Source organism: Vanellus vanellus, assembly GCF_965231255.1.
Source record: "Vanellus vanellus genome assembly, chromosome: 13".
Lineage (NCBI taxonomy): Eukaryota > Metazoa > Chordata > Aves > Charadriiformes > Charadriidae > Vanellus > Vanellus vanellus.
This window is the reverse complement of record NC_138918.1, coordinates 11,280,617-11,535,679: the sequence shown is the minus strand read 5'-3', so window position 1 is coordinate 11,535,679 and position 255,063 is coordinate 11,280,617. Positions and strand designations below refer to the sequence as shown.

General features: G+C 44.2%; 8 protein-coding genes across 11 annotated transcripts; 4 read left to right on the top strand and 4 right to left on the bottom strand.

The window, feature by feature from the left end:
* Positions 1-11,984: 11,984 nt before the first annotated feature.
* Positions 11,985-57,921, top strand: CYFIP2 (cytoplasmic FMR1 interacting protein 2; the record flags this gene model as incomplete). 4 transcript variants are annotated; one of them, XM_082489854.1, is made up of 30 exons in its annotated part: positions 11,985-12,101; positions 14,169-14,258; positions 14,339-14,416; positions 17,593-17,694; positions 18,693-18,874; positions 19,175-19,271; positions 19,979-20,107; positions 21,502-21,606; positions 24,555-24,646; positions 27,442-27,559; positions 28,440-28,559; positions 29,168-29,293; positions 30,821-30,987; positions 31,276-31,423; positions 31,751-31,904; positions 32,463-32,619; positions 33,359-33,455; positions 34,021-34,097; positions 34,835-34,943; positions 35,293-35,412; positions 36,075-36,274; positions 36,787-36,874; positions 45,614-45,757; positions 47,310-47,400; positions 48,119-48,249; positions 51,414-51,486; positions 52,001-52,095; positions 56,082-56,320; positions 56,838-56,985; positions 57,550-57,921. In XM_082489854.1, the coding sequence occupies 30 exons, from the start codon at positions 11,985-11,987 to the stop codon at positions 57,715-57,717; spliced, it is 3,762 nt and encodes a 1,253-aa protein (XP_082345980.1). In that variant the 3' UTR covers positions 57,718-57,921. The 4 variants fall into 4 exon arrangements, with proteins under 4 accessions (XP_082345980.1, XP_082345982.1, XP_082345981.1 ...); XM_082489856.1 differs by lacking the exon at positions 14,169-14,258; XM_082489855.1 differs by lacking the exon at positions 14,339-14,416.
* FNDC9 (fibronectin type III domain containing 9) lies at positions 37,686-38,348 on the bottom strand (the record flags this gene model as incomplete). Its single annotated transcript, XM_082490099.1, has 1 exon — positions 37,686-38,348. One exon carries the CDS (start codon positions 38,346-38,348, stop codon positions 37,686-37,688), a length of 663 nt encoding a protein of 220 aa, XP_082346225.1.
* A 9,366-nt stretch (positions 57,922-67,287) lies between the features above and the next one.
* On the top strand, positions 67,288-75,194 carry NIPAL4 (NIPA like domain containing 4; the record flags this gene model as incomplete). The annotated part of the gene is made up of 6 exons (XM_082489717.1): positions 67,288-67,324; positions 69,061-69,309; positions 72,033-72,089; positions 73,139-73,229; positions 74,331-74,491; positions 74,590-75,194. The coding sequence occupies 6 exons, from the start codon at positions 67,288-67,290 to the stop codon at positions 75,192-75,194; spliced, it is 1,200 nt and encodes a 399-aa protein (XP_082345843.1).
* Positions 75,195-79,524: 4,330 nt separating this feature from the next.
* ADAM19 (ADAM metallopeptidase domain 19) lies at positions 79,525-112,273 on the bottom strand (the record flags this gene model as incomplete). The annotated part of the gene is made up of 23 exons (XM_082490145.1): positions 79,525-79,683; positions 80,344-80,490; positions 83,258-83,473; positions 84,027-84,093; positions 84,322-84,457; positions 84,560-84,668; positions 85,777-85,857; positions 86,438-86,642; positions 87,157-87,265; positions 87,547-87,742; positions 88,984-89,073; positions 89,914-90,091; positions 91,698-91,837; positions 92,085-92,169; positions 93,317-93,483; positions 94,213-94,284; positions 95,695-95,760; positions 96,227-96,419; positions 98,071-98,147; positions 99,179-99,257; positions 109,115-109,185; positions 111,913-112,001; positions 112,216-112,273. 23 exons carry the CDS (start codon positions 112,271-112,273, stop codon positions 79,609-79,611), a joined length of 2,706 nt encoding a protein of 901 aa, XP_082346271.1. The 3' UTR covers positions 79,525-79,608.
* A 7,108-nt stretch (positions 112,274-119,381) lies between these two features.
* On the bottom strand, positions 119,382-127,031 carry SOX30 (SRY-box transcription factor 30; the record flags this gene model as incomplete). Its single annotated transcript, XM_082490214.1, has 5 exons — positions 119,382-119,754; positions 121,709-122,195; positions 124,164-124,343; positions 124,807-125,046; positions 126,329-127,031. The coding sequence occupies 5 exons, from the start codon at positions 127,029-127,031 to the stop codon at positions 119,382-119,384; spliced, it is 1,983 nt and encodes a 660-aa protein (XP_082346340.1).
* Positions 127,032-127,305: 274 nt separating this feature from the next.
* Positions 127,306-132,851, top strand: THG1L (tRNA-histidine guanylyltransferase 1 like; the record flags this gene model as incomplete). The annotated part of the gene is made up of 6 exons (XM_082490037.1): positions 127,306-127,487; positions 128,427-128,603; positions 129,076-129,245; positions 129,975-130,063; positions 130,686-130,793; positions 132,091-132,851. 6 exons carry the CDS (start codon positions 127,306-127,308, stop codon positions 132,250-132,252), a joined length of 888 nt encoding a protein of 295 aa, XP_082346163.1. The 3' UTR covers positions 132,253-132,851.
* A 2,357-nt stretch (positions 132,852-135,208) lies between these two features.
* LSM11 (LSM11, U7 small nuclear RNA associated) lies at positions 135,209-142,363 on the top strand (the record flags this gene model as incomplete). The annotated part of the gene is made up of 4 exons (XM_082489832.1): positions 135,209-135,641; positions 139,562-139,701; positions 140,472-140,555; positions 141,959-142,363. The coding sequence occupies 4 exons, from the start codon at positions 135,209-135,211 to the stop codon at positions 142,361-142,363; spliced, it is 1,062 nt and encodes a 353-aa protein (XP_082345958.1).
* A 22,640-nt stretch (positions 142,364-165,003) lies between these two features.
* Positions 165,004-218,044, bottom strand: CLINT1 (clathrin interactor 1). The gene is made up of 12 exons (XM_082489928.1): positions 217,911-218,044; positions 190,362-190,466; positions 189,609-189,705; positions 187,996-188,104; positions 186,938-187,102; positions 182,813-182,987; positions 177,544-177,787; positions 176,932-177,013; positions 172,493-172,570; positions 168,203-168,498; positions 167,263-167,467; positions 165,004-166,767 (listed from the first exon to the last, which is right to left on the bottom strand). The coding sequence occupies exons 1-12, from the start codon at positions 217,949-217,951 to the stop codon at positions 166,406-166,408; spliced, it is 1,959 nt and encodes a 652-aa protein (XP_082346054.1). The 5' UTR covers positions 217,952-218,044; the 3' UTR covers positions 165,004-166,405.
* Between the last annotated feature and the right edge of the window lie 37,019 nt (positions 218,045-255,063).

Sequence of the window (255,063 nt, the reverse complement as noted above, 5' to 3'; positions counted from 1 at the left end):
CTGAACAGGAATAAGCCTGGGACATGAGGGAACAGGCTGGATTTAGTGACTGCATTTCTGATGGTCATATTTCAAGGTGGTTTTGTTCTCCTTTTGCATGATTTTCTTGGAAACTGTGTCGTACCAAGAACAGGATTCTGGTACCTGGTAAGCTGATGAGATCTCTGAATGTGCGTGTGAATTTGTAAGGAAGGAACAGAAAAAGCAACGTGTTGAAGAGTCTTGAAATTCTCTCAAATTGTGTTGTATAGCGAGTGGGAAAACAGGACTCTGATGCAAATGGAGACATTCTTGGAGGGGGGGGAGTCAAAGCTGAAAGTTTGTATTAGTTTTTTCTTCAGTCCTTCTATATCAGAAGATAAATATATGATCTCCATCCAATTTCTTCGAAATGAGTAGGGAGGACTGAGCAGTGCTGTGTCTCTCCAGTGCAGGACAAGACAGGATCCCAGCACCTGGTTATCTGTGAAAGGCACAGAAACCTCCTCCTGAACCCCCGTGTTTGGAAGGAAGGAGCTGGAGGGCTCAGAAGAGCAGCCATGAGGAGAAAACATGCAGAGCATGCACTCAATGCACCAGGGGTAATGAGAAGAGTTTCCTCCTACTTCAAAGAGTAACTGAATCATCACAAGTAAAGACTTCTCCATCTCTTCTGTGAACAAACTGATGAATCCTCTAGGGACTGGTGAAAGAAAAAGTCCTATGTGAAAGGACTGCCTGGGTACTTACTCCACAAGAAGTTCCACAGTATGTGGTGACAGCAGAAGAAGGTACAAACAATATCCATCTCCTGGTACTTCAGTGAAAATCTACTTTTTAACCTCAAGACAGAGACACTGTTTTGTCATGACTGACCTCAGAACCAAAAGTGTGGGTGTTACTGTCCTGTGGAATTTGTAAATAAGAACAGGAATTTCTGCTTAGCGTTAACAATAACTAGAGAAGTCAAGAGGACTCACAGATGATATGTGCGTATATGCAGTACTTTTTGATGCTTCTCTGTTTGAGCAGGCGAGAACATGGGTAAGCCTTATGTGACAGCAGTTTACAAAAACTGTGAGATGCAAACTCCCAGCAGCAGTCTCTCCCATCGTTACAGAAGTCAGGTTCAAATACGTTTGCCAACAAAAATGGAACAAGGAAATAATGTAATCCCATGATCTCACATATCCTGTGTCAAACTATTTCTTCATAGAAGGAGGCTTAATTTTTGGTATTTTTCAGACCCATGGTTCGAGGGTAGCTTTTAGGAGCCAGAATATCTTTTCAGGTATATGGATACAGGCAAAGCATTAGTTCCTGCCTTATACATCTTCCCACTCTGCTTTGATTCTGCATTATTTTCTTGGGTTTACTCCTACAAATATCATGCAGAACGACTCTCACGGCTAGGGATAACCATAACATTCAGACTGGAGGTTTTCAATCCTAAATGCAGGATCAGAGTGCTACCTTCAAACCAGGATAGCTGCTAAAAATCTCTTTGTAGTCTGAACCAATATGTGGAATATGAGCATCTATAAAAAGATTTCTAATTTTTGCCGACAGTGAATTTGAGCTAAGTTTCTCTTTGTCCCTCTCACCCTTTAGTCTGAGTTATCCTGTTATCACATTCTGGTGATGCTAAATTGGGCATTTACCCAATGAAGTTTTCAGTAGCCCTAACCATGTTAAACTACTACACATCTACAGCTAAATTTGAGGACCGCTGGCCATAGCCCTGTTTTCTTCCCCTCTCAACTGCATTTAGACAATCTGTAAAACCACAGGATACTCTGAAACAATTCTTCCCTGAGGACGGACACCCCCGTGGCAGGGGTATCTGCAGGCTCACAGAGTTAAGCTTCTGGCTTGCTGCCCCCTCCATCCTGGGAGGAGCCAGGGGTCTTGAGGAGCTTGAGGAGGTTGCTATTAAGTAGCAGCAATATTGCTCTGCTAGGTAATGTTTCTGAGATTATATTTATATTTGGGTAAGTGTAGTATTTATTAGCTAGTGTTACACAAAATAATATTGTGATGGTTTATGTTCTGTTTTCTTTTGCAGTATTCCTATGTACACGATATGTATTTTTACAAACAATAAAATTGCTGAGTCCCAGCTGTGGCTTTCACTATATCTTAGCAAAAATGCAAACCCCATCCTCATGCTCTTATAATCATACACTTTGCTCTTCCTCCAAATCCTCCCCACCAAGAAGCAAACAGGCTGTTTCTGGCTTTCCGAAATATCTCTGCTCCCTAGAACTATGGTTATGTTCTGGGGTTAGATTATGTGCTGGGTTTATTGGGGGTAGGAAGTATTCAGAATCTCTGCAAATCGGGTAATTTACTATATAGACACATAGATTGTTAAGTCTAAACATCCATTGTGGTGGCTTTAAATTCTCCGAAACTTCCTAAAATGGGGGTAGTGATATTTGAGTGCTCCCAAAGGCTGTTTGCCTCTGATTATTTACAGGGGACTTCACAAATCTCAAAAGAGCAATGCCGTACTGTGCTATCTCATGACATTAATACACTGTAACAGAGTCTTCTCCCACCAGAGCAGTTTCCATGGCAAGTTTAGTCCTGTGCCCTTCATGTGGCTTTACTAGATATGCTCCCCGCAAAGCAGAGGTGGGAACATCAGCTGTCCCCTGCCACAAAGTGAATAAGCCTTCTCTCAAGACTCCTTCCCTGTCTCTTCGGAAAGTATTTGCAATGTGCTGAACGTTTAAACCATTCCTCCTTTGCCACTTTGACCCTCTTTGCTTGGCTTTTCTGCAGAAAGGTGGGAGGTTGCGCTTGTCCCTACTTTTTCCCGCTGGTTCTCAGAGGCAGAGGGTGCATGGCTCTGCCTACGCCCAGAGCACTGTCCCAGCATGTCCCCGACCTGCTGCCGCGCTGGCCGAGCGCTGGCCCAGCCAGGCTGGTCTCCCAGCTAGGGAAGGCAGCCAAGCAGTAACCTCATTGAGAAAGAGCAGCTGACACTTCTCAGCGGAGACCAGGGGCTGGAGTGCAGCAACGTTAGCCATGAAAAGCTCTTTCCTGGGCATGTGTTGGCCACCCTGGGGAAGTGGGGGTTGTGGGCACTTGTTCCAGTGGATAATTACCTTAAAATCAGGCCTGAAAAAAAATCTAGAATTTCCAGAAACATTTTTTAATGACCGTGTTTCTATGTGATGTTTGGCTTTCTCCCCTCTGAACGCCGTGCTCGCCAGCGCAGCAGGATTCAGGTGGATGGCTCTGCTAAACCTCACTTGGCAGCCACTTCAAATTTGTGTGTATTCTTCTGTTCAGCTCACCCCACCATCCTGTTATCTCTCCCCTCCACACACAACCAGCTGATGCACACACTGCTGTGCCTGTAGCTCTATGGGGCCAGCCCCTGGCTGCCATTGTCCCCAGCCTGCAGAGAGATCTGCGAGACAAACGCAGAGAAGCTCATTCTATTATTCTACAACCTAAGACAACACAGAGCAGAAAATTAAAATAATATCCCGACATTCATGGAATTCCCATCACCCTGAGCATGGCTGATCACGTGAGCAGATTAAACTGTGCAAAAAAAAAAAAAAAGTCCACAGCAGTTTTTACTGCCACAGTTTTCCTGAACTGACCTTGTTTCACCCAAAGCCTCAGAGCAATATTAGCCGTTAAATCTTTTGGCTCTGCAGTAACAATGCTCACTTACTGACTTTTTCTGACAAGTAATAAATAGGAAAAAGAGGACTGACGGCTACAAAATGTTTTGGTTAAAGGTGAGAGAGAAGAAATGCTACGCAGGGGAAGGAGAAGAGACTGCTCCCACAGATACTATCGATAGATTTTTTTCAGGTGCGGTCCTGTTTATTAAAACGAAGATAGTTTCTAAGACTGTCTTGCTGCTTTTGTAGCTTACAAACCATGGCATCCATTCAACCTGTAGTAGCAGCGCAACAGTGTAAAACTAGTGTCCAAGCTTCCCTGCGGACCCAGTGTGTACCCCTGGGGAGCAAGCTCAGCCCCACACCAGCACGGACAACAGAGCAGCAGTCTCTAAGGAATCAGGAGTGGTCGCTCTAACCCCAGAAGGGCCAGATGGCAGTGCATTTTTAGCATAGGCTGATGCACAGGAAAGGGACACTGCCAGGCCCACCGAGGAAATATATGTAGACCTATAGCTAGGCTTTCAACAGTCCTTGGGTATCCACCACCGTTTTTCAAAGAGCAAACAGACAGACGCATCAGGAGGTGAGGGCCGCAGAAGAACGGATGAAGGCCCTGTACAGGGTTTGTATCACCTCACCATGAGGCAATATTCCTCTGAAAGCTGTAAGAAGTCCAGTTTGGATTTCACAGTAGATCTGAAGAGCTGTATTGGAGCTTTAAAAAGAAGCATGAGCAGAAGGACTGGAAACTGGTCCCTGAAGAAATGCCAGGCGCCAAAAGGAAGATCTTTTGGATACAGTGCTGACTCAGAAGAGGCTTGGAGCTCTGAGCAAAGGCATCGCCTTCTGGTTTACACGCTCAGTTATCCAGGGCTTCATGTGTATTCTATAAATAGGACTTTTGCTAAAATGGTAGGTAAAACCTAAGGACGGTACAGGTCCTCTGCGGGGAAGAGAGGCTGAAAACCTGAGACCCGGCAGGGAGATGGGGAATCCCAGCCGGGTCCTGCCTTCTCAGGGGACCCAAACACGTTCACCCAGCATCAGGCCCCCGGGGGTCCCCGGTCCTGTCCCCTCCGTGCACCGGGAGGGGGGCTGGTGGCCTTCCACCCCCCCCACCCCCCCTTCCCCGCCGCGGGACGGGGCGGGATGCGGGATGCAGCCCCCGGCCCCGCCGCGCATCCCCCGCTCTGCCCTGGGGGGAGGAGCCGCCCGTACGGCTCCAGCCCCTTTCCCGCGGCGGGGGCCGGGGCTCCCCCCGCCGCCGCCGCTGCCGCCGTGCGGAGGGGCCGGCGGAGAGCCGCGGAAGTGCACTTGCTGCAGCCATTTCCTGCTGCCTTTGTGCGGGCGGCGCGGAGCATCCCGCGGCGCGGCGCGGAGCGGAGCATCGCACCCCACCGAGGACCAGGTGAGCGGGGCGGGGGCGGCTGCGCGGCTTCACCCCCTCCCTCGTCCCCTTCCCCCCGGGCTGCGCGGAGCTGCGCCCGCCGCCGACACCGGTGCCCCCCCCCCGCCCCCCCATCCCCATCTACCCCCGCTCCGCCGCCCCCGCTGAGCCCGCCCGGGGCGGGGGATGGGGGAGACGGGGATGGGGGACGGGGGGCAGCGGCGGGGCAGGTGCCGCCGCCGCGGGGCGGAGGGCGGGCGGGAGGCCCGGCTGGGCCGGGATGTGCGGGGATGTATCCCACAATGCTTCGAGCTACCTGCGGCATTCCGCCGCCCCGGGGCGGAGGGGGGGGGGGGCGAAGGATTAGCGCAAATCCCCCTTTTCCATCCCTCGCCGTCGCATCCCGGCTCCGCGCCCGCAGGACCGGGAGGGGGGGCGGGGGGAGAAGGGGTCGATCCCCGGGCCCGGCGGGCGCTGCAGGCCCCACCGCGGGCAGCGGCGCGGAGTCGAGCCGGGGTCGCGGCGATGCTGGGCGCAGGGATGGAGGGGGCGGAGGGGGATGGAGGAGCGCTGAGCCGCGCCGGGGCATGAAGGTGGTCCCGGCCACCCCCTGCCGGGGGGGGATCCCGACCAGCGCCCGGATCAGCCGGTGGCGTGAAAATACGGTGTCGCCGGGGGAGGAAGGGGAAGGAGGAAGCGGCGGGGTCGGAGCCGGGGTTGGGAGCGATGGCGCCCGTAAGGTTCGTGCTTCGGTGTCGGGAAAAACCTTTCCCTTCCCGGAGCGCCGGGTTCCCCCGGGGCGTGAGGCCGTTCGGGAGCGAGGTGCGCCCCGAGTCGCCTCTCTTTGTGTTGAACTTCCCACCCGAAGACAGGCTGGAACGGCGTGGGGTCAACCGCATCCCACCTGGGTTAGGGAGGGATGGGTTCTGCAGGGGATTTCTGTAGGTTGGAAAGGCCGGGAAGGAATGAGGAGGAAAAAAAGAAAAGGGGTACGTACTAAAAAAAAAAACAAACAAACCCTCCCTGCCTGCCTGCCTAGGGTTGTTTTGGAGAAGGGGGAAGGGTGACGGTTGTGTGTGCCGTCGGAGGACGCAGCCAGCAGCAGAGCTTGTGCCCTTCGCCATCTGCCGCTTTCCACGGGGGGGTCCTGACGGGGGGGGGGGGGGGGGGGCGGGATTGGCTCACAAAGATCTCGTAGAATTAAGCCGAGTCGCTAAAGCCTCTGCACCCCTTCTGCCCCGCACGGATACCGAAAGAAAAAGCATCCTCATCTTTTGCATGATGACAGTCTGAGGTTAGTCACTGAGGTGGGTGACTGGCCCGGTATTTGGTGTCTGTCACAGCTGCATAATTGGAGGGTAATTCCCTGCAAAGGATAATTCTTTTCTCCTTTTGTCTGTACAGTTAGTTGTTATTAATAAAGACTGAGGAATATGGAAAAAAACTTCCATTTTCTGACCAGGGTCTCTTGAGCAAGGCAGACTATCGATTTCATTATAATACTTTTATTAGCACACGGTTATCATCTTTGCACAAAAACCAGGAAGATCCATTCTGGAAGATCAATAATCGGCCGACTACTGATAATACTGTCCTGTATGGTTTAATTTCACAAGAAGCACTCTAACTGTTAGCAATAGGGTTGCTTGAAAACTTGGTCTAAATTCCTCAACTATATTGGAAACACAGCTTCCTATACCTGCCTCCTTCTTTGAGCCTCTTTGGCATCAGAAAAAAAAATGATGAAGTTACTCTAAAAGAAATAAATTCCAAAATAATTGTGTTGCTGAGACAAAGGCAGTGTAAATGTCTGGAGTGTCAGCCCTAATGGCACAGCAGAAAATGTAGAATGGAGATATAGAAAACCAGCTTCAGGATCTGTACAGTTTGGCTTCCTTTTTTAATAGGAAGGGTAATTTCGTGGTTATTAACATCCATCTCCGTGTAGGGCAGGAGCTCAGCTCTGCCAGTCTCACTCATCCTGGCTGTGTTTATTTGCTCCTGCAAAGAACCTCCTGACTGTGGTGCTGGTTGCAATTACACAAGTGATTCTTACAGCATACGAGAAGGGGTTGATGACACGCATGCTAAAACACAGGAGACTTTAATCCCATGCATTTTAGGCAAGGGTCAAACTAAGCTTTTGCACCCTGAAGTTACTCTTCTTGACTAAAAATACATTGACGGCCAGAAGCATTTATTGTCCTCTTGCTGTGAGGCAGTGGGTACCAGAAATGCTTTGCGTTTATGTACCTGAGACGACAGTCTGTTGGGGTACTTGTTGGGCCAGGATGGTTCCTGACCACAGGTTAGATGCTGTTTTGGAGGAAAAGGGAAAAGCATTATCACAGGGGCAAAATAAGTGACTTTCCCAGGTTATCCAGGGACTGGGCATCAGAGCTGGAGGAGAATCCCAGATCCTCAGGAGGTGATCAGAAGAAGTTTGTCCTCCTTCTCCACATTGCCATTCCCGCAGCAAAAGTTCATTCTTGCTGCTTGTCTCACCCCATGCTTGCAGGGCTTAGACCCTGTCTTACTGCCAATCTGGGCAATCCCCATATTTTTGCCTCCTTTTCTGCTCTTGGTAGCTACTGCAGCTCCAGCATGAATGTCTGCTGTAGGAGCAGGTGAGCTGAAAAACCGAAACAGCCCGTGCCACTTCCCCAGAGCTCTCAGCTGTGCAGCTTCGAAGGCGAGTGCACATGCATGCAACGTATTCATTATGGCCCCGCTTTTAAAAGTCTTCCTTTGTTCCCCCAAGCTGCTCTAACAATAAAGATGTCTTTGTTCCTTTTGCTGCGAAGGGGATGATATTGCACCAATACTTCTGGGCAAGCATTGCCGTGGGGAAGGTAGGACCTCAACCTGGGTTGAGACATCTGGGATGTCCATCCTTGCTCCTTCTCAAAGCCTTCCTCCGCGGTCTGTTAAGTCTGTCCCTCCAGATGCTGCCACAACAGAGTCACCGTGTCAGGAACTCTAAATATCTGCTTCGGGGTGGTGGGGCTGTGACCTGTGCGTGGACCCCACGTGGCCGGCTCCCTGGCGTGACAAGAAGCCCCAGTGCCTCAGTGTGCTTGTTTGGCTTTGGGAGGTGTAAGAGATGGCCAGAGGGGTTGTGATTGAGATGTGGGATGGGAAGAGGAAGTTTCTGCAGCAGATGGGCAGAAAGTGTGGGCAGCACTGCACTCATTAGCACCAGCGCTCGTTAGCAGAAGAGGTAATCAGCCCAGTGGCTGCATCCCTCTCAGGGGTTTCAGTGGGGTGGGGTTGGCTCCTGCCAGGCTCAGGTTCAGTTTTGCCAAAACATGTAGGACCGGAGGGACTTTGGCATCTCTGAGCAGCAGTGGGATATGGAGAAGACAGTCGTTTTGCGAGACGGCTCCCAGCAGCCTGCGTGGCTGCGTTTGAGTCCCGGCAGGCAGGGTATATGTCCTGTGTGCGATGGAGATCCTTGACCCGCTGTCCACGTGTTACGGCAGCAAAAAAAAAAAAACATTCCTGGGCAGGCTGCTGCGCTGCTCCTGGGGCGGTGCGGCCAACGGCCCCACGGCCACGTCGGCAAACCACCGACATGGGCTGACTCTCCTCTCCACAGCACAGCTGCCCCTGCCCTGTGGCCCACGTGGTGGATGATGGTTAAGGCTTAATGAGGACTTTTTGATGACTGTCCCCAAGGATCCCCGTCTTCCCTGGGCTGGAGCCGCTTGGTGGCTTCCATGTTACCTGATGGCTGCTTGCCTCATTGCTGGACCGAGGGGATGAAGCTGGGTTTGCCAGGGCAGCCCCAGCACGTTTGTGTTAGAAACCTTTTTCGCAGGAAGGTGAAGGAGGGCAGCGTGGGTCTGTGGCAGTGGGACTTCCCCTTTCGGCTCTCCCGGGCAGCCCCTGTGGTGGGGAGACACCATACAATGCCCCATGGGCTGGACCAAGCAATCGCAGATGCCTTCAGAGCCTTCCCCAGCCTTCATACCAGTGCACAGCCCCTCTAACTGCTAGATGCTTACAACTGGCAGTGGACCCCAACCAAGAGCAGGGCCCTCGCCAGCCCTACAGCCACCCCAAGGAGCAGGCAAGGGGCCACAGCGCATGCAGACGTGGCATCGCTCAAGGCTGCTCCTCTGTGGATGATCAGGGGTGATGATCCAGGTCTGCCGGCACTGGACCAGTAGCCCCTCCGTCACACGCTCCAGCTGTGAGGTTGCTGTCTGTTGCAGTGCACTACAGGTATGAGACCTGGGGAAAGTCCTGGCAGACCACGCTTTTCCCTAGAGCCTCTGTTGGTTTTGCTCTTGGGCTTTAGAAAGCGTAGAATGGAAATTGGGAATCCCCGTAAAAGACTCATCTGTCAAACCCCCCAAGTCTGTGTCATTTTTCCATCCGCATCCAGATTCTTGCACTCTGCTCAGCCGCGGCACGGCACGGGGTGGGCTGACGGCGATTGCACTGCTCACTCGCTATGGCTTGGCGCTTCCTTTTCTGTTCACGTATTCCTGCACGCTGCCTCTCTTCCTCTGTTTGAGTGCAAGAGCTTTAGGGCAGGGACTGGCTTAGTCTCGCAGGTTTGCGCGCTGCCCGGCGCAGCAGGACCCTGATGCCGTATTTGGGACTGTGTCTCCTGGTGTGGCCCAGACAGCAGCAATAATTTTGTCCCTTGAGTTGCTGAGTGCTTCGCGTGTCACAGGGTTATTGGGGAAGCGCCTTTGATTACAGCAAACTGCCAACACCGTGTGCAAATGGCCTTAGAATTGGACTTACAGAAAAATGAGAAATGAGCCCCAATAGAAAGCCACAGCCCTCAAAGCTATAAAATGGAAGGGTTTTGTCTTCCCAAGCCTTAAATATATAATGAAGTATGTGTGAGTACCAGGGATGTTGTCCTAGGAACCCAGGGGAGAGTCTCAAGACACTGGAGGATGGTGGGGGAGAGCGGTGGGTGGCCGCAGAGGTCCGCAGGGCCGGGCCAGTTGAGGGTGCTGGCAGGCAGGGAGGAAGCTGCTTCTGCCTGCGGCGTGCCGGGGCGTAAGGTCTGGTTTTGACAGTTGCTACAATTTGTAACAGGAAACCATTTTAGCAAAGAAGGGTGAAGACGGAAACAGAAATTTGAGGGTGTAGGGAAAGGGCTGCTTGAGATTTTTTTTTCTCCAGGCACTTATTTCATGGTGCTTCTGCTGCAGGTATAACCAAGCCTGTTTCTCAGGTGCCTGGTACCTTGGGGAGGCAGTTGGGGAGGTGGAATGGGTTTTACCAGACTCATACATGTTCTTGCAGCCCATGCGTGCACGCAGCTACGATGACAAGAGGCACAGCAGCAGACTCGTCCCTCTCGTCACCCGACATGAAGCCGCCCCAATTCTGCACACAGTGTGCATCCCCCTTGGCCGTGGTCTTTGCCGGGTGCATGTGTGTCTGTCTATGGACATCCCGAAGCCATTGTCCTCCATGCTCCCAGTGCTGGAAGTGAAAAGCAAACTTATATTCTTGGAAACAGTGACTCAATTATGGAAAAAAAAAAAAAAGTACCTAAAGGATTCGTAGGAGAAAATTGGATGAAGATGAGCGCCTGTGGAGCTGCCATTGTGACCAAAGGAACCGGTGCGATTGTACGCAAGGAGGGAGCATATGTTGCCGTTGTATCTGGCGCTTGTGCAGACATGGCTGCAGCCCTGTGTCCTGCTACGGTGTCCGCACTTCAGCAAAAAAGTTGCGAAATTGGCTCAAGCTTAGAGAAAAGCCAAAGAGATGATTAAAGGACTGAGAGGTGTGCTCTGTCACAAGGCAGGCAAAGAGCTCAGCCCGCTTGCCTGAGCCAAAGAGAAGGTTGCAGCGTGTTTTACTGAAACCTGTGAGCGTCTCGACGGGAACTTTGATAATAAAGAGCTCTACTCTCTTGCAGATTAGAGCGACAAAACTGGATGGCTCACATTTGAAACTAGACAGGCTCTGAGTGGGGAAAAAAGCACGGGGGGGGTGTGATTTGCTAATTGAATGACATGTCGATATTTAAAGCGAGTTCTCTGCAAATGTTTAAATGCAGCGGGGTGTTTTTCTAGGAGACACAAGCTCTAGGTCAGCCACAGCTATTGCACACGGATTAGGTATTAACGAGGGAAGCCCTGTGGCTGTGATTATCCGAGCGCTCAGCCCGGCTGACAACAGCCGTCCCTCCGTGCCTGCGCTCCTACAGCAAAGGTGAATGGCAAAGGAGATAAGGGACATTGAGGTTTGTCCGGGGGTTCCCGTTAGGGTAAGTGCCAGTGAGCTTTCAGAAACGTTTCCCTTTGCTTTTTATTTGGCGTGCGGCTGGCGCTGTTGGCAGCTCCACGGCAGGCCGGGACTGGGCAGGGGACACCGCCGGTGTGGTAAAAACAGGGAAAATGTTTTTTTTTTAATGGCAACTTTTTTTTTTTTTTTGCTGCTTGCAGTGCCACAGCCTTCCTGCACAGCACTCGCTCCTCTCCGGTTCACCTTTGAGAATGCAGTTTGTTGTTTACCGTTTCCAGCACCGTTCACGTGTGTGAGACGGAGAGCGTGTGAGTGTCAGCACCGGTCATACTTTTCTAATGCTGTTTCAGGAGATACTTTTGATAGCGCCGCTTTGCATTTCGGAGCACACGCTTTCACTTGGGGCTGCTGAAGCTGCGCTGCACTGCCCGGCTGTGCTCTGTCTTAAGCAGTTTTGCATAGAGTTAAGCAGTTAAGGGCATGGGTGGGTAGTTGTGTTCCTCTTGTTCTGCATTCCTGCTCTGCTGCTGAATCACAGAAGGAGAGATGACTTAGAGATGTAGGTTAACTATGCAAGAAAAGGGAAACGAGATAAACCGGGATCATGTCTCCTGCAGTGCCAGCCGGTCGTGGTTCCAGTTTGTCCTTTGGTGCTTTCCCACTCGGTCCTCTGGCTGCTGTCTGTCCGCCTATCACCCTCTCTTTTCCTTTGGATTTAGCGCAGAAACTGAACATCCAGAACCATGACCACTCACGTCACGCTAGAGGATGCGTTGTCCAACGTGGACTTGCTGGAGGAGCTGCCTCTGCCAGACCAGCAGCCATGCATCGAACCACCTCCGTCCTCCATCATGTACCAGGTACCTCCCACTGCTGGAGGCGGTGGGGCCGGGAGGGATGCTCCGGTGGCTCGTGCAGGGCACAGGGGCACGTGGTGCTGTGAGAACGAGCTGAAAACATCCTGGGTTCCCCGTGTGTAAGGAAACGTTCGGAACAGATCTAGCCATAAATCTGTTCCCAAAGGCTTTAAAAGCAAAGTGCTAGAGATTGGTGAAAGGGATCTTTAAGGCTGAGGAAGACATAGGGAAGTTAGAAAACGAGGGCTAGAGTGCACGAACCGGTGAGAAGCAGGAGATAAGACTTGGGATAACAGCAGAAAGTTCTCGGCGATGTTTTATTATGCACACATTTCCGCGCTTCCTTTTTATGGTAGCGCACGCGTCTTAAGTAGGTCAAAATCAGAAGTTGTGCCTGACTTTGGCGGCCTGTGCCGCTAGCACAGCTGGCGCTGCCGGGCTGGGGAGCCCACGGCACGCACGGGAGGGCAGTGGCTACCGGTGCTTCTCTGCCTCCAACAACCGCAGCTTGAGCTGCAGCTGCGCTGACCACGCACAGCTTGGCGCCAGCCCAGGGCAAGGCTCAGCCTCCTGCTTTTGGGATCCGCACCGGGGATGCCTCGGCTGCTTGGCCACCACCCCACACCCTGCCCTATAGCGCACACCCAGGGTTAAATATAGCACGGGGTTACTTTCTCCATCCTGCCACTCCTGAATTCATGACTTACCCATGGCAGTGTATAAATACACCCGGGCAGTGATTGCCGTGCCACGTACGCAGGGGTCTGGAATTACAGTATCTCTTTCGGCAGGTCAGACTGCGGGCTCGTTCCGTGGCGTTAGTATCTCTATGGGTTATCAGACCCAAAGGCAGTTCTGGGCTGCTCAAATTTCAGCTCTCCCTGGAAAATCTTGATATCATTTTTCGCTTATCTCTTTAAATCATTTTTACTCTTTGCTGGCTTGTGTCCTGTGCGGGGCCCGGGGTCCAGCCTCATGGCACAGCCTCCTTCCAGGGCCACCGGTGTGTGCACACAGCTGGGCCTAAAAACCTCCTCTAAACTGGACCTAGAGACCTTGGCCAAGCCTGTTTCCTCATCATACTTGGTTTGTATGTAGCCCTCTCCCCTGATAGCCAGAAATGCATACGCAGCCTCAGCTTTCATTGTCACATTAGTCACATGCAGTGTCCTGGAGGCACTGAGAAGAGTAGCCCTGTGGCCACGGGTCTGTGCTCCCGGCTTCCCTCCTCAGGAAATCGGTTATCGAGGTGAACGTGGTTGCTGCAATGCTAATGTCATCGCAAGGAGCCGCTCTGGCCGCCTGGGACTTCTGTATGCTCTGTCCTCCCGCAGATACCATGAGCCAGCCTTGGCGGAGGAAATCGCCCGCGCGCAGAGCGTGTGAAGGGGCACTCGGCACAGAGAGGCTGAGGAGCCGCGTTTTCATCCCCTGCACTGCTCTGCACTTTCTTGTTCCCCTGTCCCAACCCAAAGCAGCAGCTCTACTTCCAAAACAACCGGTCGTCCCAAACAAGAGCACCACTAGCGCTGATAATAGGGTCTGGCTGAGTGCTGACTTTCATATTTATGTTTTCCAGACATTTCGTTCCCTGCCCTTTCTGTGTGTTTATTCTTTGCAATTCCTGCTGACAGGATGTGGTCTTCCCCTAGCAGCCAGGGCACAAATAGAAATTAATGAGGCTGCATCTGTCTTTGAGTTAGCAAGCTAAAATCCTGAGAATAATTGCTGTAGGTTTTCTCGCTGGTGCGGCTGTAATTCCCTGTAACTGATCCCCACCTGGTCTGGCTTGATTTTACAAGGGTTCATCAGTCTCAATTGCCATATTTTCCCATCTATAATCTGCAGGATTTCCTCTAATAAACACGTGTGAGTCAGAAGTGTCTCAGGCTGCGTATATGAATCTACTTCAGACCTAGAGGTGCAGCACCTCAAATCGTTCATAAGCTGCTCCCATGCCCCAGGAGCCCTACTGATTCTGCCTTTTGCCAACACATCCTCTGCTGGACTGCATCAGGTGAGCAAACAACTAGCTGCATTTCAATCCCCATCTCTCTCTTTCACCCACAGGCTAATTTTGACACAAACTTTGAAGACAGAAATGCCTTTGTGACCGGCATCGCCCGGTACATCGAGCAGGCGACGGTGCACTCCAGCATGGTGAGTCCCCCGTGCGCTGCCCCAGCGACGCTGAGCCTTCGGTGCGTGCCCTGCCCCAGCAACACCTCTCTGTCTTTCAGAACGAAATGCTGGAAGAAGGCCACGAGTACGCGGTGATGCTTTACACGTGGAGGAGCTGCTCACGAGCCATCCCCCAGGTACTCCAACCCTTCCCAGGCAGGGATGCTCCCAAAGCACCCGGCTGGTTTTGTCTTCAGCAAGGGTTAGTTTGGAATGCAGACAAGAGGAACCGAAAAGCAGGGAAGACTGAAGCGGATAGAAAGGTTGAAAAGAGAGACCACTGACTCTTCAAATTGTCCCCTCCCCACCAAAGTCTCAACCACTGATCTCAGCAGCTGGTAGCCATTTCAGAAGCAGATCTATACTGCTACCCTAGCAAAGGGCATCTGCTCTACACTCTCATATATCTATATGTATATACAAGAGCTCATAGCAACACCCCTCAACTCACTCACACTCACCACAACCCAACCACCTTATATACATTTCCTGGTTTCACGAGCCCCTCCCCTGCTCTCCGAAGCAGTTGCACCTGAAGTTATTTCATCCCCACAGGACCAGCTCATTTGTCCTACAGCTGCTAGCGGGGCTCAGCTCAGCACAGCTCTGGTCCAGCAAGGTACTTGGGATAGTGCGGTGTTTTGTCACGTGGGTCTTTACCAGTTCTCTGTCTGGAGAATGGATAGCCTTTGCTTTAATTAAAGCACTGTGGTTATTTCCTTCCTGGTGCACCGCTTGAATATTCTTTTCTCTCTTGTTGTGGGGAGGTGGAGTTTGCTTCAGGCAAAGGCAGTTAGTTTTTGGAAGGTGAGAGTAAAATCATCAGATTTGGTTTACATCACACTTCCCTGATACAATTGTATGGCATTGTACCATTACATGGCATCAGGAGCTTCAGCTTCAGTTAAAAAATGTGCCAGTGCTGAGTGAGACTCTTGCGTTGTGTGAAGAGGAGAGCCCGGGCAGCCTGGGATGAAAACAGGGGGTCCTGTGAGATGTGGCAGACTCAGGCTCTCCCTGACTTGCACAGAGCACATTAGGCAGCTGGGGCAGGTTTGAGCATCCCAAACTGCTGCCCAGACTCTGGGGTGCTCTCTCTGCTCCCACAGGAGCCCCAGCGCTGTAGGTGTTGTATGAGGATGCATGAAGGAGCACTTCAATATGCCAGAAACATTTCCCCAAATGCCCTTTTTTGCTGCTGATATACCTGGAGGTCCTGATCTACACCCACATTTAGTCATTCTCCTCCTCTACTGTTAGTTCTGCTTCAGCTGTTTTCCAGTCTTCTCTCTAACCTGAATTTCGGTGGCTTCATCCTGCAAACACCTACAGACATGAGTAAGGTTGCCCACGTGGCCCACTGATCGTGATTTAGACTCCAGCTCAGAGTTTGTCTTCCGCAGTCTGAACATGTGCTGGATCACTGCAAAAACGCTGACTGACAATGCGTTGGGGCGAGTGCGGTGCACTTCCATTAACCCTACGGATAAAAGGGTTTGCAGCGCTTCCGTGGAGCCAGGAAAAAATATTTCCACATGGCTGACAATGCCCGTGTTTGTAATTCCCCGGGAAAGGTCAAACCTCAGTTCCCCTCGGGTTATACCCTGCTGATGGTCTCATGAGACCCAGCCACGGCAAGATTTCTGCTGCTGATTGGATATTTGCTTATCTCCCATTTATATTTGATGCTGTGCTGCTATTGCCTCTCCTGGCTACGCTAACAGAAGGCAGGCTGTGGCTGAGCTGGTGGCAAGACAGTGCTACAGATCATCCGGTTTGGTGTTTTGGTTGTCCTCCCATCCTGGTCACCCCCTTAACATTTGTGCCTCTTGTGGGGTCCCTGCTCTCTGCCCCGTCCTCCCCCCGGGGGCTGCAGGCAGTGCCGCATGTGACACAGGGACCACACAGCACCACAGCAGAGGGTTCATTTACAGATACACCAGATTTGATCTTGCGATGACCCCTGCGCTTTGCCGTGGGGCACATGGCTATGGCTGGGAGGGTCCTGTTCTCAGCCCCCCCGTCACATACTCATCCCTGTGCTACCTCAGGGACAGCGGTTTTACAGGTGAAGAACAGAGCCTACACCTCAATGTGCACCACTCCTTCCCACTGTGAGCGGCATCCTCGTGGCCCTCAATACTGAAGGCTCCGGGGAGATCTTATTATGGCCTTCCAGTACCTAAAGGGGGCCTACAGGAGAGCTGGAGGACTTATGACTCGGGCATGTAGCGATAGGATGAGGGGGAATGGCTTTAAACTGGAAGAGGGCAGGTTCAGATTGAACATTAGGAAGAAGTTTTTCACTCTGAGGGTGGTGAGGCACTGGCACAGGGTGCCCAGAGAGGTTGTTGAGGCCCCATCCCTGGAGGTGTTCAAGGCCAGGCTGGACGTGGCCTTGGGCAACCTGGTCTAGTGGGAGGTGTCCCTGCCTATGGCAGGGGGGTTGGAACTCGATGATCTTCAAGGTCCTTTCCAACCTAAACCATTCTATGGTCTATGAATACTGCGTGACTGCAGTATGAAACACCAGGGCAGGGACATTAGAGTCCCAACTACAGAGAGGGCAAAGCTACTTTTCCATCTTCCCACATATAAAGCCGGCTGATTTGTCCCTTCGTGCCCTGTGGATCAGCTGCTGGGCTACTAAATTTGCACCGGAGCTGTCAGCCCCATCACAGCCTTGTGTCAGCAACAACTTGAAACAAAACCAGAGGGCAGCAGTTGGGGTTTTCCCTAAAATGTTGGTAATGACTCCAAGTAACTGTTGGGAAATGAGATGGATGACAACTGAATAAGTCCTTCAGTTTAGCTTCCTAGGATTCCAGTGAAGGTGACTCACTTCATTGTTGCTAGCCACATACAAGCCCAGTGATTTTTAACGGGTCTGCAACAGAACCAAAATTGTCCCAGTGAGGCTATAGCACAGCCATAGCCCGGTGTCTTATGCGGCCATGGGACGTTGCAACACAAGGTCTCAGACAGCTTTATAATACAACATTCCCACATTGTGTGGCAAGTCCAGGCTCCATATTGCATGTGTTCTACCCCAGTCAAATGCATTAGAAGACTTCTATTTCTCAGAGGCAGGATTGTGCCTGTTTATAATGCATGGAAAGAATTTCACATCTGAGAAGTAGCCCCTTCTGCTGTCACCTGTTGCCTTGAAAGCAAACTCCCTCTTGGATCCCTCCATTGTCCTCAAATGGGGACAGGATTCACTGTGAATCACGCAGAAGACGGTTGCTGCTGCATTCCACAGCAGTGTTAGAAACTCTGATGCTGACAAGGATGATTTGTCTTTGTGACACAGGTGAAATGTAACGAACAGCCGAACCGCGTGGAGATTTATGAGAAAACAGTGGAAGTTCTGGAGCCAGAAGTCACCAAGCTTATGAAGTTCATGTATTTTCAGGTAAGTGGTCAAGAAAGGAGGCAAAAATAATTTATGACTTTAGTTTTAGCTTATCCTACGCAGGGCTGTGCTGTCCTTGCCCGCCGGGCCAACCCAGAGAACCCCCGAGCCACCTTGTAGGTCTCTTCCTTGCAGCCACCAGCAGAGACCTGAGACCTGTCCAAAGCAAAATCTGTGCCACGTGTCCCTTGTTCAGCCCCAAAATCTTGTACGCAGGTTGGGAATGAGCACACCTCAGCCCTTGAAGTTCACGGAGGACCAGAGCTCCCAGGGTTGCCATAGGATCCTGTTTTTCTGAGATGCTGCCTGGTGGATGTGAAGAGCTGTTTCTCCAGCAGCACCAGCACAGCTCGCTCCTCTGCTCCTCCCTCTGAAGCAAAGCCAGGAGGAGCTGAGGGCTGGTGGGGCAGCTGGTGCCCAGGGCTGGATGCGGCCATGGAGCTGGGCACCCTCCTGCTGTGCCAGCGGGAACAGGGAGGTGCTCACAGCGCTGGGGGGACAGCTGCCAAAGAGCACCAAGGATTAAATTTAGCAGTTGCTATACTTGAGGCACTTCACAAAATAACACGCTTAGATCCCAACGGGGCAATGACCACAGAGCTGCTGTGGGCTCCAGGGACCTCTCCCCATCACCCACTGCATTTATAACTGGCTGCAGCTGGGTTTCACTGGTGGATTTAGGTTTTATGCCACATCAGGTCCTTATGCCCCACCTAAAAACCCAAAGCCTGATTTTACAGAACACGCCACACTGTGCAGGCACAGAGGGTTCAAGCCCCCTCCTCCCCTGCAGCACTGAGGATATGTCACTGCAGTGGTTTGTAACACTGCTTCGTTTCATGGCGACGGTGGAGAGGGGCCCTGGGGCCTCCATCCCCAGCAGAAAAATGCTTTTGTTAAAGGAAGGAGGCGGTGGGTGGGCAGAGGAGTGTCCCGGCGGTGGTGTGGTGACTACACATGAGCTGCTGCTGGGCTGACCCTGTCCCGCTGCCTTCCAGCGCAAGGCTATCGAGCGGTTCTGCAGCGAGGTGAAGCGCCTGTGCCACGCTGAGCGGAGGAAGGACTTTGTCTCTGAGGCCTATCTCCTCACGCTGGGCAAGTTCATTAACATGTTTGCCGTCCTGGATGAGCTGAAGAACATGAAGTGCAGTGTCAAAAATGACCACTCCGCCTACAAAAGGTGAGAAGCAGCGGGAACTTGGTCTGCAAGGGAGCTCCTGGTCTGCCCAGCAGTGAGGTCGGGTGGACATCAGGAGGCTGGGGCCTGGGGTTTTGTGCCGTTGTAGGCTATCTTTATGAGTTTAGGCAAATCTCTGAACCCCACTGCGTTTCGGTTCCCTCTTGGTAAAACAACGAGAGAGCAGAGTTGTACTGAAGGGGGGCCCTGAGGCTGCTGCACTGCGGCTGCGGGTGAAACAGGGTGGTGAGACTCTCACGTTGGATGAGTGATCCTTGGTGATGTTGGATTTCTCCTTTCCAGAGCTGCCCAGTTTCTGCGGAAGATGGCAGACCCCCAGTCCATCCAGGAGTCCCAGAACCTCTCCATGTTCCTGGCGAACCACAACCGCATCACACAGGCAGGTCCCTTTCCTCCGAACCAGTTAACCTTTCTGTGGGTAGAGAGGCAATGGTCTCACCAGGGCTGAGAGTGCTTCAGACTGGACTGTGGCAATAGCTGCCTTATTTGTGGGATCATTGCCAGTGACTCTGATGATTTTTGGGTCAAGCTGTATAATTCTAGCAATATTTCCTTCTCATGGGTCGCCCTGGGTGGCTTTGAAGGTGTCTTTATGTCAAGACAAGGATGACGGTCTAAAAGACACAAGAAGAGCTCTTGGGAGGGTTTTCTGCCAGAAACTCTTCCCCTGTTTTCCCCAGTAAGTCCATCCAGTCCATCTCTGCGACTGTGTGGGGACGGCATATCAGACCCAGGGCCCTCCACGCTCCACAGGCTCAATAAGCTTCAGCTAATTAAGTAAAACGTTCCACAGAGACAGGAGAGAGTCAGAAAGTCTGCTTCTGAGGCATCTTTCCTTACATCTCACCATCTGACATTTGGCTGTTGCGATGAGTCTGAAGGGGAGAGCTTTCCTGCAGAAGGAAGGTTGTTCCTTACTGGTGGTACAATAAGGTCAATGTGCTGTCTGTGACTTAAGGAAAGCACACAGAGGAGGTTTGAAGAAACCTCTTATCATTCTACTCCTACTCCTTCAAATATTTTTCTCCTCTGGTTACTGCTATTCCTCTGTCCACGTGGATAATTTGGCCCATGTTGATGTTTCAGTGTCTGCACCAACAACTAGAGGTTATCCCTGGCTACGAAGAATTGCTGGCTGATATTGTCAACATCTGTGTGGATTACTATGAAAACAAGATGTATCTCACTCCCAGTGAGAAACACATGCTCCTAAAGGTGAGAGTCGGCCATGCTGATGGGGCTGTGTGCTTGCGTAGTTTCACCTTTTTTTTCAGTAAAATGAAATTCCCTTCTGGGACAATGTTTCGCTTAATTTTCTTTTTTTTTTTTTTTTCTCCTTTGGGTTTACGTGTACCCCTTCTCTGCAGGGCCAGGCACCTCTGGCCGGAGGTTGCTATGAGATGGGAAGGCTCTCCATGTGCACCAGCACTGCTGCCTTCCTCCTTTCCTGTTCCCCTTCTGATCTCTTTTACTTTGTGTCTTCTGCTGTGATACCTCAATCCTCCCATTTTCTCCTCTTTCACCTCTTCTTTGTAGTTGAACAGAGTGGATGTGGCCGTGGGTCAGAGATGTCCCATCCCAGTGCTCTGAAGTGTTCTCTCTGTTGGGCAGTGCCATGAGCTGCCTCTGTTCTCGCTGTAATTTGGACCTCCTCCCATCATTTCTCTGCTGTCCTGTCTGGCCTTTTCCCATATTCCCATATAAAAATCTTTCTTCTGCTCTTCCTTTCCTCTGCACTTCCCCATCTCCATCTGTATCTCTTCCCCCAATCCTTCCCAAGGTTGCCAGCAGCTCTGCCTGCCTGGGACTGAGCACGTGCGTGGTGCTGGTCTCCAGCTGGTGGATGAGAGCACTGGTGGGTGCCCTGAGCTCTCCAGAGCTGGAAAGGGTTTTTCTGTTGTGCATGGGTGTGCGGGATCATGGACTTCACCTGAGTAACTGTGTAGAATATGCCAAAATCACCACCAACTTTGCAACCCTAAATTTTCTGCTTGATGCCCATTCCCAGCAATAATTCCCTGCAGAAGGCAGATCCTCCTACATTTGGTTTCCTGACTCTAAAGAGCCCTCAAGTTGAACATGCCAAAGTATCTGCTTGTTTTGTATATTTGTCCTTACTGTAAGTCAGTTATTACAGTGATTGCAGTCACTATTACCATAAGAACTTCATTACCGCGGTATGAGTCAACTAAGGTTCTTTGAAAGATAGTGTGGGTAGTTTGAATATCTGTAATGATTTGCACTGAATTAAAGGGAAAAAAATCAATCCAGGAGAATATTTTAAATGTTTTCAATTCTTCTCCGGGAGTAAATGTTCGCCTTTGGGTGGAGAAGACTTTTGGGTTGTTGTTATGTGGGGGAGAGGAGGAACAAATTACCAGAGTGAGTGTCATGTGTTTTTGCACAGAAAACAGGAGCGATCCATCACGTGTCCTCTGTCTACCTTGTACATCTTTACGTCTTGCAGATGTGTGTGCATTTGATACAGTCTCATGAGTGTCAGGTGGTACAGGAGCCTGAAATGATCTTTCCTTGCACTAAGTGATGGAGAACTGTCTTTGACTTGTGCTGCTGACTTCCCGCTAATGAAACCTTTCCCTCTTCTCCAGGTGATGGGGTTTGGCCTGTATCTCATGGATGGGAATGTCAGCAACATTTACAAGTTGGACGCCAAGAAGAGAATCAACCTTAGCAAAATAGACAAATTCTTCAAGGTCAGTGACCGGACTGGGTGAGCCTGGGGTTTATTGCAGACCAATGAATTACCGCCCTGTACCACTGCACGTGCTGCCAGAAAAAAAAACAAAACAAAACCCAAAAAACAAACCGCAGGAATCATTTACAGGTCCAAAAAACCCAAAAAGTGGAGACATTATCTAGGCTGAAGGATGAGGAGTGGGATCGCTGTGAACGCGCATGGGCACAGAGCTGCAGCCCGGGTGAGACGAGCGATGCCGGCCCTCGGTGCCAGCGAGGCTGCGGATGTGTGCGTGGTGCCCGGGGCTGGCTCTGCTCCCGTGCTCCCGGCTGCCACCACGGCTCTGCCGGCTTCCTGCCAAGGAGCAAAGGATGGGGACGGTGCGTGAGATATCTGTTTTGCGGACGAGGGAGCGGTGTGCCAGACTGACATCGCGTCTATCTCTTTGCACGTTTTGAGGCAGGTTCGCAGTCTCCTGAGGAGCACCGCGATTTCAGGCCACCGGCAAACCTGGCTGCTTTGCTGAGGTCTGTGTGGGTGGTGGTTGCACTCCCCTTTCCCTCGGCGAGGTGCTGAGCTGAGGGCCAGGGGACCCAGCTGGCCAGCCGACATGTGAGCTGGCAGTCTTATTTCGTGTATAAACTGTGCTCCCTGTAGGACAGAAAAAGCTTCTTGAGGAGCTTGTGTCAGCTGGGGCTTGGAGATGCTCCGCAAGTTCCTCAAAGGGCTCACCCGATGGTTTGATGAACCATTTGTGTCTTATCTGAGATCCAGGTTTTGGGAAAAGACCCATGAGAACTGGATGCTCCCAGTGACAGAGTGGGAAGCAGCCGTGCAGCCTCCCTCTGCCTGTGCACGAGGGCTGGTCCGCAGCTGGAGGCCAGGCGGCATAGCCTCAGGGCCCCTCAGCACAAGAAAGGTTTGGGATGACCCTGTTGCTTCCCCCAAAAATCTGGGGGGTGTGAGGCACCGGCCAGCAGTGGTACATGGAGAGGGGGGCTGAGACCCCGCACAGCAGCGCCTGCGGCAGTGCAGGGGGAATGGCACCTCCTTGCCACTGCTTCTGCACACAGGCTGGGTCTGGGAGGCATCTCGGGTTTGGGGCAGGTCAGCTCTAGGAGGGAAGGTGGGATCTGGCAAGGGACAAATAAGAATAACGCTATAGCAGGAGGATAGCAGAGTAACTTCCCAGATGGAGTAATTAGTTTCCTTTTAGACCTACTGAGCTTGTGCAGTCCTTCCAGGGTCCTTTCGCCTCCACTGTATTAACCTTTCTCCAGAGATGGAAAGATTAATTTTTGTTACACGCATTTGCTCCACATGAGGGAAAATGAGAAGATGATGATTTTGGGGGGCCACGGAGCACTTCTTCCCCATCACTCTTTCAGCAGAGCGGATTCTCCCTGCTGCTTTCCCCAGAGAGCTCCTGAAAGAAGAGGTCGGTTGTGGTGACAGGGAGAGTCCTCCCTGCTTATTGCCCCGACTCACAGTTTATAGGTGATGCGCTGGGTCTGCGCAAGGGGAGGGAACGGGCTAGCCCAGCTAGCTGGTTTCACAAAGGGTTGGTGTACCAGCTGCTGCATCTCACCCTGGGCGAGCGGGGACCTATTTACCCCAATTTGCATCATCTCCTGGAGACAGCTTTGAGAGCAGGGCTGAAATGCCGCATAGGAGACTACGGACAGACACCATAACCTTACGGACAGGGCGATAATGAAGTGGTTGAATACCCTCCAGTCACTGGGGAGACTGCTGAGGACTGCAGCACTGCAAATGTGTGTTATCGTGCCATCCCTCGGAGTCTTTCGAGTTTTCCCTCGTTCAGCTTTGCTAATTCAACTGAATCGCGGTTTCAATCAAGCCCTCGGTGTAATGTGTAGAGTTTGGTCATCTTGGTGCATTCAAACAGATTTGCTGTTCGTTGCAAAGTGCTGTGGGCCATCAGAGAACCAGGTAAAATATCTTCTATTGCATGGAATAACTTTCTCCTTTCCAGCTTTTTTTCCATTTGCACTTTTCCAACATCTGCTATGGTCTCACCTAATCAGTTAAGTACCACTCCAGACTATCAGATCTCGATAAGAAAAGGCCAACTACTCCTCTTGCTATATCTGCTTATTGCCTTCTGATTAAATTTCTAGTGGATTGACCAGAAATTTGAGTAGTGAAAATGAACTACCCCTTCATTTAGACCTTTTATGAAAGTGCCACTGGGAATCCCTGATGACAGCACTACACATCCTCCGCGCAAGTCCGCCTGAGAAGAAAAACATGTGATAATAGGACAGGGAATTTGTCACCGTCTTCCCTGAATTTTGGGGCAAGGATTTTGTAGCTGGGTGAAGTTGAAGCTTTATATTATTGAAGAAACGTCGGTAGTTCTTGGTTGAATTTTCTTTGCAGCTGAAAGCTTAGTGAAACAGGGACCTGTCTGAGCTTGAGGTAGTAGTGCAGTCTGAGTCCCTGGGGAAAGATGCCACATCCCTGGGAGCCCAGGCGGCAAAGCAGCCTACAGCTCCCCTCCGAAGGGAGCCGCAGCAGCTTGCTGCCAAAATACCAACACAATGGCTTTTCGTCCCTCTGTTCTCTTGGAAGATTCTGGTGGGAGGCAATGAGCCCTGCTCAGGAATACGCTTCTCTCTTTTTGTTGTGAACAGAGCCTTTCCTCTGGCTGGTTACAGCACTGAACCGTTCTGGCAATATCAGCGAGTCCGGGGCCCAGAGCACTCGCAGGGGGTGATTTTCCTCACACACACAAAAAAAAAAAAAAAGCCTTGTGATGGTTTTCGGTCGCATCCTAGGTGTGAAGTGACCCCGGGTCCAGGTTTGCACCTTGCTTTAAACAGTCTGACACTCTCCATGGCTTCAGAGACGCAGGATGCCGTTGCGTAGTCCCTCGTGTTGCGCTGGGGCCACGGGCTCGCTCTCCGCCGTGTTTCAACCATCTTTTGTTTTCTTTTCCAGCAGCTGCAGGTGGTTCCTTTATTCGGCGATATGCAGATAGAACTGGCCAGATACATTAAGACCAGTGCTCACTATGAGGAGAACAAATCCAAGTGAGTGCCTGCCATAATGTCTCTTGGCTTCTGTGTGTGTCCCGAAAGCCGTGGGAGCCACAACTCTCCGGCGTGCGTGAGGTCTGTGCACGGGTACCCGTGTGTGTCCCTGTGAGGTGTGAGTCCCGGCGTGCCAGCCCTGTGTGCACGTGTGTACCTCCCCGTCCCTGCATGGGAACACGTCCTGAGTGCGTGCGTGCGTGCGCAGCCAGCTCGGAACCTCCGCGTAACCGTACCCCCCGCGCGCAGGCAGGGCAGCGGGCATGCCTGTCCCTGCGCGCCCGCCGGCGGCGAGGGCTGGGGGGATGCTCGGCCCCCCGGGCAGGAGGAGGGAAGAGGCGGCTGGTGCCTGGGTCGGGGCAGGCGCTGAGTGCTTGCGAGGTGTGCGCGCCCGGAGGTGTGTGAGTGCGAGCAGCCTGTTCCTGCTCTGGAGAGATTTTAATCCACATTTTTCATCTCGGGGACAAAATCCTCCAGAGCGCGAACGCAGCAGCGGACCTCTTTGCAGTAGCCAGGGCGTCTCCTCTAGCTCAGGCGGGTTTGGTGAAGGAGGGCAGGGGGAACGAGGGGTGAACTGGGGGCTCAGAGGCACTGGAAACAAATGGGTATTGTGGGAGAAGGGCAGAAATGGAGCCTTTACAGCAGTGCTCAGGAGTGGAAAGCACTGCTTCCCAGCCTGGGTTCGCGGGCAGTTCGCCGCTGCCGTCAGATGAATCTGCAGGCGTTGCTTCAGATCACAGCAGGCGCGTGCGAGGCCCCACTTGTCTCGGTAGCTTTGCATCGCGCTCAGTTATTGCTAGAAGAATGGGTGTTAGGTTTGGATACCCTCGGAACGGCGTTTGCAACCCCACGTAAGCAGAGCCCATCTGAGCTGTGTGCAGCTGTAATCGCTGTGGCGGCTCCGGCTTTCGCCAGCGAGCGGCTGTTCACTCGTGGGGACCGTATCCCATGGAAGTCTGATTTCTCCGGCGTCTGCGAGTAACAGCCTAGCTCGGCTGTCCCTTCAGCAGGACAGGAACTAACCTGCAGTCTCATCTCTCCGCTTCCGTTTGCTTGTCCCCTTCCACCCCAGAGGGTCCGGCTTTTCTGCCTGCCACGTGGTTCACCCGGGAACGGCCCTCCCAAAGGCTGGTTGAAAAGTGCCGATTAATTGCTCGCGAGAAATTGGAAAAAGCAACGTGGCAAAATGTCCCGAGCAAAAGGTTTTCCATTCAAATTGAAAAAAAAAAAAAAAATTCTACAAAATGTAAATTTAAAAAATATTTTCAAAAACTCAATTCAAACTTTAAACGTTATCCCAAATCATTCAGAAAGCACATTTCAACGAAACGTGTGTCAGCTGCATTCATTTTCCCTTCTCAAAACCAAGGTAGCTCGTGGGCTGTTTCCCTGTGCACAATTTTAATGTCTGTCTTGAAATCTGTCTCGCAGGTCTGTGTGCTGTACCTTACTAACCAATGTTTCTTCCTCACTCACTTGCTTTCCCGGCAAATTGCATGGGACTCCCAACACTAACTCTGCCAAGGTGGTTCGATATAATCCCCGTTTCTTACTAATATTGTTTTTGTCACTTTCTTTTCCCTCCCTGTCTCCATGAAAGTGGAATTAATTGGTGTTTTTCCTGCATGGCGCTTTGTTTCTGCCCTGTGGACTGGGTTGTGTGTGGCAGGGAGGGCTGGTGCAGCCCTGGCCGTTCCTGCTAACCTGCCGATTGTCCGGTGGGGAGCACAGGACATTGGAACGGGTAAGAGTCGAGCGATGGGACTGTGGGAGGATGGACTTCACAAGGGATGATGTGGCCCAGCACTTTCAGGACCTTCTTCCACCACAACAATTGGCAACAAGTGCCTCGCAGTTAACTGTAGGAATATGTCTTCATGTCAATGTCCGTATCAGAGGCAGGTTTCTCACCTTCCTTTTGTACGGCCAGTCTAGATTGGAGAAGATGACTATCTATCTTAAGATGGACAGTTATTTAAGGGGGGAAAAAAAGCAAATTCTGAACTTTTATCCTGTGATGAAAGAGTAAGACATGAGAGTCCTGATGACAGACATTTGCTTGCACAAAGCATTTTGATGGAGCCATTCTGGTTCTACGTCTGTGGCTAATACAAAATGGGGAAAAAGGAAATATGACTTTATGTGACTGTGCCTTTGGAAAGGGAGCGCTGCCTTCTTTTAGGGCCCCATTATGCTGTTACATGGTACATGTGGCTCAATGCAAATGAAAATCTAGTTCGTTCAATCATGTTCTGCCCATCATTTATACTCAGGGTTGTTCATTGAGATGTGAGCCAGAACCAAACACAGAATCGGAGGGATATTTCCTTGCTGGCCCCTTGTAGGATCTTTCCTTGCAGGAGAAGGCAGCATGACCCAGCCCTTTCAGACCCGGAAGAACGACCTCTAAGGGGATGATTATCCTTAGGTTTAGCAGAAAGGATGCAAATGATGCTGGGGCTCTGCAGTTCATCCTTGCCTCAAAGCTTGTCCAACAGTGGCCTGGGAAATGCCTATGGGGTAGGTGAGCCCAACATGGAGAGCAGCCTTCAGGGTGGACGGAGCAGAGATGTTCAGGCTGAAAGGTGAGGCAAGCAACCCCATCATGTTGTGTGAGACCACCTCTGGAAGACCTCACACAGCCAGGGGACATGAGAGAGAAGACATGGTCTGACATTTGCCTTGAAGGTGGCATGTCTTGAGCATGTTGAAGTGAAGAGAGCAGTTGAACGCAAGGCTTTGTCCCTGGGGGTGTCTGAGTGTCCTGTCCTTGAAACCCTTGCTTTTTTGCCCAGGTGGACATGCACGCAGAGCAGCATAAGTCCCCAGTATAACATCTGTGAGCAGATGGTCCAGATCCGAGACGACCACATCCGCTTCATCTCAGAGCTCGCTCGCTACAGCAACAGTGAGGTAAGCTTAGCGGGTAGTCACCATAATCAGGCTCGTTAGACAGACAAGGCTGGGAGAGGACAATTGTGGCAGGAGTATGGTCTGACAAGGACATACAGGGAGGAGGGAAGGAGGACACAAGTGGAACAAACCACTTCTCGATCCAGCAACAAAAAAGGAAGTCATGAGAGGACCCTGCAGGTGCAAAATCACGCGCACTGGAGGATCTACTGCAAAAGCTGCTCTCTTTGGCCACAGCTCCATTGAAATAGGAAGCAGAGAATTTTTTGCACCTAAATGTCTGTTATCAGCCGGGTGGCAGAACACCCATGACTTGTAAATGGGTCTTTTCTATTACATAGAGCTATTGGTCAGGGCTTCGAGGAAAATTCATGAGAGCATCTCTGTTCTTTTCGTTACTGAATGTTGGAGCCCTCTCTGAAGCAATTGTGACCGTCTTTTGCAAATGTCTGATCCTCATTCATCACTGTTAGTTAATGAACTGTTAGCATTCTCAGCCTTTTTCTTTTTTGGCATTTGTAAGTGCTTATTTAAACTTTAAATCAGTAAAGGACTCTCAAGGATTTCGGTAGTACTAGACCATCACAAAGGAATGGGAAAGTGGAATGAAAACAGTCAGTTATTTGCTCTGAGGTGACAGGTCAGACTCATTTTTTTGTAGGAGACAAATTGACTGCCTGGGTAAAAAGATCCTGGCCAAGTTACACTGCTGTTCCTGAGGGACTGTATATGCACTGCGCAATTTTAGCTTGATCATAAGGTCACGGGGAATTCATTTCAGCTGGGATTTGAGAGAGAGATCTGTGGCTGCTGTTTGGCTCAGCGAAGCCTCTGCAGCAAGTTGCTGAGCTTAGCCCTGACGTGATGTGATATTCTCCAGGTGGTCACTGGCTCGGGACTGGACAGCCAGAAATCAGATGAAGAGTACAGGGAGCTCTTTGATCTCGCTTTACGGGGACTGCAGCTGCTGTCCAAGTGGAGCGCCCACGTCATGGAAGTGGTGAGTGTGTAATGTCCTCCTCTTCCCAGGTGAGCGTGAACGTTTTAATGCGGCATGTAACAAAGACTGCGGAAAGTTGAGCTTCCTTTCATGCCACCTAGCTTTAAGCCATTAACAAACACTGTAAGATCAGGCAGCTAATGATCTGAACACCCTCTGTACCAAATGGAGAAAGAGAGAGCTTGGTCATCCTGGACCTGAACTACCCTTTGCAGGTGCTGGAGTGTCCCCAGCCATGTTAGAGGGGGACTGGGGGACTGTTCTCCTAACCTGAACACCTTGGTTAAGTACTGAAAGCTGTTTGGGATGAGTCTGAGTCTTGAGCAACTAAAACTGTAATTCAAATGATGAAAATATCATTCACATCTCAACACCAGCCCGTGGATGTCAAAAGCCCGATATGACTGGCAACCTCCCAAATAAACAAAAACAATATTCAGTACAGTGATAATAAAGTCAGGAAGAAGCACAAATTCTGCTCCCAAAGGAATGTCAAACAACTGTAGTAATGTCTAGGGAGTGTTTTCCTGGCATAGGACCATCTTCAGCCTTTCCAGACTGGCTTCTTACTCATTGCAATGTTGACAGTGTCCCTTTCCGTCCTGCAGTACTCTTGGAAGCTGGTTCATCCCACAGATAAGTTCTGTAACAAGGATTGCCCGGGAACAGCAGAAGAGTATGAGAGAGCCACCCGGTATAACTACACCAGTGAAGAGAAGTTTGCCTTTGTGGAGGTGGGTGCCAACTGCACAAGAGTAAGAACCAGCCAGGGCTGGTTTCCTGTCCATGTTCCTCAGGCCAGCAGAAGAGGAGGGAAGGGCATCTCACCATCCTCAGCTGGTTCATCATCCCTGTTGCCCATGCTAAGGGATTAAGGGTTCCCACATCCCTATGGCCTTTAATTTGCCCACAACTAAGGGGCAAATTAAGTTCTTAGGATCTCCTACTGGGATAGAAACACTGCACCAGTGCATGATGAGAGCAATGCTCCTCTCTCTTCCTGATCCTGCTCTTCTTATGCTGTGTTTGTGTGCTGGAGAAAGACAAAGGTGAATCCCTATGTTTTCTTAGTATTGCTGTATTAAGCCTCTCCTGACCTGAAAAGGGGGTTTGGGGCTCCTGAAAAAAAAAAAAAAAAGTAAAAGGGTGCAGGCTTGCAGAGCAGCAGCATCTGGACTAAGATCAGGAGCTACGTTCAGGCGCTGTGCAAACACAAGAGATCCTCAGCCAGTCCCCAGGACCCATCGACTCTTGGTCCAGCTGTCTGTGGACAGTGGGAATGGAATCACAGAATTATAGAATGGTTTAGGTTGGAAAGGACTTCGAGTTCCAACCCCCCTGCCATAGATAGGGACACCTCTCACTAGACCAGGTTGCCCAAGGCCAGATCCAGCCTGGCCTTGAACACCTCCAGGGATGGGGCCTCAACAACCTCTCTCGGCAACCTGTGCCAGTGCCTCACCACCCTCAAAATGAAAAACTTCTTCCTAATGTTCAATCTGAACCTGCCCTCTTCCAGTTTAAAGCCATTCCCCCTCATCCTATCGCTACATGCCCGAGTAAAACGTCCTTCCCCAGCTCTCCTGTAGGCCCCCTTTAGGTACTGGAAGGCCGCAATAAGATCTCCCCAGAGCCTTCTCTTCTCCAGGCTGAACAGCCCCAACTCTTTCAGCCTCTCCTCATAGGAGCGGTGCTCCAGCCCTCGGATCATCCTCGTGGCTCTCCTCTGGACACGTTCCAGCAGGTCCATGTCCTTGTTAGGTTGGGGACTCCAGAGCTGGATGCAGTACTCCAAGCCTGGCTGTGGGAGGCCCTCACACCTTCATCTGTCCTTACACAGTCCAAGGTTGTTTGAATATTGCCTTAATTTTTGTGACTCACTCCCTCCTGGGAATTGTCCCTGTACTCTTGTCCAAGGAAGACTGTACTCTGGTGCAGATGCAGGTCTGTGCAAGCCACGCAGCTGCACCCATGTGTGGGCCACGTGCAGTTTCCCAGGATTGTGTGTTATTAAAGATATCAAGAGATCGGGAGTGGAAACAGAGCCTGCCAAGGGACAGGGGCCATTTGCAAGAAGCTGGTGGTGTAAATGCTCTCCACAGCTTGTTGTGATCTGTAAAGCAGCTAACATCAAAAAAAATTAGCCACCAAGTTACTGGAGTAGAATTAATTTAGTTCCAAATTCTCTTAATGTTGGATTTATGGACCTCTTCATACAATGGAAAAATAGCAAATACATCTGGTTTTAATTTTTTCTTCAGGTAATTGCCATGATCAAAGGTCTGCAAGTGCTGATGGGCCGGATGGAGAGTGTCTTTAACCAAGCCATCCGCAACACTATCTATGCAGCTCTGCAGGACTTTGCCCAGGTGACTCTGCGAGAGCCGCTCAGGCAGGCGGTCAGGAAGAAGAAGAATGTTCTGATCAGGTCAGTCTGTCCTTCTTGAATTTAATGCAAAGCCCACGTATTTATTTGTGTAACACATTTGTAGTATGTAAGCATGTGGCCCCACATATACCTCAGGGTATACAACCAGCCGACACACCTTGGCCACCAGCTCTTTCCAAGGTAACTTTTGGGCATGACTCCCCCAGTAACGAGAGCATATGTCCCCACCTCAGATACTTTTCCTCCCATACGTGCACAGCAGTGAATATTTTCATCTTGAAGTAGAATCAAGCTTAAGCGCTGCTTTTCCTCTCCCACCTGCTCCAGTGTCCTTCAGGCAATTCGGAAGACGATCTGTGACTGGGAGGGAGGTCGAGAGCCTCCAAATGATCCTTGCCTGAGAGGTGAGAAGGATCCCAAAGGTGGATTTGATATTAAAGTCCCACGACGAGCAGTAGGACCATCAAGTACACAGGTATGTAAATCTCCATCTCCTGTGTAGGGAATTAGTGGCCTAACAGCCCTGTAGGACTCTCTCGTCCAGTGGATAAGTAGCTGTTTCCATGGTCTCCCACAAAGCCTTCACCATGCTCTTGTGTATTAAAAACTGCTTTGGTGCCTAGTTCCCAAAGTCCCCTTTTTTAGGGATGTAATTATTTCTAGCTTGGAATGATGGTGGCTTATGGAAGCAGAGAGTAGTAGCCACCTGGGAGAAGTGTTATTTTTTGTTGCAGAACTCCATGGCTGTATGTGGTGGTGTCTCACTGGAGGGTGGTAACCGCGTGTTAACTTTCTTCCAAAGCTTTACATGGTGCGGACGATGCTGGAGTCCCTCATAGCAGACAAGAGTGGCTCAAAGAAGACTCTGAGGAGCAGCTTGGATGGGCCGATAGTCTTGGCCATTGAGGAGTTCCACAAGCAGTCCTTCTTCTTCACCCACCTTCTCAACATCAGTGGTGAGGTTATGGCAGGGGGAGGCTTGAATCCAACTCTTGCATGTTCAGATAGGCAAAGGTAGATCATCTTTGCTCCTCATTGACCGATGCATAAGATTTTCCTTGGTTATTTTTTTCCCCAAATGTTCTACTTCTGGCTGGCACAGGTGTCTTTTGGGGTAGTAATCATTATGTGGACAGGAATGAGTCAGCAATAGCAAATAGCTACAAGTGGTAGTTTAGTTTCTAGGGCTGGAGTTTTCTTTCCATCCCAGACAAACTTCTGAGCCATTGGGCACAGAAGAAATCTTCTGGAATAACTCTGAGTCATTGAAATGTTCTCCCTGGAGCTCTAGATCAAAAGGAACAGTCATTTATTTCTTCTTCCACTATGAAGTGCTCAGACAGCATGGACATGGTCTGGGTTTAAAAACAGAGACATCCCAGAAAAATGTTCCATACCCAAAACCAGTCCAATATGAGGCTGCAGCAGTTGCCTCTTGTGCACTTCCCTCGCAGCTGTCCCCGGGGGGGTAACATGGGTGCCCTCCCGCTGGGGGGATCTCCTCTGCATTTCAGAAGCGCTGCAGCAGTGCTGCGACCTGTCCCAGCTCTGGTTTCGGGAGTTCTTCCTGGAGCTGACCATGGGCCGCCGCATCCAGTTCCCCATCGAAATGTCCATGCCCTGGATCCTCACGGACCATATTCTGGAAACCAAAGAACCCTCTATGATGGAGTAAGAGCTGATGGGCTGTGTTGGGACTGTGCATGCGCTGGGGCTTGGGGTTTTGTTTTGGAGAAGGGTAGGCTGGTGATGAACAGTCTGTTTGACGTGGGAGGGAAAATAGATGTTTCTTGACTTGCTGTCACGTGGACGTGTGCTGTATGAATACCTTGTTAGCAGATGCACATGGGCGGCTTCCTGGCACTGGCACTTACTTATGCATCATAAACCAGCAGTTGGCAACTGCTCTATCCGGCTGTGGGCACAACTTGGTGGTACCATCATCTGCATGCAGCAGCCAGACAGCATGTGCAACCAAAGGGATGTGGGCCCTGGCTAAGGCACCTAAACACTTTTTTTTTATATATATACATGATAAACGATGAGAGGATTTGCTATTATGCAAGTGTAATTATGTTCATAATATCTTCCTCATCAGGAGAACTTTATTTTCCATTTTACGGCCATTGTGAGAGCACTCTGTGGAATGAGTGCAGGATGAAAGCTTTTTTAAGGGCAGAGAAGGAGCAAGGGTTGATTGAACAAGTCACAGTTAGCTCAAATCCAGATCTGTTCTAGCTGCTTCCAGCAGGACACAAGGAGCGAGAGAGGGGCTGAAGGGAGTGGAAGTGATAGGAGTGGAGTCAGAGAAAAGTAATTTTTGTACCAAGCCGGGTACGTGCACTGGCTGCCCTTTATGCTGATATGCTCCAAAGTTAATTTAAGACATGATCCATCTTCTTGCCCTCAGGTATGTACTGTACCCCTTGGATCTCTATAATGACAGCGCGTACTATGCTTTGACCAAGTTCAAAAAGCAGTTCCTGTACGATGAAATTGAAGCTGAAGTAAGTTCTCTTCATCTTTATTGTATGGAAAGAGCTCACTGGGGTCACATTGCCCTGTTTGACAGCCCCACCCAGCAGTTCAGCGAATTCATTATAGGCATCTCCTGAAAAAAATACCCCATCAGACCCAAGAAGTTTTCAAAAGATCAGAATTTCCAGAGATCCTACAGACTCTGCCGATTAAGGGCTTCAGCTTAGCTGTACCCATGGGGAACCGTGGAAGCCAAAGGCTGTCAAACACTGGGGGCATGGAAGAGTCTGTCTGATGGGTAGAGGGTTATGAGACATCAGAGGAAAATGAGAAACTCGAGATCCCTAAGAGAGAAGGATGACTGAGGATGGGGGACCAGGACCTCTAAGAACACGCAGAAACTATAAGAGAGAAATGTAACTGCAATTTTCTGCTTACCTTTAGCATGAGAGAACTGCAGTGTGGTTTTTAGTGTGACATACATGTATGTATTAAATTAGAGCTCTGTGTTAAATTGTATTGATCTTGCATGCGTGGGAAGGAGCTGCTCTGTGCTGGGTACACCCTCACAAACTCTTGTTTTTTCTCCCCCAGGTGAATTTGTGCTTTGATCAATTTGTGTACAAGCTGGCAGATCAGATCTTTGCCTATTATAAAGCAATGGCTGGCAGGTAGGAGAACCTGAACCTGACTGCTGCTGCTGACTGATGATATTGCTGTTAACCAAAAGGTTCCCCTCAGGCAGTAGCTGCTGCAAGTAGACATAACAAAATAGATCACCCCTGTCCCACAGAGCTGGCTGTCCAAGTCAGACCAGTGTAGATGGGGCAAATTAATTAATGGTGGCAAGGAGAAATGGTTAAAAGTGAAAAATTATAATTGGCATCCTAAGTAGCTGTCTGAGTACAATTTGTGAGAGCAGCAGAGAAGCAAACCGAGCCTATTGAAGACATTGCTTGACTTCTGTTTGTGTACCAGGCAGGTGAGTGGAAGCCTCCCATCTCTTAAGAAACAGGAATATGTACTTGTCCTCACCCTAGTAAAGCAGCAGGACTTGTAAAAGCCAGAAGGGTTCTCGGTATCTTAGGTCACACGTCAGACCAGCTGACTGTAGGACTTCCGCAGAGTCGCTTGCTCCCTTGTAGGGAGATAGGCCCTTTGTGACATTTCCTTCGTAGCGATTTAAAGAACATGGATGAACTCCAGTGAGAGTCCTCCTCTCATGTCCCAAAAGGTGAACCAAGTCTTTGGTGCAAGGAGTTTTGTCTCTAGATCACATTTGGCCTTAAAGAAGGAGAGCAATCACCCATCACCAACCTAATGTTCCCACAGCAGATCTTCAAGGAGGGATCACACCAGTACCTGTCACTAGTGATAGCTTTCAGCACAATCTTTTATCTTTTTTTAGTGTTTTATTGGACAAACGTTTCCGGGCTGAATGTAAGAATTACGGGGTGATTATTCCATACCCACCATCCAACCGCTACGAAACACTGCTCAAGCAGAGGCATGTCCAGGTACAGTGCAAGCGGTAGACTCCAGTACTCATAGCTCTTGGTCTATTACCCTTTTGTTAGTGGGTGGCAACCTGGTACTGGGCTCAATTGAGATCAGTGCTGGAATAAGAAGGGTGGAACCTGTTTCTGACACACCGCGCTCATGCATGGGATCCAAGGGGAGAATGAGTTATGCGCCATATTTCCCTCCTTCCCTCTTAAATGATGGTAAACCCAACTGAGGCCTTTACATCACCGCTTTCACATTTAAGAGGATTGGGCTGTTTGGTTTTAATTTGTGTCTGTTAAAAAAAAAATAAAGTACCTTTTCCCCATCTGTATATAATGTGCAAATCTCTTCTTTTCCCAGTTGCTGGGTAGATCAATTGACCTGAACAGGCTCATTACCCAGCGTATCTCAGCAGCGATGTACAAGTCATTGGACCAGGCCATTAGCCGCTTTGAGAGTGAAGACCTGACATCTATAGTGGTAAGAACTGTTACTGACCAAGAGTATGAATAGAGAGAATAATACGCTCCTGTCAACTGTCTTCTGCTTCAAGTCCCACCTACAGTAGGTTTCAGACAGCTGTGTATCCTCCTTTATGCTGCTGAGTCTCTACTATTTGTATTTATGCAGCTTTAATTGCTTTATTATTATTGGACCATTAAGTATCTTCATAAATCATAAGGTGACAGTCAGCAGTTATATTTTGCAGAGCTCATATAAGAGAGTCCTGTAACGTGGGAGAAGGAAATCCCCCTTTTGGATGAAGGTGGCTGAGACATCATTTGTGTGTGCACAGAATTTGCTGCCTTTGACACGTTACAGGAGCATCAAGGTCAAATAGTGTAAAATTACCAGTTTCCACCTTTGGAGGATTCTGATGTGAAAGCCACCCAGCACTCAGTGGAGAACAAATTAATTTTGTTTCCTGTGGGTTTAGGAGATACTGGACCAGGACCCCTTGAGTAGAAGTGCAATTGGCCTCTGCCATTGAGTTAAATTGGTGTCTTTATTGTTTGCTACATCCTCACCTGGAAGGTTCTGTGTGGATGTGGATATAAAATCATTCCCCTGGCAATTAGATCAGCTCTTTCTCTTGTCATCTTGGTAATATGTTGCATTTGCTGCTGCTTTATGTGCTGCAGGAGCTGGAGTGGCTCTTGGAAATAAATCGCCTGACTCACAGGCTGCTGTGCAAGCACATGACTTTGGACAGCTTTGACGCCATGTTCCGGGAGGCCAACCACAACGTCTCCGCACCCTATGGGCGCATCACCCTCCACGTCTTCTGGGAGCTCAACTTTGACTTTCTACCCAACTACTGCTACAATGGGTCCACCAACAGGTGAGGAGGAAAAGCAAAGCAGGGGGCATCTGGAGACCCTCCTTTCCTTTCCAAAATGTCAAACCTGCCACATAAAATTCACGCGCATTGTGGTGCAGTTTTCATTCCCTGTGGGATGCAACAGTTACCGTTCAAGTGAAGTTAAAGCCCACCAGCTCCCTTGAAAATGTTAGTAACAAATTCAGGCAACAAAGTCGGACAGGGATTGCAAGCAACTGAGCTACTTTGGTTTAGAAGGTTGGTTTACGGAGCAGCAGAGCTGTGGTAGCTGCTCACGTACGGGTTTCTTGCCTGTCCCAAATGAGAAGAAACCTCACCTTTGGTAGGTTAAACTGACGTTTTACACCACCAATAGATTGGGACAGGAGTTTGTGTTCCAGTTCATGTAGCTCAAGTGATGAACTGCTAATTAGTCTGCAGCTGCAGTTCATCCCAGACTGGGCCATATCTGCACTCAGCACAATTAATGGGGCTCTCACCACTTTCCTCCCCGTCTCCTGCGCCCACCACAGGTTTGTGAGGACAGCGATCCCGTTCACACAGGAACCCCAGCGGGACAAGCCAGCCAACGTTCAGCCGTATTACCTCTACGGATCCAAGGTCAGTAAATGAGTCACAACAGCCAGACGGGGTGGATGTTGGAAGTATTTATTTAGGAAGAAAGAAAGAAATGCAAGAACTAGTTCATTAACAGAGTGGCGGGTGCAAATGTGTAGGGTCACGTTGCCGTGTGAAACCAAAAAGCCATGCAAGAAGCAGATTCAGTGTGCTTTTGCTATTGCTTTCCCACATTCTTTTCCATAACATGCCTACGTTAGGGATGCGGACACTGCTCTGTGCACTGTTGGCACTGAGACCAAGTCACATCCATCCAAATGCCCAGAGAGGAGAGCGAGTTGGAGCTCCTCCCCGAGGAAGGTACCACTTCAGGAATCCCATTTGTCGTTCAAAATGGGAATTACTAAAACACTTGTGTGTGCAAATATAGACTAATTAACACTGCCAAAAATCTCTTTTGTCAGGCTGCGCTGACTGTTTATGCAGGCATTATGAGGGCTCGTGGTGTGATGCTCAAGTGTGAAAGTGCTTGAGTGGAGTTTATTTCTTGCCCGCGTTGATTGATGACTCTGAAGGCAACCTACAGCACTGATGCAGATTAGCTAATGACACTACAGTCAGCCGAGCCTGGCTGTTCCCAGAGAGCTGACTTGGTTTCTTTTTAAAAAAAAACAGCAAATGAGAATATTTTTGTCACTCAACAAAAATCTTTCTCCCTGCGACCAATGTCCCCACCTCCTGTTCTACCCTGGGACAAACAGCCCCCGTGGACACACAGACAGTCCTGTTGGCAAGAGCTGGGAAAGAGCAGCACAAACCAAACCTCTAAGCAGGGTCTCCCTTTATTTTGCTCTCACTGAAGGCCGTGCTGCGGCAGGATGGCCCTTTTATCGTCGTTGGTTTTATAGGAAAAAAAGCAGTGGGGAGAGCTATACGGACTCTCCCGGATGAAACTGGAGCTCCTCATTAGCACAGTGGTCATGGGGACTTCCAGAAGCTCCTCTCTCAGTCCGTCATTCAGCGGCCCCTCCGGTGAGCTGCTCTCTTCTCCCACTTCTTCGGGGCTGGCAGCGGGATGCTTCAGCCTCGCAGCCCGGTGGCACCGTGCAGACCAGAACTGCAGGCAGCCGTACGCCAGGAGAGCAATGAAGCAGAGGAGCAGCAGGCTGCTCACCATCCACATGGAGGTGGTAGGTTCGTGCTTAGAGCCGCCGAAAACCAGGGGGGTTTTGTCCTGAGTGTGGAAGGTGGTGCAGTGGTTGCTGGAGGGGTAAGAGTTCTTGCAGGTGATGCAGAGGACGTAGATGGTGGATGGCGTGAGTCGGTGGAGGACAAGGGAGCTGAGGGGGTGAGGAACTCGCTCCTCGCGGTGGAAGTTTTGGCGTAAATAGCCTGCGAAGACGCTGTTCCAGTTGGGGCGGTACATGACATGGTAGTAGTTCTCTGGACAGGGGTTGTTCATGGCCCAGGAGACGGTGGCACTGGTGTAAGTGATGTTGTGCACTTCGATGTTCATTGTGCCCCTGAAACCAGATGCAGGGAGAGGCTGAGTTTCCCGATTAGTGTACAGGCTCAAAGGCCACAGACACCATGAAGTCTTTCCACCAGCTTTACTGGCCCTTAGACTGGAGCCAGGACTACACCTGGCTAGCTTAGATTAGATGCTAGGTCTTAGATGGCTAAAATTACAAAAGAGGAATCCTGTTGGTGCTCAGGCTACTGTATCACCCTGCTTCATAACCAAAAAAAAACCAACTGGGACATAGGGCATAATTTATGCTGTAGTTTGATTTTTAAAAAATCTCTTCTTTCTGACTAGTTTTCTACATAGGAAGGTTTTTTAGCATTTTTGTTTCCCACGGAATAGAAAAGATACTGCAAGCGTGATTAATGTAAACTGATCATTAAACTAACTCCAGCTCGCTTTGTGAAGCTGCCAATAGATATTTTGATTTTACACCTGAATGCCATTTGAAAAGCTGCATAACAATTAATTCACTGGTTTAAGTTGTTGCTGCATTTTTCTGTACCTTACTTGTTGCTTAATAGAGTACAAACTCTTTCTGTTCTTGCAACATCTCACACTTTAACAGCAGGATCTTAAAAGTGAAATCTGAAGGTTGATGAAATATAAAATCAATGCTTTTAGGGAAATACAAATATATGAATAATAAGTACAAAACTTTCCCCCGGATAAAAGACACTGATCACTAACAACTTACTGGTCAGCAACAGCCACAAATCACGTCAGTACATCACTCCTTTAGATCCCCAAAGGGCTCTGTGAGCTTCATCGCAGGGTTATCTCTCCCAACCGGCCAAGTGCTCAGAGCAGAAGCTGCATGCAATAGAACTGTTTTTTTTTTCCTTCTTCCTCTCTCTTTTAATACAACTAACTTTCCTTGAATTCGTTCAAGAATCAGCTCATCTTGATGACTGCCTTAACCATTCTCACATGAAGAGCAGACCAGCACACCCGCGCCCATCGCTGAGCCCTCCCAGAGCCACGGGCAGCCCCTTACCTCCCCGGGCAGATCCCTGGTGACCGTCGGTGCTGGTCGGTGCGTGGCCACGGGTGGGCAGCGCCTTCCCCTCTTCCCACCGCTCACCTCCCTCCTGCCTCTGCTAAATCCCTTCCCCGCGTGCTGCCTCGTATTATACCCGTCTGGGGCTCCGTCATCTCTCACCATAGCAACCAATAAGAAAGGATGGGCAGGCATCTTTGAGTGATTTGGGAATGTTATCCCTAAAAGCTTTTGCCTCCGAGGTTGAAAAAACAAGCCAGGTAGTTTTGTTTGCTGGGTTGGCTGGGGTTTTCTTTTTTTTCCCTGTCCACAGTCCCCCAGCAAGACCATCACTGCCCCCCAGCAGGGTCTGGGCTTAGAGGCACGTTGCACACGGTGTGAAATCCGGGATCCTGACCTGCGGTACCCATCGGTAGTTTAACACTCAGGGGCTTTGTCTTTAATTCCATGATTTCTTGCACATTTAAACTACTGATTTAAGCCAAAGCCAGTGAGCAGTAGATTTTCATCCCTGATGCTGCAGCAATGTCCATTAGCTTTTTAATTTTTTTACTAAGGTGTGTGGTAGACGTAGGAACTGGGTTCTCAAAGACCTTGACCTCCTGCTGAACTCCCGTGGGATTAAGACAGACTCTTCTTTGAATGTCCCTGCCTTATAGACAACTCGGGGATGTCCCCTGTCAGTCCGGTGAGAGGGCAGGAGGGAGAGGCCAAGCCAGCGCCAGCAGTGTCCAGGGGAGCAGCCGAGTCTGTGGCCAGGAGGGGACAGAAGTGGCACTGGAGACAGATGTGGCACTGGGCCTGGTAAGGAGAGGTTCTCAACAAGTGACTCGCTGCCTGAAGCCAAAATATATTTGAGAGAGGAACTTTCCTAGAAGAAATGTTAATGCTAGGTCTGGAGTTACTCATTCCGTGTTGTTGCTGGAAAGGTGCTTCCAACACTTCGAAGATCTAAATATCAACAGCGATGAGGTGATGCAAATTGCATCAGGAGAGGCTATTACAAGCCTGGGGAGTATGCGTGACCCTTGCTTTTGATTTACGTTTTGCAATTCTGGATGTTTGGAGTTTGTCTTCCAAGATCTGTATTCCCTTCTGTGTCTGTGAGTGAGCTGTGGTTGCCAACGAGCTGAAACCTGGGAGCAGAGATGAAAATAATTATGGGCAGGGATGGAAACGAAAGTGCTCCCAGGTGGCTTTTTGCTGTTTATATGGCTCAGTCCTGCTTACAAGAGCAGGGGGATAGAGAGCTCTTAGCTGGTCCCATGCTGTGAGTAAAGTGCACCCTTGCCTGCAGGGAGAGAGCTGAGCATCCAAATCCGTGCTTCGGGAAGGTGGGTTACACAAGGCGATAATGTTTTCATGAGAGAACTGCTTTCTCATGGCGTTTGGGTTGTTGAGTTTATCAGTGTTCACAGTTGCTTTGAAATTAAATTTCAGTTGTTCACAAATAAGATGTGTTAGCAGGGAGGGAGGAAACCGAGGGAAACAGGACTAGCTGGATTAGGCCAGCAAAGGGTCCTGCTGACCTTTCTCCATGCAGCGATCGATCCCGCTAGCTCAAAGGGAACCGCAGCAAAGCTTCTGGTGGTGTTGGTATTACCTGCTCCCAAAATCAAGCTTGGACCAGTTTACACTGGTGGTGAGCTTGAAATTCTCCTCTCCCAGGATGAGAAGGTGCTAAAACCATGCCAGTGCCAGGACTGCTCCAGCACTGGGGTTCCCCATATCTGCAGGTGGACGCGGCTCCGGCCCTGCCTGGGACCTCTTACTCCTCACTGGAGGATGCAAACCGTGGCCGTGCTCCGGTAATCATCAGAAACTGAGCCATTTTTTGCAATTCGGCCACTTATAAAACACAGCAGGTTGCCAAGTCTCCGACAAAGAAGCTGCAAAATTACCAGCAGCCCACTACCTTACTGCTCGTTAGCCACTCTCAGCTCTGTAAATGCTTTAGATTGGGCTTCGTTTATGTATTTTCATGAGTGCTTCTGTTTTTCTTGGCACTGCCGAACCCAGGGTCACGCCAGACTCGCTTGAAATCCCTCTTTCCCTCCCCCGGTTGGATTTGCCCCCACTATTTTTTAACGAGCGTGCAGGCAGATGTAACCTGAAGGACAGCGTGTGCTGCCGGCGCTTGTAAAAATAGGACGGCGTGTGAATGGGATGGAGCTGCTCTATTTTCTGCCGCCGTGCCTGCAGCAACAGCGCAAAGCCGTTGAGGAGCTGCGGTTGCTGCAGGAGGTGTTGGCAGCGGGCGCTGCCGGTCCCCTCCGGCCCCCGGTGTGGGCTGCGCTCCCTGGGCTGCCGCGGCCATCGCCTCCTTGGAAATAACAGCAGTGCATACGGTCCCTGAAAACCAGTAGTCGCTATAGCGAGGCATTATGCTGAGACACGGAATATATACTGACACAGCCTCTGTACATAGAATATACAGTCTCCATACAGTATATAAGCATCCCTGCTGCAGTGTACGCGTCCTGTCCACCCCAGGCAGGGAATACGGGGGTTTTGTATGAAAGTCTTAGCACATGGCCGATACAGCTGAATATGGTAAAAGCTTTCTAGGGAGAGTGAAGGTTGCTGTGGCAGGGGAAGGAACCAGGCCATGTTCAGGCTGTTTCACTTAAAGACCTTCCTCTGACAATTCTGGTCAGAACTGGTTTTCACTTTCTTAGACACCATCTCAGCTGTCACACTGAAGTTAGGTTGGCTAAGAGCCTGGGCTAGTCTTGGGCTGTGTGCAAGTCTTTTTTTGTCTCTAAATATATTCCTCTTTCGTTAGCTTTTAATTTTTCCAAGGGGGTTCTGGCACAGGCAGCATTATGTCTATTATCTCTCTCTCTGATCTGTTTTATCAGATAAAACACTCTCTGCTTTCCCTCAGGTGAGCTCAGACAGGTCTGGGTGATGGCCAACAACAAGCTCAAAGACATGGAAATGATAAATGGGTTTTGTTTTGCTTCATTTGCTGCTGAATCTGTTACGGAGCATCTTTAATAACCTCATGAGCTCCCAAAGCTCACACGTACGGATGGCTGTCCCCAAAGACCTGGGCGCAGGGTGGGACACCCGGGCTCTGCGGAACAGCGGGAACTCTGCCCCGCGCTGCAAACCCCATCCTGCCTGCACTCCCAGCGTCCCAGCCCCCAAACCTGCCTGTTTGGCCCCAAACCAAAGGTGGGGCGAACCACTGCAGTGTCTTCAGCAGCCGCTGCTCCTGAGAACAGCAAAACCTCTCGAGAGGTGGTGAGATCGGGGGCTTTGCTCCTGCTCTCCGAGGGGGTGGGAGCAGCCACCCAGCACGGGGGAGCAAGCTGTGCCACGCAGCCAGCTTGTACCTTCAGCTGTTTTGTCTTAAAATATCCGCTGGTGTCATTTTTTACATCCTACAGTCTTTACCCCAAGCTGTGTATCTCACCCTTAAATGGAGTTATATTTTTAATTGCTGGCAGAGTATTATTATTAGACGCAAGCCTGCTGCTAACGCGCTGTGTGGCTCTGCGGAGAGCTTGATGAACCTACCTCATCTTGCAGACAGGCGGGAATGAATCATCCCGCTCGTCTGCAGCCAGTGCACATCCTAAAATGTGTCTTCTCCCACTCAGGCTGATTGCCGGGACCCCCACTTGAGGGAAAAGCCGGCTTGAAAGCTGCTCTCCAGCCCCATTATCCCGCTGAGAGGCGAGGGAGCGCTGCGAGGTGGGCGGCAGCACCAGCCTCTCGCTGCCCATACAGCGAAATGTCAGCCCCGTTATGGGGAAACAGCCGACCTGCTGCTCCACGACTGGGTACTGATGGTGGCCCATCTCAGGGGACCATGGCACGTGCGCAGACTGAGGACCTGGCTCCTAGCTGTGTGAGCGGCAACGGGGCTTCCACAAATGGGTGTGGATTCACGGCTCCCACTGAGATGGGGATATTTAGTTCCCCCCGTAGTCTGGATGAGACCCCGGGCTGCTAACCGTGAGGAAACACCAGGGTGAAGGAGGTTATCTTGGGGTGCGAGGAGGCATCGCGGGGCCGCCCAGCTCACCCCTGCAGCACGGCGCTTTCTGGAGGTGGCGGGGCTGGACCGCTGCATTGCAAAAACCACGGCACCAGACCGCGGTGGGAGCGTGGCTGGGCTGGGGCCTGGCCCTGCCTTCCCGCTGGGACGATCCTGTCGGCCCTTTGGCAAACGTTACAGCTGGGCATCGCCTGGTGTTTAAACAAACCCACTTTAGAAAACAAACTATTGCTGTTTTTCACATGTTTCAGCGTGCGTATCTACTGGCTATGGATCATCCTCCACCTGATGGATTTTTAAAGATTTGGTTATCTAAGGATGGAGATACAAACCTAAGCAGGACGCTCAAAAGCAGTTCTCTTAACAGGAGCTGGCATCCATGGAGCTTCGAAAGTAGGCTTCTATGCCTACGTAATTTTTAAACTCTGGCCCGTACTTATTCAGGGCCCTTTTGTTTAGTTTCGAGGGGAGAGAAAGTTGAGGCATGTTGTGAATGACTGCCCTGCAGAGCCTCCGAGGTGGCCTGTCTGTACATAGTAGTCTTAAAGAGGTTTTTTTCACCTATCAGGACCAGGAGGTGAAATTGTATTTCACCGAAAGTCGGGGACTTTCTAGCTGTGTCTTCTTTCTGCTAGCTCGTTCAAAGATCACCTATGAATTATAGTAGGCAATAAGCTGCTGGACCAGAACAGCGGGGATATTACAAAATGAGGGACAATTAACTAATTGATTAAAGCGACTGACAAGTCTATGAAAGCGTGATCAGTACATCAGTGACATTCTGTACCTGAGAGCAAAGGAAAATACTTTTCCGCTTCTTAGCAAATGACTTCACTTTGTAACTCACAGTAACTCAAATGGAGTGTTAAAGTAAATCTCGAGGAAGTCAGTCAGAATTGGAGGACAACTGAAGCTGTCTGCTGGCTGTGTTGCCGTTGCTGGGAGCAGCAGCATTGGAGAATGGACAACATTTTGTCCCATTCTGCTGCTTCAGCACTTTCTCCCTTTCACCCTAAGCTCTTCAGTGCCTTGGTCCCCCCGCTCCCTCGGCCCCGTTACCGGCAGGGATGGGAATCGCTGTAGAGTGGGGTCTGTGATTTCTGCGGGGACGCAAGCTCCCTGCTCCCGGGGATGCGGTGTGCCTCCCGCACGCGGCGTTCGCACAAGAAGGGAAGTCAGCCTTGCACGGTGCCTCGGGGATACTGTTTAATTTGTTTTCTTGTCCTCATTTAAGAAAGATCTTTTAGTAAGCATGAGCCAGGGGGTTCATCCGTGTTTTGCTGGAAGGGGCATTACATGCCAGAATCTTTTCAAGAACGGGCTTTTTTTGCTGTTTACTGAGGATGCAGTTGTTATAGATGTCGTGAGGAGAGACTGCAGCCCTCCTCTGCTGGGCTGGGTCATGATGCCAACGTTTCTATTGCAGAGCCCGAGCCGAGCATGCGGTGCCTCAGCTAAATCTGATTTTCAGTATTTTTCTTGTAGATTACACAAGTGAATTAATTCCCCCTACTTCTGTTTCCCTCCCGCCAAATGGATCCTCTAAATGTTCCAATGCAAAAACATTGTAGCTGATTTCCAAGGTTACACTGATAGAGTACATTCCTGGAAATTACCCTCTGTTTTCTGCTGCTAAAAATTTATTGGGGGCCGGAGCCACAGGTACTATTCTCCCTAGACCAGCGGTTTTCACAGTCCCATGGAGATGTCTGTGAAGTACAGAGGCTGATGTAGAGCTTTGCAGGATGCAAAAAAGACGTGTATATTCCAACTGCCCTTAGGCTCAGATGCTGCCGTTCCTACTTTTCTTGATAAGCCTCATTTAAAGCAAGCGCCCATAGAAAAAAAATCTGCCCGGTTACCAAAATATAAATCTTTTTGGTTTAGTAGAGGAGAATTTGGGTTTGAAGAGGTGAAGGGCTAGCGAACTGAAATCCTTGATCTGGAATGTATGGGAGAGTAAATTACCTTGGAAATAGAAGTGGCGTTGCTACATAGCAGGATAATAAACCTTGTGATGTGACAGTGTGTTGAGATTAGAATATGTCTTGAGTACATAGGAAGAAAAGCAATCTCCTCTTTGCCACAAGAAGTAGAAGAAATGGGAATTGTCGTGGGTATCATTATTTCTCCTTCTCTATCTTAAAAATTATTTGAAGTGATGGAACGTAATACTGTGATAACAGAATTACTTACAGGTCTGGTAAATGCTCCTGTCATTGTGTCATTGTGCTTCTGATTTCTCAGCCTCTCAACATTGCCTACAGTCACATCTATAGCTCCTACCGCAATTTTGTGGGGCCACCTCATTTCAAGACGATCTGCAGGCTCCTTGGCTATCAAGGGATCGCAGTGGTCATGGAAGAGCTGTTGAAGATCGTCAAGAGCCTGGTAATTCTGAGCCTAACCCTGGCAAGGGAGAAACCTTGAGAGGCACAGGTTGAACAGTCAGCCTGGGTTTGGGTTCATGGTGTTCACATCTGGGTACCTTCATGTCCCTCGATCCACACTGAAACACTTGTATTAACGGTGTGATTTTCACTGTGGCTGAGGAATCCCACTGATTCCCGTGGGATGGTGGAGCGCTTCCACCATCTCGAAGTGTTAACTGTGATCACCCACCCACATCTGGAGGCGGTGGAGTTGACACACTGCTTGCTGAAAGCCATAGGGAAGCAATCGGGTGGGACATGGCACTCATGGTCCCTCAGCACTGCCTGTGCTGCAGTAGGGGAGACCTTCAGGACGTGTGCTCGTGCTCAGCAATAGCACAAGAGCACTCTGTCTCACCACCTTTTGATACCCCTGGAGAGCTGCAGGAAAGTAGAGAGCAGGCAGCAAAACTGATGAAACCAACTTCTTAAGTCTTTGTAAGAAAATGCCTGCTATGGGTGAGTCTGTGTTCAAGCCATGCTGTCCATTTCCATCAGGTGTTCTGAAGCCAGGCTGCTAATTGCCCTATCTGCTTTCTAGTTCTGTCGTCTTTTTCAGAAGAGAAGTGTGACGTCTGCATGGAAATGATCCCGTGTGCTCCCTAAGGGCACTAACAATACAGAGCATTAAGAAGGAGGGAGAGAGTGTGCAAAAATGTATAATTTTTCAGGTCATGCTTTTCTACCAAAAAAGAGACGATTTTCATTCGTTATAAAAATTTAAATTCTGTTTTGACTGCAGTGACGTCGTTTTGAACTTGTCTAACAAAGCAATGTAAAACGGAAAATCTCAGGCGCATATCCAGTTTCCCTACTGTAAAGCACCATAGTTACTGAAGATGTAATTTGTGTCACTCACTTGAGAATGCTGTAGCTGGTGCGCAAGATTGGACAGCATTCAGCACAAAGACAGAGATTTTACATTTGGCTAAACAGTGTTTAGTGCATAATCCCACATAATGTAACTACAGGATGCAGGTGTATGACTCCAAATGACAGCAAGCGCTTTTAACTAAGAAATACACTTTTCTCTTGTCCATTTTGGTTCAAAACATCACATCTGCAGAAACTTGTTCTACATGCATGTAAATTCTTTTTTAAACTCTGAGTATCTAATGATCATTCCTCAGGTGGAAGGAGCATTTCCTGCGCTAGGGAATAACTCCTTTAGCAGCTCCAGTGAAATGCTTTTTGGGTTAGGAGCACAAATCTAAGACTGACCCTTGTTTGGATTTCAGCTGCAAACAAAACAAATGTAGTAAGCTGTACTTTGAAGTTGAAAATCCATGCAGCTGTGATTTTTTATTCGGGAGGAAGCTGTAAAAGCACCCTAACTCATTGCACTTGAATTTTATATCTGGGTGACATCCAAATTAAGCAAGTTCTTTTTGGCCACCAGCTGAAGTCTCATCCTGTGCTGTCAGATGTGGACCCATCCATAACCAGCCTCTTTCAAAACCAACACCAGGAGAAGCCATCGTTCCAGCTTAACCTCCCTTTGTCTCCAACAGTTACAAGGCACCATCCTGCAGTATGTGAAGACTCTGATTGAAGTAATGCCCAAGATATGCCGCTTGCCAAGACATGAATATGGCTCTCCAGGTGGGTGCCGTAGACGGATGCATAATGGTTTGAGGAAGGGCTCGCCCACATGCTGGTACAGCATCTACTCAGGCACACGCTAGTAATTAAACAAGGTTTGGCACCTAACATGCCGGTGCAACACACAGCAAGGCTCTCTGAGACATGCTTTCAGCTGCTTCGCTATTGACACTGGAAAGTACAGGATTCTTTTCCAGGAAATCTCCTGTCAGAATTTTCCCTTTGCACACACAGATTGATTGATTAAGGGAATGTCTTCTGGTAGCTTATGTTTTGTTTCCAGGATTTTGTAAGCTTTTGTTATTGACACTGACATTTTGTTATTGACACTGACATTTTTAAAAAGCTCTACTTAGTTGATGCAAGGACTTTTTTGCAGCATGACTGCAGTCTGCCATTGAGCTGGATGGGAAAACTCTGGCCAGTATACGTGAGCCAGCAACAAGACATCCATTACAGTCTTGAATCTCTTTTTTTCCCTCCGATTAGGAAATCCAAGGTCTTCTATTAATTACTCCCTATTTCCCAAGGGTCGCTGAAAGCGGCATAAGACACTGCGTGCTAGTTCTCCCCAGTGCCAGTCTCCGTCTGTCCATTGAGCGGTTACAGCTTGCAATTTGTGATTAAGGAAATATCAGGCACTGATTGTCTTTTTATCCAAGTTATCGGAGGGCGATTCTGCTCTTGCTTCTCTGACTGTCCTTCCTTGTCTTTTAAGGAATCCTGGAGTTTTTCCACCATCAGCTGAAGGACATCATTGAGTACGCAGAGCTGAAGACCGACGTGTTTCAGAGCCTCAGAGAAGTGGGCAATGCCATTCTCTTCTGCCTCCTTATCGAGCAGGCTTTGGTAAGGCAAAAAACCCCCCGCACCAACAGATCGTACTTGAAATTGCCAGCTCAAGAGTATAAGTGGAAGTGGGTTCTCCAGCAGAAGAGTTTGGGAAATGTTACTTTCCAGCTGCTCGTGTGCTCAGGGTGTCTCTGGGGCTATTATTGGGGTCTGTGGGCATGTCCATGGGGATGGTGTGCCCTGGTGCTTGGTCACTGGCATCTGGGTTTGCTGAAGGAGAATCTGAATACTGGAAGATGTAGATTTAATTCTTGCACCCAAAGCTACCCCGTGTTCATACTTCTCAGAAATAAATCCAACTGGAGCTTATTTCTAGATTGTAAGCTCTTTGGGGCAGGGATCAATACTTTTTTTAATATGCATATTTGTACAGTGGGAAGTAGATTTGAGCCCTCTGCTCTTTTGGGGTGCCAGTGCAATTAAAAAAAAAAAAAAACAAAAACCTGATTCATCTTAATGGTGATAAGGACAAAGCAATCCAACAGGAAGGAAATCTCAGAAGAGCTGATGATATATTTCCTATGACATATCTTCACTGAAAACTTAGCTGGAGTGACGACTTGGTATTGCCGCCTGCACAAGTGTGTTGTACGTGCCCAAGTCTCTCAGCCTCTCAGCTCACGTGATGCCCTTTCCGGTATGGGGCAAAGGCTATGTCTGAATGCCACACATCTTCTTAGCCTCTAGTTTTTCCCACAAAAAATTTACTTCATAATGAATTTATCTCTCAGTTTGGCCTAAAGCCAACTGAAGAGTGTTCAACAACACAATTTCACATTAAAAATGCATATTTCATGTCATAATGGTTTTTGGCAGGGTTGTTTCAGTTTTTCCAGAAATATTTCAGAAAGACTTCCCTAACATACGATGGGATTTCCAAGCAAAGCCAGAAGGTTTTGTTTAGAGCAAAACCAAAAGAAAGTTCAAAGATTCCAAGTTTTATCCAACCATAGAGCACAGGGAAAACTGAAAATCTCTGCATGTCCCCAAAATGGGTATTTCTGCCTTTGCCTTTGCATTTTAACCCGAGATACAGAGACTTTTACTTCCTGATATGATGTATCAAACACATTCAATGAGCAGTAGTTGCATAAGATTAAGAAAACTAGAGAGATGCATATCACCTAGCAGCTTGGCTTCATTTTATAGAATGACCAGAGTTGCCAGCTATATCCTGGCACTTTCTGTTCCTTTAGTGGCTTCATCACTGCTTTCTGCTGTTCTCAGTGTTGGATTTTATGCTGGATGTACTGCATTTGCCTTTTGTGTTCCTTCTTTAAATGGACACTTAAGGGACACGTGGTGGTTTCTTTTAGAAATCCTTAATTTCAATGCAAAAATATTCCTCCAGTCCCAGGAGCTGTACATCAGCAGTATACTGGCATTTTAGAATAGCAGAAAATAAAGGAAAGAAGATGGTGAGAATTTGGGGATCCCTTTAGGAAGGCTGCCCATCAAAGCCTACATCTGCCCACTCTCCGTGCCAGCCAAAGTCTCTCCCTCTATGATCCCCCATTTTTACACACAGAAATAGGTTCAGAATATAAAGCCATTATGCACGCAGCAGGCACTGGTTCTCGCTCACTGGAAGATGTCAGATGCGTAGAACCATCACGTAACAAGATTTTTCCCTCTAATGGAGCTATTATGCAGCAGGAGCAATTGCTTTTATGGTACAGTTATCTTCGTAGCTGTCAGAATGATCTAAGGCTGGTGGTATTTGCTGGCAGACTGCTCTAGTGAAGATGCAGAGTTTGCTCCATTCTACCCCCTTTTTATTGTTTAAATTTGAGGAATGAGGGGTTGCTTGGCGCTAAATTTCTACACAGAATTCTTACTCACAGGTAATGGGCCTCGGGGAGGAGATCTATTAATAACGTGACCAATTTGGGGACAGATATCAGGTGAATGCAGGCTGCAAATGGTGAAAAGACTCTCTTTATCAGAGGGAAACAGCAGTGAAAGAACATTCATCTGGGAACGAATAGTGTTTTGCAAAAAGAAAAAAAGAACCAAGGTGATAGGCACACACCGGTAGCGTCAGCATCTCTCTACCCGTGGAGGGACCCCAGGCTGTTCCTGTCCCTCCAGCACTGTGTCACAAACTGCACTCCCACAAACTCGCTCTCATCCCAGCATCCATGTGCCAGTACAGCCTCCTGCAGCTTCACGCTCCGCTCTCCTCTCCCTCTTGGCTGGAAGGTGGGGTAACCACCCGGGCATCCCAAACAGACCCAGTCCAGTCATTCCATCCGGCCCACAAATATCTTTCGCTGCGCTGTCATGACCTGCTTTCGAGTGTGTCTAAATCTCTCCAGTAAGCTCAGAACTGAAAGCATGTCCTAGAGCTAGACTTTTGTAGGAGCAAACTAATGCCTTGTTGTGACGCAACGCCTCTGTGTTAAACAGCTTTGGTTTCCTTGCTGCTGTTTCCCATTGCAGACTCGTATACAATGTATTGTCAGCCATCGCTCCTCAGTCTCCACCTGCCTATTTCTAGGTTTCTCCTCCTTGTGCATCTGTGTTCGGGATTATTTTTTCTCAAGTGCATCGGCATGCATTCTCTCAGGTGGCATCTCATGATGTTATTCCTCTCTGGACTTCTGTATTATTCTCCCCGGTGCCTCCACCACTGGGATTCTGGCCTGATAGCACTGGCTGAGAACACTATATGAACAACCAAATCATTTCAGATCCACATACTATGTACCTATTTGCAATAGAGCCACGCATCAGTATGTTTTACATGTACACATCCTAAACCAACTAAGCCAAAGGGTAATTTCCACCTGGGCACTCTCTGTAAAAATAAACAGCAGGAAGTCATCGGGGGAGGATGGAACTGAAACCTCCATGTTCTTTACCCTCTGTTAGTTGTAGTGTTAGTAAGTGGGCCGGAAAATAAATATAAAGCTGTGGCCTTGTACAGGCAGGACGTAACTTACTGAAGTTAAGGAAACTTCCTGGCTTACGTTGAGAGGTACTTCTTCCACTTTTAGTTCATTTAGGTTCAAACTGCTGAAGTTACTACTGAGCTGGGTTGGATTGGAACAGATGCCGTAGACATGAATTGTTGTAGCGTTGCCCAGGTCCCTGAGCCATACACTCAACCCCTGTAGGTATTTTTTAACTTACTTTATCTTTCTTTCTTCCTGCCTCAGTCCCAGGAAGAAGTTTGTGATTTGCTGCATGCTGCTCCCTTCCAAAATATTTTGCCCAGGGTCTACATCAAAGGTAAGAAGCTGAGAGGGAAGCAGTGGACAGACTCAGAGGTCTCTGCCCAGAAGCTGTTTCTCTCTCATTTCTGCTGAGGATTAGTTCTGGCCCTGCTTCCCCCTTGAAATACATAAGCGGATACAGCCAAAAGTCAGGTGGAAACAAAATGCCAAGGGTGCATTTTCCGTAGCCGAGTTACAGACTGAAACCTTAGTCAGTTTGGGGGTTCCCTTAAGGTTTTAAAGCCGTTTTGCAGCCTCTTTGGAGAATGACAGCATGAAATGTCCATCTCAACAGGAGTGATCAGTAACAGGAACATGCTTTTGGACACGTGTGATTAAGCTGCTGCTGAGACTGCAATCGCACATCCCTCCCTTCTCTGCATCACTGGTTCCCTCATTTGCTGTCGGTTTGGCTCACTGATCCAAAGTCTCGTTGGATGGTTGCTGGGGGGCAGCTCTGAGCAAACTCGGCGGAAATTGCGGGTCTCCACTTCCTCCTCTCATTTCACTGTTTGCTGCTCGCTTGACAGAAGGAGAACGCTTGGAGGTGCGCATGAAGCGTCTCGAAGCCAAGTATGCCCCACTTCACCTGGTTCCCTTAATAGAGAGGCTGGGCACTCCGCAGGTAAGGATTTCATTGAAAGGGATGGCTGTTGAAAATTCATAGCAGTCCCCGGACGGCCTGTGTGGCCTTGGGAGAGTGATCCTATTTTTATTTTTTTTATATATATAATTTTTTTTTTTTTTCAAAACATCAATCGGACAAGAAAAGCAGAATCCTTGCCCTAGCAGATGCTTTGAAGGGAAATTTGTGAGCGGGTCCAGAGAGATGGTGTGTTGCTGCCTCCGGTCTGGAGAGCTGCCGAGGAGCTGTAAAGCAAGCGTGCTAGAAGCCAGCTCTGAATAAGAACAACTCTGAAAAACTCTGTCTTCTCCATTTTAAAGAGATGGAGAATCGCTGGGGTGGTTCAAGGGAAGCTTTGCAGGGCTGTCCCCCAATTGCCATCACTTTGGGGGATCCCATTTCAGGGCTGCAGTGTGGTATATTTTTAAGTACATCCCTGTCAAGGAATACATCTGAGAATGGTTCCCCTCCTAGCACATGCTTAGAGCTTCAGCACATGCTTAAAATTACAGCTCCATTTAAGTGTCTTCTTGAGGTGGGTCTCAGCTTGGGAAAGATCTCTTGTGCAGAAATTGAGTACTGTTAAAAATATCTCTGTAGACTGATGAATGCAATGGGCAAAATTCGAGCTCCGTTGATGCCAATAGCCAAACTTCCACTGCCTGCTTAGTGGGGTCGATGGGATAAAAATCATTCAAATTATTAATGAATCGACACCTTTTTTCTATAATTACCACCAAGGGAATGGAATGAACACTCAGTTGTATGAGGTGACAGATCTGTGGCAGGCAGAAAGTTGTTAATTTTTTTTCTTGTTTTTCTGATGGATCAAGGACATTTTGAACTTTGCTTCATTGGAAACCATATGAAACAAAAAAATTTGGCCATATAACTGAGGGCTTTGTCTTACTTCATAGACACTTCTCTCACTTCCCATCGGCTTCCTTTTAAAGGAGACACTCGAGAAAAAGAATTCACCTCTGTGTTTTTGTGTCTTTGTGTTGGTCTTTCTATCTCTCCTTCTTTCCATGCAAAATCATCATTGAAATCTGCTATTAGAGTCCACTCGTTGCTTACCCCGCCATAGTTATGATGATGATGAAAACAAAAGGTATTTCATGTCCTGCTAAGAAATATTTTTTCTGTAAACTGTTCCCATATTCATCACACAGGTACAGTTGAGTACCAGATCTTTTTTGAGCTCAGATGAACACAAGAGTCACTTTCTATAAGTGCCTCCATAGCTTCTAAGCTTGCTCCTTATGCAGTTTTGGACATGCATTTTGGAAATGCAGTTTTGGACACAGGCCATACGGGATTTTTTCCTGCAGAACTCAAAAGTGCCTTTTAGGAATTGCCCAGAATCTGAGCAGAAGTTGCCTGCTAGATGCCTCTCCCAAAAGGGCATCCTGTGCATTTCATATAATTACATGCTGTGAAGGGGCTGAGCCAGAGGCTGCTGTAGTTAGTGGGGATCTGTCGGTCTTTGCGGGCTTTGGGTACCGTTCTTGCAAGCTTGCCAGGTAACAAGCTGTAAAAGAGGTATGGCACAACTGGATTTGTGCAGTGGCAGGAAAACAGTCGGTGATTGTTGTAAATAATTGTTTTGCATTGGGAATCCAGAAGCAGCTGTTTGATAGGTGATTCATAAAGAACCAGAGGGGGTCAAGGTGGTTCATTAAAGGAATCCTCTCCCTTTTAATGCTGATCATCGGGGTATTTAGTAAGGGATTTTCAAAAGTGCTTGGTTAGCCTAATTTTTTCATTAGAAATAATGGGAGCCTTTCATTTTGAAGACAGAAGGAATAGTAGAGCCAGCACAGTGGCATCCTTTGACAATTTATCTAGAGAGCATCCCTTCCCCTCCTGATCTGAGAGACCAGTGGGACCCCAGACCGTGAGGCAGATCTGGCCGCAAGACTACCAGCTCTCCAGCTGCCTTCGCCGTGTTAAATATCTACCCAACAGTAATAGTCTTGTATCAGAAACTGGTCTTAGGGTGATGAATTTTTAGAACCAAATTCTGTCCGTGAATGCGTGTAACTGAGTCACACTACATCCTTTGAAAGCCAGGTACATCCCTTTCTAGATTAAGATTTCTTCAGAAACAGTATACTAAGATCATTGGACTAGTTTGTTCTCCAAAGTACCTGTTCTATCACCGTATCGTAGCAAACAGTAATGCTAACACCTATTTTATATGTGAAATAGCTTTACTTCTTCTCTGTCCCCATTTTGCCATCATAGACCAGTGTGTGCAGATACCAATCTGTACCCATAAGAGTTTGGAGCAGGGGAGGAGAGTAAGCGAACAGTCTTCAGCTATAAAAACAAGCTGGATAAAAGAAATCTCTACTTGCTAAGCAAACATAGGCAAGTGCATGCCAGGAAACTGGTGATAGCATTCCTGTGTTTAACAAATCTAGGGATCCCGGACCCAATCTGGCCTCTGTGCAGCGATACAGCCTTCCCTTGATATTTGCTATTAGTTGAACATTAATTGATCCGAGGTTCCCAGAACGTCCTTGAAATCGTGGCACAAGCAGGAATGGTAACGCTTCTGATTTCAGTAGCCACCAGACTAAACATGCTTTAGGTTCCTGCCAGCATAAACTAATAGTCAGGAAAGGGGATGTGCAGGCACATTCGTGTGCTTTTAGAGTGGAATAAAGATCACCCAAGTAAACCGAGCATAATTCATGTTCTTAACGTCCGGCCAGGACACGTGCCTGCCTGTTGTACCAGATGCTCCGAGCCCCCACTGTGATTCTGGTCGGGATGACGTTTTTATAGGCATTACAGGGACAGCTGGAAATGGAGCAAATGCTTAAAAACTACTTAAAGCTCCAGGAAGTCCCCTGGGATAGGCAGGCGGTCAGTGAATGTCTCGCTTGCTCTGCATGCCTCTGCCAGAGTGGTGAGAGGGGTAAAAGGCTCTGCCTGCGGGGCCGGGGCAGCCGCTCGCCTGCCGGGGTGAGCACAGCAGAGCCGGAGCCTCCCCCAGCCACGGGCACGACTCTGGCAGCACTCCGCTCCCACTTCCCCTGTTAGTTTTGGCAACGCTGCAAAGAGAAGTCAGTAATGCCGCTGGAAATGGCAAGAAATGGGGCAGAGAAGAGGCTATCAGGGCAGCGAGCAAACTCCACGCTTGCACCCCATCCCACTCAGCGGGGTCAGTGCTCCCGTGCCAGGGGGAGGCCCTGCTTGCTTATTTAAAATCCCTTTTTTTTTTTCTTTTGTGGGGGAGCAATGGGGCTGAAATGAAATCGATGCCCTTTGAATTTTCCTCTAGTGTAAAAGCCAAATTAACTCCATCCAATGGAGCCATTCCAGATTTGTGCACGTAATTCTGAGTGGGGATGTCACAGAAATTCTCCATGCATGTAAAGCTTCCACATCTGGAAAAAAAATATTATTTGAATTTCTTATAAACCACAGGTTTTCCAGTGTTAAGGTTCCGGTGGCTTCTCATCTTCCTCAGAACTTTTTGACCCTAACTACAAAAGAAACCAAGAAAGCTATAGGCTACCTACATTTTAAAGAGAGGATGGCAATGTCCTGGGAAGCACAGTGTCCCTGTTCTCTCCTGTTTTATTTTCATAATCTGCAGAAATCATGAAATTAAACCAGGCAACACTGCGTAGCGCTAACAGAACAGCACAGCGTGATAGCAAAATTAAGGATCAGTATTTCTGATCAGAGCTTTGCCTTCAACTTTTGTTTTCTGACGTACGTAGTTATTTCAAAAGGCACTTAGGTTGGTGAAATATAATTAAGCACAATATTAAACTCTTCTTCCGTTTGAGGGATGAGTATTCTCTGGTGGGCAGTGCCATGGGAGCAGCCATCAGAGGTAAGGTTGGACCTTGCATGGGATCTGTGTTAATGTGGAAAGAGCCGGGGAGACCGGGAAGCATTAAGTCCAGTGAGAGGGTCCGTCCGTATTACGTTGTCACTTCTGTTTCTTTGGTTGTCCTCCTCCTCAGCAAATAGCCATCGCCCGGGAGGGTGACTTGCTGACCAAGGAGCGGTTGTGCTGCGGGCTGTCCATGTTCGAGGTGATCCTGACGCGAATTAGGAGCTACCTGCAGGACCCGATCTGGCGTGGGCCACCCCCGACGAACGGGGTCATGCACGTGGACGAGTGCGTGGAGTTTCACCGGCTCTGGAGTGCCATGCAGTTTGTGTACTGCATCCCTGTGGGCACCAACGAGTTCACTGCAGAGTGAGTGTCCGTTGGCCGGTTCTGCCGTTAGCGCTACTTGTGAGCTAGCGGGGCCAGCAAGCCCCTGAGATGCCCTCAGCTGCAGCGATAGCCTCAGCCAGTGTAGAGGTAAAAGGGGAACGTGGGTCCTTGATGAAAGGACTTTGTGGACACGGACATAAAGAGATGCCTAGAGAGCTTTCTATCTGAACAGCTGGGGAAAACAGCAATGTAAATGGGCATGCCGAAGGTGACACGCAGAAGGAGATGGGTAGATGGGCTAACAACCCAAGTTAGAGGCCAGGTCCTCATCCATTGTACCCTGTGATTCACCCTGCGCAGCCTGGCCCTGGTGTAATTCTGCATATCTCCTTCTGAGTTCTTTCTCTCTAGGTGTATACCCACTTCCCAGGAGTAGGACTGAATCTGATTTCTCTAGGAATTCACCAAGGAAAGTTCCTGGTGCCATGGTAGGACTTCTCTTACCTAGCTCAATCCTGTCATCTCTCCCCATCCCATCACCCTGTCCTCCTTCCAGGCAGTGCTTTGGAGATGGTCTAAACTGGGCAGGTTGCTCTATCATTGTTCTCCTTGGACAGCAACGGCGCTTTGACCTCTTTGACTTCTGCTACCACCTGCTGAAGGTGCAGAGGCAGGACGGGAAGGATGAAATCATAAAAAATGTGGTAAGTAGAAGGGTGAGGTCCCAAAGGACCTGAGCCAGCACACTTCTCTCTCTATTTTCTGTCTTGCTTTGTCCAAACTCATAAATTCCAACCATGCCCGGTATTAACCTTATTCAAACTGGACACACTCGCTGTGAGATTTCCATCTGCAGTCTCAGCGGAGAGGCTAAGGTTTTAATTGGCTTGACAGTCAAATCCTTTTTCTCCCAAAGCTTTTGCCTTCTTCCTGGGGTTGGGAAGCTGGAGCACAGAAGCTGGTATTTCCAGCAACCATCCTGTGATCTCAGTGGCTTTATCAATAAGCAGCTGGAAGCCTAGACTTTAGATGGGTTAACTTAGGACCACTCACTGACCTTGTTAATGCTCTGCCTCAAGTCATCAAACCCTATAATGAAGTGAGTCACCGGTCCCTGGGAGGTGCTAAGTGGAACTGTAACACATGTTAAAGCTGCTTTGCTTTAGCAAAGGTTTCTCGGCAGCAGGGCAGATGTACTGGTACTTTCTAGCAGGTCAGATGACATAAGACTCTTCATCTGCTGTTTTTCTCCTTCACCATCGCTCCAGCCCTTGAAGAAGATGGCCGACAGGATCAGGAAGTATCAGATCCTGAACAATGAGATATTTGCCATCCTGAACAAGTACATGAAGTCGGTGGAAACAGACAGTTCCACGGTGGAGCACGTGCGCTGCTTCCAGCCTCCAATCCACCAGTCGCTGGCCACCACCTGCTAGTGTGGACGCTGACCCCGCACGGGTTGGGAAGGGAGAAGGGACGGAACCCAGAAGAGCTGGGAGGGTTAAACTTGACGGCATGAGACCTGACAACAAAGACTGTGTATGCCTACTACACACGAGGACGCATCTTCCCATCCGGCCCTGTTTGAGTGCATGTTCTTCTGTACCATCCCTGTGATCGGTTTTACTTGTAGCTTTCAGACTTGGGGGAGGGTGGGGGCGGGCGGGCAAAATGTGCTTTTCTTCCATGAAGTGGTCCGTTTTTTCCCTGTGATTCATCCAGTCCAACACATCGCTCTGAAGCCATACCGCAGCCCCAAATGTGGGGGACCTGCCGGAAGAGCTCCCTGCTTTCGCAGCGCTGGGAGCCTGCTCCCACCACAGAAGCAATGGAGTCAATTGATCCCCCCCGTGACATGTGCCACCAGATATGGAGCAGGAAGGTCTGAAGACAAGCCCCTCATTCACTGTTTGGGGGAAGAAGGGATGAAGGGATATCACCTGTGGCAGCACCCTGAGGATCAAGCGATGGGCGCAAAGGAGCTATGGTGGGCTGGTCTTGGATGGCCACATGCCCCAGGCTGGGGCTAGCTTCGTGCTCTCTGCCAAGTCGTTGGCTTTTCTAGCATCTTCTACAGGGAGCTTTGGCACAAGGATTTTGGAATAGCAATGATGTAGTTGCCAAATAACTCCTCGGCACTTCAGAGCTGGGGAAAGAGAAAATGGCCTGGCTTTTTCCCTGCTATGGGACACCTGCTTATTTTAATGCAAAGGGTTCTCCCCCGAAGACACATCTTCCACGGACTAAACAAGATTTCTTATGGACTATGGAAAAGGCTGCATTCATGTGAATGTGCTCTTGAACATATTAATTTGGGTGGAATTAATCACTGGTCCTGACAGGAGACAGGTGTAGTTACCTTGACCATACGTGATCTTTGATCTCCAGCTAAGGATGAGAGCTGGGATGTGTAATTTGTGTCTGTTCTGGGATGCTATTTTCCCTTGTTTTAGACAAATTCCTAGTGGCACAGCGACCAAATATCTTTCTTCAGAAAATGGTGACTATCAGCAGAGCCTAGGAAACTTCCCATCACTCAGAAATGATGTGATTGTTTAGAAAAGGTGAAATACAGGATAAGCATTAAAAAAAAAATAAATAAACCAGAATTTTCCAGGCTTAAAAGCATTCAGAGGGAACACTGGAGTTTCCCACTCAGCTAATCTAAGATTCCTGGATATCAAGAACAAATTCAGTAGGAACTTCAAGGAGAATTTTGTAACTCATGGTCTTCCCTGCTTCCCCTCAGTAGTGTCATTGAAGTGATACAGAAACTTGTGCTCAAAGTTAAAGGACATCAAACCACGCGATCCAAGAGAAAATGATGCCAGCCTCACCGCTGGCAACGTTTTAATTTCTCAGCTTTAGCCAGGTCACAGCAGAGAATTGCTGTTACAGTATACAGATGTGATAATACATATTTCTTTCAAGCATTTCATCATGCCTTGTAAACTGCATGCTATTACAGATGTTAAGAAGGCAGAGCCTGGGCATTTATTCTCACAGAGGGAACATATAATTAATTAGTAGAAATGTCCCAGCTGGAGTATTTTGTCTGAGGAAACAACAGCCAGCACACTACTATTAGCAAGAGGAGATCTTGCTGGGTGGGATGAATTTGTTCTTCCAGACGCTCACCACCCACTCCCTCGATAATCAACAAATACCCCACACGTCAAAAGTGCTGGACATTTTCACACCTTGAGTTTCCTTTAATTACCGAGACAGACATGTAAACTGCAGGGAGGCAGTTGTGCGGCACAGTAATCTGGAAGTAAAATGAAATCTTGGGAAGTCTGGCTGAAACCTGGGAGCGGCAGGGAAGGAGCCATCCCAGCAAGGCGAGTTGTTTCCTCGGTGTCGTGAGGAAGAGCAGCAGAAGAGCATCTGGGACTTGATGACACTGCAGGGCTCTTGCTCTCGATTTACTCTTCCCCTAAGGATGTCAGTTCTGGTTTTCCATCGTTTTCCAACGCTTCTACACTACTGGCGCGAGGGTATCTACAGATATATATTTTTAAAAGGAAGAGGAGATTCAAGCACTTTATTTTTTGTGGAAGACAAGATACAAGGAAGATAGATCCAATCAAGATCCTATTTTTCCTGACCTAAATAGTAAGTGCTTGTTATTTTGGTATGAAAGTGTTGCTGAAAAGGTGGCACAAGTCCCTGCCTGGCTCTCAGAGCCACCTCTGGGCACAGCACAAATTAAATGTCCTACTGCGTCTGACATGTTATGGGATGTTGGAGCCTTCTCAGAAACCCGTATGAGCAAGAAGTTAATACAGGAGGATGAACTGTCCCACATGGCCCAGTCTCAGCTACCTAGACAAAACAGGATATAGTAAGGTGACTTTAAATGCCAGTTTTCATCTGTTTAGGTCTGGAGTGAGTCATGAGATATTCCACCTAAACACGAATATCACTTTACATTCTTTTGCTGTAGTTTTGCCATAATAATTCTCTGAAACCCCGCAAAACACAGCTGTGTGTACTTGAAAGAACAGGTAAATTAAATCTACTTGTTGCCCTCAGATTTTCTGGCGAAAATGCAAAATGCCTTCAGATTCCAAGGGCTGAGATGTTTTGAGCTAAATGTTCAAAGTGCATGAACAAAATGTAAAGTGTTTTTTGACTGTAGAGTGTATGCAGATGTTTTGCCTTGTTGCTCAAGTAGTATGAGGTATCAGGTAGGAATAATCTTATGGTCTTTATTTCTGAGATTTGGTGTTACTGTCCTTTTATTATTGAAAGGATGCAAATAGTCTTTCGCTTCAGTTCTGTAACCCTCCTTGATTGTATATGAGAAAGAGATCCAGGCTTAGGTCTTTAAAGAACTCCATGAAAATGAATTTTTTTTCCTCCGGTCCTTCTTTTAATGTCATAATTGTTAATGGAAATAGGGAGTAAATTTGTAACAGTAGGGCTAAATAGTAACAGCTTGCCATGGGGTCAGGCATATTCTCCACACTTGCAGACTTTCTGCCAAGTTTGGGTGCCTTCCTTGCAGGTATGCTCTAATCCTATAGTTTTCAGCCTTTTACAAACTGCAGACCCCCATAATTTTTTTTTCCTAGGGAAATGTGGAGCCCTGTCTGCGTACTTTAAGTCCACTGACCATAGGCTTGCTTTTTTACCTGCATTTTCCCGCTTACTCTGAAGTAGTCTGCAAACTCCCCAGGATTTAAAAGCCACCACTTGGAATGTCTACTTCAAAGACAAGTTGTTGGCTCGGTACAGGAATTACAGGGGGAAGAAAGGATGTCCTGTGTCGTGAATGAAGTCAGACTAGGTTATTCTCATGTTCCCTCCAGCTTTGACATTATAAAATGTGACTACTGGCAGTGCACATGCCTTTCTTGGGTGATGCTACACTTGACTTTCAATGATACAATAGAAAGGGGAAGCAAACTAGTTCAAGCTCAGCACTTCAATGGTTTTCCTTTTAAATTTTGACAGCACTTATTAACATCGAACAACACGTTAGTCCTTTTTCTCCTGCATTACTCCAATCCAGTAGGCTCATGTGTGTTTGAGAACAAAAGAAAAAAGAATTGAAGGTGTAAAAAAAACCCAAGAAAATATTCTCAAAAACTCTTGTCAAATGTACCATATTTGTATGAAAAGCTGCTTGAGTTATTTTGTACAATGAATTTTATTTATGGTGAGGTATATTTACGCTCGTGATCTGATAACGGTGTTAAATTTTTGATCCATATTTGCTATGCAGCTGAAGATGATATTTTGGGTTTGTATTATTATTTTTTGCTGTTGTTCTAAAATTCAGCTAACAGAAGCTGCAATCTCCATTAGAAATGCTTCTGCAAGAGTAAATCATCTGATACATGGTGATATGTCCCGTAACACAGCAACCACCAGTGCGTACAACAAATGTAGGATGACTTTTGTGATGAAGAGAAATAAAATTTGGGCTCATTCATGAAATGGGCAGACTTTACTTTGTGCTGTCATCATTGTTGCAATAACTATTATTTGGGGAGAGCCTCCTATTGCACCTGGCACAAAGAAAAAGCTAAGAGGAATAATGGCAGCATTTTATTGACAAAAATGTTGAGCTTTTGTCAAAACCAAAGAAAAAGAATGAAGCTTTGTGGCCAACACCAAAACAAGCAAACCAATTTTCCTATCAAAAAGTTGATGATTTTTGAGAAAAACATCCTCCACGACAAATTTTCATTTGAAAACTTGTTTTAGTATAAGAGGGCTCGGGGAGGGAAAACTATATAATTATTTTTAATAGAATTTGACAGGGCCTACTCAAAACCAAGCTGAACTGAGGAGCTAATTTCCTCTCATTACCACAGCCTTACCAACTCAACAGGGGCCTTTTTGTTCCAGAAGACTCTCCTTGCTATTTTTTTTTTCCAAATTTTCATTTGAAACCATTCTTCAGTTTGTGTTAAAAACGTCCGAGGAGCAGCTGTGCTCATTGACTGCAGAAGGAGCAGTGGGGACGGGGGGGAAAAGACCTTCTGGGAGCTGAGGAATTGGGGTGAAACAACTGTCATGGATCTATGGGAGTGGGAGCACCTATGCTTCATCAGCTATAGACAAAATATTGTAACTGATGTTCCCTTTCGTAGCTTCTTCCCAAGGTTTCCTCATGGGAACAGCTTCCTAGCTTAAGAGAAATAAAAACGCAATGATTCTTCATGTCAGATTGGAAGTGGACTTTGCACCATGACCAGGCAGCTCTATTGATCTTTCCGATATGCTTTGAGTCACGGGGCACATGATGTGCCTGCAGCTTTGTGTGCAACGTGCTGCCGTGGAGGATTATTTGCCTGATGGTTGAAAGTTGCCCAATGTTTATGGATTTCAACATGGCTCTGCAACAGGGAATGGCAGAGAAGAGCAGGACTTTCTTCTTGACCCAGCCACTGATACTAGACAGGTGGTTTGGTTTTCATCCTTTCCTCCACCAATATTTCTTTCTTCTTCTTTTTTAAAACTAATTTTAGCTGTTTTCTCGTGAACACCCCAGTCCTAACACCGGCCCTAAGAAGTGCTGAGAGCTCACAGGCTGCACGGCCTCACCTGGAGCCAGATGCAATACTTGCTTTGAGTATCAGGGTACAATTTTGGACAACCAACCCTAAGGGACCAGCATCAAAGATACAGGCCCACATCTTTCTTCTTCCTAATGTTTCTAAATACGTTTGCGACCTCAGATTAAAGGCACTCCGCCAATGCAAAGAACAGCTCATTAATGATTGGTTTATTCTTTCAAAAGCATAACAAAATGACCCTTTCTGTGACCCCTTCTGCAAGCTAGGAGTGCCTTTCACATCTAGTTTTCCTTGATTTAGAGTTCTGATGCAAACATCTGGCAGATAAGAGGTCTGCAAACAAATGATCTGCTGATTACATGTCACTTCACCTAGTGGCACCCACTGCTGCTCTGATGCCTTAAGACCTCCATTGCCTGCTGAACATCCACCTCCTTCCTATCCATCACCACCCCACCACTCCTGTTCTGCCAACGTACATGGTTTATGGGGCCACAGTGACCTGGATCACTGAACTGGTCCGGATAAAAAATTTAACAACCCTGGGAGAAACGAGCTGGGGTGTGTTTTATGGCCTAATGACCCTGGATCACTCAGCTGCTCCACAGCCCAGACCCACAGGTACGTGCACTGGCATGAGGAGGGCACTACAGAAAGGGTGGGAACTCGCCATGGGTGTGACAGGCTTGGGAACTCTCTGTGTTGGTGGTGGTGTCTAAACCCTTGTAGGGTGAAATGACATCCTCTGCCACTGCAGACATGGTTACCTTGAGATAGGCTGAATTAAAAGCTGTCTGCTCAACTAAGTCCAGTCTTTCAAGCTTTGAGCATCCTTTCATGTAGTGCTGCAATCATCTGAACACCAGGCAATCCCCTTAACCCCTACTCAATCAGGTCACTGTCAGAAAGAGAAGGATTTACCCTCTCTTTGAAGCAGCAAACGACTCCTTGGAGCTCTCAAACTATATAAAGCCATAGCAGAATATTGCAACCCCATTCTGAAAGTTTCCACAGGAACCGTGCCTACCAGCCACCCAAGGGCAAAAGTTTCCATTACCTGTGAGCAGGATACTTCCACCATTATTTGTAACACAGGACAATTGATACCCAGTATTTTTCCATCATTTTTTCCAGATAATAAGAGATGAGCAGAGAAGAGCAGAGGAAAGAAAAGCCTTTTGATGTTGCTAAAGAGGTTATTTGCATGCAAAGCTGTCTTGCTCTACCCCCTGGATTCCAGTCAAGTATTTGGCCTGGAAACCAGTATTTCAGGAGGAACGGCATTGTTAGAAGATGAGCTGCTAAGGAAGACTCCCTGATTTCATGAGAGTTATTTCTAAGGAGACATCTGATGCGAGTATCAACCAGTGAGGTCATAGCTTGGAGCTGAATTCCCTTAATTACAGCCTTCCCATTAAAATGAGGATATGAACCAATAACAGAGGCATTAGTTGCATCCCTGCTTTATTGTTATCAGTCTGAACTTGCCCTTGACTAAGCGTAGTAGGCAATTCCATGCCAATCCTACCTGGCTTTTAACTCCCGTATTGCCATACACAGCCTTGCTAAATCCATCAAATGCAGCTCCCATGACGTAGTGATTTTATACACCACACCCCCACAGCCCCTGCACCGGAGAGAAAGAAATACGTGACACTTGTGTCCCACGGTTGACTGCCAGATCTGACTGAAGCTTCTCCCACGGTGGTGACAACTAGGCACGCTCCTTCTCTGGTGGCTGACAGAGTCAGCTCATGCGGCGGCATCCCCTCCTTTTGGCACCTCTTCCCTGTCGTGTCTCCTCTTTTCTCAGAACTGAGAACAGTTTCTCTTGGAGATCTCACCCCTTGTCAAATCTGGCAAGAGTGGCCCATGGGGTCAAATATTTTTGGGGATGAAGTGGGGTACACAAACACGTGTACGTGGTCACATTAGCCCTTTCCTTTAGGAAATCAAGCTGACAGGGGAAGGTAAAGCTGTGGCCCTGACTGCCTTTTGCTTTTCACCGCACCACCCGCTCTGCTGTGGCAGTCATTTATGACCATGACCAAAAAGATTATTTTAACCCCAGATCCCGTCCATAGAACTCTGGTGCCTCCCCAACACCTCTCTGTGTGCAGCGGGGAACTGTACCCTGCACAGATGTCAACATCGCTCACACACAAAGGCTTGGAAAATATTTTGGATGCAGTTTAGTGGTCAATAATCACACCACCATTAGGAGTCCCCAGCTATGAGCAAGACCTCAAGTGCTGGAGAAGGTCCAGCAAAGGGGAGAGCCCCACAGTGCCCCTGAGCACCGGAGCGAGCAGCCTGCGAGGGGACGGGGGGAACACGAATTCCCGCAGGCAGTCAGCACTGCAAACACAGCAACACTTGTCCCACTCAGCCATCACCTCGCTTTCTGCAATCAGCCTCTTACTCACACATTGCACGAATAGCTCTTAAATTTACTAAATAAAGGCCAAATCCTGCCATCATTGTCTTGCCCGGGATGCCTTTTGCCTGCACAACAGCAGCCAAAGTTGCTCCCAGATCACTGATAAATCAGCACACATCTCATTTCCTACATCAAAACCCACTGCCACATGATTTGGATTGATTATCAAGTGCTCCTGTGATAAAGGGGAGGACATGGGATTTGGCTGGCAGTGTTTCTCCCAGCCGGTGACCCGCAGGTCTGTGACTGATGAACAGACCCGATTAAAATCAAACAACTCGCACAACACTTGAACATTACATTTGCTGGAGAAAACCCCTGCAGAGATACAGGATCAGGCGCTGAGTGAAGGCGCCATGCGGCACTAGCAATGAGCAGCTTCGCGGTCTAAGGGCAATTTCTGCAGTATCAGGTAATACATTTTACGGGGGAAAAGAAGAAAATTTTCAGACTCATTTGGCTCCTGCAGATCTTACATCTTCATCTTGCCTTATGACAGGTGTCATTTCTACCTATAAATGGGGGCTTGCTGAAGAAAAGCTATGGGGTTTACTATTGGTTTTACTTATCTCTGCTGACCTACAGCGAAATCCGGCTAATGGCTCCTGCTGCAGCGAAAGGGCTTTTGTATCAGCAGTAGGTTTCTGTATACACACGGTTACTGTGCACAAACACAGGAAGGAAAGGCATTGGGAGAGGAGGGTGGGGATGGAGGCAAAACACACTGGTGTGCAACACGCTCCAAAATGTTCACACGCTAATAGTAGCAAGAGAGGCTTCGGCTGCAGTGGGATGGGGAGTTGATGGGGGAGTTACAGCCCCCATAGTATGGGCCGAACCATGGGGCCCCAATAAGGCCTGCCGACTGAATAGTCACAAAATAAAAGGGTATAAAATGAGTCTAAGCGATGAAGGACCCCATGGGTGGGCGCTCACTTCCTCAGGACTGGGATTCAGAATGGAGGCAGCTAAGTTTTAAATCACAGCTGCTGATGGTGAAATTGTGTTCTGGACTTCTGATCTTGTGCTACACAACACTTTACTGCACAGGAATGTCCTTGTCATTAGACACTCGTCTTTTGTTGATATTTCTTTTTCAAATACACGTTTGCTGGCAGCCTGGCCTTTCCCGCTACAACTCAAAAGTTGGGAAGGATCATTAGGGAAATTTGGCCTGACCTTCAGCAGGGAATGTGCCTTTGCCCAGAGAGTCCATGATGCAGGGAACCCCACACTTCCATTAGGATATATCCATCTTCCCTAGACATCTGTGTGTTTCCCAGCCTTGCCCTTCAGTCCTGCAACTTACAGCACACAGCCATAGGACTAACTGGAGAATAATAAACACCAATGCCTCAAGCAACAAGTCACTTTCTGATGTGTTTCGTTGCGATATTAACTGCTGTTACCGTCTCTTTTAGTAAGAGGAGATATCTTCAGGAGTACAAACACCGCTCAGGACTTAATTTCTCTTGTTTACTTTTAATTTCTGTTCCTCTGCCCCCTGCACAGGTATGAAGTCCCCGGCTTTGCAGCGTGCACAACCCGCGTCCGCCCAGCACCCCGCAGCTCAGCCAGCGCCAGCTGGGCTCGCTCCCCATCTAACCAGGAGCGCAGCCTCCTGCTTCCATAGCCCCTTCTCCCCGTCCCACCTGCCTCCCAACCGCCGCAGTAAGAAACCCCGCTCCAGAGGAGAAACCCCTCTCTTGGCTAAGCCAGAGGAGCCCCGTCCCAGGGCTGTTGACCCCACCTGCTGCTCTCCCCCATAAGGACGAACCCACCCCTACCCACCTCAGCCCCTCCAGCCCCGAGCGGGCAGGGGACATAATGGGGGGCAAAGGCTCACACCCGAGCCGGGGGCTCGCAGGGGCGTCTGCTGCCGGTGCCCGGAGCCCAGCGAGGGGCCAGCCCCGTCCCGGAGGAGGAGCCGGCCGGGAAGGTGCGCTGGCAGCCCGGCCCAGCCCTGCCCAGTCCCGCCAGCAGCGGCTCCTGCCCGCGGCGCCGGGATGCTCTGAGCCCTCCGGAGGACAAAGGAAATGGAGCCGCTGGAAACGAACAGCAGCTGCAGCAACGGTGGGTTCCCCCAACCCCCCTTCCCCCCGGGCCGGGCCGGTCCAGCAGCGCGGGGGGAGCGGGACGAGCCCCGGGGCTCAGCCCTGTGCCGCGGGGAGCGGCGGGAGGGTCCGCGGGGAGGGGGGGGCTGAGCCCGCTGCACCCCGGCCTTATATCCCCCCTCGGCTTTGGGGCCGTACTCGGGCACTGCTCTGTTTTTCTTGGTTTGGGGGTTCTTTTCCTTCTTTTGAGGTCCTTACAGGAACGGGAAAACTCCTTTAATCCGCAAGCCACACTCCGCCTGCTCTGCCGGCGGCGAGCGCTGCGCTGTGTCAGCCTTACAGCAGCTAAGGAGAAGTTGGCTTTTGGGTTTTTTTTCCCCCCTTTAAAGATTGCCTAGTCCAGTCGGTAATCACCTCATCCCACTACCTTAGGCTTGTGCCCAGTAGCACATTGCGGAGACTTTTACTCAGCCCAGGAGATAAGACGGGCCCCCTGGCCCCCAGGAAATATTTCTACAATCAAGGATGGTTTTTCCATTAGAAAAGAAACCTGTTAGGTAACCTTTGGAAACTCACCGGATTTTTTTCCATTAAAAAAAAAAGTTTGTATCCAGTTCGTATCCAAATCCTTAGCTACATATGCAGGGGACATAGGGTGCAGGTGCCAAAGATCCATGCCAGTCTCTTGGTTCAGGAAGAAGGTGGGACCCATGCCCAGGCTGCCAGCAACGCTGTGAGCAGTTTAGCTGTTGTGTACCGCCGCTTGCAGAGACGCAAATACTTGCTCCTTAATTCCCTATGTGAGTTCAGGCAGAAAATTAAAGTCTTTTACTACAAAGGGACTTTTGTGACACTCCACCTGGCTGTTCTGTTCCCCATAGTTGCAGTCACGCTGTCTTTACTACACTCGGAATGAAGACTGCAATAGAAAGATGTGCAATAGAAAGATGTGCTGGGTGTGGTAGGAGCGTGAGGGTAGGAAGAAACTCAGCAGTTTTCCCACCCACACACCCCGACACACCTTGGCTACAGACCAGGGGGCTTAGTGCTTTTGGTGTTAACAGCAGAAAACTGTGCCTGCTTTCGGTCCTTCCACACTGGCAGGACTGGGTGTGCTTCACGAGCACTCAGGATCTCTGTGAATACGTAGAATAAAACCACAAAACAGTAGAGGCAACACATAGATGAAACTTTAGTTCAGGACGAGCCTGTTGTCTTACGAGCGATGCCGTGGCACTGCTGGGTACGCATTGCTGGGACAGATGCAGTTACAAAGCACTGGCATTGCTCCACATCAAACCCAAAGCTGTAACCTACAGCCGAGCTGGCAGATGCAAGGATTAGTTGGCTGGAAAGCACCACAGCCTTTGAATCAACAAGGCTGAGTGTTGATAAGGCATAGTTCAAACTCGTAACATTGGAGTTTGATGGAGAGACTCTGGCATAGGTACTTGGAAATTCAAATTACATTATTATAGTGGTCCTTGTGGCCTTCCAATTCAGTGTGCAGACTGGCAGCCACATTCAACAACCCGCTTGAACTGCACTCCATAAATCTGTCGCTCAACACTTTGCTGTTTCCACGTGTGAGTAAAGAGGTGTCCTGAGTTTGTGAGAGCTGGTGGGTATGCGCTGTTAGGGTGACAGCACAGGTGGCTGTTCAGAGGGACATCTGAATGATTCCAAAGAGCAAGAGAGGCCCTGTTGATAGTTGTATCAGTAATTTGCTGTTTTATCTCCATGGTGTTGTCACAGGGTCTCTGGTCACCCTTTCGTGCCTTTCCCACCGCGTTGTGTGCCGGGTCATCAATGATGCTGACCCAGCTGACTCCGTCCAGGACAATGGGACTTTGGATATCTTCTGGATAACTCAGCTGGAAAGCAATTATGGATTCTACATTGGCCTGGGCTTGGCTGTCTTCTCCAGCTTCCTCATCGGAAGCAGTGTCATTCTCAAGAAGAAGGGGCTGCTACGGCTAGTGGAGAAGGGAGGCACCAGGGCAGGTAAGGCTTGGGCGGGGGGGGGGGGGACACGGACAGGGGGGAGGAGGTCCAGCTGTTCCCAGAACCACATACATCACCCAAACTCCAGCGCTCATACGGCAAGGGAACACCTCCGGGTACACATCAGCCTTCCATCAGCAATGTAAGACAGACCTTTTCTGCGTGTTTGTGTGTGAGATTCAGAGAGCAGTGCTGTGCTGGAGCTGAGGAGGTGATTTACAGAGAAGGGCTCAGCTAAAAGCAGCATTCCCCTGCCTTGCACCGCAACTAGCAAGTCACATGCACTGCGTGATCAGATGTGCACCCACCAGAACAACAATACATGCCCATCACAGCTTTTGCATGGGAAAGCGCAAAGCCAGGAGGAAGCAGAGTGTTGTAAGCTCTTTGAAATGGGCCCCTTGGCTCAAAGGTGCAAGTCATCCCCGTGCCACAGACCAGAGCAGAACAGCACAGCTCCACGACCCCACTCTTGCTCTTATTGACGCACTGGGCAGCTTTGCCACCGAGACACCGAGACAAGGACGTGGCCCCCATGTGCTTTAATTGCACTAGCAAGAGCCATTTATTACTGCAGGACTGTACGCCTGCGATCTGTTTGAACTCTGCTTGTGGTTTGCAGAAAGGATACTTCTGAGGTATGTTGCTCAACAACATGTAGATAACTTTCCTCCAGCACCAAGCTCTTAGGGCGAGGCATGTGTTTCTGTGCATGTATATATGGATGGGAAACAGTGGAGGAGCACTGCCTACAGCAGAATTGGACACATCCCACGAGCGTTACAAACATTGGCTCTAGCAGCAGCGCAGGTCCTACCTGGCAGCTGACCTACTTGCATAACTACAAAACAAAATGATAGTTAAAATACTACTGCTTCCCAGTTCTGGCCTAGGAACAATTCTTAAATCATTTTACAAAGGAAGTCAGTATCGCTGTCCCCATTGTACCGTGTCCCCATATGAGGGCACAAAGGCACGGAATGATAAAGTGACTGTCCGGAGTCAACCAGCAGGTGAGCACCAGAGCGGCCAACAGCACCTGAGCCATAGTCCAGTCTCGAGTCCGTCTCCATCCCCCGCCATTAGGCTCGCTGGACGCAACTGCTGAACTCACGCGGGTTTACTTTTTGCCTTATATTTGCACAACGAAATATCAGTATTGTTTCAATTGTAGAAAATGTCTCTCTTGTCCCTGAACTCCTCCCAGAACAGAGCCGAGCGAGTAAAACAAGGGCAAACCCCTCCCTATTTTTCAGGATGTTTAACCAGGAATTAGAGATTAATGACCGAAAACCACAGCTGACAAAAAGAGTTCTTGAGGGAAAAAAAGACACAGCCAAACATAAACCAAAACAAGCCAGCAATTTCTAAGGAATACCCAAGCATAACATTTGAACTTGAGCGTTTGTGAACTTGAGGAACCTGAAGAGGCTAAATGCCAGCAAATTCCCATCTGCCTCTTCATTCCCCCCTTCCTTATCTCGCCCTTCAATCTCTGGGTCCCAACGTTTCACCCCTGCTATCTGAGCGCATCGCTTCTCTCCAAGGCAGGTCGAACGCTGCTATAACTGACAGCTCAGGCCAGGCCAGACTTAGCAAAAACACAGGCGTCCTCTGAGCCGGTAAAACCAGTGTCAGCAGGCTCGAGCTCCTTACGTCCAACAGCCTGTGGGTTACCACCAGAGTTGGACTAGTTCCCCACACAGTATGTCCGTTCTTCCTCATTTACGTGCACAATTTCTCTCATTGAGTTGTCCCGATGCCAAGAATCCTTTTTCACCAGAAACGCTCAGTCACACAACTCCACATAAAGCTAACGTGAGGACTGCTGGCAGTTCGGGCTGAGGCCCCGTGATACCAGCGCAGCCCCATGACCCCACTCTTGCTCTTATTGACGCACAAAGCCGCGTACAGAAGGAGCGGAGAGCTTCGGGGACAGGACGCAGGAAGCCTTCACCATGGCCATACAGCAACACCAACTGAAGCACCACACGCTCGCACAGAGCAACCAACCATTTTTTTCCCCTTCCCTTCATCTTTCATAGCTATAACCCGCACTTGAACTGCGTTTGGAAAAACTCATTGCCTTACCTTAGTGCCCGTGTGCGAGACTCCTCAGCGAGCCGGTGCAATGCGAGGTGAGGCGCAGGGTCCCCGCAGGCAGGAGGCAGGGTGGCAGTGTCCCATGGAGCAGCCTCGGGGTTGGAGGACACCCAGCACAGAGCCGCCCCTGCCATCCTTCATCCCTCCTCTCCAGGAGTGCCCCGTAGCCAACAGGCAAGTGGCAGATGCAAGACAAAGCGTGACCAGTCCATGGGACCTCAGCTGGGGTGTTGATTGCTGGGTTTAGGGGCCGATGCACCCTGATGAACCAGCAAGGATGACCACAGCTCTTGGGGGTGAAGGGCAGTCCCAGGCTCCATGCTGCACCCCGGGCCGATAACCTCTGTGGTTTTGGGACAGGGGTGCCATTCCCGTTGCCACTCAGGATTAAACAACTGCTTTTACTGCATTTGCATTGTCCAGCCCTGAGTGCCATCTCCTGCTAATCCCTTGACTCAGCGTAACTCCACGTAGGATGGCACGCCTGCATATTCTGTCCTTCCAGGCTGTTTTCTTTGTTACACTCTTCCCATTGCAATTTATCCCTCTCCAAAGGGATGTTTCTCATCCTTTACTCCAAAGAACATGGTTGTTAACTCCTGTGTGCTTTGCTTCCCCAGGAGATGGAGGCCACGGCTACCTAAAGGACTGGCTCTGGTGGGCTGGCTTGTTAACCAGTAAGTAGAAGCTGTTTTTCCCTGGGTTTGCAGCTTTTCCAGGATCTGTCCCTGTGAATCGGGTGTGGAGCAAGCCCAGCATCTGGTGGCTTAAAGCCTTCCTTCTGGCAAGTTCCCCCATCATCAGCAGAGGTACCTCAAGGAGAGCGGAGGCCGCGAGCCGCACAGGATCTCCCTCGCCGCCCTCCTGCAGGGCTGGTAGGACTTGCTAGTTCAGTTTTACCCGTTCATGAAAAGCCAGGTTTTAATAAGGCAGCTGGCTGCTCTGCCTGCGTCCCAGGCACGGGGCGAACAGCCTCCCGTGCGTGCCGGGGGCGGCGGGCGAGGGTACCGCCGCAGCACACAGCAAAGAGCGAGGTGTCGGTAGCAGCCCCCTTCTTCAGCAAAACTTGCCTTGCCTTAGAGGAAGCCTTAAATCCTTCTCTTCACGCTGCAACGTTACAGTGTCTTCTCAAATTGGACTCACAGCTGTGCAAGGAGCAGCAGAGGGTGTTTCGGAGCCCTCTTTCACGGGCTCTGGCTGCAGCAGCAGCTCAAGGTGCCCCCACCACGCTCTGCCCTCGCAGCTCCTGCTGCGCAACACATAAGCAAGCGCAAAGTACTCACTGCTCAAGGGACAAGGACAGCTCAGCCAGAAAGGGACACCACAGCCCCGAGGAGACACTCTGGAGGCGAGGAGCAGACTGCCAGCAGCTCCCACAACAGCCCACCCCCTCATTAATCACCCAAACACGCTGCAGCTGCCGGACTGGGCTACGGGGGGGGGGGGGGGGGGCTTAATGAGTTCCTATGGGCAGCTGTGACATGGCCCAGCCCGGGCGCCCCCGGACCTTCTCCGCGTGGGTGCAGGGCTCCAGGGACGCCTCTCTGCTTGCATTAATTTGTAATAGATTTTTCACCCACTGTCTGGCCCTGTTTAGCAGCAGCATGAAACCCCCATAATAAAACCCACTTTCTATCTGACATCTTACTGGTTTGCAAGCCCACGGGAGAAAACGCAAAAAGTATACTGAAACTCACCGCTATTTATTTTTCTTGTGTTTGTTTAGTGGGTGGAGGGGAAGCTGCCAACTTTGCCGCCTATGCCTTTGCTCCTGCAACTATTGTCACGCCTCTGGGGGCTCTGAGCGTGCTCATAAGGTGATTTATATGTCTATGGGAGAAATTTGCCTTTTTTTTTTTTCTTTTACCCGTTTGTCTTGCAAGATAGAAAGACTTGAAGTGATGCTAATATGATTTATTCTGCCTAAAGGAAAAAAAAAACGTCTCAGTGTTTTCTAAAAAAAAATGCTCTAACAGTTGTTGTCCTTTTGGGGGATCATTTGGAAACCACTGAATTAAGTAGGATGCCCTTCTGGAGATGCTGCATGTGAATAGCAGCCACGTACACTTCAAGTTAAATTATTGCAAATGTCAGTGTTACTTCCTTCCTTAATCCAGCTCTTTAGTCAAGTCAAGGTTGTTTGTTGTGTTTTGTTGTGTTTTTGTTTTGAATATAAAAGGGTCTAAAAATCAGGCTTGTTTTTAAACTGTCTTTCATTTGCCTTTACTTTCTAGCTTTTAGGGTGCTCTGATGTGGTTTTATACTTTTGCCTATTGCCAAAAGGGCTGAAACCCTATTTTACTTTTTTTTCTTTAATTTTTAAAAATGAGATTCATATCAAAGTACATGACTCCAGGTACTGAAGGGTTTATAGAAGGACTGTTAATGTGAAATGCATAAGCAAGCTGAGAGTTAGGACTTCTCTAGTGTCTTGCCCCAAATTTTTATGGCCAACAACTAGATACCTTTGCAGATACATCTACAGCCCCAGTACCTTCAGAGTTCTGATGATTTAGTTAAAACTAATGTGAATCTTTTGTTGCTAGGTTGGAGTTTTTTTCTCTGTTACACTTGTTCTTGAATTCATTTGCTTGGGCACTAAAGGCTTCTTAATGCCCAACAGCTCATGAGTGAGTCTGTAGACCCTGAAAATATTTCTGAGGATGTGCTAACACATTCAGCATTTTTTCACCTTGCTGATACATGAGCTGTGATCTATAGATCACACCTGCGTCTCTGCAGCTTCAGTTGTCAGTAGATGCAATGTGATTGTGTGTTAACACACTGGCATCCAACAAATTCACTCCAAATTTGTGTCCTTGTGTTACCTGAAGGCATTCTTTACCTTATTCTTGCTACTGTTCCTTCTTTAAAGGACTTTCTTAAAGCACTAGCTGACGTTTTTCTGTCCCTTGCAGTGCTATCCTGTCTTCATATTTGCTTGGAGAGCGGCTCAACCTGCTGGGGAAGCTGGGCTGCATGCTCAGCCTCGTGGGCAGCACCGTGATGGTGATACATGCCCCAGAGGATGAGGAGGTCACCACTCTGGATGAAATGTCTTCTAAGCTGAAAGAGCCAGGTACGCAGGAGGTCGTGTTTTCTCTCCCGGGGCTGGGCAGTGCAGACTGCTCCCCATGCCCGCCACTCAGTTTTGAGTTACTTCTCTCCCTCTTCCAGGTTTCCTCGCTTATGCTGCAATCCTCTTGGCTGTCTGCTTCCTCCTGATCTTCTACCTCGCACCCCGCTATGGCCAGAGCAACATCCTCATCTACCTCACCATCTGCTCCGTTATTGGTGCCTTCTCCGTGTCCTCAGTCAAGGGCCTGGGTATTGCCATCAAGGGCTTCTTTGCTGGCCAGCCTGTGCTGCAGCACCCATTGACGTGGATCCTAGTCATCACGCTGGTGGCATCCATCACGACACAAATTAACTACCTCAATAAGTCTTTAGACATTTTCAACACCTCTTTGGTGTTTCCCATTTACTACGTGCTGTTCACCACCATCGTCATCACAACTTCCATCATCCTTTTTAAGGAGTGGGTCACCATGACCGTAGTGGACATCATTGGGACAGTTTGTGGCTTCCTCACCATCATTTTGGGAGTGTTTTTACTCCATGCCTTCAAAGACATGGACGTCAGCTTAGGGAACCTACCACAAGTCCTCCAGAGTGGACAGCAAGCACCAGTCACCCGAGATGACAAGAATATCCTGATAGAGGTGGACAACGCCAGCATCGCCCCAGAGGATAAACCCAAAGTATTCATGATCTACACCTAGTGTGTTATTTGCGAGGGTCTGGGGGTTGGGTTGATGTCACTATTCCATATGCTATTGAGCAATTTAAAGAAGGAAAAGCAAAAAAATAAAACCAGCATTGCCTTATCCAAAGCTTGGTAGGGTCAAGCCAAATTTTTCTCTGGGCTTTTGGATTGGATCTTTGTGATGGTGTGGCAGCAACGGGTATGTTTAATCCTCACTGAGCTTTAATACATACAGCCACTGAAAATGAAACTCCTCTTGAAATATGGTACTCCTGGGACAAAGCTCCTCTCTGAGGCCCCTTCCCATTTCTTCTTGGCAGGGCTAATGTTTACTCTTGTTTACTCCTTCCCCAGGGTGGCCATTGATGCGTTTATTTTCAGGCCCCGATTGAGTCATTGATTAGTGATTTTTGTCTTTTTTTTTTCCTTTCTAGACGCTTGCATGAACTCTGAAATACACACCAGTATCTCAAATGGAGGTGAGAGACAAGGACTGAATGGTGCACACCTGCTCTTCAGACTCTGCTCGTCCATGTTTAATTACTTACTCTGCAAATATGGGCTGGGAAACCACGGCGTATTTTGGAATAGGCCCTCACTGAGGCTCAGCGGTGGGACCCAAGCTGTGAAGTGTTTTTACAGGAGCATGGCAGAGAACTCTTTTTTTCAGCTTTTGGGGTTTTTTTTTGTGAAGTGCAAGAGTTTCGCTGCAGCACAGTGTTAATTAGTTTTATGTGGGTTTTTGTTTGGTTGGTTTGTTTTTTTTTTTTCCTTAGCAGCTATGGTGCCCAGGCCATGTTGATCTGGTTGGTGAAGCCGCTGGGGCTTATCCAGACCTCACTCAAGCAAGGGGCAGCCCCAGCTGAGGCTGAGAACCTCTGGCAGGTGTGTCAGGAGAAACACCACCACCATCTTCAAGACTTTGTGGTCTGTGAAAACCTTTTCAGCCCAAAAGAGCGAGCAGATGTAAGTTTTAAGGGTTTTTTTCTTAGCAAACATCTTGACCTTGAAGGTCTTGACTCTTTGAAGCCCATGTCCTGTCCTGCTGTCATTTAAGCCCAAAACTTTGTTGTTGTTGTTTAGAGGGAGGTATGAGCTGCATGTTAAAAGCCAAACAGGTTTAAGTGGGTGATGCTCTGCAGAGCTACAGGGATGGAGTTCATCCCAGAGCGGTCCCATTCACCCCTCTCCATCTCTCTAATTATAGTATGGATGTTACCTGGGCTCTTGCTCACAGCTCACCTTCAAAACCCCCTTGGATTTCTATCAGTGGTAAGGACGAAGGGATGGGAGAAATAACATTTTGAGCTAGAAGGTGAAAAAGGAAGGTGTCACTGCAGTTAAAAGTTTCTCCCATCTTGCTGCTAGGTCTTACAGCACAGGGAGACTGGAGCCCATTTGCTCACAGCAAATCCCAAACCGAGAGCAGCAAAGCCTGAGGCGGTTTTACCAAGCTGGCTCGGTCCAGAGGCAGCTCTGGCTGGGTTAGCCCTGGACCACGGCACACACTGATGCTGTCTGAGATGCTGAGCTGATGGTACCTGGGTCTGGGCATCGCTGAGCAAATGCAACTTGGGGTTGGGGGGAAGAGGAATATTCAATCTCTTATTTTGCTAACATTTCAGTACTTTTTTTTTGGAATGTGGAAAGGGAAATAAAGGCTTTTTCTAAAAAAAAAAAAAAAGAAAGAAAGAAAAACCCTCTTGCAGGTGGATCTGAACGTTTTTAAAGATTTCTCTGATCTTATTGGTGTAGCCGTAAAGTATAAACAGGCTGAAGGACAGCGGAGCACAGCAGAAAGAGCATCTGGGGCAGAGAGTAAAACAGCAGCGCCCTCCTTTGGTAGCAGAAAATAATCCCAGTAATTCGCTTCAGCTTTGTTTTTGGCATCCTAATTGGTATAACGCTTTATGCATTTTATTTTAGAAATAGATTGTAAACGGGACTCATCCTTCTCACTGCCTAGAACTGCATTTCATAAAAGCCATTCCTCCAGATATCCTGCCACCTCTGGACAAATGCCACATATAAAATGAAGATTGGAACCAAAATAGTGCACAGTGACAGAATATTTGTTTATGACAACTGACAAATTTATTAAAACTAGGCAAAAGGCACAATGAATTGCATTCTTCAAGTATTTGCATAGATGCACAGAGAGCATTATTGTAAACCATTAATATGTTGACACAGGAGAAAGTGAGATGTATTTTGGTATACGTTCTCCCAAGTAACATTGTCTTTCAAAAAAAATGTATTTTACTACCTTGTACTCCTCCTGCAGTTCCCCTATTCTTATTCACTCAACTTGCACACACATGAAAATTTAAAAGGACTTCCTTAAAAGTACCTTTTGGAGACTTTATGACATTCCAGCAATGAAGTTTTCCATGAGGGTTTGGGCACCTTTAGTTTTTCTCTGAGCTCTGTGTGTCCAGGGGAATTTTTTAAAAGATTGATCCCATGTTTACATGAAATGCAGTGAAAATATTAGTGATTTTTGGTGGCTATTAGGTAAAGATCAGGGGTTGTAGCAAAAGCACACTGTTGTCTTCAGCGAGGGCTCAGATGTAAGATCAAGTTCTTGTGGTTGAATCTGTACTATGACAGTGTATGTACAGTATGTGCCCAGTTTACTGCTCCACTGTTGTTTATATGCAATATAATCCAACTGTTGAAAAAGACATATAAAGATTAGAAAGCTGATGTCTTTCACTTGTCATCCCTCATTTCGGAGAGAAGTATTTTAGGTTGGTCTGTTTTCCAGGCATATAGAAGGTAAGAAAAAGTCCAAAATTATCAAGATAAAGAATAATCAACCAGAAATTCAAGGCATACCCTGTGTACTGTTTTCTTGTGGAGAAAGAGGTAGCAAAGTTGTGAAAACTAGCGTGGTTTAAGTCATCCTACGGATACACTGCTACATATAACTACAAATTAAATGAGTGCTTAGGGTTTATCTGTTTGGGTTTTTTTCCCAACCAGTAGAGCTTAGGGAAAGAGAACCACCAGAAAAGACTTTTTCTTTATGCCAATAATACAGTTTCTCACATGTGCAGCAGCAATCGCACTGTTTGAGGATTTGTCCGTAATAAATCAGACACAACAGAACTGTTGTAACCATAGCTCCAGAATTCCCTGTGTTCTCCTTGGAAATAATGTCAAGGGAAAAAAAAAAAAGAAACAATTTGGCATAACAAAAGGTCTTAATTTAAAATCCTGAGAAAAAACGTACAAAAGCCCAAACTACCAGGAGTAAAAATAAAAACAACAACAAATTCATAAGGGAGGGTCCTCAGGGTCAGAACCATCAGCTGCTTAAAGTGCACACAGACAGCTCTCTCCAGCCACGTCCTGGAGAAAAAAAAACGGAGTAAATGAGCTGCCCTACAAAAGCACCATGTGTTGCATTAATGTTTCTGCTGTTTCACCACCTGGGCAATTTTAAGGTAGGTTTCTCATTGGTATGGGGAGCAGGCAGCCCACGCCAAATTACTGCCCAGCGCAGACCGAAGCCTGAGGAGACACATGCAAAAGTGTCTACTGATTATCCACGGTACCGTATGCTGGAGAGGAGGTTTCAGCGCTGCCTTTTGCTGAGCTTCCTTCTGGCCATTTGCTCTGCACCTTGGCCGCAGAGTTTCCCTGTCGTACCTTGACTGTGTCCCAATGACACGGATGAGAGTGCACGGGCCACGCTGGGGATGCTGTCAGGTCTTACAGCACCGGGGCAAGACAAGCGAGTGCTGGAGGAGAGACAGGTCACAACGCTCTTGCTGAAGATGGTTATACGGGGAAAAAAGTTAATCCACTCTATTAAAACCAATCAAAATACACTGACCCACAAATTATTTTAACCAGGACTATTTCCGTGGGTTGCTCCCTGTTGTGGTCCGGCTTTCCACCCACTGTAAACCGAGAATATGCTGAAGAAAGTTATCAACGGCTGCCTTCTGCTCTCCCAAGAGGCAGCGGTTTCTGTATAGCACCAACGTATGCTCCTGCGTGGGTGGGCTGAGGAAGCCAACAGGGCTGGGTCTTACATGAAAGCCCATCAGGGCCAGCACCTGCACTCACAGCTTGATCTCCCTGGTAACACTTAAATAACTGATTAAAAACATGTGAAGCCCCCATCACCCCATCCCTGCATTGGATATTGCACAATAATATTTAAATACCGTATAAACGAGTCATCCCTATATGGAAAAGGCTATCAGCAGAGAGGGCTGAGTTCAGCTTGGCATGTACCGGCGCAATTCCTGGGGGCACTCCTGCCAAGCCTGACTGCAGCTCGTTGAGTCACGCAGGAAACAGGTGAGGCGAGAGGAGAGGAACCGAGACACTGTCTGTGGCTGTGAACAGTTTTTTGGGTGAAGAAGGCCATCCAGGCTGCACCCTGTGAAGGTCAGAGCCAGCTGGGAACAGTTGGTTCATGAGTGCCCACGGGAGCCCGGCTGCCCCACTTTCAAGAGGTTCGCTGCTCCTGCTGTCCCAGCACCAGTATTCTAGGCGAGATGGAGAACGGGGAAAAGAGCAAGGGGTGAGCCCTGGTGAAAGAGCAGACGCTGCCCTCTCCCTCTCCTGAAGCTGATGTTAGAGCAGGCCGGGGGAATCCTGTCTCCATTCACACGCGCTCCCACCCTAATGCATCACATAGGAAACTCTCCTGCTCTCTATCAGTGACACAATGAAGTTCATGCAGTTTTTTCCACTTTTTACAGCTGGCCTCGAGGATGTGGCTGGAGACAGCACCTCTGGTGTGTGGAGTGGAGGTGTTTCGTGTTAAGGGGTCCAGCTTGCAGGGAGCTGAGCTCAGCAACTCCACTTATTGATTGTCCTTATCAAGGACACTTTTGGGAAGCAATCCCTGCAGAGAAAGCATCTCCTTAGCCATGGCTAGAGAGGTGGGACGGGTTTCTGTTCCTTACTGGGGCCCTCAAGGAGGACTGAATTAACTGTTTTGCTTAACCTAGTAAATGCTTAATAAGCAACAGGTAAAAACAGAGGCCCCTGCCATAAAGACAACCAACCCCGTTTCCACCCATCGGGGTTGTGCATGAAGGTGTTTTCCCATATGATAGCAAGGTTACTCCCTTCAGAGTAGTTTTATTCTGCGGTGGTGATGGTACACTGCTGTGCTTCCCATCCCTGCACTCAGTGCCTACCTCTGCCGTGGGCTGGAGTCGTCCCGGGGTTCTGGGGTGCGCAGGAGGCAGCAAGATGGTGGGACCACTCCCCGGCCAGGCTCTGGGTTTGGCTGGGACAGGATTAGCTGGCAAAGCTCTTTGGGGTGGCCGGGGCCGAGAAATATCCTACACAAGAAAGAAACAGTTTTCAATTCTCGGCCCGGAGAGATGCCTGGCCTGAAAACAGAGATAATATTTTTAAATTTTTTTTTGTAAGTCTGAGAGAGTAGATCCGGTATGTCTCTGGTCGGGAGTTAGCCCCAGAGATATTACAACCTAATGGCTGCATGATGAGAAACAGGAGAAACCTTACAGACTGGGCAGGAGGACCCAACACAACTCAGCCTGTAGCATCCCTGCCTGAGACAAAGGACTGAAGGGATACAGATAAACAAGGCTCGCAAAGACCTCTCCCTCTCTGAGGCAAGGAGGGAGCGCAGGTGGCCGCTGCTATTACTTATCATATTATGCAAGTGATTAGCGTTTTTCAACACGTAGAGCTTTTCACCTATCGAGTTTCAGGAAGACTGGCTTCAGGCTGCCGGGCAGCTGGCTTCAAACTGAGGACAACCAAACGGGGTAAGAGGTTACCTCCCTCTGCCTCCTAAACGGAGCTGCAGGCTGAAAGCACGTCGGATTCTCGCTACTAAAGGACCCAGAAGTTTTGAGCCTTGAATTTTGCAATAGGGAAGCTATATTCCAGAGCCTTTTAATTAGCCCCATTATTGATGCACTTGAGGTTGGGAGCAAGTTTCACACCCATACACTCACTACATGATTGCCCATAGAATGCCTGGAAACCCTATATACGTGTATATACATGTGCCCATACACACGCAGCCCTGCACCCACCTACCAGCGGTTATTACTTTGTTTGTGCACACAGCTGTCCCTAATAGGATACTCAGAGCATTACATTTTCCATTTGTCTAATGAATTTCAGTGTAAAGCACGCCCCTGGGGAGAAGTTACCCACACAAGAACTAACTGCCTGTTGTTGCTTAGTCTCTGCGCTGTCGCTGGCTTACAGGTGTTGATTTAATAAACACAGCTGCACTCGCAACTTGGAGGGCACCCAAAATCCCTGCAGTCTCCTTAGACTATGCATAAACGCGATGCTTGACGGCTGCATCAGCCGATGCTTGGGGATTTATTGCTCTCCAAGGAGCTTGCCCTGTGACTGCAGGAAGGACAAGGCAGACTAAATCCCCCCGACCGCCGGGTCCAAAGGGGTCCCGCAGGAATAGCGAGAGAGCAAATCTGGCAGAGACTGCAAACGTCTAGGAAGGACACTGACACTAGCAAACAAATTAATTATTACCTTCTACATCTTGCGGCTCTCCTCCAACCCAGCAATGGGAAGGTTTCTTTTGGAAATCTTTGGAAAAGTATCCCATCTAATAGGTCTGACTGACATAAAGAGAGTGGATGCATTGGGGAGGGAACACAATGGAGATTGTGGGGAATTTGTCAACAACCAGCTGGGAAGGATACCTATTCCTTATTGACTACAGTCAGCTTCCTGCTTTTGTTTCAGTTTTCTTTCCTGCTGAAGCACCGTCTGTTCACAGGAAACAATGGAGCTAGAAACAAATCCCATTCGCTAAAATATTTTGGGTTTGCTTTCCTCTATATCCTTCAGAGAGAAACTGCCTGGGAGGCAGCCTCCTGCTATCCCCTGTAACTGAGCCCTTTGCTTCTTTGCTGGCCCTAACCTAATAAAGCTAGTGGGGAAATATTGTGGTAAAATGGCTTTAAGTCAGTCTGAGTGGTTTGCCATCTTTTCCATAAAAATGTGGGGTCTGTACCAAGCTTAGAACACAATTGCCAGCAAAAGAAGTAAATCAATACCCTTTCCTTATAACCCTCAAAATAACCTCATGGCTAGGATGCTCACATAGGGTGGGGTCAGTCTGGGTTAAGTCTAACATTTCCTATCCAACATGCTAAAGGTCCCATTTCTGCTTCACATCAAAATTTGTCTGAGGCTCCCGAGGCTTTAGTCCAGGATGGCCAAATGCAATATACCTGGGGGATCATCCCAAGGAATGGAGATCCTGTACTCAGTACTGAACCTCAGACTTATCACTGACTGGTAATCTCAGAAGTGCTTGTTCCCAGGAGATAAAATACATGCAAATGGTAAGAGGAGCTATGCTAGACTTGCTTAGAGAAAAATCTGTACGGTCCTTTCTTTCCTGGCAAATTATCTATTTGATTTGCAGCTAAAAAAATGTTCAGATCATAGAATCATAGAATGGTTTGAGTTGCAAGGTCCCTTAAAGATCATCTATGTCCCACCTTCCAGTAGACCAGGTTGCTCAAATCCCTGTCCAACCTGGCCTTGAACGTCTCGAGGGATGGGGCAGCCACAGCTTCCCTGGGCAACCTGTTGCAGTGTCTCACCACCCTCAGAGTAAAGAATTTCTTCCTAATATCCAATCTAAATCTCCCCTCTTTCAGTTTAAAACCTTTAACCCTCATCCTATCACTAAACTCCCTGATAAAGAGTCCCTCCCCATCTTTCCTGTAGGCCCTCTTTAGGGACTGGAAAGGGCTATAAGGTCTTCTCAGAGCCTTCTCTTCTCCAGCTAAGATGACTTTGGTAAAGAGAATGCTGTTTTTTGATCCAGGCTACCCGACTCCAGCCAGGTCAGAGGTATCAGGAGACCTGAATGAAGAATAACTGTGTGAGCTAGCATCCAGCCCAGTCATTGTCAGCTACGCTACAAAACAAGGAGGACCACCAGTAACTGTCCTGCGGTGAGATGGAACAAGAGCCAGTGAGCACGGCAACTTCTACGTCCCCCCCGTGCTAAAGAGGCTTCACCGGCCTCACTCAGAACAAACCCCTCATCATCCACATCTCCCGCACAGTGGAAGGACTCCATACCTGAGAGACGGGGGGTTTGGGAGCAGGAGGCGCTGGTCTGCTCGGGGGTGTCCGCCGGGAACCGTCCTTTGCAGGTGCTGGCTGCGCTGGCCTGGGGGGCTGTCCCACGCCACAGCTGTGGCCAGTGGAGAAGGCGGGTGGCTGCTGGGTGTTTATTTGGAGCCCTGGAGCTTGCTGGGTAGGAGGTTTTGGTGGAATTTCAGGGAAGCCAATCACCTGTGCAGAAGACCCACAAATTCCCGGAGTGAGGTATTTCCATATCAAACCATCTTTTTACTCTCTGCTACACTTTTGAGGATCTACATGAGGTCTATGAGCCACACAGTAGGCAACATTGCCCGCAACACCGGTATGTGTTGTGTCAAGTAGGCATTGATTAGACAGACTGAGACAATTTGGGGTCATAAGGCAGAAATGGGAATCGAGAACAGAGTAACTCAGGCATTAGTGTTACAACTGATGCTTGCAAATAAACCCAGGGTTTGCAATTTCTACTGTTTTGAGAGGAGAGTGTGACAGAAGAGGATCTAACAGGAGAGACAAGCGGCCACACAGGCCTGGTCAAATCCCAGCTCTTGCCTTTAAGGAAATAGCTGGAAACAGATACTACGTTCAGCTCCCACTGATTTCAGCCATGGGTGACGTCTATCTGTTTTTCCCATCCTTTGATAAATCCAATCCCTAATTGCAGTGGGAGAGGGAACCACATCCCCCATCTCAGGGTGGCTGCATCTCTCCCTGGGGAGGTGGAAGGTGACCTTGCCCCTACCTTCCTCTGCTCCTGGGGGGTTTTCAACTTGAAGGCAGGGTTTGCGTGCCCGTTTCCAGCGGCGTCACTGACAATGAGAGAAAGAAGAGAGTGTTATTTCCTTGATACGTTTTTCTCATTTTTCTTTGCTGTATTTTCCATTATATTTTAACTGAAGTGAAAAAATTAAAAGCAAATACTGACTGTACCAGTAAACCCATTTAGTTATATTCCCACAGGCCTTGCAATTTCTCTTCTGTTCCGACACTGAAAAGGTGTGGATGCAAGTAGACAAGGCACAGCACTGACAGTTTACCTGAACTGTGGGGTCTTCTTTAGAGAACAGATGGCAAACTTATTCCAGCATTTCAGATAATAGAATAAAAACATGATTCCAACGAGAAGGAGAATGGGAGCCAGGACTGCGAGAGTTATGACGACCGCTGAAGGGCCTGAGGGCAAGAAAGTAGAGTTAGTCAAATGGGAAACTCTCTGCTCCCAATCTAACTCGAGTCCTTCTGAAGTGCCATCATAGTAGAGTTGGTCCCACTCACCTTCGGGCATGGGGGGGCCACTGTCCAAGCTTCCTCCCCTCCCCTGCTTGTTGCAAAACGGGGGGGCCCACCCATGGTTGCAGTGGCAGTTCTTGTTGTTATTGCAGACCTGGAACAGGAATACTCGGGGACTTTAGTGCCAGCTCCTCAAGAATATGCAAGCTAAAAAAAATTAAGCCCTTGTTGGATAAAACACTACAGCAGAAACTCTTATTGGCATAATGGGGAGTGAAGTGCCTGGAAACACTTTCTTTTCAGGGAGTGGAAGTGCCTTTTATTTCCTCAGAAATTCTCTCTTTCTCCAAAAGACAAGGGTTCTTCAGCTGAGGTGTCACTAACCTGGATTCAGGAGGAAAGCAGCATTTTAAAATTCCTTTCTATTGGTTTTATCTCCAAACTGAAGGACACGAGTCTTTCATTCCATCCAGTGAAGATTTCTTATTGTTTAGGTTTATTGCTTGGTCCGTTGCTATTTATTTTATCATCCAGGCAGCCCCAGGAGGGGGGTCTGATCCCTCTGGTCAGGGATGTCCTGTGCTAATTGTAGTGTTTAATTTGATTCCGTGGAATAGCTGACAAGCACTTCCTACAGCTTCACAGACCATCAGAGAGGAACCAGACTGGGAATGAAGGAGCCGGGTGAGTCCCTCTCCCTGTCAGGTACATCCTGGGGCCTCCCAAGCTGCTCAGGGAGGCACACGCTGCTGCATGCTGCTGTACTTGTCACTCCTCTCCATTGCCTAACTGGACCATAGGGATGGAGAGATGCTGATGTTTTGTGCCAGAAACATTTACAAAAGAGAGAAAAAAATTCTCATCAGCCTTTTCTTTCCACCCCCTGGGGGCACAGCAGAGCACAGTTTAGGATAAACTGCTCTAAACATGACTTTCTACTATGTTTTTCCTTCAGTAAGTCTGATTTTTTTTGATTCAATCTAAACTGGGCCCAGAAGATTTTTGTGTAAAATTGCCCCTTCTGGCTTTTCATTCATTGGAATTCATATCCCTCCCGTATATCTCCTTAAATATGTCAAAGGGACACTCACGGACCAGAAAATGCATCAAACACGAAAGGAATGTGCAAATTAATAATCAAGAAGCCGAAGCCTGGAGCAAACCTAAGCGTGGTATCAGAACTGAGCTGAACAACCATCCACAGATGAATGGCAGCCCATCCTGCTTCAGTCTGAACTGGAGACGAAAAGGCAGACACCCACCCCATGCCCGTGGCACTTCTTGCTACAGCTTTCAGAATCAAAGACGATAGATGTGTCCTGGCAGCGTCCCTCAAAGCAAACCTGCAGAGAAAGGACCCAAAATCTCAGTGTTAGCTCTTCGGGTTATATACCATATTACTGCCTTGTGTTATTTTGTGACTTGCAGGGCCCCAGACACCTCGGCAGTACCAGTAACACCCTGGGCAGAACAACACACCATGAAGTTAGCCTGGTTCCCAAGCAAATATTTAATCGCTACCCTAAATCCCAGCTAACGCACATCAGAGAGAGAAGCGGTCGCTCGGAAGTTGACAGCTTGGCCGTGCCCATGGAGCAAGTCTCTGAAGAGCTTGCAGGTGTCTTGATTTCTAATTGTGTGTCTCACCTCCAAGCAGGACAACCTCAACCAACTAGCAAATCCCAAATTTAGCACTGGCCCTGGACTTCACGTGGCAAAGACTTAAGGTACGGCCTTTGGTGTGCATTCTTCCATTGCTTCTCAGAAGCCTCTAAGAAACTATTTTTCTAACAAATATAAAAATCCCCTAGAAAGGCACTAAAAGTAAGAAATGAATGGCTTGATAACCACACAGCAATTTCCAGATGAAAAAGTGATACCCTGAACCTCCCCCCAAGTCGTTACAGGCAGGACAGTACTTACATGATGGCTCCCACATTTTGTTCCCGTCAACACCAAGCCAGGATCCAGCATGTCATTTTCTTCACTGTCAGATCCGTACACATGGGTCCCTCGGCACCTCAGCTGTGTCCTCTGCGTGCGGATAGTTGTGTCTATGGCCACCGCATTGGACTGCAGAGGTTTGGAAGCAGAGCTCTGGCACTGGATCTTCCCACATTTAGCATCTCTGATTTCAAAGAAAAGACTAAAGTGATTATTTCTGGCTTGCTGAGTGTTTTGCAGGCATCAGCTCTACAAGTAAACTAAAGCAGCAAAGTTGAGTCATTGTTCAAAGGCAAAAGAGCAAGCACCTCCCAAACAACAGCGTCTGATGGGTACCGATGGTACCATTTCTCTGTCCCCATGGGTAGGCCGGCCTCAACAAAATCACAGCTAAGACTAAGACGGTTTTGTCTCAGTTAAAAAGCTACATTTTAGCTTATGGATTTAAAAATTCCCTCTTCTGCTGCTTTGAAAAAATATCAACTAGATGTTTTAAAATGCAAAAGGCAGGGAAAACGGTAAACTTAAAGCTTCAGTCGTAAGGGCTCTAAGTTCGACTAGGATGCAGCTGGTTTCCCAGGAGGCAGAGGGAGGGAGAAAAACCAAAGCATGGATCAGTTTTATCTACTGGCCCATAATTTAGTAATATATAAAGACATCTCCAATGAGCAGCTCTTGGCTGCCACTCTGCTTTCTACCTCATCTCGCACTTCCTGTAGTTGCCGTAGATGTCCTTCCCACAGTTCCCGTAGATGTCTCCAGCAGCATTAACCTTCTCGAAGCAGGCGTCTGGTGCTGGCCTTGCCCCTGCACAGAAGAGACTCATGTGGCTGATTCCCGTGGAGCCCAGCAGCCCATCTCACCCCATGCCAACCGCCCACTTGTTCTTTTTCTGGCATGGTTTGAGCATGGGAAATTTTTGCTGCCTCCTCCACGCGAGCAAGGCAGGAGAAAAGGCACCTCTGACTTTGCCACGGATAACAGGTATGGAAGGTACTACTGCCTTACGCAAGGTGAATGATAACAGGATGCCACATAATATGGCCTGTTCAGAGGACAACGTATTTCACTGTAAGTAGTGTCCTTACCAGGCCCCCACAGCTGCACGCACTGGTCTTTATAGGTGAGACACATCCCACTGTAGCAATAGGCCTTTCCTCCATCGCAAGAAGCTCCATCGATTTGGTAGGAGTTGGGGGGGCAAAACGGTGACTCGCCAGTGCAGTACTCCGGGAGGTCACAGAGTCCTGATCCTTCCCTGCAGAGAGTTCCCGGAGACATCAGCTAAAAAGATACAAAGGGAAAAAAATTAATTATTTCTTGACTTCCTTTGTGGTTTCATGTCTGCACAATGTCTCCCTGCAGCTAAGAAAAAATCATGCATGCATCTCTTCATCCACCTTGTCTTAGGTTTTTTGAGGTCAGCAGTGATCCAAATGACTCTGCAGCTTCGTTAACTGTGTGAGCTGTGTAGAATCAACTTAATGACTGGATCCCTTCCCTAAGGTAGAGGTAAGATCATACACAGAAAATAAGGCTGCTAGGTCTCAAGGGGACACTGATCCCTCTGCCTCTACCCTAGGGTAGGATCTGATTTACCTAAACCATTTTTGACAGATGTTCGTGTAATCTATTCTCAAAGCCATCCCTGTTTGGGAAGTTCCTTTCAGTATTTACCTGTCATTTCTGCTGGAGACATTTTCCTAATATGTGACTTATGTCTCCCTTGCTTAGGGGTTTACCCAGTTCATTCTTGTCCTGTCCACCACGGACATGGAGAATGCAAGGGCATACATCTAGGAGGTTTTTCCAAGCCTCTCTTGAAAGGAGTGAGTCCAAGTGGATTCCTGGAAAATTATTTTCCACATGCTCAGGATCGGTCAGTAAGAGCGTGCAGTCAATGTGCAAACACAAAAATAAGCTTATGAGAAATGTTTTCCTATGTTCATTCTTGAGATAATTTGTTGTCAAAGCTTGAGATCTTTGGCTCCAGAATCAGAAACACATTTTAACCAGCATCTCTAAGGAAAGCTGAGATTTAAAATGATAGCGGTCACACACATACAATCCTCTTTGCTAGTGTTTCTTCAGCAAGCGCCTGGGCTAAAGGAATTCTACTGAATCCCAGAAAAGAGAGTTCAGAGCAAAGATCTAATCCCCGGAGGAAGTGTTTGCTCTAAGAGCTCAGTCTAGATTTCTTCTAGAGCCAAAGGAGAGAAATATTCATTCCGTTTCATCCCATCCCTAAGTGTGCAAGAGAGGCAGTGTCACTTCGCTGCAGCAGCATTCACAGCTCACTTCAGTTATCACAGGAGTCAATTAAATTAATCAGCTAGAAGAAAGGACCCCGCCAGTTTGATTGCACTCATAGCTCTTGTACCTACAAATCCAACCATGTTGCTTGCAGGTGAGGAGCTTAACTCCACATTTGGCTGTGTTTGCTCCCCTTTCCCCTCCATTTTTCAGCCTCACACTTCCACCACCATTATTCCCTCTCCACTCTTAGGAAAACCCAGAGATCCCACCTTGCACTGATGACAGCAGCTGCCGTGGGCACATTCGGCACCCAGCTTCAGGGAGCAGGTGCTGGCGTCGCAGCAGGGGTTGTTGCACTCCTGGAAGACAGCGAGATGCAGCAGAGTTTACGCGGCAGATGTTCAAGACAAGAATGTGCCAGAGCATCGAAGTGTGAGGCTGACGTACGTCGTACATGATGAATTACATACAAAGTAACAGCCTTCCTTATTCAACACAATATGTTCACGATGCACAGCATGTGCCGAGTTACAGCACTGCATAACTGTACCCTCTGTTGGACTGACTGGATACTGTAGGTTGTGCTCCCTTACATCTGGTGAGTCTGGGCTGCTGGTTCCAGCTCCCCTGTGTCTTACCAGTCAAAGTATGGATTTGGAGAAGTGAGACGCAGTGCTAAGAGAAGCCTCATCCTTGTCAAGAATGGAGCTGTAGGTAAAGCGAACTTAAATATGAAACTGGACCCCTCCCCTTCCCTTCCCTTCCCTTCCCTTCCCTTCCCTTCCCTTCCCTATTTCCTTTCCTATTCCCTATTTCCTTTCCTATTCCCTATTTCCTATCCTTTCCTATTTCCTTTCCTATTTCCTATTTCCTATCCTTTCCTATTTCCTTTCCTATTTCCTTTCCTTTCCTATTTCCTTTCTTATTTCCTATTTCCTTTTTCCTATTTCCTTTTTCCTATTTCCTATTTCCTTTCCTTTAGTTCTGGGATGCATTGTACTATGCACTGTAAATTTAGTTAGACAGGATACTTTACGACCTTAATTTACATTGCATACACATTTACATACAGGGAAGGTGTGCATATCTACTGCACAAATAAAAGCTGTTTACATATCATCTAACTGTATTTGTGAAGAACCTAATAAAATCATTGTGTCCCTCTAAACCCCAAATGGTTAGATCTGAACAATTGTTACCTCCACCTCTCCGCAGTCACACTCCTCTCCCTCTTCCAAGTAGCCATTTCCACATTTCTTCCCACCATACATTTCTCTGGGATCCGGCATATTGGAGAGGCACATCCCTCCACCAGACTGCAGATACTTCTCCAGCTCTTTTCTATTGCACTGGTTGAACACCTTGGGGAATGGGTGCCTAAATATAGACCGTATAGAGAAACACCATGACAGATCTGGGCAATGGTTTAGAGAACCAAAAATGACCACGTGCAAACCCTGACATGGTCCTTCTCCGAAGTCTATGAAATTGTGCAAAAAGCAGACCATGATTTTGTGTGCCTGTTCAAAATCAGATCTATCTGGATTACATTTGAGAAAAAGGTGAGATTGCGCTGCAAGGCTGTCTAGTAATATAACAGCCTTAAAAAATAAACTTTATTGAAACAGAATACATTGAGTTAAATTCGACTTCGATAGCTGACAAGTACGGCAGTCCTTACCTGCTCAATACTGAAGCTGTGGCTTATTCCTAACTCTGCTCGAAAAAGGCTGAGAATCCAGCACTCAGACTGTGAATAACTGCTTGTGAATTTAACTGAGGAAAATAATATTTTCTTTTTCCTATCTACTGCCTCATTGCAAAAGATGTGAATATCTTCTGTTACATGAATTACTAATTTATGTTGCTGCAGTGCCAGAAGCTCTGCACTCATATATATGACTCTGCATGTGTGCGTTCATGTTGCGTGTTCTACTTGTACACCTCTATGTTTTCCCTTCTCACCTAAATGTTTTTCCTTATTTGGAGGAAATCATGCATGTAAAAAGATATCTATGGAGAAAATTTTGTTAAAACCGGCTAAGCCCCAAGGAGGAAGGCTTCAGGAAACAGGGAATGTGGCTTTAAGTGAGTGGGTTCGGCTGATGTTTTTATGTGACTGAAATACGGAAGCTGTTGCGGTTCCTCATGCAAAATGAGCTCTGGAATCCCTGTGGGTTTCCAGAGTCACTCTCGCTTCCCCTTTCTCTCAAAGCCAGCATTTCTTCCCTTTCAAACACAGGCTTTCTGCGGCTCACTGAAACCAAGCAGTATTCTTAAGACAACACGCAGTCAATCTGTTTTCTTGTCTTCTGACTTAGAAATACAGCCCTATCGCTGTGCCTTTTAATAAAAATCCATTCTTTCCTGAAGCAGTCCTTTTTCTTCTCGATACCACATTATAACATACATTACCTTTTGCCTGAGATGCTTTAGAAACCCTATCAACTATCTATCTACACATCTTGCGTGCAACAGAAACGAAAGCCACGTAAACCTTTACATGCCAAGGTCACGCATGTTCTGGTCACCCCTTGTTCCTCTGTACTTGCTGGCAAGAGGCAGTCCAGGTTTCGCAGAAGGATGTGTGCACGTATGCATTGAACTTGCTTTGGGGTGATGGATCATTTGGTAGGACACAGCGGGAAGGACAAACTCAGAGACGAGGGGTTAAAGGGGTCCTAAGACAGTCTCTCAGGACAGAAGATTTTCCTTTTCACCAGACACTTTAGAGCTCCACTTCTAAATGCTGCCAGGTCCCTACACACCTAAGGCCAACCTCAGGCAGAAGTAAGTTCATTGGAAATTTAGCAAATTGCTACTGACTCATGAGCCAGGGTTTGCCCGGCAGTATTTTCTCTATAAACACAATGGCCCCAACAGACCCACGTTCAGTCTGCGTTTCTGCCTCTTACTCCTCCACCAAGGCTCTTGTAACGAAGCCCTTCACATTTCCCCTTGAGACCCTGCCAGATGAACTCACCCAGTTGCAGAAGCCATGATGCAGCCTCCCTCTTCTGCGGGGGTATTACAGCAGCCAGGTGAATCATGATTCATGCCAAAATTGTGTCCCATCTCATGGGCAATGGTAGCAGCAACACCAATGGCATTATCAGAGTGGTCCTGTGCAAGGTCAAAGAAGTTCATCAGCATTTTACCTGTGCCTGTCCCGTGCACCTCTGAGTCAATGGGGTAAGCGGCACTTCTCATTGCTACACATAGAAAACATCTACTGAAGGTATTCCTGCCTCTGAGCAGGTGAGCTAGAGGCCTTCAAGGGAAACATTTTCTTCGTGGGCTTTGGGAGGCACCTATGCTATGTATTGACTGCTGGCAAGAAACATCATATTACGTATTAGCAATTACTTACCATGTTTACTCCACCAGACTGGAAATCAGAGCACATGGCCATCACGGGAGCCAAGCCTACTGTGGTGCCTTGGAAGGGCACACCCCTAAAATCAACCAAGAAAGACCACGAAATGGCACCAAGGCACTTGAGAAGGCAAGGCAGAGAATGCATCCTGCAGTCCACAGTTTTATACAGGTCAATACTTTTTCTTTAGTAGTATCTTCAAGTACAGGACATGAAAGCAGAGCTACAAAGCCTTAAGACCTATTTTTCTTGGACTACTAGTTTGTTTCATGGGCCAACCAGCCAACCTTATTTTTTATAGTGGTCTGGTGCCTAAAAGTGCTCCCCCTGAGCTTTGCAAGTAGCACAGAAAAGACTATTGCTGAATCCTTAATTGGGTACTGTTTGTGAATACTTCATTTACCTTAAGCCTGCTACGTGCCGGCTTGGGATTCAGGGGCTTGACAGAGCACTAGATAACATCTTTGCAGTGCAGCCACGCTCAGCTCCTGCCTGGTGAGCTGGAATTCTGCACCATCCCTGACGGCATGTCTGGAATGGGAGCCCTGGAAATTGCGTTCAGGACACGACTGGGTGAAATACAGTAATATTAAAGGGGAGGAAAAAAAAACCCAACCAAATGAAACAAGGGAAAAAGCATTGCATCTCTGAATTTCAGTCCTGCAGGTTTCTCCTCTGACTCACCACTATTTACTGGTGGATGAATTACCATGGGAGAGGTAAGGAGGCCTCAGGGTCGCTGCAAATTTTTCTTCCAACGACATCTGCATTGCTGGCCACAGCTACCGACCCTAACGAGATCTGTAGGATGAGTCACAGATCCTCAGCTAGCTCCCAGCACTGTGTCCCCTGTGTCTCAGCAGGATGAGTTGGGAATGAATGCCTTCTGCAAAGGACTGAGCTCCCCTTTACAGGTCTTGCTTATGGCTCAGATTTTCTTGAAATTGTACGCGTAGCCGTGACAGATCACGTGCAGCTGGTTGTGATATGCACACACATTAAAGCTGATGCACTTTAATGCCTGTGTATTGAGACTGCTGCATAGCCCGGGACCTCCCCTTTTCTTAACGTGATTGTACTCTGGGTGCCAGAGCTTAATGCCGGCTGAGCAGCCTCTACATAAATCTGCCACTCTGAGTCTTAGAACGATATAATCCTACTTACCGATTTCCTACCCACCCAACCCACTTGTCAGAAACAGGTTATTTCAGGAGAAATAAACTTACGTGATGAGTTGGGCGTTATCGTGTTTTCTGTGCACCCGCTCCTTGCTACTCCAGGCCAGAAAGGACTTCAGGGTGGAGTAGGGATTCTCACTTACATCGCATTTATTCCAATTACTCCAGATCTCCAGCCCCACCAAGGCAATCCGGATATTCAGGGATCTGTAAAACTAAGATACAAGAAGGAAAAGAAATGACAACGTGAGCACCACCGATTTATTTTACTATGTTTTAAATCTTGAATATAAACCTTGCGAAATGCTACTACAGATACACAAGCTCAGAGAAGATGCTCCATCTAGAAGTGCATTGCAACTTAGCGCCGCAGCTCTGCGGAGGGAAACGTGCACCACCCACAAAGCTAAACTCAATCGAACTAGAGACACTGAACTTTTATTTCTAAATGAATGATAGAGAATCTAGAGAAACAAAGACTAGAGATTGACATCATGCTTATCTTTAGATACATCAAAATTCCTGAAAAGAGGAAGGAAATAATCTGCTGCCCACATCAAGTGCAAACAGGACAAGTCTTCATGGACGGGGGGGTGAAGGGAGCGGTAGAAGGAGTTTAAGGGGAGAAGAGGAGTATGAAGGGAGAGGATCTAAAAAAGTGTGATGTTTACTTCAGCAGCAGCAGGTACCACTGCAAGGATGACCTCTGAAGGCTTCTTCCACCTCTGCTGGCCAAGATTTCTACGAATACCTTAGTCCCTTGTCAAAAAGCAGTATTTGGGTAACACAGTTAATACAGATGCTCACCGCTCCCCAAGTCACTGGGGAAAACTGTTGAAACATTATTCTCTCTCCCAAGAAGGCAGTCTTCCTCTGTCACAATTAATTCTCATAATTCATGGTTTGAACTTTGCTTTCCCCAGTTCACACACACCTGATCTCACCTTATCTACGTAATTAGCAGCCTCCACCAGTTTAAGCCTTGTTGCTTCAATGTTGAAGTGATGCTTCTGAAACTGAACAGAATGAACGTGTCAGACAGCAGGAAGGCAACTAGGAAGAGCCGAAATGTGTTAAAACAAGTCACATTACTCTGGGAATAAGCAAGTAATTATCAGGTGAAGCCCAAAAGCATTCTTTCACCAAATATCTGACCATAAGCCCACCCATACATGTATATTCAAAATTAATTCCTGGCACCCCACTACAGCCATGTCACTCAAGCGGTGGTAGTAACTCAGTGGAGCAACCCAAACTTATCAGAGCTCCCAGAGCCAGGGGCTGACGAAGAACTGAAACGTTTGCCAGGTAAAATCTATGGTAACACGACTTCCCGTCTGAGGCCAAGGCTGCCACAGCGCTCATGCCATCTCACTCATCCAGAGAATCGAGGATGCATCTCACTCATCCAATGAATTTGCTTATTTAAACCACCTGGCAATTAATGAGTTAATTATAGCAACCTGTTTGATTCAAGGATTTAAAGTTGCAAAATGTTTAGATTTTTGTTTAACAGATGACAAAACCTGGGACTTTTCTTCTAGCGAGGGAGACAGTAAATGCAATAAAGGCAGTTAACGATGATACTGCAAGGGTGTCTACCACAGCTTGTCTAATGAAATGGTGAAAAACATATGGCAGTTCCTGGGTATAATGCGTTTTCTCATAGTTTCCCTGGCATCCTGCTGCCTATAAGAGAAGGCTGAAATAGATTCTGCCTCTTTAGTTTTGTTCAGAATAAATCATAGCCCCGAGCACTACGTGGCTTTCACTATTAAGTTTCAAGTTGTAAATAATGAATAGGACCAGCCTGACTCCCGTCTGTGCTGGAGATTAGATGATCAGCAAAACACTGCGTGGTTTGCACTGTCAGTAAGTATGTCTGGAGTGCTGTCCAGGCTGGGGATGGGGGAGGAACTGCTGGCTTCACTGGGTCTCTTCCAGTCCTATGTTATGATCTAGACCCTTGAAAATGTCTATTTATATATCTTCTACTGGCTCAGAGCAGGGGATAATCATGGTTATCTTCTCTAGAGATTAAGTGTACTGCAGAGTTACAAACACGTCGTTCCTGGAAACCCCCAAGTCACCCTAGGCCGAAGGCAGTCTCTCCCATCGAGAACCAGGGCCGACCACTGGTACCTTGGGAGGCAAGAACTGATCCCCAGCCCCAGTCCTTCAACCAAATCACAACCTGCATCCCTCCCCTGGCCAAGAGTTACTGATGGTGGCAGCAGAGGAGTCACGGCTGCTTGGACAAAAATGACCAATACTCTCCCTGTCTGCTGGTGGGGGTAGGACCATCAGGATGGGAAGAGGAAACCTGTTGAGCTCCAGCGGTCCTCCTCACCCCAAGAGATGCTGCAGGCGAGATGTTCGCTCTGAGCCCAGTGCTCAGTTGGTATAAACATGATCACTTTTCTTACCTCTGCGTAATCAGCTACGAGCAGAAGTTCCACGTACTTCGTAGCCTGCAGAGTCTCCCGTTTCACCTGCAGCAGCAGCACCACAGGTTATTTCCCCACGATCCCCCAAGAAACTCTTCACAAAACACACGTACAGGACATTTTTCCCAGTTTGTTTTTCAGTGGCCATTCACCCCACCCCATCACACGCAGGGACCTCCAGATGTGACTGCCTTATAGCAACCCAGTATCACGAGCCAGTTCAGCAAGTGCCCGCCTGTCTGTCCTCAGCCCACCCGTTGGTATCTGATGCACAAACCCATGCAGGAACAGCTACAGCCCAGATTCCTCGTGCTACACAATGGTCCCCAATGCTAATTTATTTCCCTGCTGGAGTCACTATTTAGCAACCAGCTTGCTACAAACCCTCTTAAATATTCTCCCTCATTTCACTTTCCAAGCTATGCTCCCAGAGCACAGCAGGCTCTTCGGGCTTGGGACAGGTAGGAAATTCAGAGCATCGTGCATGGGACCCAGTTTGAGCCTTGCTCACCCTCTGGTGTGGTGGTTTCATCCCAGTTGTGAAGTCCCTGAGCCAGTCTTCGGCTGCGTTCCCAGTGCCCTGGTAGCCACAGGCTCCTCTCTGCAACCTCAGGTTGTCCAACCTGTAGATCAAGTGCTGGTTTGGGCTGTCGGGAACTGGCTCCAAGACATAGCTGGAATTGCTGCTCAATACGATAAGTCCTCTGTTGAAACGGGAAGCAGTAAGAGGGAAAGTTAATTGCTACCACAGCAACTGGAGACAAATCCTTCTGCTGCTGAGTTCCCACCTGACCCTGGTAAGGCACTTATCCTTAAGAGGCCATTCAGTTCATTAATAAAAAGGATGGGGATATTTTGAGTTCAGAGTGGGGAATCCCCGAGCTTGCGTAAATTAAAATCTATTCAACGGGCCCCAGGCATTCAACTAAGGGGCTATTGGAGCACGTGCTGCAACAGCGCTAACCTAAGGAGTACCGATTTTTTAAAGTACAGCTTTTCCTTTAGGGGCAGTGGAAGTTTTTCAACAGATTAAAGAAATTTGTCTTTAACAGAACTAACCTAAAAATGTGAAGACTTTGTTTGTCAACAGGGAAAAAAAAAAAAAACGAGTTGTCTCTGGGCTGTGCACATGGCCATACGGCTCTGGTTTTCTCAATGAGCACGTTACAGCCAGGAGATTTCCAGCTCTCCTGTGTTTGATGCCCACTGGAAGATGGGTGGCGTGATGGGCAGCACACTGCCCTGCGAAAGCTCGGAGTGAAAAGAGCCGTGTGCGCTCAGCTCCTGTGCCTCCCTGGCAATTAGAAAATGCTATCAAGGAGTTGCCAGCACACGGCTGACAGCTCAGGGGTGCAGGAATGCTGCCGCACGTGCACGCTGAGACACCTCTATCTCCTCTGCCGCTCGGAAGGCAGAGCCGAGGGAAGCGCAGGCTGATAGAAGCAGGGCACACCTGTGACTGCTTTTGCTTTTGGATTATTTATTGCAAAGCACAGGTGGCTGCACTGTCCTGTTTATGTCACTGGGCATTTTGGCCTGTGCTACAGTCACTTAAGATGTCGCAGGTTTGCTTTGGCACGGTCTGTTTCCTGGCTGGAGCGGGTCCCATCAGCACAGCTTCCAATCGGTGCTGCAGAGAGTATGACCACTAATATCAATAAAGCCCATGTGGTGTTTTGGAAACAAACTCTGAGGTGGTGTAAATGAATGCAGCTCCTTGGTCGCAACGAGCCATTTCATTTACTCCCGCTGAGGATACAGACCGTCTTTTCCTGCCAAAGACCCCATTACTACCAAAGTGAAGGTTTTTAAATGCATAACACACACAACTCCGGCACCACCCAGGGAGAAAGCAGAGCGCTGGGCCGACAACCCAGGAGGAAGTTCAGACTTGAAGACTTTGCCCCAAAATGCAGACAAAAACTTGCCAGTTGCGAGACGCTGGGAGAAGGAGCTGGTTTCTGCATTCGTGTAGAGTACTGGGCTGGGTCGTGGCGAGTCCTGCCCCTGTCTCTGTAAGGGACGCAGCCCCACATCACCAACAGGTCTTTTGCTCAAGTGGGCTCTTGAGTTAAACTCACTTATTGCACGAGCCCACGTTGCTGGCACAAAACGGGAAGGAGTCTAGGTGCTGGCTAGGAGGTCACGGTTACTAACGATACCCAAATTTCTGCATTGCCCCCGACACGCTCCCTTTTATGCCCAGAACCCTTGGCTAGGTGGAATTTGAGAACAGGTCTATCTGCCCAGAAAGAAATACGGCAAGCAGGCTGCTGGGGAGCAGAGCTGGCGTGGCAACACGCTGAGGAGCCGAGCAGAGGCGTTCCCACAGCTCCGGCATCACCAGGCACTTACCGCAGCCCTCGGCACGTGCTGAGCGCGACGCTGGAGCCCTCCTGGCCCCGGACGACCCCGTGGTAAAAGCAGTGGTCCTGTAAGGCAGAGGGGAGCAGGGTTGGCAATGCAGTTTGGGATGGACGCGTGCTATATTTAGGCATCACCGAGTCCCACGGGAGTACCGCAGATACTCCAGTAATTGTTCTCTTTCCACTGCATTTGGCAGTTGACTATCACAACTAAATCTCTGTCAGTGCACTGAAATTTGGCCTTTCAGCCGCCATGCGTGGCCTGTGCATCAAACGGCTCCTTGTTGCCAGTAAAAATTGAGAGCTTTGAATCCCCAAGGAAGCAACTCTGATGGCGACAGCATTAAGGCTGACCCAAAGCTTTCTGCCCGTAACGGGAGCTGCCTATCGATGGCAGCTGGCCCTGGGTCAGGCCCCAGAGGATGTGCCTTCAGCCCCAGAGAGGGTGACGCCATGGGCAGTGGGGAAGTCCCCGTCTGGGGGCTCCCAGCAAGACAAAGGCAGCCTCTGGCAGGGACAAGGAGGCTTTGGGGCAGAAACGCCAACATATTCATCACATCCCTTCCCCTCACCCCGGGGCTGTATCAGTAAAGATGATCTCATGGGATTTTTTATCTCTTATTTTTGCATCGCGACCAATGCACATCTTTGTGCCACTGCAGCAGAGAGTCAGCCAAGGCCTGCATGAGATCAGTTAATTCACGGGATTTTTACTGAACAGGGCTGGATTCCCCAAAGGCTGGGAACGTCCCCAGCATGGAATACTTGGTGGCAAAACTAAAAGCGAGAGGTTGAGCAGTGGGAGAAATGAATGATTCCCCAGCACCCAGAGAGAGGGGAGGGATGCTGGAGGCTGACCTGGGTTCTCGTATCAGAGCTCAGGCAAAACAATAAGATGTTGTTACCATCGCTGGGGGACGGAGAGGCTTTCATGCTGGAACCCCCCAGGGCAGAAAGTCGGACTGCCCCCCCTTCAGCTCAAAGCAGACCCATGCCCTTGAAGAAAGGCTCTGGAGAAAGAAGGTCACCCACTTTTCTGGGCCCCCTGCCTGGTCTCCCCTGAACGCCGCAGGAGGGAAAGCAGTCTCTGCACTCACCGTGTGGGCCAGAGAGGTGGTCTGGGGTTGTCCAGTGTGGCTGTAATGAGTCTCAGTGTAGCCTGGGGCAAAGAGGTTTCTGCAGTGGGGTGGGGGGAGAAAAGAAAGGGGGGGGGGGGGAGAAGACAATAAGACCATTCTTTAAACCAGGATTTCTGCTTCCAAGGTGTGCTAGAAAATGGGCTAGATCCAGCTCTTTCTGAAGTCCGTGTAAATATTCCTGTTGCTGTGAACCACTGTTGTGGACTCGGGGCGGTCGCTGTTTGCTACCTGCAGTGCAAAACCAATTGCAATGCACAGGGAGGGCAGGCAGGAGACAGGTACCGGGGGGACACCAGCCCAGAGCTGTGCTGTATCTCTGCACCCTGCTCTGGACCAGCACTTTCGTCCTGCAAGGCGCTCGTTAACATGATGTCCCCAGGGAGGAAGCAGCTAATGGCTTCCTGCTGGCAGAGGAGCCACCAGAGCGGCTGCAGGACTGGCGCCACAGGCTGTGCTTCCCTGTGCAGAGTGCACTGTGATGGCAGAGGGTCAGAAGGTAGATGGATGTGGCAAGGTCAACTATGCTTCCATCTGCTGCCCTGGCAGAAGCTGAGCACTTCTCACGGAGCACATCCATTTCTGAAAGGGTGCAGCAAGCCGTCTTCCTAAGTGCTCTTTCAAGCCATTTATTAAATTAAAACAAGAAAGGAGAGCCTGTCACTGAGTTTGATTAGGCGCTGAGATCCAGTTCCAACAGCTGCAAGTGAACAACTCGGTTTTCATGTGAGGACTTTAGAAACCCCAGAAATGCAACATCGTCATCGTCCCTTGATGGGTACAAGTCTCTGTGCAGAGTTTCCTTCATTACCGCATAGTTATGCCCCAGATACACTGAGGTTACATTCAACGCACCAAGCCCAGCGTACCAAGCACACTGCAGGCCAGTTCAGGACACATGTGGGCACTGGTGTGAGTTCTCAGCTCAAACCCAGACTCTCTCCAGTACCCAAATCTGAGTACAATTATAAACCAATCTGCATCTGCATTTCAACTTCTGCCCAGAAGCCAACTCACATCTTTGTCCTAGGAAAATGCTGATTCCCCAATCTGAATTTGTTCATGTAATCCTCATATAGACAATATTCTCCCTGTCTTCAGCCCAGAATCAGACCAAAAGTCTATAAAAGGCACTCCTGTGCACTGCATAGTAAGCATTTTGATTTGGTTCCAGAGGAAATAGCCTTCCCCTTCTTTTTAAACATCTGCGTTTGCTAAACAGTGATGTAAAAAAGTACAGCAAGTCAAAATCTGGGCCAAACCAAGAAGGTCATATCCTGTGTCCATCTCAGCAGTAAAATGTGGGTTTAAAACAGTTTTTTAAAACAATGGCCTCACTTCCAAAAATTTGGAGAAGGATCACAGAACATGCCCCATGTATGAAACGCACTTCTGCAGCAGCCCCGCGGTGCTGTCAGGCCACCAAAGTGCCACACTTGCCACGCCACAGGGATGCCACGTGCATCCTGGGCAGCGCGATGCCAGCAATGCTGCAGCTGCAATTTAGTCCTTCTGCATCCCTGTTTAATGCATTTCATGCAACTGTGACCTGCAAGAAATAAAAAAGTTTTCTTCTTTACTTTGCTTGATTTCTTTAGGCTGGATGAAGAAAGCTGTATCAGAAACAAACCCAAAGATTTTTCCCCCTGTCTTGGGTTTTGGTGTGTGGCAGGCAGGCCTAACCTACCTTGAAAGCCTCTGTTTGAATAAGGGATGGGGTGTCTGTGAAATCTAATTAAATTAGGCCAGAGCAACAGGAAGAGCAACCTTTTATCAGGGTGTTTGAAAGTGCTTCCCCCATCCGGCATCCAAAGGCTCAGACTTAGTGTCAGACAAAACCGTGTGCCACTGTTGTATTTGAGAGCATTTGATGTCGGGATGACAACGGCTTTTTTCTCCACTCTGAAAGTTCACTGTAGCTCAGAAAAACTCATTTTGCTTCTTTCTGATGTGTTAATTCTCATCGCTCGATCCCGTCAGTGATCAGAAGGCGAGATTGCTGCGCTCAGCTATCTCGGGTCTGTAAAGTGAAGATAAGCACAGAAGCACCATCCCACAGAACGTAACTCCCTTCGTCTCCCTGACTGCAGCCGCTTGCTCAGCATGAGGCTGCAAGAAACAAATGTTTAATCAACAGATTGCATTAACTCGCAGGAAATTGCCTTAACAATGTGCTCTGGCAGGTATCTGGTCTGTGTTAGAGACTGTCATCTCGAGAGCAGACACTAAACCAGTGTGCATCTGCCCAGTGCTACTAAAGCCAGAATTAGACACCAGCCCGTGGATTTCCAGTAGCTGAGCCTTGCACAGCCTGCTTGTTTCATTCCCAAACAAGCACGCTTATGTTTTCTTCCTGCCCCTTTATTCTTGGAAAGCGTTCAGTATGAATAGCTATTTTATCTCTCCTTCAGCATCTATCATAAAACCCCTCAGGGCTGTGCTCCTGCCCAGCCCACGGCGCTGCCGCCCAGCCCTGTGCCAACCCAGGCCACGCTGAGCACCAGAGCCCGGCACACCAGGTTTCAGGGCACAGCATGATGCCACAAAACACATGGCGTGCGCACAGCTCTTCCCACCTGCCGACTCAGGCTCTGTCCCTTTCTAGGGTGGATTAAGGAGCTGAGAAGTCCGCCTGAATTTTTAGGGGTACTTATGCAGCTGCTGAGCTCAAAGCATGCATCATCTGGCTGAGCGGTGCCATGTTACAACTTCCCAGCGTCTCTCCACCAGTTGACTCGTATCCTACATTGCAGGCTCCCTATGGGAAGTCCAGCTTCTTATTCTAGCTGAAACAGCCCTGTTTTGAAGGCCCTTCCCTGCCTGAGCGCCGGGGAGCCCTGGGGCTCTTGCAGCACCGCGGAGGAGGGTGGTCACAGAGCATCGCACGGTGTGTGTGCGGTGGGGAAGGCAGTGAGGAAAGAGGAAAAACAACAGGACGTCTTGCAACACCCTTTGGGGTGCTATCTCACTCTGAGCCTGAGAAAGTTCACACCCAGCCCAGCTCGCTTCCTCAGCAAACGTCGAGCTTTGCACCAAATTGTAAATAAATAGAAAAGAAGCCTTCTTTCCATCTCAGTGTGCACCAGGGTTATCAGCCAGTCTTGTCCCGTTTCTCCATGTGTACCAGACAGGAGAGATTAGCGAGACACAAGTACCCCCAAACATTAGCAGTGGCCTTTATCTGCCATTGTTTCAGGACAGCATCACTGCCGGGCTGAATGGCTGATTCCAGGGGAGCTCACCCTGCAAAGCGCTGATGGACCAGATTCGCTGTTTCTAGAGGAACCTACCTCACCTCCTTGCTGGAGAAGGAAAACCTGGAAAAAACAGCATGATTTGATCCTTTCTTCTTTGTTACATTATATGCCTTAGTGATAGATATCACCTCTCCAGCAGCTCGAGATGAAGCTGCAAAAATTTGGATGCAAAACAACATCACTTAAAGGCTTCTGAGATTCAGTCAGGCAGCTGGCAGATCGCTAGCACACATCATCTTCCTAAAAGGCAGCATGGAGTCCATCATTAGAGGAGTTATCAGCACAAAAGACTGATGAAGTCAGAGGAAAAGCCGTTTTTGGACAGGAGCGCTCTCCTTCGCTAAACCTTGATCACACTGCAGCCACGTGGGGCTGTTTGAGGCCAGGGTAAGCTGCAAATGTTCTAGAGAAGCCCTCACACCTTTCTAACAGTGACCAGCTTTCGGCAAGATCAGTCATTCCCCAAGATCTGGCTCAGCATCCAGCTCAGGGCGGAATAGCCGGCTCTTGGCAGGACTTGTTCCCCAGAAAGCCTTGGGAGTCGGGTTAAACACAAGCAAGGAAGCCAAACGAAGGAAGAGTGGCTCGGTGCCATAATGTACAGATGGCTTGAGACTTTCTGCTGGTTGACCGACATGGAGTGATCTTGGTCCCGCTCCAGCCTGTCAATGATATCATTGTTTGAAACAAAGCCCTCCTCCCCACGCCGCTGTGCTGCTCCCTGGAAGGGCCCCGCCGCACGGAGCTGACATTGCGGGGCTCTGCTCGGCCACATCGAGACACTGTGCCAGGGAGGTCACATACTTCGCACGTGAGCCGGTGGTATTCAACCGGAGAGGCAGGCTGAGGGCATGGGGCAAAACCCAGCTCTCTCGCCGGGCAGCTGCTCCTGTGGCACTTGGGGACAGTGAAAGAGTGTGGCCTCCAGCTCATCTGGCCACCGCAGAGGAGCAGCTGGGGGAGAAGGGCTGCACGGCACACCCAAACATTCCCAAAAACAGCAGAGGGAAAGCTGGGGCCTTTCTTGCACGACCGCGTTCATTTGGAGGGAGGGCACATCTCCCAGCTGCTCCGGAGAACCTCACCCCTATTTTACTGATAAATGGGAGCAATTTTCTCTCGCCTGAGAAAGATCACTTGGTAGCACAAGTCTCCGAGGGGCTCAAAGCTCCCCATCCCAGGAGACCACTGTGAGCGTTCTCAGCTCCACCAGCCAGAGATCACCTGGGGGCACTGGGAGGGCCCCAATGGCACACTGGTGCTCTTGCTAATTGGAGCAAGAAGGATTTTTTTACCATTTGGTCCCATGAGCAACTTTATTTGGGTTCATTTTACAGAGGGGCCAGTCTGCATGAACAGCTGCCAATTTAAAAACACCCCTGAGCATCTAAAAGACAGACATTTTTTATTTCCTCCCAAACCCCAAAAGCTAAATGGTCCATGAAGCTTTCACAAGAAACACTGATTCTTAATTTTTCAGTCGTGGGACCAAGAAAAGCGAAGCCTGCAACCTCTTACATCTCTTTCCCTGTCCCTTTCCTCAAATCACAATAAATCTGTCCAGCCAGGCTGCCAACATCTGGGGGTGGAGGGAATTGATTCTCCCGAGAAAGTTTAGACATCGGATTTCCATCTACAATTCATGGTCCCACTGCATTGCCTTTCAACAGGATCCAAGTAGGGTAAGAAGGGGAATTTGACCCCTTACCTCCCAGCCACTTAAGTGCTCCCTAAAGCCAGAATTTATTATCAAAACCTGAGGTGACCCCATCTTGAACACCACCAACACATGACTCCTGACAACACAAGCAGGCAGGCCTGCTTTCTGTATCCACCACTAGTGGGAAATTGGAGATTTCGCCTCTTTGGAATCCTTCAGCCAAAATCTGGCACTTCGTTAAATCCCTGAAATCCAAAATTTTTTTTTCTTGGTGTTGGTGAGTCTCGTTCAGATGAAGCCTGGCGCTCTTAAGCTCGCTTCCTCAAGAGCCTTTGCTGATATATCTGAGAACATGTTTATTGCATGAACAGCAGCAGTTTGGAAGGAAAAAGTAGCTTCTCAGCTATCGAGGTGGAACTAAACTAGCCGTTTGTAAGGCCTGGGAAAACATCACAGGCTAAAGACTCTTTGTTCCCTTTTTGCCATCCACATCATCTGTGACATTCACTGCGTAAATCATGCTACAGGACCCAAGGAAAATTTGTCACCTAGCCCCTTGGCTTACCAATGGGAACCATAAAAGTTCCCTGAAGAGGAAAAAGGAAATAAAATAAACGGGAAACTGGCTGATAATGAGTCAGTGAGCGAAAGATTTAAAGGGCTCCACTTCCTCATCTCTTGTTCCCTGCCCCACACAGAGAAATCCCTGAATATCCCAAGGGAATCAGGAGGCTGAAAAGCAGCTAGGGCTTTCTGATGACTCCAAGAGACAATAGAGCGGGACAAACTCAAATTCCCTCCTTTATGTAACCCCTACGCCCCTGTACAGGAAGCCCGTTAGACACTGATGATGTGTAGCCCACCAGTGGAATAATCTCATATCTCCTTCCTGCTTGGAGGCGGGCAGCAACCTGCCCTCTTACTCAGTCGGTAGAAGAGGCCCTGAAAATGCACAGAAGCAGAAAACAGTGCAATGCGAGTGACATACAGATCTCTTATCAGACTGCTGAGAGCATCAAACAGAGCTGGAGCACTCATCGCCTACCCAGGAGGGGCCAGAAGAGATTGGAAATGATACTGCTCCTTATTAGATAGAGTTGCCTAAAAATAACTATCTGGACTGCTCCCGAGGGTCAGACCAGATGATCTTTGGACTTTCTTCGCAGTGTCCTCAGCCAGCTGCTGCACATCTCCATTGGGGCTCTGCCACCAAGTGCCCCACACCATCAGAGCTGCTGTGGGCAGGTGGCAGCCAAAATACACAGCTGAAACACGCAGCCAAAACGCACAGCAATGCCCCACACTGCCCACAGGATTCACCCGCAGGCAGGGACATCCCCTGGAGAAGGTGACTTCTTCTGGAGAAGCCTCCACTGCCCCTTGCAGCTGAGAGGGCCTTTCCCAAGTCTGCTCTCCCCACGAGAGACACAAAGAGGAAGAGAAAAAGAGAGGAAAGTTGTGTTGATACTTTTCCTGCATTCAAGTGAGGAAATAAACTCCGTGCAGTTTCTTCTGCACAAGTATGAGCTCTCCCCTTTGCTAGAAAGAAAAGTTTTGCAGGAGGCAGCAGTGCCACACACATTCAGAGCGTCTCAGCATCCCCTCCCTGCTTGGCCAAAGCTGCTTTTTATTAACAAATGCAAATGCCTTTTAAAAAAAGTCACTTTTCATCCAAAGTTTGCAACTCAGATTCTTCCGTTCCTAAGCCCCAGCCAAATTTAAAGCTGCTTTATAGGCATCTCTCCATATATTTGTTGTTTGTGCAGCTTTGAGCTTTCCAACCCTGCAGCTGCAGGACATGGTTTTGAGTCATTTCAAACAAGCCCGAGTCGTTTGGGGGATATGCTTTTGTCGTTTTTCAGAAATGTTAAATAGTGTTGTGAACTCTGCTTGGAACTACAGTGTGGTTCCATCTTCTTATCAAATGCCTGAACAGGAAATAATGCAATATTATGTTAACTGCTAATGCAATAAGTGTATTCATAGATACACGAAGCCGAAGCTCAGATGTGTGCTGAGCTTATTACAAAATACCCGGAGTTGTGCACAGTTCTGAAGAAAGATATGCAATAATTTCTGTGTTTCACCTCTGCGGATGAACACAGTGTCCTTTTCATACGGAATATGAAATCAGAGGCTGGGCGTGAACATTTCGTCCACGTTTCTTTCAAAGCCAGTGCAACCCTACCAAAGCTGTACGGTTTATGTCTTTTTTTTCCCCCCCCCTTTTCGAAGCAAGTTCATATTCTCATCAGCTTTGTCTCTCCATAAAGCGAGTGAACGCGTAACCAGGCTGCCTAATCTACCAAGGCCGCCACTTACAGCGGTTTCACTAGTTTGGCAGATCTCCTTTTAGCTTTGGGAACCATTGGGTAAATCATGTCCCAGCCAGACCCCGATGACGCCAATCATGTCGCGCTCTCTTTGAGCGACAGGAGGCTGAGCCCTGGTTAGGAGAGCGCAGCTGGAGCCAGGCGGGTGCCTTGACACCCCTGGGCTGAGCCCGGGGACAGAGGGGGAGCAGAGCACCAACCTCGGCAGCAAAGCTGGTTTCCAGAGGCTCCTCTGAACCGGATTAGTTGAGTGTCCCAGAACTCTGGGGCTCGTTTTGAATTAAAAAGCCCCAAAGTACCTTCCTTAAACTTGCAGTTCTGTTATACCCACTTTCACATGAACTCGAAACCAGGAGCAGCCAGGTTTCAGAGAGCTTGGAAGGGACACTTCCCACTTGGAGGGCTTCACCTTCTCTCCCACTCTCTGGGTGCCCAACAAACCCTTCAGAGGAGAAAAGTCCCTGATGCTGCAACCACTCAGTACCCCAAACCTCAGGTAGGACCTCAGGCTCCCCTGTAAGATAAGCAAGAGCAGTGGTGAGCTCCCGGGTGCTGGGGAGTGACTCCAGGCTGGGAAGCAGGAACCCGAGGAGCCAGACTGGACTCTACCTCACTGCACACTTTGAAAAGAAGAAGTGGTTTTCATTCACTTAGAAGTGCTTTACAGATGCTGGTAATTGCAGCACCCACGGGGTTCCAAGGGACTTCAAATTAAAAGAGAAATGATGAAGCAAACAAAACCATGAGCGTCTCTAAACTACTTCTGCTCCTTCACAAGTCTCTGAAAAGCAGTGGTTCTCCAGAGCCTCCCATCCAGTCAAGTTCAGACTTGCATTTTGGGATCGGGCCATCACCTTTTTTGAACAAGGACTTGAGGCCTGGCGAGACTCCCACATGAAGCCCCGTCATCTACGAATCACTTGCATTTTCCACAGAAAATAAGAAGCTCCAAACCACTTACTGCATTTCATCAGTCCTAGTGAGGCGATTCGTCCCCCAGGGGAAGTGTGTGCGCACACTAAAGCCTGCGTGTATACAGCTCAATGAATGAAAATGCATGTCAGGAAATAAACACAATAGAAACCCTCTATTATTATAATTCTGTTTACTAACACCAGCAATGAGTTTCCCCGCGCTGGAAATAGCACGGCACCGCTCCCGCAGGGCACCTGGAGGTTACGTCAGCGTGCTCGGAGCACAAACGGAGTAATTCAGCAAGGATCCTTGCTCTCGCCAGCTTCTACTGTGCCGGGAATCAATTCCCCTTTGCACAGCGACTGCAGAATCTGCAAGACCTGACAGTCCTTCCCCCAGGAAGGAGACCCCCAGCAGCTCTAGCAGCGCCGTTGCTTCCAGGTTCAATTCAGAGACTGACATTGCCGACCGCTGTCGTCACCAACAGCTGCTTTTCCTGCACTGGACAGGACTGAGTTAGCCACGGTTATGCTGCCTGGTCTCTTCTACCTCTTCTCTATTTTCCCAGCTGAGAGATGCCAAAACGCACAGAGTTTATAGCTGTTTCTGTTTAGCTCTACACAGGTGCGTGACTGCCTGGGAAACGTGTCCAGCTTCTGCAGCTCTGAAACTCCCGATAGCTTATGTGGCCTGTTAAATAAAAAAACACCTTGCAGGATGTTTCATCAGCCTGTCATCAGCCGTCAGACTTCAGTCTTTACCGCAGACGGCATCAAGAAAAATCTGGTTTTCCTCCAACATGCCCTGAATATCATTTAGGTTTATACGCTGCCGTCAGAACTAATAGGACCTTCTGACACTTCCCGCTTTCCGGAGGAAAGCTGAGCCCCCAAGCTCCGTGGTTGGGATGTCCATACAACACATTTAAAAATATAACCAAGGTCATTATTCCAATGTTATTATTCCTACTGGTTCTAGTAGGCAAACACTTGGTTGCATTTCCATAGATAAATCTTCATACCCATTTAAAACTAAATAAAATACCAACAGTGCGAGTGGACTGCTTAGCAAAGACAAGCTTCTTGCAGCTAAATTTCCAGCTGCTGTTCCACCGCTGGAAACCAATGCACTCACTGGGCAGAGAACCTCTGGAACAAGCCTCCAGACCAGAATCCTTCTACCTTACTCTCCTGCAGCTTGTGCTGAATTCAACACACATCACACGCTGTGATACCACCCAGAGAGGAGGTCGCATTTCAGTTAATGCAAAAGCATTTTTCAGTCTACTTTAGCATGAAGGGCACTAATGGAATTGAAACTGTCAGATGGTTTCTCCGAGGAAGCAGGGCCTCTTCGGATCACAGCAAATGAAAACCTCATTAGAGTCACGCTGACTCTAAAGCATCGAGCCACTTGGTAAATAGCACACTTCATATCAGCAACATTTTCTAGTTAGCATACTAAGAATTATGATGCAAAAATAAGTTTACACACTGAGGGCCAGGTCACCGTCTGCTTTTTGCTGACAAAGCTCTGTTACAGTCAGCGCTGCTTGGCTGATTAACACCAGCAGGGACTCAGACCTGGAATAACCTTGAAATCCAGAAAAGGACTTCCTCATCCTGTCTTTATCAAAACTGTGTTGAAGTCAGTGGAGTTTTTCCTGTTGACCTCACCGTAATCCTATTCATTACTTTAGTGAGACCACAATGCAAGGCACAAGCACACTTACCCATTTTTCTCCAATTCCAAGATGAGCTCCTGACCTTCTGCTTTCACCTTAACTTCAGCTCTCAATGGATGCTGTGTGCAAAAAAGACGGTGTCTGTTACTTGTACATCACCATAATTATCAACACATCCAGAAAGACAAATTGCTGCCCTGGAAACTGCAGCTGAGCTTAAACCACTCCTCGCCTTCCTCCTGCCTTCAGACACGGAGTGCTGGGGAAGGGAAGGGACGGGCCATGGTGGGTCCCAGTGCCAGGCACGCTGCTGCATCCCCACGGCATCACCACGCAGAGCTGGGAAGCGGTACAGGCATGCTGGTGGGATGCCGTATCAGAGCTAGACACCTCCTGGTGTCTCAGGAGGAATAACCAGGCAACAAGTCCTGGTGCTGCAGCGCTTGGAGGTGCAGCTGGGTGGGAGGGGTGGGCTGTACCCCCTTCTCCCATCCACAATGCTCAGGACCACATCACAGGACATCCCAACTTGCCCCAGAGATTTACAAGTCAAAGATACGAGCTAGTTAACCAAAGCTGTCTTTGTTGTCAAAGCAGAGAAAGACGTTTTTAGGAGCCTGTTTTGGGACAGGAGGAATCATGTCTCTTCCAGAGATTTTCACGCAGTTCCTTTACTTGCAGAAAATGGCAATAAAAGGCATGTACCAGGGTCCCTTAGATGTCTTTAGGTTCTAGCTGTTGTTGAGACAGTATTCCCCATCTGCTCTTGTATTAGTCCCAGACTGCCCAGGGACTGGAAACCATGACAGCAACATTCTAGTTAGCGTGTTCAAGCACTCGGGCACAGCCCTGGTTTGCAACCTCCCTACAGCTCCGAAGGAGGACACGGGAGAGCTGGCTCCCCGAGGCCCAAGAAAGAACCCTAATTTCTTAGTGCAATGGCAAATGCATACACTAAACATTTAAAAAAATAAAATAATAATCCAAGAGACTGAAAGTATAGAATATGCTTTCTAGAGGATCAACTAGAAGGGCCTCTGAAGGTCTCCAGTTTTACCTCCCTCAAAGCGGGACCACTGGCCAAGGTCAGCTGGGGATTTCTGAGTATGAGTGCTTTCTCATAAAGGAAATGGATGAATAAACTCCCCAGAAGAGAAATAACACATTTGTTAAGAGCAGACTTCTCTATTCAGCTGGAAGAATAAAAAAAAAAAAAAAAAAACAAAAAATCATAAAAACTGGTGAGATGATTAACCCATAGTATTTCCGAATTCATTGTTGGAGGAGGGTATTTTGCAGAACAGATCGACTGAAAGCAAAATAAAGCAAGGCTGACTGCTGGATAGGATGTTCTGATGAAAGATCTGTCAGCCCAGATACAAACTTCTCCTTTCATCAGCTCCCTGTTCGTATTCTGGGGTTTGCTCATCTTTTCTTCGGTTTCCAGGACATTGCACCAGGGCTGTGCAGATGATGCAAAGCAAGTTAATACATTTAATGTATACAAACAGCAGCTGATTCCAAGTGCTGAGTTTAGTTTACTGAATCACAGGTGCTCAGTATGTCTCAGGGTGGATCTGTTGTTTTGCTAATGGATAAGCAACAGAGGTTGCTTTGCCCATAACTGGGGGGTCTGAGAGTCTCTTCACAAAAGTTGTTGCAAACACCATCATTAGTAATGACGCTTTCCCTTCTCCTTCAATAATCCCACTACTTCAGAGTCCGTCCATTGCTGTGTAACTGAAATACCCCATCTGTACGTAAGCTTTGCTAACGCTGGTTTTAGAGCCAACAGGAACTTGCCTGTAACAAACCAAGTACGACCCCTGAGACCCAGCAAATTTGTATAAGGGGAAATGCTGTCCAGATGTATTTGTATCACTATTAATAAGAGAGAGAATCAAAACTTCCAGGCAGCACTGAAGGACATTTTAAAGAGAACTAAGACAATGAGAGAGTCATTGTAGCTTTTTTTTTTTAATATAACACAATAAAAAAATTTAGAAAGTCTCATCATATGGAGAGGATATAAACCCCAAAACACCACCACTTTTGGGGAGATACCATGATTTTTCTTTAGTATAATGCTGCAGCTTCCCTTTTTCTGGTTCACAACATGAATAACACCATGTGAATTTTCCTCTTTCATTTGATTATGCAACTGATAACTTCTTGATTGTGGCAATGCAAATGCTGGGAAGTGGAACCACAGTTCATGGCTGATGTTTAAGTCCTGCATCCCAGTGCTTCTCAGCATGGCTGCAGGCTACTGACACACCACCACATCCAGCCACATAAGAGAAGCGGGGTGAGATCTATGTTGATACATTTGGTGTCTAAGACATAGTTAGACACACCTGAGCTGCTTGTTGGCTTTTCTTAGGGCAGCACCCTCACAGCTGGGCCTCATCTCCTCCTAAACCAGATTCAGCTGTCCCCTAAATGCCACTGATTGTGTTGGCTCCCTCCACTTTCATAGACATATAGACCAGGTAGCCTGGATCGAGGTTTTAAAGCATGGCAGAGGGTAAGCAGTGACAAGCCTTTGCAGAGGGTGAATACACGTCGCCAGGAGCGGTCTCAGGCTCTGTGCCCGAGATGTGCCAGCCCGGCTCGCCCAGCTTTTCTCGGGATTCGGAGGAGCTGCAGCAGCTCCCCGTGCTGCAGATGGGCTTTCTGGCTCACCCCCGCGGCTTCTCACGGAGCTCAGCTTAAAAACAACAAAAAAACCCAAACCCAAAAAGCGCATCGCAAGGTTCTGCGCTAACCGCGACATCGTTCCTCCCCCTGGAAACGATACGGAGGCTGGAAAAGAATATATAAATAAAGCGCTGGGCGCGACCTACCTTCTGGCTGGCGGGGCTGCCCGGCGCTGCCCAGCGCGGCTCCACCACCTCGGGCTGCGGCTCCGCGCCGGCGGCGACCACCCCTCCCGCTGGGGAGACACAAGAGGAGGCGCTCACCACCCCGATCCCCCCTCCTCCCCTCCCCGCACCCCCGGCAGGTAAAGAACACGAAGCCGAGGCGGGAAAGGAGAGAAGCAGGAGGATTCCCCCACCACAAACCACACATCCATCCATCCACCTCTCTCCCCGGGGGCTCATGCAGCCGGAGGTGGACACCCCCCGGGGCGAGCATCTCGCACTCACCGGGCGGCCGCAGCAGCAGCGAGAGGGCGATGCCGCAGAGCAGCCCCCGGCCCCGCATGGCTCCGGGCAGGCGATGGCGCGCCGCCGCCGCCCCGCCGTATAAAACCGTCCGGTGCCGGTTTCTCCTCCCACCACCAAATCCGCTCCTGCAGCCCCCTGCCTGGGGGGTGTGTGTGTATGTCTGTCTCCTCCTCCTCTTCTTCCTACATCCCACCCCGGGCAGCATCTCTGGGAGCACACCGGGTGCCATAGCGGGTCTGCCCCGGGGGTGCGGGGCGGGGCTGGGCTGTCCCCCGGCACCCCGGGGCAGGGGGAAGCCCGAGTGCTTCTCTAGGTCCCCCCCTGCAAAATCTCGCCCTCCCCCCCCCCCCCCCCCCCCCCCCCCAGCGCTGTTGTCAGCACGGAAATCCATTGTGCCTCAAAAGCAAGCAAAGAGGGGAGACCTGATGGAGGGAAGCAGCCAAGTCATTGTCAAGAGTTTCCTGGAGGAGCTGTGCTATGGCTTTAGTTGTTTATTTATTTGTTTTTTATATTTATGTGTAATCCTATCAAGCCCTTCATGGCTGAACCCATGTTTCCAGAGGCGTCCAAAATCCCTCTGCTCCTGGGAAATGCGTGGACCCTGGACAGCTGAAGGAATACAGTGTGAAATTTATTGTGCCCATATAAATGGGCAGAAGCAAAAAGATGTTCCCTGCCTCTCTCCCATTAGGGCAGATGGAGGAGCTGAGGAAGGGCTTGCAGTCATCCATAGCTCATATTCCCTGTGCTGCCCTTCAGGGATATCTACTCACTCCCATGAGGCTCCCAAAGGAGCATCCCTGTCTTCTCCTGCACGCTCCAGGGCTAACCCATGGGTTGGGATCCCTTTGCTAGTCCTCTGCCCTTCAGGGGGATGAGCACCCTGAGGACTGCCAGATGCAGTGCCTCGCTGCTGGGTGGGTTCACCAGTGTGGCTCAGGGTCGCACCAGGAGAGGAGAGTCCAAGTCAGTTGGGCCACGCTGAGGTTACCAGCTACAAACAGCCGAGCTCCATGGTGCTGTATATGCTCCTTGCATGCACTGAGCCCAGGAAAAGCAACTGCTTTCCCTTATGTCTGTGTATTTCTGCTGTGACTCCTGGCCAGCTCAACTGCAGCCACACTAGCAAAGCTGCGAGGGTGGACTGATGTGCGTTTTTATGGGATCGGCTCAAGAGTAGCAAGGAAAGGCATTACCTCTTAGTCAAACTCTTCAAACAGCCATTGATCCGCATTATCCGTACAACCCTTTCCATTCAACTCTGTACTTAAAGTGCCCGTGTAGGTGAAACACCAGGAAACCAACTTAAGAAATGGGGGGAATTTGCACCTGGCTACGTTTCAGAGGGTATCGGTAAATCAGGCTGATAGGAAATTAATATTCCATTTAGAAGAAAGGTTTGCTAGATAATAGTAATGATTTTGTCTCTTGTCCAGAGGTTTATTTATGCTACCGAAACCACTGAGCTCTCTTTTACTGAAGGTTTTTTCTGACTCCTGCCACTGTTGCCCAAAGGAAATGTGACTATTTCCATCTGCAGATGCCGTTTAGGTTTATGCCTTTCATATGTGTCCTCTCTCTCCTCCAGCACTTCACACGCTGAACTTTTGTGATCTTGTGACTGTCAGTTTATTCCTGATATCACCCTGGCAGAAGAAAGCTAGGAGATCCTAGGGACACCTAGAGGGAATCACCAGGGTGAGCAGGCCATAAATGACATTTTAGCTAACCCACAGACAGGTGACAAATTTTCGTCACACAACTAAATCATGTTATTTCCCAGAGCAAAAATCCAGGGAACAGATTTCAGCTCTTTTCTAATCATATGGAGTATCTTGAAGGGAAACCTTGAATTTTTTGTGAACTCTCCCATCTATTTATAACTGCCTGTAATAAGGATGGAAACAATGGCACTGTTGTTGATGCTTTCATTATAAATAAGTAAAAATGCAAGCCAAATTTAGACACAAATTTAGCTATTCTGCTTTCATCTCTGCATGAAATTTCTGTCTACCCAAAGAAAAAAAAAAACTTTGATGAGGAACACATATATTTGCACTGAAATATTGTCACAAATCTTGCTACTACAACAAATCTTCACAGGGACTGCTCCGTATATTTCTCTAAAAGATGATCAGCTCAACAAAGCATAAAATGGAATAAAAGGAGCCTTATTTTAATATTGTTAAAATACTTAGGGCAATAACTATCTGCTTGTGATTTTTGTCAGCATTTGAGTGTCACAAAAATGAAATACATGCAATATTTGCATTTGGCATATAGTGATATTTTTATCTTTGGATCTTGGTAATATGAGAATTGATAATTTATAATCACCAGAAACTCCCTCTGTAAAAATATAACCACAGACTGTGCAGTTGTTATATATAGTTTAATCTATATATATATATGATATATCACTTACATTGCTGACACATTGTTGCGCGGAAAGATTGAGGATTCTGTAGCCTTATTAACAGTGCTCAGATGCTGTAACGCTACCTGCCTCTGGCACAGGATGAGTCAGATCCTGCCTGTACTCATCTCTTCAAAAAGCTCAATGGGACATTTGCCTGAATCACAGAGCAAGGTCGGGCTTTCGGTTATCTCAGAATTACACAGGCTCAGACTCATTTCCTCCAGGTTCCCAACTGATTAAAAGTCTCAGCTGGGAATTTGGAAGTCTGTGCTCTGTTCCCTTATCTATTGCATCCCCTGTGATCAAGGGATGGATGTATCTTTTAAAAGCAACCTCCATGCAGCACCCAGAGCAAGGGTCGGTGTATGCAGTCGGTCATTCACGAGGTTTGAAAATTAGGTTTTCAGTTTCCCCAAGGCAAAGCTGATGTCAATGCTTTTGCGGTGGGTTTCTGCACTTACTTGACAGTCTGTAAGGTGGTTTAACACTATCATTGTTAGCTGGAAAGCAAAAGATGATGATTCTCCCATTATGTTCATAGTAAATTAGGAGTTAGCCACCTAGACAGACCTACAGAGAATGCCTGTGAAAGAAACAGACTTAAGCGGAGAATGACTTGGACATGTATCAGACTAAAAGCTCAGTAATATTTCATTGGAACTCTCCCTTCAGAAATGGGAAAGGTTGTTGAACGAACTGCTCTGAAAAGACTCCTGCTGACACTGGAGAAAATGTTACCAAGAATCAAAGTCTTAGAAAGAGAAGGTAGAAGACTTTTTGTCCTGCCTAACCTCTGTTTTACAGACACTCGCACTGATGAAAGAAATTTTGTGTCTTTGGCTGACTTGAGCGGAATGTGAAATCTTCCATTTTTCAGAACATTTTTCTCCTTCGTATCACTTGAAATGATCAAAGGAGGAAGGCTGTGAATCCATGAAGGGACCTGGTGATTTAACAGCGGACTTCATTATTCTGAGTCTTAACAGTTAGGAACAGCTTCAGCTGACCCAGAATCTTCTGTTTAGCTTTGGTTTTCTACCACCCATGTAGGACAGCGGGAATACTTGGGAGAGCCCTGGAGCAGCTGTCCTGCCAAAGACGGAGAAATGCTGTAAGATGATCAGGTACCAGACAAGGGCTTGTCCCGATGTGCTGTTAGCGAAATAATATCAAAGCACTCTCTGGGCTTTTTTTAAAGGGTGGGCCACTGCTGCTACTTTTGCTTCATTCCTACAGCAAGTGAATTTAATGGTAGAAGACTGTATATGCAGACACATCACATCTTTTTAACTGGCTTTGTACATGGTAAAGCACTGTAGTCCTCTCCACACTGCCTGCAAACTTCTCCAACGCAATAGTGATTATACTGAAGTAGTTTATTCTCGTAAGAGAAGGGGAACAGGTATAAAGGCACAAGGGCTTTGAATAACATCCAATCCATAAAACTGTCCAGTAACTTTGGAGAAGAATTTCGTCTCTGCAAATGGATAGCCACAGGCAGTGATGCACCGGGAAGCACTACTGGATGCTTTTAGACTTTTACAGCAGCAGGAGGGAAATAAACTTTATTTGGAAAATCTGCATCTGATTTGTTTTTCAAGCTGAGAAGCATGCAATCTGTTTTTTAGTTTAGATTAAGGTGAACAGCAGAGAAAGAAGGAATGAAAAATCTTATAAGAGAGTAGAATATGTCTCTCATATCCCAAGTACCCTCTGCTCTGCTTGCAGGAGGGCACACGCTCGCCATGGACTGGCCCTGCCTATGACCCACTTCACAGGCTGCAAGAGGAGAAATAACAGCACAGATACATGGCACTTGAAGAATCTGCATTTAGGAGATAAGTTTGAAGGTGAGCTGAAAATGACCTAGAAATAGGAGCTAAAAACCTCTTCTGTCACAAGAAAAAATCCCCCATGCAGGGTGGCCAGAGCATACTAAGAAATGATTCAGAGGGAGCGAGCTTTAGATGGGTTGTTTGTATAATTTTCACTTCTGTGGTAGAGAAAACACAATAGTCTTCAAGAGAGCTCAGCTGAGGGCCAGGTCCAATGCCGTAGCCCTGCAGACACAGATCCTGTACAACCAGCTCAGGACTTCAGCTCTCGCAGGAAGGGAAGGAGGGATCAGCCCTACATTCTGTTTCACATTGATATATCCAGGATGTGTTAACCCTCAGTCCTCTCTTCTTCAGGCCTTTGTGGCATTAAACAGGGCAGATTTCCACTCGGTATAATACCGTGTTTTCCTACATGAACAGCAAAGGTCCCATTAGCAGAGAGATGCTGTGCAGCAAATGCCAAATCCCTCAACCCACTGAATACCCTGAAACATGCTTGTGTGGGAATTAGTGCATTTGCCCATGTGCATTCCTGAAGGCCAGATCAGCTTTCAGTGAGAAGATAATTTAGAAACGACCAGGCATTTTCTACTATTTATAAGAGTTTCGTCTTAATGATTCATCTGCATTGCGGTTGCAGCGTGTAGGGTAGACAGGATTTACTCACACTTTTGTGATCTTTAACTACAAAATGCAGTAGTTCTCAAAGGAGAGGTTTTGATCTTGGACTTGGAAAATGGAGTTACGAGCTCATAGAAGCAGAAAACCATGAAAATGTTGATATGAGATTGAAAACTTAAAATGCAAGGAACCCAGAGGATATCTACTCTACACTGACTTAGGGCTAGCTTCTGAGGCATATGGAAATTTCATTTGTACCTCTCTTTATCAATAGAATCATAGAATAGAATCATAGAATCGTCTAGGTTGGAAGAGACCCTTGGGATCATCGAGTCCAACCATCTACCCTACTCTACAAAGTTCTCCCCTACACCATATCCCCCAACACCACATCTAAACGTCTCTTAAACACATCCAGGGATGGTGACTCAACCACCTCCCTGAGCAATCTATTCCAATGCCCAACCACCCTTTCTGTGAAAAATTCTTTCCTAATGTTCAGTCTAAACCTACCCTGTTGGAGCTTGAAGCCATTCCCTCTTGTTCTGTCATTAATTACCTGTGAGAAGAGACCAGCACCAAACTCTCTACAGTGTCTTTTCAAATAGTTGTAGAGAGTGATGAGGTCTCCCCTCAGCCTCCTCCTCCTCAAACTAAACAGTCCCAGCTCCTTCAACCGCTCTTCATATGATTTGTCTGCTAGGCCCTTCACCAGTTTCGTTGCCCTCCTCTGCACTCGCTCCAGCACCTCGGTATCTCTCTTGTATTGAGGTGCCCCAAACTGGACACAATACTCAAGGTGTGGCCTCACCAGTGCTGAGTACAGGGGCACAATCACCTCCCTACTTCTGCTGGCCACGCTATTTCTAATACAAGACAGGATGCCATTGGCTTTCTTGGCCAATGCAGTCTCAATGGATATAGGGGGCCTAAGCCTTAGGTTCAACAGGACGCTTATGGTCCAACAGATCCAGTGTGATAACCCATGAAATACAGGACGTCCTATACGAGATGGTCAACCTAGCTTCCTCTGAATCATTCCTTAGCATCCTCTGGCAGTGCAGCATGGATGGACTTCTTCCATGCCTTTCGGCTCTTCCCGTATTTCTGTGGTAGCTGGATTTACATAATTATAAATATAAATACACACGCACATATATACACTAGTACTAGTAGCCCAAATTGTCTGAAAAAGTGACTTCAACTCATTCTGGGCACGTGCTGCTTGGCTGCACAATAAGTCTGAGACTCACATGAATTACTCTTTACCTGTCCCTACTCAGTTCAATGTCCATGGCTTAAAATGAAGCGTTAGGGATACATCGTTCAGGTGAGTTTATTCAAATACAACAACAGCAAAATAACAGGATTCCCAGATGAAAATGACCCTCTATTCCACAAAACAGGGGAGAGAAAAAAAGTTAGTGACAGAAATTACAAATTTTGGCCAAAAAATTTTGAATTTCATTACTCTCTGAGTTCAGCACAGATACTCTCTCTATTGAAAGCCTTTGATATTCTGCAGAGAATTTGGTATTCTCTGGAGAATTCTTTACAGTACTAACTACGCTCAGGGAACAAGTCACAGCCCACTAGTGTAAGGGGCCAGATCTCATCCATTTTCCTCTCTCTGGGAGCTACCATGCCTCACCACACCTTCTGGACATCTCATATTTATTAAAGGAACTGGTTGCAGACCAAGGTATTACTGAAACTGATGTAAATTTTCAATGCGTTTTATAGCAGTTGTACCACAAATACAGACTACAGTGAAAAATTAACCAAATTAGAGCTTAAAATTGTCTCAGCAAAGGAAAAATGTAAAGCATTGCAGAATCATTCTTGACTTCACTCTCCAGGCTTTATAGTATTTTATTGCAGCAGGAATTACATTACAGTCATAAAATATTTCACTTGCTGAAACTCCTAAAGTAACACCTACAAAATTATGGCAAATACCATCAAAACACTTATTTTGGCTCTCCTCAGGAAAGCACATTTTCACAGGCTTAGAGCTGAATTCCTGTGCAGAGCCTAAACAATGCCCAAATGAAGCAGGTGAAACTCCAAAGGCTTTTGACCTCCTCAGATCTGTATGTGATCTCTCAAAATACAGACAGATCATCAGACTCTTCATATATGACCTGTGCAGCTCGGTCAAGTTACGTGGGTTTTCCATTGAATGTACTGACTGAAAAGACAGTGTTGAGGAAAAGATTTATTTCCCATTCTATAATATTTCTCTGGTTTATAATTTGTTTTAAAAATTACAATTCTCGCAACAACTTCACTTCGTCTTCCTCATCGCTGTCAGTTACATTGATTAGGTGGATGCTGGAGGGAGTAGATGGGGTGGCTGACAAAACCTCCTCCAATGCTCCAACATCCAGCTGAGGTAGGGGACTTAAATACCGCTCCTCATTGCAGCTGCTGTAACAGGACACTACTTCAAGGCTCTCACAGCTGCGGCGGTCCTCACGTATGCTTTCTTCTGGGCATTCCTTGAAAGGATAGTTTCCATCCAGAGCTGAAAACATCATCTCCTGTCTTTGGTACCTGTCTTCATAAAAGCCAAGGCACTGAGGCACTGAGCTGGAGAAATTCCCACAGCCAAATGGAGGTCGACTGAACGGGCATGTGCTGCAATGAAAGAGATTGAAAGTTGGCTTTCAGAAATGCAGATTGCCTGGACTTCCATTCAGCTAAGAAAAACAGAATGATGCCAATGTTCTATGCTAGTCAGCTTATCCTGTTGAAATATTCAAAGCACACATACTTTAAAACCATACCTATGGGGCCATAACAAGACTCATGCACAGATTGCATATCTGTGAATATGCATCTCTTCATGCTAGATACATGCATGAAGTTGCTCTGAAAACAAACACAAACCCCATAGTATTTATCAGTGAAATAATATCATGGATAAAACAGCATCTGATAAGCCGCAGTATATTAACTGACAGAATAGTAAAACAAAGCATCAAAAGTTCCTCTGTGTTATTTTTGTATGCCAAAATTTGTGACAGAGCTGGGGTAAACCGCTCTTATTTATTCTTTGAGTGGACTCCTGCATCGTTACATTGTTACTGAACAGGAGGACTGACAGAGAATCCTTGTGCTCAATATGTGGTTGCCAATGTTACTATTTAAAGAATGTACAGTGATAAATTTTTCAAAAACAAACACATAGTAGATTGCAGGAAGTTACTATGTCAAATGTAACTGTAGTCCTCTGGTGTCAGAAGTTTGAAGTGTTACAAAAATTCACAACATTGTTAAGAAAACAAAGTATGTGAAGAAGGAATAGAGCTCTACAGTGCAGCCTTTATAAAGACACTGATACAATGTCTATTGAGGTTTCAAGGAGACTATTTATCTTTCCAATCTAACATTTAAAATTTTAGTGTATGAAGCTGCATACATTACATAACTTTGCACTGTCAGTGCTACTCAGAAATTATGATTCTTGTATGCAAGAAATGAGTTTATAGGAATGTGAACTTATAAATCCTTGCATTAGAAAGATCCTGGCATTAGCAAAGCTGGCAGCCTTCAGGAGTTCATTAATGTGTGAACTCAGAACAGTCTTTTATGGTACAAGAACACTTCTCTCCCTCAGAGGCCTCACAAAACTGTCTAATTTCAGAGACCAAGGGCTAAGCAAAGTTCATCTTTAGCAATTTGGGGACTATGTGTACTGTGTTTCTTTAAAGGACCTCAAAAATAAAACTACCTTGTATTGCACTTACCAGCTCATTAAGTTCTTATGAGTTTGATGAGTCATCATCAGCCCTAATTTATGATCAGGTAGTCTTATTGCCATAGGAACATACTGGTTGTTGCTATTAGTAGGAATGAGCTGTGTATTAACAGGCAGAATTTAAGCCTACTAGTCGTAATAATTTGTTATGTTTGATATTGCACAGTCATGAAAGAAAAATGATGCCTTACAAAGAATAAGCATCAGTAGGTCATCAGACTTCTTGCATATGAGCAGCACACCTGCTGCGGGGAGGGCACTGTGCTTTCTGTGCATGCTTAGCTTAGGAAATACCCATGGGATATTACATGTGTCAGCTTGTAAATTCTTTGATCAGGTGATCTCTGATTGACTGCCCAGAGACTGCAAAGGAAAAACTAGGAATTATTACCTACATAACAATTCTGAAGACATTTCCCACCAGACTGGATTCCAGAAATATTGGTAGTTGTGACAGCTGCAATCATAGTACCCAGGAGACATCTCATACACCTACTATAATTCTATCTGATAATTTTCAAAATATACTTACACTAACTCTACCTAATGCTTTTTTGTAGAAATCAACTGCACTTAGATGCATAAAGTGGAGAGAAGATATTTCTATTTACTGTGGGCTTGGGAGTGCCAATTACTGCAATAGTACTATGGAGCCTTCAATAACTGCACATATATTATGAGCAGGCTCAGGCCAGCAGGTCCCCCCACAGAGGAGCTATATGAAGGTAAGAGCACCTTTCCTTCTAAATGTTCCATCTGCTTTCTGTAAGTCAAAAGACTCTCTGCCTTTTAGCCTTTTCTTACTGGTATTGAAATGAAGGGTTTCATTACCTTGAAGGGAAGTAGTGAGGTCCAGGTACAAAGTAAGGGTGGTAAAATGGAAACCGAGGAGGTACTCCAAACAGACCAGCTGGCTGACCAATGGGAGGAGACTCATAGAGATGTGAGTGAAGAAAAGGGGTAGCTTGGGGAAGAGGCACGCCTCTAGGAAAAATAGAAACCCCTGGGTACTCCTTTGGGGGCTCACTATTAGATACAGAAAATCTGCTATTAGTGGTGGTTATGTTACTTGGGTTTCTGCTCTCAATGAAAACTGGCGTATGTCTCTTCAGAGAGCAATTGAGCCCAGTTGATACATCAAGAGCTTCTGCCTGAGCAGGTTCAGCAAAGTGCTGTGGTGAAATTACAGGGCGCAGGGGCAGGGTTGGAGCTGGAACAGCCACTGATGGGGTGCTTGCACTAGTAGTCTGGAAAAGAGTAATTGGACCAGCATGTTGAATGGAAGAAGCCGGCAGACGGATGGCAGAAGGAGCTTCACCTTTAGGGAACAGAACAGTCATTTATCAAACATGAATAGAGGAAGAGACTTCATAAACAGCAGCATAGCAAACTACAGCCAGAGCCAGAACCATTTCCCTCAAAACACTTTCCAGCATTACTTCCCTGCAACTCACAGTCATACACCACTTGGCCTACATGTGTTGTGACAGAGGGGTTTGGAGCCCACGCATTCAAGCTTCCTTCTACAGAAACCCAAGGGTGAAAGAAGAATGAATTGGCTAGTGAGTGTTAAGGCTGTGAGGCTGGTGAGGGCTGTGTCTTGTCCTGGTATGGCCACAGCATGGGGCTGGAGCATGCATTTAGCACCTGAAGCTTGGACAAGCTCCCAAGTCTACTAGCTGAGTTGGAGTGAGCCAAATTCTTAACAAATCTGTGTTGTGCCAAAGCAACAGTGAAAAGCAGAGCAACAGTTAAAACACTCTACTCTCCAATATGTTTTCTTATTTGTTTCACCAAGGAACATACCCGATAGCCAATTTCACGTTAAAATGTTTTGCAGAACATACACTTGAAAGTACACTTTCAAATCCCACCTCACCTCAAACAGGACTGCCCTTGTACAGAAAGATTTCAAAACACATTAAATAAGCATTTTCAAACCCCACTACCTAGTCTGAGTCTAAATTCCAAGTCAATAGAACTTAAATGGGTCTAGATTGTTACAGTTCATATTTAAGAATCATTTCAACTACAATAGGATAATAAACTCTGGAATGAAACATAGTAGCATCTGAGGACAACATAACATTATAAAATATACTAGGGTAAGAAAACAAACAATACTTTATTCAGTCAAATTTACAGAAGGATTTGAGAAAGGATCACATCGCTAACTCAGAACTACACCAGAACAAAGCTGAGTTTTTTCTTTTACATCTCTGAATATTACACAGCATAAACAGGCATTCCATTTTCTTGTCTCATTGGAAAAAGAGCAGCCCTTGTCTCTATGCTTAAAGAGAAAACCACCATTGCCTGGATCTAAGCTATTCGTTGTTGAAATCCACTGGCCATGCACTGACAGCCAGAGCTCCTTCAGTACAAACTCTGCAGGTCAGCTATTATACTTGACTGTGGACTCTCATACTACACCCTATTTCACCGTCCATATTGACTTCTGATAAAAAGGAGGATCCTTCAAGGTTAGGTGCAACTTTTTAATGCATTCCTTCTGTACCTACATTTTTGTTTGTATAAAAGCTGAGAACTATGTATGCTCAAACTGTGGGCATGTGCAAGTTCATAACAACTATATCTAGAACTATTCCAGGTGTGCACAGATACCTAAGTGTTCATGGAAAATGTGCAAATGAAAAATTTCTTTTTCAGATTTAGTGACTGCTTTAATGTTGCAGCACACACACACCTTACTAACACCGTACTAACTTCCTTTCTGATGACCTTGTTGACAATTCTGTCTGCTGTGTCTTATAAGCAGTCTAAGTTGCTGAGCATTTGCTCTAGAGCAATGGTGTCCCCACTACGAAGGAACACTAACATCAGAGTGGAGGTGCCACGGACTAAGCTAATGAGTTTTTCAGGCTTAGTAGAGCAGGGCTGAGCACTAGCACAGTAGACCTGGTGAGGTAAGGTATGTGTGAGGTGGAGACAGTACAAGAAAAAGAAACAGCTGTAGCTCAACAGGAAACACGTGTTGAGCAATAGAGATCCAAAAAGACCAAGAGGTAGGAGGAGGGAACCAGGAGCTAAAAGACAATAGCAGGGATCTGTGGGCAATGAGGAAACCAGAAGAATTTAAGAGGCTGAGGAAACAGTAGGTAGAGACTAGGAGGCAGAGGGGCAGTGTAGAGGAGGACTGATAGGAACAGTGGTGTCAAGAAAGACCAAAAATTTGTTTTAACTATATCTACACTACTGTATCTATAACTTTCACTACAAAAGGTAAATTCCAAATTTTTAGAATCATTCACTACTGAAAACTCACAGACTGGATGTCCAATACTGTTCTTAACATTGGGGATGACAACAGAGTAAGCAGGTGACTGGAAGGGACAAATGCCAGCTGGATTTGTAGTGATGATACTCTGAGAAGTGCTGGAAAATACAGCAGAGACAGGCAGTGGAAAACGCTTCCTTTTGCTTGGTCGTGGTTGATAAACCCAACCTGTCAGAGATGAAAAAAGATGCAGACATAAAATTTTTTGGGATGGTCTCATTTGTTATGTAAAGCTATGATATCTATAATTCTGAAGTATCTAAAAAAAGAAGGAGTCCAAAAACTGCTCCTATAGTCAATGGCGGAAGAGGATGTAAAATGATGCGGGCTACATTCACAATAAACTCACTATCTGGCCATCAGACTACTAAAGCATTCAGAAGAGCTGCTGTAGCTGTGGTGGCCTAAGACCATAAGAAACATTAGAGACTACAAAGGATGAAACATCATTTTGGTTACTTAAAAAAAATAATATGCTTTCAGGCACTAGGAAGCTGACAGAAGGACTGCATGCTTGAAATTTTTGTAATATTTTTCTAACTCTATTACTTGCTCTAATGAAAGAGATATCTTTTTTTTCCAAAAAAATCTTGCACTTCTAAAAAATTCAGGTAAATTAATACATGTTTACCAGGAAATTCCTCTCTGTGCCTTTGTTTTATTTTCTGAGCTTCATCATAATAGGGCTGCTTCTGCTCTTCAGTCAGTTTGCTCCACTCCAATCCAAGCTGGACACTGATTTCTGCATTATTGGCAGCTGGGTTAGCTTTTGCTAGGGCGGGCCGATGAATCCTAGCCCACACCATAAATGCATTCATTGGACGCTTTACATGGCCACTTTTGTCCTTGCTAAATGGAGTATCTGGCATACCTATGCAATAAAATGAGGAAAGATGATCATCTTCCAGGCAATATATGTAATGCAGGTTACATTCAATAGTATATCAAGATGATATTTGGCAACAGTCAAAAGAATCACTAGAGCTTTGGAAAACATGAAACTTGATGCACATTTGGAGAGCAGTTCCTAGAAAAATAACTAAGGCTAAGGGAGTATCCTCCATGAACCTTCACTGAACCACTGCATAAGGATTCATTTATGTGGGTTTTGTTGTTTCTTTTTTTTTGTTTTAAATATTAATCATATGGAACTGCTAACACACTGGTTTGGATTTCACTTGGCTAGATTGTTTTCTTATGAATTTATAAATTTATGAATTTATAAACTGAACATTGTATAGCATAGACCATACCACTGCAAATTTTTCATCACCACCAGAACTATGTATCCAAAGCCCTAATAATGCAGGGACCAGATCTAATGATGGCATGGCAGTTTAGTCCCACACCTGTGCAGTCCCTGGCTTCTCAGCTGAGATTGCTGCTGGTTTCTGGTTGGGTGGGGTTTTTTTCCCCTCTCTCACTCTTTTCTCAGATGCGGACACTCATTTTGCTGGAGGAACCTGTGTTACCAAACGACTGTGACATGACACCCAGCTTTGGCTTTACCTTGTAAACACAGACTGCATTTAAATTGAGCTGGTGACATGATGAACCCCCAGACCCCTCACAACTGATCCCTGAACAAGCAATTTCCTCTGTGATAAAGGCTTAGAAATAAACTCTTTCACATTATCGATAAAGGGCAAAAGTTTTCTAGTCTTTAAAACCTCACTTTAAGTCATTGATTTTGAAAGCCTAGATATCTTTCAAAAATAGTAAGCTTCTAATCCAGATGTTTCAAAATGTTCCTCATTTAACATGTCCAAATTTTCTCTGAGAGGCGTATCAGCGCTTCACAGCTTTAAAAATCAAGCAGATTCTTGACCTTAAACTTACAATCACAGCTCAATGCAATTCTGAATAGTTATAAGGGGTTTAATGTAGTCAGGGAGCAAGTGGACAGTACTGCATTGATTTTAATAAACCACTGGAGAACTCTGTGCTCCCGTATGTTTACATCTTATGCTGAAGAGTAAGTTTGCACAACAAAAGCTTGTTATTTGTGAGTAAGTTTGTACGATGACCAAGAGAGTTGTACAAACTCCAAGGATGGTTCTCTAACACAACCCTTCCACTTGTGTTCTCCTGTCTGATAACCTGTCAACTGTGTGCCACTCACTGAACCCTTCCAAGCTCTCTTAACATAATACCTGAATCGGAGGGCAGTACTGTGAGTGGCACATTTTTAGTTTCAATCTTTACTGAAGGCTCCAGTAAAGACTGCATTTTAAGCGGCACTTGTTTCACCGGCATGTTAGTCACATGGATCAGCTCTGATGGCAGAGGGCCTTGGATCTGTATGCGGGTCCCAGGAGGTAAGGAGTGAATCACAACTGGGATCTTCAGATCTTCAGGAAGGATCCCACCGGGCTGCGCCTTGTGGTCATTGGAGCTGGCACGAGCAGGCCCACACAGGGAACCAGCCGGGGCATCATCCTTTTCCACCTTCACCCTGCAGGCCTCAAAGGCCTCGTCAGGCAGCTCCACCTTGACAGCACCTCCTCTCCAGGGCTCCTTCCCATTCCCCCTCTTCTCCAGCACCTTCACCTCGTTGTGGCTTTCTCCACCGCCCCCTTCATGGTCCCCTTCTCTCTTGATGGAGATGTGGGCTTCCTCTTTACCCCCCCACGGAGCTGGGGAGAGCCTGAAGTTGCCCCCTGACTCTTTGCTGTCCTCGCGGCAGCCCGGGCCATCTCCCTCCTCCCGCTCGGGCTTCTCGACTTTGATGTGCAGTACCCTGAGGGGGCCCTTGGCCTCCCCCTGCGGGGGGGGCGGCGGGGGGCGGCGGAGACCCGGGGACGGCTCCCGGGGAGCACTGGAGCGGAGAGGTCCCTCTCTCGCCCCCCGCTCCATCCCGCCGCCGACTGTTGACCGTCTGCGGCAGTTGCGCCAACGGTGGCCGCGCCCTCGCGCCGCCACCGCCCACCAGTGGTGGCGCCGCCATCATTCCACCCGCCTCCACCGCGCGGCGCGGTCGCCATGGAGACCGCCGGCGGAAGCGCCGCGATCCGGGCCGGCCCGCGCTCCGCCCACCCGCTCAAACCATAGAGAGGTCCTCCTGGTCGCCCAGAAAGGCTCGCCGCTGTGCTCTCTGGGGGTGTCCGGCGCTTCCGCTTCCGCTCTGGCCATGCTGGGGTGCTGGAGGGCCGCATCAGCCATCTCTGCGGGGAGCGGGCGGTGGGCGGGCTGTGTACGCCGCCTTTCCATGGCGAAGAGCAAGTTCGAGTATGTGCGGGATTTCGAGGCAGACGACACCTGTCTGCCCAACTGCTGGATAGTGGTCCGGCTGGACGGCCGCAACTTCCACAGGTGAAGGCCGGACGGGCAGCCAATGGCCGGGGCGCTTGTAGCGGTGCGGTCGCTATGGCGACGCCTCAGCGGGCGGGAGGGTGGGGGTTGGGGTACGGCAGGGCGTACTTCGGGGTTTGCTCGGCCTAAAGGCGCTGGAGGTGTGCGCTCTGAGTGCTGAGCCGAGAGGAGGGGTTCTGACTGGTGCCCTGCGCTTGGCCTTGGCTGTTTCCTGCCCGAGCTGCTTGAATCCAGCAGGTGCAGGGGTTACAAAGGCTCCTTTCGCCCCGAATCCCCATGAGCCCTTCACTCGGCCTCTCCAGGGCGCGGGGTTACTGCGGGGGTTTGTCTTCAAGGGCCATGGGCAGCTTCAGAACAGCGCCCTCGGCAGGGTGGTAGGGAAATAGTATACCAGTGCCTTGGGTGTGCTGGGAGAGGGACAGCAACTGGTGTACGGCAATATTTATTTGTTTTGGTAGTCGGTGTCTGCATGGCGTTTGCCTTTCTTCAGGATAAATAGACCACAGTTCTCTCGAGTAGTAGGTGATGTGTTCTTCCAGGGGATTTGATCTCAGGTTTAGTCCCATGGGGTTCTCGTAAAGCTCTCGTGTTTTGACAGGTCTACTGATAATGTTGGCATTGTTGGACCAAAAGACATGCTAGGAGAAAGTGAATTTACTGAAAACAGTATTTGTCATTCTCTTATTCCAAGAAAAATAGAGAAAATGGTCATTTTGAAGGACTGGTTAGAGTGGGATGTTAATGGCAAAGAGAATGGGTTATCCAGAATGTATAAAAATATTTTTCTTATTGTTTTTCATACCTGGAGGGAATTCTGTGTCAGTATTGACAGTATACCTGAAATCAATATTTATAGAAAGCAAATATGAGGAAAATGAATGGGTTAGCATTTTTAGTGGCTTTTTAAGGGATTCTTATTCAACCATTTTTGCCTTGAAGGTTTTCTGAGCAGCATGAGTTCAAAAAGCCAAATGATGACCGTGCTCTTCATCTGATGACCAAGTGTGCCCAGACAGTGATGCAAGAATTGGAGGATATTGCTATTGCTTATGGACAGAGTGATGAATATAGTTTTGTTTTCAAAAAGAAGAGTAGATGGTTTAAAAGAAGAGCAAGGTAAGAGCTGTTTCGATATGTAAGCGAACTTGTTTTTAACATCTCTCCCTAAACCTGTAATTCTTGAGATTTCCCTTACCTACACCCAGAGGTTGGGAGCAGGGCTGTGTTTGGGTGTATACACTACAATTAGTTCAGGTTCTTAATGTGAACTCTTTGCGTGTGATCTTTCAGGAAAATACGTTCAGTGGTAGAATTTTAAAAAAAGTTCTGATAAAACAAACATTAGAAGCAAACACTGTTAGAGCAAACATTCTTTGAAAAAAATGTTTAATTTTCCGAACTCTTTTACTTGATTCTCAGTACTTCCTGTTCTTCAGAAGAATCTATGCCATAGCTGATATATTGGGCCGTTATTTAAGAAATGCTGCCATCCACCAGAATTATTGCTCCTGTTACCTTAGATAATCACAGATATATAATCATGTTGACGTATTTCTTTCTTTTTTTCCTTTTCCTTTGTGTTTGCAAGTAAGTTCATGACTCATGTGGTCTCCCAGTTTGCCTCAAGTTACGTTTTTTATTGGAAGGATTACTTTAAGGACCAGCAGCTTCTCTACCCACCAGGATTTGATGGACGAATTGTGTTGTATCCCAGCAATCAAAATTTAAAGGACTACCTCAGCTGGAGACAAGCAGATTGTAAGCGTTTCTAGAAAACGGAGATTTGTGCAGTTGAGTTCTCTTCCTCTTTGAATAGAAATGCCTTTATTGCCAGTGCATTTGTGTGTATCGGTATCAGTGAAAGAACAGCAGGTAGGATGGTATTTTTAAATAAACAATACCAGAATTGTTTTGGGCTTTGTGTGGATGTAGAAACACTGTCTAAGTCTTCAGGCTACAACTATATTTGTTGCATGCTGGGGGTGACTTCAACCCAGGAAATATTAGAATTATTAATAGAATTACTTTATTACTTTTTATTTCTGGACTTGTTTAGCCAAAGTAATCTGCTTTAATGAAGAGATGTGAATGTTTGAATTCACACCATGTAGCAATATTGTAGCAATCAAAAGTGCTGCTTATTCCGTGCTAGAACAGACCATTGGATTTAATTTCTAGGCTTTCATTGGTATGTTAGACTTTTAGATTTATGTTACCTCCATTAACATAGGTGGAGATAATTTACGTTACAAATAAACGCCTTTCACCTCTGCTTCCTTGTCAGTATTTTATAATGAAATCTGTCTTCTTGTCATTCTTACGATATGCAGTACCTTAAAAATGAATCAGAAAGATTGTATCTTCTCTAGCAACTGATGTTATTAATTCCCCTTTATTTTTGGATGTTTCCTGTATGTGTTTTTTTTCTGAGTTGTCACTCAGATTTGGTAAATACTCTTTCTCTCGCTCTTTTCTCTTTTTCTATAGGCCATATTAATAATCTTTATAATACAGTGTTTTGGATGCTTGTACAGCGAAGCGGTTTGACACCAGTGCAAGCACAGGATAGACTTCAGGTAAGACTTTTTTTTTTTTTTTTTTTTTTTTCCTAGCTACAAAGAAAATCATAAGATTTGCTAAACTGTGTCTTGCCTACCCAGCAGCCCTAGCTGGCTTGTCTGTTCTTAGTAAAATAATTTTGCAGGTGTGGATTCAACAACTTCTTAAATTATACAGATGTTAATATGATTAGCAAATAATGTATTTTTTGTCAAATATTAGCAGGATTTTTGTTTCTTAATTAGCATGTTCAGAAATCTTTAAAACGTTATATAAACATTCAGTATCCATAAGCATGAAGTACAGTGGCAGTCTTCAACTACTATTGATTCCCAGTCCTTTCTGTAGTATTTTGTCTCATTGTGCGGACTTCGGCAGATTATTTCTGTTTTCTCTTGGAGTCTGTTGACTTTCTTCAATTTGTCTTGAAAACGTAATAAAAAACCTCTCTGTTTTAATATCTTCATTTGGCAGTTGGAAATAATTCCTCTGTTGGGAGAGATAATTAAATGTTGTAATTTAAAGGTGAAAAACCTGTATAAATGTCAGTCTTACTTGCAGTATTCACCCAGCTCTTACCCTAGAGATTCAGTTTGTGTGTTTTTTATAAGAGTACATTTTCTTTTAATTTCCTCTCAGGGAACTTTGGCTGGAGATAAGAATGAAATCTTATTTTCTGAATTCAACATAAACTACAACAATGAACCTTTGATGTATAGAAAAGGAACTGTCTTAATATGGCAGAAGGTAAAAAACTGTATTACCCCTTGCTTCATGCTGATGTTTTAAACAGCTATGCTATAGCAGACAAGCTACACTTTAAGATCACCAGATGTGTCCCAAATGTATGTCTATATGTATAAAATATATTTTGAAACTAACCATATTTGCCATATAATGATGTGTAAGATGACTAATTTTTTTGGAGGTGTTTTTCAAATCTCTATCTATGAGCATAGTGTAAAAATTAGTCTCTGAAGTCTACCTTAAATGCAAATCATGACTGTTGAGATACATTGTCATCTGTTGATATACATTTTATGTGTAGAATTTCACAAGACTGATCTGTATTCTAGATAATTTTCCCTGGTTTAATGGATCATACAGTTCCTTCCTTAGTGTTACCAGCTTTGAAAATTGAGGATGTATTCTGCTTCCTGAAAAATTACTTTTTAATGACTGATATGGTAATCACTGGAGCACGTGCCAGGCCCTTCACAGGGTTAGATCCCGAGTATTTCCACTGCAAAGGAATTACAAACTCTTGTTCAGTAAGATAACTCAGCTCATAGTATGCTTAGTCCTTTTCTACTTCTGTAAAGGAGCGTAGTAAGCAGTACAGCTGTTAACGGGGAATTCCTTTTAATGATAACTTGGAAATTTTCATCATTCTCGGATTACATCATTGATGCAGAATTAGTTTAAGAAATTCCTGTCCTGTGTTTTGTATGAGATGAGACCCCAGAACATCATAAATGTTTATGGCCTTAGTATACTTCTGTAGTAGATCTTAATTGGAAATATCTATTTTGTGATCAGGGCCTGATCAGTCTGTGCTGAGAGTTCTCTGTAACTTGTTCGGCCTTTCAACTTCTATATGTAAAAACCTGGTAACACTTTTTTTTAATTATTTATTTTGGCTAGTTACTTCAAATGAAATAATAGAACTACTTAGAGGCTCCCTCCTGGAAATACGTTCTGCTTCTTCCTCATACATACTTGGTAACTGTAGTCATTTGGAAGATTTCACATTTGGTTTATATAGCTCCAAATTAAGTATCGTACTTTATTCAAGAATTCTTGCATTCAGTTATGTGAATTTGCAGCTAACTTCTTCAAGCCATGTGACGATGCCATGCAGTTTCGAGTGCTCATGTGTTAGTCTTTGAATTGAGAACAGACTCTCTTTCAGAAGAGTTAGTGTTCAAATTCTGTAGTATGCTATGGGGTTGATAGTTGCTTTTGTTGTAGCTTTGTTTCTTGTCCATTTGTGAATCCCCTCTGGAGTCTTTTATGTCTGCTAATGTGTCAACTGCATTTTCAGATTAATGAAGTCGTGACTAAGAAAATAAAACTGCCAAAGGAAACAGAAGAAAAGGAAGTTGAAGTGACCCGGACTAGGACTAAAGTTGTTCCCCTGCACTGTGACATAATTGGGGACCAGTTCTGGGAGGAATATCCTGAGATTCTGGCCGAGGATAGTTGATATCTCTGATGAGTATAACTGGTAGTTTACTTTTTGCTCTGCTTGGGTTGTTGGCAAGTGAGGTGTATGAATGGTGGCCGTAACCTTCTTCAACAACTACATTGGTTTTAGCACTGTTGTTGCCTGAAGAAAAGACACTGGTATGTTGTCTGACATGCAAGGATATGCTGATATGGAAAACCTAAAATCATATTATATTTTGAATGTTAAGAACTCATAAATTAAGACTGCTTCCTTGTACATGGATATTTGTAGAAAAAAATGTATAGAAATTTCATGCATTTCTATAGCATTTAAACCATGAGGTATTTTACTGAACTGCCGAACTATAAAAAAGCTTGCATATTTGAACTGTTAAAAGCAGAGGAGAAAAATTCTTTTGATTTTTGTTTCGACTGAGATGGACCAGAATACTTCAATTGGCATTTAGTATTACATTTCAAGGCCAGTGTGTTTAGTTGGATTAGTGACAAACTGTTTAACTGCCTAATGTCTCTGATTCTTTCAGAAAGGAGACAGAGTAGCCCAGCAGTTTCCTATGACTGATTTTAACAGCTTTTGACAAATGTACAGGACTTTTATACTTTTTAAAAATAAAAATAATAGCAATTTCTTCCCTGCAGTGTTTATTGCTTTGCTTTTCTCATTCCTGGGACTTTTACTAGTAATTGGTGAAAGTTCCAAACAGTGAAGTTAACAGAATTCAAGTCTGTACAGTATCTTATTAGAAACTGGGTAGACATTGTGCTTTCATCTTCCGTGGCCTGGGAAGTCGTCTGTCTTCTACTGTGCAGTAGAGTGAAAGGTAGCAACCCAGGGGAACATTGCTGGTGCCTGCAAAGAGGGTGCTAACAAGAACTTGTATTGCTGTTCCCTGATTTTTCCTGGGGATGACACAGATGTAGCAGTCTGGACAATACATGTTCGTTAGATGGAATGCAGGAGTGTGTGTTGCGTGGTCTATGCACAGTTTTGTTCTGGTTTAACTATCAGTTAAGACCCTTTGTCAAAACAGTTAAATCGTACAACCTCTCAGAGCGGAAGTATTTCCGCTAATGTAAGGGGACTTGTCCCACTGTAACTGGAATTTGAGGGAAATAACCTATTTCAGTATAGAAATACAACTATAATTACGTAATAGGTATTTACAAGGATATTATTCCTGAGTTTAACCATACCAGTTTCAAAAATAAGGTGCTCGAACAGTAGTCTGGCAGGCTGTTCCTAGGGGATAGTCAGCAGTTGGAACTGGCCATAAAAGTGGAAAGAAAGGATCAAATGTGACTGAAGAAGGTCAGTACTGAGTGAGTTTCCCATTAATTCGTGTAGCAGCCTACTTCTTCCCCTTTTCTTCCCACAGGAAGAACTTACACATTTTTGTGTAGTAGTGTTGGTTTTTTTTTAAAGAAACACACTAAACGGATACTGATGTAAACTACTACTTTGCAGTTTCATCCTGAGGTTAAACAGTGAGTCTGTGTGTTTATAATAGGACAGGGTTTCCCCTCCACTGCAGTGTGCTAATACTGAGAAGTGAAGTACATGCAATGAGAGAATGTGTATCGTCTTTAGTTTGTAGAATGGGATGTATAATTCCTAGGAAGAGGATATGAGGGGTTGTGTGAGATGGTGACTCTGAATGAGTCATTGCAGCAGTCATTTACCACTAAGAACTTCCTATTTGTCTGTTTGGGGGTTTTTGTCTTGTAACACAAATATGATTTATTTGACTTTGAAATGCTATATGTTACTACCTGGTGCCTGACTTTGGGCATTACTTGTAAAGTGATTGTTCCAGGGGTGGTGACAGCTGGATTTTGCAGTCCGAGTAAAGATGAAAAAAAATTTTGGCAACTATGATTAATGATTGGAAAGTATTATGTAGGGTTTTTTACCATATATATTATGACTACCTGATACATAAATACATTGTAGAATGTATGTACATTGTGTGTGTGTGGTGGTTTGTTTTGTGTGTTTTTGGTTTTGTTTTTTTTTGTTTGTTTGTTTTTTTTACAAAGTCTGTGTCAGGTCTTGGAGCATTTTCTAATTAACTGACACCCTTACAATAATATGTAATAAGTAAACATACCTGTTTACATATGGATGCAAACTTTGGAACTAAGATAGGGATTGTCTGTACAGCCCTGGCCTTTGTATTAATATAAATGCTAGAGAAAGAAACACCTCGTGCTATCCTCATGTGTAAAGTCATATATATTACTTTGTAGCTGTAGGGGAAAATAAATCTTCCTAAGGTTCCAGAACTAGACTGGTGTTAGTGGCACACACAGCTCGACCTGTGTCCTACGGCTGTGCTTATAGGTGTTTCTATAGGTGACCAATCCCCATACTGTGACCCAGTGAAGAAATAAGTGTTTCCTCTGATGCTGGTCAGCAGCCTCCGGCTGATGTTGTATTGCTGCAATGGGAACTATTCACCATACAGGAACCAGTTATGAAAGATTAATGGTGGGTGGTGGAATCTGCTACGGTAAAACCACTCTGCAGCATTAACACACGTTGCCTTGCTTTCCTTGGGAGACGTGTTCCTGCACTGCGTACCCTGCTGCGGGCTACAACGCGCATTACATCGCAGCCACCTTTTGCCCAGGTGCCCTTTCATCGCCCGGGCCCCGGGGCAGCCGGAGCGAGGTCCCTGCTCGGGAGAGGACCCGGTCCAGAGACCGGCGATGGAGTTGCACCAGGGACTTAGCTGAAGATGCAGCGCGGAGGGTATCACCGCAGTCCCGGTACCCCCGGCCCGCCCCCTGTCCCGCTCCCCGGGCGGAGGCAGCTCCGCCCCTCGCGGCCCGGCCCGGCTGCGGGCGGTGCTCCGCGATCTCCCCTCCCCGCGCCGCACCGCCCGGAACCCGCTTAGCTTCTGGGCTCGCCGGGCGGCGCGGCAGCGGCCCCTAGCGGCGGCAGCGGGCCGGGCCGCCGCCCGCAGCCCGGCATGGAGGAGGACGAGGGGGCTGCGGGAGGCGCGGAGCAGCGGCGCCCCCGCCGCCGGCCCGGGCCCGAGCGCTCCCCCAGCCCCAGCCGCCTGGACGTGAGCTCTAGCCGCTTCGACCCGCTGCTGGCGCTGTACTCGGCCAGCACGCCGCTGCCCTTCCCCGCCGCGCCCTGCTTCAACAACCTCGCCGAGTACGAGAGCTTCCAGCGCGGCCTGCTCCGCCCGCGCGGCCGCCGCTCCGCAGCTCCCTCCCGCCGCGGCCCGGCCGCCACCTCCCGCGCCGCCCGCCGCGGCCCTCCCGCCTCCGACCCCGAGCGCATCCAGCGTCTCCGCAGCCTCATGGTCAATGCGGGCCCCGAGCAGGAAGCCACCGAGGGCGGCGCGGCGGCCCGGCGCCGGCGGGCGCCGCGGAACGTCCTCACCAGGATGCCCCGTAAGGGCGGGCGGCCTGAGGGGGGAAGGCCCTGAGGGGGGAAGGCCGGGCGGTGGGGTGAGGGGTGCTGCGGTGGGGAAGGGGAGTGAGGTGGGGGGCTGGCGGAGGGACTGGGCCGGCGCTGGGGTGCGGGGAGATGGAGGGGAAGGCTGTGGGGACTGAGGGGGGGGGTCGAGGGATGCGGGCTGGGCCCGGGCGTGGGCCGCGGTTGGGATGGAGTTTGGGGGAGTTTTTAGAGGTTTGAAGAGAGTCGGCGGCTGAAGGAAGCGGTTGGGTGACAGCGGGGTGGGTGGGAGGGGGAAGTGATGGAGTTTGGGTGGAAACTGATACTTGCGTGCTAGGTTGGGAAAATTGTGTGCAGAAATGAGGAACGGCGCGTTTCACAGAACTGCTTACCCAGAGATTACACTGATGTTGTTACGGTGACATCCTCGTCTGTTATTTGTTAATTAGTTTGTTAATTGCGTTCATCCTCATGATTTTAAGAAAAAAAGGGTGAGAAACTGTTGTGCTTTCAAAAGTACTAGTTTTAAACCAGGAATCAGATTTGAGCCCGGGCAGGTCATATTTAAGTCATAACTGCAGCGTGAGTCTGTTAAGCGCTGCTATATCTTGGTTACGAACTGTATATCCTGGGGGCATAAATACAGCGCTGGCACTTCTAGTAACACAATGATAGAACAGGGGATTGAGGTGGCAGGCAGCTGCGATGTTGCCGTGTGATGTATCTGTGAAGATGATAGTAGTTTCTTGTCTAAATTTATGCATGCAGTCAGGATAATAGCCCCTGAACATTAAAGGGTGCAACTTGTGCACCTACACCAAGAACAAAATCCCATTGCTATCAAACGAGATGTCATTTTCGTGCACTGAATGAAAAATACTGGGTGTTTATTGGAATCAAAGTATCTCTTCTAATCACCAGCATCACCTTAATAATATTCCTTTTATAAAAAGGGAAAGCCCAAAATGTTCAATTCTGAATGCCCAGAGCAGAACTTTTTTCTTGCTTAGGCACCAAAACATTGTGTATTCATTGCCATAGGTGCTGCATGATCCTGAATATCACGTCAACTTAGCATTTTGCACAAATGCAGAGGTTCTGTTGGCGTAGGTTTTCCAAAAGAACTGACCTTAAATAATGATTTAGGATCTTAATGTAAAGTGTCTGTATTTGGATTACTGGGATGAAAATTGAAAAAAAAAAATCTCTGTAAAAATTAACTTTAGTGGTGGTCTAGCAAACAGATGACATGTTTCCATTAAGAGCACGTATTTAATATCCACCCATCTAAGGCTGGACAGTGAGGGCTTTGAAGACTGGCACAACTGACATAGAAAGTGCTATTCAGCAGTCTGGAGAGTTTTAGGAATAAATTATAGCCAAAATTTTGTGATTTCCCTGTAAGTAGAGGGTCTGTCTGCACCGCAGGTGGGCCAGCATTTGAAGCTTGGATTCTGAGGTGGTAGCTGCCTCTGAAAGTAACTGATATGTGGTTTGCTGCGTCCCTCAGTTGTGATGTTGTGCTCTCAGGTAGCCGTGACAAGGTATGACAGGTTCCTTAAATTCAGTGGGTTAGAAATGTAAAATGGAGATAAAATTTTGCCTGTCATGAGGGATGATTTCAGATGTAGCCATAAAAGTAAGAAGGAAGCTACTTTAGCAGTGCCTGTTTTGGATCAGTTCAGGAGATGCTATTTCAAATTAGTTTGCATTTACCAAGGGGCAGAGAACTCACACGCAAGCAGTTACTGTGGAGCAGTTAGAAAGGCGTTTGATAGTGTTCTGAGTTATTTCAACTGCTCTGACTTGCTTTGCTCTTGATTTTTTTTTTTTTTTAATCTCTCTTCATAAAGTCTATCCCGGGGACAAGGACTTCACCAGAGTTTGGATCTTTATTTTCTCCCTCCTGGGGTCCTTGCCCTGTGGCTCACAGTAGTTTTCTCGTCATTCTTCAGAATCCTGGTACTAAGCATGTGCTTATTTTATACAAATAGGGATTGGATTTTGAGTACAAAACCAACTAGGTAACTCTTTTCCCTACAGACTGAAAAATTTTTAATGCTGGTACTTAACAGCGTCAAAAGCCACGGGCAAATCTAGCTGCACGCAGAGCCTGGTCATTACAGGCTTTGATGCTTCCAGAAGAGAGACGCTGCAAAGATAAATTCCTTGTGTTGCTGGTTTTATTTTTTTCTGAGAAGTGGATGTCAGATTGCTGAAAGGTTTTTGGATGATGTGTTCTGTCCTTTTGATTAGGTGAAGTTGGAGGTTTGCCCTGGTGAAGCTGGAACCTTACACAGCAAGGAAAAGTGGGAAGAGCGTGTATTGTCTAGATTTGGTAGAGCTGTTAAGTAGTGTTTTCTAACAGACCTAACGGGGTGCCGACAAGCAAAGGCATAGTTGGAAATAAAGATTGTACTCGGATTTTTATAAGAAGTTGTAGATAAAGTTCCTATATAAAAGGAACATAGGCATCTAAAATCTAAAAAAAATCTAAAATGATCCTGTAAATTCTCAGGTTTGGTTAGAAAAAAATACTGGTATCTGATTAAAAGCATCATTCTGATGTAGTGATGGTGTCACCTCTAGTTCCTGTGATGTACCTGTGAAGTCAGAACATAGGTTTGTCATCAGTTCAGCTGAAGAAAGCACAGAGAATAATGAAACGACTCCCATTAAAAAAGCTGAGAGGTACTGAGGCAGCTTATGCTGTGTGTGAAAGCAATTTTCTTCAGCTGTCTAGCTGGAGAGAGCTGGAAAGAAGACGGTGGGTCTCAAAAAATAAATGTGATTAGGTTAATTCAGAGGAAACTGCTTTAGATTTCCCTGCTGTGGCTAAGAATTGCCATGCAGCCGACTACTGCAGATCAGCTGTCATACAGTAACATTTTACACTCACAGGATTCATTTTCTAGTGTGTAAATCAAACCTGGAACATAGGCGAGAGGTCATCTGTGACTCAGATATTTTTATTAATATGAAGAACTGTGTGAGATTTTAGACCAATACTTTCCTCTGCCTCTCAGCAGGAATTGCGCAGCAATCCTGGGGCTGCGTTTGCACAAGCAAACAGGTCGCTGTGGTAGCTGTAATTTATTGCTGGAATGGCTTCACTATGGCATGGGTGGAAGTTGTAAATAATATCTACTCCTCTAGATAATGTACACTTGCAAAGATTTCTAGTGTGCAGATAAGGCTTGTGTGTACCAGGTAAGCTGTATGTTTTACTGAGTTCCTTTGGGTTTGCCCCGACTAAAAGCATTATTGTGCTGCAGTTTAGCATGGTTTCATTGGTGGCGGCCTCTTTTAGTAATTTTCTTTGCCAAAGAAGTGTACATCTTTGAAGGATGTTCAGCTGGCTGATGAAAGTTTTAACTGAAACAATAAGATTTTATGAACTTAGGCTGATCCAGTTTAGTTAGTTGAAGAATTTGGAGTCATCTGTTGTTTCAGAAATCTCCTTGTAAAGAAAAGCAACGCATCTGATACAGTACTTTATTAACAGTTTATAACTAATCTGAAGTAGCCTTAACTAGGCATTTGTCGTTTCTGCGAAGCTCTCTGCTTCTGTGAGCTTTCTGTTCCCTTTGAACCACTTCTATTTATGATTAGCATTACTTAGAATGTTTTTGAAATGTAGCAAAAAGATTTTCAGCTAAGGCTGATTTAGCTTTGGGTTGTGTAAAGAAAAACTTCATATTTTCGAAAGTCTTTGCTGTCCCCACTGTAAGGAGAGTTTTGTTCATCTAGTAATTACAGTCGCAGTGCGTTACAGTGCTCTGGGACTCATTTCTTTTGCTTTGAAGACAAGTGTTGTACCAAGATCTGCTGTACTTTTACATAGAGTAGATTTCTACATATACATATATATATCTGTTATTTGTTGCAGACCGGTGATGTTCTCTTTCTGTTTTAGTCCATGAAGGCAGCCCGTTGGGGGAACTTCATCGCTGTGTCCGAGATGGTGTAAAAATCAATGTCCATATCCGCACTTTCAAAGGGCTTCGTGGAGTCTGCACAGGGTTTTTGGTTGCATTTGACAAGTTCTGGAATATGGTAATTATTGTTCTAGCCCTTGATTTATAACTGCTGTATTGAAAACCTGTAATTTGCAACAGGTTTAAGCAAACTACATTTTGAGAAGATTAATGTGGTATTGTGGTTCATAAAGCTAATTTGCTATGGCACTAAATGCTGGGTTTCAGACTTAAGTGGTGCTTGGTGTTGGATTGGTACATCTCCAAGGGGGCCTAGCCATCTTAGAGAAGGTTCTAAGTTAGAGAGAAGCTTTGAAGCATTCCCAACATCTTCAAAGGTTTTCTATAAGATCCCAGGAAGGTGGAATATGAGGAATGTTAGAAGTTTCCAAAGCTTTCTCTGCAAAACACAATCTTCTTATAGTAGGAACCACTTCTCTTTTTTCTTTCACTGACACGTCAGTGGGATGTCAGTGGCAAAAGCTTTTCCCCGTGTTCTGCCTCATGAAGATCTTAAAGACAGTGGATGGAAAAGTAGCTATTGAATATTTGTGAGCCTGAAGCTGTGAAAAGTTTGGAAATGGGGGCGGGAGGGAGAGCATTTTGCAGGGAAGGATTTTGCAGGCAAGGCTCGCAAAGATTTTGCAAGTAATGCAGAATAGATGCTTTGCTTTGGTGTTGCTTTTATACCTCAGTACAACTGAGAAGCCAGCTCCAAAGCACAGCTTGTTCCTGGAATGGATTTTCTCTCAGAGCATAATTTCATAATGCCATGACACAAAGCTGGTCCAAAGCTTCTTTATGTTTTCTTTTCATTTTGACCTATCTGTTTCTTTTATCTTCTTCCAGGCCCTGACAGACGTGGATGAGACGTACAGGAAACCAGTAATGGGCAAAGCTTTCTACGCAGAACCTCAGCTTACACTAACTCGGGTAGGTAACCGTCTCCAGTTTTCTTTTTTTTTTTTTAGTATCTCCCTTTTCAAAATAGTAAAAGGGGAGTGTTGATTGGAAAACTGTATTTACATTTGAAGTATTTTACCTCCTTTTATTACAGATGACTCTAAAATGACTTGAACTGGGGGGAAAAAACCACAGTTTTCTGACATTTTGAAAGTACTTTGGCCATACTTTGGTTCAGTGCTACAGAAGCTCCACTTTAGAGTTCCTAATATCTTATCACAGTTGCTGCCACTGCATAATTTGATATTAATGTTCATGGCATGACAGTCTTTGCCTTCAGCCAACAAAACGTCTGTTCGATCACTTGAATTTTTAGTCTAGGTACTGTGAAGCCCAAGATTCTGAACGTTGCTCCAAAGCAAGGCACTCTCTAGGATCCAGCTGCAAAAAAAAGATGTTTACAAAGTTGAGAACTGAAGAGATGATAGATTAACTTCTGAACAATGAAGGGAAAAACTGACAGTGCTGTGCCTGTTGAATGGCATAGCTCTGGGCCTTTTGAACATCAGAGAAGCATCACAAAAACTTTTAAACAGTTTCATTGTGAGGAATTTGCTTTCAAATTCCAGCCATTTAAATCTGTTTTCTGATAGAATCCACCCTTCCTTTTTTAAAGATTAGTTAAAAATAATCAAGTTGTCATTGTTCCTTTAGCCCCGTCTTACAGGGATTGGCTTTCCATCCTGTTGCTGGGAAGAGACGGGCTAACTGAGAATCCATTTTGTTTGTCAGTATTTCATAAAAGCTTGCCTGCTGCCAGAGTAAAAGCAGTTTCTTTTCCAGTTTCAGTACCATGTGTTCTTAGATTAATGAGTTCATACAGTGCTTTGGATCTGCTGCTCTAGCTTTTATTATTTTTCTATTGTTTTTTGTCTGCTCACCTCCTAGAATACCCATACGGCCTCTTTTAGTTTGTTTTGGGAAACACCAAAGGTCCATTGTTTTTTCAGTATACCCTCTTTGCTGACTGAGGCCCCTTATCTTAGGGATTCATGTCCTGCCTGAGGACACAAGGACGAAAATCTCTCTAATACTATCTGACAACATTACGAGAGTGTTGGGGAAAGTGAGCTAATGGAGGAACTTGGTAGCTTTCTGTTGTTCCTGACCAAAGTTAAATGCTACTGCACATCAGTATTGCTCCCCAAATTAAATTCCTTGGTGCTCACATGAAGACGCTTGTGCACATACAAGAGATCCAGTCATGGTTTGACTTTGGCAAGAAAACAGTATTTATTGCTGGTAAAGTTCTTCACTAATTGTGTATTGTGAGCTCTGATTTGGGATCATATACACAAATACCACATAGACGTGCCAAACAAGTGGCCTCGCGTTTTACAAATGTGATCATATACATAAATGTTCTTTTACAGCTGTTTGACAGACTCAAACTGCAGGAGTCCTCAGTAAAGAAGGGAGCTGACTCAAAGACTCTCTCAGAGGAGCTAGCCCTGACAAACGACTCTCAGACGCTGGGACTGAAAGTTGGATCAGGACGAGCGAGAACAGAAGATGATCGCGAGAGGCAGAAACGCTCGGGGAGAGCTGGAGAAAAGAAGATGCCAAGTGACAGCTTGCATCTGGCTGCCAGAGGTGAAGCTGATGTGAGTAGCGGGACTGCCCACACAGAGGGTGCCAGTGCTGGTGCTACCCGTGCAAGAAGCCAGTCACGGAGAAAAAGGCGGCCCAAAGTGGATTACCAACAGGTGTTCACACGTCACATAAACCAGATTTTCATTCGAGGAGAGAATGTCTTGCTTGTCCATTTAGCACATTGACTTGGCTGAGCCTTTGTCAGTGTATTTATTTGATAGCATGAATAGCCGCTGCAGCTCTCATTGCTATTTTGCGTTCTCATTAAGTATGGTGGTACTGTGACTGGTTTCCCATTGCCACAAGGCAGGGGAAATAATTCTACCTGGAGCATCCTGAGCTTGATGCCAAAGCAGCCTCCTTAGACCTCTGTTGGGGGTCTCAGGACAAGGTCAGCAATGCAGATGTTTCTGTGGGATGAGGGAGGTAAGCACAGATTCCCACTGCTTCTTACAAAGAAGCTAAATGGAGAGGGTTGGAAGAGAATTTTGGTGTACTCAGTTATAGGAGCTAATTGTGGCACACATTTAAGGAGCTTAAGATTAGATCTCCACCTGAAATGAATCACAAATGCTATTTTGCATGTTCTGAGTAATTTCAAGAGAAGATTGCTAACGAAACCAACAGTTTATCTGCTGTTGTTACATGGATGTCGTCTTTTCCAGACATAATTCTGACAGTCATTTTGAGATAGTCTATAAAAAGGTGGAGAGACACACAGCTGATGGCTATTAGCCTCTTCTTCGTAGTTAGCTCCATCAAGTCCTGTGTGATAGAAGACCTCTCAATTGAAAACTTCTTTTTCTGTGAACAATGGCAGGACTTTAATTTGTTTTCAATATCAAAACTTAGGCTTCTATTTGTAGTGCTGTGCTTTAGCCCAGTGTCACCAGCAAGCAGCTAATGTAGCTGATCCAGGGACTTCCATATTTGGAGTTTATCTGTGGATATTGTGGATGCAGATGGAACATTGTACTTTTATATTTCACCCATTTGCTACTTAGTGTAATAGTGAAGTTTGAAAAGATGTAGTTTTTCTTCTCAGATTTAAGTGTTTGTGCTGAGCACAATTGTACTGTATCTAAGCGCCTTTCAAGTTCCCTCTGTTGAAATTAGAGGTACTGTATCTCCAGTGATTCTCATGGAGCAGAAATCTTCATGGGTCTTTCCTATCCATATGGATGATGCACCACCTAATTCCAGTTGAACTGAGCTTTGGAGGTGTGCCAAAAAATGTTCTGAAGTATAAAAGTCAAACTCAGCTCATCGGTGGTTTTATTTTAGCAAGGTTGTTTAGCTACTGTAGGTCAGGCCAGGCTTCTGCAGGTATAAACTGCTTTCCAAGATACATGCAGAAGTCTGAGCGTAAATGAAGTCGTTATATTGTCTAGTTTGTTCCCCAAGTTGTCAAAGGACACTAGATTTCACACTGTTGTTCCTGTATTCATCTCAACTACCTTATGCTTTGTGGCAGCTCCATGTGTTTAAGATAAAGGTGGGAAATTGCCAGCATAATGGTTAGCTCTGACAATGGGTAGAACAACATTTTAGTGCTTTATAGCAAGTCTTGTATTGCATATAGAGGTCATATGTCTTCAAACTGAGTGACTGTACTCTCAAAGACATGTATTTCTGTTGCTGCAAAGGCAGCATACAGTTTGCTTGTCATTAAGGGTATGTTTGGTGTTTGGATGAATTACAGAAATCATTTAGCAGGAGTTGCTGGGCATACAAAGCAGCTATATGCCTCTGGGGGAGCTTGAAACTTTTATGTCAGCATTTCAGATGACATGGGGCTTGGACAGCTGACCAGCTCAGCCACTGAGCTGCAAACCCAAGTTCAGCCTGGGACAGAAGTGCCTCAAAATAAAAAGTACTGTTGAGGCAAAACAGTTTCATCAAGCGTGAATAAAAAAAAAAAAAAAAGAAAAGGAAAAAAATATCTACAGTTTCTTAATATACATAGCTTTATTGCTGTAATCCTTCCTACTATGAACTGAGACTAAGCACTGAAAAGATTCTTCTCTTGGAGGTTATTGTTTCCTCTCCTTTTGTGTTCTTATCGTTTGTGTTCATGTTGTCTGCAGTTCTTCCTTTTTTTTTTTTCTTTTTTTTTTCCCCTCCCCTCTCCTGTCAATACTTTGTCTCCTCAGGACATTCTAAACTCTGCTTTAGGAAGGTTGTTCTTATATTCACCCATAGTGTCCTGGCTTTCTGAACCTTTCCTGGTTGGCTTTCTGTGTGTTTGCCAACTAACCAGAACCCTCACAAATTATTAGAAAGGTGTGAAGCTAGAAACAGGGGGCTTATTTCTGCTCCTGACTTCTCAGCAGCTTTTATTGCAAGTGAATATTTTTCTTCATTATGTTTTTGGTTACGTTTCTTTTCCCCTCTGCTTTCTGACTGTTTTGTTTTCATTTCAGTTGCTTGGGATGACTTATATCTGCCCTTTTTCATTTATGCCAAAGGCTACTGTGTTTGACCTCTCCTCTCTCCTTCATACTTGACCAAAGGGTGTCAAATTCCACTCAGGCCTACGTACTAGGACATCTAATTGAATTCTTGCTTTTCTTTACCTCCTATTCTTAATTCTTTTTGTCTGCCTAGTTTATACTGCCTTGTGCATTAAATAAGATACAACTACCATGAATGTTCTTGTGGCTGTGCTGCCCTCTTTCCTTGTCAGCTGACACTTCACCAAGTTCTCAGTTGCTTCTAGAAGTCTCAGTGTTTCCTTTCATCAAAAGTTTTTCTCTGAAACCTTGTAGGTGTTTGTTGCTTCACATCTACAAGTTTATTTTTTTACGTTTTATGAAAAATGCTGGTGCTTGGACTTGCGTTTGTGCCTTGATTTTTATATCTTCACTGACATGTTCTTCCAAAGTCATCCCCTCAGGCAACAAACCTGGTTAAGAACTATACAGTTTGTCTACATTTTTTGCTCTACCTCATTATTGAACTGTTACTCCTCTGTTCTCATTGTTCTCTCATCTGTGGAGTTGGTTAAAATTCTCTCTTCCAATTTAGATTTAATGGCTTATTTGGTGGTTCTTCGTTGCCTACTTCCCTGTCCACATCTCTCATTATTTACAAGCTGCTTCCTAAATACAGCCTCTTCTACAACTTCAGATCTTCCAAAATGTCTTCCTTTTCTCTACTTCTTCTGACATTGTATCTTCTTAAAGCCCATTATAAAAATGCTGTTTTATTAATTTTGTCTCTTTCAAGCATCATGATTGTGACTAAACAAGTGACCCTGTATGTGTGTTGTCACTTGCATGTTTAATACTTAAGATAAAGTTGCTCTTTAAATAAAATTGAATGTGATGTTCTGAAATGAAGTCTTCTACCTCACTTGAAGTATTCATGTAAATCTGTTAAAAAAAAAAAAGAAAACAACCCTTGGAAAAAAGTGAGCTTTGGGTTTTTTTTTTATGGTTTCTGGTTCTTTCTTTCCATGTTTTTTCTTTTCTAAACTCAGCATAAAATCCAGGTTATTTGTTCAAAAAGCTGTCGGCACCAAGCCATTCCTCTGTTGCTGCAGTGTCACAAAGATGGTGTGAGCATAGATGCCAGAAGTCATTATGCTAGAGAATGAAGAGTAGGAGCAGGAGGCAGTCTTTAGAAACAGAGCACTGTGTTAGAGTGTAAAAACTTTGGGGCAAATATGAATAACTCTCTGGACAGGATCCACATACTGGTTGCAACCTGCCCAATATCTGTAGGCCATTGTTCAGCAGTGCTTCCTAAAACGTGTTTATGGTGAGGTACCAAATTACTGCAAGGAGCAGTTTTCTGAACTGCTTTTGAAGAATTGTTGTGACAATTTCACAGTTTTTTAGAATCTTTTCTAAAATAGCAGACAAATATGAAACTTGTGAAGTGTTATGATGCCAGCTGCAGAAACGATGTAATGCAATAGTCTTGGAATGTGATGTCATAGATATATCTCACAGTGTCATCATCTATTTTATTGTTGCCAACACAGTTCAGTGGGGAGCCGAGTTTCATAGTTACTTTAAGAGTGGGGATTTTATTTGTATGGTGATACGATTCTAGGGGCCTTTGCAGATAGAACGGAGTTCTCATGGAACCACAGCATAAAACCTTGCTGTGCTGTGGTGATGCAGGGAAACTGGTAGGGAGAATCAGGCTGAGAGCTGCCGTTTCCCTGCATTTATGGGCTGGGATTATATGGTCTGGGATTATTTCTTAGCAAACTCTTGCACAGGTGCTTCATTTTATTGAACACTTAAAACAGGGCTGTGGTAGTAGAATGGATAAGACCAAAAGAAAAAAAGGAGCTTGTAAAAAGTGTGAGTTTAGTTCCTTCTCTAAACTGACTCATCCAGCTTATTTATCGCCTGGGAAGTTTTTTTCTGGTCTAGAGACAGGTACTTAGCATGTCCTCACCAGGTGATTGCTGAATTAGTCGGTCAGTGCTGTTTTCCATCTGCTTCTTGACCTTCAGTTTCAGGATTCCTTGTTTCTGATGCAGCTTTCCCTTCTGTATAATTTGGAAGCAGGGCGAGGTCTCGCAGCAGGAATAGGCTCTACTGCCCACTGCTTTTCCCCCTCTCTAAGGAATGTTGCCCTGTCTATTTTGCATCCAGAGAGCCTTTGGCTATTCTTGATTTTCATGCTATTCTCTGCAGACTTTTGGAATTATTTATCTTGGATTGGTTGGAGTAAACTGAATTGTTAATTTTTATTTTTTTAACTTATTTTCCTTTCCACAGTGCTAGGTTTTCCTAGTTTTCTGTTGCAGTCACCCACTTGCATCTATGAATCACTGTGGGTGAAGAAGTGTCCAGGAAAAAAGAAGCAGAGAAATAAGGTGTCTAATTTTTGTTGAATTTGACATTCTGTCCAACATTCTGCCCCCAGTTACCCTTTCTGTTGTTTACTGGCATTGACCTAAATGAGACAGGTGGAAACAATGATTTCATCTAGAATCTTGAAAGACAGTGGAAAGGCAGCAGGGGCAGCAAACTGTGAAAACACTCTGAGTTTCTGAAGATTTATATCTCCAGGTAAACTTTCTGTCTTTGATTAAACAGATCAGAATTATAACCACCATCTTAAACTGCAAGCTCTGTAACTGGATAAAATTGGAAGGTGCGGTACTACAGCCTTTCAGAAGCAATGCAGCAGCAGTAGCAATGATGCAGTGATTCCTTCAGCTAGGCAAGCTCTTTCCTGAGAAGCTGTTACGTGTTAGTATCTGCCTCAAAGCATAACTGCAAAATACTGCAAACTGATATGAAGGTGTTTGCTCTCCTGCCTGCATTGCCAAGTGTAAAACATAAATGCTAAAGTATGCGTCTTCTGCAGCCCAGAACTATTTCAGGTCATGCTTTCGCTTCTTGACATTGGCTTAAAAATTTGAAGTTTGTACTATAGCAATCCTAAGACAGTCTTTGCTATAACATTATGAAGGGCTAACACTTACTAGAAATTACATTGACAAACTAAGGTATTACAGAATTAATGGAATTCTTACTGTCAGTAAAGTACTGCAAACCAAAAATATCTATTCCTAAGGATATTATAGAGATGCACAAATGGAACTGTTTGAAGCCACAACTGGAAGAAGAGATGATAAAGAAATACTTCCCTCCTTCTAGTGAAGGAAGATGATCTTCCTGCAGCGAGATAGTAATTTCAAAGTTAATTCACCTAGTTTGCAGGCTTGACGGAGGGTGAGCCTAAACAGGCTGAAAATCAAGGTGAATTAAGCATGTGCAAAAAACAGAGCTGAAGAGGCATGGCTCAGTTTGCAGACTTGAATATCAACAGTCTAACTTCACAATGAGAGTTTCTAGAGAAACAACTCCGGTTTACAGTCCTAAAATCTACAGTATTACCTCCATGCAAAGTTTTCTCGGCAGCATTATCCTTGCCCATAAGAAGACGACAAATACAAGGGTTTGTGATGTGCTATCCTGTATTATCTTTTTCAAGATGCTGCAGTGCACATAGTGGTGAGATCTGACTAGGTGGACAGAAGAAGACAGGGCGACCAGTTGCAATAGGAACTCAAGGGGAGAGACCTAAAATCGGTATTATCCTTCTAGCTAATGAGCTAGAAGTCTAGCAAAGGAGGATAGAGTCCAAGCTGAACTTCATTTTTTAATTTACCAAAAATATTAATACCTTGCTAGGGTATACTTGGACGAAAAGAGAAGAATGCACTCAAGTTTTCATTTTACTTGGTCAGACTTTTTTCCAGCAATGTCCATGTCTCACCTTCAGATAATCATTATTACAACTATTTTTTAGAAGTACTGTGCTGTTCATGTAGCCAGTAATGTTCTTTTCATATCTAAAAGGTGTTTTTAAGGGCTACTGTCATTAGGAGGAAACACCCATTTTCAGAAGGTTACATGTCTTTTCTTCTATGCCAACTTATAACCTAAGATGAAATTGGCAACAGCTGGAGGTATGTAAAGCAGTTAAAATTGGCTTGGAAAGAAAAAACAATTTTTAAAAAAGTCATAGCTTTTTCCATCAGGTGTTGCCTATGTATCAGCAGGAAAAGGCATCAATTGTTACATAGTAGAAATGTTGTGGAGAAAAAACTTCCTATTTAAGAGCATCCTTTGCTATCATCTTTTACCCATTAGCAGCCTGGGCAGAAAAAGAAAAGCCACTTGGGAAGAGATAGGCAAGGCAGTGTGACGGTCCTCCTCCAGGTGGGAACTGCAGGATCAGTGCACATGATGAAGACTTTTCTTGCTGGAAAAAAAAATGTGCGTAATCTACTGTAAGTATAACGTGTACCTCTCTGTGCATTTTCCCAACCATGGGCTTTCATGGCATGCCAAAATTGGGAAAGCAGGCAAAGACAAAGGAGGAGGAAGGAATTATTTGGTGATATCTCCTTGAGATAGGAGGTTGCTTTCTAGCCTGTACGCTTTGGTATAATTTGGCCGGCATTGGGAAGTTGTGCTCTATAGGTGAAGGGGGTGTATGGAGAGGCAGTTCTCGAGTGCCGCCTCTGTTATGTTGTGAGCATTTCACAGCGCCCCAGCAGTCTCTGCCAGACTCCATCGCTAATAACTGACACGTTTCATCCTGCCTCTAAAATTTTGCAGAAGAAACCCAGTGGGATAAAAAACAAGCAAGGAAAATTCCCCTTTTAAGGCAGGGATAGTAGGAGGTTTGGTTACCCTTGTTAGCTTCCTGCGGATGCAGGAGAAAGGACTACTTTAGTGGAGGAATATCAGAGGTGGCTTGTCTCGTGATGTTTACAAGTCCTTTCAGATGTTACTGTAAGTGCTCTTGCTCTTAGCTGGTAGAAGTGAAGGCCTGTCAGGGAAGGAAAATGCCTTCTGATGTTCCTGGATAACTATTTTATTAGCTGCTAGCTTCGTACTGTACACTTGGATGACTTAGTTGAAGAAAATTAGTACACCTGAGACTTTCAGTCAGTCTTGTATTCATTTAGAATAAAAAGTAGTTTGATCAGTTTGTGTAAAAACATATCCATCCTTTTTTCCTCTCAAAAGATCAGTGCTCTCCCTCAGGAAAGAAATGAAAGCTGCTCCTGCTCCTATAGCGATTGCTTCTGATTTCCGCTGCTCGAGAGCAAAGTGCAGCTGTGTCATTGTATCTTCAGCGTGACAGATCATTCTGAGATGAGAAAACGATAGAAGTGTTCAGTTTCTTTAAAACTAAAATGGGCGTTACGAGGGGAGCAGTTGTGTTGACCTTTTTTCAAATGGTGCATGCATCCAGTGTAGTTGCATGGATTGGGGCTTGTTAACCAATTAGTCATCTATAAAACTTCCTTAACGAACCACAGAGGAGCAGTATGACCTGCCAGACTGACGTGAGATTGGAAGTCAGGTGCTGACAAGTTCTGATCTCTCCACTGCCACTTGCTCGCTGAATGGCCTTGACAAGTCACTTCCCTCCCTCTCCCTTATGCTCCACAGCTGTAATACATCTGAGAGCAATCCTTGCCTGTCTCGCAAGGGTTTGGGGAAGCGGTGAGTGCTATACAAGTGCTAAGTATTGTTATTAAAACTATAGTATGTCAGGTAACGCAGATACATAGATCATCTGCCCTCTTCAGGCACTTGACTGTTAGCCTTATGTCTCAGCACACTGAAAATGTGCAGGATATCAGGTACAATGACGCCCTTCAGTCTTGAAATTACTTGTGTCTTCAAGGTCAGATCTGGTGACTTCAATATCTGTTTCACAGCTGCAATACCATGTTTTGGTCAAACGGTGATATATGAGAGTGTAACTTGTTTGTGATTCCTTCTCTGTCTTCCTAAATATTTTGTTTCTTAGGAAGCTGATGCTGCTATGAACATATTGAATAATACTGAATTTGCAATATTCTGCTTTCCAGATATAAATGTTTCTATTTAAAAGTGCTAAGACTGCAGTGCAATAAATATATCCATATAACAGTTTGCTTGAAAGCATGGGATTTTGTGCTCTGTCAATATGCTTGTGTCAGTGATGAAGCTGCTACTGCAGCAGCTCGAACAGATGCATAGATGTGGAGACCACCGGGTTTTGAATGCTCTAGTCATGTGATTTGGGGGCAAATCAGTCATCTGTGTGTTCAAAAGTGTATTGATCTACAAAATAAGAATATTATTATACCTGCTTTTAGAGGTGCAGAAAGGAAGTGAAATTCATGTTGAAGAACATAAGAACTATTTTCCTGATCCCTCAAAGGTTTGTTACCTTAGTGCGTGGTCTTCCACCATGCTATCAGGAGATGGTTTCCCAGGAATCGGGGAGGTCCAGAGCCAGGATCCAAGCATCTAGTTGAGCGTGTGCACAGCCAGTGGGGAACCTGACTTCCAGGAACCTGTTTATTCCCATGGTAAATGGTGATGATATATTTGGATCCGAGATGCTAACTCTATGGATGCAGCTTGCCGGAGTTGTTAACATACCTGGAATTCAGATGTTTGCTAAAAAGCATAATTCCCATTGCAACCTGGGAACTGTTTAAAGAGAACAAAATCGGCAGTTTAAAGCCATGAGTGGCAATATGAGGATGCATGTAATGAGAAGGATCAGACAGGGAATTCACAGAAGAGGTCTGCAACCCATTGACTTTCATTTGCATTTTAAAGTGTTGTTTTACACTGGGAGTCTGCCCTCTTTTCCACGTGTCTGATGTTTCCCTGATGTCTTACAAGATGATTTACAGTCAACGTGGCAGTAGACTCTTGCTCTTTTAGATTGCAGTTCTGTCCATTTAATTTACAAGTGCAAAGGACATGAGTTTTTCTTTGATATTGCTGCAGGTGCTTAAGGGTAAGCCAGTGCTCAAATACTTCCTAAATTGGAGTCAAAACGTTTCATTGAGCTTCAAGAGTAGTACTCTCAAGCTGTTGGGGAAACAAGTTCTCTACTGCCACAAAAAGCCTTTCCTGAGCTTTTCTCATCGCATTTTATCGCTCATAAGTATTAAAAAATAAACTCTGTAACTTTTCTAGTGTGGAAGGGCCTGTTAAAACATGGTGCCACCTGAACTAGAAACTTCAGTTTCCCGTGCTGAGCCCTTTCTGTGCTGCCGGGAGTGAAGTCAGATGGCCAGGGCAGCTCTTGCTGTGGGCGTCAAGAGCTCACCTGACCCTCTCCACCTGCTCCACCGTGAGTGCAATCATGTCTTAAGTTGCTCCAGCTGCTCGGAAAGCAAATACCTCTCCTCCGTCAGGTAGCTTCCTGCGATTTGTGCTGTGGAGGGTTTTTTGCATGCAGGTCACATACCTCTTGAGGGTATTTAAGCAGACATTCTTCTCACATCCAATGAGAGTATTGCTTATTAAGGAAAAATGATAGCTGGAGTGGTAAGGAAAAGTCACAAATTCCAGTTCTGGTTTTAGCTGCTCTCCTGGAGTTCTGTATAGCATTTACCTCCTCTACCTGACATTGCTTTGTCCCTGTTTTGAGAAGAGAGTTGAAATTTTTAAAAGGAAAAATTGGGGGAAGGAGACATCCCTGTTAGCTACAAGAAGTATGGTCTTTTCTGGCAATACTGAGGCTTTTTTTTTTCCCTGATCAAATGCTACCTGAATTCTCTGAACAGTTCTTCTCACCTTCATGCTGTATCTTCTTGCTGTGAATGATTTATTATCCCGAACAACTAGCTTATTCCCCACGGTTTCTTACGAGCCTTGGAGATCTTTCTCATCTTGGCATTGTGAGTCTGTCCAGTCATCTTTCATAACGTGGACAATTTCTTAGGTGTGATTGTTAGTTTTCCACAGCCTTACAGTCCTCAACTCCTTAAACAATCTGAGTGACAAAGGGTATGTAAAAAATGAAGTTTTAAGAATACAGATCAGTACATTGCTGATTCACATGTTCAGTTTATGGGTCAGTCTTGGTGATGCTCATAGCCTGCTTGAAATCTGAACAAATATTTGAATATTTAAAGTAGGTATCATTAGGTTTCTGAGTTAATGGACAGTGGTTATAAACTGAAGAGTACATAATGGCCCCAGCTGGTTTGGATACTCTGGTAACGCTGGTCTGCCTCGGTTCTGCGTAATGGAGGTGTAGTTTTTTGTGAAGCTTTGACAGGATAATCACATCTTGGAAGATTCATTTTCTTCACAGCCCTCGGCTGTGGGTGCAGCTTTCAACAGGAGAAGGTAATTTTTTGGATCCTGATGGCTGCTTTGAGAATCTTTCTCCACCTGCCCTTGCCGGCATCTCGGCACTTCTCTTCCTCACCTCTGTTTTCACATTTTGCAGTATTTGACAATTTTTAAACCTGGTATTTTTATTATAGCCATCAGTGTCACCCTCAAATCTCTTTTGTGTGTCAGCCGTCTCTGCTCAGCTGAAGTGTTGGAGGTTGGGATCACGTTCAATTTGCTCACCTGGGTTTCGCTGTTACCCAGCTCTGCTGTCGTTTCCTCTCCAGCTGCTGGCCGTGTCCTCACTGCAGCCGCCGCTGGGCCGGTTCTGCCCGTGAGGTCGCCTGCTCGACGCGGCTCTGCACAATGCTGCTTCGCGCTTGGGAAAAGGTGGGCGCAGAGGTAAGGCTGCGCCTGGGTACGTCTCCTGTAACAGCCCCACACGAGGCGCGCGGGTCTGGCTGTAAAGAAATTGCTCTGGGATACTGCTATTTATGCGGATCCCTTTTAAAGGGTAGTTTGGGAGAATGAATAGTTCAGAGCCTGGTTATAGTTTAAATCCAGACTGTATGTGTAAAGAACAATCTGCGCCAATTGCCCAGAGGCTTTTACGACTTCATGTTGATGGCTGGGACTCCTCTGGGACATACAGCTCCAAACCCCACAGACCTGGTTCCTGCAGCTGCTGGTCTGAATGGGTCAAAACCGGTACTCCCTCTGGCTAAACCCATCCGGGCATGGGATGGATGGGCACCGCAGGGGGGGCGAGGTGCGCTTCTGCTCTCTATACTGGTCCTGTTCTCTGGGAAAGGACCAGAGAAGTTTTCAGGGGCTCTGGATTTCTCTCTTCCATGGGCATTAAATGCTCCAATAAGATTGTTCAAAGAATCCCCTGCGTGTTACAGCCCTCCAGGCTGCTCTTCCTTCACCTGGCAGTCTCTTGGCCAGATCCTCCCTTCGGGTCTTGGCGGCGCAGGGATGGAAGTGCGACCGCTCTAACGAGCGGAAAATCTGCTGATGCTCCCCTCCAGGAGAAGGGATGATAAAAACGAACTGGAGGTGACTTCAGCGGTGCGGTTGGGAGGGCTGGGGGACCGGACTCGAGTGCAATTCCCAAACACCCGCCTGACCGCCCCTTCCCTGTCCCCGACGGGGAAGAACTCCCCCGCGCCCGCTGCTCTCGCTCCCCACGAGGTGGCAGTAGGTTGAAGGGAAACCCGGCGGCGGCTTTCCCGAAAAACGCCGCCCTGGGAACCTGCTGGGCTGCAGGAGCCCGTGGGGGCGGTGGGGTGGGCTCTCCACATTCTTCTCCCTGATTTTCGGGTGCGTTAAGCGGTGGCCGTGCTCCTGGCCGTGTCCTCCAGATCCACCCGTGTCTCTGGGAGCGGGGTGGAAGGGAGACCGGGGCAGCCTCAAATCCCGAGTGGATCGGTGGGGTGCCTGCGGGATGTTACCTGGCTCAGGCCCAGGAGTTTGGATGCTCATCAGACACGGCGTCGGCTGCTTTGCGGTGCCTGGGTCGGGCCTGAATGCCGCGGCCCTCGTGTGAATAGTTACGTGTTACATCCCCGCAGAGCATCGCTTCCCACCTCAATAGGCGCAATTAAGTTTCCCCCGTAAAAATAAGTGTCCTGGAGTGATCGCACGGCTGAAGTCACTGGGAAAGCGCCCTCACCTCCCGGCCAGGGGCTGCAACAGGGGGGACTGGCAGGAACCGGCCAAAAATTTGTCACTGTGTGTTGGCTTAGGGACAATCTCTGTGAACTGATTTCTGGGTCTGCACCAGAGCCTGCAAAGGGAACGGCGAGGCAGGCAAAACGTCGCCGGATTTGTCACACAGAGTACGCAGACACAAATCTGAAGACCTTGCTGGGAAGCAGCCCTTCGCGGAGGGGACCATCGCCGGGCCAAGCCGCAGGAGCGGTAGTGTGGCTCTCACAGGTACTTCTTGTGTGTGGTTTGGGGTGTAAGAGTAGCAGGAGTCCTACAGCCGTGCGATGTGGATGGTGGCCTTGGCTGGGGAAAACGCTGTCTGTGGGAGGAGAGCAGGAGTTGGTGCTGCTTGGTGGTGGGTGTGCTGGAACACAGCTGGAAACAGTGACCACTAGCAGATGCTGCCCAAGCTGTAAACCAGTGCTCCATAGGTATCCATATCTTGTCATATATTTACAGGCAGAAATCGCATCTCATTTATGCACAATGATGCAGTGGAGTAAATCCTATAAAGCAATATACTTTGAGAATATTACAGGGGGGAATGGCTTTAAACTAGAAGAGGGCAGGTTCAGATTGAACATTAGGAAGAAGTTTTTCACTGTGAGGGTGGTGAGGCACTGGAACAGGTTGCCCAGAGAGGTTGTTGAGGCCCCATCCCTGGAGGTGTTCAAGGCCAGGCTGGATGTGGCCTTGGGCAACCTGGTCTAGTGGGAGGTGTCCCTACCTATGGCAGGGGGGTTGGAACTCTATGATCTTCAAGGTCCTTTCCAACCTAAACCATTCTATGGTTCTATGATTCTATGATATGGATGCTGTGACCGAGCTCTCTGTTAATGCATGCACACAGGCTTGAAGAAGGAAACCAGCCCCTTTCTGTCCTGTCCTGGGGGACGAGGGTCAAGTGCAGTAAGTTTTTCCCATCAGAGCGTGGTCAATGGAACAATCATACGATGTGTTGATCAGGAAAAGGATGTGAGAGTTTGAGTGGAAAAACTGATCTTATGCTAATGGCATAGAGCAGCAGGAAGGATGGCAAACACGATACTGTGCCGCACTCGGTGGAAAGAGCACAGAACAGTGTTGTGGCTGCAGAGGCTGGAGTCAGCCATGGTCTCTACTGCCAGCATGGGAATAGCTGGACCAGAAAGCAGAAAGTTACTGATCTTACAATTCTCTGCTGGGAAGAAGGGCTTTTTTCTGATTCTTTGGAGGAAAGCAAGTGTTAGGCAACATCCCAAAGCTGTCAAAATGGTGGGAGAGATAACTGGAGGAAAACTTATTTTTAGTTGCTTGGAGGCTCCAAATGAGAGCAGTGGGAAGATGAAAAAGGGGGGGACTCTGGCCAGGACCTCCTTGCATACAGGGCTTTGCTGGCAGGCAGTTCCAAACCCAGGGATAAACAGGACCAAAACAAGGCCCAAGGGAACGCGTTTATGCCTCTCCTGGTAGCTCTAACATCTGTGAAGGGGGCTAGAAGTGGGAATGTGCCTGTCATTGGTTTTTGGAAGTTAAGGTTTTGGTGCAGATACCGTAGCAGGTCATGCGATGGGAAGATACTCCAACAGTCACTTTTCCAGTGTCACTTGGAGTTGTCTTTGGGGTGAATGGGTATTTTGGCAGGCTTGAAAAACTCTTTCTACGTGAGAAGACAGTGCTTCCTAGCCTACAGTTAGATCTTGGTCAGGGATTTGAGCTTCATGGCTAAAAACCACCTACCAAATTAGCCCCGGCACGCTGCCAGCCAGGCGGGCAGCCCTGCTGCTCCCCGAGGCTTTCAGCGGAGTCGGCTGTTTCTGCAGCCCAGCCCTGAGCTGGAGAAGTCACTGTGTGAGACAGGTCCTCAACTTGCCCGCTTGCAACCACCATAGAAATGGAAGTGTTTAAACCTGAGAGCAAGGAAATGTCTTCTGTTTGTCTTCCTTGGGAGGACTGTCCAGCCGGGAAGTGGTCCCATATGGAATGGGCTTTTTTCCCAGCAAGCTGTTAGGGCCGCATGTGGTGTATGAGACTGTTACCAACTGTGAGTCAGGAAAGGGTTATCTGGTGAGAAGCACCAGCTCTGTTTGCTTCTCAAACGGCACGTGTTCGCAGCGTTTCGTAAACCAGATGTTTTAAAATGAAATAGCTGCAACTGTGCAGAACGTGCCGGTCCTGCAGGCAGCCCCCAGCAGGTGCGTCACCCCGGCGTGGGCTCCCGGCCCCTTCTCACGTTGACGCTGTGGGCGCCGGAGGGTGATGATGCAACGTTGAAGTGAAACTGGGTGGTGGAGTGAAGGTGTGCGGAACCAGATCGTTGATGTAACTTGCCCTAAAATCAGCCCCGTGGTGTGAATTGGTACCAACTCCAGTCTCTTCCAGCTCGCCTTTGGCACTCGGGGTGCGGTTTGTGTGGCAGTAACGTTTGCACGGACATAGCCTAGTTTACAAAACTGCTTTGCATCTGGGTTTGCCCATCCTCCTCACGTGCCGACAGTTTTGTACCAGTAAGATAGTGGGTATTAATTAATTTATTTTAAAGCAGCTATGTGCTTGTCAGTCCTTGTTGGGTCAAAATGCTCTGAAGTCACCCATTCCTCAGCTTACTCTTTTAATTAAAAACACGGACCCTTAAAAGAGGATTCTACTGTCTCCAACTATTCAAGACCTGGCAAATGTTAGTGCAGCAGAGTGTGAATCGCTTGCCGAGAGCCATCCTCTACCCTGGCCTCACATCTATTACCAAGTGTAAACTAATGAATAAAGAGCTGGCGTTTGTCACAATATCCAGCGTAAAGGCTTTCAAAAAGTGCTGCAGGCTGACATGGAAAGATTGCAAGAGGCTGCAGCCCCTGACCTCAATAAAGGCTTCAAAGGAGGCTCCTGAAAAGTTTTTTGCAGCACAAAAAAGAATTTCTCCTGGTAATGTAGCAGCCAGTGCACTTTAATAGCTAAAACTACGTCAAGGCTTCTGCTGACTGGGTGGAAATGACATCTTTGTTTTGCATGTAAATGCTGTTCTGTGATGTCTTTTTTGCTGCGTTAAAAAAAAAAAAAAAAAAAAAGGACTTGAGACTTACAAGATGAAGGTACCAGCTTATGGCAGCAGCTCGCGAGGGAAGGAAGGAGGAGTGGGGGAGCAAGAGCCACGCAGGTACCAGTGCCCGCGTTCCTGCGACGGGCTGGGATGCTGCAGTCCGGGCTCCCAAGAAGAGAGGAGACCCTGCCTCTCCCAAAGGAAAAGTGGGACCTGAGCGACTGCTCAGGCGCCCTCCTTTGCTGTGGGGTGGTTTGTCCCGGCAGCGGGAGCCCACAAACACGGCTGGGGGGGCAGAGGCAGCGCAGGGGCTGTGCGGTGCAGGGAGGAGGGAACGGTGTGATGCGCAGCGCTGCTCTGGGGGGGGATGCGGCTGCGGCCATAGCTTTGGCCATCATCCCTCTCGCCAGCTTTCAGCTGCTCCAGCCGTTTAGCCGCCCGGTGTCGGGGTTGCGCTCCATCGCATGCCAGGTCATTCGCTTTACGCGGTTGGCTTTGCCCTCTCTCTTCTCTCTTGTCAGGCTGCAAGTCCTAAAGCCAGAGAGAGACCCGCTCTCTGCCTGCGCACTGGACCATCCCCTGCTGGACGGCGTTCCCGAGGCCAGGAACCGTCACTGCAGAGACGCTGGCTGCTGGTGAGAGGAGAGACTGGGGGCAGCTCATCTGGCCGAAGCAGTTTGTCTCTAATTAAGTTGAAAACTGTCATCCCGTCTCTCCTCCTGCCTGCAGCCAGCCCGAGGCGTCGAACACGGGCCGTGGGCAGCTGACCCTCGCTGCCACCGCTGCGCCGGCCAACGGGCTGCACCCCGTGGTGCAGGCAGAGCTGATAGCTCCGCGTCGGTGACATCTTTCCAACCCTTTTTTGTTTGCTAAGCCCCAAAGTAGGGAGCAGAAGGTGACAAGCAGCTGGTTTGGCTCTTTCCTACAGCCCAAAGAAAATGTCTGCGGGACAAAGACGGAGCGGGAGTGCCTGCCACCAGTGGCTCTCTCTTTGCTCCCCCCCAGCCCTGTTATGGGCCTGGAGAGTCCAGGTGATGGGGAAGGGAAGTGGTGCTGTGACTGTCGTATGTATGACACAAACCCAGAGACTGTCCCAGCACCAGGTTAGGGACATTTGTGTCCTCCTCTTCCCCTTTTCACACCTCAGTGGGACTTGGGAGGACGGGGTGCGGGGACAGCAGGGTGAGGGACCAGGGCTGAACAGAGGGAGGGCAGAGACACACCTGAAAGCACCCAATTTCCTGGCTTTTAGGAATTTAACCCTTAGTGTTCTCTCACCCTGGATTTTGTTTGCAAATCCAAAATGGGGAAAGATTTTGGTAACCTCATAGTATCACCAACAGTTTGTTAAAAAACTAATTGCCAAGTAGCTTATGCATGTGGGACCATTAGTAATTCTGTAGCTATGCAAATTAAAACAGTGATGTATGATTTATAGCTTTAATAATGTTCTGAAGGCTCTTAAATTTTAATCACTTGCAACATCCTTTTTAATATTCAATTACTTTATTAACTAATTAGGTCACTTGCTGAAAAAGCACATAAGGCTGGTGCTATTTTAATATCAGCTGAACATCACAAAATACCTTTGAAATGGTGTAAATGGTTTATTTATTTTAAATAGATCATTAAGATGCTATAATTAATAAATCAATTACAGGAAAAAAGACAAGAAATTGATAGATGCCAAACCACAATAGTAGTGGCTTCTCTGCTTACTTTATACGTGTTCCCAAGGATGCTGAACCCGGTGAACGTGGCCACCGAAAGCACCTTCCTGGATAATTCGTATGCAGCTGAAGGGATAAGGTTCAAGATACGCTTGGTTCATTATAGATGCTTTTTGTATGAATGTAGCTTTCTGATTGATAAAAGCTCCACAAACGACCTTGAAAAGTTAAAGTATTTAAAAGGACAGCCCTCCTTTACAGCTTGCTCTTTTGTCTGTCTCAAAAAAGATAAAACCGTAACATCTTAGTCCTGCTAATGCCGGGATGAAAGGCAGAGCTCTGGAGGGAGGGAAGGTGGGCTGCTACTCCCTGACCTACCTGCTCTGCTCCAGACGGCCCAGCACTTGCTGCTGCTCGCAGCCCAAGCGAGGACGCAAAATTGCACCCCTGCAAAAGCCACAAAGATGCTCGTCTGCGGTGCGGAGGTTTACACCTCCACTTCACACCAACCCTCGACGTAAAACCCGGTCTGAGACGCTGAATTTGTCACCAGTGTGGCTGTAACTCTGAAACAGACTTCGAATAATCTTCTGTTTTAAAACTTAGTAATTAAGGGTAAGAAAAATACTATTTGAAGAATTAAGTCAATCTTTTTAACAGATTTTGGCTTAAATTATATCAATGCGATGATACAGAGTGAAATAGTTTCCGCTTGGGAAGTTGCTAGGAAAGATCTGCAGTAATTACAGTAACTACAGAGCACTCAGCTTCCCGTTTTAACTTTCCTTGCTTCCATTCTCTTGTAACTAAAAACCTCTCAACGCTCCAGTGATCTTTCTGTTAAACCAACACCGCCCTTTACAACTAAGTTGCAAAGAGAACCTTTCCAAATCCCAATTTACAGCGAGTTTCCTGGGAACTCAAACGTACCTTGTCCGTCTGGCTGTAAAGCAGAGTCCGGGCGAGGTACCAGATGGCTGCTCCAGGTCCGCAGCACCAGAAAGAAAAGCTCCCCCTCCTCTGTCCCGGGGAGGCCGCAGACCCGGGAGTCAACAGCTGAGAGTAATTTGTACCATTACTGTGGCTTGAGATAAAAATCATAGGTTTTTTCCTCAAAGGAAAATTCTACTTTGTTAACATTCCTCGTCAAAAGAATCATCGCTGCTTCAAGAGGTTCCTGTTCAGCGCGAGTAGCCACTGAAAGGAAGAATGTTCTAGACTAACCCGGGCTGGATTAGACAGCTGTGCAGAAGGGATAAAGAGCCTAAAATAATGCCAAATTCACTTCACGTTTTATGGGAGCTGCCACAGGACATAAAGGCACAGGCCAATGTAAACACGAGATGCCGCACGTTGGTACAGGCTGGGACAACACGTGATGCTACACACCTCGGATCAAGCGCAGATACAGCTCTTGAGGGGTCAGAGATATTTGTACAGTCAAAGGAGGTCAGCGTCACTGCTTTTAAGAGTGTTTATTTCACCCTACAACAATCCTGTTGTACAACATGGCACATGGGGCGTTCTCCGTCGCCGTACAAAGCCCCAGGTCGCAGTCAAATAGGTGCATTTTTATCACATTCCTGTAGCTTCTCCCCAGTCATTTATTCACGTGATCGATTCCCGTGTCGCTCAAATCGTTTGTGTAGGAAAAACCCCATCCTCCCCTCTGGCAAACCAAAAAAAAAAGGCAGACTGGTTGGAGTTGCAAATAAAAGGTCACCGCTGCCTCCAACACAACCGGTACCAGGAGAAATAAGGCGGCAAAATGCAGCCAAAAGCACGCGCGGAGCTTTGTGAGCGCAGCCCTCTCCCGCCGGCCCCGCGTCGGGCTGCAGCCGCCCTCCCTGCCGCGGAGCCGCCGCCGCTACCCAGGAGCCGGCGTTAACCTCCCCGCCTCGATTCAATGTGACAGTGACACTTCACAGCACATTGCATCCAATCTCATTTGAAGCTGACAAAGATTGTTTCTGTTTTATATCTATTGGTTTATTAATGGCCTACAGCCTCTTAAGCAGATGCATATTCATTAGATAGCCAGCTGTTAGGAGGTTCCCAGATGTCGAAAGTAGCTCTGTCTTGGAATGCATTCTTTTTTTTTCCCCCCTTATCGTGAAACAAAGTAATTGTAGCTCTATTAAAGAACCAGTTAATTACTGAACCAGCACCTTATGGCATGATTAAAAAAAAAAGCAAAACAAAACAAAAAAAAACCCCAACAAACTGCAAACTTGTGAGGAGTAAAGACATTTTCGAAAACAGATGAGCTGAGCCTTCGCTGTGCTGTACACATGCAGAACTTGCATCGATGTACAGACCTGGATTACGCCATGTAAAGAACCCCCAAGCTGCAGCCATCCGGGGAAACACTAAGTTCTGCAAAAGCACCTTTCTTCATTTTCCACATTCTGGAGAATTTCTCTCTTTCCTCTTATCCTTCCTTATCTGAATAGTGGATGCAGAAGCACATAAAACATGAAAATGAGACACATCTCAATTTTTAAAGGTCATTTCACATGGAGAAGCGAACTTCCACAGCACCCCAGCTAGATAAAACTGTAACCAGACCATTGAACAAGCTGCACAGATTGACTTACGAATTCCACAGGCCATCCTCTGCAGTCTCACAACATTAACCAGGCTCACCTAGTTGTCTTTGCAACTTACTATTTTTTTTTTTGCTTTCTTCCTTCACTCCTCAAAGTACTAAAAGTGGCTCCCAAAATGCAGGTCTTGGCAGCACGGTTAGAACAACCGCCATCCTTCCACACCACCCCCCCGGGAAGCCCTTCTCCCACGGAAATGCTTAAAATGTTAAAGCCAGCTCCAAGTCCAAGTGGTTTGGGGAAAAAGGTTCACGCTGATTCTTTGTTTCTGGCTGCTGGAAGGTCAACTGCACCCGGTGGAGGCGGCAGCAGCACTGCTGTGCCCCCGAGAAGGGGCTGCGCTTCCATTACCAACATCGACAGAAGAGGATAAGTGCTGTTCTGTTCTCGCACTGCGGGCAGAGCTCCTGGGTGGAATAATCGGAAGCATACAGGTATTCAGGATTTGGTTTCCAGTTCTCTCATTCATACTTTTAATTTTTGCCAGTCAAAGCTATCAGCAACCACCCAGAGCTGTACAATAAGCAATTTGTCACCGAGCTGACAGTTTTAACAACAAAAAGTTTCCTTCGCAGTCAAATTCAGTATTTTGCTTAAAACAAAGAGTTTCAATGTGTGCGCAAACCCAATGAATTTGCCTGAAACAATTCTGAATTTTAGTCAGTGATGGCTTGGAACTAAACAGGGGGCGGGGGAGGAAAAAAAATGTTTAAAAAAAAATAAATGACATCGCCATTAAAAGCTTTAATCAGAACCAAGTGCTGGTACTATAAAGCTTCATATGCTATAAAAGCATTTACAGTCATGCAGGGAGGAACGTGGAGGCAATTTTGTAGAGTGACTCCTGGAGCAAAGGCCTCTGAGAATAAAAGTGTCTTTAGATATTTGTTATCCTGTTATAGTCGGTATCACCTTGAGTACACAACGCCTGCCTGCATTATGTAAACACCCCATTGATAAATCCCTCCCCCACCTCCCTTAAGCTGTGTCAGACTGCTCTTAGCTGACAGATAGAGCTGAAACAGATGCTGCTATAAATACCCTTGTTTGGCTGTTTAGAATATAATTTCTTTTGTAGAACATGGTGGATGCTCCGGTTATCACTGAACTTGCACCTGTGCTGGAATTTATTACTCCTTTGTACACATCAAGATGAATTTTTGGAATGATTCCGTAAATATACACACAGGGATGGATGCTGATGTCCCTTTCTCCTCTTCTGGAGGCATCCTTTACAAAGGGTTTCACTAATTTTAACTGAACTCTTAAGTTTAGAAGCTACAGAATGCAGAGATGGTAAACGTTTACCTCTTACAACCAAACGAACAGTTAATTCCCTCTATTTGCCCCCTGTGGGATCCAAACTCCCACACTGCTTTTCAGCTATGGCAGCAGCAGTCACAAGGCTTAGTCTGGGGTTTTAAACCTCATGGACTTTGGACACTACCATGATAATATAACCACTTTTTTTTTTTTTTAAGGCACATAGAGTACAACTTGTGAATGGTCTGGGGGAAGAGCAAGGAAGTCAGATTTTTGCCAAAGGGCAGCGGGGTAAAGCCAAAAACACACCAGTCTGACCATGTAGTCAAGTGCTGCGTAGCACACAGCCAGCCACAGCTGGACACTTCGCAGTTACAGCTGGACCTGGCTTTGAAAATGAAGGAGTTGTACTAATGTAGTAGCATGATTTAGATTATTTTAGGCAGCAGCTGATAAATGGTAGGTCTGTCATCATTCATGCAGTAGCTCATTTGTATTTTCACCTGGAAAGTTAATTTCTATTTTTAATATACCATTTTGCTCCTACATGAAATATCAGAGATGGAAACATTTTATGATATCCATTAAACAAGTCCAATACTGTTTTAAGCAAACACAACCCATTTTATAGTCAGTCTTTATCTAAAGATGTAAACCATATTCTGCTAAGCACTGCTACCTGTGATCCATGTTTCTAAACTGGGGGAGAGAAAAGGATAAAACTTCCATGCAACAGGCTCTCAACACAGCACGGTGAAGGTGCATGGGAATACTCCTGGCCCAGGTTCTGAAGGAATCTTTCTGGGTTTCTTTTCTGATGTTTATTTTGGTTCCAAGGATTTCCTTCTCATCCGCCCGCAGACAATCTGGCTGGATGAAAAACCTTCTTTCCACACTCCATACAACCTTCTTCATAGTTAGCATACTGATCCGTAAGATGAGCAACGTATGGTAAGGGGCGAATCAGGTCAGTACTACAACTGTTCCATAAGCCTATATACCCTTCACTAAGATATAATGGAGACAACCACAAAGATCCACTCTGAACTGACCAAATGCTTTCCACCGGAGTTATTCTAACCCCTGACAAGTGTGCTTCAGTAGAATTAATCTCTTGATTATAAGCTAAACCACTGATTCCTCTGAAGAGATGTGAGCAATCTAAACAAGGACATGGCCTTTCAACTCAAAGCTGACTATTTAACCTGCTAAACCTACCTTAAAAGGACAGCATCATGAATAGACTCACCCTACTCATCAGAAAACCTTCAGAAGCCTATTAAGAAGCGCTGCACCCCTTCAGCACAACTAAGATAGCAACATCAACTGTGGGTTTAGTTTTCCTCACCACCCATCTACCGCCCCAGGAATCAGTTTTCTTCCCACCTCAATTTTGCACGGATTGAACCAGTTTGAATCTTCCCATCTATTAGAACTAGAGGTTTTGAAGATGATTATTCCAAATAAGTTTAAAGGTTTCAGAACAGGAAGCAGAGCGATCTCTCCTACTCAGCCGTTAAAGCCTGCCTTGATTACTTTGATGTAACAACACTTGAAAGCTCCTATTCTTTGAAACTAATTTAAACACATTGAATTGTTGAAAGATTAAAAACCGCAGTCAGCTAATTACACTCACTCTCATCTCTTATTCAGCAAATGAATCACTTTTCATTACCACTTAGCTGAAGTACATGAATTTCTGCCTAATTAGAAATGTTGTAGATGGAGCATTAGCAAGGCTGGAGTGGGTCAGGATATCTTGCCTGCTTCATTTTTAATTCCTAACAGTAGAGCCAGATAGGAAAGGCTTCAGATAAGAAGTCATTAAACAATTTTAAATTATTTATAAAAATTACTTTGCCCAAATTATAATTATTTTTTTTCCCAAATGCTCTCATAAACGTCAAATGGAATGAAAGGAAAAGCAGCCCAACATTGATTTTAATGAACATTTTAATGTTATGTATAACAGAACATTATGAATACAATGGAAACAAAGTTTTATCAATTTAATAATAAAAAAGAAATCCAACATAAGAAAAGGGAGGCAGTAAATTTCATACCTATAGTATAGTGCTTATTCTTAACAATATTCCCAGCTTGTGAATATAACAATATCTTTGTATTCCAGATTCTAGAATCATGATTCATGTGAACTTAAATGCAGGATTACAGAAGGAAAAACAAAAAACCCCAAAACCTTAATTCATTCTTTTGTTTTCAGTAAATCAGTAAAATCTTTGACTGCTACAGGTTTCCTTTATTAATATATATTTTTTTTTTTACTCCTCTATTGGATTCCACAGCTGCTAGTGCCATATTTACACAAAAGAATCACCAAATGTTGTATAAAAGCTAAGATTCAATGGTGTTGGATTAGGTAGGGTTATAGATTTACATAACTTAAGTGTAATTAACCTTGCTATTTTTTTGTAATGATGCAAAATATAAATATTTTTGCCTTTTGACTGCTGCTGATGCCCTAAACCAGTGGCTCCATAGGGATATTGGTGGTACAAAGGATGCCAAGTGCCACTGTAAAAGAACTGCAAGAAAGTGCATTTTCTGGAGTTTTCTGAAAGGAAACCTTCCAGCAGTCTTGGATAAAGCTTCTCCCAGACTTGCCCTGGATATCAGTTGTAACAACAGAAGCATGTTAAGACCCCAAAAATCTGTTGATCACCACATTGCTGAGACAGGATTTTGACAATAAAAATTTGGGTAATACAGCAGTGTGGCTGGAATATTAGCAAAAGTATATATACATTCCAGGTCCCTTTGAATTAGCCATAATCACATATGTAAGCCATTTTTTGGACAAAAATATATATTCTTATAAAAAACTGATCATAGTACTTGTGTGACTTCAATTGTGGACTCAGTGGTAGTAAAAGGAATGATCCAACTATGACAATGCGATCAGGGAGAGGGGGGGAAAGAAAGTCAAGCTCTTCAAGAAAAAAGAAAAGTATAAAATTAGATTCAAACATTTTTACCCAACCCCCATTCCAGTCTTCCATCAAGTTTCAAAGTTAAAATTGGTTCTTCAATGTAGGAAAGGTTTTTTGATGGTCTAATACAAATTACTTTGCAAAATCATCTAATACATTCCTCAGAAGAACCCTTCTCCTCTCCAGAATTTGAACACTAGTTATTTCAACACTTAGAAAATAGCTTTTGGTTCTTTATGTAGACACTTTAACTGATAAAGGAAAAAAAAAAAAAAAAGGGTATTGATCAGTGTTTTCCACCCCTTCTCCAGCTATATTTGTGCAGCTAAAAATCCTTCATTCAGTCTGCCCCTTTATTTCATTTTATTTATTTATTTTTACAATCTTTATTTGCTAAAATTGGCAAAATTTGCAAAGGCATCTTGCTTGGGTTGTACAGTCCCAGGAGTCAGAGAGGTCATTGCCATATTGGGTACCCCCATTCCTATTGTGCCTGTCAAACCCATTCCTGTAGCTGGAACTCCCATGTTCATGTTCATTCCCATCACTCCCTGGTTCACCATAGGCGTGGGTCCCATGGAGGTCATTCCCATCGTACCTGACATCACACTGGGCATTCCCATCCCCACAGAGATGGGCCCTCCCATCAATGGGCTTGTCTGGGGTCGAACAGGCATCATGTTAGGCTGAGGATTGAGGTTCACGGCTGCAAAGTTTTGAGTCATGACATTCATAGGTTGTTGCATATCTGCAAAAAAGAGAACAGAATGCAACAAAATCATTAACCAGAATCTGATGCTAGACGTGCTCATGTATTTTAAGAAACTTATGTGGTAACTGCTGTGAACAAAGATACGACGGCCAAAAATGTAGCCATTTTGGTCATTTCCTGATTTTCTGTGTGAATATTCAGAAGAATTTTTGTAAGAGTTTTAAATAGCATTTTATAACAATACGTGCTACTGTGCATATTCTAGAGAAGTTTTAGAAATTAGGAAGCCTGAAATCAAGATACAGCAATGGTGCAAACTCTACAGTAAACCCATGCACAGATACAAGCTTCCAAGTGTGTCAGTCTCCATTTAGACAATACCACTTGCATCAGAACCATTGCAATTGTTTAAGAAACAGTTATGACTAAACATAGGAAAACAGTAATCGACAGAATACTCCAACTCAAGCACAACCTACTAAACACATACAGGGCCCACTGTGCAAGCAACACAGTGCAATAATCACTTACTCTGTTGCTGCATCATGGCATTAAGCGATGGCTGCTGGGGTTTGGAAGGCTGCATCCCAGGTACTAAATTGTCCAAACTGATATTTACACTGGGATCTGACCAAGTTGAAGGTAGAGTTTTGCTTGCATTCTTCTGGACCATCTCTGTGGTTGCATTATAAAGAGGGTTAGACTTCGGCATCATAGCATTCACGCTTTGCAGAGGCTAAAAAAGAAAAGTTTGTTGGGATACACTTGAAACAGTTTACCAATAGGAATTAGGAGTAAACAACAAGAGTTAATTTTTCCATGGAAGGCAATAAAAAGCCAATGAGATTTTTAGCCATGAACTTTAGCTCTTCCAAAGCAGTGTTGCCATAACACTGTTGCACCATTAGAATGGGTTAAAAGAGTATTTTCTAAGGTAGCATTAAGCTCCCATATCAATATGTGGAATGACAGTGACAATTTGCAGTCAAGTTTTGCACTCAAACATCCTGATTTTTTACTCCTTAAATCAAGTTGACCTGATATAGTTTCAAAAAACACTCTCCACTGAAGCAGGCACTTCTGTGTTTTGGAGAACAGACCAGTCCTCACCTCCATCTACTTCAGGCTGGAAGCCTGTAACATTCTATGGAGGATGGCTTTAAGGTTTAAAATATCATCAACCTCATCTTCCCCAACAAAGCAGCAACACTTCACAGAACAATAACTACCCTCTCAGAGAAGACTATCTTACAGAAGGAGGCTTTTCAAGAACGTTTAACACCTTTCTTTTTTAGGAGGTTACTCAAACATTTTTGGACAAAACTTTCTTACAAAATGCTGATCACAACATCTGAGTGAGTAGGTATGGATTCCAGGAATGGAATAGATTCATTTTCAATGTAGCAATTAAGAAGGCGGCAAAAGATTAATTGAGGAAGGTCATTAGCAAACTGTACAAGTACCAGCATACCTGTGACCTTGACATGGGTAAGTTGATGCCCACAGTATTGGAATTCATCATAGAGAAATTCATACTTAGTGAAGAGGTCATGGTTGTCTGAGAGGGGCCCATCAAATCAAAAAGATCAGTAGAATTTGAAGCAGCTGGAGGCTGGCCAGAAGCTGGCTGTGAGCTACTGAAAAGCTCTATAGCTGGCTGCTGTGCCGTGCCGCTGAAGAGCTCTCCAGACGAAGCACTGGGACAAGGAGAAGCTTGGTTGAAGGCACTCCAGTCACCAAAGTCTCCATTTCCACTTGTCGCTGTACCTGTAGGAAAAGCAACAGTACAGAGGAAGGAAGACAGAGAGAAGACAGACAGAAGAGTTGGAGACAGGCACTGAGCAAATGCCATATTCCATGAACTGAAACAAATGAGAGCTGATCTGTGTCCGTCCAGATTAACATCTGCAGGTAGAACCTCCATCTGGACATCATTCCCTCTCATGAATATTCCAACAATTTTAACAAGGTAGCAAAGGAAATATGAAACACCCATGCACTGAAAGGAGAAGAATGTTTGATAACATGTCACCTGTGGATGCAAGACAAGTAGGGACAGGTTTTCTTTAGTGGAGATATGACTGAAAGATAACTTCAGTGTAGATTGGTGGCTCTAGTCAAAACAACACCTAGAACTTTGATAATATTTATCAACTTTCTATCTTGTCACTCTGGTATTTGCCGAGACAACAGTTGTCAGGAATGAGCCACCTGATAAAGCAAATCCCATCATGATAAAACAGAGACGAGTACTTCAAAATTTGGTTATATACAATTAGTAGCTCTTTGTCTAAAAGAATGCTGAAGGGAATAAAAACCAGAACTTTGAATGCAGGTTGCCAGGGAATTCTTATTTGAGGTGATGAGGAATAATATATTCCCATCCCATGAAGTACTCATGTAGGACACATGAAGTTTTCTACATTCGATTCTTGAGCCTTGGCGTGAAACAGAAATTCAGTCTTGAATCTAGCAAATCTCTCAGCAGAAGCTTTGCTGAACTCTTAGTTCATCACTTGACCTTGATTTCATTTCAACACACCAGGGTTTTTGTAGACAAGCATTTAAGTCAAAACACTGCAACTTACAGTGCTCTCTGTATCTTACTGTGAAAAGCCTAATAGTATAAGCTGTTATAATATACAACAGCTCGGGTACCTATTTCAGGATCACAGATGTCCAGAGACACAAACCAGTGAACTGAGAACATGTCATAACCTTTGAGTCAAGTGGGAAGAGATGTCATCTCCCTTAAAGACACATATTTTTCTATTAACAAGAAAAGGGTTACTTCACAGGAGTGATAGGGGAAGAAAAGCTTACAAAAACATCTACAGGAGACGCTAAAAATAAAGCAATGCCATTTAAACATCTCTCACTGCTGCATAGTGAATTGTGTTCCAAGTTTGAGCCACTGTACAGGTCAGCTTTTTGATTATGTCACTGACGTACTTTTGGTACTTCAGCTAAGTCACAAGCAATGTCTCTGCCATATGAAATGAACTTTGAGTTCTAATGAACAATTAAATCATCCCTTGAATTTCTTTAGATGAGCAAATGAAGACAGACACGTCAAGCTGGGGTCCATGAATCTAGTGCCAGTTTCCACTTCCTAACCTATACAGTGGCTAGTTCTGTAATGGCCAGCCAGAGCCATTTTCTACAACTCACTCAAAGGTAATTACAGTAGTATTTATACTCCATGTAAATATTTAGCAACATACACCTTCAACCTTTAGTCATCTTTATATTTACCAATACATTAGAATTTAAAGAATAGTAGGAGAGTAAATCTGTTCACAAAAATCCAAGTAGTGCCAACAACTTCAGTGCAGGAAGTGCACTAATATTCATTAGCTTAGGGCCTTACTAGAACATTTGCTTTGATCTCCCTCATGAAGAGGGGCTATATTAGAATGTTTCAATTAGTACTACATATTAAAAATTAAAACCTACTTTAAATATTCCTGATAGATAAGCAAATGCTGAGTGTGCTCCTTCTATGTTCAGACCTGTGCACTGAGCACCAATAATGGAAGTGGGGGTAAAAGGGATAAGGTTTTGCCCCTTCAGTAGAACTTCAAAGATGATTAATCAAGAAGGAAAAGATTTCTAGAGGGGCTTACGCTGTTCAGGAATGATTAATCATTTCACAGGACTCCTTGTCCCTTGCATAATGGTGATTGGAATAGATTAATCATGTTAATGCAGATAAAGGATTGTATCAATTTAGACTGTATTAACACAGAAATTATTTGCATAGTAGGCGGCTTTGTGTTTGCAAAACAACTTGGTTTTGACTAAGAAAGTCTGTAAAAAAAAAAAAAAAAATTAGAGCAGTTCTTTCCTGCCAAGCAAATTAAAGGTGTATTAACTAATCCATGCCCAGTACAGCTTTATTAACAGAGTAAAATAAAGGAGGAGATACAAAGATGCTGACAAAAAACTGGCTCGCAGGTAGATTTACTGATCAACCTCTTTGCTATTCTTTTCTCATTTTGGACTTAATCCTACACCCTGGCTGAGAACCCCCAGTCACAAATACCACTACTGCCCAAATTAAATTCACAAAACTTAGCCAGCCAGCTCGCTCCACACGTGTTTGTTTGCAGCACTGTCCTGTCTGAGTAGCAACTTAGGCTCCCAAAAACACTCCACCAAAAGGAAGTTTATTGGTTTAGGTGGCTTCCCAGCATATTTTTTTTTTTTTTAAGTCCAATTTTAAGGGAAACTTTTTTCAGATGGTGGGTATGTCTATGTAATAGCTTGCATGCTTGCATGCAAAATGATTGCATATGCACAAGGCCAGCCATATGGACATATGATGGCTCTAACCTGCATGCCATGCAACCAGGCAAGGGCAAAAGCGAGTACTGTTCCAGCAAGCATTACTAAAATCTTGCTCCTGTGATTGGCAGGATCTTGTTCATGCCTGACTTAAGCAAGATCTAGATATCTTTTATTTAATAGGTTTCTCCTAAAAGGGAAAAAAGACTGTAACAAATTGTTACAGCCAAAATAAAGTGTTGGTCAGCTTCATCCCACAAATGCATATATGCAACTTCAAAAGCCATCGGTGACGTTGTACTGTGTATGGAAGACATAACTTGACTAAATTCTCCAGCACACCAGGCCTTCCAACAGTAACCCAAACACCACTGGAAGATTTGGAAATTGCCATTGTCATTATGCCATCTGACAAGGCCAACATATTGTGTCTCTCTAAACAATTACAGACTTTTTTTTTTTTTAATCTTAGGAGACAGGTGAGAGCTGAAGACATCTTCAGGGAGTCTGATTTTTCTAGCACAGGTGGGCTGCTATTTTCCATTGTACATGATCCCATCTTTTGGTTTCCTTCAACTTATTCAATTTATTGTCCTGCCCATAACATTAAAGTTTGTAAGACTGATCTGGACCCTCTGCACACGTCTGGAAACTACAAACAGCAGCATAAAACCTTTCTAACAACTTCTCAGGTCACGGCATTGTCACAAGGAAGCAAAGCAGATTATCAAGCACTTCACGCAAGTCTTTTTATCCTGCCACAGCAGTTAACTTTTCTTTTTTAATTATTTAATACCTCCCTTTATCTGAAAAACTTGCAAACTGTTAGTTGAAATATTAGAAAAATGACTGCTTTTTACTGCAAATAAAATAGTTTAATAACCTTACATAAAATACTGGGAAGACTATGATGATTAATAATGTGAATGGTCCTATCACTGCAGCCAATTTTCCAATCATTTTTGAAACACAAATACTGTCATCTTGAAGCATTCATCACTGTAGAACTCCAATTAATACAGCTCCTTGCCCACAATTGCAAGACTGGGATGTGCTAGCTCTTTTTTTAATTGTTTAGTGAGCACTCTTCAGCCAGCATTTAGACCCACACTTGTTTATTTCAGGTTTTACTTTCCCACTCCAGAAGTCACATCTTTTTTCAGTGCATTTCAAGATCAGACTTGGAGCTATGTTTTAAGTCTTATTATGTGCTTATATTGTATTATTAGATGAACAGTGATATAATTGTAACTCCTACTAACATTTTTCTGAAATAAATTTCATGAAAAGCTTCAGGTCCAGACACGCGCAGTGCCAGACAGTAGATACCTTCCTTACTCAATATAGCACTTGTGGTCCAGTTACACAAACATAGTTTTCCCTGGAAAGGGAAGTGACTTTCCATTACACCATGTGGCATCTCTTCCCCTCTTTCTGCCCTTAAACAGCATTTCAATCTGTAAATTAATCCTACCTTGCGATGATGGGAAACTTGCTGAAGCAGCAGCTGAACTAAAATCAGCAAATCCTCCAAATGGGTCAGTTGATCCACCTAGAAACAGAAGGAAGCCAAATGCTGTTACAGGATTGTGCAAAGATCCATTGCAACAATCACATGTGGGATTTATGAAGAAAAGCTGTTCTGTATTTGGCAAGATGGATTTATTGATTCTGCTCCCTAAGTCAGCACTGTTTTTCCTGTTCATCACCATACTATATTTATACAAGCCCGAGCAACAATAAACTGGATTACTTCCAACTGCCTTGCAGACACAAGTTTTTGCTATCTCTAAAAATAAATTGAGAGATTAAAAAGGTTAACAAGTTTTTAACTAGTGAGGGATGCTACTAGTTTGGCAGTTTGTAAAATTAAAACTTTCCAAGCGTAATATATAAAACCCAAATATTCTTATTGTATAAAAGTTAATTTATTATGCTTACTATGAAAAATTACATGTCGCGTTATATTTAGTTTTTGTGTTACTTAAAGCATGAATGATTCTGCAATGATCTTGAATTGGGCTCTCAAGGACAGAGCTTGCATTTGCGCTCAGTTTTTTGTAAGTTTGCTTCCTTTCTACAGCAGGAACATTAACTTTTCCAACCAGACATTTGTATGCAGCATATAAATTATTCACTTCTCAATACAGCATAGTAACAATTTTTCACTAAAAAATGCAGCCAAGATATGAAAACAGAAGGAAGATTCAGGAACCATATTGGAAAGCTGCCTTTTTTTTTTTAAATAAACAACAAAGTAGTTTACAAAAAAAAAAATCATCCAATTATCCTTGATACTGCTTTTAAGTAGGTATTCCACTGACCTGAGAAAGCTAAGAAGTTGACCTTATTTGTTTGTCCTCAAAGATTTCACCTCCAAGCAGTCCCACCCTTAGAAGAAGCTGCAGCAGCTCAATTATTTTGCTTTTAGTGTTATGCGTACATTATATAGGTTACATCACAGCTGCTTAGCCTGCAGTGCTTAGAAACTAGCCAGGTGGGACTGGAACATCTGTGCTGCACTCAAACACCACCAGGGACAGCTTCCAACATCTGGTGCCATTTCTGAATTGTCTTATCGCTGCAAGACATTCTGCCCCATCTGCTACTCTCAACTGGGTTAATTAAACTAGAACCATCTCCTTTTTAATAAATGGCTAGTAGTAATAAAAGGAACCATTCACTTTCTAATACATGTGTACTTGTATTTCTTTTTAATGTTATTTTACTGTAGACATTGCCAGGAAGGCGACTGTTCTTCCAAGGGGAAATGTCTTTTCTTGCTGAGCGTGTAGCATATGATATAAAGAGAAGAGAATGCAAGGATAGTCTCTCTTGAATTTTCAGAAATATAGTACTACTGAAATCCTTTTACTACTTTCTCAGGAGGGAGAAGATTTCACACAAAGTTAAGAAATTTCTTCAACAAATTCTGAAGTGATCTAGTAAGCACCTTACATATAAGTACAAGTTTTATACTGACTGCAACCTGAGAATGAAACAGGGTAAGATGAGCCAGCGAAATATCAAGCTAAAAAACTGTTCTGATCATGTTTACTGTGCCTACTGCAATCAACATTTTCAAATCATTTTTTTCATCACGTTTCCTTACAGAGTTCAGAACAGGTTAATGGTTTGAGAGTTTATATTCAGAATGAGCAACACAGATGACACTCTTGACCATATCCTCAAAAAAAAAAAAAAATTAAAAAAATCAATGTTCTCATGCTATGCGTATTATCCCTGGACTGTTTGACAAAGTATCTAGGGATTAATTTAATTTTAAAACCAGAAGTAGGTTCAAACCCAAAATAACCCCTTAACATTTTCAGTCAAGTCAACAAGTCAACTTTTCCTCCACCTCTATTGCCTGTTTTCAGATGAAACTGAGTTCTAGAGAGAGGTGGCAGAGCTTAAGCTGAATGGCAGTAACTCTCTAAAGAAAGGTATTGCCAGCTAAGATTAAAGAACCTCACCTCCAGTAACACCAAAAAATTACTTCCAGCAGGTTTAACCACAGATTCTACATCTTCTCAAACAGATTGCTCCTTTATGGCAACCAACCATCCCCCCCTCATGTACTAATTGTGTTGCTTTAGTAATGTGTAACCCCTCAAGCCTCACCAACCTGCTTCCATGTCTCTGCACCTGAAAATACATAGATAAGCAAATTCCGAGTTCCCTGAATTCACATGACTTCCCTGCCAGTTCCTTCACAGGATAGATCAAAGGCTGCATTTGACCCTTTCCCTGTGTCTTGCCTGACACTGGGAATGTTCCCACACCCTGTGCTGCAAGGAACAGTGGTCATAACAAGTGACCTGCATGTGAAGGACAGTGCTAATCTTCTCAACATGAGCCATCCTCAAAGATTCCCATGTGAGATCTGTCACTACAAATGAACCCTTTCCATCTGCCTTCCCAGGTCAGCAAAGAGGTTATTTAGCAGGACCAGCTGGTAATATGCCTCTTCTCAACACCATTTCTAAATGCTGCTTTGGAAAAAGAAGACAAAAGGCAAAAATATAAAAGGCTCACTACAGCAAAGCAGCAAGCTGATGAAAGATTCAAATACACTATAATACGGAAGCTGCCATAGTTCTGTTTGAAATACAGGAAGGCTCACTTTGAAGCAGAAACATCTAGTCTCAACTTGATTTTGTTTTTACACATTAACACACACATATGTATATAAATAAAACCAAAAAAGAGATCTAATCTCTTTTCCCATAAGAATCGGATAGAAGTTTCAGTATTGATTTGGGGTAGCGGTAGTGATCCAGGATCTTAAAGATTCCACATAACTGTGGTAACTCCAATGTACAATGAACACCTTTATATACGAAGTCACTAAAATAGAAAATAATGCAAAATAACTGTTCCTTAAATTTGGGGGCATTTGTGCGTAAGAGAACAGATGCATGAAATGAATTTTATTTCTTAACCATGAGGCATTAACACATCTTTCAGAGCAGATATACAAACTTTACTTTCCCAGAAATAAAAGCAAACCGTTTTAAAGCTCTACCAAAAATAAGAAAGGAAAGATTGAGACAGATCTCTGATACTAAATTACCAGGACAATTTCCCTCCCCTCCAATAGAGTTTTGATGTAGTTTATATTCTATTAAACACTTACAGAGGTAGCATTTTGGTAGCCTAGTGATTAAAGGAATTGTGTTAGAGTGCTCAAAATACTGGCTTTACTCATACATTATAATAAAAATCCCTAGTGTGACATATTATAGGGGTTCCTGCTACAATACACCAAGAAGTGGCAAAACTTCAGAGAGAAGTGACTAAGAATAGTCTTTATATACGCATGAATGCAGCCACTTTGCCACACACGTGGGGCTCCAGCCACTCTGGACTGCCATTTTTTGGTAGTCCCTTGCGATTTTACTTTGTCTTTAAATGACAATATAGTGACATGTAAATGACAATGAACTGAGTATCTGTAGTCCCCAAGATACATACGTACACTTCTACAAGCAATGTGAATATGATCCCATCTATAATAAGAGAAGTTGCCTATTTGTACTGGAGAGCAGTTACATGAAAGGTTTCTACCTATGAAAAGGCACATGCTTATATTTTATTTGATATTCAAAGTGATCTTTAAACAAAAAATCTGCCCACAGTTAACTCTTTCCCAACTGTGTCATTAGACCACAAGTACATGGAAGTCCTTTTTCTCTTCCATGCTAGCCACAACTAAAACTGTCGCTATTAAGAACCTGTAAGTACAATAACAAGTCTTTAAAGTTTTAAGTTTTGGAAAGCACACCACCAAACCCCTGAACTCCCCTATCAATCCTGTATGCAATGGACTTAAATTTAACACACTCCTAAAAAGAACCCACATTTTGAGAGCGCAAAGGTAAGTCTATATGAAGGTTAATGGACTTATAATTCAACTGCATATTTAGAGAGTGAAGGAACATGTTTTACAATGAATAATTTTACTTAAAAGTTAATTTCTTTTTGGTATTAGGGTGGGGATCAACCAAGTGCCAAGACAAAATAAGCTAAAGAAACAAGATTGCCATATACTTTAAATGAAAGCTTATATGAAGATCATCCATCTCCAGCTGCCTAGCCTTGGAATTGCGCTATGAGAAATGCTGGAATGTGAATGGATTGCACTTGCTTTTAGAGTTAATTATAAATAACCGCATTACAAACACAGGTTTCTGACAGACTGATCTGGCAGTTAATCTTTGTGTTGCTAACATTTATTAGTCCCATGCAATAGCACATACAGTACCTTGCTAAAACGGGTTCTAGACAGCTCTAAATTTTTTGAGTATTTATTTCTTAATTTATCTACTACTTTATCTATATAACAACAAGCTTATCCCCCAGAAATCGTTCAAAATATGCATTAAGATGATAAAACCAAAATGTGCCTACCTGTTGAGACCGGCTGGCTGGCTCCATCAAACAACAGATCAACCAGGTCATTAGATGACTTGCTGCCAGAAGGTACAGAAGCCTGAAGAAGAAATCACACAACAGATCTCATCTCATGATGTCATTGTTCATATTAAGTGACATTCAGAAGTCTTCTGGGGCTTTTGGGTGCTTGGTTTTAGAGAGATGACAGATTAGTCTTTGAAGCCAACAATCACAAGAACCTGGTCAAATTTCAAATCAAACAGTGACCAGTTAGTGGCTCAGGGTTTTTTTTCTGATAACTGAAGAACTTGATAACTTGTCAATAAGCATGCAGGTTCAGAGAACCCTTCACACTTCAGGCCAAGATTTTATCTTGGCTTTCCCAATGACAGTAAAACATGGTATTGAGTGCATTTAAAGAAATTCTACATCTTAAAGCAATCACACAGAAAGGCATTCTGTAATTAAACTGTTCCACTGCCTTTGAAAACCCCAATTCAACATTTTTGATAAAATAGTTTCCTTGAAGGCCGCATAACAAAAATTCTACCCTAGACTAGAAATTTTCTCCGAGGTTAGAAGAAAACTGTTTCCAAAGTCATGTTTTATTGTGCTCCACTGTCTCACCTTTGCTGTTGGCTGTGCAGTATGAGCAGCAACATTCTGTTCTGGACTTGCTTTATCCCCTGTATAATGTGCTGCTGCTCCCAAGTCAATGGTTTTTGAAGGATTTGCTGTGCGTTTGAGTCTGGTGGTGGTAGTTTGTGTAGCTTCTGTAATATGAATGTGTTTGGTTGTCACAGTCTCCTCTTCATCTTTAAATTCAGCTTTGGGAGATTTACCTCTTCTTGACTTTTCCTCATCACTGTCACTAGAAAAACAAAAGCAATGGAATACCATTCATGATGGACTTAAGTAGGCATTTGGCTTAAGCCACAAGACTTGTGGTTACCGGAGCTCCTTGTAGAGATTGCTCATAATAAAAATACTGCTTCTTCCTACATTTGAGAAAGGAAATGTTTTACCCTTACATAATACATCTACATAACACAGCATTGCACCTATTGTACAAAAGCGATGAAGAAAAGCAAGTTATTTTGTTAAACATTAACTGCAAGTCCACAGCAAAGGATAATAGGAAATCAGTGTTTAAATCCAGTACATTTAATTACCTTCTGACAGGAACTCCCCCACACATTATGTAACACTTCAGCAACGGAAAGTTAAGTTGGCAGGTCTGCTCAGTACTTACACCAAGAGACAGAAAGCAGTGAACCAAATACAGGTACTATCTTTCAGATTCAAGAATTCCATTCCTGTTTCAACTCATTTTCCTTTCCAGAGAAACAGGCTTTTATAGTTTTTAAAATGTTTGTGGGAAAAGAATGTTTACAGAATTATGCAATGACACTATTCATTTTCTATCAGAGAACACGCATTTAGTCTTAAAATGTAAAGGAACAAAAGTGTCACCATCTTAGGCAAAAACTTTTTAGATGTCACTGCGTAATATTTGTTTAATCTGTTACATTTTCTACTGCTATATTTTAAGTCTTTCACAAACAAACCAATTGCCCCCCACCAACAGTCATGTTGCCTGTTATCAAGATAAGATTTGTACATAACAGTGAAAATTGCTGTAGAGAAAGCTTAAATATATCGAAATGTATTTTGAAATAGTAATTCCCTTAGCAACATAATTGAAAGTGGAAGGTTTTTATATTTTAATAATGCATTAGAATACTAAAACTGCAAAATTTAAGAAAGGCTGTCCCTTTGTCAGTGGGAATATGACAGTAACTGCAATATACTCTAGAGGGTAGCCTTTGTTCTCTGTTAACAATAGTGGGCTTTTTGGAATACATTGCATGTGCCATTTCCTCTACACTTATTACCTACTCACCACTGGGGATGGCTCAATTCATTAACATCACTGAATATAAATGCTCGCTCCCTTTTTTAATGTTTTATTTTTGAAAGAAAAATCTCATAGCTGCTGGCCAACCCAGCGACTACTGGCCTTTGCTTGAGCCAGCCTTACACAGACAAGTGAGCTCAAATGGCATCACCTAACCTCATCCTTCCACGGCACTTCAACCCCGACCTGCAACAACAGGCCTACTGTTCCAGCCCTGGATTTCTGCAGATAGCCTACCTACGTGCACAAATACAAAGGGCACCACTAACCACATTTTCATTTGTGACACCAGGATTTTAACACAAGCCCCTACAGAAGACCCATGTGCACATCGGCAAGGTACACATGGTACATACATCCTAAAATCCCTGGAGGAGTGTGGAATGATGTTGCCTTTTAGAGGCATGTTAAAAGCATCTAAGACCAGGAAAAACACAACTAAGACTCAGCCTCTTAAAACCTGCTGCAACGTATTTCTTGTCATCACTACGGAGTCCACCTAGTCCATGTACACATTCTGTGGGTTGAGGAAGTGATTGACAACTGTGAAAGTTGGAGCTATTGCTACAGAACTGGTAGAGATTAATCTCACTAATGTAGGAATGAAAAAAAGTGAGAATCTTTGGTGATCTACAGCAAAATAAATGTCTAAAAGCTTTTGAGAAAAGAAATCAAAGATATATGCCAGAAAGCAGGACAAATATTATAAAACTCAATTTTCTATGACAACCTGTACTGCTTCCAAACTGTCTCAGGAGATCTGTTTTTTATTTTTCTTTAATGGTCGCATTAACAAAAAAAAAAGAAAAAGAAACATTAGATTAATGTTCCCTTCAAGTGTGTTTACTGTGCTCAGAATAGTAAAATTGCAGTGCTCCATCTGAGAATTGCAGAATGAACTTAAAAATAAAAATTATAGCTAGCATTGTACCAAATAATTAAAACCAAAAACTTTGGCAAAGGAAGTACATGGCTGCAACTTCCAGAAACCAAAGTATGGATACAGGTTCTTTGCCTTCAGGTTTTATTATGTTTTTTTTTGAACAACGTTCTCTAGGGCAATAAAAGAGTTTACTGGTAGTTTGAGATTATCTGAATTACGCCCTGCTACAAAAGTCATCCTTTATGCGGAAGCTGCCTTTAAACATAACTGTTGCATCCTTTTATAGGAGTACTAGAAGTTTTGCTTCCTTTCCATTGTTACCTGCATCAACCTTTCTGAAATAAGGATTGACAGAGTTTAAGAATTCTTATGAAAAAAGTGTAATATTTCAGAAGAACCTCTGTATATCTGCAGGTAAGTTAGAAAATAAAACTTCAGCACACAAGGCTAGACTCAGGGCAGCAATTGCTTTATTCATCCAAGAATAAACAAGCACTATGAAAGAAAACCAGAGGTTTTCCCACCCCATGGTGTATCGTTTCTGGTCTTCTCTACTTCCAAGGACATATATTACTGGAAAAAAGAATCCAATTCCCCCACGGCAGTACTAACGTTTTAACTCTAAAGAAAAAAAAACAGACTAGGCTTCACCAGAGCCGCATGAACTGCAGTTTCACCAAAACCTACTGGAAGCTCAAGCCAGCTATACCACAGGTTAAGTACTTAGTTACTTTAAGTGTTGGGTTTTTTCTTCTTCTATGCAAGTTACCAGCTTTGTAAGTAGAGTCAGAAATCCAAAAGTTTGGCCAAGTTCCTCTGGTGTGTATATTGGAAGTAAAGATTGTGTCATCCAAATTCCATTAACCACTGTGAAGACGTATAAGTCACATTTATTCTTTGTGCTTCAAGACCTTTATTGGACTTACAGTACTAGAGTCATAATGATTTATAAAGCTATTAAGATAGAAACAATAGAACATAACAACAGCAGATTTGCCAGCTGAGTGAGTATCACCATTTAGTCACTTTTCCAAGGAAAATGGCAACTTAATTCAATGTTATTATATAGCAGCAGGCTACAAATAAACTAGCAAGTTTTCGGAGGCTTCTCTTTTGGGTTTTAGAAGAAAAAAAAACCCACTGAGGTGAAAACACAGAAATGTATGGATTTCATGAAGCATTTATAAGACAATGTTATGTTGTTATGAGCTTAAGTCACATGATAATTAAAAGTTCATGTTTCTATTCAGTTTCAATATTTAACTTCATAGAGAATACAGCATTCAGTTAATATAACACGAACTTAAAGGTTTGGTTTTACAATATCTTAAAGTATAAATAGACACACATTCTATAACCTTGAGTTCAATCTTCTTAGATCCTTTGACGCCTTCTGTAGAAAGAAACCCCTTTATTTCACCTCTCTGATAAAGTACCTTCCATGCCAAGAGAAGCCAAAAGGAAATTTCAGGCTGGTAGCCAAAGCAATGTTAAGAGAAGCCATACTGCTGCAACCTGGATTCCTTCTTATGGCAGTATAACCTGCAACTACAAATTGGTTTTGCTCATTTATGTCCAAAAAAAATAATCCTCCTTTACTTTCAAGTCCCGAGTTTATTACTTTCATAAATTGACACAAATACCACACCTGACATTTACAAAAAAAAAAAAAAGGAAGAAAAAAATTAACAAGGGTTACAAGACCAAAACAAAGATGGAAAATGTAGTATTAGCCAGAGAAAAAGATCATTGTAACTTGGGGTAGAGATGTACAGTGGAGAAGTCCTCAAAATAAGTTGCTTTTTATAAAGATTAGACTGGAGAAGGTCTAAAACACTGGAAGGTGCAAAACTTTGTATCAGCACAAGCAAGAGACCAGGAGCTATTCAGAAATAAAGCAAAGGAAATAAGATAAAAAATATTTCCTGCACACCCTCTACATGAAATGTGGATAGTGAGCTTTACAGACGTCATGTGACAAGTTGCTTTTGAAAGGTAAGTACAGCAAAGCACATACCAATATACCATTGTTAAATTTGAAATTGTTTGCTTTTCTTCTGATCCCTTCTCTTTGTAGTCTATTGATAGTAAGTTCTAAGAGGGAACCCTGATGTGTGCAAAGAATACCAGTTTTATGATTTATTAATGCCCTAGCAAGACAACCATACTGCCTTCTCCTCAGAAATGCTACCATTATAATTATTTCTTGTTTCCATGCAAAATTGCTTGACTTTTGTAGTACATACGTGTGTGTGCATATGCATTGGCATTTTTATAGACACATATATAGAAATGTGTGTGAATGTATCTGAAGACATTCCTGTAAAAAGTATTAATCAAATCTCAGTGCAAATTTGAATTTTAAGTTGTTTCCCAAAAGGGAATTATTTCAATATACTTGAGCACTTTCTCTACAGCAATTTCAGATTCTGTTAAGTATGAATTTTATCTCCAGATAATAAAATTCAATGCACCTGTTGAAGTGTGATGTATTTAAAGTTCTTTCTGCAGGCAAAGCAGGGTAGGTTCTCTTCCTTACTGAAAAAATATAATGGCCAGATGTAAAATACAACAAGTTTCTTGAGAAGGTTCAACCGAAATTGATGACTACTTTTTTAATATTGAAATAAGTCACCTGCAGTTTGTTCTTCCCAAGATCAGTTCAGGCAAGCAGCACCATGTCAAGGTAGGTCTAAGCAATTTTACATCTCCCTCTTCTTTGGCACTTCAGCATTCAGGGTAACTGTAGCATTAAAGAGCAGCCCCAAGGATGCTGGCACAAAGATGACCACTGAATTGCTGAGACAAGGAAAAGCTTCAGAAATTTCAGCCAAATTCATGGCTTTGCCAGCAGCTATCTAAGCTAGGGGTGGTAATGGAAGGCAGCCAAGAGCAGTTAACTATTGACAGAGCTACATTATTCCCCAAGGCCAGTAAGAGGTGTATAAGAAGTCCAGGAAGCAGGTATTGAACTCAAACATGCTTCTATACAGACAAAAAGAATGGCAGAGTATTGTAACTAATAATCAGCAATGTCAAAGAACTTTATAATAGCAATTTCACAGAACAAATTCATGTTAATATAACTCTAGTACCTGCACCTTTCTGGAGAGTCTTCTCTATCTTTCCTTCGGAACTTGCTGATGGTATCATCAATCGTGCTTCCAATTTTGTCGCTTAGCTCACCTAACTTATCGCTGAATGGAAAAGCTGTTTTTTTATCCCATTCTTCATCCCATTTTGACTTGGGCTCAGGATCGTATCTTTCACCTGTGTGAGGCATTAAGATAAGAAACACTAAAGATAACAGGAAAAAAAAATGCCTGGGGTCTTCTTGGAATCACTCTCAAGCCCCCCTGCCCTACATACATAAACCTTACAAGTTTTCAAAGCAAACTGAAAGCTCCCACAGTGCTGAATCAACACTGTTAGAGCAAGGCACAGCATGTAATGCCAATCATTAAGTGGCAGAAATGCAGATTCAAAGACTTTTGTTTATGACAATGACACAATCCTAATGCACTGCACAGCACAGCACATTAGGACACTGTTGGACTCTGCTGGAGGAGCACAAGAGGCACAATCAACCCTGGCTGCATAAGCAGCTTGTCAGAAATGGGATGTGCCAGTTTTGCAAGTCACCTAATGCATGATACTCCATTCTTGGCCAAGCTCATAGGTAAATCCGTGTGGTGGTGTGTTTTTTTTTTTTTACTGATGTTCATGAATGCATAAGAGTGTAGTTCAATGCATGATAGCTTTCTGTTATTTGTTTTCCACACCTGGTGATTAAAAAAACCTTTAAGAGATGAAAAAAGAGGCAGTAAAGCAACTCACCTTTTCAGCAGCCACTGAGTACCCTGAGCACCTTTACTAAACGCTATTATCAAGAAATCAAAACTTTTTTTCTAATCAAGTATTCAAACCCTCCATACTGGTACCTTAGCTTAGAAACATCTGACAGTTTTACTTGAAGTAAGTACATTTGCTGTACAATCTCATTAAGAAAGTTTAAATAAAAAACCCTTAAGCATGGGTTTATTTATACACACCCAGCCAACCTAAGTTTAACTTCAGCGAAAAAGCTACACTATATTTTAACAAAGCCTTAACTATCAGAAGCACAGCACACTTTACTAACTTGTATTGCAACCTTCTATCAGACCCTCTGTTGGAAATACAGGTATATAGAACAACCTACTATAGCTCAGTTTCTAGACAACGCTTTTAGACGAACATTTTGCATTTTGGGCCATCACACACATAAAACAAGGTGCTTTTTGTACTATTGAAAAAATGCAAAACGCCTTTTTTTCTTTTACTTAAGCCAAGTAAAACTGAGTAGCAGAAAGGAAGAAAGGTGAACAATTCATTACTTCAAGCTACATACAAATTATATTGTAGTTCAGGTAGTAAGACATATTCAATTAAGCCATTTTTAATACAAACAAAATAACAGATGCCAGCACTACAAGGTACAAAATTTGAGTTATATTTGTCTGGTAACACCATATACTAGAGGATGCATTTTCTTACTGAAAAGATAAGTGCAAGCCTCCAATGATATTTGTTTAGATCCATAAAGGAGATAAACTTTTTCAAAGTAGAGAACCTGTTACAAACCAGCAAGATACTTAGAGGGATCTTTATCATTAAAAAAAAAAAAAAGAAATTGCTAAGAAATGTACTGCTGTTAAATTTTGCAGGAGAATAAAATAGCCTCATTTCAGTTTATGTCAGGGTCTCAAACATTTTAATGTAGATTGCATTAGAAGGTTTCCTTGTGCAATAGGAATTTTAAAATAAATAAGACGACCAAGAGCTTGGTATTTTCAGGACAAAAAGACCTAAGGAAAACTGAAAATACAAGTATTGTATGTTTAAATAACCAGAATCTTTTAGATTAGAAGACTGACCTGGGAAAGTTTGTTTTGTGCTGCTAGGAAGACTTTTTTTTTTTTTTAAACTTTACTCAACAAATTAAGGGATAATTAAAAATCCTTTACCATAAAAAGAAAATAGAAGACAAAGGAGACAGTCCTTTAAATTCAAAACCTTGAATGATAACTAAAGAACGTATGGAGAAAGACTTCTACCCAGCGTACAGGGATAGATCACGACTCTGTACAGAGCAAGTCAAAAGATAAGCTCAGTGAAAGAACAGAGGGACATGTACTTAAAGCAGAAATGGAGTGACTCATAAGTACTTCCTAAAAAGAGAATCACCAGAATTCCAAGCAGGTAGCAAAAGCCTAAGAGAATATAATAAAACAAGACATATCCTGCCATGGAGATAGAGATTTTCAACTATTCTGCATATGAGGAAAAGGGAGGACATGGAGAAGTAACCTGTCAAAAACAGAAGACAGCAAATCTATGTTTAAGGCTTACAGTGAAGAATAATGAAAAACATAAATAGCACCAGAGAGAGACAGGCGAAGTTTAAGTCCTGCACAGTTACTACTCAGATCTTATACCAAACCCTTCTCTCAAAGAAGTCATTGACTTGAGCAGACCAGAGCCTTGTGCCATTGTGACTTGCAGACTCATCCCTTAATAAACGCAGCCAAGGAAAACACAGCTAAACATCTCAAGACTGACAGCTGGATCATGGACGACACGCTGGGATACATCAAACATAAAAGCCAGTTCAGGCTCAGATCCCTGCTACACATTATGGCAGGGACTGAGGAGCAAGGAGGAAGCTGCGCATTTGGACTTGACAAGCAAAACATAGTACCAGTTGTGTGCCTTTACCTACGTCAAGGCTGTCAGAGACAACGTGTCCTCTCTAAAACACAAGCTGATGGCATTACATCCTCTAAGGCCAAGATCTTACAAACACACTGTGCTGAAGATGCAAACAGAACTCATTGCACATATGAAGAACATTGGTCACATCAGCAAAGTGGGTGAATGTATTTCCAGAAGCAAAAGTACATCAGACTACCTGTCCACAGTATTCAGATTTTATTTTTTCTTTTCGGTGTGGGGTTTTTGTTGGTTTGTTTTGCGTGTGTACATTTTTAAATAGTAACAAAGATCTTATTACAAGTACCAGACCCACGCTGGATATAGGACCAGCACCTTCTGCAAGGATGGCTGAGATCCACGATGGCCGGATGCTTTAGTTTTTGGAATTTTGATTTTTGAAAATCTGATGGCAGGTTTTCTGATTTTTATGAGGGAGCAGATGACCAAGTAACCCTTCACACGCATCTTTTTCAAATATATAATACACATTTTATAATTGTAATTTTTTTTTTTTTTTTAAACAAGAAGTGTAGACCTTCCTTTCTGGTGTTAACTATGACCTGTTCACTGGCAGCTGCAGGATTTAGGGATGAACGCTAGTGCACCACATTTCCAGCCCACATACGGGTCTGCTGTGCAACCCAACTGTAAGCTTAGTGTGTCTACACAACTAAGTTTGGTATTACCTCTGGGAATCCTTTGAAAGCACATGGGACCTATAGTACTAATCAAACAGGATTTTAAAAACCACACAAACTGAGACAGTAACAACTGTATTGGTAAACTCCTGACATATAAGCTCCATTGCTTACAAGGTACTTAGTGCATATATTTAAAGTCATCTCTGACAGATGTCAGAATCCACACAGGTAATCCACCAATATCTTTCAAGTGTCCAAGCAGTATTACTTGGGAAACCAAAAAGTTTAATGGCATGCATCTACATTGTTGGACCCAAACAGTATTTTTACCCTAAAAGCCCTAACCCAAAGTAACCAATGGTTCTAAAGGAGGTTGGCAGGAGTAGGTGTAGCAATTCTTGTGCCGTGGTGGGTGGAAAGTACCATCACTTTTTTTCTTTAATTAAAGACGGACTAAGAAACCCTGACTTATAAGGGCACTTATTTATCTAGTTCTGCTACAGCAGCATTCATTTCAAAATGCCTATGGATAAAAACAAGACAGATATGCATTGGCTTAGCCAAAAATTTAATATAATTTGTATAAGTTTCTAGTTAGTTTATCGTCTAAAAAGATTAAGTTAAAGATTTTTTGGAAGTAATTTACATTTGCATGTGTGGAAAAATGTGCAAGATTTATTTTAAAATAGTAACACTGGCAGTTAAAGAAATACGAAGAAAAAGCACCTCAAGAAGCATCTTAGAAATTCCTAAGTTATCTGTGTTATCTAAGCCAAGTTAGAAGTTGAGATTGTCAATCCTTGACCAAGAAAGCCTAGTACTTACTGTATCTGAACCCTCCAACACTGTCCGAAGAAACTCCTATGTATTTGTCTTTGTTCTTCTTTGCTTTCTTCCTCTCTTCCCTGAGTCGATCATCGTCTTGAGCAAATTCAACCATTTCTTTTACTTTCTGGCGTATGTTTATACCTTGGTCTTTGCCATTTTCATCTGTATAGGTAAGGCACGATAGAGTCAACGGATGGAAGAGGGGAAAAGGAAAAAGAAATTAGAGGCAGCAATACTGAACATCAAACTGATAAGAAAGTTTGAATTATGAACACAGCAGTCAAAGATCTTATGGCTACTAAGGTCCACTACATTTGTTTAAAAGGGACTAAATATTTTATTTCAACACAAACTTTCATCCTTAGGTAAATGATAAGTTTTCAGTGAATAGTGTATTTAGAAACATCTAACTGCTGCTGAACCATTGAAAAGATTAACAAAGACCAAGACAGAAATTATATTCTACACTTGAACAATTTTAACCCTTCAAAATATAACCCCTTTTCCTCAGTCTTTTTAGTACAGTTTTTGCAAGTTTAACAGCAAGAACTCAGTCTTATTACAAAACTGAATTTTTGAAAAACTGCTTTCAGTTGGGATGTATACAAGCTAAATGTGCTCCTTTCCCAGCCTTTTTCACATTCAAAACACACACTGGCCTTGCTGTCTTTGCACTGTAAATATTATTTGGTGGGAGGAAAAAAAAAAACCCAGCTTCAAACAGATGTGTGTGTTTTGGAGCTCTAACCTTTTCTTCCCATATGATTAAAGCTATTCCTTTACGGACACCACAGGGGACCAGTCTCTAGTGCATATTTTAATATAAACCCGAACACTCATGTTGTGTTGGTTCTGTTGTTATTAGCCAGTCTTTTCTGCAAGTTCTTGTCTTCACTAATTAATACTCTAGGGTCCCACGTCTTGGATTCTGCACTCTTCACACAACTGGCAACAGTCACATTCTAATTAGACTGGGGAAGCTTCTAAGCTGGTTCAGGTGACTGACAACTCCAACTACTGTTTTAATTTGCTTATAAGATTTTTCTATTGCTCACCTACAAAGTGGTAATTTTCCAGGGATCGCAAATCATAAATGTGTTCTCTGGCACTTGTAACAACACGCTCTGATCCATTCCTTATGAGGTAAGCTAGGAGCAGCAAAGACTATAAAAATACAAAGCACCTTATGATTGCATGAACAAAAGCTCTATCTTTTTAAAAAAAAAAAAAGCAATAGGAAAACAAACCTATCCCCTCCCCAAATTAGTAAGTAATAAGACTTTCGCTTTTTCAATCAATACTTATTATATGGGTTCACATAGAAAAATCACATTCTTCCCACACGCACCTTTTGCTCTTTAGAATATCAAAACTGTATTTGTCAAAGTCTAATTTGTTATTACTAAATCACAAGTGGTTACCCTCCTTAGCTACTGCTTAAAAAGACAGCAGTAGCAGTTTAAGAGGAAAAAGTTAACCCTGTTAAAAGAAGCATTTTCTTTTGCCTCTTTTGTTCACAATTTACCAATGGTTTTCACTGAAAAGTAACTCCTAAAGAAATAAGAAGCCTTGTGCAGGATGCAATCAATATACAAAACTGCATTTCAGTACCATTTTAAGCAAGTGACAAAACAAATTAAGTAGTACTTTAATTGTAATTTTTTATGTTGAGAATTTCTATCTAGAAAAAAATAATTAATGCACTTTCTCTAAAGTAGTGCCTGTGTCAGCTAAAACTATCATTATATTTCAACCTATCCAAACCTGATAAGCAATTCCAAGTAGTCTTTATAACATTAAGTAATTATGTGTGATAGCATTAAATATTAATTTATATTGTACTTCAGGGAAAACAATTACTATGAATACAAAACATCAAGCACCTGTGAAAAGCACAAACCGCGCCTTAGAATTAATTCTGTCTTGTTACAATCCTCGCATCAAGAAAAACAAAATACAAGCTAGTCTAATACATCAGTTCTAAAAAATGAGGTTATATTTGCATAATTCAGTGAACACTGAACACCACTAAGTGCAGCATGATATAATCTTAAGCAAAAAGTTTCTATACCATGCTAATTAGCCGAAGACGAGAAAAATGCAAATGATTCAGTTCTTTTTCCAAAATGCATGTAGGACATAAAAGCCTCATATAATAACATCTGCAAGAAAATTTGGTCCACTCGAAGCCTAACTACAATTTTTAGAGAACTATGAATTGGCAGAAAATTAAGATTAGTTTCCACTTTATTTCAGATATTCTTGAATTCCTTCAAAAACATTTTCCTGATAGCACAATAACTTATCATGTGCTTCTCATTGAGCACCGTAACAACTCCTTTGGGTAGATTTAAAGTGTGAATGCTACTCCAATACCTGAATATCAGCAAAATGTAATTGCTCTATTATGCTCATTAAGTAGCATCTTAGACACACTTCTAAAACCAGAAATTTTTATTTTTTCCTATACAATATTTGAAAGACATCTTTGACTTCAGCAACAGAATTATAAAGCATATAGTTAGGAAAGCAATTTAGGTTACTAGTGGAATAAATGATATACCAGTATCTAAACAACACACTACATCAGAACATTATACTAGCAACAAGCATTATGTCCTCTGTAGACCAACAGTCTTGAATACTTCCAGTTCATATACGTACACACCTTATAAACTCTCCTCCAGTTCTTTTTATTGTCTTTCAGCATTCGAGTCCAAAGCATGTTCATAAGTTCTGGAAACTGTTCATACATAAACGTAGCCCTAAAGAATTAAACAAAAGGATTAAAGAATTTTTCTTCTCCGTGGTTTGCCACAATAGCTTGTTAAGACTCAGGGCTGACAGTAGATGGCAGCCTTGATCTGAGCCCATTCACATTTGAAGACATTACCAGGGAAAAAGCTATTTCTTACTCATAGATGAAGAAATTTACATGCCAGTACTACAAAAGAAAAAAGTAATTCTAGAAATATGGGGAAGTAAAAGAACATTCACTAATTTATAACGAAAATAATGTTTAACATGAATACCTAATAAACACTGCAATTAGTCAAACATGCAACTTCCAAACTCAACAGAAAAAAGTTCAAGGAAGGATTTGACATGTTTTGCTCTACTTGGAGAAGTCACAAGAAAGGAGTTTGAAAATAAACACTCAAAAAAAGTCAGATATATATAAAAAAATTGAGGCTACATAAATAAAAAAAAAATCAATAATTTAAAAAATACTTTGACTTTATTTTTTGTTTGGCAGTTTTCAATAAATTATAAGATTATGCATTAAAAATAAGACTTGATTTACAGCAACTTTCCAGCATTATCAGTCAGCATACCACAGAGTTTATTTAGCAGCAAATTTCACTTTCCTGTATAAAATGCACCTTTCTTTTCTTCATCACTGAGCCAAATTATCACTTACTTGGCAATCTCTCCCATGAGTTGCCCCGAAGGTCCCCATGGATCATCATTGGTTGCTTCTCGAACCTTAGACTCTATTTCTGAATAATTCATAACCACATTGGTGCTGCAAAGGAAAAAAAAAATTAACACACACGAAGATTAGCATCAAAACTGAGAAACACATGAAAACTTAATAATGACACTACTACGCATCTCACTTAATGAGATACCTCTACAGGGTGGGAAAGAAAACATCTTTAGTGCAGAAGTTACCCTGAGGACACTATACAACACATTTAAGTTATCTTTAAGAAGGTTTTACTATTCTATTAGTCTTCAAGAATACAGACAAGAAACTAGGGACTACATTACAGCTGGATTCAGTCCAGTAAAAATGGCTTTTGGTCAAATTAAAATCCAAACCAAACCACTAGAGTCCAGACTGATAACTTCCCCAACTTGATATAGCTTGCTTACAGGTTTGCATGGTGTACAGTTATTTGCAAGAAACTTTATAACTCAATCAGAAGCAGATTTTTTGTTTAATTATGAGCATTACAAGAGAAACTCAAGAATATCTTTATCAAACAAGTTTTAGTTTAAAAAAAAAAAAAATCATACAGGAGACTGAAGTAAGGGAGATAAGATTCACTAGGAAGTCTGTTTCCTAGCTTGAATTTACTTAGTTAAGGGAAAAGAGCAAAAGAAGAAAAGCTGCAGAGCAGTCTGTACTGTGATTAAAGCAATGCAAATATACTATACGGAGCTCAGGCTGTCTCTACGAGAGTTCACAGAAAAACCTGACTTGGAAAAGGGAAGCAATTTTTCTGTATCCATTATAAAGTCAATATGGGATTATTTTTTTTTTTTTAATAATCTCAAACTGGTAATGTTCAACTGTAAGGCCAGCAACCTCCTTGGCACCCCTAAAAGCATCCAGATACATTTGATAACACAATGTTTTTCCTTATATTTAAAGGTGAGCGAGCAGGCCCAAGTCATCATTCATACAGAGAACATTTGAAAAAACAGCTCTCTAGTTATGGAGCAATATAGCACACGATAGTAATGGAACATCAGTGAAAGGAAACCTAGTGGCCTCTGCTTTCCCTTCGTACCTCACCATGTATTTGAAAAGTCAGAAATACCTGTTTACACCTATTGTATCAAAAGTTTGAAAATTTACTTAACTGTTAAAAGTACATCATACAACTGGTTCCAGAAGCCAAAACCACCCCTGTAAGATGACTGCATTCAACATACAAACCACACCGTAAAGTCAAATTGATTAAACAGCAAGACAGATTCAATGATCTCATAATACAATGTAGAGAAGGCTTTTGCTGCTTAAAAACCTCCTCTGAACCTAAAAGGACTAGAAGAAAAATCAAGATGCTTAAATAGTCATCCCTCTGTCCATGCAGGAGTTGGCACAAAGCAGCATTCAAGCAATACCCGCTCAATTTTATTTGGCGTAAGGATAGCAAAGATCTTGGAACTGCGAGTTATAAACAGCAGAAGCAAGAATGAGATCTCCTTAAGTCTGAAAGGGGACACAGAAGGCAATTGTTAAAACAGAATAAAATTCCTGGACCTAATCTTGGATTCTCAGCATGAGAATTCCTGCTGTCAGATTCTGATGTATGTTTTTTATTCAACTTTGTGTCTAAAGAGAGTGTAAACTACATGACTGAATAAATAATCAGCAAGCTAACAGAATCTATCTATATAAAAAAAAAGCATGTAGGAACACAGCAGTAGTTACAAACAGCAATCAAGGTTTTATAAATTCATTTACACTAAATACACCTCAAGCTTCTGTTTCGGATGGGAGGTTTTTTTGCCATACATATAAACGTAAACTAATACCATCTTTATTTCCCATATGCATGGAACATTGAAAAAAAAAAAAAAAAAAACCCCAACCCAGGCTTCAGCGCTTCACAGCTTTCAGCACACTAGTGCCCTTGTCCGATGCACGGGAAGGCAGGGAGCTGAAGGGAAAGGTTCTGTTTGTTTTTATAACCCCTCCTTAAGCGCTTGTTTGAGAGGCTTGACGGGGAGTTGGGGGGAAGCATAAAATGAAGCATTTCCTTCATTTCTTAGAGCAAAGAATTTATGATTGGAAAATACATGAAAAGATGCAAACCTAGTGTAAAAGAAAATAATTTTTTATGTATATATAATGCCAACATTAGCTATGGAAGAACTCAAAGCACATGGCTAAAGTGGCAGTGGGGTTGAAAGGGGGAAAAAGAAAGGAAACAAGGGAAATTAAGTAATGCCAAAAGAATATGGTGCAGTTAAACCCCTCCAAGTAGAGAGACATAGTCTATTTCTAAAACCATCCTACATAAAGTTATTGTTCTCAGCAACCAGGAGAAAGCTTTTATATATGCCAAGATGAGATCTAATGGCAAAGAGTTCCAAAACAAAGTATCTTTAAGCCGCATTTAATTCAGCAACAAATGTAAACTTCAAGTAAAAAAAAAAAAAAACCAAAACAAAACTGTTGTATAGTTTGGCATCATTCCAGGTCACTTAAAAATAACCATTTCTAAAAAGGTGGAAATACAGTTTTATTCTTCCTTTCCCATGTTTTCTATGGCCCTCATTCCATGCCCTACCCATGATTCCTATGACCTCTGCAACAAAAAAATAATTTACGTCCAGATGTGAAGGGAAAAAGTGACTAGCTTGATTGCCAAGACTTCCTGTGATTGATATAAATTTAATATCTGAGGACACTTTCAGACACCAGGGGGGGCTCTCTGATTAGTTTATACTGGGCAGCTTCCAGGGAATCGTGCTGGATTGCATGGACAATGCCTGCTTTGCAAAAAAACGGACATACAACAGTCAAGACTGACGGAAAGTATCTTCGCAGTCAGTGTTTAACACACCCTATTATCTGCGAGCCTACATTTGGATTTACCCCAAATCGTTAATTGAAACCCTGCACAACTGGAATCTTGTGACAACCACATTTACAGAAACTTTTGACATGGACAAAGACATTAAACACAAGAAGTGTATTTTGAAAGTTACATCCAAAATAAAGGCACAACAAATAAATGGGTTGACATTAACATTACAAACTATTGCATTCTTTTGTTTGTGTCTTACATTTCTTTTAAGTCTATTAAATCAGACTAGTGTCAACAGATGATTTTTACTCTTTATTGTACCCCTTGAAAATTATTGCAGTATTGTTTCTTTTAACAAAAATCTGTTCAGAAAAGCCAAAAGAGGGCACTGTCACATCTCTCTGAAACAGCAAGCACTATGACAGTGAGCAAAATATTAGCTTTTAATTTCTTGCAAGAGAACACTCAACTTTAAATGTTTGCATCTACAATTTATAGCACCACTGAATAGGTAGCCCAAGCCTTGAGACTAAATTCCTCCACATGAGTAAACAGGCATTGTTAGTGAAAAGCCAGTGGGTAATAGTTACAAATACCTGATCATTTCCAACTGCATCAGACAATAAGACCCACTTCCTCTTAAAAAAATAGTATAACCTATGTTTTAACGTATTTTGAAACTGGCTAGATGTACCACAGATGAAATACCCCCTAAAACAATACTTTGTCTACAATTTTGTCTGCATTTTTCAAAGAAAAAAAACTTTCAAAGAATTCAACTGATTATAAAGAGCTTCAAATTTTGTTCTAAGTTACATTTTGAGATTTGTAAATTTGATATAAAGCTGTCATCTGGATCCAGGTGCCATATTCTATAGCATGCTAAAAATCCCATAAAATAAGCAAGAGGGGGAGCAGAGGAGTGAAAGGAAGTATTGCATGTACCTCAAATGTATAATTTGAGGTTAAAATAACATTTTGTTGGTGTTAGGGAGAGCAAGCAGACAAGCAAAAGTGCACATGACATTTTGTACCTACCCGTATAAAACTAAGGGGACCAGAGAAGATACCAAAGTCCAGCCAAAAAGTTTACCAAGTATCTACCACTTTGACCTTTACAGTTGCAACAGTCTGAAAAGCACTTTAGCTTTCAGGTATAAGAGAATAGAAGTCCTACAGGTCCGAGATTGTCCTCTGAGCACTACTATTCTTTGAAACAGATAAATGAAAGAGAGCTTGTGGATGGCCTGCTTGAAAATAACACCGTACAGACTGAAGGCACACTTCACAGGAGGACATACAAAAAGCGCATACGTACTTTAAGAAGCGTCCCATCTTCCCCCTCCCATACCAGTGGATACTGAATGTAGCCCACAATGCGGACATAAATACACACAAACACCAGTGAGTGATAAATATATCTGTAGCAAACTTCTATTTGTGTATGCTTTCAAGATACTCTAGTATAAGGCCCTAATAGATGTATTTTGATAGATGTATTCTGACCTTACGTAGTAATACATAAATCAAGCTACTAACGCTCAGAAGGACAGTATTAGCGAGGATGAGGTGTACTCTACTCTCAGGAACGTATCAGCCCTTCTTCAGTGTTTCTTCCATAAAATAGCCACAAAATAAATACTGAAAAAGAAAGCTTCCCTCTTCCAAACAGAGGAAAAAAAATAATTTTTTTTTCAATCACTTCTACGCCAGGAAAGTAAAATCATTGTATTTCCACCCAACATTCTATTAAAAAATTAAATCATCACAGCATCACTGTTTGATGTTGTGTTGAAATTGAACTGTTTGTTTCAGAGTGAAGATTTTTTCATTGTTCAGGACCACAAGGTGTCCTCTACAGATTCATAATCTGTAACTGAAGTCAGCTCAATTATCTGTTAGGAGATTATCACCACTTATAAAATATGACACAACTATAACTATACTGCTTCTAGTAATAGCTTCCAATTGGTAACATTACAACCAGCTTTGTTCTGCCTGAACTAATTATCACACATCAATCACTGCTGGTTCCACACACAAAAAAACCCCAACCCTAAACCTCTCTCTATCATATCCCTTGAACCAGGAACACTTTGGAAACATGGATGTGGAAACACAGATATGGAAACACAAGGAACATCATCAGCAACAGAAACGGAAAGGGTCTATTTTCTCAGCTAATCTCTACTCTAAAATTAATTACTAAACTCTAATGTTAACCATTGAATAACATTTCATAACAATGATTTACATACACTACCAGCAAACCTGCTAAAGAAAAAGGTGCAACAACTTTTGTCTTTGTTCATTTGATTCTACACTTTGGTTAGAACCCTGGATGCAGCGTGCAGCACGGCAGTAAGAGTCCAATGCCCACAGTCTTCTCAAAAGAATGCCACACAGTTAGATATTTCCACTTCATGCTCCCCAGTATCTCCTACATCTTCCAGACTTTTTCCATGGTCAGTAGCATTCTGTTCCCTCATTACCCTGACAATACATTCAAGGGCATGAAATCACAACTCAAAGGAAGCTTACAGTTCACTGCTAGATTTTGGGAGCAACATTCTTTTGAAGGAAGTATTCCTAAGATAAGCATTCATCAGGAAAGAAGTAGAGACCTCTATCTCACAAAGTTTCAGATCTTCAAATTACATGTAAACTTAACATTTTGTACTAATGCTCAAGTAGCAGTGGACTCAAATATGCAGAAACCTTTAAATAATGTGTGCATAGGAAACCTGCAATAGAGAAAATAAGTGCCATGAGAAAAGAAGGTATTTATACATTAAAGGTAATGAAAGAATAATAAATATCCATCCATTTATCCATCCAGAATGGAACTTACTTTAAAACATATTAAGGAATCAGAAAGTCTAGCAGATCTTAGTCAATGTTTCTGCACAAACTTAAAAGCCTTGAATATGCCCTGGGGCAAGAGTCAGACCACTCCATTAAAAGCACCATTAGGATTAGAGTTGCTATTGATGTGGGTGGTGTCACCGAGGACACAAGTACAATTCTGGACATTAGATCCACAGAAGATTTGTGAAATGCCATGTCCAATCTTGTGAAAACTAAAATAAACAGAAGTCACAGAGAGGGCACATTACAACAGTTTCTTTATAGTGATGATAAAGGTATTGGATTGGACAGGGTAAGCCTAATTAGAAACACTTCTCAAACCTCTGGGAAGCTGCCCACTGTGCTGAGGGACTGAGCAGCAGGAACAAGAAACCTGGTTACACAGTTAAAATTTTTTTTCAATGTATATTTCAAACCAATTACAGTATCATGTATACATGGGACTCCTATGTGCATAATATTATGCCTTTAACTATTACTCCAAGGACATCACTGGATTATGCACCTTCTGTTTTCCTTTTTTTTAATTTTACAACTGGGAACACTAAAATACTAACAGCTGAGATGAGAAACTTTCTACATTTTACCACCATTAACAGTTTCCAATGAGACACTATTCTGCAAATATCTGTTTAAAGCCTAAGTACGGAAGAAATAAAATTCAAGTGTTACACACATGTATGTATCATACATACAGTCTGAACCTTAATGCTATTCAAACAAATGGCAACACTAAAAAATTATACTTTTTAAAGAAAAAAATTAGACTCTTGGAGGGGGAGGGGTCTGGATGAACAGAGGACAACAGCAGCTCTGTTACTGTACAGTACTATGTAGCATGGTACCAAAATCTTACAAGAAACAAATACTTTAACTTTGTTATTTAAGGTGCCAAAATAGACACAATAAAATTTTACCTTTTGAATAACTATCCCTTCAATAGGCAGTCTAATATACTAACACTTTAATCTCATTCTTTCTGTAATTTTGATAGCAGCTTCTTTATTTTTAGTCTTCTCCACATTTCCTACGACTTTCACAGTGAATAGAAGCAAACTTTAAATTCAGTCCATAACAGAACAGATGACAAGGACTCAGACTGAAATCTGACATAGCAAAGGAGATTATTACTGTAACAGTCTCTAAAGTCCACACAGACAAAACCCAATAAGAATACAGTTGCACAGATATATGCTGTGCTTCTTGGATTTAAAAATGAATAGATTGCATTGTCCAACCAGAAAGGACCATAAATTGAATCCGAAAAATAAACAGATAAGAAACGATTAAATTGCAGCATGAGGAAAGTTTGCTTCAACTCTAACCAAATAAGGAAGAACATATGCAGCTGGTTCATTTATTCACCTTGCATATCTCCATCTAAACATCACTACAATTTTTATGGAAAGGCACATAGGTAAGAACAGAACAGGAGTGCCTTCTCATACAGATGGTTTGTTACCAGCATAGTGGTAGCTTCAAAATAAACCTCTGAACAAAGGCAGCAGTAACTTACATCTGGAGGCTGAGCTAATGCTCTGCTCCTACAGTTAAAGTGCTGGCTTTGTCTTCCAGCAGCTTAGTTTCTCCTATCAGTTGGGTTGTCTGCTCCCTTTCAGCTGAGAAGCTAGCAGCTTTCCACAAAAAGACAAGCTAGGAACCCAGGAGCTATTGTTCATCTGATCCATGGTGCATGTTTTAGGAATACTATCAAAACACAACAGCAGCAACTTATTTTCAGATTTCTGAAAAAAAATCAGTACAGGGGCTGACAAGGCAAAAAAATATGTATAATGTAGCTTTCCTTTTCAACACAAGACTGCATCCATATTTGTTTTTTTAAAAAAAGAATGAATGAATGCATTACAAAATAATATGAGCAAAGTGAACATTCAACATCTGGAGAAGAGATAAGGCAGACCCCAGTAACATTTTCACAATACAGTTATCTAAAAGACCCCCAACCCACAGACACATGCATTTAAGATGAAGCTGTTGGAGGGAAGGGAACACACCATCTTATCCTCACCATTCAACTTCTATGAGTCATGCATCTAAACTATTTTTAGTATCTAGATTAAAAGGTTCCTGTAAAGTAGGAGTGGAAATAGATGGAAAGCTTTCTGAGAATGCTAAAAAGCTATTTTAATATTAAATGATCCATTTTTAAACTACGTGCAGAAGTTATTGATTCCATAAGTTAGTTTCAACTTCTGAGAGTACACAGTAAATAAAAAAGCTATGCAACTGTCTCAGTACAGGATACGTCTCCCCGACTCCCAGGTGTGGGAATATTGGCATCTATTAAATTGTTAATTAGTTTCTAGAAACATTTTTGCCAATTAAAAAAAAAATCATTTAATACTTATCCATCTGGGCATGAAATACTTTTGAAAGAGCATTTGAATTGGTGAGCTAAAAAAGAAATGATCCCGATCGACACAGCACCATCTCCCAAACCACTAGGGGCCAGCACACCATGCAAGAAGCCCCTCGCAAAGAGGGACATCAAATATTGGGACATCCACTTATTTCTGTTAAGATCGCTTCCTTCAAGCTCTGAGGCATTAAAGCCGATCACTTGTCCAAACCTGTGTTTCAAGAAACTGAAAAGATTTAAAACACAGTCAAACCAAAAGATGCGTTTCAGCATGATTTCATTGCGCTGCAACCTTGGAAAGCTCAACACGCAGACTGGTTCACAGACAGAGGACAGAAAGATGAGACATCATTTATCCACCTGTTTTCCCCAAACAATATAATGGACATTCAGGAATTTGTGTACCTCATGTTACTAACAACTATTCAGAGAAAAAGATATTAATCGCCTTCAAAACAAAGATGGTGCTGGTCAGCGAACTCGTATATTCAATCCCAGCCAGCATCTCTCTCCTTGCTCGGTGAAGACAAACTAACTGAAAAACACGTAACAAACTTAACGCATTTTCATTTTGCTCCTGTCAGTAATGTCACTTTTGTTATAAAACACGCAGCTTAGATTTAAAGCCTTCCAGATGAAGCATATGGATACCAAATACGAAGCCAGCAGTCCACATTCAACGAAGAAACAGATGGGTACCCATCTGCCAAAATGCTTGGTGAAATACCTCAGGTTACAGAGGTAACAGTGCAACACCAGCTGATACTTGACCGTTTGAAGTTACTTATTTTTAAGCTGCTCCTCAGAAGCATTACAAAAACGACACCAGTCAATTTAGTACACAAATACTGGGTGTTATTATAGACCTTCTACACAAGTTGCAATTATGCTCTTTCTGACCAATGATACCATCTTCATTATCGTACAGTAGGATCTGAAATACATTTTCAGCTTTTCAAGTTAACAGTTTCATAATTTATGTGGCAGATGTGCAAGGCAAACTGCACAGAAAGAGATAAGCCAAGAAAAACATCCTGATGGCCACAAATGAATTACGACTTGTGGGAGGAAGGAACTATAAAGCTATTTCCTGTGCCTTACAACTTCTAATCACAAAAGACTACCAAGTAAACAAGATAACCCAAAATCTACCATGCAGACACACTTTCAAAAAGGACAGCAACTTTAAGAATTAAATTGAAGCCTGTTAGAGAACTTGGAGATCTCACTTATAAAAACCATCATTGCACATTGCTGAAGTCTTCCCTTTCAACGTTTCCTCTCTCTCAGAAGTGACCCAATTACAAAAACATTAAGAATATAGCAAGCTGCAAGTGCTATGCTACAGCTGAAGTACTTTTTACAGATGTTGGGAACATGAGGCGACTAATTACATGGTAGTTTTAAAACATATTTGTGCAAAGAATGAACACTTCCCTCCTAAACTGGTTTAAGATTGATTTTCTCTCTCCTACTGCAGATTCCCTGCAGTATGTAAGTGTTAATATTTTCATATTCTTATATAAAACCATCCCTGCAGTTTACACCAACAGATACACGGCTCCTTTAAATAACTTAACTTGTCAATAATTGTAGACTGGTAATGCGTGGTGGTAAATAACTTTCCGACTCACTGAGGATTTTGCCATGTTAATACTATTGACTGTGGTTTTGTACCACCTCTACGTACAATATTTCTTCATATAAAGCCCAGGCCCATTTCTTTATTTCCCCATTCTTTAGGGGATGTTTTGCTTCCAAACACTCACACTAATATTCTTCAGTTAGCATCCTCTAATCTTCAATGATTAGACGCTCTTCACTTCACACTTCCACAGTTCCATTTTTAAAGGCTTAGTAAGCGTTGTCATTTTGCATATTACACTTCATTCAAAAAAAAAACCTTCTTTAAGAGGTGACTTACCAAAATAAGTGTAATGCTCCAGCAAGCAGAATGAGTCAAAATACTTCCTTTCAACTTACATTGTAAGAAAATTGCAATAGTATTTCCATTGTTTTTCAGTATTAGTTTTTAGGTCACATTTTTTAGCTCAAATTTTAGTTGAAATTAGAGCACAATTATACCTAAATCATTCTTATGACAAATCCAATTAATCTTAAGCATGAAAACCAATTTCACAAACAAGTATGAAAAAAGCTGCCTTTCAGACAACATTTGATACTTTGGTAGGATAGTTACGCTAAAACAGCAACTCTGCTTTTCATTCGGACAGAAATGCGACGATGGTACTGCCCTTTGCAAGTTTTCAGTCTCCTTGCACTCATGTGAGCACACATCTGGCTTATCAGACTGAAGTCACTGCTTCATAGCTCCTGTGGATTTAATTGCTTTCAAAGTTCAATACACTATGTTTAAACAATAGCAGCCATATCACCACAAGAAGTGGAATTACAAAACTTGGATAACTTTTTGTAACTGCAGAACCAAAGAGATTTCCAGATGTATGTTGTAATCACATGACTAGATTTATTTCTGCTCAGTCTTCAGACTTACTTCACTACTCTGCTCCTTACGCTTCAGATTTTTTTCTTCTGTAACAAACAAGCTGCAACGATTTTTAAAATATTTTTTGAATTAACTACGTTTCTTTACAGAATTCAGTCAGACTGCACTTCCTGCTTCAAGACTCGGCAAGAGCCACTATGTCTTTTCCATCAAGTGCTGCATCTTTAATTTTTCTATGTTTATGATCCAACCAGGTAACACAACTTATACTGAAAACAAGTTTAACCAAGTAGGAAAAAAGAGCAAGGGAATTCTAATTAAAAAACACACTTTCTGTAGAGTGCTGTTTATATGAATAAAATACTAGCACAAAAAAGTCAATCCCAACAAACACTGCTAGACAATTATACCATAAAACTAAAATATAAATACATTATTTTGGGAGAAAGACTAAAACACGCTTCACCATAGCTTACACCCTCCAATCAACTGTGTTTCTTTGTACTTTGATGCATTCATATTAATTCAAGAGTAACTTTCCCTGAAAATAAAAAGCTCGTTTCAGGTGTTCATATGTGTTGCATAATCTACGTTCTGAATAAGGTGTCTTGTGCTACTTCCTTCTTCGTGTGCACAAAGTATTAAGATACCATATTCAAGCCCACAGCTTAAATATTTTAAGTGTGTACAAAAACATTCAACAGATGAAGAGACTCACAAGTACTCCTAGTCAGTGAGCTTTAAGGATTGGGGCATGGCATTTTAGTGTTGAGAGAGAAGTATTTACAAGAAGAATGAGGTCTTATCCTTCTTTCAAAAGAAGAAATAAAAGGGGTAAAAATTTTCAGAGGACAAGGAAGCTGTAGTTACACTCAAGATGAGGCAACAGTAAGCTTTGAAGTTGTGTAACTTCAACTCACTTGTGTACCTCAGACTTACTACTTTTTACCATTAAAAATTTTGAGAGTGACCTTGGATGGAGGAGGAAGACGGGGAGGGGGAAAAAAAAAAAAAAAAAAACAAACAACCCAGACACCAACCTCACATTAAAAAGAGTACTCTACCAGTAGCTACGACACTCCAAACCCTGCAGAATGTTGTGTAGTTACCTCTTGTACTTAAGACCATGTTTCTCCTACTTCCAAAATAAACATTTTTTTTTTCTCCATAGTCAGAAGAGCTGTGCCATTACTGCTTTAACACGATCCCCAAAAGATACCATATCTTTGATAAGCCCCCCCCAAGCTTCTGCAATTCTGAGATCTTTGTACCTGTTCACTCACTAGGCATGCGAGATGTGTTCACCAAAAAACTTCATACTAGGGTTTTCTGACACCATGAAGAGCATGTAACAGTTGTAAGCTTACAGTAATGCAACAACTGGCCAAGGAAGCCTCCTGATGCTACAGATGCTGGAAGTATATTAGCTGAATAGTTACAGTTAAGAAATTTTACTCTGAAAACCAGAAACGCTGCCCAGCAGTTACTACACCTATGAATGGTACAGACCTCTTCAGTGTTATTTATCACACTGAATTCTAAATATTGCAAACTTTCCTTACTCAAAGAATCATTTCAAATATTTGTCAACTGGCAGAGTATTTAGTGTGGACAGAAGAATGTACATGCAATAATAAGGAGTTTATTTCCAAAAACCACACACCCCCAACATTAATGGGACCGTGCTTAATGATCCTTGTAGTTTCAGCTATCCCTTCATTGCAAGCTGAGTATGATTAAAACATTGCCCTAATTCCAAATTTATTACAAATTAAGCATTACTCTAAACACATGCTAGCTGTTCCACTAAGGAGGGTTGATTAAAGTTTAAACAACCCAGATGCTGAAGCTTTTTACACACAAACTGATCATTCTCAGCTACCGTATAATCACTTCAGCACTACAACATCACACGCACCCCTATATGTCACAGTATCAAATCTTCTTCTGCTCTTAACTCAAGAAGAATAAACCTGAGTACAGACAACTCCTCTAAGCCAAGTGTAAGCACCTGTTACAAGCTCTTCTCTGCTCAGATCCACAGGCAAGGTACAGGTAAGGTTACCAGATCTGTCTGGAGTCCTGCTCTGGAAGTGCTACCCTTGTTCCCTCCAGTGTGTCCGAGGGCTTTAATTCCTGCCAGCTCCTCTCCCTGCCCCTTCAGGCTCAAGGCAACCAGAGTCAGACAACAGCATCCCAATGATACCTAAACCATAGGTGTCAAACACACCCAATGTTTACAACACAAGTTGCACTCTCTCCGTAACACCCAGTCCAGCTTTGAAGGGCTTGCAGTTTCCTTCTGCCTTCACCTACAGAGCTATGACTCTGTACAGCTTCACGTTTCATCTGTGATGTAGCAAAGCATTAACATCATATTACCTAAAAAAGCCCGAGACGTGCATCTCATCAACACCACAATCTACAAGTATGGTCCAAGTAGCAGGTGAAGCAACTACACAAGAAAATCTTCAGCTACTGTTTTAATACAGCCTTGTATCCTCGAAAACATCTTAAGACTGAGGCAAAAGCTGCACTGCACTTCTAAGAGTAGGAGGAAGGAAGAAGAGGCAACAGTTTACACAAAGTTATCAAATTGCAGGCTCATAACCAGTTGTTTTCCTTCATTTATTCAAGTGTCTTTCGGTGGAATTGCTATGCAGGAGGTATTCAGAAGGAGAGAGAGAGACATTCAAGACTACTATCTTCACCTTTGTTTTTCTAAAATGGGAACTGCATTATCATTTACTTATCTTATTTCTAAACACGCTGGAAAATTCTACAGTTGCAGCTGTTTGCAAAAAAACCCCACAACTTCAACATCAGATTTCAGGCCTTTTATTTCTTGAAAATAATTAAAATCAGAAAATGAATACTGATGTCACTAAAGACAAACTGATCAGGTTCTCTTCTCAAAATTGGTTCCTTACAGACTGCTCTCTTACTATTTGAAGCTGAACGCAAGAACTATTCCACTATTCTATGCAGTGCTGCCATACCTGCTACACTTAATAGCTCTAATGCACCAATCCATAAAGACCGTTACATCTGTCAGACAATTTAAGGACAATGCTGTGTTTAAGTAAGACTACATGGAGTATGCCTGGATGCGAGAACCTTATTTCTTGACTCCACTACATACAGCCATAAGAGGAACACAATCAAGGCCCTTAAACTTATGTTTCAGTGTCTCCAAGAACATCTCCCTTTTCCTAGGAAGGAAGCTATTCAAAAACTAAGTCTTTCCCTCTACCTCACCTTGCTAACAAGTAAGAACAAGAAATATGTCTTATAAATTAAAGTGCAATTAACACTTTACAGTCGCCCAGTGAGCACTTTATAATTCTTTAGCATAAGGAGCACTGTGCAAGGGGAAACACGTTCAGTACTGTAATCTCTGACAGTGTCAAAAGATGCTTATTATAACTTATAAAGAAGTAAAGGCAAGTATGCAGTGATATTTCTGCAGAACAAGCTGTGAGCATCCAACAGTTTACAGCTAGAATTCAGGGGGATTTCCTGCTATGCCTTCACCTTTTGCCAGTGCTCTTTCAGCACATAGTGGCCTTAAGGTGCTCTCTGACTTCTTGCTTCCAACTAGTTTTGAACTAGGTTGTACACCTTTCACAAGTTATTCTTCAAGCTTGCTCACCTGTCTCATTTTTGCTTTTACATGAGAACAATCAGCAACTAACGGCATTTTCTTCAAATCAACATTTCAGCTTTCTGAAACACGTGTTTTTACTTTGAATTATTTCCTTAACTCTCCTCTTCTCCAATGATATTTCTTTTTCATCATTGTCTTTGAGAAGTGAAAACAGCAGTTTCGTTATGAGCCACGAACATAGCATTTTCATTATCTCCACATCACCTGCAAGGATTCCATTCTTCAGCATGCCCTTGAAAGCTTTTTAAAAAATATAATTTCCCCTTTATATAAGCAACCTTTTTGAAAAACACACCCCAAAAATATTTTTTTTTTATGCTTCTGTTGCTCATAAAAAGACTTCTAATCCAATTGCTTTATGTTCACTGTTAGACAGTGAGTCTGAAAGTAGTGTTTTGAACCAGAATCAATGCATGGCTCAGGATCAAGTCACAGCTTACCACTTCTGTCTTTTCAACTAGCTCTTTGGTTGACCAGTCACTGGTCATCTAAATGTGTACTGTTCTCAGCGTAAGATGCTGATGCAATGTGTATTTAACCTACACAGGAACATGAAGTCACCCATCGCTATCACATTTCCTGCCAACATTGCCTCTCTGCCATTCATATGGGGTGGGAAGATATCAAGCAATACATTCCTCTCTTCGTTCTTGCTTTGCCCTCATACCTTTAGTCCTGAATTTTCAGTTCATCAGGGCTGACTGGTTCACACTGTTTGCTTGTTAATTTGGTCTGAAAGTTTTCTTGAGCATGTTGGCCATCCACACTCAGCCATGCCTGTGTTATTTTGTGCTTGGCCTATAATGGAGTCCTGCTAACCACACTGTTTTAAGATGGGACACTAACAGAACAGATTTATCCAAAATTTTCTGAGCGAAAAATATTCCAGGTTCTACCTTATTCTTCAGTCTTCTAAAAATCTGTCTTACACCAAGGCAGATATGCTTTGTAACAGATGTACGTCTCATACAATAGATGCAGAAGAACTATTGTTGCTTTCACCAACTGGAGGCCTTCCTCCCGTTAAATTAGTTGGCATATCCTGATCAATTTACTACAATCATAATAAAGTTATGCTGACAATCAGCTCTGACAATCAGCCATTTCCCCACTATTTCTTCTATAATATCTTATTACATGGTATAAGTATACCGTACATAATGAAAAGCACATTAAAATAGTCCAACTGATAGAAGAATTACAGATGAGGCTCATGGTGCATGAAACAATAATGAAATACTAGAGAAGGGCTGCACAATGCACTTTGTGTCACTCATGGTATTTCCACTGGCAGAAACAGTAAAGTGTTTTTTTACCCCCAAAAAACAGAGTGTTAGGAAATACAGGGCTGTCGTACCTTCTCAGTCCACTTTCATTTGATATATTCTAGCTGATCTTCATTTTAGTGTTCTGTAAAGAGCTCTTACGGTTGCAGAGAGCCGAGTCAGAACCAGGGAACAGCTGAGGCTGGGAGGGAGCTCTTATGATGTCCCAGCCCACCCACCCTGCTCCAGCAGCCTCAGCAGGAGCAGGTTGCCCAGGACCATGTTCTAGACAGGTTCTGAATATCACCAAGGATTTCTGGCAACCTGCTCCAATGTTTGACCATCCTCATAGCAAAAAAAAGTGTTTTCTTCTGCTTATAGGCAATTTGGTATATTTCAATTTGTATCAACTGTCTCTTACCCTATGGAGTTTAATCACTACTGTGTCTTCTGGGACTATTACCGGGATATGATGTTTTAGTCTTGGTTGCCATAAGCAAGTCTTTGATTTCAGGTGGTTCTGTAGAACAAAACTGAAGTTTCTCACCAAACCATACCAGAATAATTACCACAAGGAAAAGGAAAAAAAGTGCACAAAGAAAGTAATCATCACGGTTTGAAGAACACATTGGGAAAAAAATACTTGCAACTTGCACAGAATTCAAATCCATTCAAATGCAGTTCCTAGGAATGGCAAAATTACTTAGTTTTCAGCTTACTATACTGCAGCCAGTAAATTAACAAAAAAAAATGTTTTTAAAAAAATCTAATCTTTTCCTACTTCAGTTGTTCATCCCTTAATAACCTTGAACTACTATGTTTCTTTCCTGTTACAACTGTTTCTAAAAATAAAAAGCAGTGACCATAATCCTAAATAGACTAAATTAGCTTAATACCCATTTTCTTTTGTCATTCAATTTTCTATAAGGCAGGCCACAACCTAGAAGCCCTTCTACTACCGTATTAAGCAGTTGAACAAAGTAACTTTGGTTAATAGTTAAAGAGAGTGCCCTTCTGCAGCTATTCACAGCAGAGTATCCAAAAATGGGCACAAGCAGTAAGACAACACCATTCATAATAAGTGAAGTATTAGGACATAAATGTTATGATATTAACTTTCATTATTGCCTTATATTTTCAGATTAGTATCTCACATTAAATAAAAAGGGTAGCTTGGCAAAATAAAAACCCACAAGTTCACAAACATGCACTTTTACTCAAAGCAAACGTTCTTCTGTTGAATGAGTCTGACAAATTACATACAAATTAACTTGCAAAATGCCAAGCCATATTTATTTGTGGAGGACAATGATGTTTCCTCTCCTTTCATAGGTATCATTTGTTAAACTGGTTCCTCCAGGAGATCAAGTAACTTTTATGTCCTAAAAAGGTAACAAGAGCTGTTTCATTTGCCTCAGAGCCCCAGTTTCTAGTTCCTGTCCACATAGAGATGATAATTTCAAACTACACTGTGTATTTACAACAAACCAATGGTTCAATACAGGAACTATTTATTTATTTACTCACTAATGGTAAGATTACTGGATTTTTATGATCTAACATCTGCAGCTACAGAATTAAGTTACAGTTCCCGTGTAATTAACAAAAACCTGACACTGGCTGTTTAAAGGCCAAGAGAGTCCACTTTCCAATTAGAAGTCTATTAGCACTAACTTTTCAAGCTGTCTCAAGAAATGCAATCATCTGTTTGGTAGCAAGGACAGATAAACCACTGTGATAGAAGTTAGCTCATTTAGACAAGAAACACCTCTGAACAGAGACGGGGGAGGTCCCACCTCTCTGCACAACCATACAGAAGAATAGTTAAAATAATTAAACAATCGTCAAAACAAGGAATAATTAAAAGTGTCAGCAATCATTAAGGCATCAGCTCTATTAGCAGATGTAAGTTACCAAGAACATAGTTTATTTTTCAGAAGATGCATCCACCCACTGCAACTCCAATAAAATTATCTAAGGTTATCAAAAGCCTTTTTGTTCTCTTTACATTCAAAATGGATTTAGAGAAATCTTCAACTGAGTAGTCTCATAGAACACAAAACACACACCTCCCAAGAATCACATAGGGATGTATGTTTACCAAATATAAAGTTATGTCTTGAGAAGGAATACTGAATAGTCTGTAATGTACATTACGATGCTTTTAAACAGCTTGACAGGATGGGGAAAGCAACCAAGAAGAAAAACATTTATTGTTATGGTTCAGAATGAAGCACAGAAAAAAAAAAAAACAAAAACCTCTAACTCCCAATAGGTCTCATTATTATTACATCAGATTAAAAAAAAATGCAGGTCAGTCTCATTAAACAAGTTGAATATACACTAATATTTCTAATTGTATCCCAAATGAATGAGTTAATATCTATTAAGCATGCAGTCAATATTTAACTGGTTAGGCTGGGACATAGTATTTCGATAAGGGGAGGAAGAGTACAACAGCTTTGAGGTAGTTTCCTTCAGACACAAATACACACTTCCAATACTGATTTCGTCACATTACTTTCATTTTTAATGGTAAACCAAACACATCCAAAAATATTTCATCTATTTATGATAACAATCTACACAGAATACCACTCTGTAATAACTGAAACATATTTACCACCAGTATTTCTAATACAATTAACTGCACTTTTAAATTGAATTGAAAGCATCTGTCATGAAGATCTGTTGGATCCAGAGATCACTTCCAGAATGAATCATTCAAATTAACACCATACAAAACAACTATCTATTTCAATCTATATCCTTTCTCCCACACTTGGGACCTGAGAGCGGAACCAGAAATATTGATGCATATCCCCCAACACAACAGCGATACAAACCCAGAAAGATTAGCTATGGAGCTTGAAGTGGTGACACACAAAACAGAAGAGCAACCTTACAAAATTTAAACTTAGAACTTAAATTTGTGACCTTTTGGAGTAGTTTTGCAGCTAATGGTGCAGTTTCAAATAATAAAGTTAGGTAAAAATGTATCACAAATAAAAAAGGGTCCCACCCTAATGTTCTGTCCTTTCCCCTATCAACACAAGTGCTTGTGGTGCCATAAACAGCTGCTCATGCAGCACACTGCCAAATTGGTTATGAACCCTAAAAGCTTGGGTTGTTTTGTTTTTGTTTTTTTTTTTGTTTTTTTTTTTTTTTTTTTTTTTTTCAGCTGCATCAGCAAGATAGCACAAGCAAATATTGAACTACACAGCAGCCGCATAAGGAAGGCAAAGACTGTAAATTGCCAGGTATAGAAGCGAGACATTCTCTTCTAGTGGAAGAATAATTTGAGAGCTCCTCAACCTCCTTGTGAAACTGCATGCTTCAAGCATTAAACCTGTAGCTTGCTCTCCTTTGCCTCCAGCCACTTATTCTTACCCAAACACCATTCCTTTCTTTATGCCAGTACAAACATTTGTGTGACCATGGAGTTAACTATACCAGGGAACTGATCCAGTGGAGAATTAAATTGGCAAAAACAACTGGTTAGTCTGGGAGAGAGATTCTCTCATCAAGCAGAAAGTATGCTCGTGCCAGCAAAAGGGAGAGAGAAGTGTGCAGTCTGTGGCAGACAGAAGGCTGTGAAACCTCTTTTACCATCAGCCTACGCTTACACCGACTGTGAAACTACAACCTAAGATATTGTGGCTTAGGCTATGTTTTCATGTTTGTGATAGCGCTGACAGCATTTGAGACTTTGGGGCAGCTACAAGGGGAGACTCAGCCATGTGTTCCTGCATCCTCTGCTTACACTACCTTTAACCATCTCTCTCCTCTCCCTTTCCCTCCCATCTCAACACTGCTTCGTCAGATGTACTACACAAACACTTGTGCAGTTGCAGGGCAAACCAGTCTAGGGAACTAATCTAACTTAAAAACTAATAACCTACAAAGTCCTTTTAGGATAAAGACAAAGGAAGACAGAAAGCTGCCAGCTGGGTCTGTTCCTGTATCCGGTTCACTGCACAGCAACCTAAACCACCATACTCACACAGCACACGACACAGGAATAAATAAGTAATGAATACTTTTTCTAATGCTGTTATTGAAAAAAATACTCAGAGCACCACAGCCTAAACAGCTTTCTGGAAAGAAGTAAACTACCAACTGGTAACAATTTCATATGACCTTATCTTAGCAGACACTTGTACCTTAAAAAAATAAAGTGCACCCCAGTTAGATCTTATTTTTCAGAGAGGCAGACTAGAAGGACTGTTTTGTCACAAAAGTTATGCTCTCCTACACAAATGTTCTTTCTAAAGAGACTACTGAGCATCCTTAAAAGAAAGTTTTAGCTATACTACAGCTGTTTATTCCAAATGGAACAGGTAAATAAAGCTCATGCTCTGAACTGAAAGATGACAGCAGCTGTTAATCTTTTTCTATAACTGGGCCCATATTTGACCTACATCAATAAGATCCAGCACACTATAAGGAGCTGGAAAAAGACCAATCGCTAAAATGACTACTTTATTCACTTCTTACATTTGCTAATTTAGTTTTTCATTTTCTTACACTATATTGGTTTTGCCTTATGAATAAAAAAAATGAGAAAACCATTTAAACAAAGTCTGTAAAACAGTCAACTTAAAACAGAAATTTATGCTATTATTGTACTTCCTTGTTTTAGTAATAAAGCAATTAACGGGAATAGCTGCCCTACTTTTTCCAAAACCAATGAGTCTCAATCCCCCTCCCCCCCCCTTTTTTTTTTTAAATACTGTCTTAATATTAGTTTGGAACACACAGTGGTAATTTGGAAGTTGAAATTTCACATCGACCACATGCAAGCAAAGCGTTTGGAATGTGCTTGAAGCAACAGGTCATGTTCTGCATGTTGGAGATGAGTTTCCCAACTTCAAATGGGAATTCTTGTATTATGACTTGTGGACAAGCTGCATCTCAAACTTCAGAATAAACAAATGAGAGAAATCCCAATGAAGCATACAACTCTGAAGATCAACATTGTTGTGCTCTAAACCTACCATCATACAAAATAATGCTTCCCTCATTCTCTGACATCTCATCTTTCCATTTCTACAAAAGCTTATCATTTTCACATAAATACAGAAATTAATTTTAAACTTGAAATGAACGGAGGCAAATATGAGATACCAGAATCAGATTAGAATTTCAAGATTGAATTTTAAGACCGCTCCAGTGCTTAGAGTTGCACCTTGAAATATGCAAGCCTGAGGAGAGAAAGCAGTAGGTTGTTCCGTATTTGCACAATGCTTTGGAAATAGTTATACCTTGTATCTGAAATAATTATGCAAATCAGCTAATATTTGTAATACACTAGCTGGCAACACAACCAAGAGGAATTAGCACAGAACTGAGTTAAGCACCTTGATCCTTTTGACCACAGTTGCACACAGTGATGTAGGTAAGGCTCTTATCTTTGACCAGTTTCATTTACTTCCCAAGCAGAAGCCTAGTCTTATTTCTGGCAGGGCCATGCAAAGCAATGTTTTAAAAATACTTCGACATAGAAGTTGGCACATTATTTAGATTCCCTGAAAATACATAAGGCCAACACCTTACCTCGCCTTATGGAAGGCAATACAAGCTATTGCTAGCTTCCATAGGGTGTAAAATGGCAATAATACATTTGAAAGAGCACTGACAAAAGCACCACTTAAAGGAGTTTGTGCATTTAGTCACAAGTATGTTATCATAACTCTTAATATATACTTCAGCTTGTAATGTTTGCCTGCTTTTGATTACTCCACCAGTTGAATATTCAAATAGAAGAATGACATATCTATGTACATGAGATAACAGAGCATAATAATTTCAAAGATGCATATCACCAATATTAAATTACGTGGCCCAAGGACAATAACCATTTTTATTCCTTATTACAAACAGCAACCTTTTTAAAGGAAGGAGAGCTCTAAGAAATAAGTGCTATGACAAGTTCTTGACTGACACAGCCACACAATGCTGCAGAACCAAATGATATGTTCAAATAATCTTCCTTTGCATTCCCAAGACCATTTCTTCTCTCTCACGCTCTCTGGTAACCAGGCAGAGGACAAGTCCTTATAGGGCTGGAGATAATAATCATCACCTTGCTCGTAATAATGACACAAAATGCTGTTCTTAAAGCAGTTATCAGCAGGACATCTCTTAAGCAGCAATAGGAGGATAACTCATGCAGTGAGGGTTAACTGTCCCTTACATAAAACGATCTAAGTGTTCACTGCTCTGAAGATGTTGCTTATACAAACCAGAATAAATCTTAAATATAAAGAAAACCAAATGATCCTGGAACTGGAACAAGGGAGTTTATAGGAAGGTCAGATAGCAATGGACTAGTGTTAGACAGTTATTTACCCTTCTGTTAGATATATCATATGATGGGTCATTTACCATAATACCTGCTATTACTAAACCAGCAAACAGCACTTCATTACAGAAGAGCTCAATGGTCTGGTTGGGCAAATCCATGAACCATATGAAAACTGCCTGTAAACAAGAACAATTACAGGTACATTAAAAAAATAAATTAGTTAGGCAAGAGGATTTAAAACCCCCAGCTGAGTATACATAGGATCCTGCTCATATGTTGGTCAAACATCTGCAACATGGCAATAAGCAACTGAAAGTTAACTGGAAGCCATGTAACTGTGGGGCAAATTAGTGGTATGCATTTACCATGTTAGTAAGTACAATACGGGCATAGCATGAGCTAGCAGACAACAACATGAGACTGGAAGTCATCAAATCCATAATTTTAACTTATCAACTCACTGCGACTTGGTTTACTTGACACAATTATCTTTTTAGTTTTCTTCATCTGTGAAGTGGGGGTTATCCAGAAGCCTCTACTCCTCAGCTGAAGTGCAAAGTCTAATTTAAATGCCCTGCTTTAGGCTACAACAGCTAGGAATTGCAATGACAACTGAAGCAGTAATTCACTCTAACAATAATTTACCCTTCTCTTTACAGCTTGTATAATTAGAAGTACTAAAGAAAACAAGCTGTTTATTAACGTAAAGAACTTCTCCACTACCTAGCTGTATTGGAGCTGATGACAGCAGGCCCTTTAATCCTTCCTTTTCCACTAACAGTAAAAATCCTTCCTCCCTGCATAGGTGTAACATCAGAACAAATAATAAGAGGACCCTAGTAGTGCCTAACTCTACAAATAAATTCTCAAGTGTTATAAATGCTTGCAGCATTTAGTATCTGTACAAGCATTACAATCAGTTCTAAACAAGACAACTTGCTCTCCATTTAAAACCAGTTTAAAATATTACATACTTGGGCAATTCATCAAGCTTGCAAAACATATGAAAACCGAGGTCTGTAACACTTCAACTCCCACTCTACAACATGAGGGAGCACAAATACATTCCTGCTGGGTCACTACAAAGGTGCAGCTAAGAGCAGTACTAGCAAAGCAGTTAGGACTCAGCTAGGTGGACATAAACCTGAACTGAAAATTGGATGGAAAAAACAGGGGGATGGCGATTGTCATATTCCTAATACTGGCAAGAAATTCACAGGCTCTCTCCTCTTCTTTTTAAGTATACACCCAAGAAGCTCAAAGACTCGACAACCAGCTCGCCCACCTAAACTAATTCAAATGAGCATCTGGGTTATACAGTCCTTACTATATACAGATCTATCACCTTCACCAAATTTTTAATTAGACTGTTTCCTACCTTTTCATGTGTGGAAGGTGCTTAAAATGAGCTCTCTTACATTCTGGTCATGCATGTAGAAGATCACAAAAGCTAAGAATGGTAATAAAATTTAAAGAAAGTGGCTGTAAAGTCTCATCATTGTGACACAGGCAGGAATCTAATCTCAATGGGTCCGAAGGTCTTCCCTCCATCCTGCTAATGGCATGTTCGTGACAGAAACTAGTTAGCAAAAACATTGAGTTACAGTGACATCTTATATTAAGAGAGGAACTATTGCCATGAGGAGTTCAACGAGCCTTGCTAAGTATATATGCACAAACGCTGTCTTCTGCTTTAAGAAGAACCTTGTGCTAGGTTAACAACATACAGTAACATCTCAGGAAAATAAGAATCAGCAGATTTTGCTTCAGGAAAAGGGAATTCAACAAAACTAGAGAGAGATTTGATAACCTGGCTTCTGAGCTTGGCCACAAGGCCAAGCTAATACCTTCCTGCTTCTGCCAAGCTAAAAATTGTTTTATCGGGCCTTCTTAATATTCCTTGTTTTCTTTGTAGAACTCCCCTAGAAATTTCACAGGGAACAAAGCACAAAATACACTTGTCTAATAAGATTAAAACAGGAAGTTAGCAAGTTGCATAACACTCTGGATTTCCACAGCCAGGACTCCAGAACTACATCTCAGGGACTACAATACCTTTTTCCAGTTCTGTTATCACACAGCTGGGAGATACTTGGTTGAGGACTTTTGAGGGTTTGATTATCAAAGTACAGGTGAACGTATACCAATAAAAATATGACATTTCTTGTATAGAATAAGCTGCTTCTACACAGTATTGGCCAGCCTACAGTTCAAATGCAACGCTTACCCTCAAGCTTTATCACAACTACAGGGCTGTTTCGGAGCAAGCATAGGGTAACCTGACCCCCCTGCTATGGGAGCTGCGGAACACCCGGGATTACTGTCACCAGGTCATCCAGAGACAAAGCTGCAAAACCCATCAAGCAGCAGAGCAGTGGGATAGCTGGTGACCAGCATAATTCCCACCTGCCAAATGTTCTTAGAGATCACACTCCCACTGGCTATGTAAAGTATGCGACATGCGCCTCTGCACTCTGTCATGTTAAGATGTTGGTGTGCAGCTCATTAGGTCAGAAAAACTGGCCACCTCTTGCATACAAGGCTTAGGGTACGTATTTCTACTGCAGACCTAAGTCTATGACAAAACAGAATCTAATAAAAGTCTAGTATATTACTTCAGGAGTGACTCAGAACCGCCACCTGACTCACTAACTTCGCATCAAGCACCACCCTGGACTTGAGCCATCAGAAACTTCTGCCATTTAAACCAAGTTTACTGTTATAGAGCAAACAAGTTGAGCACAGAGGGCTACATTTATACTGTTTACTTTCGACCTACTGGGGAAAAGAACCCATACAAGTAAACATCTAAAAAAAAGTGAAAAGCTGCTCTGAAATTAATGTAGTCACATAATAAAGTAATGCAAAATAGAACTTACTCCAGAAGAAATAAAGAAATTTAGACCTATACCTTCTAAACGACAAGCTAACCAGAAACTTAATATAATTCCATACATTTGAAGAACTCGCGCACATTGCAATACCTGGGAAGAAACTGGAGGGTGAAAGAAGTTTGACATTTATTTAGAAACTGCAAGAATAAAGCTCGGGACAAGCAAATGTTACTAAGCACAGACATCTTAGAACAGTTTAAATCTAATACTCTATCACAGTCGTCCTGAATTTCGTAATAGGACCACCATTTAGTATCAAAAATAACATGTACAAAAGGACGTAGATCCATACTTTTGAGTTTCTAGAAAATGCTACAATACAAATAATAGAGGTAATTCTCATGTGAAGAGAACTACAGAGCAAAACTGACCTAATGAACTTGACTGCTCAATTTCTATCAAACTGAAGAAAACATAAATACTAAATACTTCAATAACACTAAATACAAACTTGGATTTTTACTGTGTATTTTGCAGTTAACTTATTTTTTGGTTCTAAGACTTGCAAGAATTTTAATAGGTTACCATTTTTACTTAGGTTTTTTGTTGCTAAAGTAGCCCACAGACATTGAAATAAAATAATTAATAGAAGCTTAACTATGTATCTTCGCTTACTGAACTTTAACACATGGAAAAAAACTGAAAATTGTTTAATTCAAGTCCTCCACCTTGAAACACCTCTGACGTAACCAAGCTCTCAGCCACCTGAAGCCCAAATAAGGATAAAAAAACCTGATGAGTAAGTTGAAATTCTAAGATGATAATTATCAGCTGAATAGAGATCCAAGATACAGAGCTAACCACCACTACAAAGCTATCAGAGTTTGAACTAGCAAAACTTCAAGCTATTTGCACATTTTCAAAATCCCCATATAATCATATTCCTTTTTTAAGGAAAGAAAGAGAGTTTCTTGTTTAAGTTCAGTATGTTCCTGCCACAGCATCAGCAGCTATTTATGAGGCAGATAATATCGCTTAGCCTCTTCTGCAGAGAATTTTGTCATGGCATTAAGACAGAAGACATTATGACAAATCTGCATCACACACAATGGGACTATTGATTTTGACATCTCTAAATACTATTTAGTCTGCAGGCTCCACTCCCCCCCCCCTTTTTTTTTTAAATACACAATCTGCTTTATTTGGATAATGTTATTCCCAGAAACTGAAATTTATTAAAAAAATTTTTTTTGATTATTTGAAATGTCCACTTCTTGCACCTGGTTTGGAAATCGAATGTCTCTTCTGAACCAGATTTTGATGTACTGTTTGGCTTAATAACTTATGAAATATCCTTAAAAGTAAACACTTTAAAAACAGTGACAGTGTTAGTTAGTAGTAATAGTATAGTGATCATTAATCCTCCACAAATAGAAATACACAAGGAAAACTCAGAAAAACTTGATTTCCCTGAAAGTGTCCTTTTAGATCCTGGAACTCAAGACAGGCCTATTTGGGCTGTCCCACTATATACCACATTGGTCACATTATTAAAACTAATTTAGAAAGGGCTGACTTTGCATGCATGGAACTGTTAAAAGCAAACAACCTCCTCAGGAGAAGTTTTATTCACAGTGGTTTTTAAATGTCATCTGATTCTTGGCCTAGAAAAGTCTCAGTCTGGTATACAGCAAGAAAAACACTTGATTATCATGAATAAGGTGCTGTTTCTCTTCAGTTTGCTGTCTTTAAGCCTGTGTATAAAGCAGGCCAGTTTAAGAACTGTTTGGAGAAACGTAAGTAAAAAATGTTCCAAATGGAACCTCAGTTTTGAAAGACTCGCCCTTTGACTTGTAAGGTTAGACACAACTATTAGTTCACTTAATCTCATTTGGTATATACCAATCTACAGACCTTCAGCCAGTTATTCCTCTAAGTGGTCCACAATTCATGGAAAAGTGCTCCAAGTTTGCCCCTAAAGATTTATTATTTAAGGAGGCAAAACATAATCTTTGTTAAGTTCTCCACCATATCAAATATTTCCCATGACAAAAATAAAGGAGTGGCTGAGAAACGTAACCATAACGTCACATTCTCAAGCTGCAACACGGTGATCGTGATAACCGAGACCGCAGCCAAGTTTGCAGTGGGAGGAGGTTCTAGTCAAGGAAATAAACTTGCAAATATCTGAACTATTTAAATGTTTAAGGGGAGGGATAGAGCATTTCACTCCTCTGCCATGCTCCGCCTCTGAAAGGCCCAGGGGTGGCAAGTCAATGGTAATCACCGTAGTGACCTGTCCTTAGGGAGAAGGAAAACACTTACGAGAGCGTGTGGTGACTTTGGAAGCACTCTGAAAATTTACTGTTGTACAGGTGGTTATTTACCCCCCTCCTTCATTTGAGTGACCTGTCTGTTTCTTCTTAAGGGGCCTAGGGGCCACGGCAGGAGCTAATCCAGCAGAGGCAGATTTTAAGGGCTCGTGTACCAAAATGGGCACACAGCCCCTGGGACCCTGGCAGAGAAGGGGGACCCAAAGAATAAGCGCAGCTCGCCAAGAGCTGGAAGGGCCCAGATGAGCCCAAGAGGGGCGGGAAAGCTGCCAGCCATAATGGAAAGGCCACAGACTACCTGGAAAGCGGCCCCTGCCTGTCGGAGGGGCCAAAGCCGCGCCGAGAGGACGGGCAGGGGGCCCCACCGGGCAGACACCGGGGAGCAGGGAGGGAGGGACGCGGGAAGGGGGCTCAGCTGGTCACGGAGTGGGTGTGAGGCGGCCACCTCAGCAGGGGGAGGGGCAGCGGCCATGTTGTGAGGGGGGCGGGGGGGAGCACGGGCCCGGCTGAGGGGCCACCACCGAGCCGCCCCCGGCCCCCCGCCCCGCCCGCCCGCCCGCCCGCGCCCCGCCGTACTCACGCCTTGTCCACCAGCTCCCGCACTTTCCACATATTGAGCATGGCGCCGACCGCCTGGAGACCTCCCCGGCCTCGCTGCCCTCCTCCGCCGCCGCCGGCCCCAGGAGGCCCCGCTCGCCACGCTCCGGGCAGCCGCCGCCGCGCCGCCGCCGAGCCAGGCCCGCTCCGGCTCGCCGCCGCCTCTGCCCAGCGAGGGACGAGGCGCCGCTGCCGGAAATGGAGGTCTCGTGGCCGCGCGGCCTGTTGGGAGACGTAGTCTTCCCGCCGGCGGGGCGGGGCGGGGCGGGGAGGCCGGGCCACCCTGCAAAGCCTGCTGGGAGCCGAGAGCCAGCCGGACGCGGAGCCTGCCGGGAACTTTAGTCTCCGGTGAAGAGCGCCGCCTCTGCGCGCAAGGCCTGATGGGAGTTGTAGTGCTGCGGCTTTCCCTGAGGGGGCGGGAGGGCCGTAGGTACTGTCACACAGCGGTGGGACCGAGGCGTTGTCCCCTGCTCGGCTTGGGGTGCCGGAACAGCCCGGCTCTGACCCGCCCTCACTCCGCTGCAGCATCCAGCCTGCGGTGAACTTCTTGACTCGCAGCCAGGCAAGGCACAGGGCAGGGGAAGGTCTCTGCAAGTCTTTATGAGTACCTGTTTGCTGGTCATGGTGTACGGACTACAGTGAGTTGTGGGCTTTCCGGATTTTCCTGCAGGCCAACAGCGGGATTTCTGGAAGAAACGCGACACGGGAAAGTAGGTGAAAGGGTGCAGTATGTGCACTGAGGCAGCACCGTCCATCAGCACATGCGCTTCTCAAGAAAGATCAAGTCAGTTGACAAAAAGCCAAGGAACAATCACATACATTAAAGCTGCCTCAGGAGAATATTCACTGTTTTAACATACTTGTCAACCAGCATTGCAAAAACATCTTCAAATATTGCCTCTGCAGGGTATTGAACAGGAATCACAGCTCCCTGGGTATAATGAAAACAGTGAAGTGATGTTATAATAAGGATTGTCAGTTTCGTTACATACATTTACTTTTGTCTCTATCAGATTGTTTTCCATGTGAGTCCATGACCAGTCATGATGGGGGGATTTTCTTCTCAAGAGAAATGGAAGTCTGTTGGCTATTTCTTTGCAAGTCACAGGACATGAACACAATATAGATCTGCAAACTTTTACCCAAAAGCAACACATATCTGTAAACTGTTTGTCTTTTAATTGTTTGGTCAGAGCAAGCAAAAAAAGGCGTGAGAAAGACTGAGTGCAACTGCACTTTCTGTGCAAATAACACTCACCTCTTTTAAAAGTTGTTGGTTCTCTAAAGTATTCAGGAAAGCTAAACAGCTGATCATCCCCCCATTTTCTGACATCCCATTATATCTTTTTACATAGGTACTTTCATGGCTCTGTCTCCTGAACATCTTGGAGAAAGCTATTGGAATACAAGAACATCCTGAACAGATCATCAAATCCAGCATCCTGTCACTAAAAGTAGTAAGTATTAGATGTTCACGTAAAGAATGTAAGAACTGGTGAATGTGGATGGATCTATTCCCAGGTACATCTTTCCTATTTTAATTTTTTTGTGGCTTAGTGACTTAGTTCTGCAGTATTAATGCTAAAGCTTTCTGTTTAGGAGCACTGGATGGACTTTTGTTTTATGAATTCAACTGATTGCTTTTTGAATCCTTTTAGATTAGCTTACACAACACCTTGTGGCAACGAATTCTGTATTATAACTGTGGTGTGAAAAAATAGTTCGGTTTGTATATTTTAAATCATCTGCTTAACAGCATTACTAGTTCAAGCATTATGAGAATTAGTATATAACAATTCCCTATTGCTCATTTCCTTGTCAGTTCTGAATTTAGAAATCTATAGATTTCTTACTACACTGTTTTCTTCACTGTGCCGGACTTGCAGTATACTTAGTTTCTCCTTGTTCAGAAGTTGTGCCATACCTTTTGAATTCTACTGTATCGTTTTTGAAACTGAAGGGGAAGAACCAGCACTGCACGCAGTAGCAAAGAGACTGAACAGCCTAGTGATGTTTTATGTTTTTTTTCTCAGTTCCCTTCATAAGAGTTCTTAACACAGCTTGCCTTTTTGAATGCAGGTGAACACTGAGATGATATTTTATTCTGCCACACAACATCTATGGTGACTGACTGTGGTTGGTGTTTAACTGAACTCAGCACCAGTTTTGCTGTCCCCACAAATGCAGGGCACATTGCTGTGTGCCTTTCCATTGGGAACTGGCAGGACTGAGATCCTTAATTTCATATTCTAACACCTGGCAAAGCAAGCTGGATGAGGACTCTTTGATATCTGCCCTTCATTTTTTTTTTCTGAATAAACTGAGAACATTGGTCTTCAGGAGTAGGAGAAGACGTTTATACTCTCTGTTTAAAGAAGAAATAATATAAAGTAGTATAATTGGAGCTTACAGAGACACAACTTCTCTGATTTGCTGGAAATATTATTTTTAAATTTGTCTTCATTCCATATGGGATCAAAACCATATTTCTGAATACATTTCTGATGAACTGCAAGTTCCCCAGATTCTGCTGTGGTGCAATGAAATTGATGTTCTTGTTAGTGCTGGTTTCCTTGAGCAGCTGCAAGCAGCTCCCAGACTTCTGAGTGCTGGAACAGACCTGCCAACTCATGATGGGCTGCAACAGGCCGCTTCCAGGATCCAGACTCTAGCCACACCTAAAGGTGCCTGTAGCCCCAAAGTCAAATCCACCTATTCCTCCCAATTTTCCCATCAGGGATGACATTTGGACTGAAACCGTTAGGGGTCAATAAGCCATCAGGGTTTGGTTGATTTGATTGTTTTTTTTTTTACAAATCTTTGTTTCCATGTGAAAAAAATTACAACCCACTGTAATCATACACTTCAGAAAATGAGAATAGTGAAGAGAGAGTATTTTAGATGGAGGCATAGGAGAATAATAGTATATGCAGAAGAAAAAGAATGAAACAGGAATTTAAAAGCCGTTGAGATGAAGGTGTGTATCTTTTAAGCATTACTAGCTATGTCTGGATGCAGTAATGGGGCAGGGAGAGATGACTGGCATTTATTGTCAATTTTAAGGTATAGTAAAAAGCAGGTCTTTATGTGAGATTGAATGCAACATGACTGACAGTAATTTTGCCATCCCCATTCTGCCAGCTACTGATAAAGTGCATGAGCATATGTATAATTTCTGAATGACGTGAAGACACTTTCTGGTTCATAAGTACTTCTCTTAAAAGAAAGATCTGATCGGTGTAGGTAGAGGGTAATGCAGTTTCAAAGCAATGCAATATTCAGCATAACAGGTAGTAGTTGTAACATATATCATGTAGAGGAACTGTACTTTATTATAATTTGAGCCATCAATTACAGGAGAAGCAGTTAGAGAAATTGAACTAATTTGAACACTGCAATAGAGTTTGCACCTGGCTATTCCAGAAGTTAATATGGGCCATTTGGTGCACAAAAAGTCTTGTGCATTTCAAATGCCTGGAGAGCAATATTGTTGTTAATAGCAACCATATTAATGCACAGTAGAGAAATGTCCAAGTCAGTGATTAATTTACAATTAAAACATAGGAAAAAAAGGAGGAATGCCAAGGAAAATCACATTGTGGCAGGGGAGGGAGGCAGTGGCACAGACTGAGACAAACTTTTCATTTAAAGCAGTATTTGTTTTCATGATTTCATAAAGCTCCACTTTTTACCCACTTACACAGCTGAAGCCTGAATTTCGTAAAGTCTGTTTGTTCTAAGAATTACTCAATAGGGCAGAAGCAACATTGAAATAATGTTCTCTGCTTGTAGGCTGGTTAGTGTCCCAGGCTTTTCCGAACAATTGCAGCTTCTCCAAATCCAAATCTGTCTTTCTGTAACACTTCCCATGAACACAAACATATCGTGTTGCAAACAGAAGGTCACTAGGTGGGCTGTTTCAGAAACTGTCTTCTCTGCCATAGAATGGTTCTGCCTCTGGTAAAAATGGCAAAATCCTCCAGTCGCTTCCATGGTTGTAAAACTGTCTATAAAAGTTCCACCACTCAGCACCTGAGCCCATATGACACTCGTATCAGAAGGAGAGAGTCGTGGGGTGCAGGCAGTAACAGGGAATATTGACAGTGAATACCCTCTGTGGAAACTGTGGGGAGAGCGAAAATGAGACTCTGGCAGTGATGTATGCTGTTCCAACTTTACCCCTCCTGACACTGTCCTCTTTCCCCCTATGCTGAGGTGTCACACCTGTTTACTAACAGCATTTGCATGTCCAGGACCTGTCTGGATTCGTTATAAAGGAAAGCGGGTAGCAAACTTATTCAAAGTTTTTTAAGAAGTGAAAATGATCCTATTTTAAGCTTTAGAGCCAAGACTATAACTGTCCATGTTATGCTTGTGGAAGACGGAGTGCTGGGCAGAAGTGGTGATTTACCTCAAAAGCTGGGAGGACAACTCTGCCACTCAGACAGCTGCTTCTGCCAAGATAACTCTAGCGTTTTTTTGCAGGAAGTCCCTGCAGGGAGGCTGTATTGAATGTTAACATCAGTCTGTAATCAGCCCTACTGCTGCTTTATTTTCTAGCCTGAAGAAATGAAGGTTGATTCCATACTGCGGTCATACTGTGGATTTTGCTCTGTCTCCTCACAGTCTTTTGAAACAGTTGAACCATTTCACTTAGATGAGACAGACGTGTTTAGTTCTGAAAGAGAATTACAAATCTATGCAAAATTCTTACATGTTTCTTGAAATTAAATGACAGAATAGGACATACCTTATTGTTACTGCTCCCAAAAAAGTAGTGCGAGCTGAACTCAGCCCTTAATGGAAAGCGTTTAAGGTCGAGGTTCTCTTCTCAGGGTTCTCCATTGTCCAGTAAGCAGTAAATTCTGGCTTTTCCCGTGCCTAGGGCATTCACAATGTTACTCTTTGTTGTGGATTCCCTGATGTCTAGAAAGGGGTGAATTCCTGCTGCCAAAATATTACCATTTAATTATCAAACCAATCAACTGTGAGACAAATGTCCCCAGGGAAGCAGTCTTCATTAGTTCCACTTTTTACAGAGCTACTTGGGGGTTTTTTGGTTTCTCATTTTCTCCCACATTAGCAATTGGCAGTGTGTGCATGGCTCCAAATTAGGATGAAAATGTGGGGTTTGGGGATTGCCAACTAATGGCTGATATTAGATGTTCTGAGCTTTCCTTCAGGCTGATGATGTAGCATTATCTGACACTTCTTGGGGAGGCTTTGGAGACATAGTTTTTAAAATGTTCCCACTGTTAGACGTGTAAAATATGGGGAAGACCGCTCTGAATTATGTCCTGATGTCACAGCTTTCTCTGTCATGCCCTTAGACACCTTTAAGTGGTTGTGGTACTTTCCAAGGGAAATTTAGGAGTTTGTATTTGAGAACTGGTCTTCAGAGTAGAATTCTCAGATGAATCATGCACGATCTTTATTCTTCTCACTGAAACTCATCTTCAGATTTCTCAGTCTTTTATTTTAGCTCCAGTATATTCAAAGAATCTAGAGCCTGGATTGTTGCTGGTATTTGCTATTATGCAGCTGTTCCAGTAAGTTCTTTTGTCCACTGACAACAATCTGTCTCTCTCTAGCATTTAAACTATACAGGAGGAGGAGAAAAGGACAGGCCACTTCTGCTTTTTGTAACAGTCAGCCCTTGACAGGTTTGTCTTGGTTAGCAGTGTGGGTTTGAAGTTCCAAAATTCCTGTGACAGTGGCCAGAGTTAGAAAACTGGTAGCAGAACAGGGCTGAACCAGAAGCACATGCCAGACTAGTGAGGTCAGAATTCTTGGGTATGGTTGCAGTCCGTAAGTGTTCCCATTTGTTATGTTGTCAGTTTGACTATAGTCCAAGTCACTCAGCTTTGTGCCAGATCCCAAGCCAGAAAGGTCTTGTTTGCCTGGTTTCCTAAGGATACAAACTTATGAGATCTTGCTGTCTCTATATTTGCATCTCTCAGTCCCCTTGCAATTACTGTTGGGCCAGTTTCAAACAAATTAGATACAAGGGTGGCAGGCTTAAGGATATGAAGTTATGTTTTGTGAAAATGTACAGCTGTATGGAGAGAGATACCATATGAATGCCCCTGTAAGAATGTAGTAGGAGTAGAAAGGCTGTAGTAGGAGTTCAATTGAATAGATAGGAATCCCCTTGGAGAGCACTGTTACCAGTCTTCTGAGGGAGTTTGTTCATTCTTACACACAGGAGAATCCAACCACGAGACACAAAACTATAGGAAAACAGATCTGCTTTATTGCTGACTGAAGACCTTGTTTCTCTTTGGTCTGGATACTCTCATGTATATTAACTAGTATCATACATGTTTTATGTGTCCCATCAGATTAAGCCCTACTATGGCTTTCCATAAGCTATGAACAATGAGAGGACAGAGTTGTAGTCATGCTTCCCTCTTGACACGACTAAATAGCCCCCTGAACAGGTGAAAGAAATAGCAAATCAAAATCATCTTCGAGCTGTGGTCCAGGGCAACTGCTGTTTGGTAAGCCAGTAAAACATGGTTAATGAAATCACTGCAACTTTTTCTCTTAAAGGTCATACATACATATTTTCATGGATGCAAGCTAACAAACAAAAAATAGGGAGATATTAAAGCAGTGTTTGAACAGCCAAAAATTAGTCTCGTTTTTATTTGGCTGGAAATTAAAACTGCCATGGCAACACTTCACAAGATGGTCTTCCAATACCTTGTTCAGAATGTTTAGCTGGACTTGGATCAAAACACAGTAGATGGAGACATTTTCACAGACTGGCAAGCTGGGACTCTTCAGCCTGGAATTATCCAGCCAGTTTTAGTCAGAGAAACTGGCTTTCTATCTCAAAGTGGGAGACAATGCTTTAAAAAGCAGCTTTTTTTTTTCCCACCATAATTTTTAATTAGCTCATGTTCCAAAGAAAAGAATGGAAGAAAGTGCTGTTGAGTTTTCTATGTTCAAATAATAATAAAAAAAGCTGTTTGATGAGTTTCTTTTCTCTCTTTATAGTTCACGTAATAATTTATATGCATCAGCAGGAAAACAGTGCAAATGCAAGTCCTGTAATGAAGTGTTCCCACCTGATAGGGGGAGGAAATGGTGTTTTAGTGACTTTCACTTCCATGCTTCCCTCATCCTTCTTTTCTATTTCAATTGCTTGCACAGAATGTGTTTGTTTTGGTTCATGTTGTTTTACAAAAATAAGGCTTTAAAAGCTGCTGTTGACTATTAGTATTTTACAAAAGCAAACTGCAAGAACCATCACCAGCATAAAAGCTACTGAGATTTTAAGGAATTAAAAGGAAAGTTGAAAGAGCAAAATCAATCTCAAAAGTGAAACTGATGAGGTTTATTGTCAAGTTGAGAGGAATGTCAGATGGAAAAAAATACACTACATTAACAGCAGGTGTTTCTTGTGCTGTCTTCAAGAACCAGATTTGATCCACTGGAATTTAAGTGGACATTTTCTTGCAGCATTGAGTAACCTTATCCACAGTCATTTACTGCAGCTTTTTTCTCAGGATTATTTGGTACTGGCCACCATCAGGTAAAAGACACTGAATTAAACACATTGATCATCTCCAGTTCCAAAGTTCTTCTGTGAGGTTCTTAACAGTTCATTCAGTATTGAAATTACTGTGTCTGGGACCTTCAATACTTAGATCCTGACAAAGAAAGTGAGAGCTACCATCTCTGCTTTCTCTGATCTTGAGGATAGCTTTGGGAACAAAGTGATGCTCATTTCCAACGGCCTGTCTCCTTCTTCTGGAATAATTGCCAGACAGATCTAAAATTTTGCCTTTCACGCAGTACCATCCAGTAAAACAAGTATGTTGCACAAGACCATAATGCAGTGGCCTGGTTAATTTTGTACCAGTTGTTCTACTGCTTTCTTCATTTGCAATAGTTTCAATTCCTCTCTTGTTCCCATTGCTGTGGCTTTTATTTACTGTCTCCCCCTGTGTCATGAATGTAATGCTTACATTTGGAGGCGGAGCGCTGAGCTGAGAGAGAAGATATTAGCAGCCCTTGAGCTTCGAGGTGCTGTTCACTAGAGTTCATCAGTTTGGGAACTGTTTGTTGTTTTGGAAGACAGGAACAGAAGAGAGTATAAATGTTGCTAGCCTGAATAAAAGATTCTGTTATTGGGAAGAGAAAAAAAATACCAACAAACCACCCACAACAAAACCAAAGAGGTAAGAGCTCTGGAGAGGCAGGAGTTGTCAAAAAGCCTTCCCCATCAAACAGACTTCAGAGAGCCATAGCAGACGGATTTTCACTACCAGTCAAATGTAAGAGTGTAGGAAGTTGACATGTTGTCCCTTGGAGAGCCGAGGTATTGACAAAAGACATGCAAACTTGAAAAATGTACATTTGTGAAAAAATCCATCCTGACAAGTGACTGCACTTAAGTTGCCAAATGGACTTCACCCGTGGGATGAAACTCAATTATTGTTGCACATCCAATGAATTCATCCATGGAGAAAGCACATGGCCAATAAAAGGGAACCATTCAGTAATCAGATCTTTCAAAAACTATTTAGCTTTTTGCCACTGAGTACCTGCTATAACTGATGTGTACTTCCCTGCAAACCTGCTTGGCTCCTTGACTAGCTGGTTAGTAGTGCTGAGCCATTCTGAGCTGTTCTGGAGCACAAACACATCCTGCACAAGCCATTCAAAAGAATTTCTCAAATGCTTCTGAGGAGACATTTGACACCCCAGCTTCTTCATTTGCAGTTTGTATTTAGTACATATGAAAGATGCTTTTGTGTTTGGAGATATTTTTATGATACTGGCAGTAGGAGCTATGTAATGCTAAAAGGATTATGTTAAATGGTTTAGCCCAGAGAGTCCCAGTCAAGGCTCCATTAAGTAAGGAGCTTGCAAGCTCTAAGTCTTTAAGACAGTCTTCCATTTTGAGTGAGGAAGTGTCTAGCGTGCAGCTGCTGCTCAGAGTTTATCTTTCCATACCAATATTTACTAGGTGCCATCTCTCTTCTTTTGAGATTACATTATCCTTTGCACAATCTGTGTACTTTTTATTTGCCATGTTCTTGATTTCAGCACGGCCAGTTATGATCATGAATAAATCCTTCTTAGTGAAAGATCTATTTTGGGTCATTTTTATTTTCTGCTTCATAAATGAAAGCCAGCCCCACTAATGGCATCTAAGCCATTTGTTTTAGGATGCACCTGCACACATATTTGTTTCATAACAAAAAAATCTTTGTGAAACTGAAACACTGCAACTGTTGTTTGCGAAAAACAGGCAACAGTGGCTGGCAACAGATGCTTTTAAGAACATGGGTATTAGGTGCAAGTGTTTCATAAGTCCACTGAGTTGCTATGGCCAAATTTGAAATCTTTGCTTCTTTTACCAGCCATGTAATTCTCTGCTGTGTCTCTCTGTTTGCATAGATCTATCATGGTGCTTTTTAGAAATTGTCATTCTCTAGAATAAATTGACTATCCAGTTTTTCATGACAATTCAGAATGTAGTTTCCTCATATGTGAAATTCCAGTTCCAGTGTACACAGACATACGTGGACATGCACACAGACATCTGCCCGTCAATGAAAGGAAAAATGTCCTGGGGACTAAGCTGTACTTTTTTATTTATTCATTTATTTTTTATTCCCATTGTTTCAACCAAGTTTTTTTCATAATCTGTCTGCCTTTCTCTTTCTCTTTACAAGCTGGGAATTTGATGTTGGAACATTCTCTGGGCTGCCAAGCAACAAGCTTCTTCTTACTCAGATTTTCAGGGAAAAATGTAGCGCATCCGTTTACACTGTCACCCTGGCATAAGTTTTAGCCCACTTTCAAGACAAGAGTTATCAGCCACTATCAAGTCAAGTAACAGCGATGAAGGATCAAGCATCAACCATCACGTCTGCATCATTCCAGCCTCAGAGCTGAGAGCTGGAGAAAACTGTTTAGCAGAGTTTTATTCATATGGTGTGAGTGGATATGAACAGGGTACTGGATTTAACTCTTGTTTCAGCAGTGGGTGTCCAGAACTTGACTGTTCTGAAGCATTACATGAGCACTCTCAATCTCAATCTCAACCCATAGCCAGCAATGCAAATGGAAATGCAGAGGGGCACGTGGCCTAGCAATCTTAAGTCCACTCTTAAGCCTGCTCTTCACTTCTTGATATAATCAGAGCCAAAGACTGTTTAACATTTCTAGTGATTACTTTAGCAATTTTATCTCAACAAAATAAAAATTCCACATTCTTTGAAGAATCCCCCTGGGGGACTGAAAAAACTGCCTTCGAACCCACACATTTTCATAAAAACACTCCATCTTTGCTTCATATTTATGACAGATCTTCATCATGCTTAAAAGTTTGTCTAGCAAAGTTGTTTCTCTAACATTCTTTTCAGCATTTGTCTTCACAGATACAGTGACTCAGCACAACAAGAACCATAGCATGCAAGTCTATCATTAAGCAAATATTTTTCATTGTTTGCAGAATCCCTAGAATTCAGCAGAGGAATAGACTGGTATTTGAGCCAAGAAACATCTGAATGTCATGTAAAGTTCAATTAATTATTTTCTAAATAGTCACCAGCACTACTTTAGCTTAGAGTAGGGTTCAACTGGTATTGTTGTGATCACACTGGAGCCTTTCAGAGGAGGGGAATGTTTGCTTTCACTTTGGTCTGCTTAGTTTCACATTGTAACAAAGCCATTTCAGTAAAGGATGCTTTCTCAAAGACTTAGAAAAAACATGGCTGTGGATTTTTGAAAATTGCACCATTGTGCTTCCAGGGAATTGGCTTAGTCCGATTAGTACTCTGCACATATTCCACCTGCCCTTCAGCTAGAAGAACACAAACCAACTGTGGCCACAACAAAATTCAAGTGAACTGCATCTTCATTGTAATCTCCTATATCTATGTTTATGGCAGCATAAAATAAAGAGGAAGCGCTTTTGAGTGTTTAGGTTCAGTACCACAAGGCTTGAGCTTTCTGACTCTGCTCTGGGCTCCCTGACCTGTTCTAGCAGTGCTGAGGGGATGGGCAGCAAATATGAGTTGCTCTAGCAGCAATGAGTCAACTCCAGTGAGTAACCTCTGAACACACCTCAGCAGGTCTGTTCCTCTAACGTCAGAGGTTCCAAAGGTAGCAAAGAATCACCTGATTTGTGGTTCATACTCCAAATCTTGAGATCTGCAAAATAAGCTAGAAGGTCTGACTTTGTTCTATTACCAAAACCCTGAAAAGCAACTAAGGAGCATAGGAGCACACTCTTGCCCAGGTTTACAAAAGTATTTAAGCATACAAAGATGCAGACAGACACCTAATAGGATTTATAAAAGTGCCTAAGGGAGTTTGGGACCTAATTCCCATTGGCTGTCAATGGGAATTAGATGTGTAATCTACTTAGGCAATTTGAAAATCCCACTGGCTGCATCTTTTCATGGCTAAGTACCATTACAAGCCTTAGCCTTAATGAATAGAATTATTATTATACTTGGTTTCATTTCCTAAAACTCTGATCTTGGTGTGAAGGCTCAGGGAAAACCTGCTTGACTCCAAGCACAGATGGGTGCCATGTATATGAAGTGTCAGGAAGGAATAATTGAGCTGCTGCAACAGTCTTCGTATCACCGTTGTGTCTGCAACTAGTGCAGAGTGCTCCCATGGGTTTTGTGTATTGGTCAGCTTGGCTTTAATGTGTGTCATGTAAAAAATGCAAGTGACTTCGTGAAGGAAAATTCTGCTCATTCACAGCAAAATAATAAAGAAAACAAAATCATAAGTGCCCAGAGGCTGTGGCTAGCCAGTTGAAAGGGTTTCATTTTTCCTGCAAAGAACAGTTTTGGAATTTCTCACCACTCCATGGACTGAATTAAGTCCCATCTGGTGCTGGAGAGGATTCACCACTTTGGGCAGTACAAGGACTTTTTGGTTACCCTCTTTTGCTCAGGCAACCCAGACACAGGCTGCAGTGCAGAGTTTAACTAAACAACTGTCTGTTCCTTTCCCTTTTTCTTGTCAGGCTTGGGCTCAAACAATAACCAAAATTACTCTATCCATACCACTTTTCAAAAGCTGTGAAAAGCTTGATTTCCCTAGATTTCTACAGGATGTAGTTTTCACTAAACCCAACTTGAACCTCTTTTAATTGTTTATCCACTTAACTTTACATGCTTAGAGTTATGTTGGGAGAGTCAGTTCGGCATACAAAAGGGTCTGAGTGAGTAATTTGGGTAGGATTTCTACATTGTCTGAAGCTGCAAGAAGATACTAATTATTGATAAGATTTCCATAAAATTGTATGGACAAAACAAGGTGGTTGAAATGCTTTTTGAGCTTGGTGGAATTTGAAAATACCATTTGTGCTGAATAAGAATATTTTGACACTGAAAGTTATAACAAGCAAAAACTCTTTTAAAATGTTATGCATATTGCTGGGTGATAACCTTGCTCAAAGTCGGTGGAGTCCTTGACTAGGCAGCATGCTGTATACATGTAGCTAGTGGATATTACATACAGTGACTTAAATTGACTAAAAATCTGGCCAAAGTCTTTAAGCACACGATTATGAATTTTTTGTCATGTCTCACCAAGTGTGTAGAGTGGATAGAGAGGAATCCTGAGCACTGCTAGAAGAGATAGTAAGCTCTTGTACAGGAAAGTGATTCAGGATTTCATAGTGTTTGACAATAATTCTGCAAATGCTGCTTTTTACTATGTCACTGTTTGCATTTCATATAGAGAGCGATTATAACAAGCTAGTATATGACTGTGTGCCAGCCTGGCACTTAAAATGCAGTTTTCCAGTGTATCACACAAGAGAACATGTCCCATAGCAGGATTTCTTGATCTCCTGGGCAGAACTCTTACCATTTCAGCATCTGCACGTGCACAGAGCTGAAGACAGCCAGTCTGCTGTACAGGATGGTATCACTTGAGGTTCAGTATAGTTTTTTGAATCAGAAAGAAAAGGATGCACACTGAATGTACCTGTAATGCCGACTGACAAACCTCAAGGCAAAGAAAGAGTTGAAACATCCTGTGAAAATGGGCAAGTGCCTAGGTGCAGTCAGCACTGGGGACCGTGATTGTCTGAACAGTCACTGGGAACCCACATAAGGTTTGGCTATAGCCAACTGAATTCAGTTTTACTGCAGACTGCAACTGCCTGCTGAAATCTTGCCACAGCTAGAATTTCTTCCCAGCACACCCATTGCTGAGCAACAATGTGTGTCCTTTTCCAGAGAATGGGATCAGCCCAGTCTGGCTCTTGAGAAACACACCAGCTGCACTTGAGAGGATGATGGGATGAATGTTAAAGGATCTCTGCAGACCCAGCAGAATGCTAGGTTTCCATAGCTCATGGCAATTAGGCAGTGTAATCCCTCATGTGAAAGAGACACCCTTGCCAGAGGCAATGGCATTTAGGTGCAAGGGGGATACACCATTACAGGGAGGAGAAGGGATATGTATGTACAGAAACCAATTGATCTGTAGCAATAAGGACAGACAGCTTCTTTTCTTTCTTTTTTGTTTTTCGCTTTTTTTCTTTTTTCCCCCTAAGTGTATTTGATGCTAATGAACTGGAGGGGTATTAGGACTAACTGCTTCCTGGCACTGAGCACACAGACATTGTGCAAGATTCCTTTCAGCTCAGCTTTGCTGACATGCTTGGTTCTGACCTCAAATATCTCAAGTTTTTCCAGTTCTGAGTTCCTCTACAAGTGAAAAGGCCTGTGTCAGTGAAATTGTGCCAAAATACCTGGGGAGCTGGGACAGACTGGAAAGACTGGGTTGTTCTCCCTATGATCTCAGGCAGGGGTTTGAGTTATGCTGCAACTCTGGGAGGCCAGTCTCCAGTAGAGAGGAGAGGCATCAGGTGGGATGTGGAGGGTTAGTTAGGAGTGGGATGAGTGAATACACTGTCTGCCAGCAGGCAAATGGCTCAGTTTCTTTATTTCCAGTGGAAAATATTTCAATTACAATTTTTTTTTCTTTTCATCAGCATTTTTCTTAGATCCTTTTTCATTTTCTGAATAAAAGGAAATCATCCCTAGCATAATAATGGGTGAATACTGCCATGAAAAAGCCAGCTCCCATTAAATGCCCCCTACTCCTTCAGTAGACATTTTCCAACAAAAGGGTCTGGAATTTCAGCTGTCCCTGTGTGTATTCCAGTTTTACTTGGGGTGGTTCATGTTCCTTCCAGTCTCTGCATGTATTTTTTTCACTGTTAGTCTGATTCAGCATCCCTTGAAAAGAATGGACATCTTCCTGGTGACTCCATCAAGACTGACTGGTGTGTATTCACAACACAGAGGAGGCACAGGTTTGCTTCCCCTCCCGATAATGAACACAGCAATTATTTTTACTCTACCTGGCTTTTGTCTGTCTTGATTGTCAGGCTACAGAGCTAACTCTCCTGCCTCACAAGGGGTTTATAACCCTCTCTCTGAATATAGCTCTTAAACTTCAGACTTTGGATATTTCCTAAATTATTTTCTTTTCCTTTCTTTTCATCAACTTCCTCCTTTAATTAGTGAGAAAAGGTTATCTGACAGCTGGGAAAACCTGCCCGCACTGTTTTATTTCCCTGTGTTTTCTCTGTACTGATTTTTTCTTCATTATTTTATTTGGAAAATGTCCTTGTAAAAGTTTTCATTTGCTCATCCGGTCCCAGAGCAGGGTCTGTGTCTGTGTGTGAGTGTGGGCACGTTCATGTATGCGTAGCTAGTAGTATCTCCGTGAAACATCTCTCTTTCTTGGCTCTACTGTTTGAACTGCACATCAAAACACATTGACTGACAACTGCAAAGACATTAGTTACTGTATATGGGAGAAAAATCTGGCATTCAATTGACGTGATCGTTATTTTATAAAGTCGCTTACCTGTAGCTGTAAAGAGTAGTTTACTTATGCAGAGGTCTTAAAGGAGCCACTGCTGGAGAGGCTGAGGGAGAGCTTAATAACATTACTTGCTTATGCCATTTGAGAGTTTTGCTTTGTCTTTGATCTGTGTGTGGGCATCTGTATTTATCAACTTTACTCACCATTTCTTGATCATGTTAGCACTCTTAAAGCACTGCAATGGTTTTAATGCTTTTTACTCAAATTGCTCCGAGAGAGGTGTTAGTTCTGTTTGAAGAAGGGAGCACTGAGACTGGAAGCTTTACAGTGCCTGATACCCCCTCATCCCCTGTTGCATGTTCAGTAGTTATTAACTGCTGGAACTCTTCCCAGCAGCTGAAGGGCTGTGTGACATAGAGGAGACTTCACTCAACTTGAGCTCAAGGGGCCTGGGATTGATTTGAAGGTCTATTTTAGACTAGCTGGATTTAGCGAGTCAAAGTTTACACAGCTGTGGACAAATCCAGCTGTGCTGGTAGAAGATGTTGCTGTTCCCAGGAGATCATCATCATCTACCTTGCCAGAGGTTACTGCCCTAGCCATTCTGCCAGTGAAACATCCCATGAGCGACCCTGAATAAAAGCAACACCAGGTGGAAGGGTGGATGGACTGATCCAAATGAGGTAGCAAACTATAGCACACTCATATGAGCCTGCTCCGTCAGCATGTCTGAAGAAGGAAAGGTAGGCAGGTCAGTGTCACACAGCTGGGGATGGGGTCTCACACTGTCGCAACTACATGGAAAAGAGGATATCTCTCCCCGGCTCATAACATAACTTTCCTCAGTTTCTGCTTCACTCCCCTCTCCGTTTCACCAGGGCTGGTTAGAGTAGAACTTGTGAAAGTGTCTCTCACTCTATGCACACTGTGCCAACAAAGTGTTTAGTGCTCATCCCACCCAACAGAGTACTACGAAGTACAAATCCTAGAGATAAGAAAAATTTACATCTTTCAAGAATGAGTGAAAGTGGCAGAGTCTGACCAAAGGTCAGAAAGTGACATGGAAACCAGACAGAATTAGAATTGATTATTTTTAGTAGGCAGCTTCATTCTCAAACATTGCTCTATCTGGTTTGCTGTAGCCTTAGAGCTCCTCCTCCTAAATGCACACAGTGAAGGTTGCTCTTCGAAGAATGAGGGTAGAAAGGGATTAATCAGTGCTTCCAGCAAACATAACGTGGTACAGAAGAGAGGAATGATTTGTCAGGCTTTGAAGTAGGCAAAAATTGGCAACAATAACAAAAAAGCCTTAAACTGATGGGCAAATATGGAAAGCAAACATATTTGCTCTGCTGAGCAGGGACAAATATATCTAGATAAACTAAGAGAAAGATTTTACTTTTGCCTAATCCTCATAGCATTTCCAGCCCACAGATTTCTGGGAATCTGGTGGAGGCCAAATCGCGTGACATTTCTAGCCAGATTTGCTGACCAAGGACTTTGGGATCAGCCCTGAACTTTGGACGATTAGTCAAAATGAAATGCTTTGGGCTTAGCTATTAACAGAGCGTCTGGAGCTCTGTGTTGTGAGAGTTGAGCCACCAATCAGCTCAGTGGAAAGCCAGGAAGCGTGGCTGATTCCTAACAGCCTTGACATTGTCTCTGGTAGATTCAGCCTAGACTATCAAACACAAACCCTAGATGTCTGCTTTGTGTTTTACCTAGGTCTCCTAGGGTAAAAGGGGTTAGTGAAAGAAGCTACCTGTGGTACCCTGAAACAGTGTTACAGAGATACCTGTTGTCATCTGCTCCTGACCCTTGGGTTTACCAACTTCTCTTTTCTTGCTCCACACTTTTAAGATTGCTCCTTCTTCCCTTCTTCCCTCATTCCCAAACCCAAGGAGTGAAGGCTGTGGCTTCATTTGTCTTCTTCCAAATTTGGGACTGCGGCTATTGCCTCCAGTTCCAGGGCCACTGCTGGTCTGGGCTGTTGCTATCCAGAGCTGCTCCACTGTTTCTGTTTAGGCTTTCCAGCACTGCAGGCTCTAGCCACGCATCACAGAGCCTCCCTGCTTTGACCTGCAAGAGCTGTCTCACATCTGGTAGGACTTCTGCTTTCAGGCTCCACGTTGAGCAAATGCAGCTGCAGCACTGGAGCCTGACTGTCCTTGGAAGTGCTGTAGCCACATGCAAAGAGCGCTGCATTTTAGTAAATATCGATGGCTCAGGTAATGTGCAGTAATCTTCCTCTGGACACCTTGGAGTCAACTGTGCTTGTTTGGGCACCTGTCACAGATACACAGAAGGGATCTCGATGGGAGTTGCAAGAGTGAGTATGATTCAGGCATGCAACCTTCAGCAGGCTTGAGCGTACTTGGCATGGGGTCAAGACTCTCACAACAGCTGTGCCCCTTTGCTAATGGTTTGACAAATATGAGCATTTTTGCATTTGTCACAAAATCCCCAGGCCTGTTGCTTTCATGTTTCCCAGGGCTTTAATTCCATGCCAGTATATTGGGGTGGGGGGAGAGAGGGAGAAGCAATGCTCCACAGATGGCCAAGGCTGGAATATCCTGGGAAGCATTAATCCTCTGAAGACAAATATTCCTTGAAGAGAAAGATTTTAAATATGTGCCACATTTCTACAAACACTTTAAGCTGGCATAAGCCAGCCCTGCAACAACCTCTTTCAGAGGGAGGTCCACCATTCCTGTTCCTCTGCCTCCTCCTTCCTGGCCCAGGGCTGCTCCTTTCCCCATGCTGGCACCAGCACACACATGGCTGTGCAGTGAACCAGGCCAGGGAACTCTGCCAGGTTAAAACTAAACAATTTCCTTTTCCCCAGGTTAGTTTCAACCTGGATGAGTTCCCTAATCTGGTTCATTGCAGGGCCACAAGAACACTTGTGCTGGCGCAAAGCAGGGAGTAGCAGAGGGAGTGAAGAGGAATGTGGGCTGGGGGTGAGGGGAAGGAAGGGCCATTTCCTTTAGCAGTGGTGCTGGTTTATGCTGGCTTAGAGACTTGGTGTATCTGTGGTGTTAATTGCTGAAAATGATGTGCTCCAAACTGTGTGTCACAGCTGAGAGATTTTCAGGAATAAAAGCCTCTCTCGCTTTTAAAGCGAGGCCTTATTTCTTAGGTTCTTATTAGGTTAAAGTTTGGCGAGTCAGAGTCAAAACTGAGTCCCTAATGTTATTATGCCAAATAATTGGCAGTCTACCTAGGCATGATAAAGGGGAGATGGAGGCACAGGGAAGGGAAGGGAAAAACTGCTTCTAAAATTATACAGCAGATTAGGAGCACAGACATAATGACCTGTCACGTCTCCTTGCATCTTGGGCCCCACCAGTGGCTTCCTTGTCTCTCTGTACGGCAAGAAGAACTGATTCAGTTGTCTGCCACACTGCCCTCAGTTCCTATGTGTGTTGATGGTGCATACTTATTATGTATTTATTTAAATATCAAGGAGGATAAATCTTCTAAGTGGCAGCTTGGTGAATGATTTGTCAAAAGCTGGCTCATTTACCGTAATCAAATAATTCCATTTGTCTGAGTGGAGCTTTCTCTGGATTTACAGTGATGCAACTGAAAGCAGGATCATCTCCACTGACTCTATAGCAGTATTAGCAAGTGTTCTGCTGTCCAAATCACACTACTGGTGTTCTACTAAGTTCATCTGAGGTGTCCATTAAATTCTGGAGCACAAACGCTGCCTTTCGTTTATGGCTGTAACAACAGGAAGGTATAAGAATCTGACCCATTAACAGAAAAATGGCCATCAACAAAAGTTTCCGTATTTGCTCCTCTGCAGTCCCACTGAGCGAGAAACTTATTTCAGTCATGCTGGGCAGTCCCAAGGTCAGTGCGGCTGTTCTGGCTTTACGTGCTTTTCTCTAATGTGAAGGTATGACATGTTCATTATGCTTGTTGTGTATGTAATTCACGCTGAATCAGCCCCAGTCTGGGAATTTTGAAGGTGAGGTTCTTGTGCGCTGATTGTGACCAAAGGCGTAAGAAATTCCCCCTTTTAAAAAAAGAAAAAAAAAGGTTAATTTTACAGAATCATAGAATTTTCTAGGTTGGAAGGGACCTTCAGGATCATCTAGTGCAACCATCAACCTAATGCTGCCAACACCACTACTAAACCATGTCCCTAAGCACCACGTCTACCTGTCTTTTAAATACCTCCAGGGATGGCGATTCTACCACTTCCCTGAGCAGCATTTTAGTTACTTTCTTCCCCTTTTCTTTGGTTCATTAGAGTGTTACTGTTTTCCACTGAGTAGATAATTTAAAGTGATACTCGACCATATTCCCATACCTTTTCCCACCTGAGGAGAGATGCACTTGAACTGATTTGCATATTTATTGAATATATGTTCCTAGGATGGCCACACTGCAATGCCATATCTCATTTACAGCATGTTCCTGCTGGCTCTGTTGCTTGTTAAAAGAAAGACACTGTAAAAAGAAAACATGCAATGCATTATTATGTGGACTACAAACATAAAAGTGACTGAAGTATGGAGGGAAAGGGATAGATTGGCAGCCTGGAGGTATAATAAGCCATTAAACCATTTAAGGGAGGCCTGCTGAGTTTGTTGTTCAATTACTGTTACTGATGAAGAATGTCAATAATTATGATTTTCAACTCTTTATATTTGTAAAAATTTCAGAGATTGGCTTTACCAAAACCTAGTGAGGTTACTATTCAGGAGCTAAGATGAGGCTCACAGTGCATCTTTTTACAAATAGAATGTATTGTGCATATGTGCTCAGCTTATTCGAAGCCCACAGCCTTTAGTCAACTCTGTCAAGCCTGAGCTAGTCAAAGCAGTAGGATGGTTGGATCTCACATGTATGTCCGAGTCAGAGGTGAATAGAAGAAATGGGAATGTTTACTCTTCACGGAGCCAGACAGATGGTGGAGTACTTCCATGTAATATAACTCCATTAAAACTTTGCTTAGGAATCATAGAAAAGTGCCATCCTCATCACCACGACCATAACTTGAATTCTTTGAAGAGAACTATCTGAATTCTTTGAAGAGAATCATCTTTTCTATTTTATGAAAGTGACTGTTATATGATAAGACTAGATACAACACTGTATCTTTGATAATAGACAGGAGTGGTAGTTTTGCCTGGAACAAAATGTCTGCATAGGACTTTTGCCAGTGGCTAAATTTCACTCTTTGAGAGGCAGATCAGGTCAATTCTATATTTGCCAATTGCTAGCAATATGGCACTATTTTGTATGCTCCCACCCCAGATTCTCATTTATTTGTTTATATTCTAGATTTAGAAAGTTGATGTGTTAGAGAAATCAAAAAGAATTTAGATTAATGCTCCAAATAGTGGTTATGTGGGAGTGCCATTTGTATCTCTTGTTTTACAGGTATATCGCTAATGAGAATTAAAGTGGCCCTGAATGTTTGCAGTGATAGAGTTACTGTGATAAGACAAGGTTAAAGGATTAATAAACACTGGGTTTCTAGAGGTTTTCTGGGGCAAGTTCATGTAATCCCATAAACCAACTTTTCTGTAGCCCTTTTTATGCAATGGAAATGACAAAACAATTAAGATGATCAAAAAAAGAGAAATGAAGGTAATTTTAAAATGCCATGTGGTAATTTATCTGAAGGGTCTCATCATTCCAGATTCATTTCTTATGCACTGTAATAGTATTGGTCCTTATAATTGTCTTTGGTATTCAGATGGATATTACAGCTGAAATCTGTAAGTACTGGGTTAAATTTTAGCATGTTATTGGAAACTATAAATAACATCTCAGTGATTATAAACCTTCAATGAAACATAAAATAATAATCTGAAAAAATCACAGCTTAATTATAATATCAAATAAGATTAATTGGCAACAGTGATACTTACACTGTTTTGTTTTAGTATCAGACAAAATGTCTGTACTTAATGAAAGGATGATGGCCAGGTGGTTTTTCATACATACCAATGTAATTTAGCTCTTATTCCTTATTTATACTGGTACAGGTGAGAGTGGAATCTGATCCCAAATTCTGAAAGGCTTAGTTCACATTATATTATATCATCTCATAAAAATATTTTAATGGAAAATATATAACTTCTGAAGACTTTCACTTTGACAAGTTTGAAAAGATTCTTTTTGTTTCTTATACACCTCCACAAATATTATTTTTCAAATTTTTAACCAGAATGCTGATGAAGACATTATCCTTATTTTGTTTCCTCAACGCCTCTATAATAAGTACTGTTGTCAAGACAGGGAGAATTTTTTTTTTCCAAAAAACTTAAAAAAAATATTTTTAAAAGGCATAAGATGTTTTGTGTTAAATATTGCCAATGCTGAAAGATGCTGAAGGTTTCATTTGAACGGTTTGGTGCAAGGTTCCCTCTTTCAACAAGTCTGTGTCTCAAACCCTGTTGTGTAATAACTCTAGCTGCCAACTATTTTGAAAAATAAACTGCCTAAGTTGGATTCCTGTTAAGCAATCAGCTTTAATCCTCTGGAGAAAGGGTGAGCAGCTTTGTTCCTCTTCCTTGAAGTCTGGGTTAACCTCCTTCATTTCGTTGTCTATAATAATTTTGGTCTATAGAGAAAGCCTTCCATGTGCTAAAAGCTCTGCTTGGACACAGTGCGCTTCCCAGCTCCCAGTGCAGTTGGCTTGTGTGTTTGTGTACCTCTTTAACCAACCAACCGTGATCTTTATGAAGAATTCTGAACACCATAGAAAAGTAGTTATACTCGGAGAGTGGTTTCACAGTTACCTTGAACTGATCTAAATCAGCACAATGCCGAGAGGGCTGGTCTTGCCATCCTATCTCTGCCTGGAGACAGGTCTTTTGGAAAAGTAAGGATCACTTGGGGCATGGTTTCACAATAGCTTAAGATGCTCTATGCTGGCACTGGCACAGCTTCTAGTTGTGCATTCCCTCCACGCTCACTATGTTTCAGAGTTTAATTTAGCAGAAAATAATGACTCTTCTCTTCTTGTAGTGTTATTTTTCTGCCACAATAGTGAGCTGAACTGGGCCATGCAGGAGGGAGCCCAAAGAGCACCTTTTCCTGTGCCGAGAAGGAAATGGACTGTGCACAAGAGTTCAGTATCTACTAGGATAGACCTTGACAAAGAGGGTATGAGACCGTCAGCACTAGAAATATGTCTGACCCTAGGACTTTCCTGTTTTACATACCCAGTAGTTATGCAAACACGCTTGTATTTTCTTTTTTGTTTAAATACCTGTCTTTCTCACCTGGGACACCTCTGTTCCTGTTCCCTGGTCTGGCAGCTGACAATGCATTTCCTTCTGCTGAGAGTCATCACTGACTCCCCAGGGTTGCCCTACATACAGAAGAAGATTGGTAGAGGCGCTTTCACACCTACTAATGGAAGAATCATCAAAACTGGTCACCGAGGGATTTTCTCTTGGAAATGTAAAGAATTAAATCATGGTGGGTGCTTCCTGGCATGAAATGCAGCCCATGAGAAGAGACTGCTGCAGGGGAAGGGATGTCTCTTTTTAGGAGTATACCCACATTCTAAGCACAATATCTCTGCTTGCTTCTGTCTTACAAAAGTATGCTAAAGATGACAAGTATCTTTTGCAAGAACTGCAGCTGTTTACTATCATAGAATCATAGAATGGTTTAGGTTGGAAAGGACCTTGAAGATCATCGAGTTCCAACCCCCCTGCCATAGGCAGGGACACCTCCCACTAGACCAGGTTGCCCAAGGCCACGTCCAGCCTGGCCTTGAACACCTCCAGGGATGGGGCCTCAACAACTTCCCTGGGCAACATGTTCCAGTGCCTTACCACCCTCAAAGTGAAAAATTCTTCCCAAAAGGGTAAGGCCCTTGCTGAAAGAGATGTCACTGTGCTGTTCCTCTCTATTTGAGCTGACAGCTGATGCCAGGACCTGGCTGCATCTCCTCGGCACTGAGAGGAGTTCTGGATGTCAGATGCAGGGAGATAGAGTAAGCTTGGGCAGCCAGGCATGAGCAGAGCAAAACAGTGAGGAATGACTCTTTGCTCTGGGGCATGAGGTGCCATTGCTAGCCTGACCTTTTGAATACAAAGCATTTGTCAGAAATCTGGAGAAAAGCGAGCCTAACCAGTCAGGGTGGCTCTGCCTTTCTTTTAAAGAGAGGCTCATGTATTCAAGCAGACACACCTACCCCCAGGCCTGATCCAGACATTGTAGGCAAGTTATCTCAGATGAAACTGGGGACCCAGTGTGCCCTCCCTTTAGCAGGAGAAATGAACCTCGCACCCTTGTGTGAGCTCTTTGCTGATTCCAGCTGGGAGCCCAGTAGCTCCCAGTCCAGCCAGGGGAAGTTGTTAAAGGCTAACATGGTGTTAAAGGCACCATCAGATGGGTGCAGGCAGCTCTAGTGACAGCTGTGTGAATCTATCTTGTGGTTCATTCTTTAGATATCCTGTCCCGCACCTTGGAGCTTCAGTGCTCAGGGTCTGACACACAGCTAGCCTTTCTTCACAGGTTGTCTCCCAACACCTTTCTTACTCCCTGAGCCACCACTCTCCAATGCAGATCTCCCAAAGTCTCATGCCTTGAGCTCTGGATTCACGTGACTGAATCCCCTGTTGTGCTCTCCCACAGGCAGGCCAGTGCACTGCTGTCTTGTCACATAGGTTCTTAGCCTCACACCTTGGTGGTCATGGCAAGAAGCTGAGGATGAGAATGGCAGCTCAGGGTCAGGAGAGGGGAGGTGAAGTTTAAGCACCCTAAAATCCCTGTCAGGGGTACTTTTCTGCACACTGGAGACACACAATGGAGATCTGTCCATTCCCCACCTGGAGATCTGATACACAACAGACAGGTCACAGGCTGCTCTGTATGGCAGAGGGAGTAGGATGAACCATCCTTATGCTCCACCATGCCGAGTATGCTTTTTCCAGGAGCTTTTCCTCCCTCCTCCTTTACATCTGCTTTAAGGCGCTGCAGAGCTGCTCCTTCAGTAACCTCCCAGGGACTGTTGGAAACATTCGCAGGTCACACACCATGGAATAATGCATCGGCACATTCCAGTCTCACTTTTAACTCTGTTTTCCTCCGCAAAACCAATCAAGCCTGCAAATCTCCTCTGCAGATTAAGGAAGGCTGGACACCAACTGGGAAGGGCCCCCTCCTGTTTCCTGCGCCTTTCTTCAGCAGCATGCAGAACAAGTTGCCTTCCAAGCTGACCCTCGAGGCCACACAGAGCTGCCTGTAGACAGTGTGGTGATGAAGAATAGCAGTTGTGTTACAAGACCAGCTAAACACGAGCTGGGTCTTGTCTCGTCCCTACGTGCTCGGCCCTGACATCTAGTGGAACAGTTGCACTAAAGCATTTAAGAAGCTGAGCAGAAAAGATCAAGGTTTGCTTCACTGGAAGGCTCAATGGAGCAATCATTTCCTCTGTATGCTGGTTTCTTTTATTGCACTTAATACTGCCAAAGGATTTGCTGTGGGAGAAAGGAGGAGGCTCCAACATGAACGAAGGGCAAGCCCTTTGGGTAGTAGTATTTTCCTCCGAATATGAACTTCTTGTTGCTGCCAGGTGAACGGTTTTCTAGCTGCAGCAGTGATGAACATCAGTTTCACAGTTACTTCTTGATTAACACGATTAAATGAAAAACAACTGTGACATGATCCCAAGAGACCATAGGTTAAAACTGTCAGAGAGCTCATAATAAACCCTGTGAAAAATGCAAAATTGCTATGGGCTAAATTTTCCACCCGGCTTCTCAGAACACAGCTGTGCCACTTGTAAGTACAATTCTTTGCACATGTGACCCATGCTCTGTTATCACAGGTGAGAAAGGAGCTCTCAGTGCACGGAAGCATTTTGTGTATATAAAGCAGAGTTTTCAACTGCTTGGCTGGAAGTGATGCCCTTAATTGTCTTTCATAAGGAAATGCATAAATACCTTATCTTGGCTGAGAGGACAAACATACGGTTTTGTGCTCTTGGAAGGTTTTTGAATGTTTGCGATGCGTTTTGTGTAGGAGCTGAAAGCATTATGATGATGGTGATGACAAAGATGACCAGCTGTTGTTGAGGTACAACAGGAATCTTTATTTGTAACATTTAGAGGCTGCATTTGTGGTGCTTGATCACCAGCACAGACAAATTGAGTTTCCCATGGCCAGACAGCCCTACAAGTGGTTGGGTCTGAGGCGTTTATGCTTGCTCAGACAGAGGCTGGCAGTGGCCCTCCCACATGTAAGTCAGATCTTTACAAAGGCCAAAACTCATTCTTTTAGCTCTTGCTTGAGGGCAGGGGCTTCCAACAGGGGCACAGTGCAAGGGGCAGGAATGCCGTAAATGGCCCCAGGAACTTCCAGTCCAGGGCTGGAGTACTCCTCAGAGACAGGCTTCAAAGTGCCTGGTCAAGCAACTGACTAATCATGGTAACAAGTTACTGCCTATCAGCAGACTCTGCTTGTGAGACACATCTTACTTCATCACTGATGCCAACAGAGTTGATTACTGTGGCTGTGCTGATCATTGGCAACTTACTAAACTGCTTTGGGCTGTGTGTCTAGACCCTAAGAGTCTGATCTGAGACAGCTGCAGTGGAATTGGAGCCAAAGCTTTTGTACTCTTTGAGGCTGCTACTTGATTCTCCATCAAATGGGGCAGTGACATTCAGTGCCAGGGGACATGCCGAGTGCTCATTGTGTAGGGGCAGAGGCAGTGTCAGAGAGCTCCTGCAGAACGGTGGCATCTCTGCTGCTAATGTGTTGGGCAGTGCTGCTGTCTCGGGGCCATGGCTTCTCCTGGGTGGTTTATTTAGGATTTTCACAGTTTGATCACTGCACAAGTCTTAAACAAGGAATTAATTGAGATTTTAATAAATGGTCACTGCATGCTAATTGAATACCCACTTGATTATTTAAAAATATTATGTGAAGTTTGTGTAATTGGTTACATTGGTATTAAATTAGCATATAAAATCTCCCGCAACTCTCATATGATTTAATGAGGCTGTTATTGTGCGTGAATAAAACGATGATTGATGAGTGAAAACCTCTTTTCCGAGCACAGAGATTCTTTAATAAGGTCAGGAATATTTCTGACACGTACTGAGTTACTCATGTTATGCAGGTCACTTTTTGACAACAGAGTGACCCATGTATATAATGAGGACTTTGGGATTGAAATGGATTTCTAACTAACCCAGCATGTGATTTGGATTTGGACCTGCAGTCGCACAGCAGCCTGTGAAAAAAGAAAGGTCGCTACTCTGTCCTGGCTGAACTCCTCTCTTTTTAATTGTCAAGCACTGAAATGGACTGAGCTGTAATTCAGGGTGCAAAAGAATAGAAAATATAAAAGGCAAATCAGTAATCTGAAAAAGGAGGATTTGAAGCTCCTCCTCACATTAATCCTGATGCCACTTCCGTCTGGCAGGTCAGAGCTGCCTTGTGTGTGGTCTGTCTTGGGTGTGCTGAAAACCCAACATCAGCCCAGGGACAGCTCAGCCAAACCTCCTTTCCTCCGGCTATAACTCCCATCTCCTACTGTTCTGGCAGGAGAAAGGTGGAGTGTCTTAGGAGACTCTTTGATGGCCATTACAGGAATTGGTCTTGTGGTGTGTTAAACTGATTTGGGGCCAGAGTGTCTGCATGAAATGGAGCAAGTAGATGCATTAGACCACAGCCACTCTAGCAGTGTGTGGGGGAGAAGGGACGTTAGCCTACAATGAACACCCTTGCTAGAATGCATTAAGGTTCACTGGCAGCTGCTGTAAGGAGGAACAGCCTCATGGACAGGAACTGAGAGATGTTTGCAGAGTGTGTGAAGTCACTTATACTCCAGTCTTTCTAAGCTGCGCTGATGGCAGAGTAGTCAGCTGCATAAGATTAAAATATGGATGGTAGGATTTGATGTAACTGAGCTCTGCTCTCCCTGTGTGGAAAGCAGATGTTCTCAGGTTTCCAGGTGCTGAGAAATGCTATGTCAAGCTCATGGAAGAGCTTGCCAGGTAGTTTGAAGATAGCCAGTTTTCTCATCTCCTGGGCACACTCCCAAGCCAGTGTTCAATGCCTGATAGAAGGCAGACAAACATCTGTCAAGATTGATATAGGCAGAGCTGCTCCTGCCTTGGGGCAGGCAGATAGTCTAGGTGATCTCTCCAGGTCATTTCCAGCCCTCATCTGAGACTGATTTCCTGGGGAAACAGTGCTTGTACAGCCATTCTGCTTGTCTATCTTCCCCTCCCCAACAGTTTTGGAGCCAGCTGGCCAACTTCAAGCACGTTTGAACTCAGAGATAGTAAATTCCTAGAGCTTCATGAAAATCAGCAGCTGGGTAGAGAAGACCCAAATTAGTGCCCCCACTGAGAAACGCAGTTATAGCTCATCTTATCCATTCAGAGAGGCAGCAGCCAGCTGGCCAGCCGTCATATGTAATGGCCAACCTCTGGGCACAAACGGAGCCATGAAACACCCACAGCTCACGCTGCCTCCTGCTTAGCTAACAGGGGATGGAGAAGGCAACTGTGGAAGTTACCGTGTGGGACAGAAGGGAGAGTGTTATGACACAAGGGCTTAGGGGATGTGGAACACAAAAGCTGGAGGGAATTGAGCTTTGTTAGCTGCTTTGTTCCTCTAACAAGTTGTTTATGATTCTATGGTTGTCTTGCCCACCCTCTACGCTGTCTGTTCTTTAGTTGCTTGGCAGAAGATCTAACTTAAGAGAGACCAAGCAGCAGCAACACATTGTCCAAAGTTGTCCAGCTTCCTCCATCTGGTGATTTCTGGTCTAGCCTTATACTCACTGTCTGTGAATTAGGAAAAGTTATGAAGGTATACAGGAGTGTATGAGCATGTAGCAGGGATAATTGCTATGTGGGAGGGTAAGAGTGAAGGAGAACATATACCTAAGGTTGTGTGACTGTGCATGTACACGATTCCTGAGAATTATACTACCTGTGTTCAGTGTGGGAAGGAAGCAGAAAATGTACCTAGGCTGATATTTTTTGTTGCCCCACATGTCTGTTCCCCTGGTCTGGGCTCTGCAGTACAATGAGTGTGCAGGTTCCTGCGTGAACAGGCTGCCCAGGCCTTCCACTGGACTATAGATACGGGGACAAATTTTGAAAACACAGTGTCATTGCATTCCTTCTAAAGGTCTGATTCCTTATCTCCTTCCCCTCTGCCCAATGGCTTGATTTTGCATGCTTATCTGTTACATCCTTTTCCTGCCCAATAAAATCCCATTTTTGGAGCCGGATGTGCTTATGTGCCTGACTGCTGACCTCTACAAAGCTTTTTAAATATCCTTAGCTGTAAGCACACATTTAACTGACTGTTGTTTGAGTTAGTATTCTTATTTAGTTGCACTTATGACAGAACCCTGCCACTTGGCAGACCTAATGAAGTTGTATATCACAAATAATGGGGTGGCCAGTTTGGTTTTGATCGTGGTGTGAGCATGAGGTAGAGCCAGATCATACTTCTCGGCAGCACAGAACCTTTAGGCAGGTTCTTGTCTGCGACTTGTACCCATGTCTGCTCAAACATGTAAGGGTCAAAACGCAAGCTGTGCTTTTGATCGTGCCAGAGCTCATTCCAGGGAGGAGCAAACTCACTTGTCTGTTGATTCATCCTCAAAACCTCTCCCTCAGTTTGCCACCATAGCTCTCCTGTCAGCATCAGAGAAGTAATCACAAAGTGTCTCAGCCCAGAGAACCACAGGGAATACCAGGCTACAGAAAGAGTGAGGACCCAGAGTGCTGTGAGAGAGGACCAGAGTTTCCTGGGCGCACATGCAGAGCCTGCAGACGGGGCAGTACGTGTCCCTGAGGGCAAACAGCACCCCATTTACCCGAGCACCTCCATACTCTGTCTGCTAGGCCACTGTGTGCAGGGGCAGCAGACAAGCAACCTGGAAACCACGTCCTCCCAGGCAAAGCTGAGGGTGAACTCAGACGAGAACTAAGACCCAGGTCTGACTACACAGTGAAAACACGCTCCAGGCTCGGGGTGGTTCTTACTGCAAAGAGAGAAAACAAAGAAGGGAAGAAATAAGGTAGAAAGCCTCAAAGTGATGAAGTGGCTTGCTCAGTGTGACACAACAGGATAGTGACAGAAGTTGAACTGAGCTTTCCTGATGCCTGGTTTAGTGTTATTTCAGTTCAGCTGCCTGGCTTCCAGGATGTTGTGACTGCAGAGCCTATAGTCACTTACACCTATTATTATTTGTACTTCTGTTGAAGTAGGTTTCTGGATTTCACCCATGCTGGGCTATACTCCTGGGAAGTCAAATGGAAATGCTATAGTCTATAACGATCTCATTCCCCTGGCAATGCAATGGAATCGCAAGCATTTACGTTAGCTAAATATAGCAAAGAGGGACCTGTGGTTGATCAGTATTTCTCCCATTAGTGCTGTAGGTGGAACTGCACTTAATAGGAATTACACTAAATGGATATAGGAGACATGGGGATAATTGACCAAACTTGTCTTAAATGTGTTTGTGGAGAGAAAGAAGCCGCAAAATGACAGGCATTTTCCCCATTAGCCTCTATAGAGAAGTTAGCAGGCACTGTGGGCCAGATTCTCAGCTAGAGGGACTTGCCATTGCCTTTTTGTCTTCACTGGAATCAAGCTGATTTACCCCAGATGCATACAGCGTATTGGTGTCGCCTGAAATAGTAAATGTCTTAGGCTCATGGAAAAGTGAGGAAAAGACATAACTACTGCAACCACAGGTTTATTGTCATGAGTGTGAGCTTTTTAAATAGGAATAACTGAGCCTGCTGAATAGTAGAATTAAGGCCAATATGCCCACTGGTGTAAATGAGCATGCAGCTGTATGGCCAGCAACAGAATTCCACATATTATGCCAGGAAGTAATTTAACACTGAATATACAACGTATGCAAGCTGACAGGTTCATTTCCCAGAAGGTATTTTTTAGTACCAGTATACCTGAAACTGCAAAATAGATGTGCCTTTTCAGTTTTTCCTCTCTACAAACACAAAGCTGTTCATTTAAATGAAAGGGAACTTAATGCACCATTTATAGCTGTGCATTTTGCACTGGTATTTGCATTCAACATTGATTCCCTTTTATTTCAAAGGAGGTAGTGACAGGATTTGTAAATTATTCCCAGCCGCTATCCACATCAGTCTAAACATGAGAGGTTGCCTTTTTTTCACTGTCACCATTGGGGATTGTGCTAAACAGTAACCTCCATGTAATGGTTCTGGTCTCTGACCCCACCTCCAGTGAAGTCTTCTACAAACATCTCTTTATACCACCGCATTCGTCTTCTGATGACATGTATATTTCTCAGGTCTCAGAAAGATGTTCCTTTGAGGGGAGATTATACTGCAACACATTGACATAGTGCTTCATATCTCTAATTCAGAAAAAAAAAAAAAAAAAGCTTGAATTAAGCATGCTCTTAAGATTGCAGGAAGGAGCTTTATTTTTAAGAAACTTTCTAGCCACCATAGTGACAGGGAAAAATAACATCTAGGTATGCTTTTTTTTTTCCCCATGTCATGCCAGTCTAATGATTCTAGGACCTGAGTCATGATTTTGGAATGCTCCATTGACTCCACTGGAAATTAAGCACTTCAGGTTGAAGTGCTTGTGTAAGTCTTGTCTTGAGTAAGATTAGATTTATACTCATGCTTAAGTGCTTTGCTGAACAAGGGCCCAATTAAGTTAAATATGATTATTTTGTTTTCAGAGACAATCCCCTTTCACAAGTCTGCAGCAACCAGCTCCTGTAAATGCATTCATCTTTAGGAATGAACACAAATGCCTTTACCAGGACTCAAATAAAAACAGAGGAGTTTATTTTAAAGAGAAGCTGGATTTTCATCTTTTCTAATAAAAAAAAAGGAAACCTGATTAAACTCTTTACACTTATAAGTGCCCTACTTTCAAATCAGACCTGACACTAAGTAGGTTAGTGGGAGGGGAGCTTTAACAAATTTCCGTTAACAGAACTTGATGTGATCCTCTGACCTGAATTTTCAGACTTAATCTGCTTTAGAGAACATGCTTGAGCCTAAACCAACACTAAAATTCACAAAAGAGTTAAGCTGTTAATTTTAAACAACACAACAATAACCCGCCCACCCCAAACAAACACAAAACCCCAATCTAGGACCATACACAATCAGCCTGTTACAATACTACTTGTGCATGTGTGTGTGAGTGTGCTTGTGTGTAAGCTTTTTTTCCTTGTGTTTTTTTTTTTTTTTAAAGGAAGAAAAGTTGCTATTGAAAGTGTTAAAGAAGCAAACCTGGGACTAAGCCCAATGCTACTGAAAGGGGCTTTTGATGATACATCCCCTGAAAAACTACAGTCCTCCCATAAGTCATCAGATATGGTATTGCAAAGGCATTTAAATGTGAGGTCCTGTCAAGTTATGCGAAAGACCCATGATGTATGGCCCAAAGGAGTTTATCTTGCTCTGGGAAAAAAAGACCTTGGAACTGACACTTTATATTCTGAAGCCAATAAAAACATCTTAAAATAACGCCCCCTCCCTTCCTCAAAGAGTAACTGACAGTGAGAGAGAGAGCAGGGGTGGGAGAGCAGTGATCAGCAATGATTCAGTTTCTGGGTCTGAGAACTTTGTTGTGGGCAGTGCAACTCCAATGATTTATAATTAACTCCAACATGAAGAAGAAAATGCCAGGCTTTCATAACAGCACTACAAAAATAACCACATTCTCAGTGTTTGCAAAATTGGAAACAAATGTCCCAAGGAAAACAAGAGCGCTTTACAGCCCTATCCATGCTTTAGAGCAAGGAAAATACTGGAATTCAATCATGACCACAGATGATGAGCCAATATCATTTGTCATGGGAAATTCATCTGGGTAAAACAGGATTGCTCCGTTAGCCTTCCATCACTCTAACAAATAACTGGATGGAAATCTCTTAAATTAAAAGCAGTTAAGACCTTTTCGTCTTTTTGGCAGAGAAATGTTGTCATCTTCTCTACCCCAAGGACCTGAAAGTGAAAAGCAATAGACTTAAATATATACATTTCTTGCATCCAGCTAGTGATACAAGATTCCCAGGTCCTGGCTGATCATATGAGTGATCTTAGATAGTAGTTATATAAAGACACCTGATGGTTTTGGGGTCTGGGCCCAGTAGATTCTGGTTTATGTGATTTTAAGTAGGGCATGTTATTTCAATTTGGCAAGATATTACTTTTAAACATGGGAGTAATCCCAGTACAGCTAGTGGGGCTACTAGGCAGAGATGTAAGTATCTTGCTGACTCAGGACCTGAATTAGACAAGCAGCAGTGGCGTAAAGGCCCCCAGAGAATAACAGTGAAAATCCTGAACTGGGTCATGAGGAAGTAGTAAAGATGAAAAGTTTCTCTAAGGAGGTTTCGTAAGGGAAGCCCCAAACAGATCATTGTTGGCTTCCATTATGTTAGTAGCCGTCTTGTGCTAACGGATCTTTTTTCTTAAAAATTAATCTTTGGGGTCCTGAGATTTTAGAAACCTCTCTATTTCTGCATCTCTATCGCTATCATCTCTCTCTCTCTCTCTCTATCTATCTATCTCTATAAAATACTTCTAATTCTTAGAGTTGAAAATTAAAAAAGCTGATATAATCATGTGGGGTCTGAATCCCTTTCCCCAAATGCCAGTGCCTGTCCATGCTGCACAGAGGAGCAGAGACATTCAGAAAGGAGCATGCAGGAAAACATTCTTTTTGAATTCCTTAGTGAGTCCTTATTTTGTGGATCCTGAGGTGAGATACGTCAGGGACATGCTCAGCACTCCACAGCTGTATCCTCTGGGGACTTCACCATTTTTATTGATATATTTCATGCTAAGTACTATACAGAATGTAGTCATGCCAAGCAATGATGACAGCCCCTGACCAGGAGCGCTTACAGTGTAAAAAACACAAATCAATAAAAGTCAGGGCTACTACACAACAGAGCAAATGCAACACTAACCTGACAAAGGAAGACAAAAGCAAATGTATAATGAAAACATCCTCTCAATGTGTTTTTTATACTCCAGTGACCCTATAGCTAGCATTTATAACTACAGCCACCTATATAGCTGTCATTCTGTTTCTGATAAGACATATCCCTGCTTAAGATGACAGTTTCTTTGGAGATACTTGAAAGGAAAGCACTGTGATTCTCAGTCATTATTATTTTGGTCCAGACCTAACATTTTTCTTTTTTTCTTTTCCTTCTCTGCTCCAGTTGAACTCCTGTCAAATGCACCCATTGGAAACAATAAGATAAACCACCTCTGTCATTTACTTCCAATGCAGGAAGTCTTAACTGTGCTCTCTGTTCATTAGCACCCCTGGCTTTCAGAGCAGCCATCCGCGGAGCTGCTGCAGGATTCAGTGGCTACAAGCCTGTGAAGCCTAATTTTGATTCATGAGCTGAAATCTCTCTAGCACAGCCCTTGTGGAGCTTGAAATCTAGCTGGATTTTACCTGGTCTTGTGCATGCACAGTCAGTATTTGGCCATATTTTGAAGATTTTGCATAAGCCACCTAGAATCTCTTGTGGATGGGTACCCTCTTTAAAGTGACTTTGCAGTAAGGGCATTTGACAAAATGATTTTTGCATGGCTGTTGTTTGGAGGTTGCTGAGAGATTTCTGCAAAATCTCACTAGTTTTTTGTTTTACTGTGTAGTACAAATTTTGTTCTTTTGCTGAATATAATCAAACATCTCTCAAATGAAGAATTATCAGAGGCACTGGATACTTTTTACTTTTATAAAAGCAGAAGTTCAAAATGTCTGTTTTGCTTTGTAAAGTATTTATTTATGGCAAATACACTAGAATCAGTTCGCTGGAAAATATCCATTTAACAAAACTGAAATATTTTCACAAATGTACCAGTTTCATCAACCTTTTCATGGGAAGATACTTCAAAATTCACTTTGATAAGACTGAAATGCTTCATTTTGATAAGACTGAAATGGTTCACTTTGATAAGAAAAAGAACCTTTAATTCCAAGAGGGTCAAAATGTTTCATTTTAATTTCAATATAATTTCTTATAATATATGAATGAAATTAAAAGGAAATACACTGTGAAAACATTTTGACCGTTCTGATGGAAAACATTTTTGTGCAGCATAAATGAAGAATATTTCAACAGAAAGTTTGGAGGCTTTTAGTTTTCTTCAAAATTCAGAATGAAGCACAGCTTCAAAATGCTGATTTTCCTTGTCACATTTTTATGTTCTGAATAATTGAAATTTTCTCCAAGAGCTCTAAATGTTTATTATATTGGCATCTAAGTGGTCAGGGTGATATGTGAGATACTTGAGTTTTTCCTAGTGTTAGGACCATGACTGTCTTCAAGCTAATATATTGCATTTACTGGCCTGTAACCATACCTGGAAATACTTGAGAAAGCTCCATTTTAACAAATGGATTACAACATTGATCTGGGATAGTGAAGATCTCCATAAACACTGACTGACTAACAGTTATAACATGTCTGTAAGGCAGGTAAGCATTATTAGATTCATTTAATGGATAGATAATCTGTGCTAGTATTAAGAGTTCTGACTAGGTGAAATTGGAGTCGATACATTGCTGGGAAGGAACCAATGATGGAATCTATCTAGCCAGCAGCCTTTCCTTCACCATTTCCTTACAATGTAGACATCAGCACTTCGTAAATTCTTGTATCTTTCCCAAATTTTTGTCGAGTACAGTATTCTGCAATACACTGGCAGCTTCCACTCCTTCTGTAACTACACATTGATGGGAGTATTTTTCCCTGGGAGGAATTTCTAGGTTGAAGCAAAAGTTAAGGAGGCTATCCACTCTTCCTTTATGATCTCATAGTGCATGGCATATTTCTGATTGTGGGATGGAGGATAGTCCATATAACTGCAAAGTCCTCTCATGCACATGACTTCCAGTCCTGCTCCCTGTGGTGTCACTAATTTATCTCTATGTTCTTCTAAGCTGGTTAGAGCAGCGCCCTCCTGCTGCTCCTCTGTCTGCTGAGCTCTGCTAAGGATACCAGTCCTAAGGTGGGGCTTCATGATGGAGAATCATGCCTCCTGGAACTTGTGGGATTTAACAGCTATAAGCCCTGCACACCTAGATATATTTGACCATATAGTGCTAATATGCACTGTGCAATTATCAAATGTAACCTTCTGTATGTATTTTCTATGAATTTTTACCTGTTTTTCCTAGATGGGAATTGGCCCATTTTTTATTTCCGTATGCAAAATGAGTTCTTCTATTTTAGACCTTAGAGATGCTTGCATTGAAGCAACTAAGGAGGAGCTTGGCAGTGAAAGAATATCCCAAATATGCCAAATAAAAATGGCCTTTGTTTTGTGCCATTTCCGGACTCTGCAATATTATAATAACAAATCCTGAAACCATATGACGGTAATACAGAGCATCTTTTTATGATAAACATAAGTAATGATCCTTGTCAAAGAGACACGGGAATGAGTAATACATAGCAATCTCCATTCAAAGGAAAAGAAAGAACAACTGTTGGGGGAAAAAAGTGACATTTTCCTAAATCTCTGTGTATCGGTGGCCATAAAGCAATAAAATTCCAGGACACTGTGAGCTTAGGCACACAGAGAAGTAAATGGGAAAAAATGTTTGGGAAGACAATGTAACATTGTCTCATAATTTACAAACCCCTAATGACTTCCAAAGCTGGTATGTGAGATTTACCCTCCTTTTTTGGCATTCAAATTGACGCAGGGGCTTTTTCTTGCCAACTAGAACATTCTTTAGGTGTTTTTTTTCTTCGCATGAAGTTCGTTGTGATCCCATGCTTGCTATTATTCATAAATTAATTTCTGGCATCGCAATAAATTCTAGGAAAACCAATAAACCACAAACGTACAGCTAATTCTTTGTCATTTTTCTTTCTTTCTTTTTTTTAAAAAAACATTCTGTGGGAAAGAAAAAAAAAAAAGAAGCAGTAAATGTTTGCCGAGGTGCTGGATCCACAGCATGAATTTATGTTTCCAATTGTTCTTCCTAACTTGTCAAAGAAGTTTTATTGCAGTCGACAATCTTTATTGGGTCTGTTGGGCAGGGCCAGCTTCAGAACATATAAAGTGAGCCTGTGTAATACATGGAAACACATTTCCAATGACTGGTAAAACTGGAGTGGATCCCAAAACTCTGACTCAGTTTCTGCTCAGTCCTTACTGTGAGATCAACAGGTTTTCTGTGTGAAAAAACTCACTTCTGAGAAAGTTGCAGGATCCTTAACTATTGCATGAAGTAAATGTTCACATCTGCATTTAATTGAAATTTCAGCCCACCAGACATTTTCATTTCAGAAGTAGAAGGGGCTGGTCACCGAGGTGTGCATTTGTGCATGCGTATTGCACACTGCATGCACCAACGTGTGCACAAACTGCTTTGGGGATAAAGTGGTACTTCTTATAGCAACTGTACCTACCAGGCTGTCATGGGCCAGGCAATAGAAGAAAGCATCATTAACAACCAGGGGAGAGCCTGTCACTTACAGCTCATTCCCCAAGACAAAGGAAAATGTGTGTCTAGTCCATTAGGCAACTGAGATGTGAAAATAGCTCCATTTTTCTTGGTGCAATAATACAGATTTAGAGCCTCATTTCCATTAAAATTACTGGGTTGAAGTGTCCACACTGGATCCTTATTATGATTAATCTATATACAGGCAGGTATGTACATATAGTAGCTCTAGCTCATCTATCTGTCTCTTTTGGCAGAGCTTGGTTCAGATTCAAATTTGCTTTTGGAAACAACAGGCAGGGATTGTAAAGTCCTCCTCCGCTTGGAGATTTTGCTCCAGAACTCAACAGTATTTAGGCACCAAATTCCCACTGAAATACTAGATCAAGAGTATCTAAGTGCCCTGAGGAACTAGGCATTTCAGCTTTGGTTTTAATGAAGCTCCAAGTAGTTTAGCTACTTAAGGTGTGCTACTTGACTAAAGATCATCGGAGTTTTCCTGGCCATCTGGAAGCTGAAGTTACTCTCCTGCAAGTTTTTGTCTTTGAGGCTTTTGTGCTACAACTTGGGAAAGCTTGCTTGAACTGCCATGTCCTGCCCTTGGAAACAGAGAGGGTCCTTCAGGCTTGATGGGCATTGTTGGCAGAAAGAACAGATTTACTGACAGAAGGGATGAATGAACTTCCAGTATCTTTCTTAATAAGGAATAGCCCTGCCTGAAGTTTTCTTATGTGAGCTGATTAGTTTCAGTTCAAGCATTACAGCAATTAGGAAAATCCTGGGTTTTTTTTGCCAAAAGGGAAGGATTAACAGAAAGTTTTCTTATTTTTTTATGAAAT

Bases quoted from the DNA above. Each gene is read 5' to 3' on its own strand.
- CLINT1 (XM_082489928.1), bottom strand. From the start codon at position 217,951: ATGCTCAATATGTGGAAAGTGCGGGAGCTGGTGGACAAGGC. The intron at 187,103-187,995 runs GTGAGCAATAGA...TTACCTATACAG, and splicing joins GGAAAATTACCACTTTGTAG to ATGAAAATGGCAAAGACCAA. The intron at 182,988-186,937 runs GTAAGTACTAGG...TGCCTCACACAG, and splicing joins TGTTGGAGGGTTCAGATACA to GTGAAAGATACGATCCTGAG.